At 41.9% G+C, this 242,889-nt stretch overlaps 2 protein-coding genes across 20 annotated transcripts; one reads left to right on the forward strand and one right to left on the reverse strand.

Annotated features, from left to right (window-relative positions):
• Positions 1 to 12,135: 12,135 nt before the first annotated feature.
• SRGAP2 (SLIT-ROBO Rho GTPase activating protein 2) lies at positions 12,136 to 203,177 on the reverse strand. 8 transcript variants are annotated; one of them, XM_083444266.1, is made up of 24 exons: positions 202,919 to 203,035; positions 199,592 to 200,163; positions 144,997 to 145,189; positions 122,027 to 122,189; positions 94,097 to 94,159; positions 85,679 to 85,894; positions 85,003 to 85,131; positions 73,703 to 73,927; positions 71,178 to 71,279; positions 70,543 to 70,740; positions 60,344 to 60,428; positions 57,496 to 57,523; positions 52,233 to 52,260; positions 49,118 to 49,178; positions 42,980 to 43,057; positions 41,169 to 41,303; positions 38,995 to 39,100; positions 35,313 to 35,537; positions 28,588 to 28,667; positions 25,160 to 25,340; positions 23,882 to 24,028; positions 22,929 to 23,256; positions 22,623 to 22,689; positions 12,136 to 18,494 (listed from the first exon to the last, which is right to left on the reverse strand). In XM_083444266.1, the coding sequence occupies exons 2-23, from the start codon at positions 199,656 to 199,658 to the stop codon at positions 22,624 to 22,626; spliced, it is 2,904 nt and encodes a 967-aa protein (XP_083300392.1). In that variant the 5' UTR covers positions 199,659 to 200,163; positions 202,919 to 203,035; the 3' UTR covers positions 12,136 to 18,494; position 22,623. The 8 variants fall into 8 exon arrangements, with proteins under 8 accessions (XP_083300392.1, XP_083300389.1, XP_083300391.1 ...); XM_083444263.1 differs by lacking the exon at positions 22,623 to 22,689 and having other exon boundaries at positions 73,703 to 73,924; positions 202,919 to 203,039; XM_083444265.1 differs by lacking the exon at positions 22,623 to 22,689 and having other exon boundaries at positions 52,233 to 52,257; positions 73,703 to 73,924.
• Positions 201,788 to 215,238, forward strand: FAM72A (family with sequence similarity 72 member A). 12 transcript variants are annotated; one of them, XM_083444588.1, is made up of 5 exons: positions 201,788 to 202,032; positions 204,404 to 204,499; positions 209,230 to 209,307; positions 210,520 to 210,644; positions 211,975 to 215,238. In XM_083444588.1, the coding sequence occupies exons 1-5, from the start codon at positions 202,025 to 202,027 to the stop codon at positions 212,067 to 212,069; spliced, it is 402 nt and encodes a 133-aa protein (XP_083300714.1). In that variant the 5' UTR covers positions 201,788 to 202,024; the 3' UTR covers positions 212,070 to 215,238. The 12 variants fall into 12 exon arrangements, 11 of the variants coding, with proteins under 11 accessions (XP_083300714.1, XP_083300721.1, XP_083300716.1 ...); XM_083444595.1 differs by having other exon boundaries at positions 201,789 to 202,032; positions 204,114 to 204,499; XM_083444590.1 differs by having other exon boundaries at positions 201,789 to 202,032; positions 204,300 to 204,499.
• Positions 215,239 to 242,889: the final 27,651 nt, after the last annotated feature.

Genomic DNA, 242,889 nt, shown 5'->3' on the forward strand with positions numbered 1-242,889 from the left:
GTGCCAATGTGTTTGCATTATTAAGTTATGAATAAAAAATCATTTTAAGTTAGAGCTTAATAATTATTTCACTATTATATACTTCTTAATTGTATTTCAGTTCAACAATTACTTGGATAAAATACATATTTTGTTATGTGCAAATGGCTTTAGATACCTATTAGGTCCATAAATTATCATATATTCAACACAAAAAAACAGCGACAATTTGTTGTCGACAGAGGACAGCTGGACATATACAGGGCCCCATTATCTTCAGTAGCTTAGGGCCTCATCAAACCTAAATCCAGCCCTGCCTGTTAACAAACCTTTTAAAGCAGCACCTGCCCCTTTCTGCTTGAACATGTGGAAGCCCACTCCCCAATGATTAAGTGGCAGCGTTATTAATTCTGGAAATTAAAAGTAAAAATAGCCAACAGAGCCCTTTCTCTTCACTCCTTTTTCTCTCTCTGCCGATCTCCACTTTGCCTCAGGGGTCACCTGTCAGGGACCACTCAGTTGGAGGCGGGGCCTCCCTCAATTTCCCAGTCGCTTCTTACACCTCCTCTTTCCTCTGCAGGCTGCCAGAGGGGGAATAGGTTGCTCTTGCTAGAGGTCAGCACTGCCTGCTGGCCAGTGGCTTCTGAAATTTGCCCCAGGGTCGGCGGTTGCCCACCTGCAGAGCCGGTCCTACCATTAGGCAGAGTGGGGTTGGCACCTCAGGTGGCAGATGCTGATTGGGGTTGCAGGCAAAGAGGACCACGGAAGGGATGGAAGGCAGATATGTGTGTGTGTGTGTGTGTGTGTGTGTGTGTGTGTATGTGCATCCTCTAAGAAGTTTGCTGCCCTTAGCATTGGTGAAGGATGTTGTCCTAACACTGTACACATCACTTGGGAAGACAGGCAAACTAATGCCAGTGTACTGGAAAAAGATCACCAGTGTCAAAGTGATTCTTCAACATCAACTTCATTGGACTGGTCATGTCATTCAGATGCCCGATTATCATCTTCCAAAGCAACTACAGTACTCTATTCCAAACTTGAAAATGGAAAGCATAATGCTGGTGGTCGACAAAACAGGTTTAAAGACTCTCTCAAGGTGAATCTAAAAAAAAAAATGTAGTATAAACACCAACAACTGGGAAACACTGGCCTGAGAGTGCTCCAATTGGAGGACAGCCTTTACCAAAAGTGTCATGGGCTTTGAAGATGCTCAAACTCAGGACAAAAGAGAGAAACGTGCCAAGTGGAAGGCACGCTTGGCAAACCCTCACCATGATCAACTCCCACCCGGAAACCAATGTCCCCACTGTGGAGGGACGTCTGCATCCAGAATTGGCCTCCACAGTTACTTATGGACACACTGTTAAAACCATATTCATGGAAGACAATCTTACTCAGCTCCGAGTGATCACCAAAGAAGAAGTTGAAATGAGGTTGATCTGCACAATGCATGGAGGGAGGGTGGCACCTTGCCCTTTGCCTCAGATAGAAAAACCTGACCTCTCAGGTGCTAGTCTGACACTCTAACCATGGTGGCTTTTGTGATTCAGACTGCAACCAGAAAGCAGGAAACAATCAAAATGCAGATAAAATAGTTTAAGGAAGTGAACAGCCACAACCTACAGATGACTCTCACACCTGGTCATGAAATTAAGCACATAGGGAATATTATTTTAAAACACCCATTTTACAGATGCTGAGCCTCAGGGCTATACCAGAGATGTATATTTAAGCTCATTTACCTATACTGCTGGGGTGAGAAGCTCTGCTTTTCCTATCAAAATGAGAGCATGGTGGATAGGAGCAAAAGCGCCCCCCCTCCCGCTCACCTTGCTATCCACCTATCCCAGCTTTAAGCAATTTCCAACCAACCCAGCTCACTTCTAGTATTGGAGCTGGGCTGATGGGAAATCACATTAAGCCATCAAATTGAGCAGTGGAATGTGAATGCGATATCTTTCACCTTCCCTCCCTGTGTGCTCATTTTGATATAAGATGCAGAACCCTCGCCCCACCCTGCTTTTTAGGTAACAAGCAGCCTTGTACCTGGTTGGCATTGCTCAGGAAGTCTAAGAAACCAAAAAACCAGCACAGATTTGAAATCAGTGGTTAAAATCAGTGCAGTTTTGACAGATTCAGTCCCCAATATTGATTCAAAATGACAACCAGTTGTTTCCAAACACCGATAAAAACCTGCTCCTTGATCTCAGAAGCCAACATGCAAAATTTAATTATGATATCTTAGGAAATGTCCAAATGCATAGCAAACAAATAACTTTCCAAAAGATACAGTAGATTTAAGATTTGCTGGCTGTAGGAATGGGGAAATGTCATTCTTAATCCATATGTGGCCACTCAACCATTTCAATCTGCGTAGCTGGGATTCTTATGGGTGTCACATAATACCTGGTTTACTGCTGTAAGAAATCAATATTTAAATATGGCACCACCTACACTTTGGAACTCCAGCCTATTGACATCAGGCAAGCACCTTTGTTGTGCTTTTTCACTACCATTTTTCTTTAGCCAAGTTTATCCAGACACATAGCTGTTGATGTGTTTTAATCTCTTTTTAGTCGACTGTTAACTACCCTTTAAATTACTTTAAATTTACTTACCTTTTAAATTTTTTGCTGTTTTTATTGAGAATTTTTAATATTTCTTGTAATCAACTTAGAGATTTTATTACATTCAAGAGGTATATAAATTTTGTTAAATAACAAAAGAAAAATATGTGGAAGAGCAATGCTCTGTATCCTTAGCTGAATTTTCAGATTGCTGGATTTCAAACATGTGGTTAGCAGCAACAATGTCTGGGTGGTATCTGGGGAATGTCTGGAACTCTCCTGTTTGGCTGCTTTAATGCCCCTGGTATTTGCTTCATTTGCCTTGGAATGTTCAATACTATATTTACTAGAAAACAATTTCCTTCAGTACTCAATTTACTAGGGCAACGCATAATATGAGGAACTGACTTGCAGCTGATGACCTGGTTTTGCTTCGGGAATTAAGCACTGGCTTCGCTGTACCAACCAAACAAGCAAACAATCCTTGAATCAGGTTCTTGCAGGGATGTGTCTGGCAGAGGTCACTATTAAAGCCAAGGTTACTTTGCCTCAAGCCTCTTTCTGTTTTCCAATCAATAGCATTTATTTCTGAATTTCATGTTCCTATGAGCTCCCTTCCTTTTAATTGCAGCACTTAACTAGAAGATCTGAGATCAGACATGTTATCAGAATACTATCAGGGGGTGTCCTCCAGTGCTGCCTGGGAATTTGTAGAAACAATGAAATATTGTGATTCTTAAATGGATTGTGTAATTTGTGAGTTTGAATCCATCACACAAAAAATTGAGAGAAGTCACAACAAAGTCATGTTTGGGTCTGCCATCTTTATTCAAAATGGTGCATGGTGTCCAAACATCAACAGAGACTTCTGCCCCCACTTCGGGAACCCTTCTGCCAAGTTTGGCGAATATGTCTCGAGAGGCGACTGAACCTATAGAGAAGTGACAGACGGACAAACAAACCCCTTTGCAAAACATACAGTAGATAAAGTGATTTGATTGACAGACAGTTAAGATAGCAATAGGGGGGAATAAATACATGATTTGTTTTAGAGATTAATAAATAATTTTGTTTTAGAACACACCACAAGGTGGCAGCTTACCTTCAAAAATCAAGGCTGCAGCAGGGATAGCCCTAGCTCACAAAAGCCTGAGAAAGTGCCGGGGATAAAAAAAGAGGCATCTGGGTGGGGCCCTTCACATACAATGAGATATTTGGGTAAAATCATGACTAGGAACAATACCACCAATCAGCAATGTGGATCAGCTACTCTTACACAGTAAAAAGATGGCCAAATAAGATAGATCTCCTTCCTTCTTTAGCATTGCACCAAGAGATACAATACATGATATACCAGAAGTATGCCAAAGCTTTGGTATAGCCAATGTTAACCTTATGAACAGGTAGAAAGTTGAACACTTCAGGAGCATGCGCCAAAATTTTATTCAGACATTTTACAATCAAGTAGGAAATAAGCACTATTTTGGGCTCAGACTGAACCCTTCAAAAAAAAAATATTAAATTTTAAATGATATGTTATTCTCATGTGCCCATTCAAGGCTCAGCATCAACATCCATTTTCAGTGAAGGGCCAGGGTTAGCTCAGCAGTAGAGTACTTGGTCTGCATGCAAAAGGTCCCTGGTTCAACCACCCCATATCAAAAACCACCTGGAGGTGGCACAATGGGTCAGTGTGTCTGGCTGTTAACCAGAATGCTGGTGGTTTGAGCCCATCCTGGGACAGTTGTGGGCAGGATTCCTGCATTGCAGGGTGTTGGACTAGATGACCCTACAGGAGGGATTGGGAAGATTTCCACCAGAAACCCAGCACAGCTGCTGCCAGTCAATCTGGACAATACAGAGCTAAAAGGTAAAGGTAAAGGGACCCCTGACCATTAGGTCCAGTCGTGACCGACTCTGGGGTTGCAGCGCTCATCTCACTTTATTGGCTGAGGGAGCCGACGTACAGCTTCTGGGTCATGTGGCCAGCATGACTAAGCCGCTTCTGGTGAACCAGAGCAGCGCACGGAAACGCCATTTACCTTCCCGCTGGAGTGGTACCTATTTATCTACTTGCACTTTGATATGCTTTCGAACTGCTAGGTTGGCAGGAGCAGGGACCGAGCAACAGGAGCTCACCCCGTCGCGGGGATTCGAACCACCGACCTTCTGATCGGCAAGTCCTAGGCTCTGTGGTTTAACCCACAGCGCCACCCGCGTCCCACTACTGAGCTAGATGGGCCAATAATCTGACTTGATATAAGACAGAGAATGACTTCTGGAGTGTGCTAATCAATCAAGAAACGATGCCACTTGTGCAAGAGTCTTTCCCCTAACATTGGGTGGCCACAGCAAACTTCCACATAGTTATGATTATGGTCGAGGCTTCCATTGTCAAGGTTCAAACTTCTCTTTTGAGAATTGATTATTGAGCACAGCCAATCCTCCTAATCAGCTCTGTACCGCTTTCTCCCGCAATATCTTGATTGCTTCCACACCATCACTGCAAATATAGTACAGGAGGCAGAACCTGAGCATTACAAGCAGGAGAAAACAGGCAAACAGGAATGACAGTGATCCCAATACATCATACATACATCACAGAAGGGGCGGTCTACAACAGAATCCTATCTGGCAGGAAACCTGTTGATGGGTTTACCTGGCTGTTAATGGGTTTACCTAGTGAGCCTGGTCATTCTTTTGTGATGATAAATACTTAATTCCTGAGTCCAGGTCACAGGCTCATCCTATTCATATATTAAATGTGCCTTTAAGGCAGGATTTGTGAGCACAGAGACAATGGGGAGGTTTTTCCCATTTCCTCCTTCCTTGCAGAGAAACATTTGAGGTCAATTTGGGAGAGACAAAATGGTTTCAGGACTTTTTTTCTGTACTGTTTCAGACATGTGGTTTATATATTTATGTATGTGTTTGCTTTGTTGGACCTTGCCAACAAAGGTCCGTATAGTTAAAGCCATAGTTTTCCCTGTAGTGATGTATGGAAGTGAGAGCTGGACCATAAAGAAGGCTGATCGCCGAAGAATTGATGCTTTTGAATTATGGTGCTGAAGGAGACTCTTGAGAGTCCCATGGACTGCAAGAAGATCAAACGCATCCATTCCTAAGGAAATTAGCCCTGAGTGCTCACTGGAAGAAAAGATTGTGAAGCTGAGGCTCCAATACTTTGGCCACCTCATGAGAAGAGAAGACTCCCTGGAAAAGACCCTGATGTTGGGAAACATTGAGGGCACAAGGAGAAGGGGACGACAGAGGACGAGATGGTTGGACAGTGTTCTCGAAGCTACAAACATGAGTCTGACCAAACTGCGGGAGGCAGTGGATGACAGGAGTGCCTGGCGTGCTCTGGTCCATGGGGTCACGAAGAGTCGGACACAACTAAACGACTAAACAACAACAACGTGTGTTTGCTTGGTACATTTATTTTATACCTTAGACCTTATAATTCTCATAACAATAGAAACAGTTATGATGGAGAATGCAACATTTTTCGGTCAGCCAGAGGCCGTCGGTATATATACTGCCTCTGAAGTTTGGGCAAGGGATGAGGAACCTGTGGCTCCAGGCAGCATGGCCAGTGGTCAAGGATGATCTAGAGCAGGGGTCAGCAATCTTTTTCAGCAGGGGGCCGGTCCACTGTCCCTCAGACCTTGTGGGGGCTGGACTATATTTTGGAAAAAATAATGAACAAATTCCTTTGCTTCACAAATAACCCAGAGATGCATTTTAAATAAAAGCACACATTCTACTCATGTAAAAACACGCCGATTCCCAGACCGTTCATGGCCCAGATTTAGAAGGCGATTGGGCCAGATCTGGCCCCTGGGCCTTAGTTTGCCTACCCATGATCTAGAGAGCCACAGGTTTCCCACTACTGACTTAAGAGGTCCCATTCTTACCGCGTATGGCCTCACTGTTCTAATAACGTTAAATGCGTTATCACATTAAGAGTGATGCATTAAAATTGTGATTGAGCTGCTCTCATGGGAAACACAAATTTGCTACAGAAATAATGCCTTGACCAACCAGCAGTCTAGTCCGGCTGTCCTGTTTAATAAATCACACCTAGGGACACCTGAATACATTGGGCTGATAGCACATGTGAGTTGAGAAAACCCTTTGAGTTGCTCTGGGAGAGGGAATCATTCATCCTCCTCTCAGCACTGGCAGCATGAACCCCGGTACTGTGACTTCCTGTGAAAGCAGGGACAGAGCAAAGAACTTGTTGCAACCAGCTGCGTTTCAACCCTGCAGAAAACAGCTTGATTGAACATCAAAAGCCTTTCCCTCCTCCCCACACCAAAACTTGCTGTAAATAATTAACTCCCTGGAACAGAAACCAAAAGGGACTTTTGGAGCCGTAATTACAAAAATATGATGCGGTTTCCCCCAGTTGAAAAGCAAAAGGGGACAAAAAATAAAAAGGACATAAATCCCCAGCTAAATTAGGAATCATTCCCTTTGCTTAGCTCCCTCCAGCTGGGGGGGGGGGTGTTGGAGGAATCCTCACTCCCCTCCACCCCAAGCTCCCTTGGCAACAGCCTGAAGATGAAACCTTTTGTAATCAGGGCATTGCAGGAGGTGGTCATGCTCAGCCACATCCTGTTAGCAACTAGACAGGTGTGTTTAATCTAAAATGGATGAGGGTTGAGGAGAAAGCATGGAAAGCATTAGAAGCTTCAGTGTTCATTAGTAACTGACATTCCTTGGCAAATCAAAGGTTAAGGCCAATGGGAGGAAGAAGCAAAGGCTCCCCGAGGACCAAGGAATGGGAAGAAAGCTCTGCGTCCTCATTTTTTTAAGATGGTGCACATGTGCAAGTCTCTGGAGTACCCAGATACCTAAACATTGACAAGAAGGGCCTGTCCAGATGGTAGCCTTCCTTGTGGCTGGTTTTGTGTTGTAGAATGAAATTGGAAAAGTGTGTGTGTGTTGGGGCAACTGTCCCAGAAAAACCAGGACATCCTGATTTTTCCCATGAGAGCTCAGCAGCCATTTTGGGTGCCATGATCTTGCCCTGAAAAGGTGCTTTTGGGGCGCCATCTTGTGTGGCACTCATCTTGGGGCACTGTGTCCAAATTTCTGGAGCTGCAATCTCACACAGGTCATGTGACTCATGCAGGAATGTGGCGCTGGAATATGGCGTCCCTGTTTTCTCCCGAGTCGTGTTGGAGGTTATGCAAGGGGTCTGTGCCACCATAGAGGAAATGACTAGTTCCCACTACCAGTTAAAAGGTGACATATGAGGTTTTCTTTTATTGTATTAATCATATTTATTCGCCATCCTTCACCCTAAGGTCCCTGGGCAGGTTACAGCACTGAAACACAATATTAAAAACAATTTAGAACTCACAATTTAGATGGCTCACAGGTAACCCATCAGAAGGCAGATTAACACAAAGCCCTTCACAGACATTTGATTTATGTTTATTAAACTGGTATATCACATCCCACTAGAAAGTCCCAAACTAAAACATGAGCAAGTAAAAATAAAATAAAATAAGAAGACAATACTCAAAACCCTTTTGTCCTGGAAGCAACCCCAGAGGTGATTCATCTAGACAAGTATAGACTCACACCTGGAGGGATAGATGTGGTTAAATAGTTTTGAAATGTAGCCACAGAAACATTTTACATTTTAAATTATAATATCAAATTGAAGCTCTATCAGTAATATAGCAATAATAATAATAATGTAATAAGTAATAAATTTTGACATTGCACAAACTGTAAACGTGCCACTATCACCACAAACAGGAAGTGATGTCAAAAATTGTTCTGTCTCTTATCAATTATTGTTGAGATCAGTCTAAACATCTGGATGGCATCAGGTTGGGGAAAGCTAGTTTAGACCCATCACAATCTTACAATGCAAAGAGCATGTAACTCTTTGCTCACCTCTGTCTTTTTAGAAGTATGTATTATTAAATATTTGATTAACTCTAAATAATAATAAAAGAATCCTTCTCTTCCTCCTAAAGTTACTTTTCTTTCCAAGTACTTCTCAAGCCCTCTGGTCTTCCTCTATTTTACAGCAGAGAAAAATGTGCTTTTAACTCATGTTACAGTCTGTGTTTTGAAAATTCCCCAGCCATAAAATATTTGACAGCTCTTCAGGGCTTATCACAGTTCAACAGCTAAGACACACTGGGGGTGAGGGGGGAGAGTGAGTTGTAAAGCAAAATCCTGAGCCTTTTTATTATTATTAAAGGACACACAGGAGCAAAATATCTTCCTTATTTCAGCAGAACCCAGAATTCCCTTCCACGTCAGCTTTGTCCTATTCAATAGTGAAAGGAATCATTTCAAATATTCAGAGCATTTTTGAGACAAGGAAATCCTAGTCAACAAGGAATGCTCCTGTTCAGGGCTGTAGTCAGCCTCGATGTCTTTGCTTCTTAGAGTGGGGAAAATTTTAGGAGAGGAAAAGGGAGAAAGGGATACTGCTTTCTTGACTGTGCTTTACAGCACTATAGCGCTTTAGACTGGGGACTGGCTGCTGACCCCAAACTTGAGCATTTTAGAACTATAAAGCAGGAAGGAAGCTGGTTCTCAAGAGTGAGAAAGGAAAACAGTGCCTTATTTATTTTTCTTCCTCCCCAAATTTCCCTGTACAGTGGTACCTCGGGTTACATATGCTTCAGGTTACAGACTCCGCTAACCCAGAAATAGTACCTCAGGTTAAGAACTTTGCTTCAGGATGAGAACAGAAATCGTGCTCCGGCGGCAGCAGGAGGCCCCATTAGCTAAAGTGGTGCTTCAGGTTAAGAACAGTTTCAGGTTAAGAACGGACCTCCAGAATGCATTAAGTACTTAACCCGAGGTACCACTGTATAATGCAAGGAGGGAATTTTTTAAACCATACAGCATGGATCCCCAACCATAGATATAAATGATAAACTCACACAACTTCTGGTCTCTTAGGTGGAAGTTAAGTGTTTCCTGATAGAAAACCATGCAAAATCCAGATTTTAATAAAATCTGTGAGTGCACTCCCTGCTCCAACAAAAGATAGCAAGAAAGACAGGTGGTTTCTGTCTTTGACATTCAATATGAACCTGGAAATTCCATTTCCAAACAATTAGGTGAGTTAAGATTTCCTATCTCTATACACTTAATATCAACAGTCTAAATGATCATGCATTTTCCTCAGGCCATTCTGGCATTTCAAATATTTTCTCTCTTAATTAACTCATGAGTATACTTCTGAATACCAAGGGAGCTTTCCCCTGCATATGTAGAAACATACTAACTCACTTGGGGGTAGGGGCACTTTGCACTGACTCATCCATGTTTGCTATTGGACATTATGATTCCAATGAATATGTAAGACGTATTCTCCTTGTAAGAAATGGGCTTTCCTTGCCTAGGAGTAAAGTACAGTGACACACAGGATAGTACAGGAGGGCATGGAGACAGAGTAGTGGGGGTCATTGTGGTTGGGGGACCAGAATAGGAGCGCTAATATGAGTAGGTGGAAGGTAGGTCATCAAATCCTTCCTCCCTGGACATTCAAATCTTCATTAAATGTTCTCAGATTTCAACCAACAATGATTAGGGCTTAAATGTTTATGTTTTTAAATATGTTGCAGTCCTTTCTGAAGCAAGCGATTAACAAGCAACAACAACAACAACAACAACAATAATAATAATAATAATAATAATATCTTCAGTGTGAAATTCAGCTTTCCTTTTTACCCTCTGGCAAAGTCAGCTCCATCTTGGATTCTCAGAACACACAGGGATGCTTTTTCGGTGTCCTCCCACCTGGGAATAATTTATGATTGACAGCTCCTGCATGGCTGGGTGAACCCATGAATGACCCATCTCCCATAGGACTGGAATGGGTAGGAGCAATCGCACAAGCCTCTCCAAAGAAATTGGCACCCTGCTGGAAAGACCTACATCAACAGGCTCTGCCAAGTAGTTGAATCATGTAAGCATTATCCAAGCCTTTGTAGGAGCTTCTCAGAGATAAGCAACTCTCAGTCAGCAAGCCACATGAACCATTTGTTGACACAGGAGATCAAAGAAGCCTGATATGCTAAGCCATCCCTGAAGGATTGCCTTCAGGAGTGGGATTTTGTTAATGCATTTGATTTATTTGATAAATTTTTCTCTTACCCTGTCGGGGCTGTTTTAGGTGGTTCCCCATTTGGTTGCAGGTCATGTCTAGCCCTGCTGAGCTTCAAACACTGAAGCACATCAGTTGTCTTCAATTTCCCTGTATTTCCCCACTGCCACCCTGCTCCAGAATCTTGCTGATTCCGCCTCCCCAACCCATCTGTTTTTCCTTTATGTGGATCATGCTGACAGTATCTCCCTGCGGGCTTCTGTTAACAAACACCTAGCTGAGTTTCCCCACAAAACAATGCCAGTCATTTTCCTCTTATGGATGGCTGCCTTCCATGCCACATGGGGATTCACCCTCCAGTTTCTCAGAATGCTTAAAGCAGGACTGAAGCAGGAAGCAGATTGCAGCTGTGCGAGGCAGAGCAGACATTGGCTTAGCATGGTTGCAAGTCCCATCCCATATGAATGTATGGGATGTGAATCATCAGAATGAACTCAGTGGAAATAATAGCAGCAGATTCATAGCCAGTTGTTGGGGCCTCGCTGAAGATGCAGTCGTAAAAGAAAGCAAGATGCCCATGGGTTGTATCTTTAGATATTTTTAAACTGCATTGCCAGCTCAGAGGAGAGAAGCATATGGACAATTCTTTGGTTAGTTATCTTCCATACAGTTACATCATACAACATGGAGGCTGCTTTTCCCCCTACATCTTTACAGAAGTGGTTGTCAATTTGTGATTGACAGCTCCTGCATGGCTGGGTGAACCCATGAATGACCCATCTCCCATAGGACTGGAATGGGTAGGAGCAATTGCACAAGCCTCTCCAAAGAAATTGGCACCCTGCTGGAAAGACCTACATCAACCACTACCTCTTGATCTATGGTCAAGATGTAAATACATTGCGCAAAGGTAAGATCCAAAAATGAGGTCCATGAGTGCTGTGACCAGAGGTCTTGCTTGTAGCTCCAATTAGTAGCCCTTCTGTTTCAGCAAAGCAGAGCTAATCCCTGGGTTGAGATCCCCACTCAGACACTTACTGTCTCTTGGCATATCCTATCTGCAGCGCAAACTATGAAATTGCCTCCTACAAGGGTAGCGAATGCCATCAACTTGGATGGCTTAAAAAGAGAATTATACACATTCGTGTAGCGCAAAGTGATCAATGGGTATGTTCTACCTTCACTGTTGAAGGCAGGAAGGCTCTGACTGCCAGTCGCTGGGAATCATTGCTGGGGAGAGTGTTGTTGAGCTCAGCTGCTGCTTCCTGGCTTCCCATAGGCATCTGGTTGGACACTATGAGAACATTGGACTGGAGGGGCCATTGGTTTGACCCAGCAGCCCCTCTTATGCTCTCATGTGCCTCACAGGATTGGGGTGGAGATAAAATGGGAAACTGGAAACCCTCATATCCCACCTTGAGCACCTCTAAGGTGGGTTGTGAATGTAACAGTAAATAAACAAACATATTTCACACAGAACAGACATTACACAGGTTTGTCTGTAGGCCAGCACTTCCACCATACCCAAACATTTATTTTTCCAAAACTATTGCTAATGACAACAGATATATTTGTTTCCCCTCAGCACGGATTTAACAGTTCCAACACATTTACTCCTCTAATACTGTACAATACTGTACCAAAAAGAAAGAAGAGATGTACCTCCAATATTGTACATAGTAGTATATATACAAAGTACAATTTTACAGTTTGCTTGGGTTTTTTTTCTTTTTCTTTTTACTTTGAAAGGAAAATATATACACCATATATATAGATTGGTGTAGAAGATAAACAAACAAATGGAAAATTGCTTTTAAAACAAGAACATTTCATTCCAAACCCATTAAAACAACAGTTGTTAATTTAAAAACAACAACAACCCATATAATCTAATGCACTGAATGGACCCAAACCTGACTTTGCAGGATTAGATTTTAAAACATAAAAATTGAAGACTGTTAGACTGTGCAACTGAACTGTGTTACATACAGTAGAATAAAGACATCACTGCCATTCCTTTTCAAATATATATATGCGTTAGCATTTTGGCTACATGGATAACTGTCTTTTACGTCACCTGTTCATATTTTAAGTATATTGCTCTAGCAATTTGGCACCCACAGAGCCCAATCCAGGAAGCTCTGTTTAGGCAGATTATAGCCTTCAACTTCCAGAGAGAGAGAGAAATCTTGCTAGTGCCACTATAACTTGAAGCTTTATTTCCATCATATGGACCATCTCACTCGTAAAGAAGGAAACACAGCCTAAAAGATATTGGTTCAAAGGTGATTCTAAGATTGCATTTTTTTAATAAAAAAAACTTGGAAATATTTGTATTGGAAGCTCACACATTGTTTATTATTTTATTTTAAAGAAGCAATAATCCAGACCCTTAAATAGACTCCCTCATGCTTGCCAGATCAGCTATGATGGAAATTTCTATTACATTTTGCTTCTTTTGCATTTATAAGCATTCAAACAGGAAAAGTTGTTGAAACCTTCGAAAAGCAGCTACTGCACGTGCATATTTGGTTGTGCGCTATGCAGCAGAGAGGCAAGATTGACTTTTCCAAAGCATTGTGCGGTCCAAGCTTCATTCATAATTATCTGAGGGGGGAAAACATTTCTAGAAGCTATTCATAAAGCTATAAGCAAGGCAGAAATCTCCCCAGGAATACAACTTTTTAGGACCCATCTTTCCTAGTCATGTCTGAGACAATTTAGCACCACATTTACAGCCAAACCATTTGCATGACACACACGTACGTGTTGCTCTTTTGAGAAATTGCATCCTAAAAGACACTCAAGCCAGAGATTTTCTGGGTAAACATGTCTCATATATGACTTTGCAGGCTTATAAGCAAAGAGAAACTTGGTTCTCAGTTTCCTCCCTGTGTCTTAGGTACGTATTTCATTATAGTTTTGTAGCTACCCTACTGAAAGCTTGCTGTATTTTAAAGCACAGTATACACTAGACCCTAGAAAAGTCAGTGAAAGGAAAGATTAGTCCTGAAAGGTGTTCAGCCCTTTGGACTGTGACCCAGAAAACAGCTAAAATTTGTTATCAAAGAGAACGGCTACATTCATGAGGCTCTAGTGTTTTCCATGCAACAGGGCCAGATACCAGAATCGGGAGATACCAGCACCTTGGGAGCGAAGTCCAAACCAGTGAAGGATATGATCAGACAAACTCTTTCCCTTTTCTCTTGAAACAATACAGAAGCAGACCAGATGAAGGCATAGGAGGCAGACATGTTAGAGGAAATGAGAGACCCTGGACTCCTTAGCAAACTCTGAAGGGAGAATGATACTGGGGGGGTTCAGCTGTGGAGGGTCTCTCTTCTCCCTGGTATGCTCCCCCTGTTTCAGATCATTAATAGGGGGAGCAATTTGGAGAAGATGGGCAACTAATGTCACCTGCAGCCCAAAATCAGGGTCAGAAAGACAGTTGAGATGCAATTGTGCTGGTCTTAAATAACAGTGCTCTGTTCAAGTGAAAAGTTACAGAGAGTTACAGATACAGACGTTATGCACTGTTATGCAGAGACATAAATCTTTGGAGGCCTGAACCTTGTGGGCAGCAATGGCGGCTTCAGGGAAATTCTGACTTTCACCCAGCCAGGGGGCCCAACCTTCGTGGAGGCTCATCAAAAGAAAGCAAAATGCCATAGGCCATGGCTGTAGGAAGAGCAAAAGCCCCTGCTTTGTTTCACATCTGGCATTTCTACTTTCTATTGGGGTGGGGCAGGAAGTTACCTGAACAGAATATTATTCAAACAATTGTACACTAGTAAGAGAATGAGGGTTTGGGGGATTCCCGCCCCCCTCAATAAGTATGTAAAGGATAGATTTGTTCATGATCACAGTGTTATTTAATATCCAGTGCTTCACCATTCAGTCAGTAGAGATATAAGGGAAACGCGATGTTTTAGCATTGGGGTGTGTGTGTGTGTGAAGGTGTGATATTTCAGTGTATTAGCATGTGTATCTGAGCCTAGAGGTTGAAAGGGGCATTTAGATAACCACCATCTGAAAGAAAGTGAGATGCTCAACAGTAAGCGAAACACATTATTCTATGGTCAGCTGGAAGAAATAAGAATTTAGTTGCCAAGTTACAGGTACAGAAACTCCAGATTGTCAGCTAAAATGCTTTTATTCCCCTCTATAATGTCTATGTATTACCTCCATCTATTTGTTAAATGCTGGTCTTGCATAAGACACTAAATTACATCGACTTTTGGCTTTGTATCTCACGCTGGTAGGTGAAGCTGCATTTTATGGGCATATCTAAACCACAGATGAACAGAACAATCCTCTGCAGGGTCATTTGGCAATAAGTCCCACTGTATTCAGTGCGGATTTCCGGGAAACTGAATGGGACTACAGCATTAAAATCAGGTTTTGGTGGTGTTGGGTTTTTTAAAAAGTCATGCCCTCTTTCCAGTGAACCTGAGTATCTGTATGTTGTGTATGGGCATGTTTGTAATGTAGATATGCCCTAAATCAGAATTTGCCAACCTGGTACAATCCAGATGTTTTGGTCTGCAACTCCATGGGCTGGCTGGGGCAGATGGGAGTTGTAGTTCAAAGCATTTGGAGGACAGTAATTCATGTACCAGAGATATGTGGGAAGCGCCCTTTCCATTAGTGCAAGGGCATGAAAATCTATGCAAGAGAAACTGATCCAAATTGCCTAACTTAGAGATTTTAAACTAAGCAATTTAAGCAATTTTTAAATATAAAAAAAATAATGAACATTCCTTGGAGCTTGCCTGTGGAAAGTTGTTTTCACATATACATGTTCAATATAGATCATGGTGCATGTTTTAAAATTCCGGTTGGATAGCATATGATATGGTGTACATCCTTTGACATTTCTACTTCCTTTTTAGTAGGTCCTCCCTAGTGCTGAGTTCAGCCAAAAATGAAAAAAAGAGCAAGTTATATACAGAAAGGTCATAAAAATATCAAGCCATTAATCATTATTTTTTTGCCAGTTTGCACCCATATACCAAAACACTTTGAAGACTTGAAATCTCATTTTGTTCCAACGTGCCTTGGGTGGCCGGCATGCCCTTCACTGGTACAAGGCATGGTATAAAACCTAGACAAAATAAGGCATTGCTAGCATGTGCTCAATAGCTTTCCTAGGAATAAATTCTGCCTCCATCCCTGCACCCCACCTTGGGTAGCGACATAACACTAGGCCTGCTAATGCCTTGTGCTAAAGGGAGCCCCATGTGCCTTCAATGACAGTAGTTAAAGTGTGCTGCAAGAAAGGGAAAGGTTGCACCTAACTAAACTGTCGTGTTGCTGCTATAGGCACAGAAGCCCTGCTCTGGCCAAGAAGCTGGCAACCCTAACATGAACTTACAAAACTAAAAAAAAACAGTAGTTTTGCCTGAGTGAAACACTATTCTCTTAAAAAAAGCAGAAGAAGCAGCAGCAATAATAAAGAATTAAGATTCCTGGATTAGAAGTCTGTCCCATCCTGAGAATGAATGATCAGGTTGCAGCGCTCAGGTCTTTCACTTGAGCTGGCCAAGGTCCAAGATGCAGAGGTAATGTGCACACACATACCAGGGAGTGAGGTGGGTGGGTGGGTGGGTGATGTCTGTGTATTTAAAAGGCAACAGCTAGTAAAATGTTAAGGAACAGAACTGCCCCTCCATTAAAAAAATGCAAAAAACATTTTACATGGTTTTGTTTCTACGACCATTTGTGAGATTGTCAAGTCTTTCTAGACATAATTTAAAAAAAACAACACAATTTCCCCCTAACTTGTAGGGAGCTTAAAAGAAAATGTCTGACTAACACCCTTAGATTAATCTGAAGACTACTGCAATTTTGTTTACATAAGATTAAGTATTTTGCTTCTATTAAAATATCAAATACCAACGATTTCATTCATAAAACCACAAGAAAACAGACTGCAGTTCAGACCTAGCGAATGAAAGAAAACGCATTTCAGTTCCTTATCTTGCCCTCAGCTGAGGATCAAAGAAGGGTGATGGAATCCATATTAATTCATTGTTCCTTTGGTTGGTGGTGACAGAGGCAGCAGAGAAATTCCCAGTTGCTTATGAAGTCTGCATTTCTTCTTTTTTAAAATGGTTGCCCTCTTGAAAAATATATTCCCATTCAATGCAAACATGAGTCCATACAGTCTGTTGGAATCCAGAACAATTGCAGTCCATCACTGTAAATGCCAGATGTAAAGATGATTCATTTTACTGTCTGTACTTATAGACATGGTGACCTGGCACAGAAATATGCTGAATACTGGACTATGTCCACGTCCCACAACAGCTTTTAATTTATTTGCCCTATGCTGCCATATCAGAAGCTCATAGGAGACTGAGCCACAAGCTGAGGAGGGGGTGGGACGTGGGGCAGAGAAGAGAGAGACAGAGACAAGCAGGGTCAAGCTGCTAACTAGGATTACCAGATCTTGAGTCTATGATTGTTCAGAACTGGAGTGGTTGGCCTGAAACTATCTCATTTTGCAAAGACGATTAAAGATGTACACACTTGGAAATGCCAGAAGAGAGACAGAGAAAGACTGATCAGTAGTAGCTGGTTTTCAAAATTTAACCTACGTTTTCAGTTTTGTCTCCTGGGTGCCCATGAAAGTGCAGAGAGGCTGTTCTAGAGACACTGTTTGAAAATCTCATTTCAAAAGCATTCGCGCTGCTTTTAGATCTGGAAGCACCAAGCAAAGATATAAGTAGGGGATGTTTAACCATGCAAGCTCTAATGCTCTTTATTTCCCCTGCAATATCAGTTTAACTTTAAATGAACACATGCATATGTGCATGTAATGTGCCTCATTTAAACCAAGGCTAAGCTTGTGCACTTTTCATGATTTCTTTTCTAAACACAGGACAGAAAACGTATGTCTGAGAACATGTACCCCTGAAAAAAAATGATGCAGGCTGTAATGGAAACTGACCTGACCTTGTGTGGCACCATTATGCACTGTAATAGTGCACAAAAATACGCCCCAGGCATACCCAGCCATCTAAACCAGTGAGATCAAAAACATCCATGGGTGAACAATATTGTATTGTATCCCTGTAGTGGTTGAAGCACAGAAGTCTTTTCTGCTAACCTCTAAAAGATGACCCTGATGGTTTCCCTTAGTGACCAGACACTCAAACAAGGCATTGACTGTTTACCACTCAGTTCTGTCTTTTCCTCACTGATTTCACAGCAACCTGATACAAGACTTTCTATGTCTCGGGCTACACAGAGCTGTGATGTCCTAGCATCACAGGTGATGGGAGGTGCAAAATGAGACTTAATTAGTTGGGGCTTTCCTGTCGGGAGAATCCCTGGCGATGGTAACTTCCAAACTAATCTTCAGCAGAAGTTCAATACTAATTAAATAGAAATTTCTAACATCTCCTTAACAGGGTCCCGTCATCTGAAACAAAACAAAAAATTGCTATATTCACAGTAGGCTTTCAAGTTCAGACAGTACAGGACTTGTCAGTAGACTGTTGAGATGCTGAGGCAACCACAGGGCTTGTGGTGTTTGTTTTGGGGAAAACCGCAGGCTTTGGCCTGGTTGCTGGAGGTTTGACCGGGGCGGCCATTTTGACGGACTTTGCTGGCCTGAAGGCGCAGGGAATGTCGCTTGCCGTGCTGGCACTCCGCTGGAAAGCTGGTTCAGAGTCTTTGAGGATCTGAGTATGCAATGGGCTGGAAGGCTCCGAGGTGGGGGCCACAACAGGGGAGGTTTTCAACGGCTCCAGGGTGTCCAGGACAACATCTGGCGCGTGCTTCACGCTGCTTTGCCTTTCCAGCTCCCGCAGCTCGTTCAGAGCAGAGTTCATAGTAGCTTCAATATCCTGCAAAAGAGAGACGTTGGAAGCAATTAAAGGAGCTAGAAAACAGCTCGGCTAATTCTCTGTGGTGTCTCAAAAATATTAAGCAAAAGCAGACAGTGGCAGATGCTGCTCCTGTCGTAAGAGGAATGATATGGCATGGAAAATCTCTTCCTAGTGGCGTGACCAGTCCCACTATCACCCTTCCCTGCAAGGTAATATGGACAGGGTGGGAAACTATGTGGCCAGAGGACCAGCCTGTTGCTAACTGTATGAGGCCAGGCATCCAACCAACTAAAAAATTATTGTATTTAGAGTTGAAGACTTTAGCTAGATTATACATGTTTTCATAAAGCTGCATGGGTGGACTGGAGCTATATCCTCCTTCCTTTCCGATCATCAATTGCCTTCTCTTTCAAACCTTAAGAACTAGAGCTCAGCAAACCAAGAGGCCTCTATGATCTTATTCTGAGCTTGGTGCCTTTTATCATTGGTAGGGATGTTGGCTTTATGTGTGGTACTCAAGACAAATTGCTGCGGAATTTCAGTCCAGAGTGCATTCCAGGTAATAACACTTTTCTTTAAACCTTTTCCCTGGTCGGATGGCTGGTAGGAAATGACTGAAACACTGGTAGATAATAGCTTGGAAAGCAAGGAGATGGATAAGAGGAACAAGAATGATGCCTGAGAAAACAGACTCCTCAAAAAGAGTAGAAACCCATTTTGCTGCTAACTATGTGGCAAATGAGCAATATGCAACTCTAAATCTGAAACGTGACACATATCAGCATTTCCTCACTGAAGCCACTTGCTATTCTAAAGTGTTTTTAAAAGATATATGAAAAATGTTGCTTATATGACACTTCATTCTTGCTTCTTATGAAAGATGCAGGAAATAATGCAAAGGTCACAATTAGGAACAAGCATCAAGCCTTCTTTTTTTTCTTTAAGATCTTAGCTGGATCATGACCTAAGTTTGCTTAGAAGTTCAGCTGTAGATGTGGCCTTGACTGGTGCAATATGATTCTTGGAGAGCTCAAATGATTTAGCGTTTCCATGACTCACATCTTGGCTACAACATTTTCGTTTCCTCATAGGCATTTTAAGGCACACAGGGAGGTAAATCAGTCAAGGAGGAGGACGAACCAAAGACGGTAACCAGATTCCTCCCATCACAGTCTGAAAAGATCTTAAAGCAAAACACAGATTTCAGAGATACTGGTGTCAAATGCAAGAGGTGTAGCTCACACTGTTTGAAATGACACCTGAGAGTACATGAAAGGGGAGCTCTAATTTAATGCAGCCCATTTTTCTTTTATTGAGTGTATTTCCCTATGGAAACAATAAATTACATAAGGGCAAAAAGAGGAGGGTGGATAAAAGCAGAATTTAACTGAAAGGCAAGAGAGGCTGCTATATGTCATTCAAAGCACTGCAAAAAGATATAATCCACATGCAGCCTTCTCATATAAACAAAAGGAGGAAATGCACCATAAGGGGAAAGGACAGCTTTTCAGAAGAGGACCACAATATGTATTATAGATAAGGCAGAAACTGTAGAAGCTAGATCCTGTTCCCAGGGCTGGTTAGTATAGCCAAGATCCAGCCCTCTATTTACAATCCAATCTGTGGTGTCCAAGAATCTGAAATGCCTTATGAAAAGTTCAGCATCAACTCCAGCATGAATCATATGCTATTGAAACAGGTGAGATAAGAATGCATGATGGGCACAGGATTGCAGCCCAAATGGTAAATGACTTGGTGGTTGGTTCTGCTCATATTGAGTGCCTTAAAACAAATAACTGGACAGGAAAAGAAATCTGTCTCATGCCCCACACCCCAACAGGTGGCACGGAACAACAGATAAAGACAATGTGTGTCTGCTTATTTCCAAGACCAGATTTCTGGATGCTGTGATAATGTGCTTCAAGGAATTATCTATTAGTATTCGAAGGGACTTTATTCTCTGATGTTTTAATACAGTTTCTTTCTCTCCCTTTAGAATTAAGTGGTTATATAGTTCTCCACCCTTTAAAGTAAGTGGTGTGTGTGTGTGTGTGTGTGTGTGTGTGTCTATATCTTTATACACCTGCCCTAAGGCAGAATAAACGAAGAAATAAAAGTCATTGCACACGACCAGGAGGTATAAAAGCCAAACATTCAAACAACAGCAGCATCTGATAGCCTAGTGAGTTCCTTCACCCTGTTTCAGCCTAACTTCTTTTCTTGGAATGCCTAACTTTGTAATATGAGATTGAAGTGCGTGTGAGCTTTTGACAGATTCATCACATAGTGAAAAGCAGAAGACCTGGCCAAGCATGTAAGTGCAGTACACCTACAGTTGGAGAGGAAACCAAGAACCAAAACCTTCTCTGAGCACATAGCATAGCACTGACAGACTTAGATGGATTGCCATTTCTGAAGAGTGGCAGAATACTTCAAGTCTCGAGCAGCTTTAAACAAATGATTTCTAATATATTCTGCAACTGCAGACACATGATGAGATGATTTTTTTTTGTAGTGAACCAGTTTTGCACTGAAGAGAAACTCCCGCTCGGTTTTTAGAAGGTGAAAACACATTATGTGGCTATGGAGTAGTTAATTGAGAAAAAAAATTATGCAAGGCTTCCTTAGTGGTCAAAAGGAACACATTTTTGTGGGCTTGTGTTCCACTCTGGACCAATGTCGCACTATCAAGCTTCTGTGAAAACAGTGCTCATTTCAAAAATTAGAGGAGGAGGGGAATCACACGATGGCTTTACGCTAACATGGTCTAAAAGTCTCAGCGCCCACATCCAGCCACAGCTGTGTACACACCAGTGAAACCATCCCCTATCCCTGCCAACAGAAACAACGAGATCTGCTTTGTTTGAAGGTAGCTCCTTATCACTGACTGAAACTGAGAAGCAAGAGAAAAGCTACTACGAAAATTCCATGGAAACAGGATAGATTGTTGTGTTCTTTTCATGATCCCTTAACCTCTAAGTGCAATTAAACAAACTCACAGATCTGGGGTGTGGGTTCAAAACAGAGGCACCAAAAACTCAGTTTTTCAAAAATCCTGGGCTTTGAGATTCTAACACAGATTGCTGAAAGCATAGAATATTAACACTGCATATAGCTCTGTTTTCACGAAAACCTTTGCCAACATTTATCCCAAATGATTTAGGGGAAACAGAGTTAGATGATGAAGATGATGACAATAAGTGGAAAGAGCATACAGTGAAGAAATAAAATGTGATTTTTAATTCAGATAAAAAACAGGACTGGGAAGAGTGGTGTTATGATGGTGTTATGGCCCCCATTCCCTGACTGTTAGTTTCAGCAAGGTCCAACATTATCAACTGTAGAAACAGAACAGTAGGAAAAAGGATATAATGTGTTAAAGCAGGTATGTTTCCATGCACTTTTCACCAAGGTGTATCCCTTGGGTGGCAAGAAATTTGAGTGTATTATACAAGATGATAAAACTCAATGGAATAGGTATACACCATATAAAAATGCAGGAGTTCTAGACAGTCTGTGGTCCCTTTCACATTTGTATCTCAAAGTCCTGGGTGAGCAGAAAAAGACAAAGTTAAATGGCTTCCTGCTTACCTTAGAGGACTTCTGTTTCTCAAAGCACAGGAATCTAGCCAGATCCCTCTGTTCTACATTGCCTATGAAAACTGCTCATGTTTTCTAAAACCATAATCATGGAAGTTGTAGTCCAAAACATCTGGAGGACACCAGATTGGGGAAGACTGTCTAAAACTAACAGGAAACATACTCTGCCATTAGTATTTTGCTATGGGTTAAACTAAAAGCACTAAATTCCCATGGCTTTATCCATTTCTACGTTTTAGCAATTTTCTCATGGACATGTGAAGAGCAGAAACAATCCGTCTTCTCTCAAAGTTTAAGTGAGTCACATGTGATCAAAATTTGGTCATGTAGCCAAGGTTCTCAATCAAATGCATCTTAACTGTGATGCTTTGATGCAGGTAATTTCTAACCCTTATGAATCTTTGGAAATTGGTCTCAAGTTGATTAAACATAGGCGCTGTTCCATGCTTTTTTGATTGACTAGGCATGCAGCAATCACAAACCGAGCTGATGTTTTAGAACTGAACAGAAATTTAAATGTTCGAATTTTAAAAATTCAGAGGTTACCTCAGAATTCAAAACTTGACTTGTTTTGATCACCTCTAAGGGGACGCTTCCTGATCTGAAGCAAATACTGAAGCAAAATATAAAATATTGATATCAAATAACATTTGTTGCTAAATATACAACATTCACAGAACAGCTGGAACATATTTGAGTATTAGATGAATGTTTTAGTGAATAGTCAACATCAAAATTCACAAAGGAGATTTTTTTTTTAACAGAATGGGTAACATGGGGTGGAGATACTGGTTTACCACTGTATGCAAGTTAAGCCCCATCTTACCTCAACCTGTCCTAGCTTCTTATTACCTGTGCAATGACTTCAGGGTCCATGGGCCGGTGGTTATTAAAGCTCTTTGACCTTCCAGTGGTCACATTTTTCCGGATGTGGGGGCTATCTATCCTGTTCTTCAGAGAGGCATGCCGGCTGAGCGAATTGAGGCTCCCATGGCCACTGATGGAAGATGCATCTGGTACCTCTTTCGGGAGACTTTGGCTCATAATGGGTTGTGAGGAGGGACGTGAACTGGCCACAGCTCCTGGTGGGACTGGTTCTCCCAGGGAGCTGGGCAGCCCGTGGCTGTCACTTTGACGGAAAGCTCTTCGTATGCTGCCAGACTCTGGTCTCTTTCTTTGCCTGTCACCATAAAAGAAGCAGGAGGTGGGGTGGGTGGGGATTAAGTGTTATAGAAGTTGTATTTCAACACAGGAATCCCAGAAAGGCAATGAAAGGATACTGAAATCGCAAAATAAACATTCTGAACTAAATCACCTTTTCCACTCTGCTTATAATAAAAAGCCACCATGAAGGTTAGCACGTCAGAACAGAAACAGGAAGGACCCAGGTTCTACCCTCCACACAGCCGCAAACCTCACTGGGTGATTTGAGGCCGGCCAGCTTCCCTCAGCCCACTTTATAGGGTTATTACAGGGGGAAAGCAGGGCAAGAATCAGGCACACTGCTTTGGGTTACTTGAAGGGAAGGTGGGCTAGAAATGTAAAATATAAATGATTGATTGAAACAAACGGTTTCAACATTATTGGCAGCCAAATGGGAAGTGTTTCAGCACTGCGAAATGTTGGCCTACTGACCTGGATGTCAGAGCTGCAACTAGTAGTATACCCCCGGTGCGACAAAACATTACATAAAACAATACAAATAAGCTAAACTAGTTCAACAGCTCAAAACTAAACAAAAGAAAAAAACAATGCTCAACACATACATTAAAGAGTGGTAATACAAAACCGATATTAACTCTTACTTATTGATATTTGCAAGATAAATGTCTGCAACATGGCTCCCACTTGGGCAGTTGGAACCAGCTCTGGCAGTCACCTTTTCTTCCGGTGGCTCTGAATTTACTTCTATTTCAGATTTTGGGCTTGATCTTTCTGATACTCCATCCTCACTAGAGAAGAAAAGAGCCACAACCACAAAACCTATGTTACACCTTCAAGATAAGCCACAGTAGAAGTCGCAGTAGATGGAACAATTTTATCATCAGTTTTTTTTTAATGCTCTCAAATTACAACATCTCATTTTAATGCTTTACTTAAAAGGCTGGGTGGTGTACTTGGATTCTGAGAGCAGCCATAATGCAGCTTGTAAAACTAAGATGCTATTTTTTTTGGGGGGGGGGGGGTTGTTGTTGTTGATTATTTTCATATAATCACATGAAGCAGCCGAGCATGTGTATAGGGCAGCAGTGAGGAATAGTTGGAAGACCTGGGCATGCCTAGCCTCAGAAAGGTTAAGGGAGCAGGGGCAGACTTTGGTAATATGAGTGAAGACAAAATCCCCCAATCCCTTTTGGTAGAGTTGTTTTTCTATAAACTTTTTGACTTTTAATATTATGTTGCACCCCCTTGGCTTAGTGCCCTGTGCGGAGGAACCACCCACACTGCCCTAAATCTGGCGCTGAAAGGAGGCATGATAGGCACCTTGTATTATCTGAAGGGCTGCTATGCAGCAGATGAAGCTGACCTATCCTCTATTACTCCTGAGGGCAGAATTAGAATGCATGGGTGGAAATGATAGGGAAGCAGATTCCGGCGACACTTCCTAACAGCTAGAGCTGTCTGATGGGAAGTGGTGTGCCCTCCTTCCTTGGAGGTATTTAAACAGAGGGTGGATGCTAATCTGCCAGGAATGTTATGTTTGCAAGATCCTGTATTAAAGCATGGGGGTTGGACTAGATCAGCGCTTTGCAAACTTTTGATGTCGGTGACACACTTTTTAGACACGCAAAATTTCATGACACAGTAATTCAGTTTGACCAGCAAACCGGGGGTTAAACTAACCCTTTTCCAGTCCCAGGAGCAGCACGGGGAGTGTTCACACTCCGCACTGCTACCGACACACTAACATGTTGCGACAAAGAGTTTGGAAAGCTCTGGGACAGATCCTTCCCAACTCTTCATTCCTAATACTTTAAGGTGCAAAGAGACATTTCAAGACATCTTCTTCCCCAGAAGCAATATTAAATCTGAACCCTGTTTATCCAAGTACCATGCCCCAATGGTCTTAAGAGGTAACATACGTGTCCTGGACAACGATGTACTGATGGGGGATCAGGCCATCAATTCCGTTGTGACGGCCCTCCCACCAGTCGTCAGAGGCCCGGTGATAAAGCAGGAGGGAAGCCCCCTTTTTAAAAGAGAGCTCACGTGCTGTTCGGCCGCTGTAGTCAAATTTGGCTATTGCTTCAATAGGTTCACATTCTGCAGGAAAAAGAAACAACATTTCAATGAATTTGCATATCAGTGTTTAAACCATTCACCTTAAAAAGAAAAATAAAAGTGAGGAATTCAAATATCTATATTTGTTGTCAGCTGAGATACTGGAGGTCAAATGCACCTGGCAAATGAGGCCAGGCCATTTAGAAGCACGTTATACACCCTCCAAAGCGTTAGAGGTCTACTGCTACCAGTGAAATGTTCACAGATGCTTACCTCTACAGTGAACTCAACATAACTGTCCTGGCAGCTGGGGACAGGTGGGCCGGTCCACAGGACTTCCAGACACAGAGTATTTTCTGTACTATGCAAAGAATTGCTCAGCTGGGAGTGGTCAGGTCAGAAAATGGTAGAGCCTGTGGAGACCTTAATGGCTTCTTAGGATCTGGATCATGCTGGGCCTGAAAGCTGCAGTAGAACAACTTGCCAACTGCTGCACGAGGGGAAGTTAAATGAGGCACAAGGGGTTCACAATCCACATGAAGCTAAGGTATGTACAGGCCCTTGGTCTGGCTTGTCGTCAGGGTGGCATGAGATTGTGAGATGCTTTAGTTGAGATTCCTGTTTGGACTAGATGGCCCTTGGCGTCCCTTCCAACTCTACAATTCTATGGTTCTATGCTTATTGACAAGGTAAAGGCTCTAAGGGTTTCTTCACCTAGGTGTGCACGTAAGAGTACACACACACACACCCCCCTCTTCAGTGGATACCTAAATATATGCAGTCTAAATAACTGTTGTGAAGAAGATGCTTGGAAACTGTATTGTAATAGGTACACCAGGGACCCAAGAATGCCTGCAGCTCTCTGTAGAGTATACAGTTAGTGGCAAAAACAGGTTTGTTTCTGCACAGTGGAATGGCCTGCTGGACATACTGCTCCATAGGGTGGAAGTTATTCCAAATTATTACGTTCCCAAGCAATGACTCCCAATAGGGATCATGAACAGAGTCTTCCTGCACTGAAGTTACCCCCCCCCTTGTAATCCAGTCCATGGCTCTCGTCTACAATCTAATTCTTTGGGAGGAATTCAACATCATGCTGTGGGTTGTTCCATTTGCACAAGCATTTTGGCTTCCCAGATGAAGTGATCCCACCTCTCCTAAACTCCCTGAACCAATGTCAGGGGAAATAGCGGGTACCCAGGGGGCGGGGAGGAAAGCCCTGTTGCATATGCAGAAGTCCATGTGGAAGGCATCTGCTGACAGGACTCATTAGTTGAATCCCATCCACTGTATTCTAGCTCTGCCTCTCTTTCGTGACTGGTTATCCCACTTCTTTCCACCTTACCACCTTTGATGACCTCTACAATTGACCTCTCAGTCTTGAGCCTTGCTCTTTCCTCCCTTCCTAGTCTTGGCAAATTTTGCTTGGCTCAGATGAACATACTCATTCAAAAACACATTTTTTTATTATTACTGAATTCACTCTCCATTTGGATAGCCTTTCTCCTTGGCTGATTTTCATTATGTAATAAGTCACCACCTAAAAGCCCAACAGCATGAATCAGGCAGCAACTTAAGTTAATCCTCAGAAAAGTTGCATGTTCGAAGAGGAAGCCCTTCTTTGGGCAAAGACAATTGTGATCTGGGTAGGCTCTCTCAGGAAGTACAGGGCGAACATGTCTGAGACAAAGAGACTTCAGCACCGCTGCCTGACCCATCAGCCTTTGGAGCCCCTTGAACCAAGAAACTGAGCTTAACCCCCGAGGCTGCAAAGTACAGAGACTGGCTGAAGGCCAAGCAAGCACATCTGTAAGACTGAAAATCCAGTAATGGATTTTCCAGAAAGAAAAAGAGTTATCTGAACTATGCATTGCAAAGTAGTTTGTAGACAGAGAGCTCGGGTAATCAGCTCACACTAGTTAACAAGGTTTTACCTCGGTAACAAATCATTGTTGTTTTTAGCTGGGTTGGAGTGTTTTTTTTCAATGAATACTCCTTGAATTGTGTGCTTCCCTGTTTTCCTCTCGCTTGTTTAGTTTCTGGCACCTTATTTTTTTTTTTTTTTTAAAATGGGCCTCCATTGTGCATTTTATTACCAGCTAGGGAATTGTATATTTCAAATAGCAATTGTTTATTATACCAAAATCAGCAGGCCACTTAACTTCCAATATTCCCTTTTGGAATTTAGCCTTTAGCCTGGCGAAGGATAATGACCTCTAATGTCCAGCAGGCCTGCACTACAGCTGGGGGATAAAGATCAAAAATAGCTACTGGTCTTCCTCTTTGAACCTGTTGTTGTTGTTGTTTTGTTGTTTAGTCGTTCAGTCGTGTCCGACTCTTCATGACCCCATGGACCAGAGAACGTCAGGCACTCCTGTCTTCCACTGCCTCCTGCAGTTTGGTCAAACTAATGTTATTAGCTTTGAGAACACTGTCCAACCGTCTCATCCTCTGTCATCCCCTTCTCCTTGTGCCCTCAATCTTTCCCAACATCAGGGTCTTTTCCAGGGAGTCTTCTCTTCTCAGGAGGTGGCCAAAGTATTGGAACCTCAGCTTCACGATCTGTCCAAAAATAGCTAGTGATCCTCATCTCAACTTTGAACCTAGGCGTGGCCTATTAGTCTTTGTCCATTAATTATCACTCAGTGGACCAGGAAAGGCTCCAACATTATTCCAATTCACACTTGACATAGCAAGAGACAATGGAATTGGGGGGGGGGGGCATCTAATCCAATTCTCAGTCTTAAGGCACGACTGTTAAACCTATTAACATAAACTTCATGATTACCTGATGATTACAGCTAGCATGGCTTACAGATTATAGTTAAGATGCTTTAACACACAGTTAAGAGGGTTTAATATCATAGGCAGGAAAACAGGAGCAAAAAAGAGCCCAATGCCAGAGGCCAACACAGCCTAATTACTAAAACTGTGCACTTGGATTTCCAGATAGTTCAAGTAAGCAAGTCATGGAGATGTTAACAAGAGAAATTCAGAGACCACAGCTCTTCTCCTGTAGTACATCTCCATCTTGCTACCTTGACAACAGCTCACTGAAATCTTTGCGATCAGTCAAGTATTAAAACTGGCATACCAGATTTGTGGCTCTAGCTAAGAAACATGAGGAAATATCTTAAACCCACCTTGCCTTGTTGGTAAATTCTGTTTTGTCCATAAGCCTATATACACAGGGATGACACCCACATGCCAAAACGGCTTTCCCATCTCATGCCAAGCTTGAAAGTAAATGGGCAGCCAGCTTTGAAACAGCTGTCAAACAACTGCTTACCATCATCGCTGGTATGGTGTTCAGTGACCATATCCTGAGCTGCATCTTCTGTGGAGGCTGTCTCTCCATGGGGGCTTTCACTGCAAGAAGAAAGACAGAGAGGGCTACGTTGACGGGGCATGTTTTCCTGTTTTTTCAAAAAAGAAAACAACTGGCTGGTAAATGGTATGTGGGACCATAGGTATCCCAGTGACACTTGAACTTTTGGGTGGAAGAGCAATGTTTGATGGAGACATGCAAAGCATGTAGTTTGGCTACATGTAGTAGAAACCTTTTGAGGCTTGGGTGGCAATAGTAACTTCTCTCCTTAAGCTTAACTCTGCAGGGGGTGGGGGACAAAAGCTCCTACACCACACGGACTTGTCATAGATGGGGCTTTTGGAATAGGTCAGAAGATGGGAGGCACATGTCCTGGTCCAATATCCCAAAGAATATGTGGTGGTCCATCTACTCCAGCACAGGTCAACATGTGAAGTTGCCTTATGCTGAATGTGACTCTTGGTCCACCTAGCCAAATATACCGTATTTTCTGCTCTATAAGACTCACTTTTTCCCTCCTAAAAAGTAAGGGGAAATGTGTGTGCGTCTTATGGAGCGAATGCAGGCTGCGCAGCTATCCCAGAAGCCAGAACAGCAAGAGGGGTTGCTGCTTTCACTGCGCAGCGATCCCTCTTGCTGTTCTGGCTTCTGAGATTCAGAATTCCCCCCCCCCTTGTTTTCCTCCTCCAAAAACTAGGTGCGTCTTGTGGTCTGGTGCGTCTTATAGAGCGAAAAATACGGTAGTTGACTCGGATTTGCAGCAGCTTTCCAGGGTCTCTGCTACCTAATCCATTTAATTGAATATGCTGATGATTAAACTTGGAATTGTCTGCGTGTGCTGTACTACGGAGCTATGGGCCCTCCTAACAGTTTAGCTGGTGCCAAGAAATGCTTGAAAAGCATGGGGCATGAGTTGTGTTGTGTGAGAGCTGGGAACAAAGGCTTGAAGGTCTATCAGCAGGTGCCACAAGAGGTGAGGTTCACATTGCTAAGCTCTGAATGGGACCTGTCTAAGATGCCAACTGTTTGCAAGTTTTGTGACATGGTAGAAAAAGTTCTTAATGAAATAACTAAAGTACCCCTTGCCTGTCTCACAATGGCTTCTCTACAAACAATTCAAAGTGCTAGCTTTGACTTCCAAACTCCTACACTGCTTGGGATTGCCATACCTAAAGGAATGCTCCTTACCATATGTACCTACCCAGGCCCTGAGGTCATCGATGGAGTCCCTTCTTCAAGTTCCCTCTCAAAATGAAATTTGGAGGGTAATCCCAAGGGAGATGGCCTTTTCAGTAGTGGCCTCCCCTTTGTGGAATGCTCTTGCTAGAAAGACTTATCTAAAGTTTTGTCTACCTTATAAGATCTTATAAATTAATTAATTTTGTATAATTTTGTCTGTAGATCTCAGGTCAATTCACAACTGTTTGACATCAGGAAAAGACTTTTTTTTGTTCACTGGGACTTTATTATGTATTGTTATCATTTTATTATAGTATTTGTCAAATGGTGGCATTATGTTCAGATTTTAGCTTTTGTAGCTGGGCTGTATTTTGTGGCTTTGTGTCTATCTTGGATTGTGTGACTGGATTTAAACCAATGTGGGTCAGTTTTACTGATTTATGTCTTTATTGAGTGGTTTCTTTACCTCCCCCCCCCCCAATTTTACTGTGTATGCCACCTAGATAGTATTTTTATCAGGCAGTTCATAAACTGAACTGAACTGAACTGAACCAGCAAAATAAACACGTTTTGTTCCATATGCTCTGCGTCAGGCCCAAGTCTCAGGATAGACAAGTAAATACTTTAGTTATGTTGGTTCAAATTTCAATTCCCCCAACTCAAAAGGACATCAGTCATCCTGTAGCAGTAGATTTCTTGCATCGTTCGGAGTCTGGACTAGAAGATCTTTGAAGTCCCTGTCAACTCTGTGGGTGGGATTCACCCAAACAGCCCCAGAAGTCAAAGCCTACTCAAGTACTTTTGTTCATGCAACAGGGCTTCCCCATACTATGTGATCCAAAATTGCCTGGGGGAACATGGTCAAGAGAGGGGCAAGCTGCAATGCTTGCAGAAACAGAACAATAATGTTCCACATGATGATTCTGTCTGGAAAAACTAGTTGCTTTCCTCCTGTTTAGTTTCTCCCTCCTGCACAATTTTGCTTTCCTTTTTTTAAAATTTCACCAAGCTGCCCCACCATGAAGCCTCAGAAGCTCTTTCAAATGCAGATGGCACTTGGCACAAGTTGTGAATTTATATCAGACCACTAAAATAGATGCTGTGTATTTTTTATCTAGCCTGCCATAGGTGCTGTGCACTCAATGCAGACACATCCAGAGATAGGGCATAACAGAGCCTTGTTCCCCTGAATGAGAAGACCAGGATATAATAGGAACTAGACAGCTTCTGTATACTTCCATAACTGGATCTAGCTTTCCACCGAATCCCTTGGTCAAGGCAGCGAGATAAGGGGAGTGGGTGCATGTGTAGAGCCTAGGGAGGAAGCCACAGTGGTGGCTGGTGCCAGTTGGGAGTGGTGGGATAGAAAGTAGGGAGGCAAATGGTAGGTGGAGGCAGAGGCAATGTCAGGCAGAGACAGCAAGTTCTAGTTTTGTCCTCCTCCCTGCTTAGTTCTACAAAGGCAAAACTGAGACTAAGGAGGAAGAAACCATTGACCAGAGCCATCCCCTGGGGGAGGTGGATTTGGCTGAACACAAGACTGAAGTTGGTGGGGCAGTGCCCCATTTACCCTAATGGATCAGCCTCCACTGGCCTCCCATTCTCTCCCCCCCCCCCAGTAAGTAGATGTCTGACATGTTAAGTACCCATACAGTACATCTGGAAGGAAAGATAGGATTCGTTATGCCACCCTACCCCTCATTTTGGGGTAGATCTGGAAATGTAAGAAGCTGCTTGTCAATGCCACAAAATAACCAATTCATAGAATTAAAACTGGTGATGCTCAGAACCCACCCCCAAACAGGGGCCTCTCCCCACAATAAAGTAGACAAAAAAGCAAGCAACCGCCCCTCCCAGCCCACCAAAAGGTACACTTTAAACTGAACAACCACCCACACACAAAAATCCATTAAAAATAACTGGGAGAGAAAGGGGACCTTAGTGGGCACAGAATTCTTCTGTGAGTGAGCATGATACCTGCAGCAGACTATATTTAGCCCTGTAGCTTACTAGATCAGAAGTGGGAAATAGATAAGACAATTCAGACATTTACAGAGACTTTGGTATTAATCAAAAGGCATGATTTTGCCCTATTATGATTGTACCAGTATCAACTGGGTGGCTGGGGAAACCTAGCCAGATGGGTGGGGTAAAATAATAATAAAATAAAATAAAAATTACTTGTTCGTGTACAGTTGTAGACTGATTTTTGGTCTCTCTAAAATCCTCAGATTTCTTCACAGTGGAATGCTTTGTATCATCTTTTTTAGGAATTAACTGACCGCCATTTTTAATAAAAGTGTGTGTATGCATATGCATGTTGAACAAAATCGAACATCTCATTACAGTTAATCTATACGAAAACCCAGCTTTTGAGTGCATCCAGAATCTACATCTTAGGAGATGTCAGTCAGTCCTCCTATATTTATCAAAGAATGGTAAGTAAGACATTTAAAGCCAATGGCGAACATTTCAGATTTTGAGATAATGAAGCTTATTATAAAAAAATGTACTGATGTACAGTGCAAAGATATGATCCCATAGCATTCCTGCCCCCACCCACAAGCTCAATCCTCATTCAGAATTAATTTCCTTGGTTGAAAGAGATACTATTTTTCTAACTCTTATGTGGCCATTTATGTACTGTACTACAATGAGGCAGAATACTAGAAGAAATTTAAGACAAGAAATACTGTTACAATGTGTTGAGAGAACTAGCTTAGCCGCTAGGGGACCCTTATGCCATGTATGGTAGAAACCTCTGAGGTTCAGAGCCCTCCACACAGTATGACTTAATCCTATGATACTTATGAAGCAAAGGTCATATTTCTCCTAGCTTAATTACTCTGCACATAAGATGATGAACTGAACTCCTTTGCCTTCAAGGGAAGAAATGTCTGGTGAACTCACATGACCTAGTGTTTTTTCTAGAAACACAATGATTCCTATCACCTTGTGTTGGATAAATGGTCTTGTGGTGTGTGCAGGCCAATTTGTTTCCCAATGTTTCACAAAATCAAAACTTCTCACTACAGTTTGTCCCCAAAATGTTGAACCATGCACAAGGGTTGTGGTGCACATGGACATCCAAAGTGAATGGAAATTAAGTTCATGGTAGAAAATTAAATGGGCACTCAAAGTCCATTTACGACAAATAGATTTGAGATAAATAGATGTAGAAAAGAAAGAAAGAAAACCCCAGAACACCTGCAATGTATAAGGTACTCTTCACATTCAGACTGAAAAGGATGAGGAGCATCTGCCCAGCAACCAAAGACATGTTCAATGAAAACTGAACAAGATACATGTTACACAATGGAAACAGAATGTATGAACAATTGCTTTATCTGAGATACTAAGAGGGTACATGTCCTGAATAATGCATTTTTCTAAAACACTCAAATAAACATCCTGATGATTGGCGCCCACTGACGATGCATTAGTCTTCTGTTAAGGGGGGAGGAGGGTGGGAATGGGGGAAAACCAATTGTTCTGTTGATGTCATGCTTATATTTTTGAAAACTAATACAAATCTTTTAAAAAGAAAAAAGAAAGGTGGGCAAGATAGCAAGGTTACTGCTATTTTTTTTAGTGCAGCAGGCTACACATCTGAGGTCCTCTTCGGGCAATACTTTGCTCTGCCACCATTTTTCACACACACACATACACACACACACAGAGAGAGAGAGAGCACAGAAAGATTAGAAGGAAACCTCAGGCTTGTATACTCTGTCCCTTACTCTCTTTACCACAAGATGAAAACACTCAAATTGAGAGCTCCCTGCATTATTTGAATCTGTTATCTTCTCTGATCCAGGAAGTTTAAAACTCTCCTTAAAATATTGTTCATTGCCCCACATCCCACCTTGTACTGTTTATGGGTTTGGGGCAGCAATCATATTGTGACAAAAGTGGGGGGGGGGGGAGGGAGAGGGAGAGGGGATGCAATGAGACATAGCATAGCCACTGCAAATTGCTTCAGGACTGAAATGTGAAAATCTTATGTGAAAGGCATAAACCTGGCCTAATCCATGGAGAATAATGGAACCAGATGGCTTCTGAAGCAGCTTTTCATACGGAGTTTGTTTGCAAGCCATACAAAGTGCATAATGTTAGGTATATTATACTTATCATATTATATTTCCATCATTATTTATTTTATATAACAATTTTTATTTTCATAAAAATAAAATAGAAATATTGATACAGATAATATCTGTCCAGAAAGAAGGTTACAACCATAAAATTCATGATACAACATTTAGGATTTCTTGGCAAATTCTTTCATTCCAGTACAAGAAGGATCTTCAACTGTCCATGACTGTAGGTTGAATAATTTCTCAAAGTCTTTTAACACAAGTAATTTTTTTTATCATCACCAAGGTCTGCTGGGCACTTCAGAGCCCATTGTCCCAAGTCGGCAAGTTTGATTTCTTCAAACATTTTCCATAATTTTTGATGCTCTTTTAAACAACAGCTGCTGAAATACCAATAAACTAGTTTCTATACCCCTTTCCCAGCTGCAAATACCACTGTGTGGTATCTTGAAAACTATAAGTAAAGGCACTAATGGAGGCACTTATTTTCATATAGTCTTGTGGTCATTTTGCGACCAAGATTAAATAGCAAAAGGGGCTTAACTAAACAAAATAAAACTAAGATCAGTAGCAAACGAAAGCAAAGAAAGGCTCCACTTTTTGGAAGTATGAATACAGTACGACAATGTGCTGTGTGGCCTTGCAGTCTGGGGTTCAGTGTCTGCACTGTGCATAGTAGCTGAGAGGAAAGGGGTTGTTCTGATGAAGATGCAACCAAGTGGGTTATTTTCACATTCTTCTTTTCAGGTAAAATAGTGGGGCAAGCTGCTCCACCACTACAACTCCCCACCTCCCGGCCCCCCGCCACCCATCTCATGACAGGAGCTGCTCTGGCTGAATTGTTTGCAGATGTCGGTTTCAGACTAAATGCGCAGCCAGGCCCCCTGTGCACTGGGCAGGAGAGAAAGGAAGGCTTCAAGTTTCCCCCACTTGTTGCTGCTGCCCTGAAATTAACCCATGCTGCAGCTTTCTAAGTTCAGCTGCTACTGACCTTGTCTCTGAAGTAAAGTCGCTCAAGACATGTGGAAAAATGAGAAGAATGTCAGCGATGAATTCAGGCTATGTGTCTGCTCTGCAGCTTTCGCCAGCAGATTACGGTAATTACCATAACACCCTTATGGACAGTTTCATGGGCATTATCCTTTGGTATAATGAAGTGCAGTCATGCAATGTGCTTTCTGAATCTTCGGGGCCTGCAGGTTTAGGGTAGGGAAAATCTGTTGCGCTCAGGACTGTGAACCTCACCAATCTTGCCTCTGCTCAGTATGTGACTCACAATCGGGATAAATTCTGGGGCCAGCATTTGAAACGGGGAAATGATAGCATTGTCGAAATATGCAATTTACTAGTCAGACTACAATCTAGCGCTATATACCCCCTTCACTTGTTACCCATTATCTCCTACCGTACCAGTAATCCTCAGTGCTTCCACCCCTGGTGTATATAGGGCCCTCCAGCTCTCTTGGTCCTGGGAAGACATTCTCGTGTTGTATGATTATAGTTTTGATGAGCTCATTGACATGGGCTTGGCAGGAGACCTGATCGTGGCCTTCAGGCACTGACATCAGCGTGGGCCCAAAGCAGATGGCTAAATTGTAGGGGTCCATCATGTTGTCTTCACTGAACTGAGATAAACTGCAGAAGACAGGAAGGAATGAGAAGAAGAGGGTGAATTAGGAGCAATGATACCTACAGTACAGAGCGAATTGCTAAAATGAAGGGAGGTTAGCTCTGCTTGCTCGGGTTTTAAAACTTGATCTCATGTGGCAAGAATGTCTTGAGGCTACTTAGGAAAAAAGGACCACCACCCTCAACAGTAATGGTATTTACCAAAAGAACGGCGAGTTTTTCTGGCTGTACCGCCTTGGATCAAATTCAGTTTTGTTTGCATAGATGGTGCTTCTCTGATCATTTGCACTGAATGCATATTCAGAGCACTTCCCTGCTGACTAGCGCATTGATTTCTTTATTAAGCAGCCAGCCTCTTTTCCATTTTCTGAACATCCCTTCAATTAACACGTAGGGCATTTGTTAAAAGCGTGTGTGCATGTGTTGGGAAGAGTCATCATCATCTAGCTCCCTTTTAAGGAGGCTTATTCTCCGTGCCGATTGAATGCTGTTGCCAGGGATTTATTTCTTGGCATGTCGTTCAGTGCACCCTGCCTGGATAGCAGCTGCAGAAGCAACACCTCCTATCCAGCCAAGAAACAGATGAAAGTGTGACTGAGCCACGGTGCCGCATGGTTCACAGCACAAGGCTGCAAAGAACCTGGCAACCAGCACACCCCTCTGGCTTTTTCCATTTGCACCCTTCCTCACAGCCAACATTTATCTCTCTTTCAGCTGCCCAAGAACTGCTGAGAATGCTAAAATGCCATGCCAACATTCAAAATGGAATGTCAGTCATGGGTATTTTGAGCATCTGTCAGTGTAACGCAGTGAAAATGTTTGAAGTTAAACAAGGCTCAGAGGGACAACTTTGCTTTGAAAGGTTGGGGGATCTCACGAACCCCACCTTACTGTGGCTGCCTGGGGTATTATGTTTGCCACTGCCAAGAGCATGCAATTCAAGTGCTGCTGTTTAACCCTTGTAACCCACCAAAAGGCAAAACAAAAGACCTCTCTGCCCCACACTTACGTCATTTAAACAATTTATATGCCGCTTAGCTACAAGAGTCGTTTGCAAAGAATGCAACACGGAAAATAAAAACCAGTTAAAATTAAACTTCAATTTAAATGGCTGCTGGAACAACAAAATAGGCAGGGCCTCCCTAACCTCATCTGCAAGGGAGTGCCATGAAACTGTCCCTACAATACTAAACAATATAGCTTCTGGTGGATATGAGCTGGGCATCTGAGCCATGACTCCACAATGATCAGGCAGGGACAAAAGAGATTAGGCAATTCTTGAGGTACCCTGGGCTCCGATTGTTAAAGGCCTTGTAAATTAATAAAAAAAAATATTAATTTTTTGGCCTGGTAGTGTATGGGCAACCAATGCAGACTTCTGAGCACTGAAATTACGTGTTTACGATAGTTTGTCCCCATTGACAATTTAGCTGCAGCATTTTTCACCAGCTAGAGCCTCTGGACTAGGCCCAAGAGTAACCTCACGTAGAGCGCATAACAATAATCAAGTCTTGCCAATGCATTGATCACTGTAGCCAGACTATCCTTGTCCAATGAAAGCTGTATGCAGTTCTCTTTCCACCAAGGCCCATCAAAACTCTTTTACAAGCATTCATCTGAACATGTGAGGCTTAAAAAAATGTGTAGATCGGTGCGGGACACATATGCAAACTAAGATCCCCAAGAACTCGGGCTCCTCCAAGACCTTTGTGTGTTTGGCTGAACATGCATAGGAACCTTGTCACGATAAGGAACCCTGCCTTATTACTGCTCTTCACTGGGCAAAGGCTTCTAAGCATGATCATCCAAATCCCACATGGACATCTCTGCTGAATGCACAAAGGTTGGAAAGGAATCCACATGCAGGGCTGGGGACACAGGGTGGGGCTTGCAAGCATGACTACATGCTCTACATAATTTTAACTGTCACATGTTCAAGCAAATGCCCAAAGGAAGCTGGAGTCTCAGTTTCCTTTGCAAGCATTTAATTAAGTTTCTGGAAATAAGGTTTTAAGTGGGGGGGGAGAGATATAGAATAAAGCTTGATTTTTAACCAGATATGTTATCACATACTTCATTCCGGGTCATGTGACCAGCATGACTAAGCCGCTTCTGGCGAAACCAGAGCAGCTCACAGAAACACCGTTTACCTTCCCGCTGGGGCAGTACCTATTTATCTACTTGCATTTTTTGATGTGCTTTTGAACTGCTAGGTTGGCAGGAGCTGGGACCGAACAACGGGAGCTCACCCTGTCGTGGGGATTCAAACCACCGACCTTCCAATCAGCAAGCCCAAGGCTCAGTGGTTTACACCACAGCGCCACCCGCATCATATTTAGGGCAAGCTAAATATTAACTCTGCTATATGAACAAAATATGAACTCTGCTAGCTAGCAACATCCAGTGGCTGGCACCTGCTTTTTTAGCCCCTCATGTTCATACACGGGATTCTCAAAACCAAACTCCTTCCCTCCAATGTTGGTATTGTCCCTTGTTTAGAACCCCTCCAAAGCTATCTACTGGCCAAATTAAAATGCAAAGTGGGAAGAGTGAGTGTCTTGCGTGGTAATGGCGTTTTCTAAACGGTCAGGTTTGTGTGATTAAATCTTAAAAGCAAATTGCATCAATTTGGGCATTTCAGGGCACCAAGTTAATGGTTAAGCACAAAACAAGGTTATTTGATGGCTGGACAATTCTTCTTGAAACAAACACAGTTTTCCAGTCCAGTTCTTTGAATAATGAGACACTATTAGGGGCGGAAGCAGCCATTCACTTCAGTGACTTAGAAGCGGCATCTGAGGGAAGGGAATCCCAAGGCATGGAAGAATTTCCTAACACTGCTGTGGAAAGTTCTGTTCCTGAGCTGCAGGAAGTGGGGTCTTTCCTATCTAACACTATCTGGAGGGGTGGCAGGACAATGACACACTTTGTGGGGATATGGTTTTGAATTTTCCAGGCCGCAATCAAGACCTCATTGTTTTCCAAAGCAATACTACAGGAAGTCTCAAGACAGGCCTTATTTCATCCGAACAAAAATTCTCCAGTACCCTGAAACGATGGCTGTCCCTAAAAGGTAGCTCTTTTAGCAAGATTTCCCCTTAGAAACAGGCAATACTGGTCATGGAGATTTTTGCCAACAGAATGCTACCTGAGCAAGAAAAAAAGCCCACAGGTTGGCAGTAAAAATACAAGTGATATTCAGAGATGAGCTCAAGCACAGGCTCCAACTAAAAAGAAACAAATGCTTTACACTTAAGTGATCAGGAACTCAGTTTTCTGCACAATCTGAATGACTGGGAGAGCCTCTTTCTTGCAGGTCTCATGGAAGCCTTCACACAAAGGGTGGAGAGTCATCTCTTGAGGCTTCTGGACTCCTTGAACCAAGCAAGGCCCACCAACTCTATGATTCTTACTTGGCAAACCAACACTACAGACCTATCTGTTGTGCTTGAGGAATACTTACTGATTGAGGAATGCAAAGAGGTATCTCATTACAATCAAAGTGGTTTTAGGCAAAGTCAGGAGGACTTTCCGGATGTGTAGAGCTCTCTCCTGCAGATTGTCCATTGCTGGGAGGAAGGAGAAAAAAGAGCAGCAGCTGCTGTTTAATCACACAATAAGTGGCATTGCAATATCTATGGAAACTTTACATTGCTACTTTTGAGTACTGTTTCATATTTATACGGGTGCAGGAAAAATCCAATGCATGAAGACTGTGCCAAAGTCTATTTTATCACATGGGAAGTGAGAACTTACTGCCACCTGCAGCCCCTCAAGATGACACATGAAATAAAACAGAAATGTGACTTCAGTGTCATTTGTGAAATGACCCTTAATTGGGGGTCGGATGGGGGGGAAAGGCAACAAAAGCAACTTGGAAGGAAAGGGTCTGAGCAGTTCTTGAAAACATTCATGAAGCCCTGCACAGAAGATGACAGAGGCATGATTTCCTATCTGTTATGAAAAAGGTCCTTCAAAGCAGATGAGAAATTTATCTTCAAGGTCCATGCAGTGTGGGTGAATTGAGTGTTGTATGTTGCACAAGCCACAACACAATAGCCCATTAAAGTTAGCTCTGTAAGGTGGGTGTCTTAAGCAAAACCTTTGGCACAGTATTCCACAGATAGATTAACATAACTGGAGGGTGAGGTAAAGAGCTCTGTCTGAAGCAGTCTAATGGGAAAAAAGTGGGCAGCATATATCCTTGGCTCTGGAAGTCCAGAATTATTTGGCAACAGACTGCTCTTTTCATCTAACAGGAGCAAAACTGTGTAGACTAATTTGCAGGGAGAATGAAACCACAGATCCTTTTAAAAGGAGCTCTCCTACATGCTACTTCAAAGGCTGCTTCCATCACTGACATTCTTACACTCGGACAATGGATTCATTGTTTGCTCTCTGAATGAGTCAGGGGGAGTTCATTGCAAACTTGAAGTCATAAGAACATTAAAAAGCACCCTTGAAATGATAAAGTTGTACGTTAACAGCTTAACTAGTTGAAAGTCATTTTCTATGTTCTGTACAGAAACACCATAAGGAATTGACTCTTATGGTTATGGAAGGTACCCGGCCAAAAAAAAACACAGCTGCTGGGTTTCTAAATATACATACAGCCCAAGACACATTGCAACTACTGTGTCTTCAAACAGTATAGACAGCAAGTTCTCTCCCCCCGCCTTTTCTTTCTTTTTTTAAGGGTGAGTCAACTAGGAGACTTCCTGTACTGCTTGTCGGTCAGTTTCTCTTTAACATTAGTATTTCCCTGATGTTTCATTAGTAGTTCTAATCTGTTAATTGCTATGGGATTCTGGGCTGAAAGGCAATATAGAAAACATTTTAAATGAATTAATACAATACACATATTGATGACTTAACTGTCAACAGGCCTTGGCTAATGAGAAGCAAACAGAAAGAGGTCCTCTTTCTAACTCTTGTTCTGCGTTTAATGTTGCCACCTCAGCAACAAACTGGGGTATCAAATTATAGTAGGTTCTGATACAACCTTGTACAATTCTGGTTTCTTGCTCATTTTCCTTGAGATACTATCAAAGTATCAGGGAATGTTCTAAGAAGCCAGCAGCATGGTTTCAGAGAGATAGCTGAAGTCTTACAAGTGCTGGGGGGGGGGGGAGTGTAAAGAGGGGAGATTGTGTAGACACAGAGGATGGATAATGAGCAAGTTCCCACAGATATATAAAAAAGGCTGAACTATGTAAGATGTTATCATTAACTGACTTTTATGGGGGCGGAGGGCACAGAGAGAAAAATGTCAGAAGGTGCAAGAATCTTTATTATATGTATTATAGAAAATGTGCTTTGTGCCAGATATATTAAGAATTCTGTCTGAAGAAGAGCACGTTCAATTTTTGTTGGGGTTAGATTTTGCATCGGTGAATGGCATTAACATTTTGATTATTGTTTTCATGCATTAAAATTGTCATTTTAACATATCTCCTGAAGAAAAACATTTCTGCTTCGATGCACATTAGAATATGTGTTACCTTCTACGTTAAATATTTTTACACCTTTGTGGTTTGCTACTCATTCTGTCACTCGGCAGGGGCAGCTATCTCCTTGTGTTGTGTTTCTTTGCATGCCTTATCTTCAACTGACTCATTTCATCCTTGTGCTACTTACTGACACAGGCAATCAGGTCATGAAAGATTTCCTTGGGGAAGAGGGGATGCTCTAGCCCACGAAAGTAGAGCTTTAGTACACCTGCTATCGAGTCCATATCATGGTCATTTTGATCTCCAGCCAGTGGATCCTCCCCTGGTTACCACAAAACAAGAAGGACAAGAGAACAAACAGAAAAGGTGCACATTAACAAAATAAAATAAGTAGTAATCTATCAGAAGCTTGAACCTCAGAGAAGGAGAAATAACAGGCAGGAGCCCAAGTGGCTCATAATATGTAACCTATAATGATTTCAAACACCCCTCCCCTCCCCCCCCCATAGGTATCCAACAAAAGATTCTATGTAAGTACATTGGGTAAGCAACACCTCTCAGCAGCCCCAACTCCTATCCAAAGACAGTCAACAAAAGGTTAACATATGTACATGGGGCAACAGAAGACAGCATGGTGCAGATAACACCAAGGTTGCAGGTTTGATCCCCGTATGCAATAGCTGCATATTCCTGCATTGCAGGGGGTTGGACTAGATGATCCTCAGGGTCCCTTCCAACTCTACAGTTCTATGATTCTAAGTTGCAACATGTAGGCCCTTCCGTCTTTCAGCAGAGCTGAGTTGCTGTGCTTCCAGTAGAGTCTTACATGCAACTGATGGAAAGCTTGATCACCAGCCTGCTCAGCTTCAAAGGCAGGTGGTGCTAGACTAGCAAAGCTAACGAAGTGCACGAGCACACAGGTCTCTGGTGTGACTCTTAATCTACTGGAGTTTATAGGTTTGGTTTTGGCCAAAGACAAAGGAAAGATTTGCACCGAAGCAGAAAGTCCCAAAGGAGAACTTGCTGTTGGACATAATCAGATTTGATGATGGGGCAAGCCTTCTCTCATGCTCTCACAGAGATATCCATTACGAGAGAAATAGTCAAGGAACAGCTATTATCTTAACACCACAGAGTATAATAAATAGGCAACTATGAATTAGAGCATTATCCCCAATATTAACTGTCACCAAGGGCTCTTGATGAAGTAATAAACTCATATACATTAAGGTTAACTTCATTAGTTTAGTACCTCACTGGATTTGAGGCCATGAGCGATGAAATGGGGAAAAAATCAATGTTATGCATGCAAAGATACTAAAACAGTTATCTATTTTCTCTAAGCAGCCTTCCATAAATGCTCCATAAAGTGTGACCTTTTGTATCTGACATCCGCCCACCACAAAACAGAATTCCACGAACCCTTATAGATCATCTCTTATTCTCAGGCAAAGGACAAATCCACAGCAATCTCCATAACCTCACGACTGATAAAGTTACACACATATGCACTGTTAGCTAGAGGCCCTTTGACACGGGTTGGACATGCTGCTCTGCTTTTAATAGGCAGATAATTTGAATGTAAAATATTGTGTGATATTAAGACCAGCCTTCCAAGCTGACTGGAGAATACAGGTGCCATGTTTTGGAAAGAAGAGAATGGTGACTTGAAAGCACCACTCTGTTTTAGTGATAATGGGCTTAAGGTATAGTATATATGATTCTAAGGTAACTAAGGACAACTAAAGGCTCTGTTTTCTGCTTCCCCTTGCAGCCACCTGTGCCCTCCCAAACTCTTCAGCGTGTTGGGGGTCTACTTAAACAATTTGAGAGGCAGTGTGTGTGAACCACTGGGGGAAGTGGGAATTGCCCAAGATTGGGCAGACCTTTGAAGTCTTCATTTATGACTTCAGTCTCAACTCGCTTAAACTAATAACCCAGAAGCATGAAGACACATTGCAGAGAATTGTGCAATACAAAAAACCCAACTACTCTTACCTCTCTCAAATGCATTTTTTATATCATTCACCTCAACCTGAGATCCTGACACCCTGAATATCCCTTCATGCTGCAGCCCTGCAAAGAAAATAAGAGAAATCCATGAAAACAGAAATACCTAAGGAAGAAGAACATTCTTACAACATTCTTACAATCCTTCCTTCAGTCACTGAAATTCAGTTATCTGTCAAATTCAACAACATGGTGATATAAGAACACGCTAATCCAAATTGAGATGACATCTCATTACCCGACCGTTAATCCAACTTGTTTGACAGCTAAAATTAATTAAAAGTGGCACACCAGCACTGGTGTAATTAAATCCACAGCAATAAGTTGGCACAATTCATACATTGTTAAAAAGTATTCGTTTAATTTTTTAAAATTCACTTTAGCATTCAGGAAGCCAATAAGACTGATTTTAATGGCTTCTAAAAGACACACAGCACTGAGGAAGCATCCATGGTTTCTAGAACAGCAGGGCTCTTAGGGTAGCAATTCTGGAATGAGAAAGATTCTAGAGAGAGAAAGGAAGGGGGCGAGGAATGACATCAAGGCTTGCTAAACTTATCTTGGCCTGAAAGAGAAACAGATGGCGCACATTTGCACACAGATTGTGCTCTATTAGAGGCAATTCCAAGGAACTACTTTCATAGCATCCAGGATGACAAATAACATGTTTGACTCTTATAGATGGTGGTGCCTTCATGGGACATTTCCCGCTCCCAGAAGTTTGAAGTAATCACTGTACTTTAGAGTGTACTAAGGCATTTACTTTATCATTTTCAAGCATATGAGAGGCGATTCTGTGAAAGATTAGGCCTGGGGAGAAAGGGAGCAAGTGATCATGTGTGTGTCTTTCCTGAGTGTGTCCTGCTTGCACACCATCACGTGGCTGCAATGGGATGGAGCTTTGTCAACAAATGCTAAATAAGCAAGCCCCAAAAGAACATCGGTCACCAGCCCCAGCCCTACTCTGCCCCCTTAGGGCCTTTCTCCAACTTGGCATTGACTTCTTCCTTCCTGTCAGGAATCCACCTCCTGCCTGCTTGTAGGAGTCAGATGATGCTGGAGGCAAAAGCCTGCAGCTTTTCTCTGATGCTTCAAAAGGGTGAGATGGGAGGAGGATCACTTGCAATCTTGTCCAGTGCCGGCGATGCTCCTCCAATGATGACGGAGTGTTCCTGAGACCAACAGAAATCACAGAAGAGAGAACACTGGGTGGTTTGTTTGGGTTTTCTTCATTGCTGCCAACACCACCACAGCCAGGCTGTTATAAAAGACAATGGAACATTGGCGCAACAAAGGAAACTGGGCGGTTGACTTTCTTCTGCTTTGGTGCAGCTGTTGCTGCTGCCAAGAAAATCAGCAGAAGGCTGTTGGGCTTCACAGACCACTTGCCTACCCCTGCTCTAATTCTGCATTTCCTGGACAACCAGCATCTTAACGATTGTGTAATGTGTCTTCCAAATTAATAATAATTAAGCAATTGTTCAAGAAGTGTTATATACTAACACTACCATCATTGAAAGAGGATTTTGGTAGCATCAATAAATTTTCACAATGCAAGATGAACTAGATGGCAGTTTTTCAAACGGGGTTCACTCAGACTAGAAAATCAAATTAAGATAAGATTTTGTTGAATCAGCGGCTTGCTTTGGACACCACACTAAGCCAAACCATGGCTTAGCTGCAAATGTGCAGGTTCCAGGAGAGGAGATTGTGACTGCTGTGCTGCTCTCTGGCAATTCTGCTGCTGTGTTGTGCTAAGCCAGGGTTTGACTTAGCACGTTGTCCGAACCTGGGGTCATGATTTAGCTCTTCCAGACAACCCATTAGCTGTAAATCACAGTACAAACCTTGGTGGGAATGTGGTGCTGAATCAGAATCCTGTGCCTTTCCATGCAGAGCCTTAAAAAACAAAAGGCTAAGCATAGAGAAACAACAGTGCCAAGTCAATTAAGATGACCGATTTTCTAGACAAAGGTCACACTTCAGGTCATTTAATTAAGATCAATTGTCAAGGCAGAAATTCTAGGGGAATCTATCAAATGGTTTATAGAAAATACGTTGCTACATAGTATGAAAGAAAAGCAAATCCTAGTGATGGTGGTCCTAAGGCGTTAGGGTAAGGGGCTCTCTACTAGGAAGGATAATCCCTCATCACATATCAAGTGCAGACGCTTGTTTGATTCTTCATAATATTTTAGTACCAAAAACAAGAAGGGGATGATAACAGCAGCAGAGGAAATTCATATTATCTCCAGTGTAGACGAATCTTGCTTTTATTTAAAGATTACTTAAACCAATGCTAAAAGGAAACAATAAAGGAGATCAGTAGTTTGCTTTCTTATATATGAATCCCATAACTGTATAGGAATAATTTTACTGCCCAGGAGTAATCACTAGAGAAATGTTTCTATTCTTACATATGTCCATCCCTAGGCTAGATAAGCCTCCAGGGAAAATCCCCTTGAGAAAGTAGAAAAGAGAGACTAGAGAAAACTAATAAGAAGAAGAGCTTAAGATAGCTAGATAGACTCACCTGGAACACAGCTGGCGGGATAACTAAAATGGTACTTAATTTTAATGTTGGATAGTATAATTACAAATATTGTTATCCAGGGAACAGGCTTATGTGAAAGGAGAATTCTCATCACTATAAATGGAGAATTATTACTGTTATAAATCCGATTAAACCTTTTCAATACTCAGATCCATACTGAATGAGGGAGAATCTTGGGTGGAAAATCTGGAGGTGACAGCTAATACCATACCTAATGTTACTTTTTCACAGGAGACAACCACCTACGTTCTACAAACAGCTTAGGAAGTTGAGGTTTGGGGCATGGTGGGCAAGGATGGGCCAGAAGCTGTTCAGAATTGTTGCTTTAAGACCTTCAACACTATACACAAGTGTAGCCAATGTGATGCCTTGATGCCTTCCAGATGTTGCTGGACTCCAACTCCCATCAGCCCCAGCCAGCATGGGCCAAACTGACAGGACTTTTAGTCCCAACACCATCTGGTGGATGCCACTTTGGCCATTTATACACCCCTCTTCTTCTTCTTCTTCTTCTTCTTCTTCTTCTTCTTCTTCTTTGGTGATCACTCATAGCCGAGTAAGATTGTCTTCCATAAACAAGGTTTTAACAATGAGTCCGTAATCTCGCCCAACTCTTGCATTAAAATCACCCAGGAGGCTAATTTCATCTTCCTTAGGCATCTCTGATAGGACGGTATCCAGCTGAGAGTAACATTCTTCTTTAATGTCTTCATCAGCATCCAGTGTTGGTGCATAAGTGCTTATAATAGTAGCCTGTTGGTTCTTGGTGAGCTTTATTTGAAGGGTTGAGAGTCGCTCATTAATGCCGGTAGGGACTTCTGACAGGAGCTTCACAAGGTCATTTTTGATAGCAAAGCCTACCCCATGTATTCAATGTTCTTGTTCAGATAGACCTTTCCAGAAAAAGCCTCCTTTTTCTTCCTTCAGTTGTCCCTCACCTGCTCCTCGAGCCTCTTAAAGCGCTGCAATATCGATGTTAAAACGTCACAGCTCTCTTGCAATGATGGCAGTTCTGTGTTCAAGACATTTGCTGTCTGTATTATTTGACAATGACAATATTCCATGTTCCAAAGTTGAATTGTCTTTTACGACCGCTAGGTGGTGACTCCACTGGGCACGGTAATCCAGTCAGGGAAAAAGGGGGGCAGACTATGTTTAGGGCACCTTTTCTAGCTCCTCCCCCCTTTTGGGGTGAGCAGAGTGGATCCTAAAAAGGGATGCTCAGTCATGGATACAGCTGCCGAGCTGCTCAACTGCCTTGTTCCTTGAGTCAGAACGACTGAATCTGTGGCCTGGGACTATTGGGAAAGAAGGAGTTGGCAACAGCAACCAGAACGGAACTTATACACCCACAACCATGATGAAAACCAAGAACAGTTTTATACTATAAAGATCTAAGCCCATCGTACCTTGCTAACATATTGGCTGATGTTGCATAGAGGAAGAAGGGTTACAAAAGACCTGCCACTAGAGCAACTTGCAAAAAAACAGCACCCAGAATAACTGAGCCAAGAAATCTGAAACTTATTTAAAATTCTGAAACAGATGTGAAATGTAATGTTTATTTTAAATTATAAGTTAGTTCCAGATGAACCCAAAGATTTAACTGTTAATGTGGACAGGAAGCAGGTCCCAAATTTGATAACATCAGGATGTTCAATTGGATATGGAATATATTTTTACCTTGCCATCCGCAGAAGTGGTACAACTTCTTAAAAATATGCTCAGACATCCTATTTAACCACCTATCCCAAATGAAGGCTTCTAGACTATACCCAGGGAACCTGGCACTGTCGTTGGGTACCTTTAGGAGCCAGGCAAAAGCATTCCTGTTCTCCCAGGCCTTTGGGCAATTGAACAATCTGCAGCTTTTTAAACTGTGTCTGTTGGGGCGGCAGTGGGGAGGTACTGTTTGTTACTAAGGTATGTATTTTTGTGTTTTTATATTGTAAACTGCCCTGTGGTTCTCAGATAAATGGCAGTATAGAAATGTAGGTAGTAAGTTAAAATACCAGCAGCATAACTGTTCTATTAATAAATTGTTTGCATATATATGGTGAGCAATTTTTGAAGACTGTAGTGCATTATGTTATTCTACCATATATGGGTTGGATCCAAAATCTTTGCTCTTTGAATAGAAGGGCCCTTTGATGAGCAGTGGGGGATTTCCATTCATGGAGCAAAGACTGGATCTGACCCTATGTTCCCTAAGGAACACTTCTTTCATAGATCATTTTCAGAAATGCAGCCTGTAATGACTTGGGAGAAAATCTGCTATTTGTTATCAGATAACAAAATGTCTCTTACACATAAAGTATGTTTGTGTTCGCTAGAAGAAGATAGGGGTGTGGAGGGGGGGCGGGACCAGCAACATGCAAAGCTTTGATCTAGAGCCATTTATTTTAACATATCATGTAGCCAAAGATAAATTAATTATCTTAGAGTATACCTTATTTCCTGTGGAACAGTGTTTATTTCATAAATCTTTTAAATTGTGGTAATTATGATTTTTGAACAAATAATCTTGCTGAGACTAAGCATGTCTGGGTCAGTGATTGGATGAGTAACCACACAAATCTTGGGTCTCATGGTGGGAAAAAAAGGCATAATACAAATGGAAGAACATAAATAAATGGATAAATGATAAATACTAGAGTAGCATCCTCCTGACACATGTTTCTTGATCCAATGAAGGCTTCCATCTCCACAATGTGAGAGAGGCATTCTCCCTATGTGCACCCAAATTCTGTTCCAGAGGGTTGGGAAAACCTTTCTGGAACAGAGTTAGAAGTGACATGAAGGGCTGCAGGCAGGAGGGAGACTTGGCAGAACTATAACAAAACAACCCCAAATAGACAAAATAGCCTTCTGATAGAGCAAGGGACGCCCTTCCACTCTGACTAAAAGTTCAGCAATATGCAGGATGTGCCTGCTGAAATCTCAGAACTCATAAGGTGAAGGAAAAGATCGATTTGAAAGGAATAAAGATGCAAAACCTTAATGCTAAGAGAGAGAGAACGGGAAGAAAAAGAATCACGTATCAGAAATCCAGAAGGACTATACATATAATATGTGTGTGGCTCCTGTGTCACAGTTCAGAAAACAGAATGGTTATTACCTATTTATTAAATACTTATGTAGATTTATTAATACAAATGTATTAAGTTATTGATTAAATTTATTAAATAAGAATGCAGTTAGCTTGAGTAGAAAAATCACTGTATGCAATTTATTTAAAACATTTCTATACTTTAATTCAAAATGTCCAGGGCATTTTCTAGTAACTTAAGAAAGAAACATCACACACGCACACACTAAAAGGCAGTCCTACTTATGCATTTTGATTCTGTCCTGCCTTTTATTTCACTTATATTTCCTACTGTTTCCAAGAGGAAACTCAAGGCAATGTCCACAGGGTTGACTGGAGGTCTCTCATCTAGGAGCAAACAAGACTTAGACCAGCTTTAGCTGCCTCCTGTGTTTTCAGATCACAGTCCTGATTGTGCTTCAACGGGCTACTTGAATACTGTGCAGAACAAACCATACTTTAGCTTGACTATCTCCAAACTCACCATGTCTGCTAATGAATCGTATGCAGCTCTCTACCACCAGGGGAATTGCTTGGCTGGAATCCTGAACAACAAAAGGAGAAATATGCAATGAAAAGAATATTCAAATGATAGTGCAGCTTTAAAAAAAATGATACAGTTCCGAAATGAACATTCTTCGGAAAAGGCTACAGGTGGAGGGATACTTCCCATCACAAAATTCCTACACGGGAGACACTGTGCAATATATGCTTTCTTTGTGTATCCACACACTGGGGGGAGTCATTAATAGCTATTGGATTTTCTGTATTTTAACTGCCAGAACACACTCAGTCTCTCGCGCTCTCTCTCTCAAAGAAAGTCTAGGTTAAACCTGGAGTTGGAATTTATTCACCCTCATAGAGAATGCTTAAACAGGGATTACTGCCATCATTCAGTGTTGTGGTTATATTGAAGGTGATAATTCCCTGCTGTTTCAGCTATCTTTTCATTATAGTACCTTGGTCTGCAATCCCCAGCATGGCTAGGGAGGACTGTGTGTATGTGGAAGGGGGCAGGAGGGCAGCAATGGAAATCTCTGCACCAACCTTTGAATGGGCTCCAATCAGGCCCCATAGTGCTGTGGTGGCAGTGGGGCTGGTTGGGCATCTAGGGGATGCCAGGATGGCTCAGATATTCCTCCTCCCCCAGAATGCACCATTTTGAGGTTTTCCTTCAGCAGGCAGAAGGGGGAGCTCGCTATGGGGTGGAGGGATGCTGGGAGGAGCAGAGACAGGTAGGGTTTGACAAACGCTCCTGTGTCTAGCCCAAGCTACTCCTCCACTCGCAAAGGGAGATTTGAAGCATTTGGTGTGACTTGACAGAAAACAAACACCGGTGAATCCAATGAGAGACCTTAGAAGTTCTACAGAGTATTTTTCAAGTGTGTAAACAGAACAACACAGCCTCCAGAAATTAAGTGTTTCAGGTATTCAAAGGTTGAGCTTTGCAAGAGAAAAACACGTAGATGGCAGGAAACAACCCCCCCCACCCCAAAATAAGGGCATTTACAAAATAAAAGAGCCTCTAATTTGTATAGCTTGGAAGGGTGAGGCAAGTATACAAATCACGGCAAGCCTTTCCGCCATTTCCCAACCATGTGCGTTATGTAAACAAAAATAAATAAAATCAAAGGCCTTACAAATCCTTTCATTCTACTCCAAAAAGAAGAAGAAGAAGAAGAAGAAGAAGAAGAAGAAGAAGAAGAAGAAGGCGGCTTCATGGTACAGGAGGATAAAAGCAAACATTTGCATGCAACAAGGAATTGGATTTACAATGAGAAAAAGCTTATTGGAATTTTTACATATCTTATTTGGAACATGTTATGCCAAAATATTTTGTCTTTAATTTCTTCAGTGGCAAAGGTATCATCAGTAATAGACTCATGGAGCTGGTTATCCTGATATAGAATTGACTTCAAAATAGAAACAGACTACTTTATGGAGAAATTAACTTAAAATTCCTGTATGCTTCAAGTTATTAACAATTTAAAAAACCAACTACTACAAGAACAAGTGAAGCCTCAAATCAAAACTGCCCTAGAAAAAGATATCAGGTCCTCCTTGTCCCATGGCAATATGATCTAGCTTCTTTATTATTGTGCCCAAATTATAATGCTGTAAATCATCCACAGGGACAAAAAATATATATTGGATTTTCTCTTATTAGTGGAGCACATGTGCACATTTAACAAAATCCTATCTAGCAAAACAGAAGAGGAAGGCAAGCTGAGCGGCCAAGAACCCTAGTAAAAAATTACAGTAGACAGAAGCAATAAGCTGAGTAGCATAAATGTGAGTATATAGGAGAATTATGATACACTGCTTATACTGGCTAGAGCCATTAGAGGGCAATAGCTTCAAACTCAGAGGCCCCAGACAGTAGAGGATAAGGGGAGAGAACACACACACAAGGGGGGGGGCATAAAAGTTTTCATCTACACGAAACAGTTCACACTGCTGTGTTACATCCAAGTGAGTCAAGTATAAATGCCAAGCCTACAACAAAGTATACTAAAATATCATTAAGAGATGCTCTTGCCCAGGACCCTTTAGCCTGCCAAGGCCCCTCTCCCTCTCTGTGTCCCTGGAGTTCCAATGTCAGGTGCAACAGCTTAGGACCACAGAGCAGCCCTATCTATTGACTCACTGACTATGCACTCAGTTATCTGAATTGTCTCAAGATGACCTGCCCACTCCAGAGCTTCACCTGGACAATTCAAAAGCAATTGCTTTGTTTTGCTTACACTGTTTTTGTTTTGCTTACAGCAGGGGTGTCCAAACTTTTTTGAAAGAGGGCCAGATTTGATGAAGTGAACATGTGTGAGGGCCGACCAAAGTTGTTGACCTTTTTTTAATAATTTCCCCCCAAAGTTGTGGAGCTTTTTTTAGGATTTTACCCCAGGAAATAAACTGACACAGGGGCCAGACTGAACTGGCCGGTGAGCCGGATTAGGCCCCCGAAACGGACTTTGGACATGCCTGTTTTACGCAGTCTCTGTTCCCTCCCTCCCTCCCAAGCAAATAGATCAGAGCAGAGTCTCTTACTAAGATCTATCTTCCCCTAGCATTCAGCTCAGCAAATCTATAAGACATAGTATCATCTAGAGAAAAAGGAGGGAGAAGAGGAAAAAGCAAGAGTTGAAGACAATTAAATATTCTCCATCAAGTATAGGCTTGAGGTTTGGAGGCCCTTCTATGTCAGATTGAAGCAGCTTGCTGTTGTATACTGTGGACATAATCACTCCCCAAAAGGGTTCAGTGTGGCTGCTAGTAATGACTAGGTCTGAGGCGTCTCTGAATAGAGAAGTGTTCATTTGGAGCTTCATAAGCTTAGTGATTTATCAAACACAAAACTAATATTGGTTTAGGTTTTTTCCTTGAAACAACAATCCATTATGCAGATTCTTTTGGGTAAGGAGGAGATTATGCATTCCCTCCTTTGAGGACTGCACTTGCCGGCTGTCTTGGTTTGGCCAAGGTAATTTGGGTTGGTCCCATCATTTCCCCCGCTATGAAATATTGGTGGCAAGAAATAACATCTGGCAATCATATAAATGGCATCAATTAATCTTTCTGTAATTGTATGAAGTCTTTATTACCTGCTTCCTTATGGTAGAACTGCGTCTGCTGTTGATCCCAAAGTCAAGACGAGCCATGATTGATCAAGGAGCAAGAAGAGGAAAAGAAAGCAAAGGCATATGTCAACATAATCACTTACAATCCAAATGCCACCTCACTTGGTATATAAATGGTTCTTCCTGGGGGTGGAGAGGAGGCAGAAAACCCCCCACTCATTTACTCCTGACTTTCAGAAACATTAAGTGGTCTAAAATAAAAGCCCAAAATGGACGCAGCAAAGCTTATTGCTAACATAAGGCTATACTTAACCTTTTACTTCCAACTGCAGAGAAACCCATTATAAACCTCCATCATTCTTGTGTCAGTTAGTGATAATTTACAGTCAGCACCACACTAAGGCAGGTGAGTTCTGCTGAGTGATTTAGAACCACAATGGGGAGGGAAAAACACAAATTTGTTTCTCTTGTGGAGATTAATATAAACCCATTAATGTTTCTTTATTAAAACAAGTGCCCAAGAAAAGGAAAGTGACAGACAAATTAAACCACACTGAAATGACAAGCTATGTTACAAATGGCCTCGTGATTACTGTTTGTGTTCTCGGATGTTAGTGTATGATCCAAAGAGGAAGGAATGGCCTTTTATGTTTTTGTTTTTTGCTAAGCCTTTTCCACTAGGGAGGAAAGGAAACGAGAACCTTTTGTATCATTTCTCTGTAGACAGTTCTTGTCCTGACTGCATTTCATTTGAGGGCAGAAGCACTTAAATTCTTTGTTAAGTGCAAGGAACTATACTACCAGACGGAGCTGATAGCTAAGCAGCATACATATACCATTGCTATAAATAGTATGGGAGTAGCCTTACAAAAGAGTAAATAAGTTGTGTGATGTGCAGCCACCCATTCTGACCACATCCAATGTGAGCTGAGGATGTTGCCTGGATAGAAAGCAATAACAGACTTTCCAGGCTGTGAATTTCTGAGGAGAAGCAGGAAGGGTACCTAGACGGTATATGCTTGGTACCAACAGAAGGACTAAGAATCCTTCTCTGGAGTCCTGAAGGTCAATGGAAGTTCAGCTAGTCCTTTGTAATTCCCTTATTTAAGGATTTTTGCAAGTTCCATCTATGGAACTCAGGTACTTACTCAGCCATGTGAGTGGCTCATCCTGAGAATGTGTGAAGCTACATTTGGTGTGACTGTCTCACAGCGTTTTCTCTAACTTCTGTTGTGCCTGCTTTCATTGTATAGAGGAACGCAGAAAGCTACCTTATATCTGTTGGAAGCCACCCAGAGTGTCTGGGGCAACCCAGTCAATGAGAAAAGTACATAGAAGGAGGAGGAGGAGGAGAAGAAGAATAATCCAATCGAGCTCAGTATTGTTTACAACACTGAGCAACAGTGGCTGTCTAGAGTTTCAGGCCAGAGATTGAACCTGAAATCTTATAGAAGGGTCACAAAGTGTCGTACACGACTAAACGACTAAACAACAACAACAATGCCCTTCTATTTGCTTCTCATATACAGTCGTACCTTGGCTTTCAAACAGCTTAGTTCTTGTACGTTTTGGCTCCCAAATGCCTCAAACATGGAAATGACTGTCCGGTTTACAAACTATTTTTGGAAGCCAAATGTCTGAAGCAATTTCCGATTGGCTGCAGGAGCTTCCGGCAGCCAATTAGGCGCCACGCTTTGGTTTCTGAACGTTTTGGAAGTTGAATGGACTTCCAGAACAGATTCTGTTCAAATTCCAAGGTATGACTGTAGTAGTTTTAGGGATGTTAAAACAAAACAAAACAAAACAAAACAAAAAAACCTGCCAAAGGGCAGCAGTCCACTGCATAGGAGTGGGATTTCATATTATCATACCACACAAGTTGATAGAAGCTTCTACTCCAGTGGAAAGTGTAAATATCCGCTTAAGATATGGACAGATCCATGCATTAACAAAATCTGTTGTGGCTCAAGAGAATGTGAGGTGGTAAATGCAGAGCACAATGGCAATGCTCTAGTGAATAGGTGGCCATGAGAGTGCTATTCAGATGTTCTGAACTACAACGTCCACCATTCTTAACCACTGGATGTTCTCGCTCAGAAATGGAATCCACAACATCTGGAGGGCTACCTTGCCCAACCTTTATTGATCTTATGTCGAAAAAACTGTCTTCAAGTATCTCTGATTCAGCTCATCCACCTGTTATGTGGGAGCACTTCTCTTTACCCTTGAAAAGATGTTTCAAATCAGCTCTAATAGCCTTGATCCATTTGTCTTCTCTCCAGCTTTGCTTCTGATTCAGCCATTTCTGTTCTGCCAAATGAATTGCAGAAGATACAAACTACTGAAAAGTCCCTGGATCATGAAACCAAACTCCCCGCCAGGACAGATGGTTGCTGAGTCTGTGAGGAAAGCAATCTTACTTGCACACTTAAGAACCATAATGGCACTTTTAATATTGAGGTATTCTGATGAAAAAGAAAGGATGACCAAGCTGCAGGGATGATGTCGGGGGCAGGCGGTGGGGGGGGGGGAGAGAGATTAATGTCACAGGAATGTAATATATTTTAAATTATCAACCCTAAATGATTCCCCAATATTTAATGTTGTTCTGCAATGAATAATATTTTATTATTACAGCTGTCAGACCCTAATTAGGACCTGTCAGCTCTGCTTTACTATGAGAAATGCAAAATGAAGTAATGGCTCCAGATATGGAATAATCACTCTCCCTTTGTTAGAAAGGCTCATGTATACGCTCACACTCTCTCCACATGTACATGCCTTCTAAGCCAATACAGAAAGGCAATTTGGAGATCTGCAATGTTTCAAAGAAGGCCTCATCAAAAGTCATATTTTTCTATTATTATTTCCACATATACGGTGACATTTATGATAGCATGATGGATGCCGGGCCCAGTTATAACAAAACGTTTATTTTCTCCACTGCTGCAATCCAATTCCATGTCAGACCAGATGAGGTCAATAGGCCAAAGTGAAAGAAAACCCCTTCTATGAGTGATCCCTCCCCATCCCTATTAAACAATCAAAAGCTCTTCAGGTATTTATTTCAGGGCTTTTTATCCCCCATGACAAGAGGAGTTCCAGCAGAGCACAATGTCTTCCCTAGCCTGGAAAAATGGAAGGTGTTTAGACCAGGAAAAAAAGAAGAAAATAGAAGACAGCATATTAACTAATTGGCACACCCTTTCCCTCTCCTAAGCAAGTTTGTCAGGGTGGAACTATACGTCATGCTCAGCAAAAGCCAAACCCTCTCCTCGTGTCATTGAAATATGTTGTCTCCCAGTTTCATTAGGCATCAAGGATGATCTCACAATGTGTGAGATTTGCCTAAACTTTATGGGGCTGGGAGGACAACTTGATGTGAGTTTCCACTTTTGGTGGCATCCCCATTGTTGTTTAGTGATAGGAGTGAGCCAGCAGTAAATCACACTGAGCATGTGGAGTCAACTCCTTAATAGCAAAAACAAGATCTGCACAGGAATGTCAGGCCTAATGAGCACAGCAACTCATCTCCAGTAGGTCTTGCCCCGATGAAGGAGTTGTTGTGACGGAAGGTCCCCACTTCCCCACAGCTGCGTAAGTCCTCTCCTCTCTAGGGCCTTCCCCAAGCAATCTGAGATCTCTTCTGTATGAAGCTTACTTATCCTCCTCCCTTTTCATTCCTCTCCTGGTTCTTGGAGACCAGGGGGGAGGGGAGCTCATCGCAGTAAGAGGGGGAGACACCCATGCTTCATCTCTGGTCTCATCTCTGTCCCTTGGCCTCCCTTCTCTCCTGCTTAAGCTTCTGCCTCTGGGTCTAGACTTCTTTGCCACTGACTCTCCCAGCTCACTAAACCCTGTTAGCTTCTGACACCTCCTCCTCCCAGTTTTCTCCCTCTTCTCCTTCTGACCACTCATCGTCATCCCACCATCCATCCCCAGGCTCTGTGCCTTTTTCCCCTGGTGGTTCCCCACCAGGTTCCTCCCACCATTCCTCTGTGTCCAACCTGTTCCTGACATCTAGTATCTATTTCTGCCCTTAGACCCAAGTTAGACAGCACAACCCATGTGTTAGAATTCTCGGTAATTTATATCAATTTATCCAAATTGCCCCAGGTAAACACAGTCGTAACAACTCTACTTAAATAGCATGCCTATAGCATATCTTATTTGGGGTCCGTTCACACTTAATGCTAAGCCATGGTTTGAATGCAATCGCCACCATCCTGGTGTCTTCTGAATGTTTTAAACTATAACATCCAATACACTTCGCCAGCAAGCTTTGAAAACTGGGGATTATGGTGAGAGTTGCAGCTGAAAATATGTGGAGGGCACCAGGTTAGCAAAGACTAGCTTAGTGATATGCGCTCAAGCTCGAATGAGGCCAAGGGAAGGCTTGTGGTCTCCCCACTCCCCTCTCCTCTCCCCTCCCTTCTGTGCAGTCAGGGGAAAGGAATTCTGAAACATTCATTTTCTGTTTCCATGAATGGTGACTTGTTACGTACGAACCAAAGACAGTGGATTAAAACAGTCTGGTAAGTTTCAAAATAAGCCAGTTTCAAGCTAGTTTGTTTTAACTAACCAGAGTTTTAACTACCGTATTTTTTGCTCTATAAGACTCACTTTTTCCCTCCTAAAAAGTAAGGGGAAATGTGTGTGCGTCTTATGGAGTGAATGCAGGCTGCGCAGCTATCACAGAAGCCAGAACAGCAAGAGGGATTGCTGCTTTCACTGTGCAGCGATCCCGCTTGCTGTTCTGGCTTCTGAGATTCAGAATATTTTTTTTCTTGTTTTCCTCCTCCCAAAACTAGGTGCATCTTGTGGTCTGGTGCGTCTTACAGAGTGAAAAATACGGTAACTAGTGTCTGCAAACCACAACACCCAGTTCATACATAACAAGAAGCAAAGATTCATGGAAGCCCTTCCCCAACACCATACATGTCGTCTTGGGGTGGGGGTGAGGAGCATACAAGTCCAAGGTTCCATGGGCTCATTCTAGCTTATGCACATTGTGCTAAGCCACGGTTTAGCATTGCATGTGACTCAGTCCTTTCTTGTGTTGTGGCCGTTGTGTGGGAGGCTGCTTCAAAGGCTTTCATATGGAAGCTTACATTTCCAGAAGCTGCATTTTTGTTTTTGTTTTTAGGAAAAAATACAAACATAAGAAATGCCATCAAAATGAGGAGTAGTTTGAAGGAGGATTGGCAAGTGCTTTGTTTGCAAGAAAAGGACTGTTTGGGTTAGTGGAAGATACTGAAACAACAAAGCTGCTTGGAACCACACCTACCTGGCAAGAGAGCAGTCAGTCCTTTGACCTGTTAAGAGAAAAAACAGCTATGTTTCAAAAGGAGAGAGACTTGTAGCAGACAGGAGGAAGGGTGGGTGTGATTTCAACCTTGGTTTGGGGGCAAAAGGGACTGGGGGGGCTTAAATAAATAAAGAAGTGTGACTGAGCATCCCCCCACTCTTCGTCTGCTTCTGTTGTTATGGAGATCAAGAGAGCACGTCCCCGCAGGCAAGGCTCCTCCATGGCTGACCAGGAAATGCACAAAACAGCTCCAAGCTGCCTGAAGACTCTTCGGAAAGCATTGTTTTCAGAAATTGGTTTTCTAGAGATGCAGTAATTGTTGACTGCTATTGCCAAAGGAGAGCCACGCCACCTCTCCCTCCGACATCTTCCCAGAAGGAATCAGCAGTGAAGAGAGAGATTGTGTTTTATGAAACCACTTGGAGAGACTGAAAACATTCACAGATTTGCTAGCCCACAAGCACGAGGTGCCAGCATCCCATCTATTTCAGGAGTCATGGTTTTGAATGATATTTTCTGGAATCATATTTATATACAAAAAAAACAAAAAACACCAACCTTATTATGGCTTGGAAGGAAAGGGCCCAAACCACTATGCCTAGTGCTGATACAGGCAATATTTAAAAATACCACACTGAGGGTTTAAAAAAAAGGAGGAGGATAGACATACAAATTATTTGGCACATATCAGAGCTCAGACAGTTTTTAAGTTGCCTTATGCAATGGAATGTTGCTGATTTGCATCAACTAAGGACTTGGCCTCATAGCTCAAGATTAAAAATGAAGTGATGAGAATGAAGCTAATTGTTGATCATGGAAAATAAATAACCCATTTTGAACAGTCACTTTCTCCCTCCCAACACAAACCTCAATTACCCAGAATGGTGCATAATTTATAGCAGCATTATTCCAAACCAGAGTTTCTTACCATCTGTCCCACTTCCATCACAGAATATTCATATGTATAAATTACACGGCTGTGGCAACATCAAAGGGCTATAGTATTACAGTGACAAATGCAGATGGAAGGCAGGGAAATAATTACTCGCAGATAGAGAGATCTGCTGGTACTTTTTATTAACGGAACTTGTCATCTTCAGATTAAAATATCTGGCAAATGAAGCCAAACGTCACCTTAAAGGGAAGTGGGGGGTGAGGCAAGACACAAACCCCTATCAAGTTGCTCCAAAGTTAGGCAAGTCAGGCACTCTGCCAAATGACCTTTCTCAGTGCTAAAGTTGTAGAAGGATGATTCTATGATTTCGGTCAGCCACTATCTACTGCAATAGCATTTATAAACTGGTTAGGATTGGGATCTAAAATTGCTTCAGTTTATTTGGGGTTGCAAGGAAATACATTTTTCTAAGTTCCTTGTTCTGCAGTACAATTGCACCCATGTTGTTGTTTTAATGGCTCAAACTCAGGGACAAAGACCTTTGCAACCACATTTCAACCCAATCCACAACAGCATTATAGAAGCAAAAGGGGCTCTCTGACATTAGAAATCCAAAAAAGAAAGACATTTAGCTTTCTGTCTTTTTCCTCTGCAGGAGTCAGTTTGGCGGGTCAGGCAGGTTAAGAAGAGCCATACGCTGGAATGCAGAAGTCAGCTATGACCCAGAAATGTGATTCGTCACAGGAGCAGCATGAGCATTATATCCAGACACTCAGAGGGAGAAAATGCTCCCAGGAAATGGCATGCCTTGTTCTACTTTTTTGATAGACAAATAGTTTCTTGTGCCAGAAAACCTGGAAAATGTGTCCATTGCTTCATTTCACTTCCTATGGATCAGAGTCAATTTAAAAATAACAAACAGCTTTATCCAACAAATTTGTGGATGCAGAATGCAAAGCACTTTCCAAACTATTCACATTAATGTTTATAGGCACACGTAGATGATTTGAAGATATAAAAAAAATGTCATGTCACTGTATTCATTGTACCAATAAGATGATGTACTCAAAGCAGCTAATTCTGGGCCAGAGGCATTCAGCCATATGGCTCAGAGCAGATTTTGCAAGAATGAAAGGCAGCGTTGGCAAAAAGACTTTTATAACGTATTACAGTTCAGAACAAACCCTCTGATTTAGCTCCTTTCCCCAAAGACCTGAATCCTGTAAATGGGAAACAGATCAACACAGACAGCTATAATGAAAGCCGGAGCTGGTCTTTGTTGTGATATGAACAGATAATTCTATCGAGTCTAGGATTGCCTCGCCTTGCCCTTCCCCAGAAGCTGGACAGATGGGTTTTTCATGGGGAGTCAGATACATAAACTTCTGGTGGCACCTTGGTTCAACGTCAGTGTCATAGACAACTAATCATTCCAGCTCCAGCTGCTGGTGGTCCAAGCAGTTTAATGAAGTTACAGCAGGCTTTGCACTGGTAGAATGGTTACCTCCAGGTCTACCTATGAATACCCCTTTTATCCTGGATTTCTTAAAAGAGTTCACACAGAGATGAAAGGCAAGCAAGTCTACAGGGGAAAAACATTTCCTTAAATGATAAGAATATCTGCATGCTAGGAGAAACAAAGTAATTACTAGGATTACCCCAATTTGATTCTGTGGGATTGTTATAATGGATGGGGGGAGGAAATAGGCATATGCTTCAGTTAAACAAATAGATGATGCACATTATTGGCTCATTAAGCACTTCCCTTTCATCATTACTTAAGCAGTGCAGTAGGGATTGAATAATAAATTCATAAAACATGACTTTGTCCACTTAGCATTGATAATCCAAGTCTGTTATGCTCAGTCAGCTGCCTAATTCAGTAATTACGAGGGATGGGCTGACACAATGACAAGTGATTCCCAGACTTACTTTCTCCCAGAGTCTTCTGAAGGAGGTCATGTTTTGCCTGAAGCTTGGTGATGAGGTTCCGCCCTTCCAGATACTCCTTCAACTTCTGTTGGAGCAAAAAGAAGCCAAGGATCAGCATCTACGTCTAGGACACAGAAGGACTATGGACATGTGACAAAGAGCTTAAAAGGTAAAGGTAAAGGTACCCCTGCCCGTACGGGCCAGTCTTGACAGACTCTAGGGTTGTGCGCCCATCTCACTCAAAGAGGCCGGGGGCCAGCGCTGTCCGAAGACACTTCCGGGTCACGTGGCCAGCGTGACATTGCTGCTCTGGCAAGTCAGAGCCGCACACGGAAATGTCCTTTACCTTCCCGCTAGTAAGCGGTCCCTATTTATCTACTTGCACCCGAGAGTGCTTTCGAACTGCTAGGTTGGCAGGCGCTGGGACCGAACAACGGGAGCGCACCCCGCCGCGGGGATTCGAACCGCCGACCTTTCGATCGGCAAGCCCTAGGCGCTGAGGCTTTTACCCACAGCGCCACCCACGTCCCAAACGACAAAGAGCTTAGGGTAAATCAAACCATCATGGTTCCCATGCAATAACTAAATAAGGCCTAAATAACCAAGACCTTTCACAAAAGCACACGCAACCTAACACAGGGCAGGTCAGTAGAGTGAAGGAGCTTTCACAAATAATTATATTGTGGTTGTGCATCAAATGAAAAGCAGTATCAGCCAACACAAGTATCCTTCATAGCTCTGGCCTAACCTCGCTGAATGATACCATAGCCAGTCTCTTTGTCATCTTATGGGTTTTAAAACAATACCTTTTGGACTAGCAATCAGATTGTACTGCAAATCTGGGGTAGTGCCCACAGAAGAATCTGTGTGGGGCTCAGCCTACTGAAGAGAACATTTAAAACAAGCCATTCAAAAAACCCAAGGACTTTATCCATTTCTGGCCCCATATAGAGACATGAGAGCTATAGAATTTTTAAGAGTGCAAGTGGAAGAGCACTCATCCCTACTGCAGTTTCCAGAAACTGGCATTCAGAAGCAAACTAACTGCAGAGGCAGAGAACTGCCATCATAGCTAGCAATCAATGATAGCGTTCAATAGAGCCCTTCAGCTTTGCACTACGTACTGAAGTTACAAATATGCTTGGGACTTAGGGTACCTCATTTGATTGGCTCATGGCCCTCAGCCTTGCTCCCTATGAATATCCTGTCCATTTTGTGATGGGAAACATGAGAATTCCATGCCTGGCAGTGGCTGGAATCAAGTCCATCTATTGCCTCAGGTAGCTCCTCTCCTTAAGTAACACAATCCTTTAAAGTGTTTGCCACCAAGGGAGTATATTGTGCAATGTGCTTCATTTCCAAGGGCCCTTTCCTCATTCAGACTATTTGAAGCCAATTCAGCCTATCCAGGATAACAGTCTCACGAGAACTTCCCTTGGATGGTTTGCTACAACATCAGCTAGAGCTCCCTTCCTTGCTTCATCTCTGTGTTTGTTGCTCTCCTTGGGTTAGTCAGGAACCTTAATAAGACATGAGACCCTGCGTTCTCCCTTAAAGAAACTATAGCCATGGGGCTGGTTTGGGTTCCAGCAGATCCCAAACTGGCAACCCACCCATTTTCTCTGCCTCTGGAATGCCCCATTTTGTGGTCTTCCACTGGCTACTGCCAGTGAGAATCCTGCAGCAGTACTTTTGCCTTCCCACACATTTGGCATGCAGGAAAAGCTCTGCCCTGGTGGCAGCTGGCAGGAGGTCTGCTTAGCAGGCAAAAGTGGGCAGGGCAGAGGGATACTTGCACCCAATCCAACATGCACCTCTCACCCTCCAACCCAGTGTGTGTTATATGCTGAATTATTCTGCAACAGAAACTTGAAAAATTCAAAGGACAACTCTTAGGCCCTTTAAGCAGCACATTATCAGGGAAAGGTCTTTATTTTCAGGGGAAATGTCTAGCTATTATTGTGACATTTTCACATTTACTTCTTATTTAATTTTAACTTCAAATGTTTTTATTTCAGTGTCCTAGCTCATTACAGTGTTACGGATTACAACTCTGTGCAGTTAAAATAAGCAGTGTTAAATTCCCCACTTTAAAGGGCAAAGCTTTCAAAAATCAAAGTAATGGAGGGAAAGGGGGAGGAAGGAAGGAAAAATTAATATCAAGTATTACCAATGCTGATTTAAAAGGAAGAAAATCCAGAAAACAGATTGTCCATAAATTCTCAAGAAGCCTTAAAATTAAGAGCATTGTATAGCACAAAACTAATACAACTGCAAATAAATTTAGGATTTAAATGAGCAGTCAAACCAACCCACACTATCCTAAGAAGTGGAGGAACACAATGCCAAAGCACAGTGTCATTAGAGAAACCTTTCATTGCAAGCATGTTCACAGTTCAGTGGTTTGCTCCCTGCTGTCAGTCAAGGCCCCATTAAAATAAATAACCACTTGATAATAAGACATGACAGATTGCCTGCCTGGAGCCAATTTAAACCTGAAGGTGAGACTCTGAGCCCTAAACTATTAGATAGCTATATGCAGATTACAAAATAAAATAAAATAAAGTCCGCAATGCAGCCCAATGATTAGAACTAACAGTTCAATCCCATATTAATATGGGCGTTTAGAAAATTATAATATGCAGCATTTGGACATAATGGCAAACTATGTTTCACCACTCATTAGAAGTAGACTGTTCTAATCATTTTCCCTTCTGTGCAGAGGAACGGAAGAAGGGAACACGCAAGCCCAAACCTACTGCTACATACTCCTGATTCTCCAAACTAGGATTTGGAGATTGGTTAAATGCAGCTACAGGCATGAAACAATGCAGCTGATAAGTTTATTGTTCAAGCCAAAGTCCATGACAAATTTATATTAAGCAACACATAGAGGCCCACTCTATGTGTTACGAACCTATTATTGTCACTCAAAAGAAACCAAGCATGTATGAACAAAGGTTAACAGATAATGAGTGATCTCTTTCACCTGTGGCTGACCACAAATATGAAGTCTGTCTGCGTATGGGATCTTGTTGTAGCATCCATCTAAGACTGCAGTGGGCATCACTGAGAAATACAGCTCAATAAAGGCATTTCTTACTGCAGCTGGTGAGAGCTTGGTCAGATAACTAACTCTAAAATGCTCTGCTCTCAAGAGTGGACACCAATGGGGAAATTTGGTGTTTCTAATTAGTTGTAGGTCCCTTTTGGATTCTTTCTAGAAGAGCCAATCCTTTAATAGACACTTAATCAAGGTCAAAGCAAAGCTCAGTTCTGGAAAATAATAATACTCTAAACATCATGACGAGCTGCTTCCCAGAGTTGATTATCATGCAACTCCATATAGCACAGAGCAGGAAAACACTCAATAGGCATAGTAGAAATTTTTAAAATATACTTTAACTGAGCGAAGTCCGCTCTTGCCTAAAGTGTTGGCCACCTGGACTCTGTACAAAGTGCTGCTGAAATTCCTGATGGTAAAGAGCATAGCATCGTGTAACAGAACTTTATCAATGCCCCTATGGTTTTCTGTACTTTGACTTTCACTGCCTCCATATGAAACTTCCAAGAGAGTGTTTCACTAATGAGTATACCCAGGTGTCTAATAGACCACGTTTGTTCTATAAGCACCATTTATACCTAGGACTGTGTTTGCCAAAAATCATAATCATTGTCTTAGAGTATTTTATAGACAGACTTTCCTGTTAACAGTATGTGCCGAACACCTGCAAGAGATTTTTGAGCCCAATCTGGAAAGAGAGAGGAGCGCCAAATCATCTGCATACATCAAAATTGAGATATTTCTGTTCTTAATTATTGGAGGGGGAGAGTTTGCATTGGTTAAATATGGTACCAAATCATTAATATGAAAGTAAGGAGGGGTAAGAATGCAACCTTGCATTCCTCGTGATGTTTTAAAAAGCATCAGTCATACCATCATTTTAAAACTACTCTGACCCTCATTTCTGCATAGTTCTTGGATCAATAGCAGAAATCTGCAGTTGATGTTGGCAATTTGAAATTTCTCCCACACTCTGTATTGATTAACAAAGTCGAATGCAGCAGAAGGATCAATAAAGGCTACATAAAGATTATTCTTAATGTTCTTAGTATATTTCCTTATAATATGGTTCAGAGTAAAACACTGATCAATGGGACTGTGCCCTTTTCTGAATCCCGCTTGTACTTCTTGAATAATATTGCTATTTTGCAACCAGTCGGATAAATTTTTGAAGGCGATACTGCTCATATAGCTTTGAGGAGTTGTATAACAAGCTAACTGGCAGATAGTTTTGCAGATCATTCCTACTGCCTTTGTTATAAACTGGGAAAAGAATACTTATTTTCCATCCAGAGGGCCTTTGGCCCATGTTGTTTATGGTGGTAAATAAGCCAGCCAGGATAGGCACCCACCATTCTATGTATTCCTTACATAGGAATATAGAGCTCCAGGAGCTTTATTTGATTTCAGATAGGAAATAAGGACCTTTCTCTCATTACGGGAGACTAGTTGCCATTCAGGTAGGTGGATAAATCATTCTATGCTACTGGTATATATGATTGTCCAGGCAGGAATTGAGGTTTTGTGATGGTCTCGTTTCATTTAAACCCCGGGCCAACAATTCCCAGAGTTTGTTTTCCCTCTGTTCCATTACCGCCAGTCCCAATTCCTGCCATGGGGTTATCGTATAAACAGCTTTCTTGTTTTTGAGCAGACTCTTGTATTTCAATTTACGCCCATGGATTCCTCTGACAGATTCTTATTCAAATCTCTAATTGCTTTAGCCAGAGCTTTCTTACACTTCACATTGACTGTCAAACCAGCTATGGCACGTTGGTGGAAAACCAGCTTCATTGGCAGAAGGATGTTGTTGTTGTTGAGTCATTTAGTCGTGTCCGACTCTTCATGACCCCATGGACCAGAGCACGCCAGGCACTTTCATCAAATTCATGTTGGTAGTTTCGAGAACAATGTCTACCTTCACCAATCCAACATGCACCCTGCCCTCCAACTCTGTGTCTAGCATGTGCTGGGGTCTTAGGCAGATGAATCAGCATATTATCAGAAAAAGTTATTTAAATACCAAAGTACCTAGCTATCATTGTGACATTTGCACATTTATTTCTTACTTCATATTGGCTTCAAATATTTTCATTTCAGTGTAATGCCTACTAACTGTGAAGTTAAAATAAGCAGTGTTAAACTCACCATTTTAAAGGGCAAAACTATCAAAGTAATGGGGGAAAGGGGTAAGAAGGAAAGAAAATTTAATGATTCATAAGTCTACATCCTACCTTGGAGAATTTGTAGCACCAGCCACTTTAGTCCTATTCAAGTTGCACTCTCACCTCTGAGCAATTACAAGCGACTTAATGACAAACTGCTGCACCAGCTTTCCAGCATATAATATACCGTAAGTCACTGTGCCTGAGGACCTACCTCCTGCATGCTTCAGTTAACAGGTAAGTATACAGGCAAGCCTCTATGTGAACTAGTGCTGATGTGAGCACTCACAGCATTGGGCTATAAGCCGCTTGTTTTAATTCCATCATCTGCAGCATCAATCCAATTTGTTTTGACCATGAACGACAAGTATTTCCACTGTAAAGCCATTGTATGCCTGTGCATACAAACCAAGTTAACATTTTGAAATAAATACAATGCCACCTCAAGTCGATAGCACTTCTGATCCAGGTACAATACATCATAAGTCCTATACCAGGGACAGCCTAAAATCACAGTGCTGTTTCTGTACTGCCAACTTCTCTGATGAAAGAATGTGTTACTCTACACCAGAGGAATCTTAACGGTGCTCCCTCTCCCCACCCTAACCCTAACCCACAACTATGAACGCTATCTCCCACCTTGGTATTTACCAGTAAGAAGCAGCTGTCAAGAGAAAAACATAATAGGTTAATGTGCAACCCAATCTAGCTCTTCCTGCCTTGCTAGCAAAGCAAGAGTGTTATGCTTTCGAGGCTGTATGGAAATACCTTCTGTCATATGTCTCATATCCTTAACCCTCTCTCAGGAATCCCGATCACTCAGCTCATTTTTGAAAAAGCAACATCAAAGCTGATGCAGGCATTCAGCTTGAGGAGAGATATTCCCAGAATGCACTGGGGGAGGGGAAGGAAATCAGGAGCACCACAGTGCTACTGTTGATGATTAAAAAGGGAGAAAGAACAGCACATTGATAAAAAGCAGCATGGCACTGATTACAGGCAAGGTTATAAATAATATTTTCATAAGTCTCACGGATTTTGTGCAGATTAACAAACTATTTCTGCCAAGCACTTTGAAGATGAAGGACTCCATAGTGGCTTGATATTTTTAACAAGTGATAGCAATTAGCTGTAAACTACAATCATCCATCCTTTCTTCAGGTGTCTTACTTATTTTGCTACATCTACACCTCCCTCACCATACCAGCACCTCAATTTCATGTGCTTATTCTAACGGCCATTGTGAAGTGTGAAATTACTCTTAAACTTGCTTTACAAAAGAGATACCGAAGCACAGAAAACAAGCAATAGGGTTATGGTAGGACCAGAAGTGGGGATTATGTGAACCCAAGGATTGTGACCAGCCACCAATCTTTCCTCTCTCCCCCTTCAGTAATAATAGTCATTGTCTTCCCTACAAACTAAAAAATGGTGTTAAATGTGCTGCATCTACCAGAAAACATCTCCCAAGAAAATCAATGCTAAAACTGGCTGTGAAAAGGATTGCTTGAATCACAGAATAAAGCAGCAATTCAATGTTATTTTGTCTTTGACATTTTATAATGGAAGTTTTAAAAGTGTGGGGGCGCACGGAGAAATGCGTTGCAGGCATTCTATATTTCTTGTTCAGAGGGTACTAAAGAGACAAGGATTGGGTTTACATAAGGAACACATAGCATGAGTCCCTAATGCGAAGTGTCAATCCATTTCCCCTTTTGCACCTTGTTCCATCACACTTCCCTGAGAGGGAGCAGTTTTGTGTGGAGAATAGAGCAGTAAGCACATACAATTTGAGTGTTTGCTCCTGAAGGGAAAGAGGTTTTCCAGATATATTTGTAAGATTAATAGTCCTCCTTCACTCCCTCTGCCGCTGCAATGCCTTCAATAAATGGGCAGGAGGGTGAGAAAGTATTTTCCATCCTGGGGATTCTTGTAGTCTTGCCTTTTTCCTATGTTCCTGTGGTACCTGCGTCAACCTGCTGATATTTGAAACCTACTAGCATTTTATTATGGTTTTTTTAAAAATGACAATCTGTACAAGAGAGCCTTTATCTGTGATTGATGTTTCTGGATACTACTGTAATGGACAGGAAAACAACAGCAACAATTTATAAAGGGGGACTACGGTACATTGAAGTTACTTCCATTGCCACATACCTATGAACATCCTATTGCCCCAATAATTCTCCATAAGAACCACAAGTCTGTACTTAAAATGAGCCACACAAGAATTACTTACAAGCACTCAAGCTAGCGCAATAAACAGCAAGCCGAGTCGTTTTCTTCAGAGGGGATTGACCAGTGAGAAGAGCACAAATCTACACCGTGACATGACAGGAACCTATCCTAACAAGCAGCCATCTTCTGCCCAGCTAATTACAGTGGTACCTCCGGTTACAAACTTAATGTGTTCCAGAGGTCTATTTCTAACCCAAAACCGTTCTTAACATGAGGTGCGCTTTCGCTAATGGGGACTCCCGCTGCTGCCGTGCGACTTCCGCTCGCATTCCGGGGCAAAGTTTGCCACCAGGAGACCTACTTCCGGGTTAGCAGAGTTTGTTTCCTGAAGCGTTCATAAGGAGGATGGTACATAACCGGGGTTCCACTGTGCAGAGTTAGGAAGAAACAGCACAGTTCTTTTTCTCCCTCCCCCCTAGCACTAGGGTTGCTTGCAACTTGCCACCAGAAATGGCTGGCCAGAGTGTCCATGAGTTTTCAGAATATGCACCCTATGCCACTTCAAGCGGCAGGTCTGCTTGTAACAACGTTTCTGGTATGAAGCCTACCCAGACTGGATTAATGAAGAGGAGGTGCTTCTTTAAAATATGACAAAACACAGAACTGGAGCCCTATTCACGATCAACCCTGGGGCTGCATGAGCTGATCCTTGACATATTTTGGGAAATTAAAAATCGACAAGATGTGCAAGTGTTGTTGTTTGACAGATCGAGCCTCAGGATAATTTTAGGTGCCTGCTGAAAATATCCCGAGTTAGGTGGTGGCACGCCTGTAGCGCCATTGCAGACAGGCATGTAAAAAGCTCCCATAATGCATAAGACAGGAGGAGAATAGTGCCAAACGAAAAAAGACCTTTCCGATGTCAAGTTTCTAACGTCTAATTTAGACCCACCCCAGAGTGCTGCAAATATCTTCAAAGCGGTGCATCTTTTGTGTCCTGCCAAACTTATGTCATATGAAAATGCAGTTCTACTGATGGTTTACCTTTGTTCCCTGCATTTCCTCCCTTCATTAACAGGAATGCTCAGCCATTACCCATTTTTATGTCATGAAACCCCAATCTAATTGTTTTAAACCAAAGCCTCAAATTCTTATTAAGGTTATTTATAAGTCTCTCACATAGCAGATCTATCAAGTGTTTGAACTAATAAGAAAAAAGGCTGTTTATACAACAGCCTCTTTCAATTCCCCCCTTCTTTATCCTGGGTACATGTATATGACATGACAAACTCTACTTTTATTCCCTGGAGGCAAAAGTCTAATATTATTGGCACGGGTTGTGGGTAAGCTTGGTACAAATGAAAACAAAGCACCGTGCACGGGTAAAATTAGTACGTGCTTGTTAGAAAAGAGAATATGTTTCTCTAGAAAAAGAAGACCTGCAGGTTCAATTAAATAGCCATTTGCACAGCCAGGGAAGTCAATTGCTTCTTAATTGAATCACTTTCTCCACCCACATTTTTCTGATAAATTCTCTTTCTAAGCAGACCTTTTAATTTAATGCGGCATTTGAAGTATTTTGAGTGCTTGTCTAAGGGAGTAATACACTCTCCGGTAAACCTATTTATAGGCAAGACTCAGCATAAACCATCCTGCCCAAAGTAATTTACCCAATATATAGCATTTATTCATGAACACTATCATTCTTTTAAGAAGAATAAAAATCTTTTAAATAGTGCAAAATCCATTTAGAAGGGCAAGTTACAGAGCAAGTTTTTATTTAAAAAAGAAAAACCTTCTATACACATGCCCTGATCCAAATGAATGTCCACGGAGTCCTGTTTTTAGAATCTAAAATATCACTAGTCAGCTGTTAGGCATGGAAAGTGGAATGGGGCGGGGGAAAGAAGCCTCCCAAACAGCCAATGATCAGGGTTGTAGGTAAAAAAACATTAAAAGGAGACTGTGTACAACTCGGGCTGTTAGAATGGAGAAGGCAACTGTGCCACATGGCTCCTCATCCAGTTAATACACATGCTGATGGCAGGGAACGATAAGGAAGGGTTGTAGGTCAATGGGAGGCATTTGCTTTTATTGCAGAAGATCCCAGGTTCAGTTCCTGGCATCTCCAGGTAGAGGTGGGAATGTCTTCATCTGAAACCCAGAGGAACTGCTGCTAGTCAGTGAAGACAGTACTGAGCTGATGAACCAATGGTCTTGACTCTGTTTCCTATGTTCTTTCCATGTTTCTTATGGTCCTAGCTGTAATTTCATCCACTTTTCAGTAAAGCTTTCAGGAAATGTGTACTCAAGCAATGGATAAACTGATGAACAATTTTCAGCGAAAGATTTTTTTCTTTCACTGCAAAACTCCATCCTGAAATCAAAACATCACCAGATTTAACTTCGTTATCAACCTGTAAGCTATCAAAGCTTATAAATTGATAGAGGAACAAAGACACCTTATTGTGATGTGTAGTTTAGATGCAATGTCATTTTTGCTTACATTCCACTTAACAAGACGCAAACAATATTAACAACGAAGAGCTCTGTGGCTACTTAAAGACCATAAATTCATTATGGCGAAAGCTTTCATGGATGAACATAGGCTTTCAAAGGGGTTGGGGGAGATAATCACACAGACACTGAACTTGTAGGTGGGCCATTCTCATTATTCCTCTCAAGAATTATGCTGACAGCTTGTTAGCCAGAACTGCAGACGACACATACAGTTTTCCAGCTGCAACACATATCAGCTTTGCTGCAAGCGTGTTAAAAGTCAGGTCTCTTACCGTGAAGTAGAACTGTTCTGTCTCCTGCTGATTTGCCCGTCTCTTGGCAATGCTTGGCTTGCTCATGAAGGTTTCAGAGACTGTTGATTTTACAGACTCCATCGAGTTGCTATACTGGAAGCAGTCAGAGACATCGAAATCCTCAATGGTGACAATATCCTGGATAGTCTGCAGTGTGGCTTCCATTGTTTTCTTAACCTGACAGAGTGAACACAAGAGAGGAATTATAAAGGGGGGGGGAGGGAGAAGAGCAAAGGTGAGAATGCAGAGGAAAATGCCTTGTTATCACTCGGTTTGTCATTTACTGCAACTGAGGGTCTGTGATTCCCAAGCATAACACAACACAGCTAATAAACAAGAACAGCGTCTACAGAGAAAAGTGGCCGAGAGGAGACTGAGGATTTAATCTTATGCACACTTTCAATTAACATTATAGCATAGGTAGAACAAATTCATGAAACTTGGACCAAAATGTACACAACTGTACAACTAAAATTTGCTGTTTGGTTGCCTTAAAAAATTGTGCCTGAACTGAAGCTTATATGTTTTTATCTTCTCAGCTGCCCTTACTCTCCTCCAACTATGGTAAAACAGCAAGGGAAAAGAACAATAAAAAATGGAATTTGTTAGCTTACCTCTTCATTTTCGATCTTCAGTGTGGATAGCCTAGACTGCAGCTGCTGACACCTCTGCACTAACTCACTCTGCACGGGCTGCTGGGCACACAGCTGGGACACCTGGAAAAGGAATGGAACTTCTGAAGTTTCTAGACATTTGATTCTTCAGCTCTGCACAAGTATGAGAGGTGTGGACTGGGCCACGGAACAAATGAAGTCCTAGGGTTTTTTTATTTTTTTATTTTTAATCCTGAACTTCAACATACATTGTTGGAAGAGAGTTTCTTTCAAGCTTTGATTGCCAGTTAAATCCACTGCTGGATGTGCATCTAGCCCTTGGGCAGATTTCAAAGCAACAAGATGATGCTATAAAAAAGACAAAAATCCAATACAGCTCTATGGGGGGTAAAAATCAATGGAAGGTTCTTCATTTGCTCTGACATTTGAACATATTTCAGAACCACCATAAGCCTCTATTATTGGGACAAATATGGGGGCTGATGGCTACATGAACTACTGTATTTTCAGATTTCACTGAAATATTAGAATATTAGAATATATTAGGATATTTTACATTTGCTTACAATCTTGGGACACCCAAATTCAAATCCCTACTCAGCCAGGAAGCACAATGAGTGACTTGGGCCATCTCTTAGCCTAACCTTTCTCACAGAGTGGTTGTGATGATAAAATGGTGGAGGGAAGAACTATGTACACCACCATAAACTTGGAGGAAAATTGGGGTGTAATTGTAATAATAAATAAACATAAGTTTGGGGTTACAGCATATACATGAGATTACAATTACCAGAGCAGATACGGGATTTAATGAATTTTATAGTATAATACAGAACTCTTGATGGTGCCTGCAGCACTGAGATATTCTCACTTCCCAATGAATGCAGACATACAACAACAAATTTAACATTAATAATAAAGATTTTCTAACACTTTTGTTCTCCATAATAGTGACATGAATCAAGATCGAGATTGTGTCCCTTTGAATAAAGTTGTAACACTCTGCATGGGATCCAATGGCGCTTCCTTCTTCAACAACATGAACTCTAATATATCGCAGCTGTGTGCAACAGCTAAGAAAATTCCATGGATAAGAACACTGAAAAAAGACCTAATGCAAAGCATCTGTGATAACCGTCTCTTGGGAGTAGATACACTAGATGAAGGAAACATGCAATAAATACCAGAGGAATATGCAATGAAATACCAGGCTTCAGTTTTATGGCTCACCATCCAGCATGCACAATTATCTGCCTTTACAAGGTATCTTGTTATATAGGAAGAGCTCGGGGGAGAGGGGGGACAAAAATGGATGACTTTGCTGTTCTTAGCTGGCACATTAAATTCAGTGACAGGTTTTACAGAGGATTCTGTTTCCTATGCTGTGAATTAGCGGAAAAAACTCAACTTGGGTGACCCACTGGATATATATAATGCCAACAGTCAGAGTTTTACATGCAGATATTAAGGGGGAAAGTCTCAAGAAACAAAAAACCAACTTACAGGTTGGGATGAAACATGTTGCTATCTACCTTTGAATTACCCTAACTCTTGTATCTTTTCAAGAGTTTTTTCCTGGTGGCTTTTAATAGTTAATATAAATTGGGGTTATAAATTGGGGTTATAAATTGGGGCTATTGTGCTATGGTCTGTAGTTTATCTCAATGATGGATTATTATTATTATTTTGCTTTAGTATTACTATTAAATTGATATTTTTAAAGTTTTTTATATTGTACTTGGATTTGTATTTTTGTAAATACAAAAAGTGGCCTATAAATCCATTAAATAAATAATAAATCAAAGCACTGAATTTGAGAGCTCATTTCTTAGGCCTAATTCACAGCCATTTTCCAGCATTTGAACAACAGCAATCACCATGAGGAGACAGATTCACAAGACAATATTGTACAAGTTAGGTCTTAGAGAAGCGATTCTCTTATGAAGGAAGGAGACCAGCTTGAAGAGGATATCATTAGAGCAACCAGCATAGAAAACATATAACTAAATAAATTAATGGCCAACGGAGCAGAGTTTGTACTACTGAGTTTTCCAAGAGAGCCACCAAATAGTCAGATATGCAGTGAAATACCAACCTTCACTTTTATGGTTCACAATTCAGTGAGCGATTCCTGTACATACTACATAGTAATGACATTGAGCTTCAACTTTCTTATTTATCATGGTGCTAGGAAATACTGGTAATCTCTACAGTAAATTATTTCCCCAATTAATTTTATTCTAAGGGTGAAGCAAGTGAATCACTTCTTTTCTAAGAAGCCATCGTTATTACAAATGAGAAGATACCACAAACTGATACTACAAATTCACTTTCTCTTCTTACCCATTAAGATATATGTTGCTTAAATTAGGACATTCTTCCATAATTTGATGCCCAGGCCGAAGGCCAAGATGTCAAGTCACTGACCATTTCAAGACAATTTGCTTGATTCCCTCCACAATCCTTATTGTGACTGGACTGGAAATTCCATTAAATGCTTATTTATGAAAAAGAATAAAACTAACCATGTCTCCCATGTGCGGCTGAAACTCAAACTTCATGGGTGGGCAGAAGACATTGTTGCACATCTCCATGAGGCGCTGCTTGTCGCTGTTGGCATCCAAGTTCTCCACAGCATTCTCAATGGCATCCAGGCCCTCATGCTTTGATTGTTCTAAGTTCAGCTCTGCTGACAGGAATGTCCTGAGTGCCCTACCGAGGCTGGCATGATATCCCAGGTCACAGCACTGCTGGAAAATAAAAATAAAAAAAGAAAGGCCATCTGAAACTCAAGAAGCTCTACAGGACACAGAGGTTATAATTTAGCAATGTTTTGCATGCATTACTCATCACGTTGATTTCGGTCTCAGAAGGTCCAATCCGCTAGACAAGAAACATGAAACTGATGTCCAGAGCTACGTAAGTTATGTTTGTACTAAAAGCTTAAAATCTTGTTTAATAGTTACACCATGTTTAAAAGTTACACCATGCAGCCAATTTTGGATTGTATCAAATTTTCTCATGTGATTGAGCAAGTCTTAAGCTGGCAACATGGGTTTCTGCGGCTGCTTATCAGGTAGAATCAATGAGATGGACCCAGCTCAATTAAACAATCTAGAACTCTCTGCTTAATATTGAACTGCCTTACCAAGCCTAACTCACGCTTGCAGATGCACTCCAGCATTCCGGATTGGTACCATTGTGTGCGCTTCTCTCCTGCTCTCAAGCCTTTCAGACTCACTCCCTCTCTGGTTGTTGGTCCTGACTGCTGGGTAATTATGCCCATCTTGCAACTCTGATCTGTTAAGCCTGGGTGACCTGATTTACCAGCTCCTGCTCATATCCTAGCTCATGGGTAGGCAAACTAAGGCCCGGGGGCTGTATCCGGCCCAATCACCTTCTAAATCTGGCCCATGGATGGTCCGGGAATCAGTGTGTTTTTACATGATTAGAATGTGTCCTTTTATTTAAAATGCATCTCTGGGTTATTTGTGGGGCCTGCCTGGTGTTTTTACATGAGTAGAATGTGTGCTTCTATTTAAAATGCATCTCTGGGTTATTTGTGATGCATAGGAATTCATTCATTATTATTTTCAAAATATATTTCAAAATATATGTTCAAAATTTCAAAATATACCACAAAGTCTGAGGGACAGTGGACCGGCCTCCTGCTGAAAAAGTTTGCTGACCCCTGTTAGCTGGATTGCTGCTGTTTCTTTTCCCAAATGCCAGAAAGCAATATGGACTTAGGCTCCTCTTTCAGTAAACTGTACTTGTTGGGGACAATGGAGCAAGGTCTCTGAAGAGGATCTTAAGTAAGCGCTGCAAGGGAATGGACCTTCTCAGTGGCAATGACCAAGCTTTGCAACGTCCTTGGACATATTTGCCTGACACCAACTTTGTTAACTTTCAGTTACTAAAGTCCACATGCCTTTAATGATATCTATTTGGAGACTCCATTGAATTGTTTTCAATACCTTGTTTCCACTGTTCTATCTGGGAGTACCAACTTCAATAAAATGAGGGGGGGGGAGAGCCCTACCTTGCGTAATCAATCACATGGCACGGTGCATACAAACCATTTGAACGTCAATGTCCACCAACCTGGGGGGGAGGCGGCCCCCTCAAATATTTTATTGGGGGAGGGGTGAAGGCCCCTCAGCCCCTATGAGTTTGCTCCTATGGTTCTACCCACTGCTTTGGGGTGTATGAGATGTTAGGGGAGGAGTAGTGCTCTTTCTGGGGTACTTTGACCACCTTTCCCCACCCTGTACTTAGCTCACACCTGTGGCTCCTAAAAGCTGTCAGCATGTGACAGCACCCACACCCAGGGAATAGCTTTGGCTGGCTTGCTAAACCAGGTGCGGATAGCCAATGGGTCTCAAACCCTTGGTGTGTTGAGGACTTCCATTGCATGTGAAGACAGGCTCCAGCGGATTGAGTTGATGAGACCAATAGCAGTCAAAAAGCTGGTTTCTGCATGTGCTGTAGAAGGAAGTGAGGGGCGGATGGGGTTCGTCAACCCGGGAAGGTAGCCCATCTAGGAGAAGGAAAACTCTGGTCCTCCACTACCTTGAGGGACATCTTTGGGAGAGGAAAAGGCTAAGGAGCAAACCCTACACAAATCAGGTGTGGAGTCCTTAAGATGGTTAGATGGCACCTTGTATGACTCCTGCAGCCAAGCTGGTGCCTAACCTCTGCTTTCCTTTGGACCACATCAGGGAGGCTGGGGGGGGGGCTCATCGTCTGGTCAGCCCTAGGCCTCCATATCCACTGCCCAGGAATGAGACCTGGGGAGATCACTTTGGTGCTGCTAACACAGCAGTTTGACTTCGCCCCTGGAGGCACACTCAATTGTCGCTTGAGACAGACAAATGCCAACAACAACATTCGATTACTTTTATTGTTAGCTTATCTTACTCCTGTACTTTATTGTGTGAAGGGTAGGAATGCAATATATGAAACAAATACTAAAATGCTCACTCAGATTTTGCAGATCGAAGGAAAGAAAGTGAAGAAAAACTTTAAAAAGGAATCCCTTTAGTCAAGCTCTTCCCGCACTTCTGACAACTTTAGCATATTGTTCATGAAAGCCAATCTGCTATCCAAACCAAATCATATTACTTATGGGGGGAAAGCTCCTGCCATTTCTTCATCAGAAGCAGATTTGATTCTCCCACCCTCTTAAAAGAAATCAGTAGACCAAAATAAAAAGAGAGAGTGCGTGAGCAAAAATTAAATATGCTAGGAAGCCATCCAAAAGGAGGAAGAGCCCATCTGCTTGATGGATGCCCTCCTCTGGAACTGAAATCAATAGACTCTCCTCCTCCTGCATAATTATTTTGGGCATGGGAGAGGCAGGGCATGAAAATAAATGGGAGAAAAAGAAGGGGAGGACGGAAAAGGGGAAAGGGAAGGAAAGAGCTGCAACCCGAGCCACCTTCCAACGCTTTTGAAACAAGTCTTGCCATGGCTTGCCACAAGATGCCTGGGTACAGTGCCAAGAGGCTGTGGAGTGTGGCAGGTGTCGAGCTCTTATAAAGCAGCAGCAGTTGCTGGCTTTACTGGAAGCGCACAATGGAAGGACGTTCAATTCAATCAAGATGCACAAAGACCAAGCACAAAAACAAAAGCAGCTTGATTGAGAATTTGCACATGCAGAGGGTGGTTCATTGGGTAAAAAAGCCGTTCAAGCAGTTGCAGCTTTGCTGTCACACTAAAAGTCCATGTTTTACACAGCGCAACTGGAGGGAAACTGGCTTCAAGTAAGAATTAGAATCCTCTTAAGAGGTCAAAACTTAAGAGAAGCACATGGGTTAATCTACAGTGGTACCTCGGGTTAAGTACTTAATTCGTTCCAGAGGTCTGTACTTAACCTGAAAGTTCTCATCCTGAAGCAAAGTTCTTAACCTGAAGCACTATTTCTGGGTTAGCTGAGTCTGTAACGTGAAGCGTATGTAACCTGAAGCATATGTAACCCGAGGTACCACTGTACTATAAATCTCCCATTGTGGATGGATCCCCCTTGGATGCAGTTGGCAAAATACATCCACAGTATTTGGATTTATCTTTATAAGGAAGACCAGATAGTCTCTCTCTCTCTCTCTCTCTCTCTCTCTCTCTGTGTGTGTGTGTGTACCTGGGTGCATGTCTCCATCCACAGAATGAAAGAGGAAAACAGTTATTAATATTTTATAAGCCACTTCCATACAAAATCTGGAGGATTATATTAAGACAACAGCAATGTTTTCCAACTTTATAGCAACTGTTGGCAGTAAACATTTTTCAGCACTCCTTCCCCATCCATAACATTTACAAATGTGCAAAATAACATATTTATAAGTGTGTCTGTCTCACTGGACTTTTCTAGGTTATATAAATGTTTGATGGAAACGTTCTCCAAGGAAATCAATGTTTTATAAGAATTTAATGATAGCTCATCCAAATTCACTTCTCAGCGTGACAGCTGATTAACCCATTACTAGCTAGGAGACTTTAAAAGTGCTAACCTGGAAGGCCAAAGGCCAAGAAAATACTCTGCACTTCAAAATTCAATTCAGAATACTCCATAGCTGGTCACTAGGGAAAAAATGCTGAAGAGAGGGGCCATAATGAGTATAAATGCAGCCGTGCTAGATGCTGTGAATGGCTAAAATAAATCAGTACTAGGAAGATCTCGATTTGTGTATTTTATTTTTTACCAGTAGTTCTTAAGCATCACTGATGGGAGGAATACTCTTCAGGTTTGCTTGTTTTCTGCAGGTAAGCTTCTATTCTTTCCTTACCACCACCAGACAGGAGGATGCCTGAACAATTATGCAAATTAAATCTTAATGGCTGCATTTGTCTTCTGTGGCAGTCAGCCAATAAGCTATGCAGGGGAGTCAGGCACACCCCTGCACTGCAGTTGCTTCCTGGGCTAAAGAGACCAGCCTCTCCATCTACTGCAGTGCCACAGTCTGGATGAATATCATTCTATCTCCTTGCTCATCAGGTTGATAATGGCGCAAGGGAGAGTTAAAGAATCAGTTAATTCTCCATAAGTTGGTACAAAAATGGTTTTTCTTCAAGATGCAGTTGCAGTGTACTCATGACTGCCTTATTTCTGTTGCTGTTTAGAATGATGGCTGTGTTGGATCAGAAGCTCCAATTTACAGCATTCTGAGGGTGTGAGTTATTTTGGTGGTGAATTGTGTAGAAGAATTGTTGGAGACAGAACTGGAGAGACTTGCAAAGCAGAAACAGAAGGCTGAAGTTGCAGGACTTTGGCAACTTCGAACTTTTTGGACTTGCTGAGAACTTTAATCAAGGACTCTGAAAGTTGAAAACCCTCTCTGGGCTCAGAGAGAGAAGCCTTCCTGGAGCAACTGTGTATAGTTTGTGTCTATAGTGTGTTTTGTGTTTACTAAGTAAAACAACCTCTGCTACACTTTGTCTACTGTGGGAAGTTTAATTGCATTGCTGAACTTCTAACTGTGCATAAGTCACCCAAAAGGTGACGCACAAACATCCAACAGAGAGCAATCTGCATCTGTAGCCATGATCTAGATTGTGGTGCACAACCTGCGGCCTTCCAGATGTTGTTAGAGTACACCTCCCATCATCCCTGATCACTGGCTATGCTGTTTGGGGCTGATGGGAGTTGTAGTCCAGAAACATCTGGAGGGCCACAGGTTGTGCACCCCTGATCTAGATGAACACTGGCTGGTACTCTGCATTTCCTCAACCTATTCACACCGTATTGGGTAGGTGGGGTCTGGGCTTTGGTGGGCTACCAGTGAAGCTTGGAGGGCAACCTCTGCTTCAAAACAGGACTTTTAAGCACCCAGTCAGATTGGGATACAAATCTGGGGTCTCAATGGGCTGGATCCAGACTGAAGGTAGCCACACCTGCTGTAAATGGTACTAAATAGTAATAGTCATTATAAAGCAATAAAATGCCCAGTGCATTTGGCTGATGACAACTTTCCTCAAAGGGCATTGATAGCACATATAAATAAAAAAAAACTAGCCATAATTCAGATAATTATAAACAAAGATTGAAATATTTTGAACTGTTCTAATTAAGTTCTTGTTTTCTCTGTAATTAAAAAGTGGATTGTAGTGAGCTTGCATTACTCTTAATTTCTTTATCTTGCTAATTCCTTCCTGTTTTTCATGTACTATAAAGATCCATAGACTGTATTTTTTAATCAAGTGTGCCTTCTTTTAAGAACTTGATTATGTTGTAAATCCTTTCATATGCCCATTTTTCCAAGAAGGAGGTTAGAAAGCTTCATTTTATATATCTATATCTTATCTATCCAATATTGTGCAGAACACAAGTGTGTCTGATGACAGTTTATATTATGATCAGTTGAGGTTACAAGGTTTATTCCATGTTTAATGAATTTTATTGTCATGGGTTGTTCTACTGTAATTACTGCCCACATTTAGAAACATAACATTGCCATTCATTTGTGATTGTATTTCATTTTTATGGAAGCCACTTTGTGAGGACATTTGTGAGCTAAGGATGCATCTCTTTCCCCCTTTGCCTTTGATACCTGAGATGAGTGTTTTCAAGGCCCATCTATTCATGCTACCATTTTAACTGTTTTTTAAAAATTAATTTTAAATTGTTGTAACCTGCCCTGGAACCAGGTTGTGAAGGACAGGTAACAAATTTACTAAATATTTTAAATAAAAATTATGTATATTATGGCCATCATTTTATATTTGTTCTTTCAGTGCTGTCATCTACCAAAAAGCAGTGAGCATTTTAATGTTTTGCCTCTCATTTTCCTTCCTTCCTTCCCCTCGCCTTTCTTTTTATTCTGCGAAATACCCCACCCACACCCAGGAGCTGGTGTTTAGGCAATACATACATAATAACAGTCAAATAACATAAATTCTTATCCCAAACTACTTCCTTGCTTAGGTTTCAAGAGCCACCTAAAACTGCACCAGAGATCACCGGCCAAGTTTAAAAGCCACCATAGCAGAGGTTTAGAAATATGATTGATTTTTTATATGGAAGATGCACACTTTCTTTCTACTGCTTGTTGAAGGAATCTCATTGCTTAAAGGCATATTGAAAGGAACCATCACTCAGAAGTATCTTTTCACATTTTAGGGTTGTCTAGACATAGAGGCCAACATCTTAGTGTCCACCCCAGCAGTTCCCCACTGGAATCTTCACCAGCTTAATGCCAATCTTATTAGCCAGCTGAGCTCTATGGCTGAGCCAACCCCTGCCCCTCCACAAGCATCCTCAGCTAGGCAAACCCATTTTTCCATTAGTGCAATATTTATTTAGCATAAGGGATTAGCATCAGTTCAAAGGGTTTCAGCAAATTCAAAACCATCAGGGAATTGTTACAACTGAATGACTGCATTAAAACCTCCAGTTGTTCTGATTAACAATGAATTCAGCCTGCCGTTCTAAGCAGTCCAAGTGCGTCTTTCATTGGTATGGGTGGGCTTTTGCAATTTATGCCTTCTTAATTCTGAGTGGATGGCTTCTGCACAAAGAAGAACAGCATGGAACAGTTAGGCCAAGGGAGCCAACTTTTGGTTTGCTTTTACATTTTTCAAATACTGCTTGAACACTTATTGTTAAAATATGGTTTCCCCAAACATTAAACCTGATTTTTATACTTACTGTCTCAACAGATTTAACGTGTGATGTGAATGCAAGGGCATTAGCGCGGTGGTAGAGCACATGCTGAGAGTCCAAGGCCCAAGGTACTGCCTGGTAGGACAACTGGGTGAGACTCATCTGAAACCCTGGAGAGCTATTGCCAGTCATTGCAATGAGTTAGATGGACCAATGATCTGACTATGTCCCTCTGTTTCTCTTTTCCTGGCCTGAGTCACCTCAGCTAAGTCACACAACTGTCTCCTGTCTTAGAGCGAATTTTAACATAACAGCACTCACAGGGATGATCCAACAGTATTCTTTTGTTACCTCACCTATGAAAAAATGTCAAGCCCTGGGCCCCTGCTTACCAGTTTTGTGCCATCATATGGCGATGGGAGGGAGCAAAGAGGGCAATTCCTTCTTGGGTGCAGCTGATGGCACGTTCACACAGAGGATGCCATGCCATGCTCCTCTACCCCAGGAACCAGTAAGTAGGGCTTTCCGACTGCTGTGGGAGGGGGCAAGCAGATCTGTAGGGGAATTTTCTTCCTTCGGTTTGCTTCTAGGGCACAAATTATGGACCCCTATGTGTCTCGGGCAATACCCCATTGTTGACTTATCCACCCACTCTTACTAAGTTCTAGAGTTTGTTCCCTTGCCAAGATCAGAGGTGAGCCACCAAGCTGCAAGGTCTACAAAGCAATTTTAAACATAGTGCAATATTGTTACTATATATTTATTTATATCCCACCTTTTCCCTTTGATAGGGCTCTCCAACACAAGGTTTTTGCCATTGGCACAGCAACGCTGCCAGTTTGTTGACCGATTGCATGGTCTAATTTTACTGTCACAACTCTGTTCTTGGCTGGTAAGGCAATGGGCCAGATTCATATCAGGAGTCAGCAGGGGTGGGAAGCCCACTCACTCCCAAAAGGACAGTCCCCCTAAGGCCCACCTCTTTAGCTGGCATGGTTCCTCACATCCAGGTCATCAGACTGGTCCATGGTATTGGTCTGGACTGTGGTCATTCCTATATACCTGCCATTCCCATCAGCATTAACCTAGCAAGTGAGCTGGGATGGCTGCATCAGCCAACAGTCGTGTTTTCCTTCCCCTATGCCCTGCCAAACTTTGTGAGCTGTAACCAATAAAGATGTATGGCCTTCTGACTTGACCTCAGCCTATGTAAACCTCTAGCTACCAGACACCTGTTTCCCCACCCTGGCACTCCACGGCATAACAGCACAGTAGTTGTTACAACCCCTTCCAAAATGTGCGGCGCAATCCTAATTTTCTCAGAAATAAGTCTCTCAATTCAGTGAGACTCACTAGAAGGTGTTATTTAGGATTGCAGAATAAAAGTACTATCAAGCACAGCAAACTCTTTATATAGTTAAAAGATTGTGACAAATTAGATGGATGAAAGCCTCTCGCGTGAGCTGGCTCTCTCAGCACTCAGAAATAGCAAACAGTGATGCATTGCTGAAACTAATGCTTTTGCCTGGCACCGGTGTATAACCAGAGCAGCCTTAGGGCTCCTGGGGAGAAGCGTCACCCTGTAATCTGGATAAATGATGGCGCTTATCTCAACTCCTTCAGATTACCGCTCTGTGTTTAAAGAAGAGTTAAGGATTTATTAAGGAAATCCAAACGAGCTCTAACAAGATTCCTCCCAACGCATGCCTCAGGGAAGCTTTCTAATGGCACAGAAAGTGAAAATTGTGAATAGACATTGGCAGGGGTAGCTATCCCATATTTCATGGCATTTTACTATGATCGCATCAGCCTTCTCCTTTAGTTCTTCCATTAGTTCCCTGGTGTTAATAATCTAGTCGTTTTTAACTCTGACTACAGCTTGTCCCACATCTCCCTTTAACTGTGATTATAATCTGGTCCCATATCCCCCTTTAAACTCCTCACTCCTTTTGCAACAAATTTATCTGCTGTTGGTTGCCTTTGTCTTCCATCTCTGTGCTTTCTGTCATGCCTGGAATGATTTCCTGTTTACTTATCAAGCCATCTCCCCCTCCTCCTTCCTCAATATCCAGTTGCTTATTAGCCCAACCCAAGCAAGCAACCCAAGTCTCACCTGATGCTGAAGAGTCAGATTCCGAGGCTTTAGCCATCATTCCTAGACTGTGGTACCCAACTCTCCTCTCCCATTCTACCAGCTAAACTGACTGCTCCCTCATTCTTGACTCACCTGCTTAATATAGGCTCTAAGGCTGTCCTAGAGTTATAGATAACGTCACACCTGCATATTGCTGGCAGCGTATAAAACATTAAAGAAAGAAGCTCAGCATCAGCAGTTCTAGCACCAGGCATAGTCCCCAGAAAATTATCCTTCTCATAAAAAACCAAAACAAAACAAAACAAAACCGTACATGTTCAGAAAAAGCAATGTTAGCACCCTCATGGACCTCCGCCACTTCAAAATGCACATGGGAGAATCAGATTTTTAAAAATAATTCTCAATGTAAGGTGTTCTTAAAATCTAGGAAAAGGCTAATCAAAAACATATTTTCTCTGAGATGCTAGCTTTCTATCAACAGGGAGTTTTACGCAGGAGAAACACTGAAGCAAATCACTAACTTGTATGCTAAAATTATATTCTGATGAGGGTGGTACCACATACTTTGTATGAACATGTACATCTCCCCTTAGTAAGTCAAATGTAATTACCATGCATCTCATGCATAGTCTTAAGAAAACAGGATGACTTCACTTGATGCCCTCTAGATCATTCAGATAAATTAAACAGTGGGCATTTAAGGAGCATTACAGAAGAGATCTTGTTTACGTGTAATTCGTAAGTACTTTGAAATCACGCAACAGCCAACATACAAAAGCAAAAGAAAATAGAAGGTATCCACAGGGTGATATGATTCTATAACAGCACAACTATTCTCCACGAAGGCAAAACAGGGTTTCCTAGTATTGCTAAGGCTTGCACTTCACAGCAGAAAGAACAGTAAAGTCCTCCAATAAATACTTGAAGTGAGCTGAAGTGAGCATGACCTGTTTGATTTTATGACTGGCTGAACAAGGAACAGTGGAGAGCAGGCAAAGACGATAAATTAATTTGCTTGTTTGGAGGCCCCTTCCCCCCAACCCCAACCCCCAAATTACCCTTAGGGCTCCCCAATGGCTATTTTTAACTTTGATTACACGACGCTATTACAGCTGCCACCAAAAAGCAGAGAAAGCAGTGTTCAGCAGTAATCAGCTCAATATAGTCACTGCATCAGTCCTCTAGGATGGAAGTAGAGAATCCACACAGCAGATAATGTTTTATTTAACCACACTCTGAAAGACCTGGATCACTTTTCAGTATTAGCTACTTAATCACTTAAGAATGTAAAATGCTGCAATTTGTCCCACCAGCTTTTTAGCTTAGTCACAGTAGTCCACAATCCTGCTTACCATGGTTGCTACGGCTATTGTTCCACTGCCCTATGGGGCAAGGACAATAGGAGCCCCACTTCTCTATCCAGCTCGCAGTTGGGGACAAGGAAGGAACTGAGTTGCCCTGAGATTTGGACAGTCCAATACAGCTACACTGAATGTTCTAGTACTCCCCTTTCATACCATCCCATGCCAAAACAAGTCTATACTTTGTCCTTGTCCCAGAGGGAAAGACTAGAGATGGCAGTGTGGGCACCCAGTTGTAGAGGCACTCTGGGAGACTCAGCACCGAAACAAACCACAGCTGGGGGAGAGGAGAAAGGAATTGTCTCTGACCTCACACAGAGACGCAACATGAGATCAGGAATGAAAAATCCTAACCCAATGCATGTCTGCTCCAAAGTCAGACCCACTGAGTTCCATGATAAGTGTGCACAGGCTTGCTTCCAAGGCTGAAATGTGTGTGCGTTGAAAACAGTGAAATTTACTTCAGAGTAGGCATGTATAAGATTGCGCTGAAGGAAGCGCAACAACCTAGAAATCACAAATTTTGGCCTGACTAGCAAGGCCAGCCAAAGGTTTTGAACCCCCACATAATGAGTTCCATGTTCACAAACAACTGCCCTAGCACTGCTGATCTCATGCAATTGCCTGAGACACCACTCTGTACACAGGTACACAGATAATCCTAAATTGTACGATGATGGCCGACCACACATAGTTTAACTGAGGAGAGAGACATAATGGGGTTTACAGCAGCAAACTTCAGTGCTTGGGCCCAAACCACAGTGTACTTACATCAATGAGATCAGACAGGTCATGGATGTAATACTTGAACACAGACGCATTGGTGGCCTCCAGAGCCAGAAGATACTCATTTCTTGCCTTAATCGCCTTCAGTTTATTTTCTGTGTATTTTGCCTGGCGCTGAAAATAAACCAAAAGGAGTTTATTAGAAAGAAAAACAACGAAGAGAAGAAAAAGAAGTGCGGGTCTCACGCAAAGAACACATAGCATTCTTCGACTCTCAGCATTCCTCACTGTTGGACCTGAGCTCTGTGAAATCTTCCATACTTTTAGACAAAATAAAAGCATCCTGTAAGTAGTATGTAAACCGCATACTTCTTTGGTGATGCAGGGACACAAAGGCCAATTGGCACCCCATGGGAACATCACTGCATAGGATTATTTGGTCTAGTCCCACAACTCTACTTGTAGTTCTCTGTGTTGAACACACTACGGAGTGTTACTTGGCTTTGGCACCAAGGAACTATGCGAGACACTGAAGGCCTGAAAACCAAAGCTTCCAGATTCCCTGGAAGGATGTCAACATTTCCCTGACAAAGCAAACGAAAGCCATCCACTTATTAATTCATTGATTTCTCCATTATTGGGCTCTGTCTCCTTAATACCCCTATAGAGACTGCATTTTGCAGTCACCCAGCAGTTTAGCCCCATCATGCTGCTCACACACCTTTTCTTTCATTTTCTCAATCTTCTTGACTGAGCTTCGCCGGACATGTTTTTCTTCAAACTTGACACTGGAGGCTGAATCAGGGGAGCGTGGGGTTTGCTTATCCTCTTGCTTCACGGACTTGCCAATCTGCTTCTCTTCCTGCTTCTCTGCCTCTTTCAGCTTGCTCTGAGCACTGATGCTGTCGGCATTGTACATGTGGTAGGTCTTCATCACCTGCAAGAGACAATTGTCCAGCAGTTGAGCACAGGCTTTTTACCAGCCCCGAAGGGAAAGGCATGATTTTCACTCACCCCAGTCAACATACCAAGGCTTCTACTTTACACTTTTAAATATTTCAATTCTGCTGTGCTAATCCACAAATATACTGTTTTATATGGTTTGTGGAACTGCACGGACCTCCAAGGGTTAGTATTCGGAAAGGTTTCAGAACATTCTAAATGTGTTTAGCTTATGTAAAGTGATACAGTGGTACCTTGGGTTACAGACGCTTCAGGTTACAGACTCCGCTAACCCAGAAGTAGTACCTCAGGTTAAGAACTTTACCTCAGGATGAGAACAGAAATCATGCGGCGGTGGCGGGAGGCCCCATTACCTAAAGTGGTACCTCAGCTTAAGAACGGTTTCAGGTTAAGAACAGGCCTCTGGAACAAATTAAGTTCGTAACCAGAGGTACCACTGTACAGTACATTATAAAAGGACAGAAGAAAATAGCAAGGGAGAACAAGAGATGTGTGTAAGCATGTTTCTATTTCCAGTTGGAATACGATAATGCAATGAACAGTGCAATTAAGAATATAAAAGCATCTATTTGGTATTAGGAAAATAACAGTCTTTAAATATGATTCAATTGTTCTATATTTTTCCAGGATATACGTTGTTTTTTATTAAGGAAGTATAAACAACTGCCAGGGGAAAGACCAAAAGTGGACCAAAAGTGACTTGTTCCTTTCCTTGCTTGCAATGCTTCCAGGTGGCCACATGCTAAATATAAATGAGCTTTAGCAGTGTGCTTCACATACATATGAGCATGCTTGGTGGCTACTTCCCACTTTGGGGAGGCTAATTATGATAAAGTTGGAGAATCTTTGACCAGGGCTTCAACCTTAGACCTCTATTAAACAAAGACACTCCTCTCTCCACCTCAGCATCTCCTTAGCCCAGCTTTCTCCTCATCCACTTTTCTAAAACGTGATGAACATATAAGGTAACTTCTGCATTTTAGTGGGGCAAGGGAAGGAGAAAGACATAGGCCAGTGGCAAATGCATTATGGTTTAGTTATTGAAAGTCTTTTTTCCCTTGTCTTTCCACATACTGTGTTCATGGTGGCTTGCCATAATGAAGTTGGAAAACAGATTGTTATTTTAAAAGTTTATGAGGTCTCCAAATGTTGTCATGCTCCCCCATCCCCAAAGTGTCTTAGATATTCAATACTAACTGGATTGTAAACACGCTCAGCAAGTGAGCAGATATCTGTTCCAGCTTTGAAATCCTGACACAAGCCAAACTCCCGCCTCAAGTCCTTTCAATTTTTTGGCACAAGGCTATTGACTTTTGTTTCACCTCAGTTTGAACCTGGCTATATTTTTTGTTAAATCGAATACGCTCCCACTCCCTCTCCTTCTCTATGTGGCTCTCCTCCTGTAACAATTAAGCAATGCTTCTTGGTTACAGAAAGAAGCCGCAGTTAAAAATGCAAGCCCGGTCAGTGTTAAAGTGATGTGCTGAATAATTTACATGCCAACGTGGAGCTATCATATATGAAAAGATGAAAGGAGGCAGCTAGAATAATAGCTTTAAACAGGGCAGAGAATTAGTCTCTCCTGCCTCCTTCCATTGAGGGAAAGAGACCCAGCCCAGAAACTGATTATCTCCATGCTGGAACTGAAAGAATAGTTGGCTCCTAATTATGGTAGTATCATGGTCAAGGATCATATCAACTACATGAAGACCCAGGACAGAAACATAGCTGCTGTAAACACCACACAAACAGAGGATGTTACAGGGCACCCTTTTCTTCAGCACTCTCAACACCACCTGGAGTCACCCTTGGAAGAGGAAACTGATGTGGGCCTCTTGAGACTTAGGCCATCTTGCTGTAAAGCTGAGTGTAGGCAGATTAGAATCACAGCCCCTTCTCTCAGACTAGCAATTGCCAAATTCTCAGGCTGCAGAGACAGCAGAAGCATCACATTTCTGTAACTCCATGCTTTGTTTAAAAACACACATTTGTTGCTAAACTAGAGATAAAGGAGGAAACTTGAGTTTTATGTTGTAAATCCAGCTCCCAAATGCAGGAAACAGATGGTGCATCATGCTTTTCCTGCACATTGGGCCATGAGCACATGCATTGTGGTGGCAATTGATTCTGAGGAAGATGCTGTGTCTTCTAGCTACTATCACTAATCATGGGATGAAGGAATTCTATGGCATCTTAAGGGATTAATGAATAATCAGATCAATAGAATGACTAAGAGGTTTAACGTGCAACCCAAAAAAAACACTGTAACTGTATGTACAATTTCAGTTGCCAGGTAGATTGCTCTGTCAGACAGAGATGCTCCTGAAGTGGAAAAGATTTTCTAATTGTAAGCATCGCTGGAGTGAATTTTTTAAAAAAATATTCCCATCACTTTAACAGACTATTAGTCAGCACAGGCTTTACATTTAAAACAAATTCTCTCTCTCTTTCACTCTCTGCCTGAAAGAACTGGAAAGTACTCTCACAAGTGTTCAAAATCCCAATGGGTTAAAGGCATTATTTTAGCCAGGGATACATGAAGTCCCTGCCCCTCCTTCCGCCTGCAAATGATTCATCGCCCTTTTGAGATCATTTTCTTATTTCCCAAACTGTAATAGCTGACAAAGCTTTTTATGTAGCCATGGTGCATTGTTCTTTCACAGTTAGGCATCTAGATTTCTAGTACCCATTTCAATGGGTGAGTGGGTGGGAGCAGCAACTGCTAAAAACAAAACGACAACACCTCAATAACAGGATGAATGAACATTGGGTTTTCAAATGGCTGAGTCATGTTCCACAAGTGAGCCACAACCAGCTAAGATGGGCTGTACTAGTACCACCTCCACCATTTGAGGCCCCCTGCACTTTGCCATTGATCATCATGGAAGAAATTGGATTGCACTGGAAAAATTATGCATGGCGTAGGTTAAGAAATCTAAAATGACTGCCTGTCAGTACTTGCCTATGTACGCAAAATTGACTGGACTAATAGATGCGATGTGGGCTGAGTTGAATAAGGCAGAGAAGCAGTAAGAAAGGAGAGAGGAATGGAAGGTGGGGTCTGTGATTAAGACTAAGGCTACGGGAAGGTCTCTGGCCTGGAAAGATCAAATGCCACTGGCTTGGAAGCCAGGTTTATATCTATCTGGGATTGGTCAGATTTTAGAAACCTTTCTTTACTGGCACCTCATCAGTTTGCTACTAGCAACAACTCTTCACTATCTCTTTTTGCCATTTGAAATTGATATGGTTAGGTCAGTAAATGTGCATTCCCCCAAATTATACCATAATTATACAATTTTAAGAATGGGATCATGGGTCAACAAAAATTATGGGCCTTGACTTTATGGAGTAGATCAGGGTAGTCAATCTTTTTATACCTACCGCCCATTAATGCATCTTCCTTGATGGTAAAATTTCCTTCCGCCCACCAGTGCTTGATGGAAGGAGAATTCAGCTTGTGCCGTAGAACCCCCTACAGCCCACCTAGAATCCTGAAACACTCACTAGTGGGCGGTAGGGACCAGGTTGACAACCCCTGGAATATGGTACTCAATTTTAAATATTTTTAAAGGCTCGGTAATGGCAGTCATAGTCAGAGCAAATGCCCATGCCCTGCTTCTAAAACAGTTACAACAAATTATCCTTGGTCAAAGAAGAAAGAAACCGAAAAGTGAAGCAAACAGTAGAAACAACAGCATACCTCTAAAATGGTATAGTGTTGCATTATGGTTTGTTTCTGCTATTTGTCAGAACCTGATATTTAGATGCTGGAGAGAAGCATGCAACATCAGCATAATGAGCAATTATTTTATCTGGAACACAACTCTCGTGATCTTCACATTACTGTTTGAAAGAATGTTAGAAGTGAATTGCAGTAATGTATAGGAAGTTCAAGTGGTGTGTGTGTGTGTGTGTGTGTGTGTGTGTACACACACACACACACACAAACACACACACACACATATCAGTACATTGTGGTTTCTCCAGACAAGAGCATATGATAGGGGGAGTCAATACGGTGCCTTGCAGATATTGTAGAACACCAGCTCCCAGCTCCCCCAACTAGCATGGCCAAAGGCCAGGGACAATGAAGGGCATAGTGCAATAACATCTGGAGGCAACCACACTGGTTATCTCAGGCACAAAGTAATGTTTTGAAATGATTCTACACACATTTCCTGGTACGTTGGGTCCTCCAAAACACTGCCTTGACTCCATTAAAGTATTCCACTAGTACCCAGTTAAAATTAAAATTAGCTGGTTGTAGATGTTCACTGTGATGCACAAATGTCAGGAGAAAATTAAATGATGCAGCTCAGCAGTATTCTTTCAAGAGAACCATGCCCTGGTGATACACCACCACACAATTAAGTGCTATTTTCCTTTCTCAGTATAGTTCTGTCCAGAAAGTATGCAAGTCCCTGTAACTCTCACTTAAAATAATGCTAAATACTCAACAGCTAGGGTGGCCAAGTTAAACACTTGGCAGTCACTATCCACATTTTTAAAACAGTTATCCTAAGCTCCTCACAATCACACCACACTGCTGCTTAGTAATCGCAATGACCTAATGACATTGTTGCAAATCAGCACAAACTTTTTCCTATAGGAATATGCTTGTGGATTTAGCAAGGCTAACTATTCCCATTTTCCAGGAAGCGAGCTAAAAACCGCAAGCAGGACGCACCCACCAGTCTCCTGCAGAGTGCTGCTGTTATGTCGCCACACCAACCTAGCGCTCAAAATGCTAAACATCTGCAGCTGGAATTTAGCTAAGTACTAAAAATTCCATTGCACCACACCAGGCAGTAAAGGTCCTGAAATGCAGCTTTAAAAAGGCATTTCCAAACATTTGGCCACAATAGAACATAACCTCTATTCCTCTGTAATTTGCTGATTCACATTGGTTCTGCAAAATCATTCTGGATCTAAACTAAGTGTTTAATAACCCCCGCTCTGTGTTTGGGTCAATGTGCTTCGGGTAACAAGAGCACTCCTAAAGCATCTTTTCACAGATTGTGTGGAGAAAAGACTTTGGCACTGCAGCAACCCCTGTTGACTAGGTAGAGTCCAAGAGCACCCCCTCTTTTGAGCAGCAACCCCAAAGAAAACATTTGCACGACTGTTTCCAAAAATAGAGGCAATTTGGTCACAGTTGCTGTGTAGACAGATTTAATCAACGCTGAACATATCCCATTCAGCTGTGCAAGAAGAAATGTCTTGCATGGGAGACTTTTATTAACACTTTCTTCTTTCTCTCCAGGCAATGACTCTTCCTTGTTCCTCTTACTAGCTATACTGCTGAGCAGAAAGGCATTAAAACAGAAAGCTGGTTGCGTAACAGCTAAGCATACAAACTGTGAGCCTGAAGATCCTGGCTCAAATGTTGCCGCAGCTCATCGGCAGGCCTCAAACCAGAGAGGGAGAGAGAGAGAGTTTTTTGCCTAAGTCCCAGGGAATGGCCAGAAGACATGGAAAGCCACCACCTTCCTGCAGCCAAGCAGATCCAAATCTAGTTAGTATCAGGATGACATGTGTATGCTGCCTTAGTCTGCAGGTTGGAACAAAAGCAGGATATTAACGTAAGGAAATAAACAATTCAGGGATGCACAGGCTTCTGGCTCGCAACATCTATGTTTTGTTTACTAGAGCCCTGAGAGGCACCAATCAGAGCCAGATACAAAATAGTAAAGTGGGGGATTTTTCTCTTAGAATTAAGCAAAATGATGCTTTTGGGCACATACCCAGCATAGGAATTTGTTTTCAGTACAAGAACAAACCTCACAGTGAAACAAAAATCTGCATCTCTCCCCGCTGCTGACTTTCTTGATCTCAGCAGTGGGGGTTGGGGGAACCTTTCTGTTGCTGCTACCGTGAAACCATCGGTAGACTGAAACCTTGCCGATCTGCTATAAATCACTCTACATCGGTACATCCCCATCTACCTTCTCGCCACCCGAGCCTAAGTAACCAACAGAAATTGCTGAAAAATGACAGCATGTGTGACACTAGTTGACGTGGAGACAAATGAACCCTCGATAATGCAGTTGATGCTGTCTGACCCAGTGATTGTGCTGCAGAGTAAATGAAAGGACAGGGCAGGCACTGATGTGTGTTGCAGGCTTCTGCTCCCTGACGTAGCTCTCTGTTGCTTTTCAGCAGCTGCAGATCTACTAGCAGCTTCAAGTTAAGGAGCTGTATGTAAGCAGGAACAGGAGTTTCCCTGCACATATGCAGCACACCAGACTGCACTGGCAAAGCATCAGGAGCCACCAGAAATCGTCAGGTTCTATTAATTTATTTACTAAAGAAAGGTTGGGTTTTTTAAATAAAAAAAATCAAGACCACCTTTCATCTATGAAAAGAGCAGGGCTCTAAATCAGAAGGTAACAACAAATAAAAAACCAACACCAGAAGAATCACTGACATGTCTCTCTGGCCCAACACTAGATGCTAACACAGGCATAGGCAAACTCGGCCCTCCAGATATTTTGTGACTAAAACTCCCATGATCCCTAGCTAACAGGACCAGTGGTCAAGGATGATGGGAATTGTAGTCCCAAAACATCTGGAGGGCCGAGTTTGCCTATACCTGTGCTAACACAATACCAAATAAGGCGGCTCTCCTGGTACAAGACATTGATTTATTATAGACGGCATTAACTCTCCTTCACCAGTGCCAGAATGTATGGAGTACTCCAAAGTCAAAAACATACTTATGGTACCAGACAAGCTTTCTTTGTAAGATTTTCACTAGTGGTTGAGTTATCAGTTCTGCTTATATATTGATTTGATTGGCTTATTAAATTTATATCTTGCCCTTCCAAAGGAGGCCCATGGTAGCAATGATAATGAAGGGAATAACCTTTGGTGGTCTTTTTGAATACAGTTGTACCTCTGGTTATGTACTTAATTCGTTCCGGAGGTCTGTTCTTAACCTGAAACTGTTCTTAACTTGAAGCACCACTTTAGTTAATGAGGCCTCCCATTGTCGCTGTGCCGCTGCCGCCACCGCGCAATTTCTGTTCTCATCCTGAAGCAAAGTTCTTAACCTGAGGTATTATTTCTGGGTTAGCAGAGTCTGTAACCTGAAGCGTATGTAAGCTGAAGCATATGCAACCCGAGGTACCACTGTAGTGGATTTGTGGATCACATAGGTGTAGGCTAAAATTAGTGCAAAAATTCAATTAAATTAAGAAAATGAAAAATTACCAAATACATATGTACAGAGTCCACATTGCAAGGTGCTGGTTTGGGAAAGATTCCCCCCCCCCCCCCATGTACAATAACTGTGTGAACTTTATCATAAGGTTACCAGATTTTTTTCAATGAATCCGGGGACACTTTTCAACTTCAATGGATTTTGTATGGGAACTGATTTGTAAATCCGGGGACTGTCCCTGGGAAACGGGGATGTCTGGTAACCTTACTTTACCATCGATCTATAGTATAGAGATAATATATCTGGCATTTCTCTGGGCTTATACTAATCTATTTTATTATTAAGATACATTTGGATAACATTTCTGAAGACTCATATGCACTGAACTGACAGCAAGGCTGTGTCTTTGCAGACTCTCTAGTTTTATCCACCCTGGGGTCCAGGTACAAAACTACAGCTAATGTTGAGTTGTAATAAACATTACTGCCTCAATATATTTAAGAAATCTAAAACCTGCTGCCACCCTACCTTCTAAGAATGCAGACTTAAAGCAGTAAGTGATATGCAAGCATCTACTATAAATCATCATTGTGGAAAAATTACTGCATGACGAAGTTAGTGCATAGTGCATTCCTGCACGTGGAATGAATGGAACCAATTGTATGTGGCATGCTTGCAGCCAAAGCTGATCTCAGAGCTGCAGTTATTATACTGTGCACAGTCTCAATGATGCACCCCAAGTCTCCACTAGTATTCACAGCCTGATGTGGAACGCAATCAGACAACATGAGGAAAAGCAATAGAGATGCAGGCAGAGGATAAAAATGGAACAAAAAGGGAAAAAAGAAATTTACAGTACATAACCAACTAGCAAATAACACACCGCTTCAGTACAGACTGCAGCCATTTATCACTTCCAATGCTTGATTGCTGCTGTTGCAGCAGGCAGGGTAAAGTCAAACATTTCTTTCCTACTTTCTGAAAAGGAGCCAAGAAAGCAACTTGATTTACCGTGTAGAGCTCATTCAGGACCTTCATCAAGTCTTCCTGTAGCTGCTGCCCCACTTCTTTGCTCTGGAATACAAAAGAACCAGAAAAGGTTAACTGGAAGAAAAGAGAGGAAAACAGGGGCAAGGTGGCGGCGGCTGCTGCAAACATGCCATGATGTTCACAATAATTCAGACACAATTGATCGTCATTATTCCCACTGGCAAATCCAATAAACACTCAGCTTAGCTCCAATTACATTCAAATTAAACAACCTATTTTAATAAAATGCAATAGGCTGCACACAAAGCCAGCCAAATGCTGGTAGTGTGTGGTCGAAGCAAGCATTCATCTCTGCAAAGGAAACTCTGGCTGCTGTCAGAGGTAGCACATGGCTATGCTAGCATCCAATGCTTTCTTCTTCTCTTTTCTTTTTTTGAAAGCGGAATCCACATAAGCTGCCAACAAATTGGAATTGTGGGAACAGTACAGTCAGATAAGATGGAGAGCCTGGCCATTAGAAGATTTCAGGCCTTATTTCAAAGGTATGTTTCAATTCTGGTGGAGGAGGAAGAATGGTGTGCCAAGGTGGGAGGCTGGAAAGTACATTTCCCTTTGTTTTTATCTAAGTCATTCTTTGACATTTGGGGCAAGGGGAAAGCTGTGTTAAACAATGGCTTTTCTGCAGCTTGAGAGCAGTTGTGCTAAGGTCCCGCTTGCACAACCTATGATAACAGGATGCTAGACTTGTTGAGCCTTTGGTCTGATCCAGCAGGGCTTTTCTTATGTCCATATGCTTAGTGATAAGTTCCAATGAATATGACCACCAAACCCGAAAAAGGAAGTTTTGTTTTGTCACAACCTGTGCAAACTACATTTACTCTTATTTTAGAATCCACACTCAGTGCCAAGAGAGAAGACAAAAGAAACCACACCCAAGGCACTTCACATCCACACACAGTCAAGTCTCAGCTTGTGCCAAGGGCCCAGATGTGAGATTTTCCTCCGCTGACAATACACTTATCTATTTTTAAACAGAAAAGAACCACAAGGCACTTGTATCTGTATTGACATACTATACTCCAGTATAGGAGGCACTTGGGTAACTGAGCCACCAAGTTAAACCCCATACAATGTGACTCATGAATTTGCTCGCTTTAGTAGGATTTATTAGCACCAGAAACAAATAAAGGAAAGCCACAAGCAAATGTGATGGACTGTCAAACTGGACTGTCAAACTGGGCTGTAGCTGGATCCATTCGCTCTTTATTTTAAAGTATGTATTTATTCATTTAAAATTGGCACATGGCAACCGTCAGGGTTTTTTGGGTCGGGGGGTAGTCTTAAACAGCAATATACCCATATTGAAAGAGATGTGCCACACTTGTCAAATAGTTTACAAGAGCTAAGCAAAGAAGCATAAACTGCTTCCACAAACAATACCAGTGAGCATCTCATCATTGCATTGGCCCTCACCGTCTTCAATCTATCCAGCCATTTGCTTTTTAATTCTCAGTTACTGCAAAGACAGCAAATCCTTGTCTTTCAGAGCCTGCATTCCATTCCTCCCACTATCTTTCCCACAGTAGGGTGGCAATCTGTAATCTCGTTAAGGTGGGTATTTGTATTAGTCCTCACTGTACGAATTGTTAAAGAAAAAAGAATTATGAATTCAACACACTAAGGACCTGTTGATTTGCAGCTGTTGAACCATGGAAGATATATCATTAAGGTGAGTATAAATAATAGTCACCTCATTGGGTGACTGGTGACTGGCTTTGGTGACTGGCTTCTGAACAGAAAACTATAATCACAGACTTGCTTACTACTTCTACTGCTGGCCAACGCATTTTCCTTTCCTTTCCTTCCACAGCTGTTTAACATCCTAAAATAGTATTTTCACTTTCTAAACAGAAAAGTAGTAGTGCCAGGGATCAAGAGAAGTCTCTTTACATTTATTGCACAACAGAATATAATAGTTGCACAATTATGCAATCGCATGGCTCAATACATCACAATGGGGAGAGAATAAAACCAATAAAATGACAATTATATCCAGGCAGATGTTTCCTTTCTTCCCAGCAACCGTTCTAAGAAGGGATGTATCAAACAGCATCCTTGTTTATTTGAACAGGCTGTTGAAATGATTGTGACTTCCTGCTTCAGCCATGGCTCCCTATGGAGACTGGTATTGTACTTCATAAGCCAAGTGAAACTCTATACTGTTTAAAATGAAAGGGGCCTTTGGAAACCCAAAGCATTGCTGACACAGAGGCCCGGTTAACAATCGTAGTCTTGTAACGCTCACCCAAGATTACTATGGTGCGTAAAGGAAACTGGAACAGTGGCTCTCTGATCTAGAGTGCCCTACATTACACCCTTTAAAAAAATGTAATTAGCTGCCTGAAAGCATGACAGAGAAGGAAACTGGGCATGTCAGGGGGAAATTCCCCGACTAAAAACCTGACCAGGAGGACAAAGAGACAATTATTTATCATGTGAAACCTGGTATGACTCTCACCCCTGTTCCCACTCCCCCAAAAGCTGTTTCTTCCCTACAATCCTATACTGTACAATGGAGAAGAAATTTGGGGGAGGGGAGGCGAAACAAAACTCCATCACAAGCAAATGTAGCCCATTTTATTTTAAAGAAGAATGTTCTCAATAGCTTACCAGGAAACTGTCTAGCTAGGGAAATGATCCTGGGCCTCTAGCAGATGGTTTGACGAAATTGTTAATTCAGTATGTGACAGCTATGAAAAAGGTGAATTCCATGCCAGGGATTATTATATAAAACCAACAAGAATCATGACTTCATAAAAACTGACAGTGAGGCCACATGTGTAATATTGCATAATGTTTTGGTGGTCCCAACTAAGAAACTATAATGTAAAAGCAGAAGTCGGCAGCCACGATGTGAGCAGCCAAGTGGCCAAGTTTGCTGATGATACTAAGTTGCTCAGGGTCATTAAAACAAAACAGGATTGCAAATGCTCCAAAAGGATCTCTCCAAACTGTGTGAATGGGCCATAAAATCGCAAATACAATTCAACATGTGTTTTTTTGCATGTTGGGGCAAAAAATAAATAAATCTTAACTTCACATACATGCTCATGGGGTCATAGGGAAGATGAAGATGTTGCCCCAGTGTGCAGCAGCTGTGGAAGGGGCAAATTCTATGTTGCGGATCATTAGGAACAAAACTGTAAGCTTCTGAATGCCAGCTGTGGAAACCAAGTGCTCTTGCACTTGAGTCCTGCTTGCAGGCTTCCCAAAGACATCTGGTTTGTAAGTATGAGAAGATGATGCTGAACCAGATAGGTCACTGGGCTGATCTAGCAGATTCTTCTCATATTCTTAACAAGGTGCTGGGAGTACCTTCCAGTTTAAAGACCTTTTTGATTAGAAAAAATACAGTGGTGCCTCACAAGACGAAAAGAATCCGTTCCACGAGTCTCTTCGTCTAGCGGTTTTTTTCGTCTTGCGAAGCAACCCTATTAGCGGATTAGCGGCTATTAGCGGCTATTAAAGGCTTAAGGGATTAGCGGATTAGCTGCTAAAAGGCTATTAGCATCTTAGTGCCTTAGAAAAAGGGGGTGGGGAGCGAAAAAAAATCGCAGGAACTCGCAAGACATTTTCGTCTTGCGAAGCAAGCCCATAGGAAATTCGTTCTGCGAAGCACCTCCAAAATGGAAAACCCTTTCGTCTAGCGGGTTTTCCGTCTTGCAAGGCATTCGTTTTGCGGGGCACCACTGTACACTTAAGGGTAGAGGAAAGATGACAGATGTTTATACCAGTTACATGGTGTGGAGAAAATGGATAGTGACAAATTTCCCATGCTCTCATAATTCTAGAACTCAAAGTAATCAACAGTGGTACCTCGGGTTAAGAACTTAATTCGTTCTGGAGGTCTGTTCTTAACCTTGAAACTGTTCTTAACCTGAGGTACCACTTTAGCTAATGGGGCCTCCCGCTGCCACCACACCATGCTGCATGATTTCTGTTCTCATCCTGAAGCAAAGTTCTTAACCCGAGGTACTATTTCTGGGTTAGCGGACTTTGTAACCTGAAGCATCTGTAACCCGAGATACCACTGTAATGACATTGATTAGCAGCAGATCCAGGAAGCAGTTCTTCATAGAATGCAATTGATTTATGGAATTCACTGCTATAAGATGTGGTGATGGTCACTAGCTTAGGTGGGCTAAAAAAACGGTTTCGATAATTCATGGAGGACAGCCATCATTAACATCTATGAGCAGCCATCAAAATCTGCTTCTCAAAGGTATTTGTTTAGCCACTATGAAATAGGATGCTAGAGCAAAACAGCCTCACCAACCTCTGTGCCCATGTGAATGAATCCAGTCTTAAAGCAAACAATATATTTTTCATTTAGAGGTAAATGGCCACGGGAAGTTTTAGTCCAAAACATGTGAAGGGCATTAAATTGACACAGGTTGACATAGATAGGCATTTAGTCTGAGCTAACAAGACTCATCTTAGTCCTCTAAGTGGAAAATTTACTGCTTGCTATGAAAAGGATTCCCCTCTCTATCACTGATACACACACACACACACACACACACACACACTTTTAGCCTTTAAGAGGCAGTTTCAGACATTTGTGTCTGTTACCCTTGTTAAACAAATACTTTGAAGGCACTGTTCCAAATTTTAACACATTCTGTTTATTGGTTTTTATTTTTCAATGCGATAGATTCTGACATGATCTTAATAATTAAGATAATTAATTTTATGGTTTTGTTATTGTTAAGAATCTTGAGCATGACTTATGGAAAGCCAGGATATAAATATTTATCCAAAATAAAAGTTCACTTTCCTCCTTCTCTTATCAGAATCCTGACCTATTGCTATACCAAGGTTTTGTCTACATTTTCATTGGAGGGGATGAAAACTTCAAGCAATAAAACAATCTCTTACTGTGTTGTATATTTATGTTTAATTTCTTGCAAAGCTGAAGTTCCACTAAGACCGTAGGGAATTTTGAACCAAAAGATCTGTCAATTAGAATTATTGTTTTCATGATTGTTTTAAGTAGAACTTCCAAGTTTATATTTGCTTCTATCTAGACAGCCATAATTGTCTAATTGCATCTGTATCTGCATTCCATGCCAAATGTTACCCAGAAGAAAACCTGCCAAATGTGCAGCTTTAGCACTTGAGTCTTTCTTAACATCTTAATTCCTCTATCAGCCTTTTTATAACTGAGTTTACTTAGATGCAAACATCAGGCCAAAGCCAATGTGAATCTTTCTACTTTTCATGAGTATAAAATGAAAGATTAAAGGAATAAATGGTTAGGAATATAAAATGGGAGGGGGGATTGAAGAGGGTAGCCAAATTCCAACTTGCTTTCTTAGCCTTCATAAGCACACACACATGGCACTCAGTGTGGAAGTCATAATTTAAACTTTTCTAAACAAGGAACTCTGACTCAATTTACTTCAACATAAAGCAAAGAAGATTTTAGCCAGCTTAAGTATTTAATGCATTCAAAGGTTATTGAATCAGCACTATTCATGCATTTTAAATTAAAGCTGTATCATGATTTTTAAGATGAAATCCAATTTTTGAGGTTTATATATTTCAGTTACAGCTTTGGAAATACATCTTAGAAGTCCAGAAGCATTCCCTCCTCGCTGGAAACTGCCATTAACAGTGGCAATTTTTAAAGAAAGCTCACTTGCACTTGATGGCAGTATGTATCTGCCTGGCTAAGGGTCATAATCTTTATCATTCCCTTTAATAGTCAACTCAGGTGGCCTCTACTCATAACCATATCATAAGATGACCCCAGTTGGATCAGAACAAAGCCTTATCTAGTTCAGCATTCTGTTTCCACAGTTGCCACCCTAATCTGGGGGTTAAATAGATCCACCCAATCCCATGACAAGGATCTACGAGCTTCCAGGACTATTGATGGCAGTTGATCCTATAGAGCAGTGGTTCTCAACCTGTGGGTCCCCAGATGTTGTTGGACTACAACTCCTATCATCCCTGAGCTCTGGCCTTGCTAGCTAGGTGTGATGGGAGTTGTAATTCAACAACGTCTGGGGACCCACAGGTTGAGAAAGGCTGCTATAGAGGAAAGAAATGTAATCCTATTGCTGCTTTCTTTTCTTGGGACACACACACACACAGAGAGAGAGAGAGACAGAGACAGAGAGAGAGAGAGAGACAGAGATGCGGTAAAATGATGATGCTGGTTTTAAATTGTTTTCCAGGGAAAGAGGACAACCTAGCAAGGAAGTCCGCTGTATGAGCAAGACCCAGCAGGGTTCTAAGGTTGAAAGAATGAAATGACCTTCTTAAACTGCTGACAACTTATAGCCAGGGCAGCAAGTATGGGATAGCACATTGCAGAATACAAGCTCCCATCACCCTCTAATAGATGTGGCTGATGGGAATTCGAGTCCCTAAATATCTGAAGGGCAACACATTTGCATAGTAAGCATCTTTATGCATGGCATAAGGGTAAAAAAGATCGCCTCCTTGCCCCATAGGAATGTTTCACGTATAATGGAAGACAGACACATTTTGCACTTTCCGGATTCTCCTCAGAACCACTATAAAGCAATAAACTGCCTTGATTTGGGGCTGACAGTCAGCCCAAACCTGAGCTCTCTGGTGCCATAGAAAGGTGTCTTTTCGTCTTTCTGCTTCCTGAATCTCCCCACTCTCAAGAGACCCGAACAATACCAGTATTCCACAGTTGTCTCCTTTTGGTGCTGGGGATACTCTGCAAACTCTTGGCTTCAGGTTCTAGTTGTTCAAAATAAAAGGATTCCATAATGCAACAAATGGAGCCGGGGCGTAGGAAGGGGGGGATGCGGTCCACCCCAGGTGTCATCCCTGAGGGGGGGTGTGACAAAATGGCACACCACGGGGGGCAGCACTTACCATGGGGCCTGGCCTGCAGCGCACCTGAGCCACACGTCTCTCCTGGGAGTGCTTGCATCTGCCAGGCAGACTCCGTGGGCAGCTCACCACAGCGCTCCTGTGGGCAGATCGCCACGCTGCCCCTGTGGGCAGATCGCTGCGCCGCGCCTGGGCACAGATTGCCGCCCCTCCCCGTGACCTACACCCCTGAATGGAGCTAATGTTCGCACCTGAATATTGACACATGCAAGATGGAGCAAAGTCACAGGTAGGTAGCCGTGTTGGTCTGCCGTAGTCGAAACAAAACAAAACAAAACAAACAAACAAACAAATAAATAATTTTTCTGAAGAAATGTGCATGCACACAAAAGCTCATATCAATAACTAACTTAGTCTCTAAGGTGCTGCTGGAAGGAATATTTTTAAAACTTTTATTTTATTTTATTTTATTTTATTTTATTTTATTTTATTTTATTTTATTTTGAAGATGAAGCAAAGTTTTAGCCTCTGAAAAAATGACAGAGAGTGTCATTGTTTTGATATTGCTACAAAGACAATTGACAGCTCTTTTTCAGAAATGCTTCACCGTCCCATCTCAAGCAAGAAAGTGGAGAACTGTGAAACTGTCCAGAACCAAATAGAATCTGGAATGAAAGGGACTGGGGAGAAATACTGCACTCTATTATAAACTCATAGGGGAGAAAGAAGGTGGGTACTTTTCAAAGATGGGGACTATCAATGCACACCATGCTTAAACCTAAGGTCCAATGTTGCTGGAAGTTTCTGATTAATGTTGCTAGAAGTGAGAGGAAGAATAGGACACTCACAGCCTGGCACAGGCTGCCAGCTGCCAGCACTGATTGTAATGCAGTAGTTGTTGTTTTGGTTATGCATCCAATATTGGGGTCAGCGGGGAGCAAATGATGACAAGAGCATAGAAAATGGCTTTACTTGAGGTCATTTTAGCTTTCCCTCTGTTCCAACAAGGCGGGTATATATGCCCACTGTCAAGTAATATAAATCTGAGTCACTTCAATGATATGATCCACCTACTTTGTGTGGCTTTTATACAGGGAATATAAGAAACAAAGCAGAAAAGGCAACACAATGCCAGCTATGGTTTGCATTCAAAGTAATTTATTCAGATCCCTGAGGGAGGGCAGCACATAACAGGGCTGTGAGTGGCAAGTTTGCCAAGCCTGCTGAAACATGCTCTTTGACATAATATTTGGTTATAAGCTGTTTCTTGTTCAGAGGCATGCAATATGCACTCCACAGGATACTCAACTTCTTAAATAATGTCTTAATTTCAATGCTCTGGAACATTCACGCACTGGAAGCCACATTAACTGGCATTACAAGAACACTACCATGTATTTATAAACTGTAGTCACCTATGCACTGTTTTTTTTTTTATTGAATTATGTCAATTAAACATATATAAAAACAATGCCCACAACATATCTATGCTTCTCTGACCCATAACTCCTTCTTTGCATGGTCCACAAGTTCCCCATTTCTGCTTATGTAAATTGGAGTCCAACAACATCTGGAAGGCCAGAAGTCTCCCCACATCCATCTTACCTGATTAAGAAAGCTCATAATTTCCCCTTTGCTTGAATAGCAGTTAATTATAAATATAATTGACTGGGAACCATCTCGAGATGCTTGTGTGCAACTCTGGTGCTGAAACAAAGCAAAACCCAGTTCTAGCCCAGAATTCTGCTGCTCAGATGGTTCACCTCTCATCATTCTGTCCATGTGATGCCTCTCAAACACCTGCGTTGATTTCCCACCCACGTCTGCACTGGCACAAAGTCCTTATGCCTTAAAGCTCCCCACTGCTTTGGTCCCAATCTCTGCCCTCATATCCAGATATATTACTGCCCATGGCCATCACTGCTCCAAATCTAATCTCCCTCAGATATCTGAAAGTCTCCTTATACAGCCTCACCCTTCCTTATGGTGGCCTCCTACATGACAACTATATGACGGTGTGAAAATTGACCCAGTAGAAAATTGTGATTTAGCACTAAACACCAGTGCAGAGTTAATTGGAGTTAGTTCCAGAAGTGGAAAGAGGGGAAATGCCAACATAAGGAAAGAGAAGGTAGGAAAGAAACCCACAAGTTTCTGATTACTAACCAGGGTTAGGCAAACAGACCACATTTAATCTGTAGCACAGCAATGAAAAGATGTGCATGACCCAACCCCTTACTCTGATATCAAAGCATCAAGTTATGAAAAAGAAAGCAGTCAATTGACTAAGGGTTTCCTAACACAATTTAGTTCAGATTACAAAAGGCAGAAACATTAACAAGGAACAGTGGGGGAACAAAATGTAATCTAATTGTAAATGATTTTTCTGATTGATCACCTCCCTGTAGAACAAGCAGGAGAAAGGCCTTTGAAACTGGCTACATTCTTTGTTTCAGAAGAATTCCCACAACAGATGAAAGTGGTAATCCATAGTGTTCATTAATCTGCATTTAACAGAAGCTAGTTCTAATTAGATAAAGGAACAAGAAATCTAGAAATGGTCAGTTTTTTAACTTACATACATTAATTTATTTGCCTTATTTTGCTTTCATAATGCACCCAAACAAGTTCTCTTATCAACTGAGCAACAAAGGCTAATCATTAATGAGAAAACTTGAGCACTTTTTTGTCTGCCAGTAAATGTACAAAGAATGAACACCCTGGAAAGTAACCAACATTGAAATGGACTACATGGTAATTCTCTACATTACACTTCCCTCTTTGAATAACCCAACAAATTATTATTTCATTCTACAACATCATTAAGACAAGTGCAACTTTTTAAAAAGTGTACTTAATTTGACATGAGTCCTGATCTCAGCCTTCATATAGAGCCCTCTTACCAATTTATGAAACAGCTGGTGTTATTCAATAGTTATGCCTCAAAGTATTATTGCATGAGTAAGCAAACAAGAAAGCAAGCAGAATGATTAGGACATTCAAATGGCTTGAGTTTCCACGCACTAGTTCAACTCATGCCCCCAAGTTTCACACCACCATCCTTGGGTGGCCAGATGCATTGCCAAGTAAATAAACCAAGTCCTGAAGCCTGACAAAGAAAAGCATTCTGCTCTTATAATTGCTAGACTTAGAAAGAAAAAGATCCAACAGCCCCCAACTGAGGATTTTCAGCAATATTCTCCAATACTTTTTCAGAACAAAGGTGGTCCCTGTTGTGAAGAGCACCATCTATTATAATAGTCATTTTCTTAATCTGAATTATCAAGACAGGCAAATGACAAAAGTCTATCCTGGTCTGTCACCATAATAAAGTTCATTCATTCATTCATTCATTCACTCACTCAAAAGTGCCCCAAACTTTTCTGACCAAAATGTTTAGTAATTAGTATTGTATCAGTGGGGGATATATGTCACCGAAACCCTGCATTTCTGAGTAAATCCCAGTCCTCTCCATTTACTACTTTGAAACTGGTGTAGGTGATGGACTCTACAGGCAAACTAAAAAATTCTCAATGGCTTAAGATCTGGTTGGCGAGTCGCTTGAGGTCCATGCTTGCTAACATTAGGGAGAATTCTTTGAAGATGGTCCACCACTGGTTTTTAAACTGGGTCAGACTTGCTCACATTGTAAGATCTGGTCCCCCATTATGCTGGTGGGGTTGTAAGGTACAAGGCACATATTGGCATATATGGTGGGGGTACACAAGTTCTGGAAGCAATGGAGACTGGTATAATTGTTAGCTTAGCATCCAAGGTGACCTGCTTGCTATTTCTCTTATCCATTTTTGATGGTGCCAATGCTGGCCTTACTTCTCAATGATTAATTCTATATTTGTTGGTTGTCGCTTGTCTAGTGATCTCTCAAGGGTGAAAGGGTACACATTGTTATCCTATGGACCTATGGTTTAAAAAAGTCATGCTCATTGCCCTTTCTAAAAAACTGACTCATAAAATATGTGCCACCAGGAGTGATGAGGACCCCCTCCGACTTTGCTTTTGCTTGGAGGCAGCTTGAGATTTATATGACCAAACTAGCCACTAAATATGAGTTTATTTGGCAACATTCAGGAATGTTTGGTAGAAATATGAATCTTGTCACGATGGAATATATTTTACGCCATTCATTCTTTTTAAAGCCTTCTAAGATTATTATGAACATTATCCTTTTTTATCTTGCAATTTTATCCTTCCTGTTTTTATGACTGCTTGCCACAGTTTGCCACAATCAGCCCTTTGGAACTTTCTTCTCTAATAGGACCACTTACTTTTAAGGAAAGAACGGTGCTGTGATGCTTTTATTGTAACGATCAGTACATGGTATTTCAAATGCATATATTTTCATGCTACTAATGCTTAATTTTTTTAATATTATATATGTATTAAATGTTCACTATTGTGCTTCATTTCAGAGTAATTATCCACAGTGTCATGTCAGAACATGGTTAGTTCCATATCATGTACTACTTGTAGATATTTATAGATCATGCAAATGTGTGCAGAGAGCAATTGTGTAAGGACCTGGAGAAGATCAGAATGCTTGATGTTTCTGAGCTGAAAGGTCAGGTTGAAGAGGAAAGAAGAAATGTATAAAAGGAAGGAAGGCAAACTGACAGATTATGCTTAATTAAAAGGAGAGTATAAGTAGAAGAGAAAGTCAAGTAGGAAACATCACAGTCACAAAAGCAAATGTGATTTCAGAAGTTCCAAATCATAGCAACTCCCAATACAACCAGTGGGTGAGGCTCATTAAAAGGGGTTGAAAATGGCTAACTAAAAACCTATCTGAATTAGGAGGATATGGAGCCATAAGCAATGAAAAAACAAAAGGGAAATGCCTAATGATGTTGACGGAAAACATTTACTGAGTAAAGATGAGAGTCTGGGTGTCTCAGAGTGCAATGGAACCAGACGTGGCTGATCATAACCCAAGTGCACAAGCAGAGAAAGACTATGGCCAGTAAGGCTACAATTAAAGCTTCTCCAGGGCATTTGCCAAACATGAAGGGATTCTGAAAAAAGGCCAGTACCCAATCCTCTCATCATTTAATGATACATTTGCGTGCTATAGTAACAAAGGAAACGTCTCCCTCACAAGGTTGTGGGCTCTCCTTCCTTGGAGGTTCTTAAAGCAGGGGTTGGATGGCCACCTGTCATGGATGCTCTAGCTGAGATTCCTGCATTGCAGGAGGCTGGACTAGATGACTCTCAGGATCCCTTCCAACTCTACAATTCTATGATAGGAAACATAAGTGGGGGAGCTTTTTCATCCCAATAATCAACACCCCCTCTCACACACAAGGGGACCTTCTGGGGGGGCCACATGCCAGTAATGTGTGGGGCCAGAAGCAAAAGTGGACCAGGCAATTTATTTAATGCTCTTTTGCACAAGAAGCTATATTCCAGTCACACAAAACACAGAAGTTTTGACACACACACACACACACACACTACTTTCCACTGAGCACATTCCAGGAAGTCAAAAGCACTTTGTTTGTTTGTTCCAGGGGAGGGCTGGATGGGGAGGCCTGGAGATGTGGTCCTCAGCTGTGAGGTTTCCCACCTCAGTGTACAATGATTGATTTCACAGAGGCTTAGAATCTGGCACACAAAGACCCTTCTAACTGAACTAATAATGACCAAGCGCAAATTCAGCTGTACATGCATTGCAGATGACCACTGCTTGGAGGTCATGAAAGAGTTACATAGTAGAGCAGAAAAACTTAAAACTTCAGCCTAACAGGTCCATATGCTTAGCATTAAGAAAGCAACGCTGGCTGAAGGGCAAACTATTACATGGCTGCCTTGCCTCAAGATCAATATCTTGCTTTCTTGCTGCCTTAGTGTAACATCCCCCCCCCCAATCAAAAAGGACTAGAAAAGCAAAAGTAGCCACAAATGTGTGCATGAAAACACACACACTGCCTCCTCCGATCTCATACACATAGGCACACTCACGCAGTCTTTTGCTTGCTACCTTTGGGTCTGTGCATGAATCACGTGCAGAGCCGTAGGTCACTGCCACAGTTAACTGGAACATTAACTCTCAGAATACCGCAGCAGGCTACTCAAGGCTCTCTTTGTCCTGTTCCCACCCCCCACCCCACCCCCGCCCGCCTAACCCAGCCTCCGTCTAATTTAATCAAGATTTTTTGGATCTATGGCAATGCTTACTTGGCTGTTCCGCATTCCACTGAAAATTACAGCTGCAGCTTCAAAATATTTAGGGCACTAATAAAAAAGGCAAGTTAGATACGCTGTCAACATTTTATGGCCTAAATATAACATACCCTCTAAACGTAGTTAGAGAGTCCTGGGGAGAAGACACAGCTTGTTGCTTCAAAATAACTACTTTAAAAAATCAGCATGGTCTACTCTGTTGCTAAAAACTGAAGTCAAAATGATATTTTGTTCATTTTTCATGTATCAACAAGGAAATTAGGTAGACCTTTTGCTACTTTTTTGTCCATAGAATCAATATAGTTACAAGTTCTGAGTCGCTCTCTATCCAGACTTTAAAAGGCAGAAATACCAAGCCACCAACTACCAGTATAATCTATGGATTAGAGAGATTTTAGGGGTCCCCAGCACCACTTATTTTGAATGCTTACACTATGGAAAATAAAAATTGAAATGCATTTTCATTCAAGAACCTCAATTGTCTCTTATTAGTATTTTCTAATAACTAAACTGAGCTACATTAAAATGCACCTAGAGATTAACTTTAGACATAAAAGTGTATTGATGCAGAAAGTGCATTTTACATGGCAAACCAAGCATATGTGTATGGTCCAAAGGCTTCCTTCTAAAGCTAGGCAAGGGACATGGCAATGGGCCCCGGATGTGTGCTATGGCCTCATTTGAGGTAACGGTTTCACAATCACCCCTGTATAACCTCTCCTATTCCCTGGGCTCCTGGCACTCTGTCAGACTCTGAAGGGGGGGGGGTTGACATCCCTTGTCGGCAGTTGCCCAGTCCCTTTGGTTTGGCCCCAAGGCTTCACGTGCCACCTGTTCCCACCTAATGTGCAGCACATAGTCCAAGTAGGGGTCCTTAAGATGGTTAGATGGCACCTTGTATGACTCCTTCCAGAAACTCCTGCAGTCAGGCTGGTGCCTAACGTATTGCTCTTCTTTCCTTTGGACCACCATCAGGGAAGCTGAGGGGGGCAGGTCTCATTGTCTGGGCAGCCCTAGGCTTCCATATCCACTGCCCAGGCTTGCATCCTGGGGAGGTCACTTTGGTGCTGCTAACACGGTACTTTGACTTTGCCCCGGAGGTGTACTCCGTTGTCTCTCAAGATGGATGGATGAATGACGACAACAACAACAACAACAAATATCACAGCATTGGGAAGAATCTGCCATTGCTTTGGCAAGCGGACTGCCACTCACCGCCACATCCTCATTGCCAAGACAACTAGATGGTTATATCCCCATCCTCTGCGTGATCCTGCCTCAATTTCCTTTCGCCCCTGGCCACCAACTAGATTGTTACACACACACACACCCCTTCGGCTGCAGCAGAGCCAGCCCTGCACAAAGTACTGAGCTAGATGGGCCAATAGTTCCCCATGTTCCTGAGTCAGACTATCTATCCTATGTTCAGGCTAGAACAATGACTTGCAAGAGGGCCAGCAACATTTACCTATAGAGGCCTACCTGTAGAGGCTTGGTTTTTAAAGGCAACTACATAGCAATTAAGCAGCTGCAGTTTGTTCTAACCAATGAAGTAAAAGGGACTCTTTCACACTAACCGAGTGCCATTCCTAAATTTCACTGCAATCTAGATTTTAATCTCGTATAATGGTGAGGTGCATTTCTCCTCAGTTATGACAAACTAGTTCACCTCCATTCTAGGTCAAAACAACACTACTGTATAATTCTTTGGCTCACAAATTTGGCTTCCAAATAACTCTTTCCTGTCATCTTAAATGCTGTCAAGTCTCAGTCATCAGATTCTCCGTGAAACTACCAATATTGCTTTGCCTTTCAAAATGAAATGGAAGCATGGATATGGCTTCAATAGATGGCCCACTTTGCCAGCTGCCTGCAAAGGCCTGTGAAGTATTGGAAGTAATGCCCTAGACTCCATCTTGCACAATTTCAGTGCCACTCATGACAGGTTCATGCACCCTACCTTCGCTGATGCTCTTTCTCAAACCCCTAGGAAAATATTATCTTGACATGGATGGCTGCAGGCACCGCAGCTGGATGACCAACCTGCCATCCTCAAGCTGCTCTTGCCCATTTCTTAGATGACCTGAATCTAATCCATTGCAAAGTCTGGCAAACACCAAGCAAAATGCTTTTAAAGTGATCAACATCAATTCTGTGAATAAATATAGGGAAGGTAAATGGAAATGCAGCATGGGCAGTTCATTTTCCACACTAAGAAGAGCTGATTCTAGCAACTCACCCAAACCACAGACAGGAATTATCTTTCCAGACTTTGAACTATAGCAAATCATTTAACGATATCCTTGAGTTGTACAGTGACTGGCCTGGAGCAAAACATCTTTATAAAATAATACCTAAAACTGATACGGAGCACTGGAAACCATGTGAAAGACATGCTTAAATCATTTAAAAACACACCGAATAATTTCTCTACCCAAGATATCAGGAGTAGATTCAGACAACTGGGATCAATGCTTAAAATATACCTGTTTTTAACTGCACGATGGGTGAGTGGGGGTGACCACACAGTTCTGGCTTAGCACATGGCTGAGAGGGCTACAGATGACCACTTCCTCATATAGCCCTAGGCACCTAGACTGCAAGTTTCAAAACAGTTAACTGTGGTTCCAAGACAATCTGATTACCCTCCTCCCAAGCCTGCAGTTCATTTCCAAACTACAATACTCCCTTGTTGGACTAGCAATCATATGGCTCTTAGCCATTGGAATCTTCATTTACTTAGATTGCAGCAATGACTCTTTTTTTAATAAAAAGCCCAACAATTGAACTATCTCCCAGTACTTAATTAGCAATTAGATACAGCGCCTGTTACCATGATCATAGGTTCTTCAAAACACAGATGTCAGACAGAAAAATGCTTATAATTGAGTTTCTGAAGGGCGCAGATTAAGTGACATCTAGGATCTCTCCAATTCTAAAGTTTCAGAGAATTTAGAGTCTTAAATTTCTGGTCTCTTCACTTCTTATGCACTTGTTTAATGCAGTTCAGAATCTTTTCTGCCAATCTTATTTGTAGTCTTATAGAGCAAAAGGTCTGAATACAAACTTTTATGAGAATTATACCCTTCAGCAAGCCAATATTACAAAATTGTTTAATTGATCATTTGAAAATGTCTCCTGCATTTTATAGATTTTCACTTTTTATCAAATACAACACAAAACAGGATGAGCCACCAGCACCTTTCATGACCAAAGTCCCTATAGCTCTACATAGCAAAGCTAGTACAAGAACTCAGAAGTTATGGGAAGATGGTTTATCTGCATATCCTGTTCACAAATATAACTGAAGTAGATCATTGAATAGAGGTGACAAAGCGGTAAACTTTTGTGAATTAACAACTAGAGTAGATGTCAGTAAAAGGATCCATAAGAGAGGGGAAGCTTAAAAAAATATTGACTAAATAGATTTAATCAGTTCGGTTAATGTATTTACATATGGCAAAAAACCCTTCAATTTCCAAGTGTTTTATTATGAAATAATGTTAATGATGTCCAAAGAGGATCAAAGCAAAGAAGTATGGGGAAGCAATTCCAGACTAAATATTAGTTGCAGGGGGAATCCCTTATTTGTACAAGCATTTGGCTGGTGGAGCAAACAGCCCATGAAAGCTACTTCCTTGTCATTAGGAAGTTCCTTACCACCACCAAGGTGAGTGAAAGCATCCCTTGTCAACCATCCTTTGAACTAAAACTAAGAAAGCAGAAGGTGAAATTTAGTATTGGAAGTGGGGGGGAGGGTGGCTTGGAAGTATACAGAGCTGACCAAAAGGAAGATGTGCAAGTTTGATTATCCATCTTGTCATGAACAGACACCAAGTCATGAAAATTGCCCCACAGAAAGTCAGAGAATCTTTCCTTGCTGCCAGTCGCTTGAGCAGGTAAGCAGTAAAAACTGTTCTCTGTTACGTTGCAACATTTAAGACAATAGTCTTTTCAAATGGAGCTCATGGAGTAGCTGAAGTAGATGCACAGATTCCATGCAGCACCTCACCGTGCTGTCATGAACAGGATGCCTTCCTCCATTTTTGTCTTTTTTAGAGATAAGGCAAAGGGAGGAGAGAAGAGCAAGTGGTTCTCCACTTGAGAAGAGGAGGTTAAGGGGTGATATGATAGCCATGTTCAAATATATAAAAGGATGTCACATAGAGGAGGGAGAAAGGTTGTTTTCTGCTGCTCCAGAGAAGCGGACACGGAGCAATGGATACAAACTACAAGAAAGAAGATTCCACCTAAACATTAGGAAGAACTTCCTGACAGTAAGAGCTGTTCGACAGTGGAATTTGCTGCCAAGGAGTGTGGTGGAGTCTCCTTCTTTGGAGGTCTTTAAGCAGAGGCTTGACAACCATATGTCAGGAGTGCTCTAATGGTGTTTCCTGCTTGGCAGGGGGTTGGACTCGATGGCCCTTGTGGTCTCTTCCAACTCTATGATTCTATGATTCTATGATTCTCCAAGGAGCAATAAGAAAGTGGAAGTGAGAAAGAAGAACAGGACTCCGAAGTACAATTCCAGAGCTGCACACAGGACTCCGAAGTACAATTCCAGAGCTGCACACAATTCTTTAGTGGCAAAGGGGACAAGAGTTTAGAATGATGTCCAGCAAGTACGTCACAGCCTCACAGATTCTTGAATCAGCAAGAAAAGAAAACCTCCCAGTTGCCTTCTCACAATGAACTTAAGCAACTGGATGAGCATATAGAGGAAACCATGTCATGGGAAGAAAGATTCTCCTGCCCTAGAAGACTTCAGCAAAGGAAATGGATGTAGAGAAAAGCACACTTAGGAGATTAGCTTAGTTTCCTCACAGATATATATAATATAGATCTGTATTTCTTGGCACTATCTCAACATTTACCTTTCACCTCAGCTGATAATATGCCTAAAGAGGCCAGCTGCACATAAAAATAAATTGCACAGAATCAAGAAGAAGGCTGTTTAAACATTTCAGTTCTCAGATTTCTCTTCTTGTTACCTCTGAGCTGCAGTTAAGGAGCTAAAGGAACCAGAAGAAAATTTGTCTGTTCAGAAACTAGCCAGAACAGAAAAGGGGGGAGGGGAATGCTACATGGTTAGGTAATACAGATTTGTTAACCTCCGGAGTACATCATTTCTGTCTAGCAGGCAGACCCTATTTCATATGCAACACAAAATTCTTTAATGAGCTGAAATACGAACGCATAGCTTGCTGCTTCATGCCAAAAACTGCTACACACATAAGAGATTCATAAAACATGTCAAAATTGGTTTGACTCAGAGACATCTCTCTCTTCTATCGCAATTGGCAAGGAGTGGCGATGAAGGAGACTAAATTACAAGGGCCTCTTCCGTAAAAAGAGGCCATGTGTGTAAATAACATCAGCAGGAGAAGATCTGGAAATCTTGCTAAAAATATGATGGTGTCGCCATGCAGAGAATTATGAGCGCACACAGAAACTTAAAGGAAAACAGAATAGTTAGAAGGGGGTAGGAATCCAAGGACTGGGCTCCTTTTCATAACACTGTTTTATCTGAAGATAATAAATTTAAACAGAAGAGAGTTAGAAAGGAGCACACTCAAAGCTCGAAATACAGAGGAATCAAAGATATGTACTGCACAAAGAGAAAAGCAAGAAATCAAAAGAAACCTGACAAAAGAAGAATGGAAGCAATATCAAAGCAACCTACCCTCCTGAGATTTGCAAGGAGAGGATCAGAACTCAACGTGAGCCAATGTGTAGGGCTCACACCTCAACTTCATTAGAATTCATACAGGGAAATGTAATATAATTAGTTATAGGCAAGGCAGAAACAATGTATTCTTCCCTAGAAGTGCCAATCTCTGCATTATTTTGACTAAGGCTTGCAATCCCCTCTCATCAGATTATTATTTCTGTTTGAAAGCAAAGCCTTTGTTGTTTTTCTTAAAGTGCTATAGATTCCACAGTTTTGGAACGGCACAATTTTCATGGAATGTGGTCACTGCTACGGAACGGAACAGCATCCACAGATTTATGTAGAATCCCCTTAAAAAGAAGAGCATGTATCCTAAGAGAACTTTGAGTCAGCCTGCTTGTTCAGGCATATGGTGCTTTCTCTCCTGGGGCTGAATACATGGCAGCCAATGCTTGAATGCTCCCACACCCAACCCAACACCCCCCCCCGCTCCCTCCTCCTTCCCTTAGAGAGCTAACTGAAGCAAGAAGGGCTTGTAACCTAGCCTTCTCCCTTATATGCTAAGGCTTCTATGCTTGCTTGCTTGCTTGCTTGCTTGCTTGCTTGCTTATTTATTTATTTATTTATTTATTTTCACATGTGGGAACATGGTTCCAGAGGGGTTGTAGAATCACAAAATAGTAGAAATGTACGACCACTGCCGTTCTTAGCAGAGCCAAATAATGCTGGTCCAGTTTATTTTTGCATGTGCCCCCACCCCCTGCACAATACTGAGCTGAGGTATATTCACATACCCGTGCAAAGAGCTATTTCTCCTCCCTTTACTGCAAGCCACAATTAAACCTGGAAATCTCTAACCATAGATTCCCATTTCACTTGAACCAGTTTCAGAACCGTGGTAAACTAGAGGCACCCTTTGCTCATGAGCCATGACAAAAGGGATCTGTTTGCAAGGCTTGTGCGTATCTTGCCTTAATAAGCTGAGCTACGACAGTCTGAATTGGCCCTATATTTTCACACAACCAATTTGATAAAACAATACCAGTCTGCGTTGCAAGCAAAGGCCAATTCTGTAGTCAGAATTAAACAAAAACAAATAGATTCTCATAGGACTGGGATATGATGCTCCCAAACCAGGAATTCCTGAAGTGGCAGATTCCGACTGCTAAACATCAAGGGTGGTTGAATCATGTTCCACTGCCTGATGCGAAAAGGGAAAGGCCACCCTGCTCTGCCACTACCACCTAGCTGCTCCTTACACCTCTGCACATCCACATTTGCCACTGGCGGATAAGCGCCATTGCCATCAGCGCTGATTTCTGACAAGATGGTGCCAATTTGGGGTGAGATCTCACCCAAAAGTGACATGATCTTGCCAAAAATTGGTGCCAATGGAGGTGGTGCTTCTCCGTCGCTGACGGAAGTGGTGGGGCAGGTAGGTCACCACTGTGAGTGCTACCTGGGGGGGGGGGCTCCTGGTGCCTAAGGCAGTGGTCTCAGCCTCCCTAATGGCTGGCCCAGCTCTGTTAAACATTCAGGGGCTTATGTACAACCCACATATAGTGAGAAACTTGTTTTTTCAAGAAGAAGAAGAGTTTGGATTTGATATCCCGCTTTATCACTACCCTAAGGAGTCTCAAAGTGGCTAACAATCTCCTTTTCCTTCCTCCCCCACAACAAACACTCTGTGAGGTGAGTGAGGCTGAGAGACTTCAGAGAAGTATGACTGGCCCAAAGTCACCCAGAAGCTACATGTGGAGGAGCGGGGAAGCAAACCTGGTTCACCAGATTACAAGTCCACCGCTCTTAACCAGTACACCACACTGGCTCTCAGCGTGCAGGTACTTCAACACAAAGTACATTGGTACCTCTGGTTACGTACTTAATTCGTTCCGGAGGTCCGTTCTTAACCTGAAACTGTTCTTAACCTGAAGGACCACTTTAGCTAATGGGACCTTCCACTGCTGCCGCACTGCCACTGCACGATTTCTGTTCTCATCCTGAAGCAAAGTTCTTAACCCGAGGTAGTATTTCTGGGTTAGCGGAGTCTGTAACCTGAAGCGTATGTAACCTGAAGCGTATGCAACTCGAGATACCACTGTACCTGCAAATCTTTGGGTTGTCTCCAGCCAAGTAATTTCGTAAGTAGAACAACTTCCACTTACACAACGGAACTTCTGCCAGAGCAGATTTTGGGATATGTGAGGGTGGATGCAAGTTTTGTTGCAGAAGTCATTCCACTCACACAGTGACTTCGTTGACTTCAGCCTGTTGCTCCTTGGCATTTAAATCCACCCCATTTTCTTATTCCCTTGTTGCATGAAGTGGTTCCAGAATCACTTCCATCTTGAATGCCCCCCAAAATATTGCTGCTTGTAGCCACTCAGCAAGCATTTTAAGGAGAGGCCTTGGGAGGGCACTAAAGCCCCCGTAGCAGCCGGTCAGAAATGTTAGCAACACACTCGTATCTCAGACACCACTCTAACCGTTGGCTTTGGCAGCAAACCTGACTTCCCTTATCAGCAAAGATACCTTTGAAGTGGTTGGCAGGCTTCCATCCACTGCTCAAACAAATGAGACCCTTCCTCGTATCACAGCCCTGAAAAGGATCTCTTCATCGTGAGATAGGAAGAGAAAAAACTTAATTAGATTAAGTCAGACCATATTGCAGGCTTCTTGCAACAGCAGCAGAACTTGACAGCCCAGGCTGAGAACGACAGAAAAGCTTCAAAAAAAACCCCCAAATATAAATTGCTTCTGGAAGTTTGGAACTTAATCATATTACAGACAAACATGCCAGAGCCTGACAGGCAGCATGCCTGCACCATCCTTGTAAGACCTTCCCTTCAAAACAAGAAGAATCTTGCAGGAAGAGACAAGAGGATTTGTTGTGGCCTGCACATTTCTCACTGGAGGGCTGGGCTACCTACTTCCACACATTTCACAGAAAAGTCACAGCTGCTTTTTGCTGCGAAGTGCATAAAAAGACAGGACCCTTCTTTATGGGATCTGTTGCGATGTCAGGATTCACAGACAATAGCTGTGACAGGATGCATCTTCCAGGCTCTGAGAAAATGACCACAGGCTGTGACTGTGCCTCACGCAGACCTTATCACAGCTACACAGGCCTATGTAGCCAGAAGGGTAGATTATAGCGGCAGGCTTCTCTTCTAACTATCCTTGAAAGGGGGCTTTGCTCCAGCGGGTGCAGAATGCAGCAGCTCATCTCTCGAGTGAAACGCGCCCTCTGCAATTTGTCACAACCCAGCTTCAATTCCAGCACTTTGTGCATCTGGAAACTACCCCCAAATGAATCAGAATGAGCTTTTCGAATCTGGTAAGCTAGATACAGTGACCAGCCTTCTCCCTTCCAGGATATGTCATTTTTGTCCCCATTTGGGAAATACCTTCTTATGCATGCATCTTTAATTGCACATGGGCATTACTTTATATGAAAGCGTGCTATTTATTAAATTTATATGCTGCCTCTCTGCCCAAAAGAGTCCCCACAGCAAGCACATCTGTGATAAAAACAATACAATTAAAAGTAACATAAAAATTCAGCAGGTGTAGACTGTTTTCAGTTAAAGCAGTGTAACAAAAGCACCTGGTCAAATGTAAACAGGCACTGAGTTGTAAACTGGTTTCATGTAAGTGGGAGCAGATGCTGTCACACTAAAGCAGTAACTCATATCATAAATGCATGTTTCTCCCCCTTGCTTTCTGCAGATCCACTGCTAGAGGGACTTCTCTTGTGCACATTGCCTATAAATTACAGTTGTACCTTCGATCCCGAACGCCTTGGTACTCAGACATTTTGGCATTCAACGCTGCAAACCCGGAAGTGAGTGTTCCAGTTTGTGAACACTCTTTGGAACCCGAACGTCTGATGGGGCTTCCGCGGCTTCTGATTGGCTGCAGGAGCTTCCTGCAGCCAATCAGAAGCTGCACTTTGGTTTCCGAACGTTTTGGACGCCGAACGGACTTCCGGAACGGATTCTGTTTGACTTCCAAGGTAGAGGCTTCCTCCTACGGGGTGGGGGTGGGATTGGAATTCTTGCAAAGCCGTGCTCCCCCGCCCCCCCCCCCAATTTTACAGGCAGTGTGTGCAGTGCCAGATTTCGCTTTGATGAGACCCTGAGCTACTGAAGGTAATGGGGCCCTTTATATGTGATATTTAAGGGAGCAGGCTAGCAGGCGGGGCCCATTACTTACATAACAGCAACCTACACAACACAAAACACTGTTGCTGTATGTAGGTTTTATTTTATTTGTTTTTTATCTTATATTTTGGAAATGTACATCCAGGTTTTTTTTCTTTAAATTTTTTTGGGGGCCCCCAAGAGAATGGGGCCCTAAGCTATAGCTTGTTTAGCTTATATGTAAATCCATCACTAAGTGTGTGTGAGTCCTTCCAGCAGCGGATCTGCATTTTTGCAGAACTGTTGCTGGAGGAACTCCTCACACGTGATGCCTTCTTTCTCCTCCTTCCCTTCCCCACCCTAGGGCAGAAAGAACCACTTCCCCAACCCCATCCCTTAAATGACCAACGTTAGAGATTTAAAAGTCATTCGTGCACTATCGTATGAATAGTTATGGACAGGTAGGTAACTGCACCCATCTGCAGAATTTGGCCTGTGAGGCCGATCCTGTTAAGGATCTGGCCCATGAACCCCAAAAAGTTTCTCATCCCTGCATTAAGGGATTTATATACCAATTGTAACACCCTGAACAATTCCCGGTAGCAAACTAGAACTAGTGCAGATCACTGGGCGCAGCTGTAATATGCTGACAGACTTTCACTCCTGTCAGCAATCATGCTGCAGCATTTTACACGAACTGCAGCTTCCAAATTAAGCGTGAGTTAAGCACCATATTGTAGTTATCCGCTTTGGAAGGTACCAATGCCTGAATCACTGTGGTCAAGCTGTCCCAGTCCAGGAACAGTCAAAAGCCTGGTAAGTGAAAGGCACTCCTAGCCATTGAGGCCACTTGGGTTTCCAGGGACAATGCTGAATCCTGCATGCAGCACCCCCAGGCTGCTCCTTCAGAGGGAGTGCAGTCCCGTCCGGAACAGGCAACCAGCTAATTTCTGGGACCCAAGAGCCACTTGCCCACAGAGGACAGCTAATTTTCGCCTTGTGCGACATGCATCTTGATATTTTTCTTCACCTTGGATTGGATCACTGAATCATAGAGTTCGAAGGGACCATGAGGGGCATCTAGTCCAACCCCCTGCAATGCAGGAATCTTTTGCCCAAGGTCTGGCTCAAACCCACAACCCTGAGAATGTCTCATGCTCTACCAACTGAGCTAACTTTTGGAAATCATTCATGCGTTAGGGCACAGATACCCGTAACACTGACAATTGTGATCAGTTGACTTCTGCAAATAGCCCCTAGGGAAACAATTAAAATACTTTATTTGCAGCCACACTCAACCAGTGGCTGCAAAAGCATGGATCTCTTGTTTAACAAAAATTACAAATATCAACATTGTTTATGTGCTGGATTTGAAGTACACAATCTTGCAACAACAACAAAATGAAGTTGGAACAAATTGCAATTTAATGTCTAGTCCATTTGCAAAACAGCTGGAAATCAACTATCTTATTTCCCTTGAATAATATCTGAAGGGGTTATTTTTTTAAATAACAGCTGCTTTCAGACATTTAGATGGCATGTAGCAAGTACAATTATACATACTAAATGAAGCACTTAGAAATGGTGCGGTACCTACAGTGCTGCTTTCTTTCATAATTCTACATTTAGACACTGGCTATTTGCTGGTTAACAAATCTGCCCCTTAAGCGCTTTGATATTTGGGCTTTATCAGTAGTCTTGTGCTAGTTCACACTTGTCAGGTTGATTGGGATGCAGGAAATTGAGAGAGCTTTCCAGCAAAGAGCACAATCACCAGTGGCTCTGGGTTCAGTCACAAACTATTTCCATTCCGCATATCACATGTCAGTCTGAGAAAGGTTCCCCAGGAGGGACTGGTGCAAAGAATTATGTGCTAGTGACACATAGCAAGCGTAAAGAGAGTTAACAGAAGAAACTATCCTGGCATTTGACCAACTTGGCAGACCTGTTATCTGGATACTAGATTCTAACAAGTAACAGCTCCTGTCTTTGCAAAACCTGAGGCAAAACAACAGAGCTCTGCTTGTGGAAAACAAACCAAGATATATTTTTTTATGTGCCATTTAAAATCATGTTATCTACATTAATTTTCTATTCCCATAGTAGGCTACTTCATTGTTGTACTTTTTCTTAGCAATGTAACTATTAGCTTCCTTCCAGTCCACCATTTCATGCTTTATAAAAAAAATAGTAGGAGAGGGAGGGTAATTCAATTTTCCCTACTAGACCTAATTTAGTAGGGAGGACCTAGAACAGCCTTCTCCAACTTGATACCTTCCAGATTTTTTTTTTAAACTACTGTTCCCATTGTCCCTGACCACTGGCCAGGCTAGCCAGAGCTGCTGGGAGTTGGAATGCAACAACATATGAGCAGTGCCCATTAGGGAAGGCTGTCCTAGAATGTGCAGTGCAGGGCAACCTATACAGAAGCCTCTGGCAGGTTGCAAAGGTGCATATTGGTGGCATCATGAGCCACTGCAAAGCAGCCCCAACACCGCCCAACCTCACAGCACAGTTCAGAAGTAGCTGTTCAGAAGTAACGGGACCTCATCTCCTTAGCTTCTGCACCATGATGACCTAAAGAGCATTCAATAGCATGTTGCCACTACTGCCAGAAAAAAGTGCACAAGTTCTATGCAGATTTTTCAATACAGTCATACCTCGAGTTGAATGTGCTTCAGGTTGAGTGCATTTGAGTTGCGCTCCACGGCAACCCGGAAGTAATGGAGTGCGTTACTTCCAGGTTTCACCGCTCGCACATGCGCTCAAAATGACGTCACGCGCATGTGCGGAAGCAGCGAAATGTGACCCGCGCACGCACAGACACACTGTCGCATCTTGCGTTCCGTTTGGGATGCGAACAGGGCTCTGGAACGGATCCCGTTTGCATCCTGAGGTACCACTCTAGAGAGGATTTAGGCAAAGACTTAATCACAAGAAAGCATGCACTGGATTGTAGCCTGAGTCACTCATTTTTCCATACAATATGTACTTCAGTCAAACCTCGGATCCTGAACACCTCAGTTTCAGAACGTTTCAGCTCCTGAACACTGAAAACCCAGAATTAAATGTCCTGGTTTTCGAATGTTTTTCGGAAGCCGAACAATCAACGCGGCTTCTGCTGAGTGCAGGAAATTCCTGCAACCAATCGAAAGCCGTGCCTCAGTTGCCGAACATTTCAGAAGCCGAACAGGCTTCCGGAACACATTATGTTCAACAACTGAGGTTTGACTGTAATTAATAGGAGTGTAGCCAAAGATTGCCATTTTACTTTGAATGGCAGCTACACAGTTAAAACTACAGAAGTCTTTGTGTAGGCAAAGTTAAAGAAATATCCAAACTCTTGATTTATTTGCTACTTTTTTATTTTAGCTATCCTCCAAGATGCTCAAGGTGGCAAACATCATTCTCTCAAGTGAGGCTAAGAGATAATGACTGCTCCAATATCGCCTAGTCAATTGATGTAGAGTTTTGAACCCAGGTCTCCCTGGTCCTGGTAAAGCGCTCTTAACCCAGGGATGGGGGTCAAGGGATAATGGGAGTTGGGTCCAACAACATCTGGAGAGCCACAGGGTCTCCATCCCTGCTCTAACCAACAATGCACATGGGTATCTGATCACCAAATTACAGTGAAATTAACCAAGTGGGGACGGGGACAATGCTTCCAGCCAAGCGACTGTGTTATATTAGAACACTTTCCCAAAGAAATCCTTTGTGCTTGCCAGCCAGCCAATTTGTTTTCCATGTTGTCCTCAAGAGTATAATGTAGAAACATTACTTATCCTCTACGAAGATTAAGGGAAACTAAAGGGTCCCTGTTACTCAATAATCCCTTCTAAGTACTTAATCAATGATAATTTAATTAGCAAAAAGTTTCAGAAGGTCAAATAAAGCTGTTACTTTCACATTACTTGGAAACAAATGGTACTGCCACCTCTGCTTCAGGAGCACCACACAAATACAGGCATTTCAGAATGTAAAATGAACACATAGGCCTGAAGGGTGCTAGACATACCCTTAAACATTCCTGATAGGATTATAGGGCAATGCAATGCCTTTAGGTATCCTCTGCTACTAGGGTTTTTGAATAATTATGCTATCTGTAATTCCCCCCCCCCCCGTATTTTTTTAATGTTATTTTAGTTCTTTTTTCTGGTTAGCCAGCTTCAACTTTTTAGAAAAGGCAGGATGTGCATGTTTAAAATAAAGAAGTATCAGGTAATGCACATACCCATAGGCAGTGACTTCATAAAAGCTTGTGATCACTATTAAACTTTTCCAGATGGTTTAAAAAAGGGGGGTAACTGGACACGATCCCATGCATGCCAACCCTGATCTAGAGGCTGCCACACCATACCTAGCCATATTTAATAAATGCAAGGGATAATTCATTTAATTCCCTTTTTTATCTTTTAAAATGAAGCAATGATAAGGGGAAGAGGTAGTTTTGGAGAAGTCTGTATCCCTGCTCAGCGTCCTGCTTTGTAAAAAGCTATTTCACCACTGCCATGATTACATTTTATAGAAAAGGAGCGCTCTGCCTAATTATAAAACATGTATAATAGTCACGGAGAGGTCCTGGCCTCAAAGTATTGCCTACCGGGTGCAATAGGATCACTCTGAAAGCCACTTGCATTTGAGAAGCACAGCAGGACACCAATGGAAGAAATCACACTATTGTAATCTTGATTCTCTTGTGCTAGGAAGCTGCTGTTAGGGTAACCCTTGCTCACTTAGGATTCTGCCAGGACAAGTATCTCAAAATGCTTGGGTCCTAAACCATTTGGGTCTTTAAAAAGATCAAAACCAGCACTTTGAATTGAGCCCAGAAGCTAATTAGTAACTCAATGAAAAACATGTTTGACCTATGTGCCCAAATCAACAGCCAGTTAGCTTCATACGGGATCAACTATAATTTCCAACCAGTCTTTAGATGCAGCTCCACATACAGCACATAACAGTAATCTAATTCAGGTGCAACAAGGGGACAAATTCACTTGTGTTATGTCACCAAAAGCCATCTCTGAAGCTATGAAATAATGCGTGTAGCAAGAAAAGCATTACCTTTTTGAAAAGTCGCCCAGAATCCTCACTGACTTGAACAAACCGAGGGATGATGTTGTTCAGGTAGATGTCACTTAAGGTGGTGTGGTCCCTGCTCTCCCGCTTCACCTGGTTTAAAAGGAGGTTCCAGCAATTGACAGGTGAAAGAACATTCTGATCCTTCCTGCAGGAAAAGCAGAACCAAAATATTACTTTTATCCATGTCTTTTTCCATAGAAGAGGCAAAGGTGATGCAATACAATATACTGAACTTTTCTTAGGTACCATTGTATAGTAGTAATGGACATGTACTATGAAACATTGAAGTTTTCAAAATGCAAAAATTGAGGCAGTTATCAGGAATTAAAGCACAACTTTTACAACCATTTACAATTCCAGTTGCTGGAAACTATGGGAGGGGAGATTGCTTTTGTGCTCATGCTGTGATCCCTGGCTTCTCACAGGCATCTGGACGGCCAGTGTAAGTAAAAAATACTGGACTAGATGGGCCATTGGCCTGATCCAGCAGGCTATTTGTATGTTCTTATGTACACAACCTGCTGCTGCCATGAGTGCTGGAAGGAAGACCACTTCCTGCTGCAAGGCCCACTTTCACCTGGCCTAGGGGGCGGAGCCCAGACTTACCCTGAGCAGCTAAAAGCCTCCTGGGAGTCTACTGGGACATTGCTAAAACAACTCTTGGGTTGGGGCAACTGGCTAAAATGTTTTAAAAGTTTTAAACAGTTGTAATTTTGGTTCTTCTGTTTCATTTTTGTTGGGTTGTTGATGGTTAAATGTTTAGTTGGAGTCGGCGGTTACTTTAATTTGGGTATAACTGTAAACTGTTGTTATTGTTAATTGTTATTGGTTTTTATTTTTTTATTTTTTATTTTTTGTTATTGGTTTTTATTGATGTATTGGTTTGTTTGTTGATTGTATAAGATATCTTGTTTTGTAATGTTTGGCGTTTTGCTGTTTTCTATGTTGTAAGCCACCCAGAGCAGCTAGGGAAACTCAACCTGATGGGTGGGAGATATACAGATATAGATGATAGATATAGATAGATACAGATATATAGATAAATGTAATGTAAACTTATTTAAAAATTATTGTTCTTTGTTATTTATACATCATTTTTCACCAGAAAGGTCTTAAATTAGTTCCTAGTGATGATAAAACCCAAGCTAAGATTGCATTGTAAGCCACTAAACCCTGCAAAATTAAGCCAAATAAGATAAAAATACAATAACATTTATTGTCATATTGTTTCATTCTGTTTCGGAATGATCATCTTCAGGGTGAAGCATCACTAAAGCTCCTGATGTCTTTGCTAGCAGTCTCTTCCCACCGATCTGTACAAACCAGATTTCAACAAGATCATATCCGTAAATCAACCCTAGTAGAGAAATATTAGATGACATGCTGAGAGAAAGCTACAGGTCTGCTACTTGAGGACCTTGTGAACTGTAGCCTTCCAGAAACTGAATGTTCACTGTCAGGGAACAGAAAGCAGGGCGTTAACTTTCTCAGAACAATGACCACAATCACTTCTCCTCGGAGCAGCCACGAGGCGCATCTCACGACAGGATGTTTAACAAACGCTCACTAACTCACCATTTATCCTTACAGCAAAGTATTGATAAAAATAACAGGGCTTTTAAATATAACACACCACTGGCTGTATAAATAAACAACTTCCCTGGGCTCTCTTAGGACACTATGATTCTTCTTCTTTGAAAGGAGAATGGCTGCACAGCACCTTACAATAATCGATACTGAATTTTTCAAAAACAACAGCTATAACATTGAAATAGACTTGCATAGTGTCAAAAGCTCTCGCTCTATTCTCCTGTAATGTGTTCTCCTCATTGCTACGGCCTCCAAAAAAATCTTAGCAGAAAAGCACACAAATTAAGATTAGGACCAAACTGCGGGAGGCAGTGGAAGACAGGAGTGCCTGGCGTGCTCTGGTCCATGGGGCCACGAAGAGTCGGACACGACTAAACGACTAAACAACAACAACAACAACTCACTTATCTGGGAAGACGAAGAAGAAGAGTTTGGATTTGATATCCCGCTTTATCACTCCCCTTCAGGAGTCTCAAAGTGGCTAACATTCTCCTTTCCCTTCCTCCCCCACAACAAACACTCTGTGAGGTGAGTGAGGCTGAGAGACTTCAGAGAAGTGTGACTAGCCCAAGGTCACCCAGCAGCTGCATGTGGAGGAGCGGAGATGCGAACAAAATGTTGAGCTTTTTAAGGGGAGCCAAACTTGTTGAGCTTATTTGGGGGGAGACAGTGATCTACCAGAGATCTACCACAAACATCCAGTGATCTACTGGTAGATCACGATCTACCTCTTGGACGTGTCTGCTCTAAACTAAAAAGTCCCAAATGCTGAAACCTTTCCTCACACAGGGAAGTCGTTCCACCCCCTTAATCATTTGGGGGCTCTATTCCTGTCCCTTGGAAAGGCCCAAGGCAGGCCCGGGCAGCCCAGTCATTCAAGGTCTTCTGTGCCACCATAAGGGCGAAAAACTCACTATTCTAAAATTAAAGCAGAGGTTTGAAAGATGCCATTTTATGCATGCACAGCAAATGTGTAGAAAGCATATAACCCTGTAAGTAGGCAAAGAAAAATGGGTAGGGAGAACTCAGTGTAAAAAGCAGGAGGAAGGATGCAAACGCTCATGAGGGTAAAGGAGTAGCTGGACTGTAGACAACAGTGATGAAGGGCTGCTAAAAGTAAAAAAAGGAGCAAATGGGGACTGGGATGCAGGGCACATCAGGGGACTCTGTAGCAGACTTGGAATAATCCAGGGATTAAGGGGATATTTGTAGTGCTGAAAGAACAGCCTCTGCTTTTGGATTCGTTCAGCAACTATAAGCAGGTGTTATAAAAATCACTGAGAATACAGGATCTTTACTGGATTATTCCAAGGCAGCTACAAGAAGTAGTTCAAGGCAATTATTTTTTCCAAAGGGTTATCTGAATGGTATGATCATCTCAGTTTTAAGTCTGTTTGGGGTTTAAATGTCTGTGCAAGGGGAGAATGTTTTGTACACAAATGAGTTTGCTTTACTATCCAGAGAACCAGAACATACTTAGGATAATGTGCAATAGAAAGAGATTTTGATAAACCTATTAATATGCTTTCTTATTGTTAGAATTTTTATATTCAAACTTATCTTATTATTTCCTTAGTAAATCAGAAACCTAGAATTAGCCACGATTTTGTAAATAATTAAGTTGGAATCATAGAACTGTAGCATTCGAAGGGATCCCAGGGGTCATTTAGTCCAACTTCCTGCAATGCAGGAATCTCAACTAGATCATACATGACAGATGGCCATCCAACCTCTGCTTAAACAATAAGCCACCTTTAGCTCTGCTTTATACTCTGAATTTATTTTCCCTTCTAGAAAGCGAAAAACAAAAGAACATATCTCAAAAGGGTGTGGGCAGTTGTGAGGGGGAAAAATCCATGTAGGCTGTTGAAGAATAAAATCCTTATTTTTTTCAGCATCCTGAGACCTCATTTTGGATGCGCTTCAGTTTTTACATTTCTTCTTCTCTTTCTTGAAAACCAACTCATAAGCAGTGGGGCCACCACAGATGTAACTGTGAACTATGGGTTTAAGGCAGGGGTAGGCAAACTAAGGCCCAGGGGCCGGATCTGGCCCAATCACCTTCTAAATGCGGCCTGCGGACAATCAGCATGTTTTTACATGAGTAGAATGTGTGCTTTTATTTAAAATGCATCTCCGGGTTATTTGCGTTCATATTTTTTTTCAAAATATAGTCCAGCCCACCACATGGTCTGATGGATGGTGGACCGGCCCATGGCTGAAAAAGGTTGCTGACCCCTGGTTTAAGGATTGGGTCACATGATTTCATACTTCCCTTTCCTCTCTGACTCACCAACAAGAAAATGCTCTTGGTTCCTCCTCCCACATTTCCCATTCTAGTTTTGCAGCACCATCTGACTATTGGTAACTCTGGTTTGGGGTAATCTTAAAGTTCAATTCAGGATCTGGGCAAATCCTGCAGTCCATTCCTAACCAACATTCCTAAACAACTATCTGAATTTTATAAGACATTTAAAGGCAGCCCTGTTTAGGGAAGCTTTTAATATGTGATGAATTCTTGTATTTTAGAAGCGCCCTAGAATGGCTGGGGAAACCCAGCCAGATGGGCGGGGTATGTATGTATGGATAGATAGATAGATAGATAGATAGATAAAAATAATTATTACCCCAAGACATGAATAATGACAGATCTACAATTTTTCACTGGCCTTGCGCACCAAGCCAAATAAAGAAATAAAGTGCAATCACTAGGCCCCTTCCCCACCTGTCAAATCCTTCTAGCTTTTGTCAATGGGAAAGGCTTGGGTGGAACTGTGGCCTGCTGGTTTGGCTCTTCATGACTAAGCCTCTCTGAGGGCCTTGGCCATGCAGCTGCCAAACAGTCCTTGGCTGTCCTCTCAGCTCTTGAGCTAGAGGTTTGTCAGGGATCTGCAACAGACAATTTTATCTGCCTAGCTTTGAAGTTAAGAAGAAAGTCAGCTACTCATCCCACTTTTTGGAGGGCTGTGTTGCGAGCAGATATGCTGAAGCCTGTTTAAAGGCAGGTTCCTTCTCTGGAAGTTGTGGTCTTCATCTGCTGTGGCGGCCATCTTTGTTATTCTACGCATGCACTAAATATGCACATTTGTGCAGAGAGGGGCGTTTAAGGCTGCCTGCCAGCTGAAGAACCCTTTTTCTACACATACTACTTTGAAAAGATACTGCAACCTGTCAGCAACAAAAACTATGGAGGAGGCCAGGTATTACAAACACAATATGTATACTGCCTTGCTAAAGCAAGAGCAGTAACTCAGATAGCAGGTGGGAAGGTCACCTACAAGTCTCAATGAACTGTGCCAGTGTGGTGTTGTGGTTAGAGTGCTGGACTAGAAATGGGAGACAAGAGTTCAAATCCCCACTCAGCCACAAAGTTCGCTGTGTGAGCCTAGGCCAGCCACTGCCTCTCAGCCTAGCCTACCTCACAGGGTTGTTGTGAGGCGAAAATTGAGCGGAGGTGAAGTATGTAAACCACCTTGAGCTCTGTAAAAGGAGCTGTCATCAGACAACTTCCCAGGAGATTGTATTTCTGATTTTCTAACTTGCCTAGATTACTTAGTTTCCTTTTATCATTTGTTTACATGCACTCTTTTTTCCACTGTATTGTGTAATACTTGGAAGGGACAATAATAAAAATATTGTCTTAAGCCAGGCTATGGCAGGAATGTTTCCAACAGCTGTAGAATTCACTTTAAAGCTCATCTGGAATTAAACAGAGGAGGGTGTTTCTCCCCACGAAAGCAAGCCACACAAAATCTTCCTTTTAAAAACGGGAAAGGGGGTGGGAAGAGAACAGTTGGGCATCCAAATCAGAGGACACAATTATCAAACAGGCTGATTCATCCTAAAGATCATGAGGATAGCTGGCAACACACACTTCCACTGGCGCACAGCCATGCTTTCTGGTAATACAGAAAGTATGAAACTCATTTGCGGGGTTGCCTTCTTTGCATACGGATGGGACACGCCACATGTAGAAGCCTCTGGCTCAAGAGAAGAAAAGAGCCTTCCACAACTCAATATAGAAAGAACACCCAGCGAGTCTTCCCACTCCTGACTAAAAGCAGATAAAGGGCGGGTAGCTGCCAATTCAACTATTACAAAAGACCATTGAGCACAGTGTTCTTGATTAGGGATCAAATATTCCACCAGATATTTCTCAAATGTCCCAACTCAGCATTTCCACATGGTTCGTCAGGAACCATTTGTGCTGCATGGGAAGCTGTAGTGGGGGCATCAGCGGGGGATGTGGGAGATGCAGAGAGCCCCCCCCCATGTTCTGCTTCCAGGACAGGTTACAGGCAGGTCCAGTATGTGCTGATGGCACCAGAAATATAGCAGCAAAGGCGGACTAATTCTCAAGACCACACTGTTTACACTATCAACTAGAACTGATATGATAAAGGGCAGGGGTAGATCATAACTCCTCTCCTCTACAATTCCAATCCTGGCCTTGCTACTTGGAGTTGATGGTTATTAGAGTCCAACGACATGTGGAGGACCACAGGTTTCTCACAGCTGGTATACTAGTGGACTAGGACCAATGACACCTGGGTTTAAATCCCTGCATGGGTGTGAAGCATATTGGGTGTTTATGGACGCATTACTTTCTCTCTCTCGTTCTAATCCAGCAGTTCTCAACCTGTGGGTCCCCAGATGTTGTTGGACTAAAACTCCCAGCATCCCTGAGCTCTGGCCTTGCTAGCTAGGGGTGATGGGAGTTGTAGTTCAACAACATCTGGGGACCCACAGGTTGAGAAAGGCTGTAATCCAACTCATAAGGTTACTATAATGATAAAATAGAGGGGCATATCCTCCTGATCTTTTCAGAAGGGGTCTAAGGTAAACATGTATAAGGAAAAACAAATAGTTTGCACCTCTGAACCAGTATAAAATGTTCACACATGCATACACAAAAAGATAGCAGTTCCTCTACTACAGTACATGCACAGAATAACCAGTTTTTAAGCCAAGATTCATAATTATTCTTCTGTGTATTTTACTTCATGTTTCAGCTTCTAGGATATATTTTCCACTGTGATGCAAATGCAGCACCATCTTCCTGATGGAGTAGGATGCAGTCCCAAAAAACAAATCCCTTATTCCATTGTCAGAAGATAACAGAAGTTTCCTGCCAGAAAAACGCTGTTAACTTTCCTAGAAATGTTAAGAATACAGATTACTGTTGACTTCCATTGTTCTTTCCATAGACAGGGAGGGTGAAGCCGGGGGGGGGGGGGAGAGAAAGATTGGATCTGTAGTAAGAAACAGATTATAGTTTCATTTAAAGAACAAAACACAAGAATGGCACTTTCAAAGCAGCTGATCTGGCAGAGTTTCTTGCCCTGTGAAAAATATCACAGGAAATGACTGAAGTTTGCAATCTGGATTGTTTCAAGGTTCAATGTGTAAGGGAAGTGAGACAGCCAGGGTGAAGCAAAACTACTACTTAGCTTTGCTTGCCAAGGAAAGCCAGCACGTACAAGAGGGGAAAATGTTCACATTCCCTGGACTTGTGTATGTATGCTGCTACAACAGACAAAAGCCAACAAAAGGATCAAAAGGCAGCACTCCTCAAACTTGACAATAAGCTGGCTGGGACACACAGGCTCTTTCCTCTTATATAAAAATAGCAAGAGGTCTGCCAGTCTAATGGACTGTACTTATGCTACTCCATAAAGTTTACAGGCTTCGCATTTCTTTAGCCACCTGGCTATGCATTTTCATATGACACTGTGCTAGTGCAAAAGAGCTCGCAGGGGGTCATCTTACAGCAAGTGGTTGATCTGCTCCAATACAACCATGGTCAGGATCTATTTTAGCTGCTGTAACATCACAGGCGGGGATTAAGCAGCTTGGGGCTATACAATCAAGAATTAAGGAAAACTGGGAACACTTGGGAGGTTGCCTATACGCTGTGGGCTTTCAAATAATACTTTCCTTGGTGCAAATTGAGTGGAACAGCCATTGGGTACCAAAATCCACTTGTTTCTTTTTAGTGTCAGGAAGAGAGACTCTTAGTAGCACTATGTGCTCCTGAAGCTCATCTTATGCCTACCCTACCAAGACCAGCAGGGCCTTTAGTGTGGTTGTGCCTGCCCCTTGGAATATGCTTCCAAGGACCCTCAGTCAGGCACCTGCAGTGTTGGCATTTAGGTGCCTGCTTAAAAGTAATCATTGGCAAACTCGGCACAAGGGTCCATTTATTAATTATGTATGCTGCCCCACCCTTCATCTGTAGATCTTGGGGCAGTTCAAAGCATAAAGATACAAGATAAATACACAAAATACATAACAAAAACAAGAGCAAAACAAAACAATAGCACTCCTCCCTTCTCCCCCCCCCCCAAGTTGGAAGCATTTAATATGATATAGAAATAAAGTACCGTATTTTTCTGTCTATAAGACGCTCCCATGTATAAGACGCCCCATATTTTGGGGGGTTCAGATTTAAGAAAATGGCCTTGGCACTATTCATGTATAAGACACCCCCAAATTTTTGACATAATTTTTTAGGTGGGGAAACCTAGTCTTATACACAGAAAAATATGGTGTGTGTAATATATATATATATATATATATATATATATATATATATATATAATATAAATATATAAAGTAACTGACAAGCAAGTATCGTGTCCTGGGTTTATTGAAGAAGGGGCAGGGTGCAAATGTAAATAGCACAATTGATACTACACATGGTAGCCTGAAATGCAGGCAGAATCCTCAAAAATTGATGTATCTCTGGCCACAAGAGGCGGTTGGAAGCTGTGCTCTGATTATGCTTCTGAAATTCTCAGGAGCACCTGTCAGAGACAGAATATGTTTTGCGCTCTTTAAACATTATTTGGGAAATCCGTTAATATCCCATAGAAAGGAGTTTTAGATCATATTTACAGATCAGAAACCTTTCCTTCTAAAACATCGAAAGAGCAGCTCTGTATTCCCATTGTGCTCTCAGAAGAGTGTTTTTTTCTTATTTGCAAAACAAGCTACACATTTTAATAGCTTTAAAACGTCACATACTAGAGCTGGAAGAAAGGAATATAATCCCCAACCCACACAAAGCAAGAATGAGGATGGCAGAAGTTTCATTCAAATTTCAACAAAACAAGAGGCACAGCATGGGAGTAGAGTTATAAAAACCACTCCTATTTGGGAAACGAAACAAGGCAGCATTTTTTTTATTTTTTAAGCTCTTCAAGAACCCACACAGCACTCACTGTCTCATTTTTGGCCAGAGTAGTGGGGGACTCTTGAGCTGAGCTCGTTTGGAACATCTTACCTCATATGCCTTAAGGGATTTACATTGTATTTGATGATCTAATCAAAGAACGGGTTAGAACAAACAATGCTAACACTGACCTTGATACCAGATGTTCTGAGAATGCGACCTGTTAATAAAACCAGAATAACTTTGCACATACATAAATGGCATGTCGAAGATTCAGAATGTCAGCATTTGCAGGTAAGGGAAATCATGCAGCTTCCTTGGGTCAAGGACAATAAAATGTGAAGTCCTAAGTCCACCTTCTAGGGCAGCATGTGCTATCTGGGACTGATGGGAACTCCAGTCCAAATTTCAAAAGCTTGGCACAAGTTTGTGACCTTTTGGTTGATCCTAATTAAGCGATTACCTAATTGTGGATTTCAGATATTTTTTCTTATGGGCCAATACAGCTAACTTTACTACCTCATTCCCACTCTGGTCCATTCATGAATGTTTCCAAAACAGCAAGTGGCCCGTGAACTCCACTTCAGGCTAGAGACAAAACCAAGACTCTGTTAAATGTTGTACAGTTGTACCTTGGATCCTGAATGCCTTGCAAGTTGAACGCTTTGGCTCCCAAACACTGCAAACCAGAAGTGAGTGTTCTGGTTTGCAAACTTTCTTTGGAACCTGAACGGCCAACGCAGCTTCCGCAACTTCCAATTGGCTGCAGGAGCTTCCTGCAGCCAATAAGAAGCTGCGCCTTGGCTTCCACACGTTTTGGAAGTCGAACGGACTTCCGGAAAGGATTCCGTTCGACTTCCGAGCTACGACTTTATTTCCAGAATGTCACGGAGGAACTGCTTTTGTTTCTTAGTCCTAACAGCCCTCAACGCAGTCTGAAAAGCCATTTTAGCACCCAGCAGAGACTAATCTAATTATGTCTGCACCACAACTGCTGGAATCCATTTTAAGATTGTTTCCATCTGCTGATGTCATGCCAGCTTTCCCCTTCTCCTTACTTCTCCACCCCCTGTTTTAACACCTGGCTTGAGTGAAGCTTTCTGGAAAGCTCCAAAGCTTATTTACTACTTTGTGACATTTTTCAAGGGCCCTTATAAAGGTATTTCCCTATTGTGTGCTTTGGATCCCTTCCTCCTGAAGGACCAAGCAGGCTATCTTTAGCTTCTGCAGGCATTCATCCTGAACACACAAGGGCAAAACGTATGCAGGGGGCTGGCTTCGCCCCCAATGTCCTCACATGCACTTGCCCCATGCCCTACACACCCAAAGTTCATGTGTTTAGTCCAAGGGTCTGAAGGAGGCTTCTACGTGTGTTTGGTTGAACACGCTGAGAGAAGCCTCCCTGTGATCAGAAACCCTGCATTATCAGGATTCCAGGCACTGAGGTAGCTTCAAAGCGTGTCCATCCAGACTCCTTCAGATGCTCAGACTAAATATGTGAAAGGGTGCAGCAGGTGTACACACTGGGAGTGGCATGCATACACTTCCCCCCTCTTGAGTTCATGAACTCCTGAAGAGGGCTTATGGTTCCCCAGCCACCCTGGCATATCTAGTGTAGGTTAGGAAGGTGGAACAAGGCATCTATTTCAGTAGGCATTGTCATATATTCCCGCAAGCATGATCTTCTTCCTCTATTTGTGATATTTTGCCCACAAATAAAGCTAGCAAAACATTTCCTCAAACCTGGCCTTCATGCCTCTGAGCCAAAGAACAGTGTGACGTTGGAAAAACAGGTAGAGGAGTTTATTCACGGCCAGCCTCCTGAGCAGCAACTTGTCATCATGGAAAGCTGGCACAGTAACACATTTTTATTAAAAAGGAGAGGGAGGGAAAGAGAGCTTACTAGAAGAAACTACTGACGCACCACAGTTTGTTTAAAGATCTACCCCACCTTTGTACAATATGAAGTCCTCAGGGCAGCTTACCACTCTAGTTTGGGGATGTTTTGTTTTAATTATTTAAAAAGCATTAACATAATATTAAAAGCAAGTAAAAAGCAAACAAGGGCAGTTACAGTAAAGGTCTTAAAGACTTGGTCTAACAACAACAACAACAACAATATACCTAACTGACATAACCTAGTACCAAAAAGCTAACAATGGTTGTGCCAAGCAAACATGTTTAGAAAGAGAATTGCTCCAAGACAACCTTTTTTATGGAGGTCAAACGTCTCTTTTCATCAAAATGCTTCCCCACTTTTGGGGGGGGGGGCGGCGGTAAAAACAACTAGTTCTCCTTTTGTTTCTTCTCAGCAGTTGCCACAAAGCTGGAGCTCCTCCTTACACCCAGTCCAGCTGGACTGCCATACTAAGGGTCCACTTCCATATGTGAACTATGAAGACTTGCTCGCTTCTCATGTCCTGCAACTGAATTCCCAAAACTGTCAAGAGTTAATATGTTATGAGCCAAACCAAGGCACACCACAGGCAACACCTAGAAAGTGCCCGCCACCAGAACAGGAGGACTGAAAGCAGCATTCTCCAGTTTTTTAGAGTTGCCTACCTAAGCCCCATGCCAACTGATATGGCTTAGATGGCATGGTTCTCCCCACCCACCCCGCCAAAAAGAGAGAGAGAGAGAATGCAAAAAGAGCACAGCATGAAAATCTCCTTTAAACCAAAGGAAAATATATGGACATTAAAGAGTTAAGAGAGACAATTCTCAGCTGTCCAAACTACTGCGCCACAATTCACAAAGCTATTCCAAAGTGGTGCATAGCAGAAATACCAAGGGCCCACAGAAATATGGCAAGTAGAACCACTGGTGTCTGGTGGCGCCAGTTTGCATGTTGACATACCGCATGAGGTTACACATGAAAGGCCATAGGGCAGGAGGGGGGAATATGATTAAGCAAAGCACCATTCTAATTTCTGTCTGGGACTGTCACCTCAGTCAGTCCACGCCCAAATCTCAGCCTCACGCAGTTGGGACACATGTCTTGGGAACCCACTTTAGATATTGCATTATAACCATGAGGGCTCCCCTCGACCCCTATTTAATCCAGGAACAATAAGGCCGCCTTTCTTGTTTTTGCACCCTTCATCTCAAAGAGATTTTACAAAATAAACAGACTATTTACATAATTTTTATTTAACACAGGCAGCTCAGCATTGAGAAGCATTTGCAGAGATAAGGACTAACCCTACAGTAAAGAGATCGCAATCTGAAAAAGACAGACAAGACAGACAAGACAGACAGGATATTCTGGGAAAGAGAAGAGCAGAGGTGGAGGTTAAAAAGAAGGGTTTTGCTTTCATAAAAATTAAAAACTCACTCAATGATAGCCATGCATACACAAGAACTGTCACTTATAACTGGAGGGTGATTGCCTCTGAGGGAATTTCATGGAAGGGAAGCTAATAGCATTTCTAACTAAAACTACAAAGGAATTTAAGCACCACTAAATGCGGCTACTGTACCATGCAGGCTGACTTTTGCTGTGAAACTGGTGAATGCTCTGATTTAGATTTATGACCACCCAAGGAGAAGGCTTCAAACGTGCAGTGCTCAAAAGGGATCCCTTCATGTAGATCAAACATCGACTCCAATTCATTACTTCTGGTTGGATATTATTGCTCCAATGCCTCAGTGTGAAAAGGATTAAAGGATGATATTTCCCCAAAGACTGGAGCTGGTTCAACTATACCAGGTTGCTTGTGCTCAAATACAAATACTTCCCCTCTCCAAAAAATATATATTAAAAAATCAGCATAGACTCATGAAGTTTGGTAAGAAGACCCATTTCTTCCCTTATTTAAAAATATGGTGCTCGCTGCTAATGCCTGCTTCCCAAACAATGGTGCTAAACCAGGAAGCAAAGCCGAGGGGAAGAGAGAGAAGTTCGGGCTTCTGCTTTCAGCTCAGTTGGAGAGCACGGGACTCTTAATGTCAGGGTCATGGGTTTGAGTCCCACACTGCACAAAAGATTCCTGCATTGCAGGGGGCTGGACTAGATGACCCCTGTGGTCCCTTTCCGACTCTCCGGTTCTATGATTCTAAGTATGTCAAAATGAGAGGCAATAATTTTGGCACAACCATTTCTGGTTTTTTGTGACAGTTCCTACGCTTATGTTGAGACACATTACCTAGCCCAGATCTCAGCTGCTGTTAAAAGTGGTAAGTTCACCATGGTAGGTAAAAGTGCCTACAACCGTCAAGATATAAGCATGTTGTTGTGACACAAAGTATTTCGATGACTTGTTACTAACTGAATCATTTCACAGTCAGTGGCATACAACTAGCTTTCATTATTAAAAAAACCTCAGGTCAGGGTTGAAACAAAAAGGTTCCTGTTCGCTTTCCACTGAACAACTGCATAAAAGCTGCAAATAGATGGAGCTATGAAAATTTTTAATAATCCCAGATGTAATGCAAGCCTTTGACATTGACTCTTAAGTTATGTATTCAGCAATAATGGGGATTCTCTGCCTGTGGCAAGAGGGTCAGAGGTTAACACATTATACCTCAGGCAGCAAGTAGGACAGGAGTTGCACTACCTGATAAGCTGCCTGTTAAACTAGTTTAGACCCAATTTACAGGTTTGATGTTAAGAAGTAGATTTTCAACCATTTACAGTACAATTCTATACTTGTATAGTACACTTAGTACACTTAGAAGAAAGTCCCATTTAATTCAGTGAGGATTATTCCCAGGTATAGGATTAAGCACCCTGGTGAACTTTCCAATCAGAACTTTCCTCATCCTCTGAAGGCTTTCAAAATTTATGTTGAAACGGGATGTATCTGAACATTTGCAGGACCAATTCAATAAGGCAAAATCAACCGGCATTCCTAGTGTTTTGATTTACAAAACAGGCCCACTGAGTCCATGTTGACTAATTTAAACAAAGGCTAGGGGGTAAAGCAGGTCTCTCAAAACCGCATATGCCAAATACACTCCTAGGATCATGGGGAGGAAAGGAAAAGTTCTGAATAGTTTAACATGCCCGTTTACCATATTTAAAATACAAACGCACACAAGATAAAAGATGGCACTTAAGAGGTTGATATTAAGTTTTCAAATCTAATGACTGATATTTAGAAGTTTAGCCCTCAGTAGCTTGCAATGAGATTTAAGTACTAAAATACAACAGCTTTTAGATTTAATTCCCAGATCTTAACATCTGTTACAAGATGAAAGTACTTAGGAAATATCAAAAAGATTTTTCTAATTAAAACTAGTTATAAAGAATCACAATAAAAGGTAAATAGACATTATTTACCTTTTTATTGTGATTGTTTATAATCCACCCCGCCACTGAACATACCCAGACACAAGATAGAGGGTATCAAACAAAATGTAACATGCAACAATAAAACTACAACAAAATCTTAATAAAAACATCAATATCCTTTTTTTTCTTGCTGTGATTAATCAATGTTATCATTAATGGCATGTATTCTTTTTATATTAAATATATGCATCCTTTTTGTATTAAAATATTCAATAAATCCTTTTCATCATTAATGGCATGCTGAAATTTAACAATCCACACACTCCATAGTACAAGGTGTTCTTAGATCACTTAGGAAAATGCCCGAGTGATAATAGAATTTTCAAGGTTTAGCACTGTTTTCATATACAAGGCTTATTTCTTTCAAACCACTTAAAGTCATAATGCGCTCTTTATTCTAATTATATACTTTTAAGATTTTCAAGCAGTGGTGATCTTTAGGCTCATTTCCCCCACACCTCAAGTCCTTTAAAAAACCCCACCACAATCACCACCCAATATTCTAGTTGTGAACATCTGTTGTTTACAAGTGCTCAGCCTGAAGGCTGCCAGGCTTGTTCTGCATCCTCTTCAGGACACAGGCAGCCAAAAAGTCGCCTGAACTTCATGCTGGGATGTCCTGGCTGCTCTGATAGTTGGAAGTTGACAATTGCTGCTTAGCATCTCACTTCCGAAGATTATCCTCATTTTCTAAAGCCATTTTATCATCCTGTCTTAAAATAGGCCGCAGTGTTACTTTTGTTTAGCTGCTTGGTAAGATATGGCAGAGAACATGCTTTGTATATAGACTGTTTCAAGGTCCCTGGCAGGTCTAGTTAAAGGAACTCGGGCAAGAAGACTTAGAAAAGTCTCTCACCCAGGCCACGCAGAGCTGCTGACAGTATCATCACCACCACCCAAAGAATACCAGGATACCAAACAACAAACTACAAAAATAATTAAAGAAAAAACAAACATCCTCACAACTACTAATTTCAAAGTTGCCAGAAACAATGTCTTTCAATCACCATGTGCCTTGGTGAACAGGAATGCTTAAAATTTCCACCTAAACAATAACACTGAGGGAGACAGACACACCTCACCAGGAAAAATGTTCCACAAATGGGAGAGTTTAGCCTGGAGAAGAGGAGGTTAAGGGGTGATATGATAGCCATGTTCAAATATATAAAAGGATGTCACATAGAGGAGGGAGAAAGGTTGTTTTCTGCTGCTCCAGAGAAGCGGACACGGAGCAATGGATCCAAACTACAAGAAAGAAGATTCCACCTAAACATTAGGAAGAACTTCCTGACAGTAAGAGCTGTTCGACAGTGGAATTTGCTGCCAAGGAGTGTGGTGGAGTCTCCTTCTTTGGAGATCTTTAAGCAGAGGCTTGACAACCATATGTCAGGAGTGCTCTGATGGTGTTTCCTACTTGGCAGGGGGTTGGACTCGATAGCCCTTGTGGTCTCTTCCAACTCTATGATTCTGTGATTCTAAGAAGGTTCTGTTATGAGTCAGTGTCAACGCGGCAGCCTCCATAGATGGCGCCCCCAACAGGATCTCCCCTGTAGACTGTAAGATCTGAGGTGGTTGATACTGGTGGAGGTGCTCTTTTGGATATTTGGGTGCCAAGCCATTTAGGGCAAAGATTAACAGCTTGAGTTGGGCATGGTAGCTCACTAGGAGCCACACACAGTGCTTTCAGGACTGATGACCTGTGGTCCCATTGGGCTAAACCAGGGGTCAGCAACCTTTTTCAGCAAGGGGCCAGTTCACTGTCCCTCAGACCTTGCTGGGGGCCAGGCTATATTTTTTTTTGGGGGGGGATGAACAAATTCCTATGCCCCACAAATAACCCAGAGATGCATTTTAAATAAAAGCACACATTCTACTCATGTAAAAACACCAGACAGGCCCCTAATATAGCCCAGAGATGCATTTTAAATAAAAAGACACATTCTACTCATGTAAAAACACGCTGATTCCCAGACCGTCCCATGGGCCGGATTAAGAAGGTGACTGGGCTGCATCTGGCCCCCGGGCCTTAGGTTGCCTACCCCTGGACTAAACCATTCACCAACCTGTATTAGCTGCAGATTCCAGACAGGACCCCTGAAGCCGGACTTTCCCAGTCCAGGAATGGCTATAGCTAGTGGACCAGCCTGAGCTGGGCATAATTACTTCTAGCCACAGAGGCCACTTGGACAGATATGACATCAGTGAGTCCTCCCAGGCTATGAACTTTTTCCTTCAGGGGGAGTGCAGCCACTCCCAAAACATTATCTACCCAATTCCCTGATATGAGAGCTGACTACCCATGAGCACCTCCATCTTTTCAGGGTTCAGTTTCGCTTTCTTGGCCCCAATCCAGCCCATTACTGCTTCCAGGCACCAGTCCAACACCTCCACAGTCTCTCCTGATTCAGATGGAATGCACAGATAGAGCTGCATGTCATCAGTATACTGGTGACACCATGCTCCTCCTTGAAAAGAAATGTAATTAAGCATTTTGGAGTTTGAGCAGGCCATAGGTGTAATTTTGCAAGACAAAGCATAGCTATAGCACAGGTAATTTGGCAGTATAAATGATAGAACATATCAGAGTTACAAATGTCAGGAAAAAGTTGTTTCACTGTGGGACATTCAGTTCTCTAACCTTCATATAGGTAGTTCATTATATATTATTATTATTATTATTATTATTATTATTATTATTATTATTATTTGGGATGCAGCTGCACTGAAAGTCAGAAGTGGGCCTCATCCCTGAAATCTATGTTGAACTCTCCCTTTAGCAAATGCAAGCTCCTGATTCAACTACAGTCAAATACAGGCAGGAGGGTGTAATAGACTTGCCAATAAGAGCATTGTTAGCATTGGATCCTTCCATGCCACATAGCTCCTACTTCAGCAATAAGAGAAAACAGTAGCATCAGAAGTTTCCCCTGCAGGTAAATCCATTGTTCTGCATCCATTGCAGAGAGTTTGGGACTTGGAGCCAGATTTCAAACCATCTGCTACCCTGAAATAGTTCTGCTAAAGAACAAAATCTCTTGGGGCTTCCAAAGTGTTTGATTCAAAGCTTCAGTTTGAGGCCTCGGTGTCTGTTTTCCTGCACATTTAGCAGCACCATGACAAATTCAATATTCTTCTCCCTTCATGTCAATGACCAGAAAAAGTAGCTTATTTATATATAATGGCTACAAGTGCCTGAGCTCTTCTAATGTCATGTTGGACCCGTGTGGTAGACACAGAATAAACAATGCTTCACTGACTTCCATTCCTATAGCAGCTCATGGACTGGGAGAAACTTACGTTTCTGGAGCCACTTTGGGTAAAGTAAACCTGTTACAAAGGGGCTGACAGGTTCCCCACCTTCCTTTCAAGGTAGGACAAACTAGGAGGTGACCTTTGTTTTATTTACTCACACATACACTCCACACTATGGCCTGAACATGTGTGAAATCGGAAGACACAGATCCGAGTCAGCTCCCTTTTAGTAACCACATGGCATTAGAAACCCCAACTGTGATTGAGAGTCAATTTGAGACTGTGAATAAGTAAAGCTGTTTAATCTACACCACATTTCAAATTCAGGATGTGTGATTAAAGGATTCAAGATAAAGAAGTAAGAGATATCAGAAACTGCAAAAAAGAAAATGAAGCAGTAATTTTTCTTACTAATCCGTCCTCCAATATAGTCCCTACATTATTAGTTTTATGGCTTACATAAAGCAGCATCCTTCTTACATGCAGTTGGATGCACAGGACCTGCTGCGGCAAGGGAGACAAACAACCCCATTTTAAATTTGTGCTTCAAGGGGACAATGATAGTTGCTGGAGTGAGTGGGGAAAGGGGAAATGGAAGTGTGGGGGACAAGCATGTTGTCTGAATCCCAAGGGCCTTAAATCTTGTCATTCACTGGAAACAGGAAAGGAGAGAGGTAAATTGGGGATATTGCCCTTTTGGTCCCCTGTCAAATGGACTTATTAACAGGTGAAGAACATCCTTGTGAGTGTTCATACACTGCACAATGCCTACATGTGTTGCTTTCTCTGCCCTTACAGAAGAAGAGTTTTAGAAGGCATGAAAAAAATTCAAGAGAGACAGAAAGATGCTACTATTCTCACAAAATCTTATAAGAATTGTAGCACCGGCCTTCAAGTGCCTTCTCTCTTGTTTCAAACTGGAGGCTTTTGTGGAACGCCATGGGTGACAGACAGATGGCAGGTGACACAAACAGCTGAGATGGAAAGTAGAGGCATTTGAAGGGTCTCAGACTGATCTTCAGATGAGAGGATTCCTGAGTAGCAAGAAAGAACATGACTTACAGTTACAAGCATTTCAAAAATCCATATTAGGGGAATACCTTTAAACTGGCCAACCGTGTGTGTGTGTGTGTGTGTGTGTGTGTGTTGGTGTGCAAGTGTTTTGCGTTCTCCTAAGCTCTTCATCAGGCTAGACAGTAAAATAAAGCGAAGTGAGAGAGGAGAGAAAAATTGTCACACCGTATGGTAAGGAGAGCTTGACTAGCAGGTATTGCTATTAGGTATTGCCCTGAGATGAATTCTGGTATTGTTTTTTATGGACAAACACAGCTACCTTTCATTCGGCTTGGAATATACTAAATTTAGCCATTAAACAGCAGAAGTGGAAGAAGAGGGTCTTCTATCACCTGAAGATAAAACTTGATTCTCTGAGGGAACATTTCCTCCAGCTGTTAGGTAAAGTTACCAAATTTGCTTCTATTGACGTTTAGGCACACCACCAAAAATTAATCTCTCCCTGTTGTCATTCATCGTATACTGCCCTATTTTCTCCCTAGTTTCTTTTTATTACTGTTTTTCACCTATGATGGAAATTCTGTGTCTTACCCAAAGGTAAAGGGACAAACTTGGGATTAACAGTTGGTTGTTGTAATTCCAGAGTTGAGGACAACCTGATACCTGTGTGGCACATAAAGGAGTTTCATCTGAACGCCTGCTACTTCCTTCCCCATTCTGCATTAAGATTCATACCAGATATAGACTCGTGGCATCATCACCAGCAGTTTTTCTCCCTGCCCCAACTTTGCTTTGCTTACCTCCTACCCAGGTGAAAAGTTCAGCAGCACTCAAAAGCTTGCATGCTATTTTGTGATACTTCAGTAGGCCTATCAAAAAGACATTGCACTAATACAGATTTGGCTAATACAGATTTTGGAGTTATTCTTATGAGCCAACAGGTCTACCTTTACTTTTTGTACAACCTGGAATACGCAAAGATCACCAGTGTTGAAGCAATGATTCTTTAACATCAACTTCGTTGGACTGGCCATGTTGTTCGGATGCCTGATTATCATCTTCCAAAGCAACTACTCCCAACTTAATAATGGAAAGCAAAATACCGGAGGAAAACAAAAGAGGTTTAAAGACGCTCTCATGGCAAATCTTAAAAAATGTATTTTAAGCTCTGGTAACTTGGAAACACTGACCTGCAAGCGCTCCAACTGAAGAACAACCTTTACCAAAGGTTTCATGGACTTTGAAGAAGCACAAACTCAAGGCGAAAAGAAGAATAGTGCTAAGGGGAAGGCACATTTGGCAAACCTTCACCATGATCAACTCCAGCCCAGAAACCTATGTCCCCACTGTGGAAGGATGTGTGGATCCAGAATTGGCCTCCACAGTCACTTACAGACTCACTGTTAAGATCGTGTTCATGGAAGACAATCTTACTCGGCTACGAGTGATCGCCAATGAAGACGAAGAAGAGACAACTTAGAACATTTCAAAGCTGTAAACAGTGATATTATCCTATAATCACCACTGACTGGGGAAAAATTGATCACACCACTGCAAAACAAGCAGGGAAACCACCAAAATAGCATCTATAAGATGCAAACACTAAAACAGGAAAAGCTGCTCGTGGCAGAATTCTGGCCTCCAACAAGCTATGAAATATTACCCCAAAACACAGGTTTCATGGGTTGTGAAAATTTTGCTGTAGGAATGGGTGAGATTCAGTGCTAGGAAACTATTTCCATAACTTAAAAGGTTGTGTACTCCAAATTAGAACAAGGGATCATATTCACCATTTTATCTACTTTTGATACTCATCACGCTTCAGGCTATAATAATATGGGAAACCAAGACACTCTGATTTAACAAACAAAATTTCACCCATGAACAGAAAGAAAAAAAGTAATCTGCTACAACTGTTCCCCAACACTTCTGAGAACACACACTGCAGCATTAATTAAAAGCCTGCTGGCTAGCTTAACAACTTCCATATCAAATGTTCAACTGAAACACCCAACAGAAGGAAAGCAGCAGCTATAGGCAAAATGTCTCTAATGAGAGAGCATTTCCACTAGGGAAATTTGACACCATCATTAAACAGAAGTTTATTCTTGCACTTATCACTGGGAAAACCTAGGGGTTGTGCATTTGGACTACGCAAGAACTAACAACTACCCAAAACTGACATTTCTCTTTAACGGCACACAGAGTGCAGATCTAAAGCATTTTTAAAACCTCCCACTGTTGATGGAAAATGGCAGACCAAAAATGTTCAAGACACAATTATAGTTCTATAAATATGAGAAGGACACTTACAACTCTCTTTATTGGCTATGCTTAGGGGATCAGGCTTTGGTAGTGATGTAGTGCAGTGTATGTCTTAATGAGGATGTTTGCATTAAGTATCAGTCAGGGGGAGAACAAAAGGTGAACCACTTCAAAGCTGTATAAAAAGGAAGCCAAAGGGTGAAAAGTTAATGGCTTTCAGAGGAAGACTTTCTAGTAAAAAGGAAGGTTGCATCTCCCATCACAGCCAAACCGTATTCCCAAACACAGCAATTAAATCGAGTAATAAAAACAAAGCATTCTAATCCCTCAATGGCTGGAAATTAAACAAACTGAATTTAGGATGCAGGCTCACCCAGATGGATCTTTTCTCCCGAGAACAGGCTGAATATTCTGGAGCAGATATTATTGTGATCCCAACACTAATTTTACATCAAGCTGCCATCCCAGCTGCTATCCCAACAACACAATTTGACAGGCTTTGCACATTGTTGAGCTATGCAGCAGAAGTTAGGAAGGTTCCCTTCTCCCTGTAGTCCAATACAGACAACAAGCAGGGCCTTTTCCCTTTTCCAGAGATGGGCATCTTGTCCATCTGAAAGCAATACTAGATCTCATAATGAGCCAGAAAGCCATGTCTAATTTACACATCATTTGCATTTCTTGCATGGCATTCCCATGAGTCTTGGAACTGCAAAACTACAAGAGGTTGGCTGCATATATTCTGCCACAAAATGTATCATGAATTTGGCATTCATGAAATGTGAGAAACTTGCAACCCTGAGATCAACAAATTTGCTAGGGATATTTTAGAAGCAGGGAAGTTTAGCACACTAACATCCATTAGATTGAGTTCTCTTGGATGCCTCCATGTTTCTGTTCTTTTAAACAATTCTATGCTATCATACACATCTCTGAAAATGTATGTGCTAGGAACATTTTAAGATGAAAACAAAGTTTCTAGGATAAGAAGACTGAGACGTTACAGAAGCACCTTCGCCATGTGGTGGACTTCATGGGCAATACATTTCCATTCTCTTCCAAAATCCTACATAAAATGCTGCACAATAGGCAGATTAGCAGGGATATTGCTCAATGGAATGAAGGATTAGTGCATTTGCACAGAGTATCTTGGCCACCTTTAAGTTTGCAAAGCAAACAAACACAGTCTTGAGGGGATACATAGTATTAGAAACCAGGTTTTTATTCAAATATCAATTTTTAAAATGAAGCACGTAATTCACCAGAGCCATGGAGCTATGGGATAAAAGATCATGTCCTACTGAGACAATGAAAATGCAGAGGACTGTCCCCTTTGGCTCACAATTTTGGGGGCAGTTCCCTTTAAAAGCACCATCTTCAAGTGCATCCAGAAATAAATGTAGCTGGCAGAGGAAGCAAGAATGAATCATGGTCACATATACTCCCTAAGATCTCACTTATGACTTTGATACAAAAGCAGCTTCTCTTTCTCTTTATCCCCTCCCCCCTCAAACTGTGTGGCTGTCAGATATAGATGGTGACCCACTCTGACTGCTGTCCTTCAGGCTTGAAGGACGCAGCTATACAATACTGAGCCCCCTTCCTTTGACATTGATGTCAAACAGCCTTCCATTCATTTTCAGAGGATTCGCAATCCATATCCATTCTCAAAGCCAATATAAGCAGCAGGAGCGGCTCATTTCCTCTTCTCCTTTTGCACATCCTGTCATTGATGCCAGTGATTATCATAACAGAGAATGGGAGGAGCCCCTGCTAGCAACCCATGGCAAAGAGGTGGGAAATGCTGGTGCTGCTTGCATGTGTGAAACCTCTCACAGGCATCAAAGCTGAAGCACTTCAAACAAAGTCACAGAAGCCACAGTTCACAAAGATCAGCAACAAGCTACAGTAGCACAGCTTTAGGAAGAATCCTTGCTTTCCAATGGCCACACTTTATACTGACAAACACCAGTTATGTGTTAGATTTGCATCCTCTACTCTGGGGTCCTTATCTTTAACACACAAAAGAGGAGGGAAGGAAGAAGTAACAGAGGACATAAAAGTACCAGATTTCACAGGAGACTGTGCATCTTCCCACTGGGCAAGCAAACAAGAGATGAGCACAAGTGATGTGATGCTGCAGAGATCACATACGCTGACACAACACATTTGAGTGCCCCACCCTTCCAAGCTAAATCTGGAAGGAGGAGCAGGATAAAAACTACTCTTCAGCTTTAGGAAGACAGGAAAAAGAAAACACCATGTACTTTGTTATACACATTCATTCATTCATAAATAGATAGGTTTTCACGTTATTTGTTTGTTTGCTATACCCCCTCCCTTGTGCAAGAAACAACACTTTACTTGAATTGCTGGTCTTTGGTGCTCCTTGTTTTCGCCAGAAATCGTTCAGCTAGCTTCTCCAAGTTCCTGGAGTAATCCATCTCGATCTCAGCCTTTTTGCGGAAAAAATCCTGCAGGTCCTGGAGCAGCTGGACTCTAAGCTCACATTGCTGATCAAGACATTTCAGTTGTTCAATAAGCTGGGCTCGGATCTCTGTAAAACAAAGGAGGAGGGAAGCCACACACTGAGTGTTAAAACAGATTCTTAAAAAGAGCATAAAATATAACAAGATGTCTGGTGGTCATAGTGCTAGAACATTGGTTAAAACTATCAGGTATCATTGGTTAAAACTATCAGGCATCAGGTAAGAAACTGCCTAAGAGAGCCATGTCAACAACTCTGAGCTACCTATAGAAGAGCAAAAATTGTACAATCATACAGTGTAGTACCAGATAGTGTTATATATAAGTATATAATTGGAGGCAGTGTTAGAAACTCGTATAAAGAAGCTAGGAGCCAAATGGCTCCTGGGACCTCAGTTGCAGGCACCAAAACATAATGTCTAGTAATCACTTGGGGGAGAGGGGGTGGGAAACACTCTTTATTATTTTCATAAGCATGAACCAATCTGCAATTCACATAAGTGATACAATGTAAATATCACATTTTTAACAGAATTTTTTTATACATGTTTAATTTGGTGTTTACAATAAAAATATTGGTACCATACTTCAGTTTTCAAAATACTCTACTCTTTATTGTTAAACTCCTTAACATATTGTCTATCCTTAACATACACTTTGAAGTTTCAAAGCACATACATTTCAGTAATCCCTGAGTGTCAGCCAGACGCAAAAAATGGCACCCAGACTTTTTGAGGTGTTCACAAACGGAGAATATTTAGGAATGAAATGCGCCTGGTGCCCTGCTAATTTCGAACCCTGACTGAAGGACCTGGATTTCAAACCAATTCAGAATACATATTGGATGGCCTTAGCTTACACACACAGGGCCTAAGCTGGATAGCTCAGTTGGTTAGAGCATTGGGCTGATAATGCCAAAGTTGCAGGTTCGATCCCCATATGGAACAGCTGCATGTTCCTGCATTGCAGGGGGTAGGACTGGATGATCCTTAGGGTGCCTTCCAACTGTGATTGTATGCTTTTCAAACCACATGCTCCACTTTTTGTTTTACTTCCAATCACAATGTGGTTCTCTAACAATTCATGTCAGGCATGGGGTGTGACTAGAAATGCATGGATAGTGCATGGAGAGATTTTTAAATCTCCCCAACCACTGGTGACAAAATAAATCCATCCCACATTACAAATATGGGGGTGTCCCATGGGAGTGTCTTTTCCACCCCAAAGCCTAACTGTAGCAAAGGAGACAATTTTGACTGCTGTTTGGCAAGAATGAAAGAGTTAAGCCCTCCCACTGCATTCCGAATTAAAATCACTCTCCGTAATTATATTTTTAAAAGAACGCACGATATAATTGGGAATAATGCAATTAGCATCATATGTATTTTAGCCCCACTGTGTAACCCACTTCACAAGGCTACTGAGAATGAAAATGTGATGGCCCTATGTATGCTGCCCTTCACTCTTTGGAGAAAGAGCAGCATATGAATGCTATAAATATTATGTACAAGCCAGTTAGTAAAATCAAGGCTAAAATTGCTCCCCATGCCTCTCACTTCCCCTCTGGCCTCTAACCAACCTTAATGTCAGCAAAAGCTCTCCATGATTAACTGTGCCTGTAGACAGAAAAATAACTATAATTGTGTTTTGGACACTGTGGCCAAGGGATAACAAAGCAACTTGGAACTCAATACAGTTCACTTACAAGGAAGGCTTTTACTGCTGAAGATTCTATCAATCAGCAGTGTCAAGGGCACATTTGGCATCCCAACGAAGCGGTCATTGTCCAAAAATGTACTGAATCTCTCTGGATAAGGGCCACAGGGCCAGCGAACACTGAAATTCCCTGCTGTTAGCTCAAATTCCCCCCAGAGATTCTCCATCAAATTCCTTTGCAGGCTATTCCTAGGGCAAAACCAAAGCACTGATCATGCCGGGCATTCCCAGAAGACACCAATTTGGGATTATTCAATTAGCTGCTGGGACTCCAGCTGCGCCACTGCAATTAAATGCAGCACATCAAATTGAGAATACTTTGCCTTTGGAAGGTCCAACTGATTCGCATTCCCAATTGGAAAAGGTCACAAGACTGTTTCATTTTTCATGAAAAGGATGTCTTTGGGCAAAATTTTCAGGCAGATTCCTTTCGCCTGCACAGAGAGTGGTTTTAGCATAGATGACACGGCTGTTAATATACCATTTTTACTACTTGGGCAGATAAATGTTTTATTAAGACCACCCAATGCTTGCAATAGCCTTTGGAAGTATAGAACTATATATTTCTGACCCATGGGAAAGCTAAACAAGTGACATCACATCTGGCAAGTAAAAGTACCATTCTCAGTTATTATATCAAACCCCACCAACCTACGGCCTTTCGCTACTGAGCCATTAAACAAGTTGGTTGCAGATCCATTAATAATGCCTCTGCCTCAGCCCCCTAAATGCCCACGAAAATGATCAGCTATGCATTTTCCTCCAAAACTCTCTGGCCATTTGAAAAGCTAATTAGAACTGCCTGCTATGTCTGTGAATTTTCTGTGGCCGATCTCAGTTATTTATATAACAGTCTCATTCCCAGATCAAATTGATACCAAACAACATAAATAAGCAAATGCAACACTTAGCATTCACTGAGCTTCTGTCTTTTCTATACGACTCTGGATCATTTGGATACAAAACGCAGTGCAAGCAGCACCAGAGCAAGAGGGCTTTTGCAAGTGTTTATTTTTTAAATGGCCCGTTTTATATGCACACAAACTACAGACAAAGAAGCAAGGATAAGATCCAACATCACACCAGCTGCTGAGACTTCCCCAGTCCTTCTCCTTCCCCCACAGCTCCCATGTCCCCCCCATTTGCTCCAAAGCCCCCACCCCACCCCTCCACAACCCTATAAGCATATTAGGGAGCAAGGATGAATGCTGCAGCCAAGTCCCTATTTATGCAAGGGTGCCATAACTGGATATAACAGCAAAACGAGGAAAAACTACTGACTGAAAAATGGAACCTACAGGTAGGTATCTGGTCAGTAACTGAAACCACATTGTTCAGAGCAATGTTCAGAGGTCTAAAAGCTTTCCCTTCGAAAAGCTGAAAGAATCATCTTAACCTTCAAGCACCACAGAACTGGGCCAACGATCAGGCAATGAAGGAAAAAGAAAATGCATTTTATACATCATTTCATTTTTATGAGCAATCAGAGCAGATATGACAAGCATCTTCAAGTTTCCACGTGGTAGATTCAACTTCATAGCTACTTTATCCGAAACTGTTCAGGGGGCCCAAACAACTGCATGGAGTCTTCATGTGTCCTATCCATCACATGAACAGAATATATACTAATAATAATCTTCAGCATTTGCAGACCCAAAACATATTTAACTCAACCTCCAAACACAGGACTCACTCGTAATAGTTTTACCATATAACCCTTCCCCCTCTTCTCTTAAAGCAGCTTTTAAAAAGAAAGATGCAATGGTTTTGCTACTGTAAGTCACCTTTTAAAAAAAGGGCATCACTCAGTTTGGACACTTCACAACCCAGTGATTGAAGACCAATGGGGGGGGGTATATATAATCCAACTAGCTGCTTTATAGTGTTCCAGTTAATTCCACAGAAAATTTTAGACGCAGCACAACAGCTCTTCTCAGATAGGCATAAAAAGACTCAGAGCTCAAAAACTTTTAAAAGGTGGTAGAAATGGTTTTTAAAATGTTCCACAGATGCACATGGGTGCAGCTGCACAGCAGAATACAAATGTATAAGTAAGAAAGAAAGAAGCCTTATGGGGGCGGGTAGGTGTTGCCCCCCTGGAGAGATAATGTCAATGCATGTCTTTCGCTCACCACAGCTTCCCATTCCTGCTTGCTTTTCATTGATTTTTTAGGAAGGTTGGGAGTACAGAAAATCCAGTAGTTTCTATAGCAATCATGACACTTACACCTGCTGAGGAAATCATTTTTGCAGCTTTGGGGGCAGGTAGCGATGGCAGCCTAGAGAGCTAGTTCTGAGATAGCAAAATCCCACGGGGAATGTAAGGTGCTGAAACAGCCAGCCTGTAGTAGGAGAAATTGCCTGTAGTAGGAGAAATCAGGAGTACTGGTCTTCTGGGACCTGTGCAGGGAAGCAAGGTCTAAAGCAGGCATCCCCAAACTCAGCCCTCCAGATGTATTGGGACTACAACTCCCATCATCCCTAGCTAACAGGACCAGTGGTCAGGGATGATGGGAATTGTAGTCCCAAAACATCTGGAGGGCCGAGTTTGGGGATGCCTGGTCTAAAGACACCAATTAATAACAATCTGATCACTTGCTATATGCCGCCTAATTAGTTTTCCTGGAATTATTTTTCTCTGTTAGATAAAACAAGCTCCCATAATATTTTCAGTTGCTCTTCGTAGGAAGAATTCACTGTGTTCAAAGTACACCACCATACTCTAAAACCCAGCCAACTGATTGGTAGTGTTCCACGTTGTAGTGGTTCTAGGGGTTGCTCATGCGTAAGTTGCCTTTACTCCTGGCTAGGTTGCATGGTTGAACCCTTTCTGTCAGGACAGCCTCAAGATCCGTGGCTGCCTCAGTCACTGGCAGAATCCGTCAGTGGGCGTTTCTTAAACCGCTTCCAACATAGAAGCTGTTTGACGCCCAGTCTCCTCCCCCGTTGCCTGCGCGAAAGTTTCCTGCGCAAGGTGGGTGTCGGCAACGGAGCGCTCGTGCCCTCTCCGCTGGTCTCCTGCGAAGAGTCCTGGAGCCACCTCTCCGATTCCTCTATCTCCTCCCCTTTCCCACTGGTGTTACGCTGATTACCTTCCCCAGGGGATGGGCTATCCCTCCTTCTACTAGGACCCTCTCCACCATCGTCCGGGAGCCTCCTCTCCGCCTCCCGCTCCGATGGCAGTTCCCTGACACACGTGAAGATGCTTTTAAGGATTCTGATGAGGATCGAACATTTTTTGTCATCTGGGCATATCAGGGACCTATAGAACAAGCCAAAAATATTCTTTTGCAGAAAGAAACCAGGTTTATTTTTCTACTCAACACTTTACATCCTTCAGGCATGAATACAGAATTAGATTACAGCTGTTTTTTATGAGTTATTACATGGTCAATATCTTAAAGGAATATTATCAATTTCTTTAAAAAGTTATTTATGGTTAAAATATGGTCTTTTTAAGAAGCGTTTATGGAAATTATAGCCACCTGTAGTTGTAGTCAATACTGCCTCTCTCCATATAAAGAGGCATTAGGTTAATGGTCGTGATGACTGAATCCATTATGTTCTATGTTCCATGTCTCTGATATACAAGAATACGGTATGTAAATTTATTGTTTAGTATGTGTGTTATTTTACTTGGTTTTGTATAAAATTACATCACATTATGTTCCTTTATATAATCCACAGTATGCACCGCTGACAAAGCTCGGTTAGGTGAAACATGGGATTATCCTGGAATCCTTGACTTATTTTCTGCATGTGCCATTCTTCTAAGTTTTTCATCTGATACCTGCATACAAGGAACGCTGGAATTCTTAACAGCATCTTCATGTGGAACACTACAAGATTGATATCCGTGGATATTGCCAATATAAGAACTGAATAGATTGTATTTCCTGATCAATCTGCTGGACTTTAATTTCTCATAATATGCTTCGTTTATATGATAAGTTGGTCTACAGAACCATATATTTTGATATGATATGTTGAATCGCATTTAAAAAGAATTTACATAGTTACACATAGCCTGTTACATTGTTTGTGTTGTTATGAACTGTCATGAGGCAGGACTGCTATGCTCAGTAAAACCAAACGGGGCCAAGCAAGCTAACAACAATGTCACATCCTGCAAGCCACAGTCAATGGTTCCTTCCTTTTGTTTCTGCAGAGATGTGCTAGATCGGGACCAGTGCTCTGCAGTTTCCAAAGGACTGCATTTCCATTCGAGGGAAAGCAGTAGCTGATTGGGTTTGCTGGCACTGGGGAACAATAGTTCATTGATGGCCCAAGTGCCCCTTTCTGTTAGGTTTTTGCAATTTTTTAGTTGTTGTTGTTGTGACTGAAAAATAAAATGAAGTCAAGAATGCAGGAATTTCCTGAAGGCCAGTAAGTTTTCCAAGGCTATACAATGTATTCCTGTTATCCAATCCCAATCCTTATACAAGCAGAGGGTTCCCCGCCCCCTCCTGTCAGAACATACTAAGGCACAGTGGGCCACTGTATTACAGCACAGCTTACCAAAAGAAACTGCAGATGCAATAAATATACTGAAAGGACTGGTAACTCCTACCTAAACTACTTACCCTGAACCAATTTAGTTTGGAATTTAACACTTCTTTCAAAAAATATGTATCTTCATTCGCTTGGAGGGTGTCATTTAAACCTGTAGAATCCCAAAACCACAGTGCACCACAAGCAGAGGACAAATGGGGGGGAAGGGCACAACCGTCCATTTTCCGCAACAAAACTTAACACAGAGACCACTGGGAGGAGGTCAGAATACATTATCAGTAGCCTGCCTTAACTAGGGAAAGTTTTCTTCCTGCAAGGTTGATAACTTGATAGAAAACTCACCAAGAGAACCCAGTGCATCTCTGTGCCATGAGCTGAGCCAGGCTTTTGTCTATCTTCACAATTTGAATGGCAGCAGCTTTCGAAACGCCCATTGTGACAGGGAATTTCATTAATGCGAGCAGTTTCTGAGCTCTGGGTGCAGTAGTGAGCCTAAGATTTCAGATTAAAACTGCCCCTGCTGGAAGAAAAGGAAGACCCTTTTCTGCCTCCCCACTTCCAGCCACTCTCTGAAGACTGCAGAAGGGACCCTTCATAAGAATATAAGGGGGGACGGGGCAGGCAGGGGAAGTATGGCTTTGGTTTTTTGTTTTGTTTTTTTTTGTCTTCTGATGAAGACTAGACCATGTGGGAAATGAGCATAAGATTTTAGCTGCAGTTCACTCATTTTCAGCTTTGCATTTTTGTTATAAACCGCACCAAGACACTCCATTGTGGTGCCCATAACCTAGGATTAAGGTGCCATTTAGCTCCTATCTTTCATATCTCAGTTTCTAACACTGAATGGCAGACATCACTACCAACACATTAAACACTGGCTCTCCTGAGCAACTTGTCCTTCCCTTCATGCTTCACGTGGGCCATTCATGTGTTGTTGTTGTTTTAAAAAATGCCTGTTTAATCTACCATTAAAATGCAACTTAAAATAACTATGTTAAAAACAAAGGACCAGACCAAAAAATATTTTGCAGGTAAATGAAAAGGTCTTCTCCAGATGTCAAAAAGAACCAGGAAGATGATACCAAGTAACCTTTTCTTGCACCACCCCCCCCCCCACACACACCTCATGGTTAGCCACTTCATTTTGCTTGGTGAGGTACTTGGGGCGGTGCCTCTGAAAAAGATCTTAAGGTTTGGGTAAGAACCTCATATATGTTTATATGTTAATATTTTATCTGTTAACATCTGGTAATATGTTCACCTTATTTTTAAAAAAGAGATCATAAGGTTTTGTTGTTTTTAAAGGAAACCCATCCAGAGATTTGGGGGGGGGGGCTGTTCACTGTAAACTTGCAAAAATGTTTTCATCACCCCCTCAAATCAGAATCCTGAAAAGGGATAAATGTGTGTTTGGGGCAAAGACACTGCAATATTTTTAGAACAGCGAGTCTAATTTAGAAGCATCCTCACAGCATGCACTCTGCCACATGCAGACACCAGCGAGTATCTGCAAGGCTCATTGCAAGCCCTCATGGAGCTTCCCTGTAAATTTAACTTGAGGGGCTTAAAAAAAAAAATCTTACAATTAAAGAAACAGTTCAGCAGCACTCTGCATTCTCAATTTTTCTTTGAAAATTCACATTCTCGGATGGTCACGTAAGAAATCTCACAAAAGAGTAACATTTTTGTATGAGAACCTCTAACAGAACTAAGCCAGAAACAATGAGGAGATAACATAAATTGCAGAGCCAACCCGATTCATCTTCCTATTTATTTAACAAGCCAAACATAAAATATACTGAATTAACAACCCCTTATCTGCTGTAGCCACCAAAAGACCAACCTACATAAGGAGAATTTGCATTGCTTTCAGGCTTGCTGAAGGCTTAGTACATGCTACAGTCTGCAGCTGACCCAACAGGGAGCCTGTCACCTAGAATCGCTTAATAGAAGCACGAAGTGTGGGAGACAATTTTCCTTCCCTGCAGCACCATAAAACACAGAAAAATATTTGAAGCATAGGAGGCGAAGTAAGAGATGAGAAAACCAGGCTCAACCTTAGCTTGACGGACGAGCTTAACTGCAAGTTACAATGATGGGTTTTTATCATCCTTGTAGAGCACATGAAGTGTGGAGCTTCAGAAATTATAACTCTGAAGTCTGACAACTCAACACTTTGAGGATCATGAAGAAATGTAAAGAACATTCAGATCTCCAAGTTCCAAAAAACCTTAGGGAGCCATAGATCGAAACCAGCACCTTAAAGTCAGCCTTAAGGAACTGCAGCATCAATTTAATGTGCTCTCCAGTGCAGGTTAATATGCTCTCATGCAGCTCGGTGGCATTTCACCACCTTTTAAAAGAACCTTCAGGACACATGCATCATGAGACATTAATGAAGGCTCCAGATTCCTAGGGTAAAATAATAGTCAATCATTCTAAACCAAAGAAAAATCAGCTTTCAATGCAAAAATATTGGCCTTGGTGCTTTGAATATAATTTTGGCAAATCAGCTACAAAGAGTACTTTTACCAAAGGTTTTAACTTTCTCTTTCAACAGGAATGGTTGTGGGTTTTCTATTTCTTCATATCATTTTTATAATCAATACATTTTTATAACAGCACAGAAAGAGTGGCTGGGGAAACCCAGCCAGATGGGCGGGGTACAAATAATAAATAATTTATTATTATTATTATTATTATTATTATTATTATTATTAACTTCAGTTTGGTATGAAGGGCCCAAGATGAAAACTTGCATCTCTTGCACTAGCTGAAGAACAGGTGATGCTATTCTGAGTGCCACACCCTGCAAGAGATAGATTCAGCGAGCTATTTTATTTCACACTTACAAAAGAGACAGAGATGAGACAGATGTGGTTTTTTTTATAAAATGAAAACTTCTCATAATTACTGAAGAACTGAATAATAAACAGATGCTATCTTCGTAAGCAATAATCCCCACAGTAGTAAATCCAGAGACTAAACAAGATTTTTCTTTTTATGTTTTCTCTCCTCCACCAATGCCAACCCCTCTTCCTTAACATACCTTAACTCTAACTAACCCTTCCCCCCTCCATATGCTAACTGCCTTAGGATGCTCCTTGTCAATCACAAGCAACTCATCACTATTCTAAAAGAGCTGGGGTATTACATTTGCATAAAGCCGAGTCACAAAGCCCTAATCCTTTAACCCAATATTTAGTCCAACATGATTCCATTATGACAGTATTTTTTAAAACAAACTCAAGGCATGTGCGCGCGCACACACACACACACCCCATTTCCAACAGAGGTTAAAAAGCAGCAGCAATTACCAAGATTGTATCCACACAAGTTTGAGCAGGCATAATGCCAACTCTTGGATGTATCGATGCTTTGCAGCTGCTAATTATAATTAAGGAACTCCAACTGGTATACAGCACAAAAGAAGAAAGAATTAATTCTGAACAGCAACCCCCATACGGGATCAAACCAACAGCACATTTTCCTTTTTACTGAAATTCATAGGAAAATATTAGCTTGCCTACACTTTTTGCCCTGTTGTGGACAGCAGGAAAGCATTCATTCTTTTGGAACAGTTATTACTTGGTAACACATGGAGAACAAAGCTCTCGCTCATATAGATGCAAGCCCCCATGCCGACACCTGAACGTTGCTGGAGGGCTCATGACCCAGTGGGAATCTGGTGGAGGCTTCGTGGAACCTCTCCATGAGGACTGTCAACACAGCCTGTACCATTTGGACCATCAGGATGGCATCATGTGAATGGAAGGGTCAGCAGAGAGTGCCCCATATGGTGGCACTGGCTGATAAAACCAATGCATCCACCCGGTTCTCACTAGGCCACCAGCCCACAAAAACCCAAAAGAAACATAGCAGGGCTGTGTTCTTTTCTTTCTTTTTTTTAGAGCCAAGTGTGAGTAACATTTTGCCCATAAGAGTCACAATGCAATTTGAAAAACAGAGATAAATAATGCAATATGGATTCAAATCACAAGCAAGGAGATTCCAACTAAACCTTAGGAAGAACTTTCTGACAGAACTGATCAACGGTGCAACAGGCTCCCATGAAAGGTGGTAGACTCTTTTTCACTGGGTGTTTTTAAGCAAAGGTTGGGTGTCCATCTGTCAGAGGTGCTTTAGCTTTTGATTCTTGCACTGCAGAAGGTTGGACTAAATGGCCCTCGGGGTTCCTTCATTTCTATGATTCTATGAATGCTGGTGTTTTAAAGTAACTGATACCTTTTCCCTTTTTTGCAGAGTACTAATTTAACTAACTTATAGTATTCTCTTGGAAGCTCCACTGCTTAAGGAATGTACATACTTTATCACAAGAGCGCTTACATGCCCGACTAAACCTTGGTATCCAGCAGGTTCAAAACTCTGACATCTTCGCTGAGGCTATATCAGGTAAGACTTACTATATAGGCTGACCAATGCTGAACTAAGATGGCTGCAATCAGATGTAAAGCTGCATTCTAGTGCACACAGTTTAAGCAGTCCCTTAAGCAGCTAGAACAGGCTTCCTCAACCTCGGCCCTCCAGATGTTTTGAGACTACAGTTCCCATCATTCCCGACCACTGGTCCTGCTAGCTAGGGATCAAGGGAGTTGTAGGCCAAAAACATCTGGAGGGCTGAGATTGAGGAAGCCTGAGCTAGAATGAGGGAAATAAACCACAGAGCAACAGGCTTAGCAAATGAATATTAACCAGCACTGTTGGTTTGTTTCTCTCAAACAAACTATGACTGGGGTGCCAAAAACAAACCTTGGCTTATGATCATGGTTTCCTGGAAGGAGAACAAAATACAAGCACTGATTCATAGCTAAGCTAGAGTCAGTCACTCTATAGTTTGTTTCCCCATTCCACTATACAGTGGTACCTCGGGTTACATACGCTTCAGGTTACAGACTCTTCTAACCCAGAAAAAGTACCTCGGGTTAAGAACTTTGCTTCAGGATGAGAACAGAAATCGTGCTCCGGCGGCGTGGGAGCAGCAGGAGGCCCTATTAGCTAAAGTGGTGCTTCAGGTTAAGAACAGTTTCAGGTTAAGAACGGACCTCCGGAACAAATTAAGTACTTAACCTGAGGTACCACTGTAGTTTGTTTCCCCATTCTAGGAAGGAAGGAGCAAAGGAGGAACTACTCAAGCTATATGCACCAGCTAAGGTCCCCAACCACTGTTTCTGACCAGTGTTACATGCCAACACGGCCACATTTTATTTATTAAAACACACTTTTCTGCAGTACCTTAGTAGTCATTTAGTCATTGACTAGGAAAGCTTATAGTTCAGTAAACCAAACAGAAAGATGACCTTGACTAGAAGGATATTCAGAAAATAGTGAACTACCCTGCGGACCAGAGCTTGATCATTGCACACACTCCTGCTTCATCTTGCAAACATCTCATACATCCAGACATTTCACTGTCTTGAACTCTCTCCCTCATCTCTTAAAATACAAAGGCCTCTTGCTACAGGGCAGCTGTACTTACTCTCACTTTCTTTTCTTTTTTTAAAAAAGGCTGCTGTTATGCTTTTAGCCAGCTGTGAGAAATACCAACAATAATCTCAGGAATCCAAAGGGAAATGAAATACCTTTGCTCTGCTGATTGTAGAGGTCTACAATTGTTTGCGTCCTCATAGATTTGCTTTTCATCTCTTCTTTTTCCTACCTCTTATCTCTGCTTTAATCTGCCTCACTTGGCCCAGACGCCTCAGCATCTAATTTAACTGCTCATAAAAAGACACGATGCTGCATTACTTTACATTTAGGATTTCCACTTTACATGGGTTGAGATCATCTGCTTCCCAGTTGCTGAATTCGCTAGAAACCAGTGAGACAGAGGTTTTGTTTTTAATATGTATTGTTATGAGCTTTCATTTATAAAACGGGAAGTTGGTTGAGTCTGCGTTCACGTGCTTCTCAATAATACGTTTCCCAACAGATCAACGGATTTGAAGAAATCCCCCGGAAAAATCTATGGCAGTTTTTTTCAAAAGATGACAAATTTCAGGGGAAATTCTGTTGTTGAGAAAGGAAAAGCAGACCACGTATGTAGCTCTGAAAGGAAGAAACTGCAAGAACTTGCTTGGCATTTTTTTTCAAGCACAGAAACTTGCAACATTTAAAAACAACCTTATCATTTTCAGATGACCAAAACGATCCAAATTCCTGTCCCACCCTTTCTGCCCATGAGCCCTCAAACCTATTACCTGCCTCTGAAATCAGATGATATATCTCTCCCATCTCCCTAATGCTTGGTACAATGCTGGGGGAGCATCTCAAGCATCCGGAGTTTCTGATACATTGCCATAGCAACATTCTAAGCACAAGGAAAGGAGCCTCTGATAACAGAGACAAGTAAAAGGAGCTCCTTCGCCAGCTTAGTTTGAAATTTAAGCTGTGAAAGAAGCCCCTTTTACCTGTCTGTATTAGCAGGGACCCCCTTACTGGTGCTTAGAACACCTAGAGCCATTTGAGATGGTCTATTTCAGAATACAAGAGCCCTTTTGGAATGTGCCAATTTGCATTCCAAACCAAGTAATTGCAATATCACTGGCGCACAGTGTATACGCACTCCTCCACAGTGATGCCACTACTGTTTAACTTATGCGAGAGCGCATGATTGCAAACCAGCCCTTATAGTGTAATTTCTGATTTTCTTTTATTATGCAGATTAAAAAATAATTCATTTTAAATACCTGTCTGAACCAATGGGATTTGGCACGTTACAAATACATATTGCATTCTATTATGAGCAACCAAATGGGAGCCCTAGCCCTTTGTGTCCTCCTAAGATGGAGAAAAAAGAGAAATAAACAAAGCGTTCTGGGAGGAAAGCCAAGATTTCCTTGGCACCCATCTACCTTATCACAGCACAGACCTCCAAGATGCTTTTCTCCTATTCCCAAATGCCAAGCAATTTAAAATGATAAGAGACTGAGGAGAGGAATAACACAAACCCATACCAAGGGTCCACTCACAGTACTAAAAAAATCAGTAAGAGATGTTTTGACCACCCACATGGATCAAGTTAACAGGCAGAGAAACTCTTGCCAGTCTTTGTGAAAATCAAACATAGTAAGATTCATGGTGATTTGACACGAGGGATGGTCTTCTTTCACGCTGGAGACTTGGAAGTCCAAGCCATCTTTTTTCCAGAGGGAGCCTTCTCTGTAGAATATGCTGTATGTCACACGCAGATACCTCTTCCCTCAGAACTAACTGGATCGCCAAACTATTTTAGATATATGAAATACATACCAGCACACATTGAAATCAAGGACAAGACAGGCTAGGCTATGGAAGGAAGTAAGCAAGGAGGGTTGCCAGAAATTTCAACTGCAGCCAAACAGTTAACAAATTTTATAGCCCTCAAATGAATTAATGGAAAGTTGACTATATAAAGCTACCTAAACAAAACAGAAACCCAAACTTTAATTAGCAGTGTGGCTGAGCTAGTATCTTTTCTCTTTCAAGTGACTCAGCAGCAGGTCAAAAACAAAATGCTCCAGAATGAACACAGAGTCACATTTATGCAGTCAGCTGAAGTAGTAATTTTAGATCCTAGACCACATCTGCAATCAACCTCTAAACTAAAACAGAAACTCCTGTCTCATAAAGCTACAATTAACTTGTGTTTCGAATGTTATTCAAGTGGAGCTTACAATAATGCACCCTTTCGCTGGTTAGTTCACTAGACTCTCTTGCCGGTTTAGGGTGTTCTGCTTCAGCGTGAAACGTAAATCTCAAACTCACTTTGTGAGCAAACCAAGCACTTTTTTCTTGTTATTTGTACGAATAAAAAATAAATGTAAAAACAGCAGTTCTGGAAATATATAGTTTGAATTGCCAAGTTAGCAGGTGGAAGATTCAGGCCACCTCATGTCTCAAGTCACTCTGAACCTCTGAGTGTAACAGAGTAGAGACTGCATCACCATGGAGTATCGGCATGCATGGGGGAACCCTAGATTTGCTCAACAATGAATCTTTAGGAAAGAAGAAAATATGTGGGCATTCCCTACTACAAAACCAAAGCAGAAACCCAGCCCAATCCTGGCTGGCACACTGAACAAAAGCATTCCACTCTACAACATTCTGTTGCACTTGCAACAAAAGAGGTTCTACTTGCCTCCACACACAAAAACGAACCAGTTTTCAGAAATTAAGGATAAGTGCTCATTTAGAGAGGGATGTCAACCCAGACAAACCAATTTACAAAGGTGTGGCGGTTGCAGGTTCATGTGCACACAGGTATATCCATCCATATCTATATGTTCAAATGCCCTGCTGCCATGGTTGTTTTAGAATTATTACAGGGGTGATAAATTTAAGCGTGCACTTTTTGGGGTGATTCAGCAGCTAGTTGTAAAATTGCGTCAAGGTGCACTTTGATTATCAGATTCAAACAAAGCATCAGGAAGACAAACATTGTCATATGGCTTTGCCACCAACAGACATCCAGGATCTACTTACTGGTGCTTTCCTAACACCGATTTCACCCAGATACTTTTCAGAGCACACACTAAAATGAGGGGCGATACAATATTTGTGTGAGCACAAAGGCTAAAGAGGACAGCCAACAAGCGTGTAATGCATTTCTCTTCACCCCCACCCCCAGACAAGCATTTCAGATGCTTGCCTGGATCAAATACATGCTTCCTACTGAATGGCATTACAGCGGAAGATTTAGCAGCTTCCATCCTGCCACGTCAACAGCTCTTGTCATACTTGCTGGCAGAATTCCATAACAGGAAAAATGAGGGGTGACAGGGGGAATGAACTTTCCCCCTCTCCACTCTAATATAGGGTTAAAGACACAATGGCAGGGAAGGCGGCACTCCTACCAGCTGAGCTACATCTCCCCCCCCCCCCAACCCTTTGATAAAAGGCTTCAGTGTTCAAGAATGTCAATCTGGCATCTTTCACTTGCATTCTAGTCCCTTTAAAAGGCATATAAATAAAAGGTTACACAGGGATTGATGTCAGGTGTAAGAGACAGAAAGATATTCTCACTGAGACAGCTCCCAGAGTCTACGTTTCATTGATTAGGTAACAAAGGATCTTTGAATATTTGATCCTCTCTCTTTAGTTGTCTTGCAGCAGTCTGCTCAGATAACACACAGCTCTCCACTAAAATTCTATTAAGTGGCAAAAGGTCCTTTTCAAAGAATCGTAGAGTTGGAAGGGACCCTGAGGGTCATCTAGTCCAACCCCCTGCAATACAGGAATAATAGATTTTTCTAACAGTGTCTGTTGAATAAGCTGCATTGGGGGGGGGGATATGTTCCAAAGTATTTAAGTCTGTCCCACACACACATATGCACACACTATTTTCCTTCCACCATTCAGTGTTGTTGTTTTTAATTAAATCGCAGAGGGAAAGAATTTGCCCAACGTTCTTCCATTACAGGGCCTAAATTTATGAAATGAAAGCAACAGGAATCAGTCAAGATTATGATGTATGGCTAAGGGTCAACATATCTGGGCTGACTTTGGCTTCCAAAAGTCAATGCAATGCAGAGATTAACCCTATTCTTTTCCTAAGTTGCAGGATCAGAGAAGGGCAGAAGCTTGCCCCTAAAGTTGCGCTGGAAGCTCTACAACAAAACCCCCATCCTTTGCCCAGATTCCAGGCTTGAAAGAAGAAGAGGGCTTGTCCCTCTGGTTATGCTGACTTTGAGAAAGTCCCCTGCTCTCAATTCCTCCAACAGTCCAACGTGAGGGCCCAGATGAGTCCCCAACAATCACTCTTGTCAGCCTGAGACAGGCAGTCCACAGTGAGATATGACAAGTCACTGACAAGTTGAAGAGCACATTTGTGGAGCCCTGTATGGCCTTATTTGTAGAAGTGCAAATAAATTTTGCATCATTACCTTTTATTTTTTTAAAAAAGAGAGAAAATGGTATTTAAAAAGCATATACGATTACGGGAATTTTCTTCTCACTCTTCCGGCTTCATCTGAGGTTTACTGTTCATTCTTCAATGATAAAGTAGGTTCACGCTTCTGATTCAAAGCCTCAACCAGACACTCTCTCACCTTCCTCTGAGGCTACTTGAAAACCTGTGTGCCCAGTGAGAAGCCCAGGCTGTGGGGCTAATGACATCAGAAAATTGCAAGGTGGAAGATGAACAGCAATGAGCTCCAAAAATTACAGTCAGTGATAATTAGAGCTTAAATATATGTTAAATGGGCACCTTGCTGATTGCTAATTTCCAGCCTACTACTGTAAAGGTGCCCACTTAACATATACCTAATTTTCACTCGCTGTCATTTTTGCATCTTATTGTCATCCAACCTCCACCATACAATTGTATCCTTTTACTATTACCAAATAAGCCAATGGCTGATTTCTCCTTTATATACCTGCAAACTAAGATTTCATCACTTCATATATCTGATGAAGTAGGGCCAAGTCCATAAAAGTTTGCGCCATAGTAAAACTGTTAGTTTTTAGGATGCCACAAGACTATCCCAATTTTTAGGCTCTATCTATTCAAAAATTTGAGAAGTTTTCTTGCTGGGTTTGAGCACTGTTGGTGCTTTATAGACAGCAACAGTTCATTACTACAAAGGTGAAAGCATGGAAATCTTCTAGTTCAGTGGTACCTTGGTTCTCAAACGTGGGGCTAGTTTGCTTTTTGACCACAGGTAATTTTTTGTCTCTTTAAAATTACATAGAATAAAAAGTGTGGGCAGTGACCTTCCCCCTCCCTATTTCTCCCAAAAAACCAATCAGGCCAGAGGGCTGGCATTCCACCACAAACACTATTAATTCATACCGAATGACTGACACTCAGAACTGCTCTAAAGGTCTTCAGAATAAATTCTGCAATTCTCCCATTCTCCAGTCAACCCTTAGAGAAATCATTCTCGTTTATCTGAAAGGAAGATAATCCCCTGCCTCAGGAATCTTCAACAAAATCAAGGTTCAAATTGTCCTGGGAAATGATAAACACGCTGCATTATTGGGTATTGAACTATTTTGTCTGCTAGTCAGAAATTCAATATCTTGACTCTCTACATGAAAGCTTGTCTTTTATAATGGTGAAAATGGCCTTTGCAGGGAGCGGATGGGGAGGGTGGGGGAGGAGATAATAGAATCTACATAATATACCTAGGCAATTCACCCTAGGCAGTAGATAAAATCCAAAAGTCGCTTTGCAAACAAATCTGTTAGTAGCTAGGAAAGATTTTCTACCAGCATCACTTATTAGTATCGAACCAGCAAAAAACATCCAAAGGGTAAAATGCATTCTTTGTAAATTGCTCATGTTCAGTTTCCCCTGCCCCTTGCGCGACTTCATTTTTGTACAGCAAATAATGCTCACGAGCAGCTTAAATTCGCATCACTCCTCCTTCTTGGCTAATCCTTCAAAGTGTACATGTTGAAGGGCTGCTCCTTATAAACATTTTAAGGCTGTATCCTTCATCTCCGTTCAACAGAGAACACATTCACACCCAGCGTTTGCTATGTCTTTATGCAGCAGAGAAAAATATTTCTTAGCTCAGATCCCACCAGCAAAGCCATTGGAATTAATATACACAAAAGAGGGCCTGTGCAAGAAATGCTGCCAGCACATTGCACTCAATGCCAAGTATTTTCACAGGCCAACCTATGGGATGCGCAGTGAGGGTTTAACCCATCCCAAACCTTTATTCTAAAGCCAATACGAGGCATTATTTAACTCATAAGTATGTAACACTTATTGGAAAGAGTTCAATGAGCTCAAGGGGTTCTCCATTTAGGCACTATTACTAAATAAGCCAAAGGCTGTTTTCTAGCTTTCAATCAATTCCAGAGGAGGGCATAAGGCAGTATTTCCGCTTCCTAGCTCTGCAACTACCTCAGTCTAGAGCTCTGCCAAGCTAAGCTCCTGTGTGACTTAAGAAACAGAAGACTTCTAATATTTAAGGCTGAGTTTTAGTAGTGGTAGAAATCTGAGTATTTAAGCTGCATGTTTTAATATGCATTCTCGGAGGCACTTTCAGTAATGTAGCCTCATCTGTTTGTTCAATATTCTTATTTTTACTTTGTAGCAATCTAAGTCGGATTAAATCAGCGGCTTAGGAAAAAGCTAAATCTGAATTACACCAAGTCAGACCATTGCGCCATCCATTGAAGTATTGTCTAGCCTATTTGGCAGTTGCTACGCGGGTGGCGCTGTGGTCTAAACCACAGAGCCTAGGGCTTGCCGATCGGAAGGTCGGTGGTTTGAATCCCCGCGCCGGGGTGAGCTCCCGTTGTTTGGTCCCTGCTCCTGCCAACCTAGAAGTTCGAAAGCATGTCAAAGTGCAAGTGGATAAATAGGTATCGCTCCGGCAGGAAGGTAAACAGTGTTTCCGTGTGCTGCTCTGTTTCGCCAGAAGCGGCTTAGTCATGCTGGCCACATGACCCGGAAGCTGTCCGCCGGCTCCCTCGGCCAGTAAAGCGAGATGAGCGCCATAACCCCAGAGTCGTCCGTGACTGGACCTAACGGCCAGGGGTCCCTTTACCTTTACCCAGGGTCTCAGGGAGTCTCAGCTACCTCTTCCCCTCCTCAACTGGAGGTGCCAGGGATTAAACCTGGTGCCTTCTCCATGCAGTGAATGGGTCTTACCACTATGCTACAATCCCACCACATTTGATTGAATCAACTGACAAAAATAAGTGTTTGTTTATAAAGCTGGGGTAGGGTGTCTCTATATTTCTGCAGTAGAGCTCATGTGAAGCTTGAGGCCCTCAATATCAGCCCCATGAATCTCAGTAAAAATCTCTCAGGTAGCACAATTGTTGAAGGCCTTTTAAGAGCTGTTGTCAATGGAAAGTAGACCAATGGTTCCCGAACTTTGCCCTACTAGCAACTTGAAAATTTCTGAGGGTCTGGGCAGTCCACTAAATGATTTAGAACTAATAAAAGCTTGGTTGCCTATTTTAAGTGCAATATAACTTTAAATAGTTGAAATACGGTTCAGTATTATCAGGGCTACCAATTTTCTCTCTCTCTTGTTTGCATTTCTGTTTCATTTCCATGCTGCTTTTGTGTAACTCTCCTTCAGTTCTTCTCACAGAAAACATAGGGTAAAAGCAAAAGAAACAGTGCTGAGACAATGGTGCGCTTCACCACTGAACTTAATCCAGTGGGTGGTCAAGTTACTCAAGTTTTGGAACACAAACGAACTCAAGTTGCTACCTAGGGAAAGCCAACATTTCCCTACCGATTTGATTATTATGACTAGGGGAAGGATCACTCAGACCAATGAAGACATTTTAAAGCTATAACTTCAATCACCAGCTATTCACAATAGCTAAATGGGAACCCACATTTCGAGAGTGTGTGCTACCTTTGAAAACCAGGTGTTGGGAAGAGGAAGCTGACGGACTTTTGGTGAATCCAGCAGGGTCATTCTTAAGTTCTGAACTAGGTGTACATCAAAGGTGGGAAGTCACTCCAGATTTTGTTGGACTCCATTCCCATCAACTCCAGACAGCATGGCCCAAGATGATGCAGACCAACAACACCTGAAGGACCACATGTCCCCCATCACTGGCATAGTAAAAAGGCAAGCAGGAAAATATAAATGGAGCACATGGAGACCTAATACAAAAAAACAAAAACTACACTGGGCCAATTTTCAAGTACTAGAAAGGCTCATTTATCATGTTTCTTTGGTTGGGAGTATATTAGAAATCTTCAGTGGAAGGCTCATCCCTTGGGTACCATGTGGCTGAGCTACAAATGCAATGCCTGATTTCAGTTTGTGATCCACTATCAACTCAGGACCTCTTTTTTGGTAACTGGCATATTAAAACTGTGAAAGTGATTAAGTGCAAAAGAGGAATTGCTAAAATGTTAACAGCTTCGATGGAAAGGCATGACATGAAGGGATATTCACAATAAGCTCTAATTAAATACTTTGGTTGCCATAGGGAGAAGGGAAAAAAGGCTGTTCCAGGCATATTGCCCCTCAACACACCAGCAATTAAAAGATCTTGCCCCTCATTTTGGTCATTGTTTAGTCAACCTGAACACAGTACTTCCTTTAACATTCCAACAGATACAAGAACACAGACGGTAATAGGTTTCCTTATAAGCTGTGTGTCTTTGGAAAGATAACCTCAAGCCACTTCCACTACTCTGTATGAGTTCTTGCTGCTATGGCAACCAACTCTTTTAGCTGATTCTGTCAGTATTTTCTCTTCTCCACAAAATCTTCCTTGATTTACTACCACTGTTAGAAACCACTCAAGGCGTCATAAAACTAGATTCCCTCTTAAATCTCACTAGTAGAAGACTAAATTTTATTTTGTCCCAGTATTCCTTCAAGAACAGTAAAGAGATATTCTTAAAAAGCTTCAGGCAATTTGGTGGTCAGTCCAAAGGTCTGCAACTCTTTCCCCCAAAGGCTTTTTTCTCCTCCTTACCAATTCAATGATTTTGACATACCTAGGGCTGCCATACATCTGTATTTTCTCAGACATTACTGGGATTTCAAAGGCGGAATTGACGTCCAGGGGGAATTTCTGAAATGTGGCGCTTTGTCCTGGATGTATCCAAAAAGCACCTTTTTGGCATTTTTGTAAAAATAAAATTTTAAAAAAGCTCAAAGCTCAACAACTTTTGGGTTGTCCTGGTTTTTACTTTTTGAAATCTGGCAACCCTTGACATGCCTGATATAAATTTCAGTGGATCAAAGAATGAAGAAACAGGACGGGGACCCCTATCAATTATTTCCCATCTCATATCTGATCTGAAACAGACAAAATTGCTTATCATCCATTCATTTTATAGTCAGTAATGGAAGTCCTTTGCATGTACTTTGAGAAACTGCAAAGTCATTAGTCCTCACAATGCCATCCTTTAAGAATATTGTTAATTCCCATTTACAAGAGAAGCTAAAAGGCTGGAAAAGGACAGTTTGCTCTACCCAAATCAGATGTGCAAATCCATAAAGAGCCAATTCCCTTCCCCATTATGGTTTTTTACTCCCTTACAACAATACCCAAGGCAGCCATTAATTACAATCAGCTGTATTAATCTGTTTCAGTGAGTCTTTATGCAATAATTCCCAAGCCAATTAAAAATCAGTTTCAGAACATTTAGACAAGAGATCAAAATGAAAGCTGCTTTTAACTCAAATATAGGATTTCCATTCTCAGATGATTTATTGGAACATGGGATAAGAGACCACACCACCAAACTTTGTACTCATCATAAAGTTAAGCTCTGCATCTCCTCTCCTCAAGCAGAGTCCCAAGTCTCTATCTAAGTTTACATGTACCACATACTTATATTCTGAGAGGTCCTGGAGTCTATGGGGAAATACATGGAACATCCAAATTAAGAGAGAAGTTTCCATTTATTTCTGTAGTTACCCATAAGTTCTACACACCAAAACCTCAATAAATCTATTTTGAGGCATCTGTTTACCTCATGTCCAATACACTGTGCATACACATGTGTCATTTCCCCTTAAATATGTTTGAACTTCTGAGTAGATGAACCACACAAGACAAGCCTTAACACACTGGGTGACAATCAAATGTCACATAATTACAAACGTTCCATCTGCACAAGTATATCAGTTTGCCAGATGGAACTAGAACTATCCCTCCTCCCCACATGTGCTGTTCTGGGGGCTCTCTTGACCTCCCCACCCACCCAGTCCTGTCCCATGACTGCAATGGGAGTGACAATATCTTACAAAAATTTAAGAACTGCCAAAATAAATTCATATTTATTAGCAACTTATTGAGCTTTCAAAGTAACAAGCAGATCCAGTACGCTCCTTACAGTTAAGAACTTTGCTTCCGGATGAGAACAGAAATCGCACGGCGGCAGAGGGAGGCCCCATTAGCTAAAGTGGTACCTCAGGTTAAGAACAGTTTCAGGTTAAGAACGGACCTCCAGAACAAATTAAGTTCTTATCCCGAGGTACCACCATATTAGCATTAGTGCTTCAACTTCCAGATATAAAACAGTACCTTTGTTAGCCTGTGCAAGTAATGCACAACTTTTTCATCTACAAGCATCTCCTAGTTTAGCTGAATGTCATCCTGAAGCTGCCACCCTAACCAGAGAACCATACTGAAGCTCTGCTACAGTTCCTGCATTTCTTTGTAACTTATATCCCACATGCTAAGCAGCTGAAGTTCCAGAAAGTGCCAGTCAAAAGATCTTAACCAGTTAGACTGTGTCACAAGGCATCTTTTCCAGGGAGTGGTTAATTCCTTTGATACAGTAAGCTGATACCAAACAGCAGTGCATTTAAATTTGCAGGCTATTTTTCATTATCCCCAGTGGCAGATGACTGCACCCTAGCTCATTAACTACAAAATTAAAATGCGTGTGTTAATTTAATTTTTGTTTGAGCTTCCTCCTGCAAGGGCAGTGGTGTCCAAACTTTTTTCAAGGAGGGCCAGATTTGATGAAGTGAAGGGCCATGAGGGCCAACCAAAGTTGTTGACCTTTTTTATGACTTTACCCCAAAGTTTTGAGCTTTTCTTAGGGTTGAAATTGTTCAGCTTTTTTAAGGATTGAAGTTGTTGAGGTTTTTTACCCCAGGAAATAAACTGCCACAGGGGCCAGGTTAAACCAACCGGCAGGCCGGATTAGGCCCCCAAAACAGACTTTGGACATGCCTGTGCAAGGCTGTTTCAAAACTAACAACATTTTCTCATCCAGACAATACGTAGTTGCGTTCTCACATTACAGTAAATCATGATTTACCCTGAAGGCACAGAATGCTCCTGCTTCATTGCTCCTCACCGGCATAGTAACCCCAACCAGTGCCTGGGACAGGGCGGGGGGTACATGAACACAACCCCCACACCATGGGGTCGGGGCATCCAAGTGGGCGGAGTGCCCCACCTGAGTAATGCATCCCTCCCGGGAGGGAAGCAGCTAGCATGCACCACCCCAGTGCTGATGGAAAAAACATTGCGGGGTGTGCCGCTGGGAGGGCAGCCGGGACTCGGGAGGGAAACCTGAAGGCCGGCAAATGCCAGCCGTGCCCCTCCTGGGGGTCCCTTCCAGGTGCCCTCCCAGCGGCGCACCCCACACTGCTTTTTCCAATGGGTAACTGGCTAGTCTAAAATTAAACAGGTGAACATGGCTATGATCTCACCCGTTCTGAAGACCACTTCACAAGTTAAGGCTTTATACTAACCTGTTTAAAAACAAATGCATGTATATTGCAAGTGCAAGCACTAGTGAGCCAAAGCAGACTATAACACCCGACCATAGAGTGTGTGAAGCAGCCCTGAGATATTGTAAGATTTAAAGTTGTATTAAATCGAGGGGGCCGGGGAGAAAGAAAGAGAGAGAGAGAACAAGGGACACACACAATAGCAAACACTAACAGTGTTATTATGTTTTTCTTAAAAATTGAGTCAAATAAGCCAACTTAGCATCGCTTGTTCTTTTCTCAGAAAAGCTCAGCAGACATTTAGTTTTTCCTATGGAGATTTACTTCCTAATTAGCCAAAAGATATATAACTCTTCATGGGCTTTTATGTAGGCCAGCCATAATATTAAGCAGAGACAATCCAGCAGCATCTATTTACGGTTCATACCCTGATTAAGATGCAGAAGCACTCCTGGCACAGACACACACTGACAAGAATTTAATGCACATGCTGCTGAAAGAAAAACAAAAAAGTGACAGTCAAAGCTCTTAAAGGCATACTTTGAATTCTAAGCCAAATCTCTTTATCTGCATTACAAACCCTTCAAGTTCTCAAAAAGCTTTTAAACGCTATTTCATATTTTCAATGGCCTTTAATTCTCCCTTCCCCTTTCATCATCATTTTGGGAAAGCTAGAGGGGAAAACCAGTTAAAAGTGAAGTGCATGCCACTGGTTATCACATGGTTTTGGGTTTGTTTATTTGTTTACAATAAGCACAATCCATAGACAACCTTTAGGCACGCCTAAGGGCTTGGGCAAGCCATCAGAATTTTTGCATTAAAAATACACAAAAACATCTCACATGTTGCATTACAAACCACTCTGAAATTCATCCCTAAGTAGCAAACACTGTTTGTGTCCCGTTCCCCACCCGACATTTGGTTTGGGTGGCTATAGTTCAGATAATAATAAACATAGTCTCACTGTACACATAGAGTTCTCAATTCTCAGTGGTGGTCAACAATTTTGAAACTTCCTCTAGGCAAGAAAAAACAGCAGTAAAGAGGATGTTTTATTTTGCTTGTTGAACCCACCATCATGGGAGGGCCTGCTGTAAAAGGTGTGTTCAGGTCCGTGGCGTTTCAGCCCGATTTGGAATAAACTTGAGCTTCCCACGTACGATGTGGGATGACTTCTGCCGCTTCAGGGAGATGCACAGGAGAATTTGGACCCTAAATGGTCCTGGATCTCTAAGTGATTTTTGATACGGTCAACTTTCAGAGATGCTGTCCAAACTGGAGATTAGGAGCACTTCTCTCTAGAGGTTCTGTTTATACCTGGATGGATGTTTGAAAGTGGTGCAGGATTTCTGCTCAGCACTGTGACATTAGCGTTCCACATGGTTTATTATGACCCCTCATGCTATTAAATATCTATAGAAAACTGCTGAGTGAGGTCTCTGGAGATTAAGAGTGAGAAGTCATCAATACTCCGCTCTATTTCTCCTTTTTCACCAAACTCAGGTGAGGCAGCAGGAGTGCTAAATCAGCACCTGAATGCAGTAATAGACTGAACAAAGGCCAATTAACTGAAGCTCAGTCCAGACAAGCACTGTTAGGGCTTGGTTTATCTGCCCTGGTCAGTTGTGTTCAACCAGTTCTGAATGGAGTTGCATTCTGGAGTTGCATTATGGCAATAAATGCCCAAGTTTGTGGTCTAGGTATGCTCTTTGATCCATCTGTGTCAGTGGAGGCACAACTGGCTTCTGTGACCCAGATAATATTTTACTGGTTTAGGAGAGTACACTACCTTTAACACCACCTGGATACGGATAATCTTCCCTTCAGTTATAGCTGTCCTGCTAACCTTCCATTTTGATTACTGCAATATAAATTACATGTAGGACTGCCTTTGGAAATGATGCAGAAAATTCAGGTAACCTACAATATGGCTGACGGATGACTATCTAGAACCAGGCGATATAAACATATTAGGCCAGTGTTTCACCAACCATTTTCAGGCCCTAGTCAGAGTGCTAATTTTGTATTTATGAACTTTCGTGGGTTGCTACCAAACTACCTGAATGTACTTCCCACTCGTGCGAGTGCATTTTTAATGGTGCCACCTAGTTATGGAATGCCCTCCCTTGAAAGGCTGAACAGGCACCTAATCTATTGGCTTTTTCAGTTCCGGTCTAATCCCTTTTTATTTTCCTTTTTTTTTTACTGTATACTTTTAAATCTATTTTAGGTCTTTTAATTTCTTGTCTCTGATGCTGAGTTTTGCTTCACATCATCACATAAAATCTGAGAGGTAGAGAGAAAAAACATTACAGGGAAAAAACCAAGAGAACCCACAACAGCCCAATGTTAAACATCCTGAGTTACCAAAGAATACTGGCATGATAAATTTATACTACTACTACTACTAATAATAATTATTATTATTATTATTATTATTTAAAAGGAGGTTTCAGAAAATAATGGCAAGACAGTAGCCTGCAACCTCTCTCAAAAATTGCCCCCAAAATGAGGAACTAGGCTTGCAAATAATGACCTGCCCATAAATTGTAGCTAGTATAACAGTCCACAAATATGGTTTCCTAGTATGACCCTATATTAAATTATGACAACCACCTAGGAAATTTATCACACCAATCGTTTGTTATATGTAGTGCAAAAATATAAATTTAATGCAATCTAAGAAAATAGTGACCTTTGGCACAATGTTAAAGGGCTAATGCTATCATGACACATGGCTTTACTCAGAAGAAACTCAATGAAATAAATGAACCTAATTTAATCATGTGCATTAATTTCCATGGATCTAGTCTTAGTAAAACTTAGTTGAATGCCACCCTTCGAGTCCTTACATACAAATGACTACAACAAAATATGTGATAACTATTGGCTATACAATGAAGAAACACACATCCAAATGGCTGACAACATTAAACTTATTTCTTCATATGCTTAAAGCGTTGAACTCTACGCCTTAGCCAAAAAGGATCCTAGAGCAGTTTTCAAAAGCCATGTGTCTAATACTCTGACAGGCTACAGCTTCCAGATCAACTAAGAACAACTTTTGTTGTGAAAATAATGCCAGTATTGGGCTTGCAAATCTGAGAAGCACCTTTGATTTGGTGTCTACCGTGGAGACTTTAACTGTTCATTAAGTAGCACCTGAGGAAGAATACAGAATGAAACCGGAGCATCACAAAATACTAGGTTGTATTCAGTGTAGAGTTAAGTTGCTAGTTTAATCAGCGCAACGATTCTTCAGTATGCAAGGGAATGCTCTCCCACTCTCCACCCATCATGCACCCCTAAATCTGATCTGGAGACTGCATGGGGTGTGCTTGCGGTAGGGTAGAATGTACCATTGCACTTGTAGTCCTTGCACACACAGAGAGCTATTTAGTTGAATCCCACCCTCTGTTCCTTCCCAAAGAAACATTCCCTCACTAGGTACTAAGTACAAAAGTGGCACACTTGCTTCCACTCTGTGGAGCAGCAAGTCAACAGTCAAGTCTCATTCACTGGCTATTTTAAACAATGCTTGACTACCAAGTCAAGCCAAATTTGCTGGACCCCCCCGGATGAGTGTCATAGTCCCAAGGTAAAGCAGACACATTTTTTATGTCAACAGCAAGAGGAGGTTAGTGGTTCTTTCCTTTCAAGCCATTCCTATCCCACAACTGACTGACTAAAACATAGCTATTTGTATTGATTTATTTGCAAGACGATGAGGTACCACAAGATGCTTCAGGGGGAAAGGGGGTGGAGGAGAGAATGTCTCTTTGCATCTGACAAAATCCAAGTCTGGTGTGTTCGATTCATTCTCACTAAAAGCTATTTTTCTTTTGTGGCAGGTCATGACAGCTTCTGCTTTTTTCATATTTCAAGAGGATAAAAAAGATTTATTTTAAGGTAAAGGTGGCTTAGAACTTTGAGCACACTTTGAAGTGTTTCCACATACTCTTCCCACTGTTTCCTTTCTAGCAGTATAATGGCACAACAGGACCTTACTGTGAGGTTTGCATGGAAGCCTAGTAACCATTTACAGTACAGAACTCTCTCTCTTTCTCTCTCTCTCTCTCTCTCTCTCTTTCACACACACACACACACAGAGAGAGAGAGAGAGAGAGAGAGATTGTCTTGTATGACCACAAGGAGGAGGAGTGTGGTGTTCAGTGCCAAGAGAAATGATAAAGAGGACCTGGCTTTGCCCTTAAGGAACAGGAAGCAGAGAAGGGAGCAGGATTAGGTCCTCTGCACTGCAAAACATATCACTCATCAACTTCCTCTGTGCTGTACAAGAGAAAGCATGATCCTCTCTTAAAAATAAAAATCAGTATCTTACAATCTGACTCATACTGTTACCATCTGGAAGAGACATTGAGGCCTAAAGAGCTTTAAAAATATTTTAAAGGCTTTAAAGAGACTTGCTCCTAGACAGGCTCAAATTTAAAAAGTGAAGGGGGGGAGGAATGACCTATCTAACTCGTGAGAGATTGCCAGAAAATCTTTGAAAGCAGACAAAGTATAGGAATTGTGTATCCCTTAGGATATACTAACCGATTTTTAGAAGTTTCAGCATTTTCAGACACATAGGCCATAGAAAAATAATGGATATGGAATTACAGAGAGCACATATGGCCCTCATCCCCCAGGTTGAATGGTCTAATCAGCCAAAGTGTCAAGACCAGCTGCTTTAAGAAACATAATTTATATGGAATCATGCAACAACAAAAAGAAGTGGTTGAAGGCTGAATCAAACACCATTGTGAGTCTATTTGTACTTTAAGAACAGTTGTTCCCCTAAAAATGCCCTGGGTCATATATTTCCGATGAACTTGCGAATAAATTGCTTTCCTTCTAGCAAATGAACTTGTGGATTTTATATTAGTCATGTTCCTACATGTAGCAAGTAGAAGCACATGCATCTGCTTTCATGTGACCATGGTTCTGCAGGGAGTCTGGACAGGTTGACTCCTGCCCTTCCCAGCTCTTTGAAAAGGAAATGAATTGGTCAGGAATTTAATACGGTGTGTGTGTGTGTGTGTGTGTGTGTGTGTGTGTTACTTTTCTACTAGTAATGTGGGGTAGCTACTTTTAACTCCCAATCTATTCCGTGGTAAAAATCAGTAATCGTTACTTCTACCTCTTCTTCAAAGAGACCTGTCTTACACATTGGTGCCATTCCACTTCCATGAATCATTTCTTCAGACCAATGAGGAAGTAAATAGGACCAAGTAAGTAAGCAAGGCTCCTTGAAATCAGTTTGCTCATTGCAGAAATTATGGCCTCGTGATATTTGCTTTGTACATGGAGTACATTTCCTTTCACTCACTGCTTCAGTTGTTTTTTTTTAAAAAAAGCTGCTGAATTCCCCACATTTCCTTCCTTCACACCTGAGTGTAAGGCAAATGTTGGTCTTCCCTGCTCTTTTGCTTTCCCATGTTGAGCTAAATCAAAGTTTGGCTTAGCATATTATCCAAACCCAGGCTTGCAGTTAAGCTCTCTCATTGAGAACCATGAGCTGTAGCCAAGGTTTGAACAACAAACTAAGCCGTACATTGGTGTAGCACAGTGCAGAAGTCAAAAAAAAGTTGGGGAGCAGCAAAACTGCTCTTGGAAGAAGACATATCACATATTAGGATTTTAAAGTATGAAGAGGGAAGTGAGGAAAAGAGAAAGGAGGGTAATGGGATAACAATAAATATTCTGACAGACTAGCAATCATGTCTGTTGGGAAAACTATCCAGAAGATATCTGGGTATTTGGCAAATAACTTAAGATGTTCTATATTAACTCTTTGGTTTTAAACTGGTTTTATTTCGTTTAAAGCTTATTTAGATATCAGTTTTCAGTATTATACAGTGACCGAGCAGCTTTCTGGAAGAGGCAGCAATAGAGTTTATGCTGTGCAGCAGTTTCCTTGGTACATGGGTTTGGTTTTTGCAAAAGACTATTTAAAAAGCTTGTGGGAGAACAGCTCTCTCTTGCTGTAACCACAGCGTTAGCATGGCCAACAGCCAAGATGCTACTCTACTTTCAGCTTTGAACCTTCTAGTTTGATTTAAAACAACAACAACAACAACTATTGACAGCAACATCTAAATGGGGGTTGTTTTCTTCCCCAAAGCAATGCAGGACTCCCCTGCTTTGTGTGCAGTCAGATTGAAACAATTGAACTCAATCATTTGCCCTCATTGTCCGGCTGCTACAAAGCAGACCTGGAGGGCTAAGAACCATTTAAGCAGTAGGAGGCACTTGACCCTAAGCCATGATAAATCAGTCTGGCCATTTTAACAGGACATCAAGAGGATTTAGTCTTCCTTGACTTCCACATCGCTTTTCTATTTTTAAGTCTGGGAACCTGTAATCTAGCCATATGCACCACCCATCCAGCCCTCATCAGAGGACAAAGTATAAAAATGTGGACAAACAGGCAGCAGAAAACCATGACAAACAGAATCAGGTATTTCAGCTAGCTATTTTCGTTACATTAAGCGTTTTCCATCTTTAGTCAGCGAGGCAGGGAGACTTTTTTTTCAAACTCTTTGTTTTTTCTGTGGAAAATTTTGCATTTCGTAAGTTCATAAGCAACAATGGATGGGTACCCATTGCAAGTGCAATATTAGGCAAGTTTGGCATTTTCAACATTTTTAGCTTTGTTTATTAGACACACATACACACAAAAAACTCGCTCAGGCATCAGAAAGTTTCCCAAGGCAAACTTCTGTTGGGTCAAAAGGGTTCCCCACCCTAATGTAGAGAAACAAACATCTGAAGAGGGCTGATATTTTGAACACATCACTTTTTTAACAAGGCGAGAATTTAAGGCTCCTCTAGAACAATGGCCATTTTGCAGCTCTGGGCTGTTAAGGACCTTTCTGACCTTTACTGAAGAAAAACAAGACTAGATTCCAAACAACTGGTAGCACAAAGAAGGAGCCTGTAAGGCTTCTAAATATCAGAATTAAAAACGCATCATATCCATTCGATCGTTCTAGTGTGCAATGCAGTAGCTACAGCATTCCGTTCCCGTTATTGTGATCTAATAATAGAACTGCAAAGCCAACATAATCAAGCAGTCTCCACAGTATTGTGTTTTCTCACTATCCGCATTGCCATCTGAGGGCTATTTAAAGTGCGAGACCAGCAAGTTTGTCTTTCAGCATCTGTTTCTACACAGAAAGCTAGCCTAAATAATAGCTCTGAAATTGCCAGATTTCAGAAAGATTCTGCCAATTCTGAAATAGGCAAAACGTGTCATTGTGCGTAGAGGCAAACTGATTTATTGTGGTATGATTTTTCATAGGCCATAACCTACTTAACGATGCACAGACACGGTTCAGTTGCATTGTTTTAGATCCAACGTTTAAGATACTGTGATAAAAAAATTTAAAATTCAAAAGCATAAATACATCGCCATGAAAAATAAAACGTCAACTTGGCTCATGAGTACAATGTATTCTTTAAATAGAAAAAAATCAGAAGATACCACAAATTAGTCATGGTTAATACAAAAAAGTGCTATAAGTCAAATCTAGAAGTCTGTATGGCTGTAATCATGATCTAGCATGGAAAATATGGCCTAACTTGGGGTGTGTTGGCTGCCACCAAAACCAGAACTTTTCAGTTAAAGAGATGCAGTTCTAAATGTCACCATCATGGGGAAATGGAAAATATACAGATCAGCTAAGCATTTAAAAATAGAGCAGATGTGGATACATCTAAAATTTCCTTTGAAAATTACATGCTATTATGGATTTACATTATCAGTTGAATAAGAATTAGGAAGGATTCGGTTAGCCTGCCCACAGTCAAGTTAATGGGGAATGGCCATAGCTCGGTGATAGAGGGGTATTAAAAAAACTTTCAAAGCTTTCAGCTACCTTTCAATCATATTATCTCTTGTAAAGACACTAAATACAACACAACACAACACAACACAATACAGTCTGGGTGTGACACTATCTATGATACAATATTAAAGGCATTCTCAAAGTCTCTGGTATTCTTGCTGTCCTGACATTGCCTGCAGTGAGTCTTATGAACAGGCTGCTGAAGAAAACCTGCTTGCAATAAAATTATATATAGTTTTTATTGAAAAGAAAAAGTCAATACCAGCTCTTCAATCACCTTTTACCTAAACCAAATTCACTTGGACCTCTGACCTCACAGGGTATAATTCTATCAGTATATAAGATCTGACAATGATTCAGTATACACGAACAATCACACATTCACCTTTTTGCTAAAAACAACAGCAATTAAGGAGTTTACAAGCCACTTAGCTTTGGGTTTACTGGTCTATACTGAAGGCTGTAAATTAATGTTGAAATTTGCATAATCCTTTTTAGCTGGCTCCCCTACCAGGTTTATAACTAAGCACAGTGAGGAGATACCCCCCACCATTTCTCTGTTTCTTCTTTCCATCATAAAATATTTTACATGCAAAAATGTGAAGTTACAATCCAAATCACAATTGCCAAGTGGAGTGGCATGTAATGTCAAATACAAAGCCAAAAAAATCACTAAAGTATTCTATACAATAAATCAAATGCAAATGGTACTATGGCAATGATTTTATTTGGAGACTTATCTCCCAAGATAGGTTGTCACTGCTGCTTTTGAAATGCTTTAAAAAAGAAGAAGAAGAAATCTGCACGGAAGCAGTTTATTTTAAGCCACTCAAACATGTCAGGAACTCTTTGAAAAGCAACCAGCGCAGTAAAACTGGTTGGACATGCTGCAGCTCTGCAACACCTTTGAAACGCTCATCACATCTTCAGGGCTGGGCATACTCTGTACCAAGAAAATTCCAATTCATGGAGGAAATCCATCTACATACAATTAAGGCTACAGCTCTGCACACTTACGAGGGAGTAAGTCCTGCTGAACTTCGCAAGGAGGACTTCTGAGTAAACATAAACAAGACTGTGCAGTAAAAGTCAGTAATTCAGATTTGTGAATTGGCCCAGTCTGGATTTCTGCAGAAGGCTCTGGCAAGGACTGGGTATCAATCAATGAGACATGGCTACTGGGAACAGTACTGACAAAGCAAAAACTCAGAATGTTGCATTTTTTATTTCTGAAGTTGAGGTGAATCCACCCAACAAAAAAATGGCAGTACCTCTAAAACAACAAGCATGTTTCCATAATTTTGATCTTCAATGTACTACATCTAGAAATTCTGACATCCAGGAATACTAAAAAGATAGAAGGTGTCACTGGTAACATACACAAGCTTGAACAACTGGATCTCCTTTCTTAATTCTTCCTTAGCTGTAAGCACCACCCACAAAGCTCCCTTGACCTTGACAACAGGGCAGTTTCTCCCACCATTTCATGGGCATGAGTCTTTTTCACAGAGATGCCAGGTGTGGGGATTATTTCAAGGTGGATGAAATTTTCAAGTACAAAAATTCTGAACACTAAATGAAAGTTCTCCAGAGCAGCTATAGCTATTCTGCCTTAAAAAGAGAGAGAGAAAGCAACTGCCAGTGGTATTTGGGGTTTATAAAGGTTAAGCTACCTAGGATACCTCCAGATTGGTTTTCTATCCAAGTGTATCTGGCAGAGATTTGGCAGGAAGAGTCTCACTGAGGTGAAACTTGTAACAATTTTTTAAAGTATTCCTGCTGAAATGCAGACCATACAGTAATAAAAGAGCCTAGCTGAATGTATCTAGGGCTGGCTCCAGAGTTCCCACTTTAAAATGTTCTGCCTTTATGCAAGCATTTGGAGGGGCGTAAATTGGAGTAGGCCAATTTCTGAAAGCAACTCAAAGAAAAAGCTGAGTTAACTTATCCTGAGTTGTATGTACGCAACAAAGAAACACCCCAAGTAATTAAAGAAGGGTTCTCTCCAGCCAATAAACATAATACTGTGTGATCAAAAGTAAGAGTCCTATCAGTACTTCTACAGGACTGCAACACCACTGTCCTTTAGTGTGGTCAGTATGTCAGAGGGCAATACTCAGTTTTACAATAGGTACAACATTCAGTTGAGGGTTAGGAAAAAAGGAGTGTTCAGTTGCTGAGTTGATGGACCCAAGCCAGCAACTATAATTTTGTATTTTATATAGAGCTCAAATTACAGGCATAAATCTAAAAAATAATCCAGGTATTTGGATTTTGTTAACCATCTAAATGCTAGTTTTGTCCTGAGGTGTAAAACCTCTGCGCTGTTTGAATACATCTTAGTAAGAGCTATGTAGTCGCAAACAAAACTATGATACATAGAAAATGAAGGTCTGTAAAGTAACTAAGCACCAAACCCAATAATTACTTATTCCTTATGGCTCTCACCTCTTATCCCAATCCATCACTTCTCAGAGTTATGTGTAAATTGCCCTTGGATCACTTCAAGGAAAGGAGAGTGCATGAGTGTTTCATCATAGATTAGTAGTGTAAGGTTGCAGTGGCTGCTTGCAAACAAAGCCTCTTATAACCTGCATTTGTCAAGAATGGGCACAAAATCAAAGTCCCTCTGGCTGATCAGCTTTCCACCAATGCAAACTTGCACCAGTAAAATGAAGAGAGGGGAAAGGGAGCACAGAATAAATGTTTCCAGAAATATCCCTAGCAAGAAGGCAAGGAATCAAGACTTCCTATTGAACCCCCTCTTCTGCTTGTTCTGACAGCAATAACCCTTATGTCCACATTAGCATCTAAAGCAAGCCTTCAAGTCTGGTTTAACAAGTGCACTCCAACGAATAAAGAGCACTTTAAATAAAAAGGACACAATATAAACTCTCAAGTAGTTTGCTCTTGTTGACATGTCTTGCCTATTCTGCTTTCAGGAAGGAGTTTGAATTTGACAAAACTTCTTTCCCCAGTTCAAGTGAAAAGCTGCACAAACAAGTCCACACCTCTATAACAAGACCAAGGTAAACATCATTTCCAGGCAACATGACACCTGATCTCTTCACCCCATTATTTATTGTTTTGTGAGAAGTTTTTTGGACAACACAGAGTATTACCTACATGCCAATGGCATCCTGCTGCATCTGTGCACCCTAGACCTCCCCAGCTAGGTCCAGTACAGTATACTCCTCCACCTTCCTGTTCAATAGTCAGTCTTCAAGTCAGCTGACCAATTGCCAACGTGTGATGCTTGCCTTCCACCCCACAATATGCCCAAACTCTGCCCATTCATCTTGGTCCCTTCAGCTATAACTCTGTTTCACGCTCTGATCATCTTCGCCTCCACTACTGAAACCTTCTTTTCTCTGGCCTTCCACTTTTATTATCCACTTCTGAGCCCAGCAAAAAACTCCTTAGGTGGAATTAAATGCTTTGCTATTATAAACGTTCCACCTGCACTAATGTGGATTGCCAGAGGGGACAATTCTCCTGCTGCACGTTGCTCTTGGGGTTCTCCCAGACCCTACCAAGCCAATTTGGGGGATGTGAGGGGACAATTGGAATTCCTTGCGCAGGGCTTCTGCTGATGAATGAATGATGTTAGATGAATCCCGTCCCAATCTTTCCATTGCATAACCATAAACCTGGCTTCTATGCCCATCCTGCAACTTCTGCTCCCCCATCTTCACAACCCTCACCCAACCCAAGGTCTCCTGCACCCATTTCCCCTTACTGCTCCCTACACATAGAACCACCTCCATAAACAAATACTTGGAACAGCTTCTCCTCTCCCCATTGTATTCTTCTTACAAATCCACCATTTGAAATGCTGAAGTGTTTTATTAAAGCTGAAGGTTATTTGCTGGGTGTGTGGACACGATAAAAGAAAACTAAATTTCTCTTGCTTCAGATTTCCTTTGAATTGATAAAAGTCTAATCTATTCAATGCAGTTGGGGGAGAGCCTATAAAGTGAACATGTCACAGATTTTATAGTCTTAGCAGATATATTTTCTTGGCAGACTGCGGCTAAAAAAATTTAAGTCACACATTTGATATCTAGGGCTTTCACCCACTCATCTTTTGCTGGTATTAAAATTCACTTAAGCTTTTATCTTTTCTAAACCTTTGAGGGGGATTGTCTTCAGAGCTTTGTTCTCACAGGTGCAAAAGGAACATTTATACAGGAAAGTTTTTTAAAATTTGCATACTACTTGCACGGAGAATAAAAGTTTTATTATTAGTTAAACACATACAACCAGATTCACACAGACATCTGTGTGAATTACTGGCAAACCTATCCTAAACTTGTTTTGCTATTGGTCCTGGTTTAAGAGAAATGAGAGCTCAGTTCAACCTGAGGTGTCGGATAACCAACTTGCTAGTACCAGCATGCCCTGGGGAGAAAACCTGCTAACAGAAAAACAAACATCTGAATTAACTTAAGTGTTTGATCACAAACCAAGTTTGAACAAGATATAATATATTCAAGGGATTTTATGTAATTGATGCTCCTCTCACAACAGTTTACCCAACTTTCGCATGCACTTTCTTATTTCAATTCAATCTGAATGGGCTTGTGCTTGGGTATTCAAATACCACACCAAATATCCGGATTACTGGTATATCGAAGTGTGACAGATAGCATTATGTTGGGGGTGGGGGGGATTTACACAAATTAAAGATTACTAGAAGAGAAACTTTTTGTTGTTGTTTGGTGTGATTTTATTACTTCTTCAAATAAAGCAGAACACCACCACTCTGTTCCCATGATTCATCACACTGTGTGTTTACAATAAAAACATAATGCCAAAACTCCTCTGTATATTTCTGTATTGATTTAATGATACAAATCTTCCCCTTTTCTTATTCCCCATGCTCCTTAAAATACTTGGAAGTAAGGTGCTTTGTTGTCGTTTTATGTTATTGTCTCACAGTATTTTTAATCACTTTATATTTGAAAAATCAAAGAAAACCACGCAAAAGAAAATTACTGAACACTCAATGCATAAGGACAACAACTCTACAGTGGTACCTTGGGTTAAGAACTTAATTTGTTCCGGAGGTCCGTTCTTAACCTGAAACCATTCTTAACCTGAGGTACCACTTTAGCTAAAGGGGCCTCCTGCTGCTGTCGCCACGCCGCCACCGCCGCACAATTTCTGTTCTCATCCTGAAGCAAAGTTCTTAACCCGAGGTACTATTTCTGAGTTAGCGAAGTCTGTAACCTGAAGCATCTGTAACCTGAGGTACCACTGTATTCTGATGTGCAACCAAGTGCAGAGGTCGCCCATCCACACTGCATTATGTTCAATGTCCTTCACATAAAGAGTCCCCATCTACTTTTTGCCCAACAAGTAACATAAATGTGTGCCTATCTTGGGGGGGGGGGGGAATCTTCCTGAAGGCATAGCACAGAAGGGAGATTCCCTGTCATGTCTGAGGGAATAGTGATTTCTGTTTTGTTTGACCTGAAGGGAATATTACAAGCAGAGGAATATTAAAAACTGAATCAAACCAATACTCTGTGCTACACATGAAGACCAAGACCTTGGTTTTCCCCCCATGTACCATTCTGAAATGGTAACTGGGAATACTCATCCTGTAGCCACTATATTTACAAAATGGTGCTTGAAAAGGATACACAGAGGCAAAAAAAGAAAGAAGTAGTCTCTCTCTGCAAGTAATACAAGTAAGCACCTTCTTGGTAATTGCTCCTCTGCTATGGAGCTCCAACACCTGAGGCATTCATTCAGGCCTGAGCTTTGGTATCATTCCCAAATGACAAACTTTTACACTTGGATCATGATAAGGTAGTCTTAAGAAAAATTTTACTGTACGGGTATCTATGTTACTAGGATTTTTTTTTTAAGTACTTAAAGATAAAGCTTAATGATACATTCAAGCTGCAATTCTACATATATTTACCTGTGAGTAAGTCCAATTAAACTCAATGGGGCTTACTTCCAAATACAGTGGTACCTCAGTTTACGAACTTAACCCATTCCAGAAGTCCGTTCTTAAACCGAAACCGTTCTTAAACTGAAGCGCGCTTTCCCTAATGAGGCCTCCCGCCGCCGGTGCCCTTCCACCGTTCGAATTCCGTTCTTAGACCGAGGTACCACTGTAGACTTGAATATGATAGTGCTGCATAAATCCTTCAACCACTCATCAAAACCTGGGAAGAAAAAATTGCTTACTTATCTTTTCTTCAAAGCTGAATGAGCAGAACAGAATACAATTTAAACAACATATTCTCAGCACAAAAAGAGGAAACTGTTTTTTCAGAACTTCCTCTGACGTAAAAGGCTATCTGGGTGATTAATGAAGTTGCATAACTGACATAATACAATACATAAAGTTTTACTGTGGGATGCAGAGCATAATTTCGGACAGGAATACATTTTAAAATGTTGTGTAAATAATATATATTGCTCCTTCGTGACTACATACAGTGATCCTCCATACATCATTCAAATACCTGTGTAAGAAGTTCTGAGACTGTTCAGGTTTTCTCCTCAAAGACATTTCACTTCCACAGGTCTGAGAGAGTGCTGGCTTGGGGACCTACTGGCATCAATAAAGGATCAAGTAGCAGGCAATGTGAAAGACCTCGACCTGTGGGCCCTGGACAGCTGCTGCTAGCCAAAGCAGAAAATACAAGACAAGAAGTCTGCCCTAGTATAAAGAAGCTTCCTGTGTTCCTGTGACAGTGACCCAGCTATGGTGTTGAATTTAGTGGAACTGGAGTATGCAGCACCCAAATAATAAAGTCCATGGTTAAAATGTGCTTTTAAAGAATTGGGTTTTTTAGAAAAAAAATGGTTCTTATATGAAGACTAATAAATTATCTTCCTCACAACACTACTCCTTTATTGTAGAAATTGAGAATGCACACTGAAGACAGTTTTTTTTTTTAAAGATACAAGCAATTGTGCTTATGCTTGTGTTTCTTTACATAAATCAAACTGCTTGTTTTTAGAAAGGAACCACTGAAGCAGCAGCAGCAGAAAAAGGAGGAGGCAGTTTCCTCATATACCAGAAAGCCCTTTGTCTATTCAGAGATGGATTTATTTTTACCACTTGTCAAAGAGTCCAAGTCATTCTGAAAGCACCATTTAACCTTCTCACAAGAAACAACATGGGTCAAGTTGGTTAAATGCCAAACAGTTAAGAAGATCAGCTGACTTTTCCTACAGACTGATGCAGCATGCATCCCTTGGTGGATTCTTTCTATTTTATATAGCGAACACCTTCTGCATAATGAAAGATCACTTAGGAAACACTCACTTTAAAAATGGAGAGATCCTTCTTCCTCCCACTTCCACTTGACAGAAAGAACTACTAAGGGGATTGCATACATTTTAGCATAACAGAACCCTAAGTAAAACTGGTAAGAGTGCAAATAGTTCAGATGCATTTCTGAATTTCATTTTAGCTAGGCATTGTGAGCAAATCCTTTGCCCAGTGTTTTCTAAAGACTGGAACTTAATCTCAATTCTGATCAATCACTAGTTCTGCCTCCTACTATTGAGGACAGAACCTAAAACACATTGTGACAGAGCCTATAATCTGGATGCAAACAGTCCCAAGATTCAATCCCCAGCATCCTGCAGTTCAAGATCTCTACTTGAAAAACCTATAGAGAAAAACAAGAGCCCAGGAAAGTTGCTGTCAATCTGCTTAGATGTACAGATACTGTGAAAGGCTTCATCCTCCCTCAACTGTCTGAAGAACACATAAGATGTGTGTATCCATCTTTACATGCAAAACTTTTGAGAATGTTTCCTCATAGTAATCCAGGACCACATCTCTGCAGTCACCCTCTGATGGATAATGTGAATATGAGTAACCAGCACTGAGACCTCTCCATATTATCTCAATCATGCAGGGTAATCAAGGACATCTGTATTTAGCGCACACCCCAAAGCTCACTGACGTAATCCTGGAGGAGTGGGACTAAGATGCGAAACAATGCTGTACTTTATGAAGAGCACAAAAGTATGTTACAGTCACTTGCCCACATGCACACCCAGCAGTGTTAATATACTCTGCTCACTTTAAACTGGGGGAGAAGCCAGGCAATACCATATTTACTTGAGTCTAATGCGCCACTGAATCTAATGCACATCTTAATTTTCGCAACATAATTTGGCCAAAAAGGGTGAGCATTAGATTCGAGTAAATACGGTATTATAGCCAAGCTATTTTGGTGTAGGCTAAGGAACCATCTTTCATAAAACAGGAAAGGATCCAAAAAAACTGAAGATCTCAAAATACATCTTGATTTATAAATAAATTGAAATGCTTCAAAAGGCAGCTTCAGGTAACAAAACACCAACCAGAATGATTGGCTTAACTTCACATATACACCAAGAAGAGTTGAATTGATGGTGACTGACCAGAAACGAGATCTTGGGTTGTAGGAGACAGTTCAATTCTGCAACTATGAAAAGGGCAAACTCCATGCTAGGGATCATTAGGGAAACGGCTGAAAATTAAACTCCCCAATAGAATGCTGTTATACAAATCTATGCATGACCACACCTGGAATACAGTATACAATTCTGGTTGCCTCACCTCAAAAAGGGTATTTCAGAGCTGGAAAGAGTTCGGGGGGGGGGGGGGAGGCAACCCAAACGTTCAAAGGGCTGGAGCAATTACCCTATGAGAGAAGGTTACATTTGGGACTTTTTAGTTTAGTGAAAAGGTGCGTAAGAGGTAACATAATAAAAGTGTGTAAGATTATGGATGGAGAAAGTGGATAGAGAAAAGTTTTGCCCTGTTTCTCATAACACTAGAATCTGGGGACAATGAAGCTGAATATTGGAGGATTTGGGACAGACAAAATAAAGTACTTATTCATATAGGGCAGGCATGACCAAACTTGGCCCTCCAGCTGTATTGGTACTACAGTTCCCATCATCCCTGACCACTGGTCCTGTTACCTAGGAAGGATGGGAGTTGTGGTCCCAAAACAGCTGGAGGGCCAAGTTTGGCCATGCCTGATATAGGGCATAGTTAAACTATGGAATTCTCTCCCAGAAGGTATAGGAAATGGCATCAGCTTAAGTGGCTTTAAGGGGGGATTAGTGTTATCCTCCATGAATTTGTCTATCAGTGACTACTCACTATGATGCGTATTCCAGAATTAGATACTGTATGTGTCTGAATACCAGATATTGGGAATGACAAGCAGGGAGAGTGCTGTTGAGCTCAGGACCTGTTTGCAGGCATCTGGTTGGCCACTGTGAGAACAAAATGCAAAACTAGATGGGCTTTTGGCCTGATCCAGCAGGCTTCTTGCTATGTATACCTAGCCACATACCAATTATTCAATCAGAATAGAGCCACAGCAGCCACGTGCTGAATAGGCCCTCCCTAGCACATATTCACCCATGAAGTCATCCACTTGAGCAGAATAGGGTTGATTCAAATTGAGCAAGTCACAGGTTGCAGAATCCCTGAATGCTACCATACTGAAGCTCCCACAATACTGCCCCATCCTGAACAGACCACACCTGCACAGGTATATAGCGGGCTTTATAATGAGCTGTAATCATCACCAGTTGGCTCAAGCACCTTCTGACCTGGAGTTTGCATGTTCAAAATCGGGCTCTCTCTGTTGACAGTTAATGGGGACATTAATGTCACCAAGGAATTAGCTAGGTTCCCTTGTGCCCTTGGCAAGGAGCTGTATCAGGGTTCCGCTGTCCTTTCACCCAGCCACCCAGAGCAGCAAGGGAACAGCTCAGGGAATGCAGAGACAGGCGGGTGGGCTCCTAGCCCCTGAATGTCACTGATCATTGCATGTCAATAATATCATCTTGTGCCTTCACCACAAACTGTCCAACATGAATGCCTCTCCAGCTCTAGAAAATCAGGCACTCCACTTTGGGAAATCTAACATACAGGAACACATCCACTACAAGTGTTCTGTCATTACGAACACAACATGTACTACTAGCCCAGGCCAAAGACAAAAGTCCTAGCCTTTCTTCCACAACTAGAAGCATCCTACTAGTAGGCCCGAGCTTACACTATGAGAAAGGTATGAAAACAAGTACTCATGCCCTTTCGAAATTCAACCCCACTGGGAAAAGTGAGTGCACTTTTTCATTCGCAGCAGAGTTAAGTTTCCATCCAAACATCCATCCTATATCCTGTGGCCTTTGTAATGCTTTAGTTGTCCTTTCCTTTATACAGTCAAAGAGCCTTTCCCCTCCCACTCCAGATGTACAGTATTTGACTTTAAAAGAAGCACAAAAACCCAAGTCTTTTGTTCATATTATAGCTTCTTCCTGCAGTCCTCTGGAGTCAGCCCTATTGAGACATTACATGGATAATAGCAGGCTGATTGCACAAAAGCAGACCAAAAAGGCGGGGGAAATCACAGGAAGCACACTGACTTTGAAGGCTGATTGGGGAAACAGGCCCCCTTTTTGCCAACTTAAGAATAATTACGATTGAGAGGGGCGAAATGAATATTTTGTTAAAAATGAACATGAAGGAGGGGCTAAAGTCTGCATTTCAAAACCATTTGTGGTTCATGAGGAATAGGGACTTGCTAAACACAGGAAGTGTTTGGGAGGAGGGAAGAGGAGAGGAAGGCCAGAAGAAATCTGCTGAAAAGGACAAGGAATCTAACTTCAAAGGATAAACACCCAAGCCAGGTAACTACTGAGAGGCTGCTGAACACATGACCTGGAGGGAAATGAAAAAATAAGGAAAGATTTTACAACTGAATAAGGTGGCAACCCACTCCTAATCAGTTAAACCATGACCTTTAATAATGGCTTCATTTTAGGTCTCTGATAACAAACAACAGCAGGACAACTAAAGCATGACAGCTAGGGAGAAAGTTAATCACTAAATATGAACACAGGATTAAAACTGTCATGTGACTTATGCAACCTTCTCCCACCCCAGATCTTGTGACATAAGATGTAAAGAGCCTCTATCAGCCAGTATGTGCTTGGATCCTATTCACTCAGGTTGACAGTTTTTAGCCTAGCTACAAACACTGGTTTAAAACAGGAATGGGAAACTTGGTGCCATCCAGATGTACAGTGGTAACTTGGAAGTTGAACGGAATCCATTCTGGAAGTCCGTCCAACTTCCAAAACATTTGGCAACCAAGGTGCGGCTTCCGATTGGCTGCAGGAAGCTCCTGCAGCCAATCGGAAGCCACTGAAGCCACGTTGAACATTCGGGTTCCAAAGAACGTTCGCAAACCAGAACACTCACTTCCGGGTTTGCGGCATTCGGGAGCCAAAATGTTTGAGTCGCAAGGCATTCATCAACCAAAGTACGACTGTATTTAGAGAACAACTCCCAACTTCACAGACAATTTGCAATGCTGGTTGAGGCTGACAGGAAATGGAGTCTTAACTTATATCAGGGTCCCTTCCAACTCTACAATTCTATGATCTGGGGAGCCACATGTTCCCCATCCCTGGTTTAACAGATAAGATTAGCCTTAGGTAATCAGCCTATACAACTAACTTCTCTTCCAATTCAGTTGACACCAGTTCTACCATATCACACCTCTTTTTTCAAGGTTTGAAAGTCAAAGCCACCTTTAACTTTCTAGGAAGGTAGAGGAGGTCCCAGGCTACCCATGATCAACCACTTTGCAGCACTCTGAACTGACACATACCCATTGGAAGAACTAACATGCTCCTATCAAAATTTAGGATGGGGGCTGTAAAAGAGGAAGACGTGATTAGGAGACCATCACTTTTTATTATTTATTTTATTTTCTAAAATGTGTTCACCGCTTGATTGTACAAATATATACCTCAAAATAGTTTACAAAAAATAAAACAGTAAAACCAAGGAAAAAAATCACAACCATACTTTAAAAGCTGCAAAAGTTAAATTACTACAGCAGCTTAAAATTACCTTAACTTTCAAAGCATCGGGGAAGGCTTGCCTAAACATTTTAGCAGGCCCCAAAAGGAATATAGTGAAAGCACTTGCTTGATATCAATAGGCAGGGAGTTCCAAAGTGTAGGTGCTGCTACACTAAACAATAGAGTTCTTCCAAATGCAGAATAGGTATTATGTGGAACTGGGAGTAGTGCCAATTGAAGCGGTCAGGTGGGTACATACATGTGGGGTAAGGTGATCTTGGGGGTAAACTGGTCCCAAGTCGTTAAGGGCTTTATATACCAATAGTAACACATTGAACCTGACCTGGTTTAACTGCTATAACATCACTGAGTCTATCTCAAATGGAGAGGTAAATTAAATGAGACCAGCTCAGTCACCAAGAGTCGATCACCCAGTTTCTAGGAGATGAGAGCCAACGAGTTTCCTCTTTTATCTTTTGATGACAAGCCCCCTTAAGGCATCAATGATCAGAGGAGAAAATCATAGCAGATGTGGTTTCCCAAAATGCTTTTAAAAGGCAGTACAACTTTACAGCAGAGAAGCCAACCAAGGATTTGTAGTTGCTAGGGCCACAATGCTGAAAAACTGTCATTTATTACAGAAAGCCTGCCACTTGCGAGGGGGTTACGTTTCAGGGATTACTTTTAAGGATAACAGGGTACTTCAAAACTATTGGACTAGAGAAATGAGAGCATCCTCAAAGCCTTCATAAAAATCTGTCTCCACCTGGACAAAGTCCCACTGCAAATTGGTCAGGTGGCACTGTAATATAATTTTATCTTCTCTATCAAGATGGGCAGCAAACATTTGAAACAGCTTGTGCTGCAGAAGATATTAAGTAATAACCTTACAGCCCCATTTGCACAGGCAACCTGACTGATAGGCTTGGGTCAACTCCGCTGATGTCCAAGTTGGCAAATAGCAAAATAACTGCAGAGAATTCTTGAGATGAGGGTGAATAAATTAACTAGATAAACCTTTGGACTTTATCCACACAGAAGGGAAAAGAATGGGGATGGGGATGTATAGCTGTATTTTTAGAAGACACGCTGGATTTCTGGATGATTCTCCTCCAAATATTCTAATGTAGCATACGAAGTGCAATGGCACATTGCCCCCATCCCGAATACTGCTGCATCTGCACACTCCGCAATATTGCTCCATGAGCTACAGGGTGTCCCGGCTGACAAAGCGTCAAGGCAAGTTAAACAACAAAGCAACAAGAGGACAAGTAACACCCCTCCTTTTTTTAATAAAGCAACTCAGACTAATTATTTAATTAAAGCAGCTCAGACTAATAAGGGCACTGTAAGGTCACTGTGTGCTAGGAGCCAAATCCTGTAATAATGTATAACTCATGAGCTAAGGGGGAGGGAGGAGGCCAGTGGAGAAAGGCTTCACTTGAACCAGGATGCAACCAGATACGGTGGTACCTTGGGTTAAGAACTTAATTCCTCTGGAGGTCTGTTCTTAACCTGAAACTGTTCTTAACCTGAAGCACCACTTTAGCTAATGGGACCTCCTGCTGCCGCCACACCGCCGGAGCACGATTTCTGTTCTCATCCTGAAGCAAAGTTCTTAACCCGAGGTAATATTTCTGGGTTAGCGGAGTCTGTAACCTGAAGCGTATATAACCTGAAGCATATGTAATTGAAGGTACCACTGTAGTTGCTGCTTAAAATTTAAAAGGGTGGCAGAACAACTTTTAAAATGATGGCGGGCAGCAGGGGGAAGTTGATAGGAGCTTATGAGGGAACCAGTCTCCCTTCTCCCCTACCTGAATGAAGATGGAAATAAATACGAAAATTTAAATGGAGGTGGTAGAAACTAGGCACTGAAAGCACAGTGGCACAAGATAGCAATTGAGAGGACAAATACAACCCAATGTAATCAAATGTGAGGTGATGCATATATGGACAAAGTATCCTAATTTCACATATACCTCATAGGGTGATGTCTGACCAGGAGCAGGACCTTTGAGCTCAAAGCCGATAGCTCAGTGCTGAAAACTACAGGTGGGGAAAACTACAGGTCCTGCTTTCGGTCTTCCTAAGGGCACCTGGCTGGCAACTGTGAGAACAAGATGCTGAACTGGATAGGTTTGAAGGCTGATCCAGGAGGCTCTTCTTATGTTCTCAAGTGGGAACCTTGAGTGTGGAAGCTCTGTGCATCTATATCAATAGGTGCCTTCTTTTAGATCTTTGTCTCTACATACTGGGTTTTTGTCAACCGGAGAAAGCATTACCAGGGGAGGTGTCAGCAACGTGATCCCATTACCTTCCTGCATCGACTGCATGTGTGTCAAAGTTATGAAAGAAGTTTAAATGAAAGAATGCTGCAGACACTTCTGTGCCCAGAATGAAGTCTTCAGAACTTCAAAAGGATAGGGTAGCCAGCAATTGCCACTTGCTTTATACTATGCCACTGGCTGGCTTCTTCGGCACCAGGCACATTTTCAGCTTTCAAACAACAAACCTAGGAATGGAAAGCCTATTTGTCTCATGACTGCACTGGGACGTACAACGTAAGATGAAGGGAGACACATTTTTCAACAAGACAGTACAATTGTACAAAAATATAGCTGTTATAGCACATAGTTTGTATCATGGCAGATGACATGGCAGCCTGTGCATATGAAGTGGGACGTTATGGACTGACCCCTGCCATATAATCCCCTTACTGTAAACAAGAACTGGTAAAAAGCCCACAGGATGAGGCACACTCTGAAGCAAAGGGGCACATGTATAGATGATGCTTATGTTGAGATCCTACAGCCATTCTGAATTTGCATGCATTGCTGAAAAGGAAGATAGTACTATTTGGAGGTAAACCTTGAAGGACCATACAAAGAAAAAGAATCCCACTGTGAAGCTAAGCAATTAAACAATGGAAAACCTCTGCCTTAGAAGCTTTCAATAAACAATACCTAACATTAGAACCCTACTTTAAGAGGAAAAATTTTGAGGTCAGGGGTGCAAGGAGAAATGCTAGGGCACACAAGTTTGTTAACTGCCCCTGACAATGCAAGTACTGACATTTTCATTCCTCATTATAAAATTGTGCCAACACTACAGAAATATTTTGATTTATCAAGCTTTAATGCTTTGACCAAAAAGGGCATTGATTTGTACACTACTGGACAAACTGTTCAGAGATTCAGGATCGTACCATCAATAAAGTTATATTTATCCAGAAGGTTAAAGATAAAATGGTTTCAGAAAAAATAGTATATCTTGTTCTACCATATCAACTCTAATTTTTAGGTAAGAATTGCTACCATTTAATCATAAGCTCAGACATCTGTAAATTGTTAGGTTCCTGTGATTATAATTTGCATGAAAATACATGCCCAAACAGAGATAGGAAAATACCGCTTTTGAATAAATAAGGCAGTGGAATCCTCTAATATGAAAAGAATCTTAAAATTAATACCACTCACTAAATTTCATCACAGTTTTCAATGTTCTTTTTCTAAAGATCAAAATCCTTTCTTGGAAAAAAGTTAAACCTACTTATTCAGTTAAAGACTTTCTTGCAATTTCTACAGTGAAATGCAAGTTGGTTCAAGTCAACAGGCTCTCTTTTCTCAAGTTCCATTTTTTTACAGTTATAAAATAAATTGTTCAGATCCCAGTTAAGCACTACAAATCAAGAATAGTGGCACCTGAAGAAAATCGGAACACATGTCACAAATGGGGCATTAGTGACAAGTGATTTGCACTCTTTTGTTTGTTGGGAATACTTAACTTTCCTGGTTCACACACCACAAGAAACTGTAAGGAGGAAGGTTAGATGCCATTGTTTCTTCATCCTCCAGTCCAGACCAACCTTTGTTTGTTGGACTGGGAATATGACATCTGACTCTGATGACTGAGGCCCTGCAACTCTCCTGTCTAGCTTGCACTGCAGGTGGACCAGGTAGCATATCTGTAGATATGATACTTTGGAGACTGTAGAATTCAACATCTTACCTAACTAAGTTTCCAAGACTATTTCCTCAACATGTCATGGATGTGGAAACTTAGCACCACTAATGCCATCATCCAACCTTCACACCAGGCAGGACAGTTTCCATTAAGTCTACATGCCCATCATTCTGTGTTCCAAATGGTTGCATTCCGTTATGAGAACACCATCGCCCACTCAGTATAGTCTATATAATCACACCTTTCAGGGGAGATGGATCCCTTCTAAGGGATTGTTTCTAATTTCCCCAGTATGATGCCCTCCTGCCACAGGCCATGTTCTCCACAAAGCTGAGTAACTATCATCTCAGAAGCGTGACCCATCCATAGTGTTCCTGAAGGAATGCATAGCAGCATACAAAGCAGCCATGTACCAGATCACATAATAGCCCTCATTGTAACCACTTTAGGGAAGTCTGCTCCCCCTCAGTTTCACATTTACATATATATTTGCTTTTGCCTTCTAGCACTGCATAAGAAATGACAAGTTGTCAGCTCATTTTACCTCGTGGCAATTTCTAACCAAGCTCTCCCTCTCTTGTTATCTAGACATACCACAGACTACATACTAGTGTTGTAACATCATGATTCCAGATTTCACTCCCAAACAATTATAAGTCTTGTAAACACAAGATCATTTTACATTCGCTTCTTAAAGAATCTTGTACTTTGCACCCACCCTGCATTACATTTCTACATCTCATACAAAGAATTATTCACTCCCATAAAACTAGTTTCAGATGCCAAATTTCAAGGCCACAAGCGATTATTAAAAGTGACGAAACACACAACACTCTAATTTTGAGAAGTGGCATTACTAAGCTCAACCCTTTAGGGGTGTGGAATTTCCTTTTGAAAATAAATGAGATTTCTAACCGCAAATTGTCTGTGCTACTAATGCACAAAGTTGCCAGTAACTTATCTCTTTATCTGTAAGAATCCTAAGAAGTGAAACTTGAACAAAACTTCTACAACAGTCCGAAAATAACACGCCTGCCTTCAGAGATACTACTTGCAAAGTCAGTTGCTTTGGTTATCATGTTTCAAATAACTAACAAAAGCAACCATTAATTAGCTTTAGCATAGTACTGGTGTTAAATTAACGTTTAATTACATGAGTTTTGTATATATATTTCCAAACTGAAGTGAAATCCAGAAATGAAGCATGTTTTCTTTTATGAAGCATGTTGTGTGTTGTTTCAAAGTTGAACATCTGGAATTGGTTTTTTTAAAAATATAGAAAGTTTCAAGAGTAAGCTTTATGCTTAATTTCTATTCAATAAGTCCTCTTTTCACACATGTCTGCTTAAAGCTTTGGGCGTCTGGTTAAATTTAATTATTAAACCATTTCCTTAAACTTCTTGATGCTTGTGCTATTATTGGCTCGTCCAAGAAAAATGTTTGTGCACCATCTATGAGCACAGTGTTCCCCAGACCCCATTCTATATCCTACCATCATCAAGTATGTTTTATCAGGCAACTGGTAGCAATGAATTACTGTATATCTACATCAGGGCTGGGGGCTTTTGTTGATGGGGGTTTGTTGCCATTGGTTGTTTGTATCTTTATTTTAGATCTTGTGAGTTATGTGGAAATTGTTCAGTTTGGTTGTGTGTATTTTGATGATTTGTTTATTGTTTGTGACTACTTTGGTAATGTTGCAATAGTGTACTTTTTCATGTTGTAAGCCTCCTTGAGCATGATCTGAAATGTGGAAGGCCAGCATACAAATAAAATTATGTGTGTATGTATGTATTAATGCTCAACATCATTAGCCCAAACTACAGTTTGTTAAACCCTTCTAACTATGGTTGAAAAGTGAATATTTGTAACAATAATTGAATTTCTGCTGCACTAAGCCTCACTTATAAAAGTTTGAAGAAGTGTCAAGCAGACTGAATGGGTGACCAAGTTTATCCTGTACACCATTTTCCTCCCCGTTGTATAGATTAATTTGAGCTTTCATAGGAACTTCATTAAATTGCTTAGGTTTGCTGGAAGCTTTCTTCCAGCCCCCCCCCCCCCGCAGAAGGTAAATTATCCCTGCAGTAAAAACATGCCAACATTCAAGAATTTACTCCACCTTTAAGGAAATCAATTAAATGTAACAATTCATCAGAATGTGAGGTGGGAAAGAAAGTGTAGCATCCTGGTTCTTTGTCCTTAATCCCAGTGTATCTAGATGCCATTAGGTAAAAAGGTATAGGACCCCTGGACAGTTAAGTCCAATCAAAGGCAACTATGGGGTGCAGTGTTCATCTCACTTCAGGCCGAGGGAGCTAGCGTTTGTTCACAGACAGCTTTCCAGGTCATGTAGCCAGCATGACTAAACCGCTTCTGGTGCAACAGAACACCATGAAGGAAGCCAGAGCGCACAGAAATGCCATTTACCTTCCCACCGCAGCGGTACCTATTTATCTACTTGCACCAGTATGCTTTCAAACTGCTAGGTTGGCAAAAGCTGGGACAGAGCAACAGGAGCTCACCCCTTCGTGCAGATTCGAACTGCCAACCTTCTGATCAGCAAGCCCAAGAGGCTCAGTGGGTTTAGACCACAGTGCCACCTTCCATTAACACAATTAAGCCACAAATAATAGTGGTACTCTTAACATGGGCGTAGACAAGGGGGGCAGGGAGGGGCAACTGTCTCCCCCCCCAAATCAATAAAACTCAATATAAATACAGAGCTAACTGAAGTTCTGCCCCCCCCCAACAAAAGGCCTACCCCCCCAACAAAAATCCTGGCTACACCCATGACTCTTAAGACAGTCCAAGAAGCACCAGCTACAACCATTCATGGAAATCATACCATCACGCATAGCTTGGTGGTATAACAAATACAGGGTTCATTCATTTACACATGGTGATGATTGAGTTTATTGTCCTGGTTATAATGCTAGAACTTCTGTCCCAATTTCTAACATTCCTTTTATGCTGCGTTACCTGTTGTGTGAGGGAACTGTAGCTTTTTGATTGATATAGCAGCATGCCATGCTCAGTTTCATTCATACCAGTGGGTATGGTTTGACACAACAACGGATATAGGACATGTCACCACCCTTTATGCGCATGTGCGCTTCTGTTCCCCCAAGAAAATAGTAGAAAGAACTGTGTGCCAGAAAATTTCATAATGTGAGCAGCAGAGGCATGATCCATAAAAACCATGAGAATGTTAAAGTGCAAAACGTTCTTTTTTTCTGGGTTCACAGGGTTACAAATTGATTTTTTTCTCGGAGCAATTAAATCAGGAAAGAGCGATAAACTTCTACTAGTTTTCTAGAAGTGGATTTTATTTCATGTGAAAGAGCACATAAAAACAAAAATTATCAAGCAAGGAAACACTGAAGACAAGGAATAAAGTGCTGAATACATGGATCTGTGGTTGCATTCAGACAGAACAAGGAACTCGTATTATTGAGGGTTCCATATGGAAGTGATGGTTCTCTCCCTTCTAGCTTTGCGGAACTCTTTATCTTCAAAGAAAGACAACATTCTCCTTCCTGGCTCCCATTTCAGCTATTCAACATATTCCATCATCCAATACACCATGTATTTTTAATCACAGTCTTCCATGACACAGGAGATACCAGAATTACAGTGATAGATGGGTTAACAAGCCATAGATGGGTTTACACTTCAACAGTTGCAAAAATATTCATGATCATCAATGTAACAGAGAAAGCTTGGAGTTTCTCATACAACATCTGTTATAATGTACATAGCTCACACCTCTTATACTCCCTAAGTTTACAGCTAACCAGCAGATAGAAGCCTCTGACTTTCAGTAATATCAATTGTGCACGTAAGTGGTTAGCTACCATGTATTCCAACTGATAGAGCATTTATGTTTAGGGTTTAGTAAGGTAGTTTCAAAAAAGCTACTAGAACTTGAGCTTTCATTTGCAGAGCCTGACATCTTGATAGCTCACTAACGCAAGGTATTAATGTGAAATATTCACACATCACTAAAAACAGTGGTTTTCCTCCACTAATTAACCATCACAATAAACTTCACATGTATACTTTAATTGCAACATGTTTTTCCGCAATGACAAAAGAACCCAAACAAACCACTTCTGATTTTTTCAGTTCAACCATATGATAAAAAGCTCCTTACCACTAGACAGAAAAGCAAAAATCAAAGTGCCCTAGAACCTTAAAATTTGGTCTGGTGACTGAGTTGCCAATCAGGTAATACTATGAAGAGCATTCATGAGCATAAGCAGAGTACTTTGCCCTCATGAGAAGTAGCCACTCATTGGAAGATGTTCAAAGAAGAGAAGTAGCCACTCATTGGAAGATGTTCAAAGAAGCTTAAACTATGACAGCTCTCAATTACCTGGAAGGAAGCCAGCAAGAACATGATCCCTTCTCTCACTTGTCCACTTAGTTCTATGACTCTTTCCCTTCAAAAAATGTCTGCCAGACTCCTGAGTTTTACACACACACACTTCACGAGATACTAGAAAATTTGGATTGTTTGATATTAGCAATCACAATATTCTAATAGGGAAGCAATCTCAAGAAAAATGCTGCACCTGAATGGCATGTTGTCTAAGAAATCTAATCCTAAAAGAAGGGGTATAGGTTTCTGAATGACCATGGATTAGTTCAAGTACCTTGGTTTAAGAACAGCTTAGTTTATGAACAACTTGGATTAAGAATGCTGCAAACCCGCAAGTAGGTGTTTTGGTTTGTTAACTTTGCCTTGGAAGCAGAACATGTTCCGCTTCCTGTTGAGTGTGTTCCATTTGTAAATTGAGTCTCCCGCTGTTATGGGAAAGGACTCCTTGGTTTAATAACGCTTTGGTTTAAGAACGGACTTCTGGAATGGATTAAGTTCATAAACTAAGGTACCACTGTAAATTGATGCATCGAAGTATAGAACTACGGTATAAGAAAGTGAAGAATTGCAGGTGGAGGAAACAAACTATCATAGGAAAGTAGCGATTCACTATTCTTCCTAGGGAACCAGCCCATTTGCCCAAATTCAAGCAAAAAGAAAAGGGAAGGAGAAGTCTGTGTATGTTTGAAAGAGGCAGAGAACAGAGTCAGACTGCTCTCTCCTCTTGCCTTGCATAGGATGGCATTTTAGAAGTGGCTGCTCAGGTCCAGGTAATTCCTTGAAATTGCTAGAGCCATGCTAAGAGGAGCTACCACTCTGTTTTCCATAAAGCAGCATCTCTCATCAGAAGAGATGTAACTATTCCATACATGTTATTATTTTTATTATTACTACTATTACTATTTATTAACTTTCTATACCACCCTTCATCAGAGGATCACAGGGCGGTTTACAATATAAAAACACCACCATTTGAGTATTTGTTGTAAAACTTGGCAGTGCTCTCAGACTCTGCTGAAAAGAAATCCTGTTTCTCAAGTTGTGTTCACTATTAAAAATGGTCTTGCCCATAATTTCCAACAGAGCTCAAGAAATAAGGAAAGCACATGGTCAGTGTCCTGTAGACTCAAAACAGAGAGAGGCTCTCTAGCAGTTGCAATGACTGGGCCAGGTGTTTCCCCCCCCCCTCCAGCATCCTACCACCCGCCAATAACATTTCCCCCATTGACAATACTCATTCAGTGTTAGAGGATTGCATACATGGAAAGGTTTAATGTGCATGATTTAGTCCCATGTTCAAAATCTGTCATTTTTAATAAGAATTTTAAATATTTTAGCAGCAAGGGACAGAGCTTCACTTTAAACCATGCTGAAACAGCAGTGGTTCTCTTAAAAAAGAAAAAGTAACAATACTTTTTAATCAGAGTTCCTATCCAAATGCCAAGCTCTATTTAACACTACAACTGCAAACAGACTGCTAAAATAAGCAGACTTTTCTTTTTTCCTGCATACCTGAAATCCTTTCCCTAAATACAGACCACCATGTAGAATGGAAGCTACAATACTTGAGCAGTAGGTTGAGTCACTAAGAACAGAACAAATGCCTTTTGCATTGTTTCAACAAGCTGGAAGAGGGAACCCTCCCTGCTGTATCCTGAAACAAAGGAAATCCAAGTCTCTACATATATTTGGAAAACTGCATTTTTAAGACCACCTACTCTTCCAGCCCAGACAGCAATTTATTGCTGGATGGATACCATGCTTTTCTGAATCAATGCCTCCTGTTGGCTATTGGAATTCCTAAAACCTTGGTTGCTAGCTTGGCCAAGCAAAAGATTACATTACCATTGGGGGGGGGGGGGAGAAGTGGAAGACAAAAATGCTTTCACTGGCTACTGCCTCCAACCCAGGAATCCCAGAACACTTTTATTAAAAAGCCATATTTAGTCCAAGCAGCAGAACCTTTAAAAAAGAGAGAGAGTCTTGCTTTTTGTATGTTAAAACATGGTGAAAACAGTGATCTCTCTCAGATCATATCATATCAAGAGGCCACGAATCCACAATAGCTCTGCAATTACTTAAATGAGAGCAGAAAAGCCCTTGAGCACATGTAGTTCACAATTAGAAGCCAGTTAATTTTCCACAAACTCGAAATCACTCTCTCATGCCATCCTCCACAGACAAGCAGATCAAGGACTTCTCATTAAAATGACTACTTCAAAGTTCCCCTATCAAGAAGCATTGTGTCAGGCTATACACGTGCAGGAATGAGGTCTCACTATGAACACATGTATGAAGTAATGCTGAAAACTCTGCAGACACAAAAGGGTTAGGCAAGCGTCTCCTAACTGTGTCACTCAGGATATGTGAGGGTGTGAAACCAAACCCACTTGCCTAATGTCACCAAGGTATTTTTTGCATGGAGCACGCCTATCAAGTTGTTGCCATTGCAAACATGGCACAGCCTTTAATGGACATCTTGCAAAAAGAGCACAGAATCACCAAAACACTTTATCATTGAATCTATGCAGTTTCAATTGAAGGGCACTGCAACCAGCTGCCAGAGGTGTGTAGAACAGGCACACACAGAAGGCGGTGATGAAGAGTGAAAGCCTTTTGGTGCATACAGCTGTAAAAGAGCTCCTCTAAGCTGAAATTCAACAAAGCTTCTTAGGCTAATACATACATTTCCCCAGGGGAAGGGGGCATTTACAATCAAAATTGATTTTAAAAAAAATACAAATGTATGTTCTATATTCCTCTAGCCTACTCGCAAGCAAAAAACTGCCATAAAATGAAAGCTAGATATAAAAAAGATAGTGGGGTGGATACACCAAGAACCCACCCAAAGAAGCAACAATCACTGTCAATCCCTTCTAACATTGCACTATAGAGAAGCACTGCAAATTCCTAGCGATCTGCAAATGCTTTCCCCTTCCACACCCAAAAATGTAGCATGAGCGCCTGCATATGCAACTGCAGGCTGAAACACACAGAGAAACACACCATGCTCACATTAAAGAATATATATAGATATATACGCTTACCTTTGACTTGAGTGTCATATTCAGCTATGATCTCCTTATCCTTTTTGAATTTCGCTGGCGACGTCATGTTTTCCTTGCCCCCCCCAGCAAAAAAGAGATTATCCTCAGAGCAGATCCTCCAGAATACGACAAAATAAATGCAATTTGCGTTCCTCCCAAAAACAATCACTTGGCGAGGCTCGTCTTCCCTCAACAGCAATCAGTCCATGGAGAGAGGGTGGGAGATGGAGTGTGTGTGAGCAGCAGAGACATGCAGATGTGAAGAGCTCAGTGGACAGAAAAGGCAGCAGTTTGGATTCCCTGCACCAAAACCCTTAGCAGCAGTGGTGGTGGTGGCGGTGGCGGCAGCAGCAGCAGCATCAGACTACAGAGAATCTGCAGCCCCCAAAGGCTTTTCCTGATTGCTAACATTAATAGCACAGCCAGGGAGTGGAAGTCTTTCTGCGCAACAACATGTTGTGTGTGGGTTTGACTTTTTCTTTTTCTTTTTATAGAGCCAGAGATGATGCAAATTAAATCCCAAATGGTAGAAGAGATGAAAGCTCCAAAGTCACTTTCTTCAGTTCAACTGCCTGCAAATTCAAATACGTAATTGACTCTCAACCAGTTACAGGCATATACAAAACAACAAATGTGATTGAAAGCTAGAAATGCAAAGTACAAATGCAAGCTACTCAAACTGCACCATTAAAAAAATGCCTCCAATTGAAGAAAAGGGTACAATAGTTACATTTTAGGTAGAGAGCTGGGGGGATGGGGTTAATATCATTAGAACCTCCCAAATCCAAGAAAATGGGGAGATGGGGAGACAAAGGAAAACAGCCCCTGCAAAAGCAGTTTTGTGTTCCCTCTTGTTAGTTTAAACAGCAACTGGAGACAGAGCAATATGATATACTAAAAAGGGAAGTCAGACCCAAATCCTCAAATTACTTGAACTACAGGAGCTCAAAAATGAATCCACAAGCCATTGTATAAACAAGACTAATCCCCTTTGGTGTAGCTAAAGCTGCAGATCTTGGTCCAGCCAACAGACCAGCTTTAGGTATTATTTTTTATTATCATCATTGTTAATTTTAGAGGATTGAACCCCAAAACGCTGGCAAATTAAAGAGGGAGGGAGGGATACATGTATCTGCTGTAGACATCAAAGCTGATTTGGAGCCTGGAGAAACAGAGCAGTTATGTGCAAGAGAGATGCAAGAAGAGGAAAGTAAGGACAAAACTTCTTTTTCTGAATTACAAGCTACTGTTGGCAGCAAATGTTAAGAAAAGGGGATTCGAAAAACCTGGATCCATATCCAAAGAGAGAAACAATGTGGCCAGCAGACAGGAAATAGTAATGGCTCACTGACTAAGGAATAACAGTGTAATCCTAACCATGTCTACTCTGGTGTAAATCCTACTAAATTCAATGGGATTTATTCCCACGCAAGTGGAGTTAGGATTAAGAGCTAGAGCATGAAAACACAATCGAAATCTGGCATATTTCTGCCCAGTGCTAGCACATTCTGTCAGCCAGCTGTGAAGTAACTATGCAAACACATTTAAAGCCCTCCCTGAAATACAAAGAGAAATCACTAAAACCTTATAGTCCATCCCAATAGCCCCTTGCAAGGTCAAAAACCATATTAGGGAAATACCTTTACTAAGCCAACCAAATATCACAAAATAGTTTGCAAGCTTTCGAATTATCCAGTATTCTTCATCCGAATAAAATTAATGATGGCGATGCCCATGAGTGAGAGTCTCAAGGGAGAATGTGGAAATAGACAGCAGACATTCAATGAGGCATTTTAGGTGCCATAGATGTTATCAGATTCCAACAAGACTGGCTGGGAAGAAGAAGCATAACCATAGCCACCATCCCAAGTCTACCCTGATGTAGTGTTCTGAAGAACTCAAAACCTTCCACACTATTTTGTGATATTTTGGTTGGCCTAATAAAAGTATTGTGCTAATATACTTTCTGAATTTTTCTCATGGTACAATACAGCTACCTTTACTTTTTGCAAGCTCAAGGCTGTGCTTTCTCCTTTACAAGAAGTTAGCTGTTCAATTCAAAAGTCAAATGCAGCAACATTTGAAGGATATATGCTGTTTTCCTCTGTCCTTATTTACGTCATAGGCTTGCACAACTTGTGACCCACCAAGCTGAAAACATTCAATTAGTTGGTTCAAGTGCTTGAGAATCTGGCATCTGCCACCCGCCCAATAGTCCCAAGCAAAACCAGAAGGTTTATCGAGTCCATAGCAAACCATTGCACATGGGTGGTGAGCTGTATTCAGCTTGGTGGATCACAGTAAGTGTACAGATCTGATCTACGGGAAGTTAGGAATCCAGCCCTGCCTTTCCTTCTTGGTGCTGCACTTTTCAGGGAGATGATGTAAAGAGGAAATGCATCAGACTAGGAAAAGGGTTTATGGCCTGGGAGGATGAGAAGGTAGGTATATTATTGTCTGGCAAGTAACACTAGATAACTAGCTTAATGGGGCAAGTGAATCCCTCTACAGGAGCTGCTCACCCAGAAATATTACCAACTAAGACCTATATTTGAGAAGGAGGAATACACTGCTATGGGACTATCTTCTGGGAATCAGAGTATCGCGAACTTAGTTCGGGAAGGATCCTCGCTCAGCCGCAGAGCACACGCTTCGTATGCCAGATGCTCTAGGTTCAATCCGCTGCGTCTCCAGGTAGGGCCGGGAAGGAAAGGTTCCCCCCTAAAAGCTGGGAGAGCCGCTGCCAGCTTGTGTCGACGCCGCTGAGCTTCGTAGCTTGGACCGACTGTCTGATCTGGAATGAAACCGCTTCTAGGCTCGTTTGCGAGCGCAGAGAATTGCCTTCTCCGGGGATGGCGTGAGGATCCCTTTAAAAAGAGCTGGGCTTCGACGGGGCTGTGGCTATTTGTGGAGGAATGCTTCTCCCTCGGGGCGAGTACGGGATGCAGGGAGTCCGGCTCCCCCCACCCCCCGCTTGCCGCAGTGGGGAATATTATGGGATGGATGGGACACCGACCCTCTCCCGGTGGACTCGAGCACGGGACGGCTCCAGCAGAGCGCCTGTGCTCGCTGCGGGCTACCAAGGGAACCAGGCAGACAAGACACACACGCGCGGGAAGAGTATTATAGGATGGAGACGGCTGCTGTACAGCCTTCTGGAAGGAGTGGGCTTCCTTGTGCTGGCGGGAGGCTAGCATTACACGAATTGCAGCCAAGTTGGAAAAGGCGGGCGGATCCCGCTAAGGGGATATTATGGGATAGGGGATCTACCGCAGGGAATCTGCCACGGGCTCACTCCGATTCCTCCGTCCCGGACGCGACTGTTACCTGCAGTGCTGCTGCCCGGACGGCGAGTCCTTTCCCCCCATGAGGCGCGTTCCTCAGGCCACCCGCTGCTCCCACGGTCCGCTCCCCTCCACAGCCCCGCTCCAGCGCCTCCGCCCATTCCACAGAGGAGCACCAATCGGGAAGGGAGGTTCCGAAAGCTGGCGGGCGCTCCAGCCAATAGCCGCGCCCCGCCTCCCTCCTTCCTCAGCCTCGGTCCCGCCACTTTTCCGTATTGGCACCGCCCACCCAGGACGGAGACGGGGCCACTCAGAATGCTCGGAGGGGACAGAAGTGGGTGGCGACCACGAAGGGGCGGGCCATGCAAATACGAGCCCCGTGTGGACCAATGGGAAGCAAGGGGGCGCGTCCCCATGCCCCGCACGTAGGTAGGAACGAGAGATGGTCAGTTTATCCAATGGCAAGCGGGGAGACATGGGTTGTTGTCTTTTTTACCAATCAGGTGCCGGAGGCGGGCCAGATTTCCCCCAATGGGAGGCAAAGCCACAGATTCAAACTGACAGGGGACTGGGAGGCGACGCGAGGTCTTGCTTCTGAGCATCCCTCGCGCACGTAAAGAAAGGAGCCGTCCAGGTTGGGGTCGCTGGCAGGAGGCAGGGGGAATCCGGAGTCAGTCAGTGAGTGGCTGAGGTGGAATTAAAGAATCCTAAATTGGGGGCAGTAGGATTAATTGGGAGGCGGGCATGTTTCTTGGTTGGCGAGGAGGGAATGATAAGAAGGACCCCGGGGTGTAGGCAGTGAAATAAAGCAGAATTAGCACTACTGCAGGTGCCACATAACACCCGTTCCGCATTTGTAAGAACTATACCGTTTAGTGCTGGCAGCACCTACACTTTGAAACTCCCTGCCAATTGATATCAACCAGGTGCTTTCGCTGTATTCCTTTCGCGGCAAGCTAAAATAGTTCTTGTCTGCGCAAGCCTTCACAGATGCTTAGAAATGCCTGGTGTGGATTTCAATCAGTTCTAGCATTTTAACTTTTTGAATGTTTTAAAATATCGGAAATTTTTCTTGATTTTACTATCTTATCTTTTTGTATATCACTTTTTTCTTTGCAATCAAGGGGCGTATAAATTTGAAGAAATAGATAGTAACTAAATAAGGGAAACAGACTTGGATTGGGGGGGGGAGAAAATCTCCCTCAATTTAATAATTAATATTGTTTAATGCTGATTAGGTAGCTTCCAGTAGAAGGTTGCACGGACCATCACCACACTTGATAAGGGCTTTAATCTGTGTGGGTAACAAGGAACGAAGAGGGTTGGTAGTCAAAGCTGATAAACTAAGAGTGCCAGTAAGTCCTGTGGGAGAGAAAGACCTTGCTGGCCCGGGAAGACAAATTATTTTTCTACCCTACTGAAAGAAGCACAGGGGCACCCTGGAATCTCCTCTGGATCATACTGGCCTTGCCATGTCCACCAGCAGCTGCAGTTTTGCAGACAGATGTGTGACTGTGCTGTGCTGCAGGTTTTGCCAGCAAGTGCTAAGTTCCCGGGGCATGAAAGCTGTTCTCCTGGCTGACACAGAGACAGATCTCTACTCCACAGACATCCCTCCCACCAGGTGAGTCAACACAAGGAGACTCAGAGAATCTTGAATTGGCTGTAATTTTCTGTTCCACAGTAAGTATTTTGCTTGGCATCTCTCACACATTTTTTTAAAAAACATCAACTTCAAGGATATACAGTGGTACCTCGGGTTACAGATGCTTCAGGTTACAGACGCTTTAGGTTACAGACTCCGCTAACCCATAAATAGTACCTTGGGTTAAGAACTTTGCTTCAGGATGAGAACAGAAATCGTGCTCCGGCGGCACAGCGACAGCAGGAGGCCCCATTAGCTAAAGTGGTACCTCAGGTTAAGAACAGTTTCAGGTTAAGAACGGACCTCCAGAATGAATTAAGTTCTTAACTGAGGTACCACTGTACTTCCATTGTGCCTGAACCATAGATCTGCTTTAGATCTAAGATCCAGTTTTGGTGGTCTTTCTCATTCTTAACTCGGTATAGTGTAATGGTTAAGGTGCTGGACTAGGATCTGGCACACAAAATTCAAAGTAGCCATAAAGGCAAACCTTGGGCCAGTCACTGTCTCTTGACCAAATCTACCTCACAGGGTTGTTGTGAGGTTGAAAAGGGCACAGGAAGACCCCTGTATGCCGCCTTGAGCTAGGAGGAAAAGTGGGGTATAAATGCAATAAATAAAAATAGTACTAATGAAGGGTCTTGGCAGAATACACTACACTACAATCACCTAAATTGATCTGAGAGGTTGCTGATGCTGTGGCTGCTATCCTAACTCACATGTGTGCATGGACTATGAAAAGAGGTATGTCTTAACCTTTTCTGTCCTTCTGGGTCTTTCATGCACTCATGTGGCATACAGCCCTTATAATATCTGCCATAATGTAGGAAAGTATTTTCGTTTTGTAAAAACGCAGAAGCCAAGACTTGAGGTCAAAATAAAATATTCAGAACATGGGCTTTCTAAAGCAGGCCTGCACAACTTCTGTTATGTTCAGCTCTGGAAATCACAGCAGCCTGTGTAGTCTGTCTTCCTTAATCATCTTAAATTATGAAAGCGGGGCATGATTCTAATATTAGAATAGCACCACCAACGCTGTAACAGTAGGAGAACTTAGTGGCAGTATGCTAGAACTGTCACTTTCACTTCTCTTAATAGTCAGTTTCTGGTCTACAGTATTTGTTGTGGTAACAGTCAAAAGCACAATGGGGGGTGTTGTATAAACCACAGGAAGACATAGTATCTGCTTTCCTACATCCTCAGTGATGGTGAATCAAAGTGCAACTTTCAAACGAGAAAAGGAAGGAAGGAGTGTTGGAAGAAGGCGGCAAGTTTCATTGGTGACAACATTAATATAATGTACATATAGGAAATCATAATCATATTTAATCAAAACTTCTTAAGGGAACCCTAAACTAATGGAACTTTTGTCACAGAGAGCTAGTGCCATCAGCGTGCCTTACTCAAGCTTCAGCAATATGGTTGCACATTCAGTAATTCATATGGATAAAAAGATGGCCTATACTTGGGGGTAGAAGGCTTAATGTTTCTGACAAATCATAGAATAATAGAATCATAGAGTTGGAAGGGACCCAAGGGCCATCTAGTCCAACAACGTAATGCAGGAATCTTAGCTAGATCATACATGACAGGTGGCCACCCAACCTCTTATTAAAAACCTCCAAGGAGAGTCCACCACCTTATGGGAATCTGCTCCACTGTCAAACAGCTTTTACTGTCAGAAAGTTCTTCCTGATGTTTAGTCAGAATCTCCTTCCTTGTAACTCGAATCCATTAGTGTGGGCAACAAGGACCAAAGAGGGTTGGTGGTCCTACCCTCCAAAACCAGAGAAAACAAGCTTTCTCCTTCTTCCATCTGACAGCCCTTTAGAATCTAAATTTTACTATCATTATTAACTGAGTTCCCAGAGAGTAAAATGGTCAGCCAGTACTGCTGGTAATTTATTTGAGAAGATATACAACAGGCACCCCCAACCTTCGGCCCTCCAGATGTTTTGGACTACAATTCCCATCATTCCTGACCACTGGTCCTGTTAGCTAGGGATCATGGGAGTTGTAGGCCAAATCATAGGGCAGGCCTCAGGTTGGGGATGCCTGATATACAAGGCCAAAGGGAACTCCACTTGGCTTTCAGGTGGGTAGAACTGGAAATTTATTATTGTTTAATATATACATAGGAATCTGTGTTATATGGACTCAAAAGAGATGAACAGACGTAGAAGACATTGGTCTAGCTCAGTATTGTCTACACCAAGGTAGCCAACTCTGATTAGCCCCAGGCAGCATGGTCAGTGGTCACAATGAGAGGGCATCTGGAACACAGTTGGTCAACACCGGTCTATAAGGATGGGCAGTGGCTATCTAGGGTTTCAGAGTCTTTCCTAGCCCTACCTGCATATGCTGGGGAGTGAACCTGGGATCTTTCTTCTGCATGAAAAGCTTGTGCTCTAGTACTGAGCTATTATTTCTCCTGCCCCATACATAATAGTTGTATATCAGTGCTCTGGGAAATGTACAGATTTCAAGAGAGCAAATATAAAATCAAAGAGTAAAATAATTTTGAACTGCAAAGTGTAAAACGAGTTGTTAAAAATGGCACAAAACAGCTTGAAATTAAAAGTCTTCCAAAAGCCAACATCAAGATTCATTCAATACAAGTAAATATATATTTTAATCAAATGACAGAAATGTTTCTTAGCTGAGACTTTCCCCACACTTCAATATTATATGGTATAAATGTTAAGTAACTGACAAAACCTTAATTGAATTTATTCTGTGTGGTTACAAATGGCATTTCTATGATAATGTTGAACAATGAAACAATGCTGACTATTGCTATTACAGAAATGTGTTAATGGAATTCAGCAAACCTCTTACTTCAAACTGAGATATTAAAAGGAAAGCTATGTTTTAGTGCCTCGGGAAATTATTTATCATGATTGGTTTCTTTATAATGTAATAATTGATTAGCATGGCAGCTGCGGGTACTGTACTCTGTTAGGGCTGAGCGGTTAAGGGAGAGCTTAAGTGTTGAGAAGCATCTACATTTTGAAACTCTAAATAAAAAATGGCAACACTATAACTGACTATTGGTCGTAGCTGCTTGCCACCTGAATCCTATCTACCATGGCAACTCCCAGGGATAGTTTTTAATTTTCTGTCTAATATAGATCAGCTCTGGGAAGAGGTCTGTTTGCTGTGAATTATACAGAAAAACTGTTTAATCCTGTCAGGAATGCAGTAATGATCAGACTGCTTCATTTGTAAGCAAAGGAACACACATCCAAGAGCAAACACAGATTAATGGTTGTTGAAAACTATTCAGTTGCAGGTGCCGATGGAATGATTGGTTGTCGCTTCCTCTGTTGTACAGGATGCTGTCGGCACTCTTAATAAGTCTTCTACACCTGTTCATCTCATTCTGTTGCTATGATTCATGGCTAGCAATAGGTAAAGTGGCTCTGGGCTGCAACGCTGATGGAATGGTCACGCTTGGCTGTAGAGCCCACATCTCCCTCTGCTTCATCATGAGAAGCAGAAACAAAATTGCTGTATTGAGTAACAAATATCAACAGACTAATTCTTGGACAGAAGCTCTATGGTAACATATTGCAGTGGTTGGTACTCTTCCACCTGGCTGGCTACACCAGGAGGCTGGGTCACACAATTTGGAGATGTTTTTAGGGTTGAAGCAGACTAATCTATTGTTACTAAAGAGCAATAGTGATTCTCTTTGCTATTGTGGAATGATCACAATGGCTTGAACTACAGGGTTCAAGCTGTTTTTGAAGGCAGTTTTGACCTCTTATCTGATTTGCTCCTTTTGCAAGCTTAGGCAACAATCCTGAAACCTCTTACTGTCATGTGGTGCAATCCTTTAAACTAATGGAGCTTTTGTAGGAAAATTTGCTTCAGAACCAGGCCCACTTTGGAAGAAAATTGCTTTCTTACAATGTGATCTTATGCATGTTTAGTTGGAAGTAAATGCCACTGAGTGGGCTGGAATTTGTTTTCTGGTAAATATGAAGAGGATTATAGCCTGATCCAAACTTTCCCTTTAACCACTTACCTAGTCAGGTGGGAAGACTGCTAAGAGGCACAAGGATAGAGCACTTTGTCTGTCCCTCCAGCAACCCCCTGTATTTCTGCCTGTGAAGGACACTTGGACTCTTCCATGCCGAGCACAGAAAGAAGGGGGGGGCACTGCTCCCTGTCCCTCTCTGTCTCCTGCAGCTCCCTACACTACTACGCAGAGTGTCGAGTGGTGACCATTGGCCATGTTTCTTGAGGCTGATAAGACTTGGAATTCATTAGCATCTCGTGGTCCAAGAGTTGCCCCTCCTTGCAACATAGGAGCCAATAACGAATGCCTCTTGTCTTAATTAGAGGGAAACAGCATTTCATATAAGTCACGGGCACCACAACTTTATAGGGGTTGCTAAAGTGTTTTCTCCAACAGGCAACTCAGCTCGATCATTTTTGAAGAGACAATGCAAGGAAAAGACTACCTATCAAAACTCATTAAACTAAAAGCTGGATCAATGTACAGTTATGTCGTATATTGCCTTGCTTACAATGGCTGTTAGCAAAGAGAGGTTTACAATGGCTGTTGGCACATATAGATTTGTAAACTAACAATAAACAAAGGGAATAGCCTTCTGCTGGAACTTTTATTGCTACAATACTTCACATTGTGAAACTGTGATCAAGTTCATTTTTAACTACCTACAGTCTATTTCTCCCCCCAGTACTGTTGGCTTCATTGGAAACTGCTATTTCACAGAAATCTGCAAATGTAAACTGAAGAATGTGGCCTGTTTGAAATGGTAAGTAAGTAATGCTGCAGTTTAACTTAGCATAGTGTTTTGAACAGCTGTGCGGCCGCTACCTCTTCATTCACTTGTGTGCACGAGCCTGAAGTGAACCTGATTATCTAACATTCGTTTGAATTTAACTATCAATCATCACAGAAATCCTTGGCTGACAATGTCCAGGATAAATTCCAGCAATAAAATGGTTGGCATAAAGAGCTCCCAAATTTACTTGGGATGACTGGACTATTCTGATATCCTCAGGATTTCCAAAACTATGGTAGTACAAAGCAGAATAGGTTATTGGCATGTATTATCTTCACCCACCTTTCTCCTGGCTTTCATTCTGTGCTTTAATAGCAGGCAGACAGGCAGAAATGTGGCAGGTGAAGTTTTTCATTATGCAGAGATGGAAGGAGTTTTTCCTCCCTAATTTCTGCATGTCAGTATGCTGTTGATGGAACAGGGACAGGGTTAAAATAGGGACGGGGCAGTAGTAACTGAAATACATAAACCCAAAGGAATTTGACTACAATACCACACACATCAAGGTAACTAGATTGCCAGTGGGGCAGAAGATAGCCATCTCTGTGGCCGCTTATTAGATATTCATGAAACAGCACAATAATTAGCAAATCATGATTTTACCCTGTGGCTTGTGTCCCCCACCCCCAAATCAGAGAAATTGTAGAGAAGTTCAGTATAGATTCATATCTATTCAATTTTCTTTAATTTAATGGCTTTTATTCTAAAAATCTAACTATCAGCTATCGTAAAATGGTCCTGGTTTTAGTCATCTCTGTATGAATTTGTCATGACATCAATAATCATTCTATCCCATGCTTTCTAGAGCCACAGGGATCAGTAGGTCAGTATTTTCCCATTTTTGTGATATGAGGTGAGCTTATGTTCTGTAAAATAGGTTTTATATTTAAGAACAGGCAACATCTGTTAATACATTCATAATATAGATGCCCATTTGGGGGTTAAAAAGAAAGTTTCAGGCTGAACACACAGGCTATTTCTGGACTGTTTCCCAAAGGCATCTTGCTCAGTATTTAGTCAAACATTCACAACTAGTTTTACTGGATGGGGTGGGATCCTGTTTTATTAACTTGTTGTTTACCATGAGGACATTCATTTTACTGTTGATTTTAGAGCTTACTCTTCTGTCTACTCTTTCACCTAAGAACCTGTGTGTCAGATACTCTTTGTTTGCTTTTCTAGTGGGAATGTCGTAGGATACCATGTGATCGCTCCATGCAAACCTTGTTTGCTGTCCTGCAACAATGGGCACTTCTGGATGTTTCACAGCCAGACTGTTTTTGGAATCAACAGGCTCGATTCTTCCGGTATGGAAAATTTCATTCCACGCACAAAGTTTATTGTTCTTATCCCCTTGGAGTGTTCTATTCCAAAGCTTGTACTATGGTGAATTGGGTGCCTCTTAGAAAATGTATACCAAGAGAGTTAGACATACTTCAGGCTTGTTGGACCTACTTTAATTTTTATTAAAAGGTCAGCATACTCAAGGGTTTTATACACTTCCAAGTTAAGGAACAGGGTGCCTCTGAGCACAAGCACTCAGCCCAGGAATTTGTTTTTAGCACCAGATCTGAGCTCACAGTTCATAAAATAGCAATCCAAAGGGGGAAAGCATGAATTAAAAAGAAGTGATAAATACTCAGGCAAAAACCATCTTGAACTGCCATGTTTGAGAACAAGGCCTCAGATATATAACAGAAGCATAGAATCATAGCGCCATAGTCTCATTTCTGAGCAACAGTGTGCAGATCTGAGTGGAGTGGGAGGCCAACCAACCAGAAGAGTCTCTCAGGTATACTTGCCTGGAGTCAGCATCCAAAGTCTGGTCCATTCCTATCTTTTAACAGGGGTGAGGAAAACTTTTGGTCCACCAGATGATGCTGAACTACAACTCCCATCAGCCCTGGCAAGTCGGGCCAGTGGCCTAAGTTGGCAGGAATTGCAGCTCAGCAACATCTGGAAGGCCAACGGTTTCCCAAACCTGTTTTAACAGGAAAAAAGAGGAGATTTTGGTAGTTGTTGCTCTTCAAAGCTCTTCCGCTTTGTGACATAAGAAGCTACAACTTGCTGAAATTCTCTTATATCAGGGTTGGGGAACCTCAGGCACAGCGACTGAATGCAACCACCCATGCCTATCTCTGGCCTTCAGGACTCTCCACAAAGTTGACCCATGCCCTTCTTGAGTACTTTTGCCTGGCTGGAAATCAGCTGTGATAATGGATGGTTTGTAAAACCCTCTGGCTTTTGTATGGCTGGAATGTAGCTTAATGTGTAAAGGGTAAGATTTGCAGTCATTTTACCACCCACTTTTGCTTCACTGCCCCACCCACCACTAGCATTAATTAGGCCCTCAGAAGGTTGTTATAAGGGGACATGGCCCTCGGGCTACAGAAGGTTCCCTACCCCTGGTTTATAGGAACCTAGATGCTGGAAGGTTGACCAGCCCTGCTCTAGAATGTGGTATTTAAATACAGAGGTGGAATTATAGGCTTAAATTGCATGTTCATGTTACTTTGTTTATTAGCCTTTATCTATGGCTAGGGTTGTAGTTTCCTTCTGCAATGTGTTTTGCTTCATTGGCATGAGATCCTGGTCAGAGAGAGTGCAATGGAATTTTTTTTACCTTTACTTTTTAAGGTACAAACTTACTGCTTTGGGGCAACTTGCCAGATTCAGAGGAAAGCGCGGATGAAGACACGTCCAGCATCTCTGAAGACGAGTACATCCGATAAATGTCATCAGCAACGTGCTGCGTGGTGCGCCTCTCACACTGACAAGAAACACGATGTGCAAATCCCAGCAAGGCAGAGGGAAAGCACTTCAAAGGGTAATAATACCTGTGGACCTTACACCGTCTGATCTGCTGGGCATCCTGTTGTATAGGACGACTAGGATTTGAAGGTCAAAAGGCAGCCCTTGCTCCCTTTCCAGAGAGCTACCCACCATCAGTATGCCCCCCTGGCTTCCGCAACTGCTTGCTATTGCCCTTGTCCTACAGGATGGCGTTTATGTACAGAAGATCAAGGAACGAGCTCCACATCGCCATCACTCATGGTTGCACTAAAAAAGGGCTGGAAGTGACACGGTGGTGTTTGATGCGGCAAGTTATCTGTTGGCCTGCATGACTCCTTTTCCCTGTTTTGCTGGCTGAGTCAGGGGTTGTGCATGGCCTCTCTTTAGGAACCACAGTTAATGCTGCTACAGAGCGCCGGCAGTGAATACTGACTCTGTGCTGTTGGCTGCCTTCCAGAATCCCATGTTTGCATAACATATTGGGAAGCTCTTAAATCTAGGTATTTCTGCTTCCCTTGTGCAAGCGCAGCACAATGTTTGGTTCTGCTCAAAGGCCAGATTTCGAGGAAACCTACTGAATAGCTTTTTCTCTGCCAGCGCACATACGGCCAACAAGTGTGAGGACATCGCCTGGGAACTGGCATGCTTCCCTGCTCCTGATGGAAGGAGAAGATGCAAAGACATGCTAACAAAAGAAAACAGAGACCCCAGCTTCTGGACCTGCAGATATCCCCTTTAATGCGTGCAATCAAGAAACAAAGAGGCTTAAAAGAACAGTGTCCAAGCGGCAGCATTTGTAACTGTGTTTGCCCGTTTCTCCAGTTGTTCACAAGAAGAAACGAGCAGTGAGAGTGACGCTGAAAGAGAATGTAGTAAATGCAGGGCCAGGTTAAAAAAAAAATTCCTTCTGGTTTCTCTACTGCTGGCACAAGAGTATTCCCTATGTAGCTAGTGGCACAGTGCCTTCTGGAAAGAAGGTAGTAACCAGGCATGGCTTGAATTGCATCTAGCCAGTAGTGCACTGAAGTCTAAAGTAGCAGAAGCAGCTAAGTAGCCGCAGGTAGAACATTACGCTTTTTCAGAATGATGTAAGTGTTATCTGGAGCATGATTTTTTTTAAAGTGTACTAATATCCTCTTTGGAAGAAGGAAAAAATATGAGAATTTTCAAGCTGTGTTGATACTTTCAGCACACTAGTTTATAGGGCACTTTAGGGCCTGGTGCAGATCCAGAATCTTTGCTGTGGTGAGCCTACAACTCTAGTCCCCACATTGCTTTCATTCACTTGAATGGAGCTTGTCATAAGTTCAGGGAGCAGATTATTCCAAATGCTTCCTGGATTTTGCTGGTGCTGTTGGTGTTAGCAAGATAACTTGGGGAAGATGGTCTGAATGAATGAATTTCCAGAAGTTGGTTATGTTTTTACATTTTCTTGGTGCATAGGTGTGATCATTATGTGAAACCCTCCAAAAGTTATAGACTGACTCAGTCATTCATAACAGTGGAAGTGTCTGCTAGTAAGTGGTGCAGTGAGGTAATGTAGACTTTCAATTTAATGAGTGTTCTCTCTCTCTCTCTCTCTCTCTCTCTCTCTCTCTCACACACACACACACACACACACACACACACATGCTTTGGATCGGGGTGGAGAACCTCCAAGCCTCCAAATCTGGTCCTCATAGTTCTCTAGGTCACAATTCTCACTTTTACACTGATTATTTTTGCATGGTTGGTATGCGTCCTTGAACTCAGATGCCTCCTGCTTTTCAAGGTAGATGATAGAGAAGTGTGTGTGTGTGTGTGTGTGTGTGTGTGTCTGTCTAGCCCACTGCACAAAAGTAACTTTTACATTTGTTGTTCCTCCCATTTTTGCTGCTGGCCTCAGCCACCACTAGCAGGTCGCCTCAAAGGGAACAAGGCCTTCAGGCTGAAAAGGGTTCTCTATTCTTGTTTTCTATGGTGTAAATTACTTTGCTTACTTCAAAATGTGGTACGCCAGCCCTGCTGTACTTTCTATGAGCCCTTCTGCTCATTCTGCTGAGTGAGGGCCTCACCTTCTGCCCCAAAATGCCTCCCTGGCAACCCCTTTGCTACCAGTTTGCAGCAGGTTCAAATGTCTATCAGCTATACAAACTGTATATAGTAATAGTCGGTGTGCTGTGTGTATTCTGCGGTTCCACAAGAACAGAATTCAGTATCTGGAGATTCTCACCTTTTATTTATTTTTAAAACTGCCTTCTAGCTGTTAAGGCTTCCAATATAAGCCTGGTGAAATCTCTGGTGCCAAAGCAGGGGGCTTAAGCTGTTGCTTTCCTCCCAGCCAGCAGAAGCAAAGCAAATAGTGAGCATTGTTTACCCAGGTTATGGAACTCAACTTCTCTTGGAACTGACTTCAGTTTAATACCAACTTATTTAAAGCACAAAATATTTGCAGCTTTAATAAGAGCACCCTTTGTATACACAAAATCTGCTAAGGTAACACCTGTCCTAAAAAAATCACAAAATTCACTCTGAGAATGTGTTTTAAAGTGAGAAATTGACTTAAAATGTCAGAAAGATCAAGACCTTCAGTTGTAAAATAAGAAAGGCAAAAAGTGGGGGAAAAGCATTCCCAACAAATCAGTTGTGCAGTAGGATCCTGACCATGTTTACTCAAAAGTAAGACCTACTGAGTTCAAAGGACATTGCTCCCTACTAGTAAATGAGTTTAGGATCAGGTGACACCCGAATGGGGTATGGGTAACTGCAGAACATTATGGAAGGGAAGCTCAATGCACCACTGCCAGATTTAAGTGGCAGCTAAGTATTTTGAAGAACATCTAGCTTAGCCATTAGAACAATTGCATTTTGTTTATTCGTTGTGTGTGTGTGTGTGTGTGTGCGTGCGCGCGCGCACACACACACACACACACACACAAACAGTGAAAAAGCAGCACCATGTGTTACTTAGTTAAGCACAAATATTAAAAATCCTGTGATTCTTGTAGCTACCCTAGGACATAAAGATTATAAACACCTGTTACTTTGTTCAATGTTTGCACTCAGCATCTCCTGAAAAGAAGCCTCAAATAAACAAGCAACACCATGCACATCTGATGCAGAATGTGAGACTTTGGCAGTGGAGTATTATTTTTATTCTACGAATTGGGAAGTAGAGGTGTAGATCTATGGAACCAGGGGAGCAATGACCCTCTAGATGCTGTTGCACTCCAATTCTCGTCAGGCCAGTATGACCAGTGATCAGGAGTTGGTGGGAGCTAGAGTCCAGCAACACCTGGAGAGCTATGGATCCCACCACCCCACCTAACCCTAACCCTTGCTCTAAAGCAACTTTCAGAACATATGCTGGACCTTTAAAAGGAATCATGAGTGTCTTCACATGGAAGCATTGTGTAGGGTTCAGCCATCCATGCCAGAAGTATTGGAGAGGGCCTAGGTTCAATCAACAGCATCTGTTGTCAAATGATCTGGAGTAGCAGGGCTGTGAAAGACAGCAGGCAGTGCTGGGCTAAATGGACTTACAATCTGATTCACTATGAGAGCTTAATGGGTGCTTGTAAAAGATAAGAAACAATTTTGGGAAACCATCTGGGTTGTGTAAGCAAAGTGTTGCAGGCAAAGGATGATAACAAGCCTTCCAAACTCCACGGATAATCGGATGCTGCATAAGAAGAAAAATCCAATGAGAAAATTAGGGTGCAATCTTAAGTCCTTGTCTATGCATTAACACTATTGAATACATGGGCCTTACCTCTGAGTAAACCTGTATTGGATTGCGCTGTTAGAGGTACTCCAAACGAAAAAGAAAGTGTGCATGATTCAACAGAATCCATGACTCAAAAGTGCTTAGTTCAGCTGAATTATGTCTCTTAAGTTTAGCTCTTGCCGGTCTGTCTGCTGTCAAGCCACCCCAATTATAACACTGCTTTGATCTAAGATGCACAAGGCTAATATTCACTAAAGTTTCGGTAGTAATATTAAAATACAATGTGGGCATAAGCAATAAACTGATTTATTTGTTGTCCGTCATACTGCAAGGTAATAGTTCATAAATTTTCAGCATAGTGTTGATTAAATTACTTTTCATTGTACAGGCCCTAATCCTGCTGTGAATGCAACTGGTTGTGTATGTTATATTTATAAATGACAATATTTGAGCACAGGGAGGTCAAAGTAATGCTGTTTGTTGAACTCCAAAAACCCGAATACATAAACTACTATCGAAAGTGTGTGTGTGTATGTCGCTAAAACAAGGCATGCAGGCATATATGCATACTTTTCTTGTTGCAGTGGAGAAGAAGAATCAAATAACTGTCCTCAGAATTTCATGGGGGGGGGGGGAAATATCCTGATTCTGCACCTGCTTAAACTAGAGCCCCCCCCCCTCTCTCTCTCACACACACACAGAGTGAGCACATACATACAAACAAGTGGCCTATTTGAGACAATGTGAAATGCAGAGGCTTGCCGTACCCAAATTGGATGGCATGAGAAGAGCCATATAAAATCTGAATTCCAATAAAAGCAAGTGCACTTGCTTTCCCTCAGGTCTGATTTAAGGTGCCGCACACTTGTGTGCAACAATATCAGTGTTACTGGTGATGCATTCTCTTTTCTTTTCTATGATGCATTATTCAACACCAAGCGTAGCTGGCTGCACAGGTTGAACAGAAGGAAGGAAGAGGGGAAAAGTCACAGCAAGACAACGATAAATCATTTCAGCTTCTTCCCAAAAGGAACTGTGTTAAGAAGGGGGAGGGATCATATCAATTCCCCCCATTTTTTCAGTATAATTTAATGTATAACCTCTAAAAAGCATACGCTGAGCACATGTATTGGTTTCCACTGAAACGCAGCCATTGCTGTGATACAAGAGGCCAGCTCACGAATGCCACATTGCAAGGACACCGGAACAAAAGGCTGCCTGTAATAATTAATGATGCCTTTTTCTGCCTATGAGGCAAGCTGAGTGTGATGGAATTAAAACCTACAGCAACTAGAACTGGACTCTCACTCTTTAGCCCACTAAAATTGCACCTGGCCATCTGGCTGCATGTTATCCAAGAGGATGACTTTGAACAGTAGAGCCTTCCATAAATGCAGGATCCATGATGCAGTGCTATTATGCAGGCAGCAGTATGTCCATATCTTGCTGTAGGCAAATAGCTCACTCACATGTGTGGTTTCTGTTTGAAAGAGGACACGGGTGTGGGGGAAGGGTGGAAAGTGTTCTAACAGGCATGTTTTGTCTGCTCTTCCCATGAACTCTATAACCAGCTTGCCAAAAGCAGCAGCCACATCTCAATGGTATCTTGTGTGCAAACATTCCTAAGTCTTTCATCAATGCTCCTTGTCAAAATGTATGCTTTAAACTAAAAGTGGTTGCACTCCTCATTGATTTCTTTTACTCAAACGGAGCTAATTTTGGACAGCAGTAAAAGAAAACAAGATGCCCAGGTCTGGACTCTTCAAAAGAAATCTCACGCTTCATGTGGTTTTGGCAGCTGTTTGCCCATCATCTGTGGTTCTTCAAAATACTGACAATTTGATGTCTCTGGGTAACATCATACTCCAGGAAAATTAGCTCAAAATGTCTCCTACTGGCTTCCATCTGTATGTCGGTGTACACAGGAACTTGTACGTAAGCTTGAGAAGCCAGGAGCTTTCTCAATAAGGAAGCATCATGCTGCTTCTCTCCAACAACACAATTCTTTTAAAGTTCATATTAAAACCCTACTGAACATTACACTTCACTATTTCCTCAATTATGCCTCCTTTAATCACATTCCGATACCGGATGCAACCCCGCAAATTGTATAAAATGTGTGCACGTCATTCTTTCAAGGAACCTAGAACCACAAGATGTGCATGAGCATGACCACAGATTTCCAGAGCACAATTGCACCTACCGATCTGTCTATTTAGATGTATATTGGTGAGTAGGGGCTTATGTATGCACACACACACACACACACACACACTCTCACACTCGGGGAAATTGCATTAAAACAAAAGTCAATACCAAGCCCCCTTCAAGTGCCACTCATTTAAGAGGGCAGCACAGATATGAAGGGGCTGCTGGGCCATTTGTTTAACCCCCCTCTGAGGATGCACAGCTCCTGCTGGCCCCTCACCTGCTGATGTTTGAATCAGGAAGTCTTTTCTGTCTATGTAAGCTGCCTGCATGATTTAAAACCCTGTTACTAAAACACATGGGGAACCACTAGGAAGAGAAAAGGCTCCTTGCTTTAGACATTTATTCTTCAACGGGTGAGGGGTTGGGAGATGCTGCGCATCTTTGGTGGTGGGCTAAACAAATGGCCCTGGAACCTATTTACATGAGTAGCATGCACAGAGTACTCTAGCTGAAAGCAAGCCACTGATGTCATTGTCTGTTGTACTCAGTGGAATTGGCTGTAGTAGTGGATAGATTTGTTATAGAATAGGATCTACTAACCACATGCCTGAAGGTATTCATTCATCTTTTCTCAGCTTTGCTCCTACTGGTGGAAGATGTACCAACAGACAGCCAAGATGGTGGAGAAAGTATTGGACTAAGTTTAGGGAACGTACAGTCTTACATTTGGGAGGGAACTGCCTCAAATGTCTCCCCCTCCAGCAAGCACAATGAGAATATTACTGCTTCCCCCTGTGACATCAGCGGAAATACACCAATTCCCACCCCCACCTCACACCTATTTGCATGTGTACCAATGGACAGGGCATCAGGGCTTTGTTTGTTCCAGAGCTTAGCATCAGCATTTATTTTCAGTGCCATGGTCTGTTCCTGAAAGGCAAGAGGTGTTACTGAACAGATTCGGATCGTTGTCACTAAGAGGGAGCCTCCACACAACCAGGATGAGAAGAGTTTCCAGATCAGATGTTTCTGTTTCCAGACAGACCTGAGCCTCAGCATTTCTTCTTTAGAAATTAAGTACTCATTAAGAAGGAATGTGGCCATACTTTCACCACCAACCCAGCTATTCAATACACACTTCCACCATTTGGTGGACATTTTGATAGGAGTAAAACCACAACTTGGAGCCTTTGGATCGCAGTGTCCAGTAGCTGAAATGAAGCATGACACAGTTTTATGGGGGAAGAGTGAATGGAGGGCAGACTGCAGAGATGGGTGGGTAACCCTGAGACTTTCTTGTTCTGTCAAAAGAATCAGCCTGAGATTTATTCACACCTTCAAAAATTAACCTGATGTGCTTAAAGAGAGGGTGGGTCTTGAAGCAAAAAAACATATGGGCTCTCCCTTTTTTCGCCTGCAGAGGATGGGAGAGGCTCCCCTGTGCAGAGGCAGTGAAGTCTGGGCACGTCAGTCTGTCAGATTTATTTATTCAGTCACCCAGACTGGAGTAGTTGCTTTTATCTTAGCAGACAACTGTTCCACCTAGTTGAGGTAATTCTTCCTGCTATGAGGAGTGCCCACAAATACGTTCGTAAGCCAAATGGCAGCTTCCCCAATAAACAAATCCCTGTTCATGTCCAGCATGCTCTCAGCTGATGCGTGAGATTTGACCATTTCTGACATGCTGCACTGTCATTTGATGTCATAAGAGAAGAAGCTAGGGCAAGGTTGGCCAATTGGTGTTATATTTGCCAAAGCACCTGTAGTTCTTAAATGTCTGAGGCAGGTCCCCAATAGATAGCAATCCTTAATATGGGATGTTGTGTCCAACCGAGTTCTACTCAGAGTAGATTCAGATTGAAATTGATGGACCTTGGTTAGTCATGTTGATGGTGATCAAGGGAAGGATGAGGACTCATTGCTGGAGAAGAAAAACGGGCTAAGCGTAAGCCAAAGGACAACAGCTGAACCAAACATTGCCAGTGTTGTGAAACACCATAGATGAGCAGTGGCTAACCCAAGGCCTTCCATATTTTGCTGGACTCCCAACTCCCATCATTCCTGACCACTGAGTGTGCTGGCTGGCTCTGCGATAGTCCAACAATATCTGGAAGGCACCATGTTGGCTACACATGTGTCACAGATGCACTATAAGCAAGAAGTATTTATCAGCCATTTACTTTAATATTAATAATCAACCAGCTATATTTGTTATTCTTTCTGGCTTATGCTGTCCATTCCTTGCACAGATTTGCAACTATGGCCACACCTTGTTTCTGTTGCTGAATGGTAGGGAGGCTTGCTTAGCACCTTCATGACATATCTTTAGGCACCAGGCAAAAAGGTTTCTCTTCAACCAGGCCTTTGGCTAATTAACATTCTACAAATTTTTAAATATTTTTTCTGGGAGGGTAGTTATTGGTTTCTTTGTGTTTTATTATGTATTTTGTGTTCTCATTTTGTATTTTTATGTTGTGAACCGCCCTGTAATCTTTGGATGAAGGGCTGTATATTTAATAAATAATAATATATGTATCTATCTTAAAAAATTAAAATAAATTTAATAAATAATAATGAAAATATTAATAGCCTGTGGGGATTGCTGGATCAATGAATCAGAGCTCTTGAAACCCCCATGCTGCCATGTCCTATGTGAGACATCCTGAGAACACCAAGAAACCAAAGGTTTTCAGTTTGATTTGATTTGATATGGCAAGAAAAGACTTGCAAAAGCCAGTCAAATTGAAAGAATGAGACACGCTGCATCAGAGAAAGGATTTATTATCAGAAAGCTGCCTAAAATACAGGTTATGGAATGAAAAAAAGATAAATACCCATGGAGAATAGAAGAGACACTGGTATTTTGAAACATTCACCTTTAGGTTAGGAACAGCATATTGTAGACTGGAACATGCACGGTATCCTTGGGAACCAAGAAGTAGATAATAAATCAGCGGTGTCAGTGTTTATCAGAAACCTCAGCTAATCAAAGATGCAGTTATTGTAGGAACAAAGAAACTCCAGAATTAGTCCCGGAACCCCTACAATGGTATCCCAATAGGGTTTAACCTGGAAAGAAAAAGGTTCTTTAATTATATTAGTCTATCTGATTCCCCCCCCCCCTCCGAGATAACCAATGCCTGGATTATCAAAGGAAGGATGCACATTAAAACATAGGCCAGGTGGAGCAAATGTAATATCCCAATATCATTTACTGTCAAGCACCAATCCTAATGGGAAGCAAAGTTTCCCAAATCTATAACAGTTTGCAGTTTTGTGGTCTATATGCTCAACCCTTTTCCACAGCAAGTCAACAATAAAATAAACACTGCAGTGAAACAGTCTCTTGGAAAGAAAGATGGGAAGGTACAATTAAAAAGACAGTCACTCTGCATCTGTCATAGAGGAAAATGCATCTTATCTTGACATTTTCACACAATTTACATCCATTTTCTAATTGTTGGAAACTTCTTAGCACACCTGCTAATTTCAGGAATGGTGGAGAATTTACTCTGCTCCAGGTGGGTAATTTCCAGTGAAAAACTAGTTCAGAAAAAGGTACTGCTAGTAAACACTTGCTTTATCAGATTTCAAAAAACCTGATACTCATGCTTTGCTGCTAAAGCAAAGTAGTGAAAATCATAGTTTGAAAACAGTATCACAATCATATGGGTGGTTTAATATATTGGCCAAACTCCTTCATCTAAAATATTCAAGAAAAATGTCAGCTGAGGGAGGAGAGTGAAAACCCCTTTGTAAAGCAGTCGTTGCTTAGCAACCTCCCTCCTCAACTTTCAGCCATCTTTTCTCACATTTAAATTAGAAGGACTTCCTTTTCCAAAATTATTATTCTCTGCCGCAGAATACTGCACGGCCAAATGAACCCGAGCTGGTAATCTGCAACTCTGCGTGCTTCCGATTGCATAATGCTTTGTGCTTTCATAAACACAAACACATGCCGGTCTTACTAGGTGGTATGGAATGTCCACGTGATTTTGTTCAGATCATTCCTGGTTCCAGAACTGAACAGCCTGAACAATCACATCCTGCCCACCCACCCCCACTCCAAAATGACAGCTAGCTCCAAGGATAGCAAGGACCTGAGGCAATTGCAGAGAAAGCTCGTTTGGGGAAGAAAAAGACTGGCAAAGACCATTATCCAGGAAGCAAAGATTTAATCCACGCAACGGCATAACTTCATGGGCTGTAACTGAAAATTTAGGGAATGTGAAGAGTGGCAGGAAATTTGGGAGGGAGTGACCACTACCTTTTGGAGTCATTCCATGTGGCAGGAGTGCCAACATGACCCCACAACTGTGGGTGCCTGGGGCTGTGGGTGCCATGCAGTGTGCATGGCCCTGGCATTGAAATTTGTGGGTGCCTGGCCCCTTCATGGGGAATTTTGTGGGTGCTCAGGCACCCAGGGCCCCAGGGAGTTGGCACCTATGCCACTTGAGGACCAAGTCTCCCAAACAAATTACCCTGCTACTCTCAGTTCTTCCTACAATGCGTTTTAGCAATGCCGTTCAACATAATTTGATGCAATGCTTTTAAGCTTTTTTTCAGACCTTTTCTGAAAAATCCATGTGGCTTTTCACATGTATGCTTTCCTGGGTGGCACGGGGGAGAAGAATACAAAGCAAAGCAGACTTGTGGAGGAAAACAGTGCATTGTGGAAAGGCCAACCTGGGGAAAAAGAAGCAGAAAGAAATGTTTCATTCACCCAGCTCCCACACTGTCAGAGGAAGTGCTAAAAACTTTAAAATAAAAACCAACATAAGGTAGAAAGGCTGGACGATCCCTCTCCACTTTTTCTACACCATGCATAATTTTATACACTTCTATCATGCCCCCTGCCCGCTTTTATTTATCTGTTTTTGTTGGGGGTGGTTAAGTTAAAAAGAACTTGCAACATTTTTTCATTGGGAAGTTGCTCCAGCCTTTTGAGCTGCCCCTTTCCCAGTTATACAATGGCTCCAGTATAAGGGTCAGGCAAGGAGAAAGGGCAGAGTTGTTTATGGTAGCAGGACATCTCTGTATGTCTGAGAGTGATTTAGCCAGAGGAATGAAAAGCAGGCACTGGAGGGTGGGCAGGAGTAGGCCATTGGGTGGTTTGAAGGACATGGAGTTTCTGCAAGATCTGAGAGGGGACAGGAGAGCAGCATAGGAACTTGAGAATGGGTGTCACTGCCATTTAAGATGTGGCTTTCTCAAGTGTTGAAAGCACTGTGAAAGGGTTGCAGAATTATGCTGGCCAGTCCTGTTCCCCACAGATGTTGTGCATGCCAGCCATGACTCCATGACCCTTGGAAGCTCTGTTTGTGGTGCTCATGTGAAGGGAAACAATGCATGCGTAGAAAGGGCTCCTTCATATCAGAAGAAATTTAGGTTGGTTTGAGATCCCCCCCCCACCCTGCTGGAAGATAAGTACATATGTAGGATCCCTTCACATGGCTGCTAAATACATGGCTGGCAGAAGGCCTGGTTTGTGCCTGTGTCCTTGGTGGGGATGGGGTTAACTGGCATGATTCCACAACACTTTCACACATCCTTCCAATCTATCAGTGAGGTTCATGTGAACCTTCCTACAGTCTTAGCACCAAGAGAAATTATCTATTTTTGCCTCACTGTGCCTAAGTGAGCAGAATGCACCCAATAAATTACCGTGGGGGGTGTGCCATAATGTCCTAGCAATATTGCAATGTATTAATCCTTTCAGGGATAATTGCTGTTAATTATATGATAAAGGTGGGTGTTTGGCTGGCACTTACACTGATGGATCGATCACAGAGGTAATAATCAAGATGTGTGCACTTATCACATGCCAGTCATTGTGCCAGTTGGGAGGCACCCTGTAAAATGAGATAAGACACATGAGAGCAGTTCCATATACAGGAGTGATGGGAGGTAAACAAGTTGTCCAAAGCTCATTCTATAATGCCATCAATTAAAAGGGTGTGTGTGAAACTAGAATGTATGGATTACATTTCCATACAAATGCAAAAGAACAAAAACATCAATCTCATATTCCTAGGAGTTAAAAAAAAATGGGACATAGGAATCTTCCTGATACCAAGTCAAATCATTGCTACATCTACTTCAGTATTGTCAATAATGACTGGCAGTTGGTTCACCAGGGTTTCTGGCAAGAGAGTTTCACAGCCCTACCTGGATGGATTTATTTTTCCTTCCATGAGCAATTCAGTTCCATGTGAAAGCCAGGAAAAGACTATTAACACATTATCAAAGCAAGCCTAGGGGATGATCACACCAAAAATACATTCTTAGGACTCCTGCTTTTGTTGCTATAGATCACCTGGTTGAGATGACTTACTACTCCCAAGAACTAGTCTCATGGTTAGCCAATCACAGGCCAAGTATGCACACAATGCTATGTCAAACCATGCCTTAGAATGTACATGCGAATGTGCTGACTCCTGAGTAGGAGACTTGCTTCATGTACAACTAAGGTTTGGTTTATTGTTGGGCTTAAAATGTAATCTGAACTGAGGATCGTGGTTAGTGTACTTTCTCTTTAACCACAATCAATAGCCAAGGTGTTGTTGTTGTTTAAATTTATATACCACCCTTCATCCAAAGACTATAGGGTGGTTTACAACATAAAAACACATAATGCATAATATAATAATCAGAAACCAACAACCATCATCCCACACCCCACATTTAAAAGGCCAGAGATAGTGTAACAGCCAAAGGCTTGGTTGAATAAGTCTGTTGTTGTTTTTCTGGTGCCTAATTATATGTAATGGTTTGTTCTTGGATACAGATTATGGTAAGGAGGAGAAACCTTAAGCACTATCCTAGGTTTGAACAGGTTTCCAGTGAACCACCTGTCCAAGTATTTGATTCTTTAGTCTAATACACTTACATCTCATAACAAGCCGCTGAAATTTCATCTTCTGCACAACTATTAAAGGCCACCGTACTAGTTACACATTACATTTGGTGCACACCAAAGAAGTTTTAAAACACACACCTGAAAATGTTGAAAATGGATGTGGCAAATGCATGTCTGCAAACATGAATATAATACAGAGGCTCCTATCAGGGAGCCCCAGCCAGCTGGTTTTTTTGAGACAAGTGTTTGGCTTGTGCTAAAAATGCTGCCAAGCCTGTAATATGTGAAATTACGTTTGCAGCCAGAGGCGTATGAAGGGGGGTGGGTGAGGGTGCCTCTCCCTGGGTGCCCTCACTGGGGGGGGGGTGTGACATTCAGCACACCACCCACCCACTACTCCCAAGCCTACCCCGAGCTGTCGGGGCAAGGGGGAGAGCTGTGCCGCTTTAGGGGAGCCTTGGGAGTTGTGGGCAGGTGGTGCACCGAATGTCCGTCATGGGCGGCTTGCCCCGCCCCCAGCTGCAGGGCACGTGCACTGCTCCGGGCACCCAAGTGGCTATCCCATGCCTGGGAGGGCACCCAGCACGCCTTGCCCCCCTCGGAGCACGACCGCCCTGGGCAGCGCAGGCATATGCTCCGCCACTGCTTGCAGCCCAATCCTTCATGTGTTTATTTAGCAGAAAGTACCCACTAAGCTGAAAGAGGTTTACCCACTCTTACGCAGAAAGTAAGCCCCATTAAGCTCAGTCAAGCTTACTCCCTGGTTTGCAGCACCAGAGTGTTTGGAGAGCCATGGAGAGGATGTGGTAACTTTGCCAAGCTGTTTCATGTGCCTGATTCTATGTTTTGTAACATTTTCATGTAATATTTATTAGAAATTAAAGCCAGTTGCCTACAACCTGCTGCTTTCCTCCTCTTTCCACCACCCGCTTTCCTCCCTGTCAAGTCTATAGAAAAATTATATGAACGTTGCATATGCTCCCCACATTTCTGTAGCCTGGAAACGTCACTTTGAAACCTCAACACCATGTGTGCTTCAGAGGGAACAGACACTCAAGGGGAATTCCCTTGCCACTTGTGGTGGAGAGAGAGGCACAAAATGGATCTGAAATGGCTCTTCTCTTCCTGAAAATAACAAGGTCGGGCTGCCTCAGCTTGTCTTAACACCATTCTCCCTCCCTTCTTTATTATCTGTCATTTGCCTAGCTTAATGAATAATTTTTAACTTGTCAACCAGATGTTGTGTACAGTGAGACAACCTCAGGCCATAATTGCATCCTGAAAGTTAAGTCCACCTTTCTCTTGGCGGTTTGTATTAGGCTATAAATCATGGCCCATCCGTGAAGATCCGCTCCTACACACTGATGTGGAAACTAACACTGCATCGCCACCTGCTGCACAATAAGAAGACACCTTAGTAAAGATGAAAGGCACAAAAAGCAAATCTAGGGTGTTGTCCCAAGCGACTCTCTTCTGTCCTTCATCTTGAGCCAGTGCTGGCAACTAGGATGAAACTACATTTAACTGGTTTTAAACCCCACCAGTTCCACATCTTGACTTAACACAATATAATCTAGATGGGGTTGCATTAAAAAATATATATGCGATGATATGTCAGCCCTGTCCACCTTTTGGAATAACCTCACACTTCATTTCTAGTAATTGCAATGTGATGATAAGGTCAAGTTTGGAGTACTTGCTCTATAATATAAACATGCTCCTAGTTGCTTTCCTCCAGTTAAACGTTAACTGGAAGAACAGAACCAGGAGGCTTGCTTATGCAAAGCAAGTGTATAATCTCAGATAGCAGCATGTGAAGGTCTCTTTGCTTCAGATCCTGAAGAGCTGCTACCTCTCAGAGTTGACAATACTGGGATCAATGGCTTCCTCAGTATCTGGCAGCTTCTTAGGCTCATGTGCTCTCACAACCTCGATCACACATACAGAAGTGGTGTGTCCTATGTGTTCACTCACCTTCTTTATATTGTTGTCCCACTTTTCAGATAAAAACAATAAGTCTCTCAAAGCAGATCAGAGCATTAACTAAAAATTCTGTACATTGCTGGGGTCTACACACAGCGGTTAAAGTTAGTTTGGAGCCTCCAAGTTCGTTAAATATTATTTCCTTCAGCAAGCTCCATCCACTAGAGGGCAATATTTTACCATAAGGAACTGTCTAGTTTAGATAATGTATTAATAGCAAGGTACAACAGCAGACCACCTTTGTGCTGATTTGGACTGAACTTTTGTAATATTAACCCCCCCCCCCCAATTGCATCTTTCTAAACGTTACCAACACGACACACTGGACACCAGTAAGTTGGCTGAACACCACTTTCCAGAGCACATAATGGCCTTACCACAATCCAGTTTGGGGGCAGATCTAGATAGTGAACTTTAAACAGCAGTGTTGCTGTGCATGTGCCAAGGTGATCAGACCCAGGACACAGACAGCCTGGGAGCTTTTTCATTTTTTACATGGGGAATGCAAAGATACCAGGATGAACACAACCTGGGGTTTTCCTTTGCAAGAGAATATAAGGACATATAACCAGACCATAAATGAAAGTTCAAAGCTTTATTTGTTAACCATATTTACACAGCTTAGGACCTTTTTCTCCCCTGTAAAGAAAAAGTCATGGAAGAGGGGAATAGAGATTGGAGTGAAGGAATTTCCCTGCCTAGCACACTAACCCTAAATTCATATCTACAGAGGGTGAAATACACTCTCTCTCACACACACATGCCAAAGACATGGGCTACGGAATCTGTAACAAGCAAAAATAGGAAAAAGGTGAGGCCTGCAGAAGTGTGCTGCCTGTTTAGATTTCTGTTTTTTAAGTCTTCTTTGAATTTCCCAATTGGCTTCTGCCAATCCGCATTCTTGGAATTGGCATTCTTGGTTCTGCTGAGTGTTCTCTGCTCCTTATTGCCTTATCTGAGTTGGTATTGTGAGGGAACTGTTTTTATAGTCAAATGTCCCACTGAATCAAAGCTCTTTCCCAAAGTATCCGTAATGCTAATTGACTTATGAAAATAGCATCCATTCCTCTCTGCTGAGATCCAGGTTTGAATTTTTTCGATATGGTTATCTCCACATGCATGGGCACATCCTAGTTTCAAAGTTTGCAGCAAAGTCCAGATGGATGACACCGCAAATATCCCCAGTGTCCTTGCTTCTTGGCCCCCTGTAGACAAACAGCCCCACCCACCTAACTGTTCTGTTCTTGTTGCTATGCAGTCACTAAGGCTAATAAAAGTTGATACATTCCAATCTACAAAGCTCACAAGTTTTAAATCCAAATGAGTTCAATGCAAATGTACTTATTTTGTAAAAGGATATAATAGAATACAGAGGTATGGTACATGTTTTTAAAGCATTTTATGTGGACATACCTTAAGGATAAATGTCTCTAATAAACTTAGCTTCCTAGATTGTCAAATACACAACTTGGCCCTAGTGCTTCTGTTTAACAGGGTTGCGAGCTTACTAAAACCATGTGTAAAAATGCATTTTAATCACAGCAGCCTGAGAATCATAACATATATGGGCTGAGCTAGTCAGGTATGGACTAGAGGGACTATAGAGCCTCACTCACTGGCAGTAAAATTCTTACCTAACTCCTGTCCTTCTGGTTCCTCTGCAGCCATGTGGGTAATAAGATTTAATCTATAAAAATAAATAGGAGATCCTCTGGATGGTTTATTCTGGGCCCAATATTAAATCCCATTCTTGCACTGAATTGCAGAATATATGGATCCCTACATAAGGATTGCCATAGCAACCATTTTTTCTTGCTCTTTTAAAAAAACCCAGACAGCAGATATAGCAAATGTAGCAGAGTTTCCTCCCATTACAAGAGACTGAAAAACTCTGTTTTGTCAGATGTTGAGTGATGGGGGTGGGCGGAACAGACTCATTCAGTTCTATAAGGCTAATTTTAAAATATCCAATTCCTCACTCAAACCTGACTGAATTTAATGGTTGTTCCTTGCATACATTTCAAAGATGGAATTTCGGTGGTTTCCTTTTAAAAAAAAAAAAAAAGCTCAACCCTATCCTTGCAGCAAAAACAGAAATAGAAGCCTGTTTTGCATTTGGATGAAGAGAATTTGGGCACAGATCAGTGACAACGCTGGGAACATCTACACATAAAGCTAAACTGTGGTTGGGACTAAAGCTCACAGCAAGTGGGGCTGAAGCACACACAGAGAGGCACATATTCTCTCTCTCTCTCTCTCTCTCTCTCTCTCTCTCTCCTTCACACATACCCAGTAGAGAGCGGGGATAAAGCTTGTTTATAGAAACGCGTTGATGAGGACTGTGCTTTAAATTCAGCTCTGAGTTTGGAGAGTGTTGAAATGCAGGGTTTGGTTTAATCTCATTGCCACTTTGCAAATGAAATGAGAACAATCCACTAGCTTTGATGCTGCTCAGAGATGTGAGGAACAAAGTTCAAATCTCAGCTATAGTTCTTTTGCAGCGCAAGATTTGGGGATGGGCATATGTGGGGGTGAGTGTTTTTTTACCATTAAAAAAAGCTGTTTATATTTTAAAAGAATATGAAACCAAACAGCCATTACCTTCCCAGCATATAGTTCTAGTTCAGTTATGGGATTCTTTGGAGGAAGTCATGTGCTTTAAATGTGTGCGAAAGCACTTCAAATGTATCCCCTGTGATTTTCATAATGATTGGCCCCATGTTGTTATCAAGCTTCGTTCTAAGTTTAATAGCATGTCGGGTGGGGGTGGATTTTCCTCATAATTGTTGGGGGGGAGGTATACAATTTTCCTTTCCCCGCAGTTGCCAAATCAATGCAAAGATGCAAACACCAGCTTTGTTCTCCCCCCCCCCCATAAATACATAATATGGAACAATTCCCTATTACTGTACAGTCTGTTTGTTTTTCCATCTCAGACCACTAGCTGCACTATTCTGTACAAGTTTATTCATATGTAAGACCACTGAATTCAGGCCACTAGCAGCACAGTCTACTCATTGAGTTCAATAGGCATATTCCTAAATAAATGGGAATAGGGTTGTAACTTAGAGGTCATCCACACCTCTGTTTGCCCCAGTGCTTTCTCTCGGGAAAACCCTGGCAATCAGATTTTCTGCAGATTGCCATTTGTTCCAATTCAGCACTAAAGAGCAGTTTTTTCCTGGGGGAAAGCGGTGGGGCAAAACCACTCAGACCCATGCTTTCTAGGCACAGGACAAGAAAAAGTGTGGACAAGCCCTCAAGCTTGATTTTCTTTCGCAGCAATTGTATTAGAATATGAATCTTAACTGTGCTGCCACATAATGCAATTCAGCATTAGCCAGTATTCCTGTATTCCATTATTCCTCTATTTTATATTGGCCTGTTGGTGTTTTTATGCCTAAATAAACTTGAGAAATTGTTTCTGCCACTTTCTTAATAGTTGTCCCACAACGTATAGAAGCAGTAGCTGCAACAAATTGAAAAATCTAGGAATTCATGTAATTTTAACAGAGGCTATGCAGAAAAACCACAAAAGGTTCAATTTAGTCCAATCCAATATTAATTTTCTTTGTCTATTTGAATTTAATTTCTTTTGTTAATATGCATTCTTAATTTTTTCTTCTATCATTGATAGGCATATTTTTTTTACAAAAAAACTTTCATAAAAATTAAAAATAATTATTAGAAAGACGTGCTTGATCAAGAAGAATGTGTGACCCAATTGACCGAGTTAACTGCAACTCTTGACATTTTTTTACTGGAAACCAAATAACTATTGATTTGCTAAGGGTGGGTTTTCCAGTTTATCAATCCCTAGGATAGCTCAGATGGTAGAGCATGAGACTCTTAATCTCAGGGTCATGGGTTCAAGTCCCAGGTTGCACAAAAAGTTTCCTGCATTGCAGGAGGTTGGAGTAGAAGACTTTCATACACCCTTTTGCTATCTATGATAGCAAAAGCACAAACTATGCCCTTTAGTAGAAGTTAAGATTCAAGTCTGGTACATCTTAACTGCAGACACCAGATGGTGGTGTTGCTTCTTCTACAATCCTACATGTCTTTATTCAGAAGTTAGTCCCCTTAGGTAATGATGGAGGAGAATTTTGTTTAGTCTGCAATATAAAGTAAGCTTACCTAATGACAGCAGCCACAAAATTAAAAGACACCTGCTTCTTGGCAGAAAAGCAATGACAAACCTAGACAGCATCTTAAAAAGCAGAGACATCACCTTGCCAACAAAGGTCCGTATAGTTAAAGCTATAGTTTTCCCAGTAGCGATGTACGGAAGTGAGAGCTGGACCATAAAAAAGGCTGATCGCCGAAGAATGGATGGTTTTGAATTATGGTGCTGGAGGAGACTCTTGAGAGTCCCATGGACTGCAAGAAGATCAAACCTATCCATTCTAAAGGAAATCAGCCCTGAGTGCTCACTGGAAGGACAGATCGTAAAGCTGAGGCTCCAGTACTTTGGCCACCTCATGAGAAGAGAAGGCTCCCTGGAAAAGACCCTGATGTTGGGAAAGATGGAGGGCACAAGGAGAAGGGGACGACAGAGGATGAGATGGTTGGACAGTGTTCTCGAAGCTGCCAGCATGAGTTTGACTAAACTGCGGGAGGCAGTGGAAGACAGAAGTGCCTGGCGTGCTCTGGTCCATGGGGTCAAGAAGAGTCAGACACGACTAAATGACTAAACAACAATACCTAATTCTTACCTCTCCAACTAACACATGAATCAGAACATTGGTGCGCCTACATAGCCCTGACCTCCATCATTCCCATCCCCTGCACTATCCTGGTAAGCTGAAAGAAACATGGTGTGCCTGGAGGACCAGATTGGCAGCAGTTCCCCCTGTGCTGGCCACTCCTGAATCTAATCTCTTTAAAACTCTTATTCCCACCAGCACCCTCCTTGTTTGCTTCTTCCATCCTCTTATTCCAGAGCAGAATTTGTGACAGTGATCATCTTGGCTGATGAGCACTGAAATGGCTCATGATGTAGAGAGCCTTAGTCACAACTTGCTGGACTTTGGTACTGAAAGGACTGAAGAGTTATTCTGGCTTAGGCATTGCTCCAGTTTAGTGTGATTAACCCTGAATAATTTGCATCCTTGTTAAATGACCCAGAGTGCTTCTGAGCAGGGAGGAAGCATCCTGATGGTGTGACCTCAGTGACCTCACCTCTTCCAATTTATTGGGTCAGAGAAAACACTGCTGTGGTATAGTAGGAAATTGTTGGCCCGTTGGCCATTCCGCCGACTGAAGTCTCATTAGTCCCCTAGTTTTCTCTGTTGCAGTCATCAGAGTAAATTAATATCACTGCCTCTGACAGGGACGGGCATTCTGGCTTTCAAAAGCTTTTAAGCTTCAAAGGAAGTTTTCAGCCTTTCTGGGTTGGGCTTACTCTATGTTGTTTTTCAAGCAAGTGTCTTTTTATTTTTAAAATATTTTTAAAATATTTTAAAATAAGAGACATTTGTGGTCATATAACCATACAGTGGTACCTCTGGTTACGAACTCAATTCGTTCTGGAGTTCCATTCTTAACCTGAAACTGTTCTTAACCTGAGGTATCACTTTAGCTAATGGGGCCTTCTGCTGCCACCGCGCCGCCAGCGTGCGATTTCTGTTCTCCTCCTGAGGTAAAAGTTCTTAGCCTGAGGTACTACTTCCGGATTAGCGGAGTTTGTAAACCGAGGTGTTTGTAACCCGAGGGACCACTGTAGTTAACATTTTAATTTATGCTGCATGTCCCTGTAGTCAGTTCTACACTATTTCTTCTCCGAGTCTAAACAGTTGCAGTCTAAACTCCGAGTCTAAACAGTTGCAGTCTGCTGCAACTGTTTGCAATTGAAATAGGATTGCTTTTGACAATGTAAAAGTCCCATTCTAAGCATTTGCTTAGTGGTGCAAGAGGGCTTCGGATTTTGCTGCTACCGTGCAAACAGATTGCTTTGAAACATCATTCCACTCCTAGTGTTCAGATGGGGCACAGAGACAAAAAGCTTGCCATTTGCCCAAAGCCATACAGACAATAGAGGCTGGTCCAGTGGTGGAGGAAGCCGTTCGGGCACCTGGGGCGGCACGCCCAGGGACAGGGCAAACCGCCAATAGGGGCAGGGTGCAGCGTGGGGCCTCCGGAGCCTGCCTGCCTTCTCCCACTCAGCCGCCCTACAGCTCGGGTGAGGTAGCGGGCAGACCGTTTGGGGCAGCGTGGAGCCTGCGGGCGCCCAAGCCATCGCGTCTCTCCCAGGAGAAACGTATGGCTTGGGCGCTCTGCAGACCCCACGGTGAGTGCTGCCCAGCATTTTGTCACCCCCCTCAGTGGTGACACCCTGGGCAGACAGCACCCACTGCACCCCCTTCCTCCACCCCTGGGCTGGTCCAGTTGGACAAAGAGGGTACTGCCACACCAACCTCAGTCAGTGCCAGCCATCCCCCTCTTCTTATTTACAACTAGCCAGGAGTAGCTCAGCCTGCCATGGGCTCTGACTCCACCTACTGGGACCTTCTGATCGTTTATCCTTTACCTCAATCACCGAATTCCTCAGGTGGAGCACCTGACTTCTGGTGGTTCCCCATGCCCCTGAGGTTCAATTGAGGGACCAAGCAGTCCCTGCCCTGTGGAACTCCTTGCCAGTACAGGTTTGGCAGCAAGCATCCCTCCCTTATTTCAAACATCTTCTGAGATCTATACAGCTTGGACAGGCCTTTGTGATATGAATTTTCTCTTTCCAACCAACCTGTAAATACTGATGCTTTATAGAGGCTTTAAATGATGTTTTTGTAGATGCCTTTGTCTGATTTCATTTCTATATGTTGTATACCACCTTGATGTTTCCCCCCCAATGAAAGTGTGGATTATAAATATGCAAATAAATATCATTGTGCTCCCTTCGCCCCCCCCCCGGCTTCTGCCTATCATTCCCAATGGTCACCAGTCATCACTAAGTGTGAAGGCTGCTTTACAGTTGGGGCATTGCTCATAGAGGTGGGTTCTGCAAGTCCTTCTGCTGGACTGAATTGGTTAGGAGTCATGGAATACAGATAAGAGCCCTGTGTTGTGCAACTTTCTTGGAAGAGCAAATGAGGATCTTTTTGCTAGGGATTTCAGCTGTGAGTCTTGGTAGATAGGTACAGCCTTGTCTAGGGATTCTTGGGAGAGATACAGGATTCCAGGGTTACAGTGACACCAAGGGCAGTGTACATCCAACATTAAATGTTAAAGCACTTTAAAATAGACAAGGCCTTCTAAAGAGAGGGGAGACATTGGAAAGGCCATGAATTTAAAATATACTCTGCCCCCCTCTTCTTGGTTCTACCTCACTTTGTATGTCATATTTGAAGCAACACATCAAAACAATCATTGGGCTTTCCCTGGTGTTACAGCAGCCTGTGTTTCCTTGAAAGCCTCAGAGCCTCTCCTTTCTCCTGTGTATCATTTCCTCTTTAGTTCACCATATCAGTTCTGCCTCTCTGCATAATAGTCCTTAAGGATGTGCATAATTTGTTGAATCCAGAGACTTACTGAGAGATAAACGTAAGTCTGCAATCCTGTTAATTAACTTGGTGCTGTTCATTAATTTTGCAACGAGAGGCAGGATATTGTTTTCACACCAACTCATCTGCTGATCTGCAAGCTTGGGCATCTCAAATCCACCTCCTCTTCACCACCTTTCAGTAAAATCTCTGTTCCTTTTGTACCTCTCATTCTTGCACATTCTGGTAGGTACTTTTTGTGGGCACTGTTGCTAGCAAGCAATGCTATTTTATTTGATTGTTCCAAATTACTCAGAAGAAAAATAAGCTGGTACTTAGCTTGACAAATGCAGTTCTGCTCATGGTTCATCAAAGCCATATGTTCCTAAATTTGTATTGCAGGATTAAATGCATCTTTAATTACCCGAAAATAGAAGTGAATTGCATCAACAGAGCTAATGAAAAAAGAATATCTGAGGGCACAGAGTGACATAACAAGTAGGCTCTGTTCTTCTGGCTTTGTTGGACTAAAGGTGAACGGAGGCTTTAGTAGTGCTTGCTTGTATATCTGTCTCACCTAGCAGGTAGCTGTAAATCTCCCCATTGCCTCACCTCCTTGTGGCAGGTCATGAGATGTTCTGGCAAGGGAATCTGATAGTCAGCGTGGGCAGATCAGAATGGCTGAACAAGGTTTGTGTCCCAAAATGTGGCATCACCCCAAAAAGTTCTTGTACTCTGAAGCTACTATGCAAAACAAAAACTAATTCCTGCAGACATATTGTGAAGGCTGTATTCTTGCTCAGGCTATTTCTGATCCATAAGATTTTGGTTTTTGAGTCTTCTAGATTTCTGTTTTATTGGCTCATAAGTGTTTTTATACTGCCATTTTATTGGGTCTAGGTTGTTCATAACACATTTTAACGTTATAATTGACCTGTGTAGTCCTTGGCCTGCTCTTTCTCAGGCTTCAATGGTGTCATCTTTGACTGAGAGCTGCAGGATTACACCCCTTTAGCTTATGCCTATTAGCTTGGGAAAGTGGGAGAAAAAAGAAAAAGGCCATTTTGTTAAATTCTTTGGAATTCTGATGGCAATAGGTTTGGAGATGTGCCCTTTTTAATTCAAAGCCATCGTTGCAATCAAGTCTTTCTTTTCTACATATTAGAATGTATATTTAATAGGATACACACATGCATACCACACAGAGACAAAATATTAAATATCCTATTATAGATTGCTATGAAAGGCTTAAAGAACACGCCAGTCAGGAAGCTGGACAATAATTTTATTTTCTCTCAGCTGCAACAAGAAGTTCCTGACTCCATCCAGATACAACTAAGTCCAGTGCCACCTAGCAGGGGTGCCAACTTGAATAAAATATTGTGGGGGCACAGGTAAGCCCTGCCCTGCATAATTGATCACATTATGCAGTGCGCACACATCATTTAAATGAGAATGCTCATCAACTTTGCAGGAGCCTGGCCCCCCTCAAAGTTGGCTCCTATGCCACCTAGATATTGAATGATACTCTACATACATAGATAATCAAACAAGGGAGAATCATTACTGGTCTGCAACCTAATCTGTTAGGAACAAGGAGGAATGTTCATGAAAATCTAGATCTCCTTCGGATTAGCAAACGAAAACATTAAGTTTTCCTATGCCACGAAATCTGCATGACCTCCCCATCACTTCCTGTAAGTCACCAGCACCATCAAAAAGTAAAAGGAATGTGGGTGGACCTGTCTGCAGCCATGACTCTGTCTGTCTGGGCAGCAAATTCTTCTGCACCAGTGATGGCAGCTGGGTGTTGAACTAATGACTAAAAGCAAGGGTTTGCAGACAGTGGCTAGAGCAATAAACAAGAGTACAGAGGAGACATCCTCAGGCATAAAACTCTCTAAAAACTCTCTAAAAACTCCCCCCTACATACATTTGTCTTTGACTTTCCTGAACAGCCTGTCAAATTCTGTGACAGAATGGCCATTAGGAATTAGTCCAATAAACAGCTTCATTAGCATTATGATCTTGGTGACCCCCTGATGTACTTTTCAAAGACTGTGAATGCCAGGTTGCATTGAGTCTGTGCAATTTCCCCAGTTCATCAAAACCTGCTGGTATTGCCAGGCCCACTTACTGCATGCACCTATTGCCAATCAGTGGCTGGGTTAAGAACATGGAGTCATTGTACAAGAATGGAAAAACTGAATATGTATATAAATATACATAAGGAAACACCTTTGAAAAGCCTGTCTTCCCAAACCAGGCTGCAGCAGGTGAGGGGGCAGTAATATAGGAAGCTGCCATATACCAGGACATACTATTTGCCAACCCACCCAGTTCTTAGCTGGCGCAGCTCCATGGATCCCATCTCTTTGCCCCCTGGACTCACATTTTTGAAATGCGCTGCTCTAATGCCTGCCCAACCTGCACTAAGAAACTTTGCAAGGCCACTTGTTATCAGTGGACCCAGCTGTTATAAGGAGCACCTACTGCAGCTTGTCCAGGAAATGTGTTGCTCTTCAATATGTATGTCTGATAAAAGGAAAAATGCTCCACTGGGTGGTAATTGCCAGAAGGTTGCATCTTGCTTTATGCTTTCTTGTGCCTTGCTATCTTCCTCAGTGTCGAGGCCCATAATGGAAGAGGGAGTCAAGTCATAAGGTCTTCATGGTGTAAGAGATTTTTGCGCTTTCAAAAGTTAGACAAATTCTGGGACTTGAAATCTCTGATCCATTAAGAAAAAAAGTAAAAACTTCCCAAGAGCTTTTACGAAGACCAGAATAACCTACACAAATTAAGCATGTTTCTTTTGTTGCAAAGAGTACCTAAATTGGAGCATATACTGTACAGATAATATTGCTATCTGAAGTGGCTTTAAAGGTCTGAGATAACATTTTAGCAAGGGGGGAGGGCTGCCACCGAGGATGGAAAATTTACATTCTAGCACTCTGAACCTCCTTTCAATAAGAGGACCCTAATGTTTCATACTTGAATAGCACCTGGAAATTCAGAATTACGGTGGAAAGGAAGCAGAATGCAAGCCAAGCATTAAGAGCAGTGCTTTTTCAAAAAATAAATGTTTAGGGGTACTCTCATTTTCCTACTCATATTAAAATACTGCCCCTCGATGAGGCCAAACGTAGATTCACAAAATGTTTAGGGGTATGCGTACCCCGGCGTAGTCCCCCAGATTAAGAGCATAAATGGAGACTTGCAGAGCAACCCTATATGCATCTACATGTATTGATTGGATTGCTGCATTGGACTGTGATGGCAACCTGGAGACACAAAACATTACAAACACAGTTCTGCAATACGTTATGTGCGTAGATGTATACACTGGCTTGCATCTTACTTCATGTGACAATCTGATGCAAACAAATCCAGAGCATACTATACCAAAGCGAAGCAGGAAGGGGTATGGCAGGAAAACAAAAGTTCCAGGAAGTCTTACTCTCAGATCTCTCATATTGCATCTTTGAACAGTGAAAATTCCAGCCCCAGATGCTAGCCCCAGATTCAAGCTTTGTGTTCCTTGCTCCGTGAACAAACGAGTTCACACAACAGCACACACCTCCACAAAATCAACAGTAAGCTGGCAAATGGCCATTTTCCACCTAATTAGGTCCTTGATTTAATTAGGCCCCATACTAAGGACAGTCCAAGCCTGTAGGGAGATGAAGAAACAAGAGCTGTAGCTGAGCTAGCATCATTCAGTTAGGCTTCTTCCTGGAGTGACAACAGATACTGTGCAGCTGGCTGATAAATAAATAGATCAGTCTGAATGCACTCTTGGGGCTTCAGCTGATTTCATTATATTTTCTTTCAAACAAACAAAAAAGAAGCACTTGCGAGTGGAGATGGAAAGAAAACCAGGAAACAAATTGCCCGCCATGCAAACAGACATGGTTGTATCTGCAGAATAATAGCTTCTTAATAGGGTAGTGAATCATTGCAGCAGGTCAATACTGCCTCTGGGAGATGAGCGGTAGGATACAAATCAGCATTGTTCGCTTAGCCATTGGAATTATTTCATTAGCACATGCCAATAAATAGTCCCCCAACCCCCTTGACACAGTTTTATATACTTTACTTTTTCAGATACCTACTTGCGGGGTCTGAGTTAGGGAGGGTAATTGCCTAAAGCCTTTTGAAAAATGCACCTTGTTTAAAAGCTGATGATAAGAACCAAGATTCTAAACTCAGATTCTAAACCCTGGGCAATAATTCTTCAGGTACCCGGTGTAGTATGACAAGGCAACTCTAGTCTCTTGCCTGAGCAAAACTAAAAGCAAGAAGAGAAGGAATTTTATCGCATTTCAGAATTCTCACACCATTTGCAAAGGGAACATCCCTAAATTCACAACTGCCCACAACTGGTACTCCCAAAGATGTAGTATAAAATGCTGTTGGTGGTGGGGGGTACATAACCAGTTGTGAGGCTGGGGCCTAGTTTGCAAAAGACCACCACAAGGTCTGACATGGTCTAAGACAGCCCTCCATTATTTTGGACTACAACACCCATCAGCCCCAGGCAACACAGTTGCGCTAACTGGAGTTGATGGGAGTTATAGTCCCAAACTTGTGGAGGGCACCAGGTTGGTCAAAGCTGCTCCAAGGACATTATCTTTCAGGGTAACTCCCTAATCAGTGGATATTCCACATACAGTCCCAGACATTAGGTCCAAACTAGCACATCCTTCCCAATGGAGCCTGCCCTTGTATCTTGCTGGCCGGGTGCCAGGCCTGGGTAGGCTTGAGAGAGAGAAAGCAGTAAAGGTTGATTGCTGACCAGCTTGAATCTGAGAGTCAGGCTCATGGTTTAAAGCACCCAATAATTTGATAGTTTAATTAAATGGAAAACAATAATGCAAGAGCTCTAATTACCGTATTTTTTGCTCCATAAGACACACCCCTTTCCTCCTAAAAAGTAAGGGAAAATGTCTTATGGAGGAAATGCATGGTCCCTGGAGTCGAATTGCCCATAGGGAAGGGGGTGTTGAAACAAAGCCGCTGAGCAGCTTATCAGCAAGCGATCAGGAGGGGAGATAAGGGACTGTAGCGATAAAGGAGGCTGGCTGCCTGGGAGTGGGGAGGTAATAGCACATGGATCCTCAGGATTTTTGCGTTAGGTCAACCCAAATTCTCCATCAGATCACATAGCATGTTCATGGCTACAGCCTGCACTAAAAGGCACACGTATCCACTGTTTCATGGGGCCGCAGTGGCGCAAAAATGTGGTTACAAAGCACGGATCCACATGGATCCTCAGGATTTTTGCATTGGGCTACCCCAAACTCACCGTCAAATCACATATCATGTCTGTGGCCACAGCATGAACCACAAAAATCATACATCCACTGTTTCTTTCAGAATATTTTTTTCTTGTTTTCCTCCTCTAAAAACTTATGGTCAGGTGCGTCTTATGGAGCGAAAAATATTGTAAGTAGAAACAAATAATGGCAGTCAAACTCTAGGAACAAGCAGTGACATGGCTTTAACGGAGCATAATTGTGCATCAGGCATAACCAGTTGTCATTTTTGCTGTTGATTCTAATAAGACAAAGTGCAGGAAAGGGCTTTTCTTTCTCTTCTATAGAACAACAGTAGACCACTCTTCTCCTTGACATCAAGTTTTCTATATGGGGGGTTTTTTTGTATAGAAGATCAGGCAATGATGCTGGCCCACCTACAGCTTCAAGTGATCCTGCCTTGACACAGATTTATTACTCCAGTGAGAACAAATCCTTAGTCATACTGCTGATAATGATTGTGTGAGCAAGGAGTGGCTTCAAGCACATAATTTAGTACTCTGTTTCAGAGCCCAGTGGTGTGGGAATGTGATGCAGCTTGTGATATTGTTGTGTCCCTTGTACAAGGGCAGCTCCAGATCTGAGAAGGCCTTTTTAGCCCAGCAACCTGTTCTCACAGCAGCCAACCAGTGGCAAAAGCCACTTGTGATTCCCAGCCACTGGCATTCCACGGCATACTGCCTCTGACGGAACATAAGTGTTATGTACTGAAGTTCTCACCCTGGGCCAGCAGGGGGATACTGTAGATAGTTCAGGTCCACATATGCAAATAAGGGATTGAAAGTGACGTTCAGTGATTGGATAGTTACAGAAAGTTGTTACAGTTACGTTGTACTGGAGCTCTATATAAGCAGGCTGGCTGTTCTGTTCTGGCCTGTGAATAAACAAGAGCTGTTTGGAGAATTGCTGTGTCGTCTGATATGTTCACCCACAACTTAACACTAGCTATCAAGTCATTGATAACCTTATCCTCCAGGGAGCTGCCCTCTCTGATTGGTTCTTGCCATCTGGCTCTATTGTTTCCTCTGTTGCTGTGCTAGAATCTGAAGAGAGTCTCCTGCTTAATACAACATGCACAACAAACACACACACAGGTGGGTGTCTTTTCTTTCTTGACCGAAGAAAGAGTTTGTTTGTTTGTTTGTTTGAAAACCCATTTGCTTCTGTGACTCCAAAGTGAAGATCTTTGGGCGTCTAGATGGCACAGGGTGTTTTGGGGGCAGTTGTGAAATAGCAGATTGGTAGTTTTTGAAGTAAGACCCAGGCCACAATGAAAGAGCACAGTAAGTTGGCAGAAGGGTGCAGGGTCTACTAATATGGGATAGTGGGTCTGTGGCCTGCTAGGATTGTCTGCTGTTTGCCTATATTTGTAAATAAGGCAATTATTTTGAAAGTTAAATCTTAGCTGCTGTCTCATCCAAAGCAAACCTTCCTGTACTTCTTCCTCCTTTGGGGAGTGGGGATGGTTTAGCCGTCTTATTAAAGTAACTGCACTTTATTGCAGAATAGGCTGTTATGAAATAGGTAGTTTTTGCATCAACTGCTGAATCCATGGTGATAGCCTGCTACTGGAAGAAACCCATTCAATCTCCCTCCCTTATCAGAATCTTTTTAGAGAGTATAGGATATTGCTATTATATCAAAATAATGTATAATCTACCTGCCCAGAAAGATGTACTACCAGGAATCTGATTTCCATTCCACTTCTGCATTCAATTGGATTTCATTTCTGCTTTTAATTTTATTTCACATTTTAGTAAACTGCCAGGAAATCAGACAGACTGACTGTGGTAAAGAAGAATATTATTCCGTGCAATGCTTCTCTTTCCCCACAACAAGTCCATGATGACTTCAGTCATTTCTACAGGATGGTGCAGCCATATATTCACAAGATCATTTGTGCTAATTTCTGGTTGACCTATGCAATCTTTTTCATGTGTTTGCATGGCGAATTGGCTGTCAGTCCCTACTAAGAGAAGAAAAGCAAACACACACAGCTCAGACACTGCAAATACCCCAGGCTGTAGCAGTTTGCCTTCTGAAGAAAACTAATCCTGTTGAAAGAAAACCCATAATATGTGGGAAGCTGCTTTTTGTTTTCCTCCAAGGAGTAGCAGCCAAGTTAGCTTTTGATGGCAATACGTGATGTTAATGTTTAAAAATCCAAAATGATCACTCCTTGGAAACAAAGGACACTTTGCTATTACTAACTCCATAGCCAAAATACACCTGCAATAAAGATATTCTATTGGGGCAACACATGTGTGTTCTATACCACTGTGTTCTTAGGAAGTGCTTAGGATCATTGAAAATTATTCACAGCTGCTACTTTCATCAGGTTTGGCTGTAGCCAGTGGGCCAGCCAGTCAAATTTATTTGTTAGAAACCTTGGGCCACCACAAAATACAAACAGTATAGAAGTACATATACTTCTCCAGCACATGGGACCCCAAGCTTATAATAAAATTCTGTTGGATCCTTGATCCTTTGAGCAGCTAAGGCAAACATAAATACATGTAGTGTTTTTCTCTTGAACCATCAACAAATAGCAGATTTTCTCTGTATTATTCAAAGATGAAACTCTCTGTAATATAGCTTTGTTCATGATTTCACATAGACAGTTCTATCAACAATTCTCAAATCTTTCTGAAGTCTCTGGAAAGTAACAATTTTGCTAAATTTGAGTTTAACAGCATTACTTAGAAAGAGCACTGAACTAATAAAATAAAATAAAATCCATAAGAAGCTCTTTCTGAATAGCCACAGAAACAGTTTATCACAACCTCTAATGCCAAATTTGACTCTGTTCCTAAGGATTCCAAAATTGTCCATGATTGCAATCTTGTGGATATTTGCTAGGCAGCCTCTGGAGAATGTGAAGAAAAAACAGCTGATGATAGGATTCATTGAAGCAAAAAAGTAGATCGTAAACAATACATATTTTCATTGACTTTCCATTCTATACTGTTCAATTATAATCACAAACTTTGACCACCTTGTGAATAAAGAGAGAATTCTGAGGGAGAGACTTTTCTGGATATGGAGTCATTAACGGATAGGAGGAAAGGGAGGAATATTGCAAATTGGCACACTTCTGCAGAATATATTAGCACTCACGGTGAAACTAATGAAGTTTCCCCCCCAAAAAACACCCTGTACCATCTGGACGCCCAGAAGATCTTCACTTGGGAGCTACAGAAGCAAAATGGTGGTTGTTTTTTTAAAAAAGAAATATTTGATCTATTTCTTCACTCAAGAAAGAAAAGA

The sequence above is a fragment of the Podarcis tiliguerta genome (genome assembly GCF_965153285.1).
Source record: "Podarcis tiliguerta genome assembly, chromosome: 6".
Lineage (NCBI taxonomy): Eukaryota > Metazoa > Chordata > Lepidosauria > Squamata > Lacertidae > Podarcis > Podarcis tiliguerta.

Bases quoted from the DNA above. Each gene is read 5' to 3' on its own strand.
- FAM72A (XM_083444590.1), top strand. From the start codon at position 202,012: ATGGCCTGGGAGGATGAGAAG. The intron at 204,500-209,229 runs GTGAGTCAACAC...TTCTCCCCCCAG, and splicing joins ACAGACATCCCTCCCACCAG to TACTGTTGGCTTCATTGGAA. The intron at 210,645-211,974 runs GTATGGAAAATT...TTACTTTTTAAG, and splicing joins CAACAGGCTCGATTCTTCCG to GTACAAACTTACTGCTTTGG.
- SRGAP2 (XM_083444261.1), bottom strand. From the start codon at position 199,658: ATGACGTCGCCAGCGAAATTCAAAAAGGATAAGGAGATCATAGCTGAA. The intron at 52,261-57,495 runs GTAGGTGTGGTT...TGGGATCAACAG, and splicing joins ACTGACTGCTCTCTTGCCAG to CAGACGCAGTTCTACCATAA. The intron at 23,257-23,881 runs GTAAGAGTTAAT...TTATGGTGACAG, and splicing joins TATCTTGCAAATATCAATAA to GCAAAGAAAGAGACCAGAGT.